The 224,689-nt window shown below is 40.6% G+C and overlaps 1 protein-coding gene across 1 annotated transcript; it reads left to right on the top strand.

The window, feature by feature from the left end:
* Positions 1 to 52,514: 52,514 nt before the first annotated feature.
* Positions 52,515 to 196,748, top strand: ADGRG6 (adhesion G protein-coupled receptor G6). The gene is made up of 24 exons (XM_074948531.1): positions 52,515 to 52,614; positions 106,911 to 107,252; positions 110,295 to 110,918; positions 119,785 to 119,853; positions 122,955 to 123,041; positions 130,564 to 130,649; positions 132,779 to 132,831; positions 132,925 to 132,984; positions 142,553 to 142,695; positions 143,213 to 143,327; positions 147,156 to 147,217; positions 150,911 to 151,118; positions 151,735 to 151,900; positions 157,110 to 157,250; positions 161,226 to 161,342; positions 162,460 to 162,505; positions 163,686 to 163,792; positions 174,198 to 174,325; positions 175,600 to 175,868; positions 177,247 to 177,361; positions 178,545 to 178,828; positions 183,539 to 183,640; positions 186,855 to 187,007; positions 193,227 to 196,748. Exons 1-24 carry the CDS (start codon positions 52,515 to 52,517, stop codon positions 193,403 to 193,405), a joined length of 3,756 nt encoding a protein of 1,251 aa, XP_074804632.1. The 3' UTR covers positions 193,406 to 196,748.
* The last annotated feature ends 27,941 nt before the right edge of the window (positions 196,749 to 224,689 follow it).

Here is a 224,689-nt window from a genome sequence, read left to right on the forward strand (position 1 = left end):
TTAAATTAAAAATAAGTTTTCTCTTGAAAGAATTTAGTGAGCCAGTGCAATGGATTAGAAGGAAATAATTGAGTAGAAGTATACACTGAATTTATAAGTCGCTCAAGAAGGAGAAGGACTGGCTGCAGGTTACAGGTAATATGTTAAGTCTCCAAGGAGCATCATCAGTGGAGCAGCCCCGGGCAGTTCCACAGGGGCAGCAGTTGCAGCATCTAGCTTTTCCAACCAGATGACAATTTCAGGGTGGTGTCTGCGAAAAGGATGGAAATTTAAAATGAGTTGAACTGAAAGGTTTCCAAAGCTGTTTGCGAGGGTCTCAGTAGCATTTTTTTCTTAAACTGCTTGTATGGATTCCCCTCCCCCCGCCCCTTAGGAAATCCTCTAATATTCTGTTGCCTGTAAATTCAAAAGTAATCCAACGCTGAACTCCAAAACACAATCTTTTAATATTTTTAAATGGATCAAGGCATTTTATGGTACAAAAAAGGTCTTCCCCTTTCAGGGACTTATTTTTAATTAGCTATTGTTGACAAGACAGCTATTACAGATACAGCTGCTAGCACACTACCTTTTTTCATCTACACCTAATCTAATTCTGTGTGCCCTTCCCCGTTGACTTAATTAGAGGTTGTGTTGCATCCATGTAACTGAAGGCAGAATTTGGCCCAACTGTGTTCAGCCAAAAGAAAAAGATATTTAAAAATGGATGTTTGTAATAAGCATTTTGCTCTATGAATAAATAATTTCCTATTTAGTGCTTCTCATCCAAACAGATGAACTTTGCAATTTATGAATATTCCACTGAAATAAGGCCTTTTCTGGGATTAGCTTAATATGGCAGCTATTTCAAAAGTTTACATTAATGTTATGCAACAGTTTAGGAGCAGTGACGTTGCTGTATCCAGCTGATGCAGGGAGGATTTAGGTAAGTAGAATGCAATTAACCTAATTGGAGTCTGACACAGGCACTGAAACAATCAGCCTTGATCTTAAGTAGCATGGGAGCTTTTAATAAGTGTCCATGAACTTATTTTACATTCTTTCAGAAAGGTGATACCTCCACCCACAGCTCTCTCGAACATTGTGCTGGGAATTAGTTTAATACTGACTTAACCAGGAGTGTCACTTGCTGAGTCATACACCATTGCCTGCAAGTATAAATCTGGACACACTATCCACATACCAGTCACGCCTTACCCTGCTTAGCTTGTGAAAACTGAACCCACAGTCTAAGGAGTGTAGAAAACATAAATAGTGCCTTGCTTGTTCTATGTTCGTTTTTGCTATTAATAACTTTCAGAATACTACATTTATTAAAAGGTTTTAATCAGTATTAATTTTATGCATAGGTATTTCTGTAGCACTGATTTTCTTAATACTTTTTGAGTTCTAAGTTTTAAACTTCCACCTGTCCTGTAGGTAGGAAAAGTGTCTTGTAGTAGTTCAGGAATTCAAGTGTTCTGTGGAATTCACCCTGCAAGGCAAGAAATCCTCTGCATGACACAGTGGGAACCCTTAAGAAGTGTCACTGTTTTGAAAGACTCTACCAATTCTGGAGATAGTCCATTAGAATTGCTGCCATCGTTTCAGTTGATGGAATGTTTCAAGGATGACCAGTGTAGGTAAAATTTTATAGGGTCACATGTAACCTTTAATTGAAATGTTTCATTAAAATTAAGTTGTTAAAGATACGGTTGCAGTAACACCCAATTTAGTTTTCAGGTCTGAGCTTCTAGGTCGGTTACAGAAAATTGATGTAGTAAGAGACCACTAGGCAGGACTTCGAATGATAAAACCAAACTTTATTAAAGAAAAATGATTAGTTAAGTAAATGGGCATGCAATTACTACTTGCACAATACTACAATAATACTTACACTCAAAGATGAAAGTGTATCAGTGGGTGATCAGTCCACTGACAACAGAGTGAAGTATAGCCTTATAATTCTGTTCCTTTTTTATGTTAATTGGAGCTCTCTCCAAATTAACAAAACTACTCCTTTTGGAAAGCATTGTAATACAAATTAGCATTAAACTGTCCCTTACTATAATTATATTTCTACCACCTCTTTTTGGCTTTTTGCATTACTCATTACTTTTTACATTAACAACAGCACCAATGTCCTTCCCATACTATCAATACAGATAGCATTTTAATAAAACATGCCAGAATTTTCAAAGAATTCTAGGGATTAAAACCTTGCTCAAGTCAGTTATAACCAAAACATAACCATAATATAACTTTGGGTCATGTCCTTGCTAACTTCAGTTTTTGCATCATACTATCCCCAACTTATCTCTTTACTTTCTCATACTAGCAACTTCAATTTCCCATACTCCGCTACGCTTAAACTAACTTAGGCCCAAAACCTAATTTCTACTTATTTCTTAAATGAAACCATCCTATAGGCTACACAAGACTCAGTCTGAGAAAGCATTCCCATTTTGATTTTCACCTACATAAACTATATTCAGGGAAGGTTATTGTATTGTGATGGATTGATATGTATATAGAATATTATAATGTAAATATAGTGGTTGTAATTAAAAATGCCAACCAAAAGTCTTCACAGTTATCTCTTATCCCAAGTATAGATAAAATCCGAGGTAAAGTCAGATACAAATAGGTGGATAATGTTGGCAAATGTGTTAAACATTGAATACTATTAATAAATAAAAGCAAGGAACCAGTTAATACAGTACCAAAAATGAGATTTTAATTGTATGTTGTTTCAAATAACACTCTCCCTTTTATGAAGACAAAAAAATAGGACCTTGGTTTCATGACTAGAGAAATATGCATATTAACTTAGAAAAAGGTTTAGACTTGCACAAGGTTGAGGGCATTTCCTTTCTATTGTTATGAAGTCTTCATAATGACTGTAGTTGAGGTTAAGATGCTTTCCAATGTAAATGTGATTCTGACCATCAACTTTCTTTTAACAAGCTGCTCTCCATACAGCTTCTGGAATTAGAGCATGGCCAATGGTTAAAGCATCAGATCTGGGTCATGGGAAAACATCCTCCTCTGCGTTTGACACCAAGTCTTGAACCATGTGATCCCAGCAGCACCAGCAGCTTTCTGATGGTTCTTATGATCTCCAGTATTTGATTCCTAACCCAGCTCCTTATGGGAGGTACAGGTGATGGTATCCCTTCTGTTGCTTTATTTTCTCACCACATCCCAAACACACACACATTTAGAGAAAAAGGAAAATGTCACACAGGACTCAAAACATGAAAGTATGCCTTAGAATCATGACAATTTCATTGCCAGCAGCGAAAGGGTCATTCTCATTTGAATGCCAGCAGCGTTCTTGGAGAGTTGCAAAAATATTTGGAGGGATGTCTCTGTATCAGGAAGCTTAGTCTGAACAGACAGGCAATTCTCATATGTAATGCTCTAGATTTCCAAAAACTGTGATACACAGAAATTCCTAGTGGTAAAAAAATCTTTAGAGGAGGGGTAGTCAATTATTTTTTTCAAGGTCCAAAATTCTTGATCAAGGTGTAGTCATAGAATCATAGAATATCAGGGTTGGAAGGGACCCCAGAAGGTCATCTAGTCCAACCCCCTGCTCGAAGCAGGACCAATTCCCAGTTAAATCATCCCAGCCAGGGCTTTGTCAAGCCTGACCTTAAAAACCTCTAAGGAAGGAGATTCTACCACCTCCCTAGGTAACGCGTTCCAGTGTTTCACCACCCTCTTAGTGAAAAAGTTTTTCCTAATATCCAATCTAAACCTCCCCCATTGCAACTTGAGACCATTACTCCTCGTTCTGTCATCTGCTACCATTGAGAACAGTCTAGAGCCATCCTCTTTGGAACCCCCTTTCAGGTAGTTGAAAGCAGCTATCAAATCCCCCCTCATTCTTCTCTTCTGCAGACTAAACAATCCCAGCTCCCTCAGCCTCTCCTCATAAGTCATGTGCTCTAGACCCCTAATCATTTTTGTTGCCCTTCGCTGGACTCTCTCCAATTTATCCACATCCTTCTTGTAGTGTGGGGCCCAAAACTGGACACAGTACTCCAGATGAGGCCTCACCAGTGTCGAATAGAGGGGAATGATCACGTCCCTCGATCTGCTCGCTATGCCCCTACTTATACATCCCAAAATGCCATTGGCCTTCTTGGCAACAAGGGCACACTGTTGACTTATATCCAGCTTCTCGTCCACTGTCACCCCTAGGTCCTTTTCTGCAGAACTGCTGCCTAGCCATTCGGTCCCTAGTCTGTAGCGGTGCATTGGATTCTTCCATCCTAAGTGCAGGACCCTGCACTTATCCTTATTGAACCTCATCAGATTTCTTTTGGCCCAATCCTCCAATTTGTCTAGGTCCTTCTGTATCCTATCCCTCCCCTCCAGCGTATCTACCACTCCTCCCAGTTTAGTATCATCCGCAAATTTGCTGAGAGTGCAATCCACACCATCCTCCAGATCATTTATGAAGATATTGAACAAAACCGGCCCCAGGACTGACCCCTGGGGCACTCCACTTGACACCGGCTGCCAACTAGACATGGAGCCATTGATCACTACCCGTTGAGCCCGACAATCTAGCCAGCTTTCTACCCACCTTATAGTGCATTCATCCAGCCCATACTTCCTTAACTTGCTGACAAGAATACTGTGGGAGACCGTGTCAAAAGCTTTGCTAAAGTCAAGAAACAATACATCCACTGCTTTCCCTTCATCCACAGAACCAGTAATCTCATCATAAAAGGCGATTAGATTAGTCAGGCATGACCTTCCCTTGGTGAATCCATGCTGACTGTTCCTGATCACTTTCCTCTCATGTAAGTGCTTCAGGATTGATTCTTTGAGGACCTGCTCCATGATTTTTCCAGGGACTGAGGTGAGGCTGACTGGCCTGTAGTTCCCAGGATCCTCCTTCTTCCCTTTTTTAAAGATTGGCACTACATTAGCCTTTTTCCAGTCATCCGGGACTTCCCCCGTTCGCCACGAGTTTTCAAAGATAATAATAATAATAATCAATAATAGTCAAAGTCCAGACTCCAGAGAAACATATTTCACACTGCAGTAACAATTAAGATAATAAGTAAAAAGATTTCAGGTCCATTAAAAACATCTGGCAGTCCAGATTTAGCCCATGGTCCACCTATTGACTACCCCTTGTTTTGCACACTTGTGGGGAAAGTGGGGGCTCCAAGAACAGGCCCAACATGGAAACACAGTTTTTAGAGTCCTGTGTGGACCAAAGGGATCAATAGGATGAAGTGAAAGCAGAGATGTGTAGAGGCTTGAAGGCAAAGGGAAGAAGAATGACTTAAGAAGGACCATACTGGGTAAAACCAAAGGTCCATCTAGCCCAGTATCTTGTTTTCTGACAGTGGTCAATGCCAGGTGCCCCAAAGGGAATGAACTGAACAGTAATCGTCAAGTGATCCATCCCCTGTTGCCCATTCCCAGCTTCTGGCAGACAGAGGTGAGGAAAACCATCCCTGCTCTCCTGGCTAATAGCCCTTGATGGACCTATCCTCCATGAATTTATCTAGTTCTTTTTTGAACCCTGTTATAGTCTTGGCCTTCACAACATCTTCTGGCAAAGAGCTCCACGGGTTGACTGCACATTCTGGGATGAAATATTTCCTTTTGTTTGTTCTGAACTAGCTGCCTATTAATTTCATTTGGTGACCCCTAGTTCTTATGTTATGAGAAGGAGTAAATAACACTTCCTTATTTACTTTCTCCACCCCAGTCATGATTTTATAGACCTCAATCATATCCTCCCTTAGTCGTCTCTTTTCCAAGCTGAAAAGTCCCAGTCTTATTCATCTCTCTTCATACGGAAGCTGTTCCATACCCCTAATCATTCTTGTTGCCCTTTTCTGAATCTTTTCCAATTCCAATATATCTCCCTTGAGATGGGGTGACCACATCTGCACACAGTATTCAAGATGTGGGCATACCGTGGATTTATATAGAGGCAATGTGATATTTTCTGTCTTATTATCTATCCCTTTCTTAATGATGCCCAACATTCTGTTCACTTTTTTGACTGCTGCTGCACACTGAGTGGATGTCTTCAGAGAACTATACACAATGACTCCAAGTTCTTTCTTGATTGGTAACATCCAATTCAGACCCTATCATTTTATATGTATAGTTGGAATTATGGTTTCCAATGTGCATTACTTTGCATTTATCAACATTGAATTTCATCTGCCATCTTGTTGCCCAGTCACCCAGTTTTGAGAGATCCTTTTGTAGTTCTTCGCTGTCTGCCTGGGACTTAACTACCTTGAGTAGTCTGGTATCATCAGAAAATTCTGCCACCTCACTGTTCACCCCCTTTTCCAGATCATTCATGAATATGTTGAATAGGACTGGTCCCAGTACAGACCCCTGGGTGACACCACCACCCACCTCTCTCCATTCTGAAAACTGACCACCCACCCCTTCCCCCTGTTTCCCATCCTTCAACCAGCCACCAGTCCAGAAGAGGACCCTCCCTCCCATCCCATGACAGCCCACCTTGCCCAAGAGCCCCTGGTGAGGGACCCCCCCCCACCAAAGGCCTTCCAAAAATCCAAGTACACTACATCCACTGGATCCCCCTCATCAACATGCCCATCGACCCCCTCAAAGAACTCCAGCAGACTGGCAAGGCATGACCTCCCTCCACAAAAATTATGTTGACTCTTCCCCAACAAATCATGTTCATCCATGTGCCTGACAATTCTGCTCTGAACCAGTTCCAACCAGTTTGCCCAGCAGTGAAGTCAGGCTTTACCGGCCTGCAACTGCTGGGATCACCTCTGGAGCCCCTTTCAAAAATTGGCATCACACCAGGTATCCTCCAGTCATTTTGGCACAGAACCTGATCCAAATGATAGGTCACAGACTACAGCTAATTGTTCTGCAATTTCACATTTGAGTTCCTTTGGAACTCCTGGGTGAACACCATCTGGTCCTGGTGACCCACCACTGTGTAATTTATCAATTTGTTCCAAAACCTCCTCTAACGACACCTCAATCTGGGACAGTTCCTCAGATTTGCCACCTAAAAAGAATGGCTCAGATTTGGGGATCTCCCTCTCATCCTCAGCCATGAAGACAGATGCAAAAAGACATGAGGCAAAAAGTAATGGGAAGATGGTGAAGGGATTCTAAGAAGAGAATGACGTGATTGGAATATCAAGTGAAGAAAATATCTTTCATCTTAGCATTTTGGATGGCTTAACAAGGAAGTGGGGGGAGTAGAGCAGGAGGTTGCAGTACTCAACATGACAAACGACCCAGACATGGACAATGGATTTAAAAGTAAGGGCATATAGAGTGAGGAAAAAAACCCAAATTTAGCAGCCTTGCTGTGGTGAAAAGAGAGAGAGGAGGAGAAGATGGGTGAAGTTGTCGGACTGTGTAATGGAGGATGGTGGAATTGTTAACAGTGATGGAGATGATTGGGTATGGGAGCAAGGGAGAGTTATTTGACTTTCTGGTCCATGGGGCAGGTCTGCTCCCTAATGAATAAATGTGTAAATCAGATTTCATCATCTCCTTTTTCCAACACCAAGGTTGGTTAGGCTGAGGTTGTGAGCAGATTCCATCCATATCTGCTTTGAGCCACCATTTGAGCCTGTTGGGAGGTTTCCTGGATGGTTTTATATACCATGTTATATTACTGTCTCCTTGGACATCCCCAGCCTCTCTCACCATGCACTCTTCCCCTGAGGAGAACAATTTTAGTCAGATACAATGAATAATGCATTAGGCAGCTGCATAATTTACAGGTTTTAGCAAATTGATGCATAAATCTATAAAAGTGCTACCCTTTCTGCTCCACTTGCCAAGGCCCAAATATGAGGTGCAGTGCCTGGCAGATGAAAATGAGGGACACAAAATATTAAGCATACAGAAAATGTAAAGTTCTGTGTGATTGCTTCCTTGAGTTTAAACATTTTCTATCACCTGTATTCCTGATGTAAATAACTTTCAACAATAAGTGCAAGAAGCCAGCAAATGTATGTGGACCATAGGTAACTTTGGGAATCAAATGAGTGATGTCCCTTGAAATTGGGCATAGTTGACAGATATTGGGAATCTTTGAGTTTTGAAACTTTAAATACTGCCAGAAAGCACAGTGCTATGAGAGTTTCTGATGCCATCTGCCTCTGCTGGTAGAGATTATAACTTTTGAGTGAGGTCTAAAACTTGACTCTTGGAGGTTGCCAGCTCTGTAAGGTATTTGAGAATTGAATTAGTTCCATGAGGCTCCATATGATTCTTTCTGCTCACACCAAATACAACCTTATTACACCCTTCCCTGAGAAATACACTTAAAGCACGAGGAAAGCTTGTAATTCATAGACACCGCTGATTAAATACAGGTTTCATTAAAGAGAGTGAAGCATTTGGTTCTTGAGGATGAGAGACAGGCGTGGCCATCAAGACTTTGGATTCCAATCCTAAACCTGACACTAACTTGAGTGATTTTGGGCAAGTCACTTAACTTTTCCTTGCCTCAATTATCTCATCTGTAAAATGGGGATATGTATGCTTACCACATCACAAAACTGTTGAGAATTATTTACTGGTAGTTTAACTTTGGCACAGTGCTTTGAAACTATAAAGCACTGTATAAGGATTAAACTGAGTACACTTGAATCCAGTGCTATAAAAGTCTGTGCTCTTTGACAATTAAAATGTCTTTTCAAAGACTTTTAGCATGAGTCTATAGGAGTAAATGCCTAAGTTTGGTTAACAATCTAAGAGCAATTTTTAATGTAAGAACACTACTGGGCATTGTTACTACATGTTTAATCATCACTAATCTTATTGATTTTGGCAGCATGTATTCCAAATACATTGTCACATCCCTCACTGTTTACTGTTTGGATTGTTCCTTCCCACGGCATACACACAACACAAGATGTAATAACTGCTGAGGGTTTAATTTATTTTCAAATCAAATGTCAAACCCTTTGGTTTTATTCCCTCATGTTCTCCATGAAGGCACGCAAAAGAGCCTTAATCTCAAAAGATCAGAGGTGAGATAGCAGATTCAACAACTGATGGAAAAGTCTGTAAAAATGTAAAGGCTGGAAGCAGAAATAGCTGCCAGATTTTCTTTCCTAACCCCCTTTTCCCCCCTCCCCCCAATAATATAGACATGCTCATTACAGAATACAGACTAGGTCCACACCATGAAGAATTTACAAGCTACTGCAGCAAGAAAAAATAGGATGTGACGAATGAAGTGAGGGAGGCTACTGTGAAGGTTTTATTTATATGACAATTGTATCGACATCGACAGAGGATGTGGATTTTAAGGAAGGGATTTGAAGAGATGGAGGGAGAGGGAAGTGGCAGACGAGAAATGACCATTCCCGGTGTAAGGAACAGCAGCGGTGGCAACAATCTCTTCGTAGGGAGGCAAATTCCAGTCATCCGCCTCCCCACCCCAGCAGGAAGACCATTCTTGTTCTTGCTTGTCCTCTCCCCCCTCCTCCCCCCCCCATCTCCCTCAGCCAAGGAGTCTCTCTTACCACAGAATGTGTGAGTCGGTGCCTCCAGGGAGTGGAGTTTGCAGCAGACTTCCCTGTGCTCTGCCACAGAGGAACAGACTTCCTGTGCATCAGGTCACACCAAATTTTAAAGGTGCTGCGACCCCATGCACCAGGTTGCAACACAACTCACTGAAGTCTGCCAGTTCCTCCTCTACAGAGGGCGACTTGGTCAAAATTCAGTGCTATTGCAACCACACAGCTGGAGCAGTGCTCCCAACTGCCAGCTGCACTGATTTAGTATGCGACCACTGCTTAAAAGTGGTCTGGCCATGGTCACCCAGCTTTCCTCCAACACACACATGTGGGAAGCTTAGAGAGCATTTTGAGGTTCAAGTTTGGGCTCACCTGTCCGGTCCATAAAGATACTTTGATCTCAGCACACAAATGTAAAGGAGTGTAAATCACATAAAATATACCTTCAGCATAACAAAAAAGAGCAAGTAAATTGGAAAGCACCATTTTGACAATAAGCTGATGTAAAGTATGGCTGAAAGGATGTCTTCCCAAAATTAAAAAACAACTTCTCCCAAAAATCCTGGAAAATATTTAAGAAATTAGTCAGTAGTTGTAAATCATTAAACTGTTAGCTAGTAAAGTAAATATAATAAACAAATAACTTACAGCCCCATGGAAACATGCTGGTTTCCTGTGCTTTCTATCTGCAAAGTTCATAGATTCCAAGGCTAGAAGGGACTATTGTGATCATCTTGTCTGACCTCCTGCAAAATACAGGCCATAGAACTTTCCCAGGGTATCACACCCTTCATGCTTCAACCACCATTCCAGAGGACATCCATCCAGGCTTATGATGGGTTCTGCTTGATAATGATCCAAAGCAGAGCAGATTGATGCATATTCATTTTCATCATCTGAGTCAGATGCCACCAGTAGGTTGATTTTCTTTTTTGGTGGTTCGGGTTCTGTAGTTTCCGCATTGAAATGTTGCTCTTTTAAGACTTCTGAAAGCATGCTCTCAAATTTTGGAAGACACTTCAGATTCTTAAACCATGGGTTGAGTGCTGTAGCTATTTTTAGAAATCTCACATGGGTACCTTCTTTGCGTTTTGTCAAATCTGCAGTGACAATGTTCGTAAATCAAACAACGTGCTGGGTCATCATCTGAGACTGCTATAACATGAAATATATGGCAGAATGTGGGTAAAACAAAACAGGGGACATACAATTCTCCCCCAAAGAGTTCAGTCACACATTTAATTAACACATTGTTTTTTTAACGAACAACAGCTTGGAAGCTTGTCATCTGGACTGGTGGCCAAAGCATGAAGGGGCATACGAATGTTTAGCATATCTGGCACATAAATACTTTGCAATGCCAGCTACAAAAGTGCCATGGGAATGTCTGCTCTCACTTTCAGGTGACATTGTAAATAAGAAGCGGGCAGCAGTATCTCCCATAAATGTAAACCAACTTGTTTGTCTTGGTGATTGGCTGAACAAGAAGTAGGACTGAATGGACTTGTAGGCTCTGAAGTTTTACATTGTTTTGTTTTTGAGTGCAGTTATGTAACAAAAAAAATCTACATTTGTAAGTTACACTTTCATGAGAGAGATTGCACTACAGTACTTGTATGAGGTGAATTGAAAAATACTATTTTTTTTGTTTATCATTTTACAGTGCAAATATTCAATAAAAATAATATAAAGTGAGTATAGTATACTTTGTATTCTGTGTTGTAATAGAAATAATTTGAAAATATAGAAAAACATCCAAAAATATTTAATACATTTCAATTGGTATTCTATTGTTTAACAGTGCGATTAATCGCGATTAATTTTTTTGAGTTAATCACGTGAGTTAACTGCGATTAATTGACAGCCCTAATTCATGCCCAATCTTACTTTGAGTATGGCAGTTTATTAATAGTTCATTTCTGAGGCACAATGTGGATCAAAATATAGGGAATATCTATCCACCCATATGAGTATGGGTTTGCAGGACCAGGCCTGTATTTAGTAAATATTTAGCCACCCAAGGTACTGTAACTAACCACAAGCATTTTCGTTCATCAGAACCATTTGGCAGGTCGCATACAATAGATTATTTCAGACTCATCATAGCCAGGAAGTGTATTGAAATCTTGGGTGAATTTTAATGTAGATATTAACAACAAATTTGTATTTGCAAAACATGCATGCAACCACTCACGGTCACTGCGTTGTAACTCACCAGCCCTTTGATAATAGAAGGTCTACACAGTAGGCCCCCATCCTGCGAACACTTCTAGAAGTAACTTTGCCCAGGCCAATAGTCCTATTGAACTCAATGGGACTGCTCGTATTGCGTAAGTGTTCGCAGGATGGGGGTCTAACACGTTTACAAGAGGCAGATTACTTTTGTGTAATGAAATATTTCCGGACTAGTGACAAAGGGCTTTTTGGTGCCAGAGCCATTGTGTCGCCAGTCCTTCCACTGTGCATGCTCTCATTTAGAGACCACCATAACATTGAGGCCAAGGCCTTCGCTTTTCTTTCATTTGCGACTATTTCCTACTAGAAAGTGCTGTGTACTTCTGACACTTTGTAATAAATAATCAAGACAATCTTTTTTCCCAACTTATCTAGACTCCACTAGATTTTCCAAGAAAACCAAGACTTAGTTTCCTTAAATGTTTCTGAAGTTGCATGGATGCATCAAGACACCTTTTCATGGATAATCTGACTGTGCCAAATTTTGCTGTCAAGGACCATGCAACATAGGATAAAATGATTTTATACAATATGTTAATTCTGCTGCCAAAGGTGCTGTCATTTCACTCTTACTGATTCCTAGGATAAGATTTAATTAAAAGAGCAGAGAGAAAAAATAAATGAAAATAGAGGACAGCACTATTAATTTTTGCTGGTAGGAGTCCTGCAGCTCAGCAAAAGAACATATACCGAATGTACTAGCACTAAAAAAAGCCTTTATTGATGAAGTGGGTTTCCACAGCTATCCTCCTTTCCAGCCAAACTCTGGGGAATGTACAATAACAAGATTTTATTGTGGAATGTTTGCTCTGCGCAGGAATTTCTGAAGGAAAATGGATGGAAAAAAAGAAACTAAACCCAGATTCTAAAGTTAAACCATGTATGGAAGTTGCAGCCAGTTTCATCTTTCATAACCTATATCCTGGTCTGTGTCTAGGAAATGGACTGTTAGTAGATCTCCATTTACTCTCAATATAATCAAAATGTATGTTTTCCCTCACCTGTCTTTTTAATTTCTCCTCTGCCAAATATTGGACTTCCCTCCCTCCCTTCTTGCTTCCTTTTTGTATGCTGTCTGTTTGTTAGTTATATTATTGGATGTTTCATTTATTTTTCTGCAATGTGGACATTTTAATAAGAAGAAGATGCACTGTAATTTTTATATGTGTCAACAGAATTGGTATTTTTCAGTGTAATGGATATGTTTGTTTCTTGCTAGAAATAATAGAAAACAGATGTTCTGTATGTTGAAATTTCAAAACAATAAAATATAGGGAAGGAAAAGCTGCCTGAGCAAAACCCATGTGTGATGTAATTCTGTCGAACACAATGGATTAACACCAGGGATTAATTTGTCTTTGCAAGCAAAACCAGAATAAGAGAGAACTCTACAGATACATTTACAGGCAGATCAACTCAGCCCTCTCAACTGCTGCTTTTTAAATCTCATTTTACAGTGGAGACGTAGGAAAACTAAAGGTTTTAGAATCTGATTTAACTTGGAGGTCAGGGGTGGAGAATGATTTATGTGTGACTTTGTAGTTGGCTCCACAGGCATTTAAACATATGGCAAGCCTTTACTTAGTGGCTTCAAAAGAATTAGTACAGTATATGCATGACTTTTTGTCTGGTATTGAACTTTGTTTAATTACACCACATTGCACTAAGTGGCTGGTAGTAATTTGTGTAATGGCATGCATAAAGAACGCACACATTTCAAGAACTCATTTCACCTAAGATGCACAGCTATCGCTGTAAGGGTTCTATAGATTTGAATAAATCCAGCTTATAAGTGGTTATTTCCACCCCTCTTAAGCTCAGACCACAGCATGTTTGTCACCCAACAAGAGAGGCAGGTAACAAACTTGGTCAGAATTCTTCTGGTACAGAGTCTGATACATGAACACTGGCATCCGGCTTATCAGTGTGTGTGATTATATCAGACCTTCAGCCATTTCATTTGTCGGCCTTTTTGCTTCACGTAAGAAGAGGTTAGGACCAAAAATCTTTCACAATGAAATGAAAATGCAAGAACAGGGATTTGAACTATCAGGAACAAAATTAGACTCCAATGATGACTGTGTGGGGTTCAGAGCAGGTAAGACCTAGCTGTGCAGACATTTATGTGCTCATTCTTTTTCCTTTTTTTTGCGTGTTTACCCCTCTATAATGGCTTTCAGTTATTGATGCCTACATTCAGCCTGCATATTCATCCCTATCACTGACTCATGCTTGATGAACAACTTACATAAGCTGTTTAAAAGAAAGCTAAACCTCTCCTCTGATATGGGCAGTAATAATGGCAGGTATGTTAGAACTGGTGAACATTAAACAAAACCAAATAGCTTGTTATTGACATCTGATTGGATAGATCACGTAAGGAGCTGGTCAAGATCTCGCTTTAGTCATCCAAAGAGATGCTGCATACTTATGTGCATGTATGCTGTTATGGCCAGATTCTGTCTCCGGGTATATGCTTGCGACTCTTTAAATCCTGGGATTGCCACTGAGGCAGTAGGGTCAACTTCTTGGAGAGGGACTGTAGGTTTTGAGGGTGGACATGGGGGCATTCAGAGGGGAAATAATGGGGAAACCACCAAGAAAGTCTTGGAAGGAGGAGGGATTTAGAGAGAACTTCCAGACCCCCTTGAAATGGAAGAGAAGGTGATGTCTCTTGAGGTGAACTTGAAATGTTTGAATTTAAGTGTTCAAGGGGAAAATAGTCTTAAGACTTGGGTCAATCTACACTGAAACTTTTAGTCACTGGGGCCAGCTACTTGAAGGCTGCACTGGGGAAAACCTTTGTCTGTGAAGACAGGAAAAACTGTGACAGTGCATATCACAGATTTGTTGGTCTGCTTTGAGCCACCAATGGCTGTTACCAGGGCAAATCCCCAGAGTACAAAAGTCCTGGGATTGCATATAAAACTATTTAGGTATTGGGCTGGGAAAGTGCAGACATGTTTCCAATCTTCAGATACATTTCTTTTTGCATTTCTCTTGAGTTGATTCCAATAATCAATACTCTGATGGTGCTGGTAGATGGTAGTAATGCTGTACCAGACAAATCTCCTCTGGCCCTGCCATTTTCTGCTAAATTTAAGCTTTCCTATTAATAAAATGAGAAGTTTCTAGCCCAGGTGGTTGAAAAGATAGCCTTTTACACCTGATCTGATGCACTGCTGTTACACTGAGAATGTGGGTAATCAGAACAATGCCTCTGAAACGTGTGAAGCTTGTGCTGTGGAGCTAAGTGGAAAGTTTGGAATCTCCTCTCTCCATTGGTATACCGGTTTCTAGATGTTTGGGTCTCCAAGCTAAGACCATAAATACATCACTTGTTGCAGAATTGAATATTGTCTCTCTGGGCTTTGGAAGAATGTAACCTGGGGGAGCTGGGAGGAAGGAAGGAAGGAATTTTATGCCAGATTGATTTTCTTTTCTAAATGACAGGTGCCTTAAGATTCTCAGAGGCTGGGCAGAGGAGAGGTGAGAAGGTCAAAAGTGGATGGTAAATGCAATTTATTACCTGGATAGAACCATCATCTGTGTGGCGCATGTCTGTGTTTGTGGGTTGTTATATACATGCACAAACACAGTGTAACGTGTACTCTGAGTGTGCATGTAATATAGGGGAGAGGCTTTTGTGTCTCTTACTCATATTTTACATTAATCCCTGTAGTTATTGCTATCAGGATTTGCTTAGGAGCTGAGCTTTCACAGTTTCAGGCTGAAGCAACCTCATCTGGGAGACTATGGCTTCCTGCCCATCCCATGCTGTACCTCTTATGCTTTAGACCATCTCTGTTGAAGTTTTATTCTGGAATACAACTTTCCTCTTCCCTTTTTTTCTATTACTCCCACACCTCTAGTCAAATGACATGCAATGCAGCCACCCTTATCCTGGCTGAGGGTGGCTGGATTCAGTTCTCGCTGTACCCCAGCAGCACTGCTCCTCAAACCAGGCAACAGAGTATCTGAAGAAGATGGAAGAAACGCCCTCTCCATAGAGGCTAAGCATTGATTTATTGTTCTTGAGCAACATTACAGACAAATTGTTTGCCAGGTGTAACTCCTTTGGCAGGACTTACACCAGGGATGAATTTGTTCCTGCAATGGTATTTGGTTTTAATTTTTTCCATATCTTCCTATACCATGTTGGTTTAACCTTTGTACCTCAACGTTCCTTCCATTATAATGCCGAGGTTAATTTCTTGATATTTCTGTAGTTATTTTCTTTAACAGAATCTTTGTATCTGAAATTTGGACTAGATTTGCCAAGATTGAGAACCCAATGAACCTAAACTGAGCTTTGAGAAAAAGTCTGGGCTGATTTGTGGTTTCAAATGGAGAGTATGTTTTGGCTAAGTTTACTTTTCATATTTTGGGTTTGTCTGAATAAGAACACTCAGGGGACGCAAACTCAAGTGAAGTGAGGCAGGAAAAGACATTCAAAGATTCCAAGGCCGGAAGGGACCATTGTGCTCATCTATTCTGACCTCCTGTATAACACAAGCCATAGAACTTCCCCAGAATAATTCGTAGAGCAGTTCTCATTTAAAAAAAATCCAGTCTTTTGATTTAAAAATTGCCCGTGATGGAGAATCCACCATGACTTTTGGTAAATTGTTCCAATGGTTAATTATTCTCACTGTTAAAAATTTATGCTTTATTTCCACTATGAAATGTCCAACCTCAACTTGCAACCACTGGATCTTGTTTTACCTTTCTCTGCTAGAATGAAGAGACCATTATCAAATATTTATTCCGCATGTAGGTACTTATAAACTGCATTTAAGTCAACCCTTAAACTTCTCTTTTTTAGAGCTAAATAGATTGAGCTCCTTAAGTCTATCACTATAAGGCATGTTTTCTAATCCTTTGATCATTCTTGTGGCTCTTTTCTGAACACTCTCAACATCCTTCTGAATTGTGGACACCAGAACTGGACACAGTATTCCAGCAACACTCTCACCAGTGCCAAATACAGAGGCAACGTAACCTCTTTACTTCTACAAGAGATCCCCCTCTTTATACATCCAAGGATGACATTAGCTCTTTTGGCCACGGTGTTGCACTGAGTGTTCAGGTTCACCATGATCCCCAAACATTTTTCAGAGCCACTGCTTCCCTAGATAGTTTCCCCAATATGTAAGAATGAGCTACAGTCTTAGTTCCTAGATGAATTCATCTGTAAAAACCTCTGCAAAATGAAACCGCTGAGTTTCACATGGCTCTATCTGCAAGTATTGTGCCAGAGACTGTGGCACTGGCCAGTTTTCCATATATGACATTGTACCTATTTGACAAGTGGGTTTTTTGCTCTGTGCACCTCTTTCTCCACATTCTGCTATTCCTCTTTTGCAACAGGGAATTCTATTTCCCTTCAATAAAAAGTAAGATTTTAGATATATTACTTTGCTCTTGAAAGTTGCTTTACTAAATGCAATCTGAGAGCAATACTGATTGTCGGAATGTATTGCATTGGGAGGAAATGGGCTGTAGACCACACAGATAACTCTACAGAAAACCTCTCATTTTGGAATTCAGGGGTACTTTGAAATGTTTGCATTATGACTCTGACTATATGCCCAAGCAAAGCAGTAAGAACTCCCCTTATGCCCCTGCACAGGCTATCCAGACCTTGATCCTGAGGATGCAGGTGGAAGCAGACATTGCATGACACTTACTCCTTCCCAATGCAGATAGGGAATGGACAGAGTCTTGGCTCCGCTCCTCCTTGTTTGGCCAGTGGAGATGGAGTGAGGAGAGTTGTAATTTGCTGCTGGTGTAGACCAACAACAGAGTACTCAAATCCTCTCTCTTGCCTCCCAGGGCTTCTTCTGAGGCCATGCAGTTTATGCACCATTCCTAGCAGTATCCAAAGTCACAATCTAGCTGTTAGTTTGATAACAATGACACTTTTTAAAAAGTTTGTACTTTTATGGTTTATTAATAAAGTTATATACTATTTAGCTGGTGACTGTTCTATATAGTATTATTTTCACTATGCATGCATCCATATTATGTGATGTTGTTCTCTAGTTTCTTTTTCATACAAGCTCAATAAAACTCTCAGCTCTTATTTAAAAAAAAACCCAGAAATTCACTAGATAGGAGATTTAAATTTGTAAAAGATTCATCAGTCAAATGATTCTCATTCACTCACAGTGCCATGGATTCACTGCTAAGTTCAAATACATTTTTACTATTTTTTCCAAAGGAATTTAGCATTGGTGGAGCTAGAAGAGACCAAGTTGCCACTCTGGAGCTTAAATTCCTGTGCCATAAGAAAAGATACAGGACTGGCAGCAGCAGTTCAGGAATCACTATGTGAGCGGATCAGTGGGCTCCAATCTGGAACAGAAGAAATTCATGTAGTGGTGAGGGTAACTCTTCATAATCATTGAACTCTTGGCCTCTCTGCAGAGATTATTGACAAAGGTAATAAGTGGTACTAATTATGATGGTGGGGTTTTAATATCAAGATTGAGCCTCTCTTTTTAGTGAATGAGCGTAATCTTGTTACATTATTAATAGGGTACAAAGTGTTGAAACACCGAGTTTGAAATATACAAATTGTCGGCTTAATATTACAAGCAGTAATGTCTACGCAAGTCTCTTCTTCAGCAAAAATAAGCAAGCTCTCTGGGACAGGAACTGTCCTCAACCGTGTTGGCTGGGGCTTTTGGGCAGTGCCATAATATATTACTATTACTAATAATAATCTAAGCTGCCTTCTGTCATTTGCTCCTCTCCCCAAGTGTTTTGCTGCCATTTTTGCTTGAGGAAAAATCTGTCACACCTGTAAAGGCATTTAAATGACAATATTTCGCATATATAGCACTTTTGCTCCCAGAGCACTTTATACAAACAATACCAGTGCTGTGGAGGGGGAACCAGCTAGGGAACAGCACACTGCATAACACTGATATGCGTGGAAAATTTGTCCAAGAATATCTGGGCAAAGCCCACTTTTCAAAACCTGCCACAGGATCTTAATCTTATTGAGAGAATAGAAGGCCCCAGTACCTTTTTAAGGGCTCATACAAAAGACTCATATGTAGTACTCAATTTATCTACTTCAGAAAGATCAAATAAACCCTGCCAGGAGTTGAGTCAGGTTTAGACCTATCATCCTCTATGGAATTTATCATAATGAAAAAGTAGTGTTGTATAAACAAACTGGACAATGGGTGCAGTGTTGATAGTGACATTATTTACATGAAATAAAAAGCTCTATGGATTGTAAATTCCGATGATATCTTATAATTTGTCAAAATCACAGTAGTTCATTCAACACTTGCCCTCTATGTACACATTCTGTATATAAAGCACTGAGGTCTAAGGCAAGAAAAATGCAAGGGGGTAGTATGAGAGAGTGGTATACAGCTTTTATCTTAAACCACAGTGCATAATCAGAAAGCTCTAGAGCAGTTAAACTATCCATTTTACGGTTCCGGTCTCCACTAGGGAAAGTAACTAGTGCAATTATCTGGATGATATAAAATAGGTTAGACATTACAATTATCAGGAGAAATAGGAATTAATCTTTTCTTTTTCTTTTTGGGTCAATCTTGCTTCCTGAAGTCTGTGTGTTCAGCAAAGGGATAATTTGTAATGACAAAGAATGAATTGTTCTGTAAAATGGAATACAGCAGAAGGTAATGTGGAGTTTTCCACAGCTCTTAATGATTTTGAGTATTAGAAACTGCATTTCATTAGTGTCTACATTTTCAGTTACTGAAGCATTTTGCATTATTTGTTGTTTGGTTTACTCTTTTACAACCAAGGGAACATTTTTCCCATTATCAAGTAAAAGATGGAGGGCTACTCACAGATTCTCTGATTTGTGTTTGAATATCTCTGTCATAATTCCTCTCAAGTTTTGCTATTAATGTCACCTTTATTGAATTTGTATGCCTTCATATTATAGCAATCAGACTTACTTAACATTTTTTAAGACACAAACAATTTGTTGTGTTAAGCTTGTCTTTGTGATTTTTCCTGTGCTATAACACTCTTGTTCCATAGCTGTGAAATGGTTGAATGAAAAATTTGCACACCAGATAAAGTACAGATAAAATAACAAATCACATCCTATACCATAGTCTCCAATGCAATCTAAAACATACATACATGTAGCATTCTTTACTGTATTCCATCAACACTTAACATTCGAAAGTTCTTTGCCGTATTCATAAGATCCAATTCAACGTAGTCCAATTTCAGTTTAAATTACCCACCTATCCAGTGCTGGGAGATGTTCCACAGTTTGATTTACAAACATCCATTCAGCTCTAAAGCTGTCAAAATAAGAAGTCCAAAGCTCCATTTTCACTCTATGTCCCGTGCAGCCTAACTTGTCATCTTACGAGGGGGAGATTTAGGCTCCCAAGGAGTAATATAGTTACAAAGTTTTATGTCTTTTATATTCACTAATTCAGCATTGTGGCAGACTTCTGTGGGACGAACTTAATATTTCTCATCCCAATGATGTTTTTGGTGACATTGACGATTGTCTGTCAATAATTCTGTATTTTTGAGCAAAATCAAATTATATGTTCCAATGTCCTTCCCCAGCAATTTCTCCAGTAGTGCTTCTGTTGTCATAGTTTCACAGACCCCCAACCTCGCAGATGTTTAATAGAATCTACATAAGAATTCAGGCCCTGATCCTGGAAGCACTTACGCACACATGTGTGTGTGCACACACACACACACACACACACCCTCTCTCTTCGCCACTTCCTTCTTCAGTGTTACTGCTTCTGCAAAGTGGTTAGTTAGTAAGACATCTATCATGTGAATACTGATACCTACCTGTTGGTCAGTCACCTAGAGATAATAGGCTGGTCTTTCCCCTCAGCCTACTTGTTTTGGTTGCCGCAAACATAACCTTGGGTGAGAACAGAGTCAATTTTGCCAAGCCATAATCCCTCAGGCTAACTGATGAGATCCAAAAGGGGAATCCTCTCTGGTCTTCATTACCCAGAATGGGAAGAGATCCTCAGAGTTCCAATCAGACACTCAGCTACAGCCATGGTGCACCATGTATATAAAGCTCACTTCTGTGCTCCCCATAACTTCTGTTTAGGGTCAGTTCTACTCCAGGATGGTGTAGCTTGATGGCTTTTGCTGGCTGCAAATAGATGCAAGAGGCTGGAAATGCAGCTGAGGATCAGCAGGTTGCAGGTGATCCCAGCCATGACACTCTTACTCTGGTGGTACCTGTTTTCTCTGTCATGTTGGCAGTAGGGAGGGAGAGTGGCACAACCCTTTACGTTGGCATGATCCTCTCCTGCTTTCAGGCCAGTTTCTGCCAGCAGTGTAGTGGAAAGTGACCACACCATACCAGACAGTCTGGCCCTTTAAATATAAAGGTTAAATAATATTTTCCTCCCTTTCCAGGACAAAGGTGATGATGATAAACATATTCAATGTTCAAAGGGCTATAATGAATTATCATTTTCTATTCAGCATAGATAAACACATGCAAGACCTGCAGAAGAGGTTTGCTCTCACTTTTAATCTATTTGGCAGAAAACTGGCCACTTGCAAGAAAGTTTTTCTGATTGGGTTCTGAGACAGCAAACCATGAAGAATTTAACTAGATGGCTGCCTAACATGGCATGAGCAATCTCTTCCACAAGAAGCTCATCCAATGTCCTAGCAGAGCTACTTTGATGCCATAAACCGCTTTATGCTTAATGGGCCAAATTCAAAGCTGGTGTAAGTGGGACAGCTGTGTAGATATCAGAGGAATGACATCTTCTCATACCAGGAGTGAATTTGGCCTAACGATTCTTCTTGGCATTTGTGTGCTGAAGCAGAACATTTAACATTCCGTGGAAACAAAAGGAAACATGGGATTTGGGATCCTTGAAGTCTGAAGGAGCCAAGCTGTAAATAACAATTGCAGTGCTCTCCAAGCACTACATAAACCCATTTGGAACATAGTCATGTGTGATAAAAAAAATGGGATCATAAGGCTGGTGAGGCCGATTTGAAAGTCAAATTATAACAGATGGGACATTTTATTGACACTGAAGAACCAACCTATGCACATAATAGTCTAATATTTACTGAGGCTGGATTTCCAAAAGAGCCTAAGGAAGTTAAGCACGCAACTCCCATTTTAATTTAATGTGATTTGGGTGCTTAATTCCTTTAGGATACATCTAAAGAGCCTGAGAGAGTGAGCTTCCCAGCCCAGCTCAATGGATTGGGGGAAAGACATATTTTCATCTTTATTACATAGGGCAGGGGGGGTATTTTTTTCTCATTTAGTCCTAGCTCAATGTGGCCTAGTGGACATGGCACTGGATTGGGTCTCCAGAAACCTGGGTTTTCTTGGGCAAGTCCCCGTTTGTGCCCAGTTTTCCCATCTGTAAAATGGGGGAAATAATACTGACCTCCTTGGTAAAGCCCTTCAAGGTTTATGGATTGAAAAGCTTATATAAGACCCGGGTAGTAGTATTAAAATGGAAATGATTTTTTTAAATGTCCCTCCGAGTAACTCTTGGATATGACAATAAAAAAATAAAAATTCTCAGTCTTGAAAGGAGAATGTGGAGCACCAGGCTGATGAGCAAATTCTTCCCCATGGGACAGCATCAAAACACCAGTCGCTTCAAGGAACCTCTGAAAAGCTGCTAACCACAAATAGTTGAATCTCTAGTGCTGCTCTATAAAAGAAATAATTACAGTCAGGTGAGAGTTTTGCAATTTTATAATATCCATAACAAGTTGTCTTATAAAGTTTACCAGACTTCACTCTTAAAAGAACTAAAGGCTGACCCTATTGTGGTCCAATACCTATCTTTTAATTGATTTTATTTCCAGTGCTAATTATGATAACATTACACTACTATTAATGATCGGCAATAGTGAAGTTTTCTCTTTTGAAATGTTCATTACATATAGAGATGCATAGACTGTAAAGTGAGGAAGGACTATTATGATCACTTAGTCTGATCCCTTGCATAACACAGGCCATAGAATATTACCCAGTTATCCCTGCATCAAGCCAATTATCTTCTAGCTGAATTGGGTACAATTTGCAAAAGCACCTAAGTGACTTAGAAGCTTTGGGCCTGGTCTATACACAGTTTTTGTACTATTAAAACTCTGTCAATTAGGGTGTGATACTTTTATCACCACAGTTATGCCAGTACAACACCTAGAGTTGGTGCAGTGATGCCAGTATCCATGTAGTTATACCAGGCCAGTTTATCCCTGTTTTTGTAAGCTATCCTGGTATAACTACATGCATGCTAGGGTGGGTCAAACCACTTGAACGACACTGGTAAAGTTAAAGCACCACAACATTTGTGTGTAGGCAAGGCCTAAGTCCCATTTCAAAAGTGACTTAAGAATCCAAGTCTCATTGACCTTTTCAGCCCTTGAATCATCCATGAAGTCCTTCTCTGTGTTATCCAGCCAAAGCTAAATAAAAATTACTTATATTTATTTTACCTTAGTTTGCTGATTCTTAAGCAGTGAAATCTATGAACAGGTTCAGGGGAGTGGTCGTCTCTAAACAAATCAAGCAGAGCTGGTGCTAGGCATAAGCAGACAAAGCAATTGTCTAAGGCCCCAAGCATCTCAGGGGGTCCCCCTGTTCACTTTTTATGATGTGTTGTGGGGGGGGGGGAGGGGAGCAAAAATATTCGGGCTTAGGACCCCTAGTGGGCTAGCACCGCCTCTGAGAAGGAAACCCTTAATGAGAATAAAGTAGACATAAAAATCAACTGAAAGGTACATAGCAATCCTGTCTTTCCAAGAAATCAAAAAATAATTAAGGAACTACAAGTTCCCTCATAAAAGATTTTCTGGTGGAGATCAGGCAATATGAGTCCATCAAAAATAAAGTAAAACCAGACATACTTGATAGTGGGAAAAATTGCAAATCTCTTACAAGCTGGCAAGAGGCTACAATGAACAAATGAGTTCTAAGAATAGTATAGTAAACTGGTGTTCAGTACAAATACCTATAAGAAAACAAACCTTTCCAAAGAAATTTCAAGTATTAAAAGGAGTGCCAGCAAAAGGGAGGATCCGGTGGCAAGCCTCACCATGCGTTATTGAGAGAGGTCGCTGTGCTCTGTCCCTCTTCCTCATTCCTCACATAAGTGATTTTCAATCATGTCAGTTCCCATGACCTAAATCAGTCCCTAAAGGTGTGAATCAAAGTCACATGTACAAAATATTTCAGAATGGAAGACCCCATGGAATTCTCATGCCTCTCAGAGAGAGGAATGCAGATGACAAACACACTGAAGCATAAAAGCCAAGGAAGATGGACATAGAACTAACAGAAGCTTGCAGTGGATAAGTGATATATGGTGTAAGAACCTATCAAAGTTAAAATGTCTGTTTTAAGTACTTGTTGCTTAAGTTATGAAATAACAGTAATCTCTATTATAAATTGGCTTCCAAAATGTCTACTGTCTAATGGCCAAAAACCATCCTTTAATGGGCTGGGAAAGGCCATGCACTGCCAGAACCTCCCTGTCTCCTGGCTACAAACTCGTCATTAATGATCAGTAATGAGTAATAACCCGTCTTTTGGAAAAATACAGGAGAGCAAATATTTAACAAATTGACTCTACTCCTGCACTGAGTGCTGCTTGGAAAAAGAGAAATAGTGTATAACAAAGAGCAGAGCAGGAATGAGTACAACTTTAGATGGCTCTGTCTCTCAGTTACAGTGCTTATTGTTCATGCTGATCTGTTCTCTTTACTGTACCCCTTCCATAGCCACAGAGCAGAGTTGCCAGCTATTGCGGTTTTACTGCAGTTCTCATGATATTTTGTGTTTTCTTAGAGCCCCAGTTGCTGGAATCAGCTTATTGGCTGAGAATCTCAACTTTTTTTTTTTAAAGTATGTTGCTAACCCTTGTAGTTGCGGAGAAAAGCTTGAACTTGTGAGCCCTACTGCATTCCAACACCAGGAAGCAATCAAAAGAACCCCAAAATTATTATTTTTTAAAAAATCTCATGATTTTCAAACCAATCCCATGGTTTTTAACACTTTGGGCTGACACTTGCTCCTTTTTTATGTGCATCTCCCTCTCCATTGAAACCTCCTTTCCGCAGATATACACCATATTTTGACTTATGCCCACTGCATTAATCATCTACATTATTTTTCTGTTACAAAGATGCAGAAATAAGGGCAGCTTTAAAATGAAATGTTAAGCTCCTCAACATCACATCAGCTCAACAGCAACAAAAAAGACACATTTTCTGAAAAAGAAGACTTTTCTGTAATTATCTCGGTGCACCTACTATCCCCCACTTCCAAGGCAGCCGAACAACCCCAGCGACTCAACAAAAATGGAATTTGAATATTCTGAGAGGACAGTTGGGCATTTTGGGGGAGATATGAAAGATGTATTTGATTTATTGGTGAAAAACTGCCAAAGTCATCACGAGCTGAAAGAAATTTAGCCTTCTCTAAGATTTACAGGATTATAAGGCATGTTTTCGTTTTCATTCTGTGTATGTGAACTAACTTGTGTTCTCAGTAGTTCACCAAATTCTTACTCCCACTGTCTGAGTAATTCTCCAAGGGGAAGAATGGGAACCTAATTACAAACAACCAACTATTTTATATGGCTCATAATAGTAGCAGAATAGGTTTTCTTTTGAGCATTGTCATTCAGCTAGTGGCCTTCTGAAGAGGTTATATTCATTTTTATCTCACCATGCACTGCACACAATTACCCTACGCTGTGCTGACTGCCTTTAAGGAAAGGATTCACATTCTGCTCACTATTAACTAACCTCCAAGTGAGATGCCCAGAACTGTGATAAGCAAATGATTTAGACATTTAACTAAAACAGATCAGAAGAGTTGGGGTCAAGGACTTGCTAGCATTTATAACATATGCAGCAGATGTACAGGAATTCAACAAAAAAATGAGGGATGGATTTTTGTTTCAGATGGACATGAACTAAAAGCCTAAACCTCTGATGTTTGACTCCAAATTTGGATCTGAACGTTGCAGCTCAAACCCATCTGTTCTTATTAGAACTGGATGAATGCATTTCACCTACTTACAAAGCCTGAATTAATTTGAGAGCTCAAATGCAGTGGACTTGAGCTTCTAGACTTGACAAACAAAACTTACAGTTGCTTCCTGTACCAAAATGTAAACTATCTCCTGGGGGAAAAAGACCCTTCCTTCCTTCATGGGTTGGAGATAATGTAAGAAGTGTTGTCCCCCAGGATGACCTGCCTATACAAGCTGACTGCTGTGCGGCGGTGAACCATTTTGTTGCAGAGAGGAGCCAGAGGGGTAGAAAATCATTGAAAACACACAGAGGCTCTGTGAGGAACAGTAGAGAAAGGGAAAAAACCTTTGTTCAAATCAATACAGAGGGAAAAGGAAAACAGGGAAAGCAGTTACACAGCCTGAGGAAAAATCTTTTTACAATTGCTGTGCTGTGTTGTGGGTAACTACTGAAAAAGGCCGGGATAAAATATTAAGCTTAAGTTTTCAGAAAGTGACTAGTAATTTTGGAAGCCTCAAGTTTTGTCCTACTTGAGACACCTTAAAGGGGCCTGGGAAAGTGCTGGGCACTCAAAACCACTAGTCACTATTGAAAACTTAGGTTTGGAGTAAAGAAAATTGTGTGGCCTTTGAACTCTGGGGTCAAATTTTCAATAGGCTTATCTCAGCCTCGGAAGTGAGCAACTTTGCACTCACTGTCTTTGCACATTATCACTTGTTCATATAGTATGAGAGACTATACAGACACAAAACCTGTGTGCACTTGATTTGCATATGCCCCTGACTAGATTAAGCTGAAAGTAAATGTTTGCACACTAAGAAGTTACACCAGAATGCCTTTGTGCCGTACATGATTTCACCGTACGTGCACAAACCAATGAACACATTTTTCTATCAATAATAATCTAAATTTACAGCTAGGCAAAAAAAGAAAAATGCTACTTGAGAGCTACTTGCGTTTATTTAAGGATATGTATTTTGTATATTTTTGACATGTGACATTGACCTTCCTCCCCCATAATTTTGCACAACTATCAACATTTGAATTGATAAATATATAAAATGATGCTTAAAAACAAACATTGGTATTATCTGTTGACATTATAATAACATATGAATTGAATTCTGCCAAGTCTATGCATACTGCATCCTGAAGGTATGCACCTTTTCCCATTCCTGACACACATCAGAGGGTGCAACACCTAGGAGTCCTCATATCACAATCACAGCTCTGTCACACACCTCAAAGTAATCCACAGATGGTCTCATATCCCAAACGTGCCTATGCCGAGCAGGCCCAACTACTGCCTCGACTACCTAACACACTGACTGCACCTGGATCGTATGCAGATAAGGCCTACTGGTTACTGCCAGCTCCATGGGAACAGAGGGAAGGCGTTTGTTTTTGTCCTTTAATAGTCTTAGCTGGAATCCTGTGGGTGTGAATGAATGGGTCTTAAAATGAGGTGACGCAATTGTGGGGTTGGCAGAGTAAAGGTATGTATGTTAATGGGGCAAATTGGGGCACTGCTGAAAGAGGGCAGAGTTAAAGTGCATGGGCTGTACTCTGCATTGCCTGGTTTTCAGACGTTTGAGTCTGGCTCAACTCCACGTTCTGCAAGGGGATGATGTACCACCACACCACCTTAAGTCTGCATTAACGGGTTTTTTTGCCTTTGAATTTCCATTTTTTTTTAATAGGGAAAGATACGTTGTTGGCAGGTGTCAGTAGTTAGTTCAGCAGTTGTGTGTCTCCTGCCCTGAAATTAGCATACTGAGTCCACTGCCCCACCCATGCACACACACTCACATGTACCCTCTGAGTGCCAGCAGCCTGCTTTGGCCCACCTCCCCAGCCAAGCCCCTGACCCATCCCCATGAGGCCCACCACATTTCAAAACAACCCAAAGATCCATTCAGATTTTAGAGCATTTATAAGAGTGGAGCTTTAAACCATATCAACAGGCAGGAGTGGAAATCCTTTAACCACTTTTCTCTATTGGTGCATATGCACAATAGAAGTATATATTTTCTTAAACACTGGTCTCAATTTGGGCCTCCCAATGATTTAGTGGGTGCCATCCACTATCTTGGGTAAAATTTGACAGATTGAGTGCATTTTGACCCTCATCACATCAATAGTTTGATCTCTAGTTCTGGACAAAACATACTCACCTAGAAAGTTTTTTTAAAATGGTTATTATTTTTAGCGCTTATATTTCCAGGACCCCTGACTCAGATTAGTCCAAATGTGGGTCACTAATCCTACCCTGCACCTCCTAGAGGAACACCAGATTTCAAAGAAATCTAAGTATGTCAATTTTAGAAAGGTCAACCTTTAAACAGATATTGTGAGGCAACCTTAATTATACAGGGGCTGGCACATCACTATAATATGGGGTATTCTCCCAACAGTGCTACCTGAAGTAAAGAAACCGTGGGAAAAGTTGAAGGCACTATCAGAGTGACAGGGGATGCAGTTGATTACGGTAGTCATGAATATCTGAGGGGACCTCAAGTAGCCACCACGTCTTTGAAGGGCCATTGCAGAGAGGTATTGTGCAGGAAAATGAACTGACTGGTGGATTTGTGGAGTGGAGGGGGAGCAGGGATGAAGGATTTGATGGGTTTAAGAATGTGGTGAGAGTGGAGAAAAGGGGAGGGAAATGTGATGAATTTGTTGGGGAAAGAGGAAAAGTGGGGAGGCAAACAGATGAAGGGTAAGACTGTGTCTGAACCAGCCCATATTGAATGTCTGATGGGGATCTATCCAAAAATCATTACACTCATCCTACCAAGCAACTGACCACAGTTCAATGACCAGAGCAGCTGGGTTCTTACTTCCCCAGCACACTAATTAAATACATTAAGTCTTCATGACTTAATTCATGATTCAATTGAATCGTCCATATGTGTTCTTAATCAAATATTCACTGATTCTGAGGCGAAAAACTTAAAATAAAGAGACTATTAAAAAAATCCACAGATTCTCATGTTTTGAAGACTCCTAGCCGCCACACAGACATTTTCATAACAGCTCAGATTTAGTCCCACTAGTTCCATAAAACGTATTTGATCTCCACAAAGAACAGCTCTCAAATTTCACCAGCTACTTCTGTTCTCTGCCACTGCCAGCCTGCCTCTCTGGCTCAACAGCTTCCTCACTGAGAGCCTGGGATTCAGGGAGGCTGATGGTAAAACATGGGGTATGAAGGAGAAAGGGACAGGGGAGGAGACTGGGGTTCTAATGGGGAAGAGGATATAGGAAGATAATGGGGCTGTGGGTGCAGTGGGGAAGGCTGATGTCTTGGTGCATACAGACTGAGATCCCCATGCTACCAGCATCCAAAGGTGACACTATCTGGAGCGTGCCACAGTGCAGCAGGCAAACAGTGCCATGGGCACTGGAAAAGGAGGGTGGAAGGAGAGATTGAGACTCAATAAGGTGAGCTGTGGATGGGCAGGAGTTGGAGAAGGCCTGCATGGGGCAGGGTTGGGTGGGGAATGCAGGGCAGTGCAGGGAACTGGAAGGAAATCTAGATTCTTAGCCTGTACCAGTGGTCCCCACGGAGCTGCTGTCTGGCATGTGAAGGACCTGAGGCAGCAGCTCCATGGGGAGGCAGCTGAGTCTGCCCCAAGGGGAATGTTGCTACGAAAATAAAATTTAGGCAACATGATGCTGGCTTTTTGAGAGCAAACATGAAATAGCTTATTAGCCATGGTATAAGCAGTTGGAATACAAACCCAAATGTTGTTGAGAGAAAGTATAAGATGACGGACCAAATTTATTTGGGGGTTGATATTATTACTCTCATCTGGATATTGCAACTGAATTGTTGTCTCAGAGCAGTGGTTCTCAATCAGGGGTATGTGTATTCCTGGGGGTACTCAGAGGTCTTCCAGGGGGTATATCAACTCATCTAGATATTTGCCTAGTTTTACAACAGACTACATAAAAAGCACTAGCAAAGTCAGTAAAAACTAAAATTTCATACAGAAAATGACTTGTTTTTACTGCTCTATGTACTATACACTGAAATGTAATACAATACTCGTACTCCAATCAATTTAATTTATAATTATATGGTAAAATGAGAAAGTAAGCAAATTTTCAGTAATAGTGTGCTATGACACTTGTATTTTTATGTGTGATTTTGTAAGCAAGTAGTTTTTAAGTGAGGTGAAACTTGGGGTACGCAAGACAAATCAGACAATAGTCTGGAAAGGTGAGAGCCACTGGCTTAGTGATTTGCCTCCATTGCACTGTACGATATTTGTTTTGCTAAATCAGTGATTAAAGAATCTAAACAATTATAATGAAAGCTAGAATATTAGACTACAATATGACATTTATATCTAAAAGGACACATGAAGCGTATAAGATACTTGGTGACTTTATTAAGATAGTTCTTTACTTGAGTTGCTTGTCTTCTACACACATTCGTAAGCTGAGTGTACCACTATGTTGCCTCCCAAATGCACCACTGTTCTTTTTCGGTACAAGAGTTACCAGTCTACAAGTTCTCCATTTTCATTCCAGCTTAGACAAAAGGTTACATTTTTGCTGTTGGTCAGGATTTTATATATGTCCTAGATCATGCCACATGACATTTTCCGCAAAGATGTTTTACACATGCTGTCGTTTCCATGGTGAGGAGTCTTTTGTGCTGACCATCCCACCAGACCTGTTGTTCCTTTTGCAAAGCAAGTAGAAAAGTCATGGAGTTTTGCCAGTTCTTTCCCTCGGGGGAAAATAAAATCTCAAATATCTAGGGCTAGTTTAAAATACAAAAATAATACAGGCTCACAGAAACTCAATATAGAGGCTCCAGCATTCCACAACAGTGTCAATTGCTACCAAATCTGTTCCCATTGCCTAACAAGAGTAGGACACAAACATAAAACATGAGAAATGTTGCTTCCAGTTTGCCCACAGCAACAATGCTTGTCCAATTAACTAAGGTCACATTGGTTTAGGAGACAAGGTACCCGGCATGCTCTGTCTTGTATGATAAGTTTCATAAGCCTCGGTCAGGCCTCACTAGTCATTCCATGAGCAAAATAAGGCTAAGTATTTTACTGCACTGTTTCCCTGAACAGTTTTCTTATAGTTCTCTTTCCAGACTGCCTTTGAATGATACAAAGGAAAAGTTAATGGGGAGCTTAAGTTTTGTAAACACGCAATGTGTTTGTGAAACTAAATGAACTGTTACTCCTCATTTCTGCAAATCAGGGAAGCCTCAGGGGCTACATTTATGGAAATGTTTAGACCATAATGATTAAGTTGCAGATATTTGCACCACTGACACCAAGTCAGATGAGCTGTGTTTTGCAGTTCAGAAAATAACAAACAGTATTATCCTCTCTATAAAGAGGCACTCTGCTTTCCTGATGAGTTTGCCCCCCATGACTCCATTTTCATTTGTTGAGTGGCAAAAAATATGTAAGTATTTAAAAAAACCCTTGAAATTAAGAACTTCAGTGTGGGACAATAGTCAAAGTACTATATGCTTGTTTTGATACCTGTCAGTCTTGACTCGGTCTCCACTTTAATTTTGCTTTTGTCACCAGTCATTTTGTATTCATCCATGTTCCTCAAAAGAAAACAAGGACAAAAAAAATATGTGTGCTGCCTCGTGGGATAATGCCCACCAAGTGTCATAAAATTAAAAGCAGTGTGTTCATTTCTGTTCTCGAATATAAATGTGGTGTGTTTTAAGTTCTTCCCGTTGTAATAATTCTACTTTCATTCTATTTTGATTCAGAAGGCATTTGTCTTCTTTCATAAAATACTTAACTAAAGTTAAGGAAAGTAATGGATGCTCAAGCAAGAGATTATAAAAACACAAATTTGAATTTTCCTTAGAATTGCAGTCACGTGCAACCAATTATTAACCAGCACCTCTAATAAGATATAAAGACGTATATACATGTGCATTTTCTTGTTATAAGATGCATATCACATTTTGCTACCAATGGAAAGATCTATTCATAAAAAGGGATGACTGGTCATAGAGATCCCAATATTTGATACAACTGGACAATTCTGGTGATCTATTCTACACTCAAAGATATTTGAATGTTAGTTTTCATGCTACTTATAAGCAAACAATTGATAAATGTTCAGGACCACTGGGAAATGAATGACACAATTTACCTCTTGCCCAAAATGTTGGTGGAGCCTCCTTTTGAATAGAATTGACTTCTGTATCCTAAAAATGTTCATGATAGTTCTAGATCGGGGCGGGCAAACTTTTGGCCCGAGGGCCACATCTGGGTGGGGAAATTGTATGCAGGGCCATCAATGTAGGGCTGGGGCAGGGGTTTGGTGTGCGGGAGGGAGTGCAGAGTGCGGGAGGGGTTGTAGGGCAGGTGGTTGGGGTGCGACAGGGGGTTGGGGGCTCAGGGCAGAGGGTTGGGGTGCAGGGTGCAGGAGAGGTTAGGGCTCTGGTTCCCCATTCCCGGCCAATGGGAGCTGCAGGGGCGGTGCCTGCAGGAGAGGGTAGTGCACGGAGCCTTCTGCCGCACCCCACCCCACCCCTCAGGGGCCACAGGGGCGTGGTGCCGGATGGTTCCGGGAGTGGCACGGAGCCAGGGCAGGCAGGGAGCCTGCCTTAGCCCCGCTGTGCCACAAGGCTGGCAATCCCGCAGGCCGGATTGAAAGCCCTGATGGGCCGGATCCAGCCCTGGACTGGAGTTTGCACTCCCCTGATCTAGATTCTATTTCATCTTAGTGTTTCTTTTGAACTGATCAGGAAATATCTGACAGCACTGATTCCAGTGATCCTTATTTAAGGTTTAACCTTATTCATACCTAATTTAAGATCCTATCAGTCTTTCTTTTTTGGAGGGCCGTGGGGGGAATATAATGTTGAAGTAATTGGATTGTAGCCATAAACTAGAAAAGATCTCCTGCTCCTTACTAGACCATAGTGAAGCATTTTCAGACTCTCACTAACTCTTGTTTCTGTGTTTCATTGACCAGGGGCTAGATTTTGGCACCCTTACTCACACTGAGGAACTCCTTTCTCTGGGCTGATCCAAAGCCTATTGAAGTCAGTGGGAGAGTTTCTCTTGATTTCAGTGGAACTATTCACAGTGTAGTGTGAGTAAGGTGGGCCCTAAATGAGTAAGCTGTCCTACACTCCCGCAGTTTATGATGCAACAGAGTTACTATTATTCTCTCTTAGCCTGCATTTCAGTAAATGTAAATGTTAACAGCTGTCTGGGAGACAACAGAGAGAAGATTTTTTTCTGTCTATTGAGACTGAAGAAATTAGGAACAACAAATGTACAACTTCAAAGGAGTTTTTCATCACTGAGCATCACTGGAGACATCTTAATGATCCTTTTTGTCTGCCTTGTCTTCTCTAAATCCCATACTCATAATACAAGGTAATTTATTCATTATATTGCAGAGATGGCTTTCATGTGGAGAGATTTTTCAAATAATACAGGAACTGGTTTGGATATAAAATGAAAGGACCCAATCCTGAGAGGAGCTGAACAACCCCAATTCCCATTGAGTTCAGTAGGAATTGTGGGTGTTCACACTACTCAGGATTTGGGCCAGATGTTATGACTGCTCTGCAGAATGTCAAAATTAAATTCCTCTGTTAAACCAAGCAGTACTGGTACTATTCTAGTTGTACACAGATCAAGCCACTCTAAATAAATTAAAGCAAATGAAGAAAAATGTGTGTGTGGGAGGTCTGTTTTCAGCTCCATTTTCTCCCTATAGCTTAATGGATGGATGCATTTAGGTTCATGGAAAGTAGAGAATGAAGAACACAGATAATCCTTAACTCTGAATGTCTTGGCTTTTTAATGGCTAGGGGATTTGCTGGGGTTTAATGTTCCTATAGGGTTGTTTACCCTTAATTTACTGGTATGCTTTCTCAAACCTACCACTTTTTGTATGGGAATTGTATATGTATGTACTCTCTCTACATATATATGTACAGTATATAGAAACATTACATGAAAAGTATCTTTCATTTAACTAAAATCAATTCAAAATAAATCTTTGTATCAACTATATACGTTCTTGGTCTATCTTTTCCACCATCTTTTTCAATGTCTCTTTCCCTTCGGTCTCTCTTTTCTATTTGTTTTATTAATTCTTTCTTTTCTCCTTTTTTCCAAAATTTTATTCCAAATCTACATCTCAGCTTCTTGTTCTCCTTCTCTACCTCCTTCTGCCATGTTCCCTTCTTTTCTTTCTATAGCACATTCCCTCTCTCCTTTTCTCATTACAACCACTTGTTCTGACTTTTCTTTCATTCATTATTTCCCTCTCTCTCAATCTTTGCTTGTTGTCTGCTCCTGCTGCTATGTCCACTGCTTCTTGTCTATCCCCTTCACCTCACTTTTCTATATCCAGCACCGTCCCTCATTCCAGCGCTTCTTCAGATCCCCTACGCTTCTTCACTTCCAGCAGTTTTCTCCTGACCCATCAGTCTTCTGAAATGTTCTCCCTATGTCTTTCTCAGCATGTACAAAGTCTCATTCTTTCCTCAGTTGCCTCATACCTTCTCCCACCCTCTTGCCTGGTGCATTGGACTTTCCACTCCTGCTCAGCCATCGCCTGTTTGCCTCTGATTTAGTAAGAGGAGCTGCAACTTCCATTCCAGGGCAGTGCTGAACCCAGCTGACAGGAAGTTATTGGACCGGGAAGAGGAGTAGAGTGGTGACTGTAGGTAAGGGGAACAAAGGGAGGATATGGGGTAGCAATTTTGTGCTGCATTGACCCAGTACAGCTTCCTTCTGCATCATGGTCCAAGAAGGTATAAGGTCCTGGTGATGGATTGAGGAAGGAGGTCATTTTGTCCCCTGTGGAAAATAGTGGCCTAACTTGACACCTGCATTAGCTGAATGATGTACAAAGTAAACAACCAGCTGGCAGGCCTTTTAAGTGAAGGGTAAGTCTACACTGAAATAAACCTGTGGCATCAAGTCTGAATGCATGGGTCAGCTGACTCACGCTCGCATGGCTCAGGCAGTGAGGCTATACAATTGCAGTGTAGGTGTTCGGGCTCAGGTTGGAGCCTGGGCTCTGAGTCCTTCGCTCAGGCTTCAGCTTGAATGTCTACACTGTAGTTTTATAGTTCCTCGAACCCGAGTCAGCTGAGCCGGGCCAGCTGAAGCCATAGGGTGGGTCTTTTTATTGCAGTGCAGACATACCCTTTGTGGCTTAAGAGGTACCAGGCTCCTTTATTTTTAAATTTTGACAGATTTTAGTATTGTGGACTGAAGTCCTCCTCCATTCTATAGAAGAAGCACTGCATGAACATTGCCACCTTCCCCAACTCTCCTGCTCATGTGCCTCATCCAAGTCAGTCCCCATCTTTGTTCCATTTTAAGGCTGTCTGTTGAGAATTTCAAGAGATACACCAACTGGGATGGTGGCGTTTATGGTGGTGAAACCAATCCAATGGGAACTGGACTCAAATTCCCGTTCACATAATACTCAGAAAAGCCTATAAATCATATCATTACTTTGGGGTCTCATTTGACCTACTAACCATCTAGTTTTCCAAATACCTCTAGCTTAATAAATTATTGACTGTATTAATATTGTCAAACTAATAAGAAGCATGAACATTTCCACAACAGAAATTTCCTTTTGCCAATGCAAAAAATAAAATGTGCTCAGAATAAAATTAGACAAAGAACAACCACAGAAAATATTTCGACATCAAAATGAAAATGGTAAAACTTCAAAGCAATGGCTGCAAATTTTAAATTAATCTTTGTGGATTGTCAAAAGGACAATAAATTAATTTCAGCTGAGTGTCATAAGGAATTTATTAGGCATGTATTTATTTCAACTCTCTTCACTTTCATGATTAATTTCTAATGAAACTAATTTCAAATAATAAAACGAAGTTACCGCAGGTTTCTGATAGAGACAGGCAAATGAAAACATCATATCCAAACACTCGAATGTTGGAAGCCTGAATCCAGTTCTCTAATCCAGGCCCACAGTCAGTGGACAGGCTGTGGCTGCCACCAGCAGCCCACCAGATCTACTGGAGAATGGGGCTAGCAGAGCTCTAGCTCACCGAGCGTTCAGCCCACGAAGTTCCTGATTAGCTTGGACACACTGCTTAAGTCAGAAAGAGGCACAGGATGTTGTCTGAGCAACTAGGTGGATCCTGGCAGGCAGGCACACACTTTGGACCCTGACTCTTGAGCCCTGTCTTTCTACCAGTTCCTGGTTCCTACCTTCCTTATCCCAGATTCTCCTCTGTTCCTGGTTCTTGCTTTCCTGTCTCTCCACCCTACCCCTGACTCCAGCTCTGGCTTCAACCCCTGGCTCATCCCCTGACTCTGACTCCAGTTACAACCCTGGCTCTTGTTCCTGTCTTCCAACCTTGACCACTAGACCTGACTGTCCATGCCTCGGTCTTTACAATCTCTATCTGAATTTTGGACAATGGCCTCTGTCATTATAGTTGACATCAAAACACAACATCAGAATACCTCAGATTTTTAATCCCGGTCCAGCTGATCTCTAGTTACTAAGGGAAGATGTAAAATTGGTTTTAAAGGATTTTTTTTTAAGATGGAACTTTTACGCATTATTGCTTCTTTGTGATAAAGACCTGAGCAGTTTTTGTTTGTGTTTTGTTTTTACCTGTGAAATAATAGGAATGTCAAATTTGGTCTTCACTAGTTGAAGGGCCTCTTGTCGGGTGCTAGAGCATGTGCACTGTGAGCGCTCACGTCCAGTCAAAGCGGTTGAGGCTAAAGATACAGAAATGTCATTGTTATGCAAATTACTTCACATCTTTGATTATTATGCATTACTGTATCTACATAAATAACAGCAAATGTCCTGATTAGCCAGAACTTAAAGCTGCAGCATGAAATGAGCTTCAGGAACATGGGAAGTGCTATAATTCTTACTAACTCTGGCATCTCTTTGGACTGGTGTTCTAATAACTCTGGCTCTGCCCAAACACATCTTGCCTTGGATTAAAGAGAGGAGCTGGCTGCCTTCTATCATCAGCTGGGAGATGCTGTGACTGGGCTGCTGGCCTCCAGCGGGGTCCTGGCTCTGACTGCTAATTCCCCATTGCTTAGTGGCTAGGAAGCTTTGCATAGTGTCACTATAGCAATAGCTCTGAGTCTACAGCCATAGGTGGGTTTTGCGGGGCTATGCTCTAGAATAGAGTTCTTTCTAGGTTATCTGCATGGTTAGAGTCTGGGTCCTTACAGTTAGTGGGACAGGGTGTGCCAGGCCCTGGAGTCTCCTGCTGGAGGCCTCACAATCCTACCATGCCCTGCCCCAGAAAAGAGGAGAAGAGGTGAGTCCTCCAAGCCGCTTAGAGAAGCTGAGTGGGAAGCAGCCAATTAGAATAGAGAAGCTGCAGGGAAGCAGCCAATCTGAGCCCAGCAGGCTCATATAAAAGAAGCTGCTGGGCCTGAGCAGATTCAGTTACTGGCAGGGACTGGGGGAGCAAGGAAGGTAGGTGCTCCTCGCTGGCTGAAGGGTGTCAAGTAAGACTTCAGCCCTGAGGAGAGGGTGAAGGTACTGAGGCCGCAGAGAAGTGGCCCAGAGAACAGTAGCAGCAGCACCAGAGTTAAAAGGGATGCAGCAGTTGGCTGCTATTTGTAGGGTCCCCGAGTTGGGACCTGGAGTAGTGGGTAGGCCTGTGCCTACCCCCCCAAGCCATGCTGCATGCCCTGAGGAGGGAGCTTACATAGGCCCCAGGGAGGGGCTGAAGACCCCGAAGAGGGTCAGTATGTATTGAACTTTAATACTACAGAAGGGGGTGAACTGAACTGAAAAAGCAACTGAGCAAAAGAGCTGGGGTTGGTCAAGACTTGCTATAAAGCGAAGAGTCTCTAGGGAGGAAGCCCTGGGGGCACTGTTCCATTCCAGAGCAAGGACTATCTGAAAGCTAGCCCAGGAGGGGTTCATATGTGTTTTACACATGGACTGTGTGGAGGGCTGAGTCACTGAAAAGCCACCTGAAAAGAGAAACTGCCAGCAGGGGTCACTGCAAGTAGAGCAACCAGAGCTAGAAATAGAGAGAGCAGGCGCACACATACCTGATGGAGGCACGCGTGAGAGGTGAGTGGCGATGTCACAGAATTCTGGAGGATTCTAAACATAGAGATCCCACCTACAGTACACATAACCACAGAGATACAACCTAGAGCACTTAACTCTCCAAATCAGGAAAATGTAGAACTTGGCTGAGGGCAAAGAATAAATAGCTAAGAACTTGAACTTCCTGGTCCCAGCAGGAGACCAAAGGAGCCCACTTCAGTGAGAGTAGAGCTGATCCAAATTTTCCAAGCAAAGTTTTATTATCAAAATAGAGCCTATTAAAAAACCTATTAAAACATGTTTGAAATTGTCATTTTTTTTTTACAAAAAACTATTCCTTTTGTTTCAATTTTTAAAATAAAAAACATCAAAATAAGTATAGAATTTTTTCATTTAACAAAAACCTGGAGTTCAATGTTTTTCACAAAATATAAATTATACTCCTTTTTTTTTTGTGAAAACTCAAACACAGTCCCTTCTGAACACTTTGAAATGAAAATAACTTCAAAACTTTTCACTGAAATAAATTTTTGTTTTTCAATCAAACAAAACCATTTTAGATGCTGAATCTCTAAGACCTGGTCTACACTAGGAAATGAGTTCAATATGTCGCGGGTGTGGAAAAATCCAGACCTCTGACAAATGTAGTTAAGCTGACCTAACGCCCGGTGTAGTCAGTGCTAGGTGGATGGGAAAATTCTCCTGTCGACCTAGTTACCATCTCTCAGGAAGGCTATGCCAATTGGAGAATTCCTCCCATCGGCATAGCTAGCATCTTCACTGAAGCACTACAGCTGCAGTGTTAGGGCTGCACTGATGCCGCATTTTCAGGGTAGCCTAGCCCTAACAAAGACAAGTAACCATCAAGTGTTTATTAGGCACAGCAAATAGATAAATTTTAGGAAAATTTAAAAATAATACAAACAAAACACTAAGGTTTGACACAGTCTGAATGAAAATCTTTTCTTCTTTTATTTGCTTAGCTTTCCGTTACTTGCCTCTTGTGATGTCATAATTTTGCTAGCTCTCCAGTCACTATAAAGTTTTCCAGGGTAGACAGCACCTACATTTCCAAAATAAAAAAACGGACATCTCCCATCTCTGCTCCCCAGACCCCTTTGCCAAAACCTTTTCAGGCCTTATTTATTCATCATAAAGAAATACAAGTCCAGTTGTTTTTCCTTTGTAGTATCACCTTTAAAACTAAGGGGCAGTAGAGAGGCCGTGATGGTAGTGTAAATCCCAACATGAACCTAGGCTAGACACCAAAAGAGAGTGGTGGATTTTGATTCCTGTGCTGCAGAGCTTTGTGTTAACTATGCTCTGTATAAGACTAAAACTTTTGTGATATGATACCACTTTGAAATAGAAAATAAAATGTAGCTTGGGCTGTGCCTGGCTACTACTATGAGATGTAAGCTCATCTGTACAAACATGCTCTTCATTATCTGACAATAAATGGGAAATTCGTGGGATCATGCACATTCATGTTCCAACTTGATAGGGTGTTTGCTTACTTCGGTAGTGAGTGGCATAGCGATGTTTATGAATAAATAGACTGAATTAATTTAAACTGAAACATCTGTGATGGGATTTCCGTACTCCCCCATGCCCCCCGCACCGTGGTTACATGCAGTGTTTCCTATTTAGTCATTTTCAAATCCCTCCACTTCCCCCTAAATTCAACACCACCTCTAATTTCAATTCCTAGGGAAAACACATATTTTAACAATGAATTAAACATGTTTGGTTTGTAGAACAGTGCTCCCCTTCTAATTCTGAGTTAAAGATCCATCTGTGAAAAGCTTTAGTGCATAATTCTCTGAATTTTGACTTCCTACTCCAGTTCTGCACTAATGTCATGCAAACCTACCATTTAATGTCTCCATTTGTCCACACAACTACTGTTCGTATTCTAGTAGGCAGTACCTTGGTGAAATTTACCTTTGATTTTTTTTTTTAATTGAAAAGTGTAATGAATGATTTATCTTTTAGAATTCTTTTCCAATCACGAGTCTGTCTATATTTGTATTGTGTTCCTAACCCTATTAAATATTCCCAGGCTGGCATTGTTAACCCCTACAAAGAATCAGGGAGCATGAATGTGAACATGGAGATTAGCACATAGGCATTATCCTGATGGCTATTTCTGTGCTGTAGGTCTAGGCAGCCCCAAGGGGCAGAAGAAGGAGAGAATGATGGGAAGGAGAGCCAGATATAGGGCAGAGCCACTATCTGAGGGCAGGTCTACACTTAAAACACTGCTCTGTATCGCTGTAGGGCTTTAATGAAGACTCTCTAAACCAATGGGAGAAAGCTCTCCCATTGGCTTAGTTAATCCACCTCCGCAAGAGGTGGTAGTTCTGTTGGCAGAAGAAGCTCTCCCACTGACATAGCGCTGACGTCTGTATAATTATGTTGCTCAGGGGTGTGGATTATTCACACCTCTGAGCAATGTAATTATACTACAATAATTCTGTAGTGTAGACCAGGCTGAGATAAGGAGAGCCATCAGCACTACCCTCATGGTGTGTGTGTGTGTGTGTGTGTGTGTTTTGGTGTATATATATGTGTGGGTAGGGGGCAGCAGGGCATGTTTGCAAGTACAAAGGACAAAATTATGGCATGTGTATGCATGTGTGTAATGGAAAAGATGCAACATGGATGTGTGTGGGGGTGATGCATTGTATTATAGTTAGTGGGTGCAAGACTGGTAGTGTAGTCTGTTTGTTGTGTAGCTGGCATCATTTATTTGTGTGTATGTGCATAGAAGGTGTATTGTGGCTGTGTGGTGTGTAGGGAACTATATGAGTGTATATGTGAAGCAGGTTATGTTTGGGAGGGGGCTGGATTTGGATAGTTCAAACAAAGTTTGATTCAGTTGGATGGGAAGTACTAAAGAAATGCAAGAGGACAAGGTGGTGGCAGGAATCTGGTATCTTCTGAAGGTGAGGTGGATCAAAGATATGTGTGGTGTAGTTTATAAAAAGAAATAAAACCAGAAAGCAAATACATGTGTTAAAAAAATTAACCATGATATCATGAAATGACACCCTAACACCTTTATTCATATTCACAGTTTTAATATATTGATTTCACCAGATCTTCACTTATTTATCTCAGTATTCATGATCTTCATCCCTATACAATTCCTTTTCTTATACGGGGAAAGGAGGAGAGCAAACATAGCTTGTAGAGCCCTGCAAGAATATGATGATGTCACCATGTTGATATAAATGCAGAGGAAGAACCAAGATGTGTCATACTCCCTGTCTGCATGTTTATATTGTGGTATTACCCGAGGACTCCAGTCAGGATCAGATCTCCCTTGTGCTAGGTGCTCCACAAACACATAGGAAGCACAGTCCTTCCCAGGAGTTTGTAATCACATGAAAAAAAATTGCCAAAAATCTGTTGAAATCCACAAAAACTCTGAAAGCAATTTTCTTTTTAGGATATTAAGCAGTTGTTCGTAGTATCATTCATTAACAGTGTCCTTATCACTCAAAGTTAATTCTTTTATCAAACCAGGAACATAAACCATAAAAGACACAATAATAGTAAAACATGTTTAAATAGTTATTGTGCCTCTTATTTTCTCCCTATCTTGTGTTAGCTTGTACATATATTGCTCATTATTAATCTATTGTTCCTCAATGTGATATAGTTACAAAATTATAAACATCCAGGCCTCTTAAGAAAATATGCTTTAGCAAAAAGATATTATACCTCTAGGAGTTTATTGACTTAATTATTATTAGTATTATATTACTACCATTATTATTTTATTGCCATTGTGTAAAAATGCAGGATCCAGGGCAGCTGCTAAACATAGAATTTAAATGATTTTTACCACATTGGACTACCTTTAATAAAATCCAGTACAATTTGTATATTTTCTCAGGCTTTTCTTGATTATTATATTTTTTTGTCCCTGCTGAACATGGATTTTCTACATATCTGTGTCTCTAACATGTGAAATATAGAAATGTTGAAAATAGCTGAATATTTTTAAACTGTAGAAACATGTTCCATGCCTACTGTTGAGGGTTCAGTATGTGGATATTTAAAAAAAAATCCTATTTTTGGTAACGCCTCTAACTTTAGGCCTTTCATATTTTTAAGGGAGCCTGGCATATATTGTATGCAATGCTGGTAGCACTGCCAATAGTTAAGGTTGCCAGACTCTTCCCATAATATGGCCCTGTTTTCAGTTGCTCATAACTTCGCCATGCTTTAGCCTTTTGGGATGAAATTTTCCATGCTGCATATCTGTCTCAGACTGAATTTTTATTTTAAAGTTTCAGTAAAAATGATTCAGACATTTCTGAGAACAAGAGTTAGGAAAATATGCTGTTTTACCCATGTTTAAAAACAAAAAAACAAAACAAAAAAAAAACACCATGCCACAGATACTTTGTTGGAGCAGGGCCCTAAAATTTGGCAAGGAAATCTGGTGATGGGGATGTGCCTTTTGCTGTCCCTCTGAAAATCTTCCCAAATTTGTCTCTGAAAGAACTCCGTTTGCACATGCTCAGTAATGCCTGTTGGCACTCACAGCTAAATTCCCTGAAGATTCCATCTGTATTGGGCAAGCTTCAGACCAGGATTCTAGGGGCTCAGCAGGACTTTCCCTGCAATTGCTCCTCTGTGCTGCTGTAGTGTCGGGCACTGGAACTCAGAGCAGGGAGCCTGTGCCCCACTGTTCTTAATGCACCCTCTGCTGGGCCCAGGCAGCATGGAGCAGGAGGAAGTTGTAGTCTTGCCAACTCTTGTGATTTGATTGTGAGTCTCATGACCTATAGTGTTTTTCTTACAGCCCCAGCTCCAGGAATCATGTTTTTGCTCTGAAACAAGAAGGCCAAGAAAAATAACATGTAGTTTTTTTAAAAATCCCATGATTTTTAGCCTGTTTCATTAATTTTTGGGGCTAGATGCATGGCATGGGTGTTTAACACTTGGGGCTGGTAACGCTTGAGCTGACTGGAGTGCAGAGGGGTGAGGAGTGGGGGCTGGGGAAAGGGGCTGACAGGAACCAGAGAGTGAGGAAGGAGCAGAAGCGGGAGGGGTATATGAGTCGGGGGTAGGGGGGGTTAGGAGCAGAGAGAGGGGAAGAGGAGTGCATAGGCGCAAAGAAGGTAGGGGGCATGAGCTCAAAGTATGGGAGGGGGAGGACCGGATAGGAGCAGAGGGTGAGGGAAATAGGAACTGAAGCTGGGGTGGGAGTAGATAGGAGGAGAGTGGTGTGGCAGGAGCCAGGGGGTTGGATAGGAAAAGGAGGTGGGGGAAGTGTAGGCATAGAGGGCAGGATGCAAGGCATGGAAAGTAATGGACAAAGGGAGACAAGGAGGGGTGGGGGTTAGATAGGAGGAGAGCTGAACAGGGTCAGCCTTATGGGGGAATGGGCTAAAGTGTCTGTGACCACTAGAGAACACTCCCCTCCAGAACCTAGGAGTTATGAGTCTCACTATTCCTCTGCTGTCAGCAAATAGCTGTAAAACACAGGGGCATCCCTCTTCTAGTCCTCATCCACATAGAGGATAATAGACTACTACTGCTACTAGTTACTGCATTAGTTCCGGTGGTAGAGGTCTGTGCAGTGAATCTAAAGTTCCAAACCCTAATGATGAGCCAAGCTGGGGTTCAGTATGATTCCACATGATTCTGACTTTTTTCTATTTTAAAAACTACATTTTAAAAAAAAACCTATGCTAAAAAACTGTTAAGACTGTAAATTCTAGCATTCAAAGCTTAGAAAATGCTGGAATTAAGGTTGTCTGTGCAATCCCCTTGTGTGTACATGTGAAAAATGTGGAAATTATCTTCAATTTTTGTGTGTGTTTTATATTATATATGTGGGTTTGATGGACTCCGTTGCTTGTTAATGGTTAAAATTAGTCCTAATTAGCTTTTGGGTTGCAGGAACCTAGTTAACATCAGTAAACTTCTCTAATTGTTGCTGCTCACAAGGACAATACCAGGAATCTACTATTTGAAGACCCTCTTCCCAATACTTTGCACTTGTCTTTATTGAATTTCATCTAATTGATTTCAGACCAATTCCCCAGTTTTTCAAGATCATTTAAAATTCTACTCCTGTTTTCCAGGTGTTTGCAACCCCTCTCAGCTTGGTCTCACCTGCAGATTTTGTATCTGTACTCTCTACTCTGTCATCCAGGTGAAATGAAAATATTGAGTAGTGCTGACCCAGGCCTGAGCCCTGCAGGACCCCACTTAATATGTCCCCCCAGTTTGACAGTGAGCCACTGCTAACTACTCTTTCAGCTAGATGTGCACCCACCTTATAAGAGACACAAAGTGGGTGAAGGAATATCTTTTATTGGATCAGCTTCCGTTGGTGAGACAAGCTTTTGAGCTGTGTTGGGACCAACACAGCTACTATAACACTTCACACAAACACACACACCCCTTATAATTATTTCTTCTATCTAGACCACTTCATAGACCGTATTTCCCTAGTTTGCGTATAACATTGTCATGTCTTCTACTTTAATGGCCCAAAACACTGAAATATCACACTTGCAAGCATTAGTGTTCTTGCCAATTGCTGCAGAATACCATGAAGGGTTTTTATGAGAGATCCAATAGGCATTTAAACAGAAATACTGTAGTATATACAAAGAGATATTTTTCACTTTCCACTAAAATTGAGAGGAATTTACTTTGGTATACATGATGCAAAACTGTCCACCTCCCTTTCCTTAAAACTACAACACTACGAGTCACAGGGTTTTATGCTCTTTGATATTTTCAGTGTTTGCAGTTGTGTTTGGCATTTAATTTCCATTTTACAACAGAAAAGTAGATCATTTTTCTGACATGGCTAAAAACTAATTGAATGTGACTAATCTGGAATTATTTCTTTTGTCTCTGTGATCCTTTGCCTTTGACACCACCTGTGTATAATATATATAGGTGAACTTTAAATGGTTCAGCTTTAGGTTGTGGTTCAGATAAGCATCCAAACATTTGAATGCTCATTCAAAGCTTATCCACACTTTCCTAATCTCTGCAAAACTGGACTGAAAATTTAGGACAAAGAAAAACTTTCCTCATGAGGTTTCCAGTGCTTCCATTACTGGAACAGGATGGAAATACCATGAGGTCAGTCTTTCTTCCAGTATTTCAAATCTTTTACATCTGGATAGAAACTGGAAGGGAGAGATTCTATGTAGAAATAGCATTATCTGAATATTGCAGTGCCACAAAAAAGTTTGGTTTTAAAAATAGGTGAACCAAACTGGTTTATCCATCACTTACGAAAATTATTTCAAAATTCTAGTGGAATCCAGTCAATTGGCACCAGGAGCACTGACATGTTCAATTAACCCCTTTGTTGCTGATCTGGTGGCACTTTCCTAGATGCTAGGTTCTGCATGGAACTCAAATTTGGTAGTGTACTTTTAAGTGTCAGTCAGTTCGGAGTCAGTGCATGGAGCGTGTATGTCCTCAAGGTTGTATGTGCATCCCTGGGTCGGTGTGTGTATTCCTGGGTTGTGTGTCCCTGGGATGTGTGTATGTGCTCCAGAGGCAGGGTGTGGTGTGCAGCTGGCAGCAGGGAGGGAAGCACAGCACAGCACAGCGCAGTGTGTGACCCTGGAGTAGTGTGGAGTGTATCTCTGGGAGTGGTGTGTGTCTCAGGGTTGTTGTGTGCCCCTGGAGCAGTGTGTCTCTCGGGGGCGGGGAGTCTCTCTGAGGTGTTGTGTCCCCACTGTAGTGTGACCTCCTGGAGCAGTGGGTAGTGAGTGGGTGTCTCTGGGGTGTGTGCCCCTGAAGCAGTGGGTGGGGGTCTCTGGAGCACTGTGTCTCTGAGGTGTTGTGTCCCCACTGTAGCGTACACCCCCTGGGGAAGCGTGTGGCTGGCGGGTGTCCCTAGGGCAGCGGGTGGTGGTGGTGAGGGGGGTGTCTCCGGGGCAGCGTGTGGCGGGCGGGGGGGACGCCCCTGGGGCAGCCCGTGTGGTGGGCGGGTGTCTATGGGGCAGCGTGTGGTGTGGGGGGTATCTCTGATGCGTGCACCCCTGGGGCAGCGTGTGGCAGGCGGGGTGTCTCCGGGGCGGTGTGTCTCCTCGGCTGAGGTGTCCCGGGCAGGGGGTGCCCCTAGCTGCCTGTGCTCTCTCCCCTGCTGGTGTTTTGGGGCCCAGGTCACCGCTGCTGGGTGGCGCTGCGAGGCGCCTTCAGCCCGGCCTCCGAGGGGAGAGCCCGCGGGCGGGGGCGGCCCGCCAGCCGCACTGTCCCGAGTCGCAGCCAGCTGCGCAGCCACCTGAATAATCCCCGGCCCGCTGGAAGCCGAGAGACACCGCAGCTGCCCGGGGCGGCCAGCCCGACCCCAGCGAGGGGGAGGGGTGGGCAGCGCAGGGACCCACCCTCCCAACGACCAGCCCCAGCCTCCCGCCCCGCTCAGCACCCGCCCAGTTCAGCCCTTGCTTTCTCCCGCCGGGTGCGACTGGAGAGGCAAAGCGCGGCCACCGCGGCGAGCGGGAGGGACCCGGGCTGAGCAGGGGCCGCTCCCCGCGTTGCCCGCCCGCGCGGGACGCTGCGTGTGTCTCAGGTGGGCAGAGGCTGCGGAACTTCCCGGGAAGCGCGAGCGGGAGACGGAGGCGGCGGCCGCAGCAGGGGGGGATGGTGGTTGGCACCCGCCGGAGGACAGCAGCCCGCTAATGTCAACATGTAAGTTTCGCCCCCCTGCGCTTTCCACAGTGGGGCGAGGAGTATTTTTAACCGTCGGAACAGTTTGGTAAGGACCGACTCTCGCCAGCTGCTAGGGGCGGCAAACCGGTTTGCCCTTGGTCAAAGGGATTCCGGCCAGACAGACCGCATTTCTTCCCCCTTTAGCCCGTGCTGAATCTCAGGTTTATTCTGTGCAGAGAGGTAGGGCTAGAAGAATGGGCCAACCGTGTTGTCTGTCTGTGCACACTTGCCAACAGATACTGCTTGGCCGATATCGGGATTTGCCAAAAGAATGTTCTGTAAAATCCCGAGAAGACCGATTTTTTTAAAAAAATCTATAATTATTTACAGTCAGCTTGAAGGCAGAAGTTACTCTTTACTTTCGATGCTTCCAGGGGAACATTGCAAAAGGAAACAAAGCCCATCCCATCCTTAATGTGCTTTGCTTGTGGGGCAGTGTGCGCGCGCGCGTGTGTCTGTGTGTGTGTCTGTGTGTGTGTGTGTGTGTTCACGTTATCTGGAGCCAAAAGTTCAACTCTTTCAAAGCGGAGTTCCGATCTAAGAAACAGATCGGCGAGAGGTACTTTTTCTAGCCAGCAAGGTACTGTGCCAAAAATAGGAAGGAACGGAAGGGAGAAGGAGGGGTCAGGCGGAATAATAATTTAAGCCCCACTCCTCGCTGTTCCCCACAGTCTCCTACTGGAGGGAGATTGCTAGATTCCCGCAGCCTTTCGGAGGGAGAGAAAGGGCACCTTCACAAAGGGTTCGTAGACGCTATCTTTGATAATCTATCCAGTCCAGGGATTAGCCCTTTAGAATTGTACTGAATCTTGGGCAGATTCCCAAGTAGGCTCTTCCTTTGCTGACATATACAAAGGAGCTGTTGGAATCGGTGCTTCTCTAGCACATTCACACCTGGTGATACAGAGCCTGTGATTGGGACTGAATGAAAGCAATGATACAGGCGCAAAGGGTAGCTTTCTTTTACAGCACAAGGTAAAGTAAAGCGAGAAGAATTTATGACTAAAGAACAAACGTTGCGCGAGCATGTTGGTAACTTAAAACGCTAGAAAATTCATTTTGGAGGGAAATCCAAGGACCAAGAAAATATCGGATACATACAAATGACACGTTTTAAATTGAAATATATGTGCCTTACCTTCACCTTCCGCCAGTATTTTCTAGTCAGATTTTTGGCTGGCTCTGAGAACGGGTGTATATGGGGAGAGTAAGCAGCACTCTACAAAACGAACGTTTTAAATGCCATTGTCTGAAGTTAGCAATTTACAGTTAAAAATGAGGTAGAATTGAAATGTACTCTTTCGTTAGTGTGCAGGAACTAAAACGCGAAGTAGTTGTCTCTCTCTTGTTACTTTATAACTCCATCGTGATTACATCATAAATATTTTTGTTTCGTAATTTAAATGAGATGTTTTGAAATTGATGGTATCTCTTTCTAAATTTCAAACTGTCAGCAGCATTTTTTTTTCTTAATAGTTTCATCCATGTCAAAGATCAAAGAAAATCCAGTCAATCTGCCTAGGGCAGAATTCACATCCCACTCTGGAGAACTCTGCCCAGGTTTTGAACAAGGTGTAGGCAGATATGTCCAGCATGTTCTGTAGATGAGGTATCGGTGCATGAACCACAGGTTATTGGATTATTTAGGAGTAGTATGTATTTTACTCCAAAGTTGTGTGTTTCCAAAAATATGCTGGTGTTGCTTTAGCTGGATATTGTATATACAATGTGGGATTTTTGGTAGTTAGACTTAGCAAGACAAGCACTAAATTGGTCTTGAACCATGTCAAATTACCACCCCATTTATGGTTTAGATAAATTACATTACATTTTTACTCTTCCAGAATGAATTGTGAATACACCCATTGTCTCCTGCATCATAGGAAATAGGAGTACAGTAGCTATGGTTTGCATAAAGTTGGTAGCTGGAGTGCTCAACTGGGTATGTCACAGCAGTATCTAAAATTGTCTTTTCACTGAAAAATTCGGTAATGCTTTTGTTAGCCGTTGTAGACTGCATTTAATATTCTGCAGAGCATTTACATCTGCAGAGGGATAACTGATAGTTGTTAAAAACATGTATAAAAGGATAACTATAGTGGGATTACATCCAGCTATAATGAGATAGTTGCCAAATACAGTATATTGAGCAAAATTCTGCTTTAGCTGCATGGATTTCTCTGGGGTCACATGCATGTAACTAAGTGAAGACCGAATCGGACTCACTGTTCTGAATTTTGTCTAAATTTTAAAGAGAGTGAGAGAGAGAGATCACTTTGAGCCATGTTCACAATTGCAGTGAATCTGGTTGTTAGAGGCATAAATTATCTGAAGCTTTACTCCTCTGTAACAGTCATTCTTGTTACAGTTTACAGTATTTACTTAATCCCTTGGGGGGGGGGGTTATTACATTACTATCCTCATATTCTTGTCTCTCATTAGTTATGAACAGGGTCCTACCAAATTCAAAGCCATGAAAAACGCATCATGGACTGTGAAATCTGGTCTCCCCCCATAAATCTGGTTTTTTGTGTGCTTTTACACAATACTATGCAGATTTCATGGGGGAGACCAGCATTTCTCAAATTGGGGGTCCTGATCCAAAATGGAGTTGCAGGGAAATCACAAGGTTATTTTAGGGGGGTTGCAGTATTGCCACCCTTACTTCTGTGCTGCCTTCAGAGCTGGGCTGGACAGAGAGCAGGATGCCCAGCTCTGAAGGCAGCTCGCCACCAGCAGCAATAGTGCCATCCTTACTTCTGCACTGCTGCTGGCGGCAGCTCTGCCTTCAGAGCTGGGCTCCTGGCTAGCAGCTGCTGCTCGGCCACCTAGCTCTGATGGCAGTGCCACCGCCAGCAGCAGTGCAGAAATAAGTGTAGCAGTACCACAACCCCTGCCTACAATAACCTTATGACACCCCTCCCCCCCCCACACACACACTCCTTTTTGGGTCAGGCCCCCAGAATTACAACACTGAAATTTCAGATTTAAATATCTGAAATAATGAAATTTACGATTTAAAATATCCTATGACCATGAAATTGACCAAAATGGATGTGAATTTGGTAGGGCCCTAGTTATGAATGTTAAGGAGGAAAATGCAGCCCTTCTCGCTCTCTAAGATGTCTCCAAACTGCAAGATACTATTTTTCACTAATTATTCACTAATTTGCTTGTTGAATTATTCATTTGCTATTTAGGTTCAAGTTTTAGATTTTAATAACCATTAATAATCAACAGAATTATTATTAATAAATATATATTATTTGCATTAAATTGACATGTTAGTATTTTAGCATATTTAGCACTTTTACAGAACTTTTTAATTTTTAATGCTCTTTATAAATATTTAGTGCTTAATGTTAATATTTGCCTTTAATTCCGTTATTCACTTTCACTTTCTACTTCTCCAATTACCAGGCTATTCTGAAATGATCTCAGACAGCAGTTTCTTTTGTACTTAATCTGCAGTGCTGTTGCTGCTGCTTTTGTATGGCAAGAGAGGAAGTCCAAATTTGTGAGCCATTGTGTAAGTGAGCCACTTGATGTAAGTCTGAGATGCCACCAGTAAACAATCAAAGCAGGCACTGATTTACAGTGTGGTCCATAGTTTGTGACTGGTGTCCACAGATACATTGTGAGTTGTCGCTCATCTTCCAAAGGTGCAAGAGATGACAGCATCTGCCATGCAGTGTTCTAAAATGGCTCAGTGTGGGCCATTCTTTCCAGTGTAGGTTTAAGCCAGAAAGTTTTTTTGTGCGGTTCCGCAATGAGGAGTTTGAGACATTAGATTATCCCAGTATTCTTTCCAATGTGCTTCAGGATTGAATGAAAATGCTTTAAAAGCTATAGTCCAATCCCCAAAAGGCTTGCCAGATTTCAGACCTCCAACCCTTTTTTGGAATGTTCAGGTGGTCCTCATGAAATTGGTAAATTCTTGTAGAAACAGCAGTATCTTCCTGTATTTGAAAGAGAGGATATCCTTTTACAGTCACCACCCAACTGGCAAATGTTGAGGTTTTAATTGCATCCCTGTATATATGATTTATTTTGCTGTCTAAACAGGATAGCTTCTCATCAACAATAACTTTCTAGGGGAATATTTAGGGTATCTGTATGTGTATGAAACTTATTTTTTGCATACTGTACAGCTCCCAAAGTCTTGGCATTCTGTTGTCTGAGATGCTAACAAGAATTTATGGACCACTGAGTTGGAGGACAATATTTCTATTGTGTAGTAATCTGCTTATTCTGCTGTGTCTGGCTTCATCAAAGAGATTCTTGTATTTCAGAGCCCTGAATGTTCTGTGCTTGTCTTTAAAACTTTTAAAGTTTAATTTTACCATATCTCAGAAAATAAATCAGCTTCAAGTTAATAATTTAACAAAACTTTCAATAAAGAATTGGACCTTTTTGTAGTCAGATACTTATATTAGAGAACACCAGTTAGGTTTTCCTACAATCCATTCACAGCAGTTAATCTCATGAAATGTTGTTTACCTAGGTCTGTAGCATATGATTCAGAGGACTGATTTGAAGAACTATTACTTTTAAACTTGCAACACTGGTTGTTTCATTACAGTCGATTATTTTAGGATACTTACTCATCTAGGCTTGTTGGTGTTTAATTTTTTTTCTTTCAAAAGCTAGAAGAGCCATTAGTGGACAAGATTTTAAATTTACCCCCAGCTTTCACTATCAGTTTTAAAGCAATAAATGTGGAGTGGGGAAAGAAAAAAGAGTTCTATATGTTTAAAAAAGTCAGGTTTTTATGATATGTTTAACTGCCTGTATTTTTTCCTCTCATTCACCTCCCTCACATTCACAGCCTGACAAATGGCATTAAAGTTCATCCAAAATGTCTTTTGGGTCAATTTATTTAATATTTCACTATCCTGACAGACATTTGTGTGTGACGTTTTTTCATTACTGTTAGTTCAGTGTTCTTGCCAGTCCATCCGATTCCCTCCATCCCCCTGTCCCCTCAATATAATATAAATGAATAATTTCTTACTGGAAAAAGGCTAATTATAGGCTGTCAGTTCAAAATAGGATGGGAATAGGGTTGGTCAATATAATATGTGAGCTGTGTTTCACTTCTTTGCTGTTGCTTGTTGCTGAGTTGTTGCATAAAAAGAGAAAGCAATATAATAGGTTACAATTAATTTTGGATCCATGATTATATCTCCATAGTAAAGGTTGGGACTAAGTTCCATTATAAGCCTTATTTCTTGCTTGTCCAGCTTCCACATACCATAATTTTAACTAGGACCATTTTGATTTGGCCTAAAAATTGTCATATATGCTTTAAAAGCAAAGGAATGTAAATAGAATTGGCCAAACTATTTTTGTATTTATTGTATTAAATATCAAGAGTCTAATTTATTTTAGTGAGAGTAGGATTGGGCCTCTGGACACTGACAGACAGAAAATACTACCTTTTAAGTTAAGGTTCCTATTTACTGTACAATATGTAAACCAAAGAATGTTACAGCTATAAAAACCTTAAGACTGAAAAGTGTCGGAAAGAACAGTTATGGGAAGAACGGTAAATATTCAAATGCACTCTTCATATTGTCTATAATACATGTCAGTGAGTTGCAAATTCCAAAAAGAACCTTAACTCCACCCATACTCCTGCCCAGTCTCAACATATAGACCATATCCCTCTTACATCATCCACCCTACATGTTTTGAATATGGGCTACAAACTGTCATAAACAACCACGCACCCACCATGCATGGCCCACAGACCCAACCACAGTCCATCTTTTGGCTTGCCTGTCTGTTATCAGAGATATGAACACCTTGTCTTTTACCCTCCATATAAAGACCAGAGACAACACTCTTTTAAAGCAGGATTCTAAGGAACTCTATATTTTTCAGCTGCTGGTGTAATAATAGCAATATCTTAATTATTACTGAAAAAATCAAGTTTTGGCTTGTTTAAAGGTTTCCTAAGCTGTTGTTTTCTTGCTTCATAGGATGTCACCTGTGAGTGATATGTGGTACTATCACTGGAAACGGAAGCTGCCGCACTTTCTGTATTTATTTACTATCTACGTGATATGTGTGCAGGATTTGGGTAAGTGAGAAAACTATCATCTCTTTCCAATAAAAAGATCATGGGCCCAGTTTTGGTGAATAAGAGCTATCCTTATGTATGGCTGTATTATGTATTTCCATTACTTTCACATTTTAATATTTTGATTACGTTGTAATTTGATAGTTTGATTTATGTTTTATGCTATTGCCAAGGTTCAGTTTTTCTGTTTTTGAAATACTATTTCACTCATCCATCCCTGCCATTTCTTTTTTTTTTTCAGCTAATTGTGCAACTTGACTTTATTTGCTTGACCCTTTCTTCTGATTTTTCTTAGTAAGTTCTTGCATCTCTCCTGATTTTCTCATTCATTTCTGCTTCCTCTATTGTAAGAATAAGGTGTGATACTTAAATATTTTTCCAAATTTGGGGGTGGGCATGTGTGTGTCTAATGTAGTGACTCTTCAACATCAAAAATAAATTGATCTTAAAAACTGTAAATGAAAGATGATGATGATTAATTTTAAAATAATTTGTGCACATGCAATTTGAATGATATAAAATATATAAATGATATGATATAAAAATTGCTTAAAAAAATCTATAGAACAATCATATACTGGACAGGACATTTAATTAAAAACTCAGTCTTTGTCAGCCTGTATAAACTGATGAATGCAGAATTTTGTAATATTTTGAAATTATTGTCCGTAAACTGAAAACCTAGAGATTTGATTTACCAAATGCCTTTTCCTGACAATGAATGCAGAAAGTATTTTAGGAGTTTCAGCTGCTTTGTTGGAAAAATCTCTGCAGTTTACTGGACAGTTCTTGAGCATAAGAAAACCTTAGAGCAGATTGTGGCATGCTAATTCCATATCAAATGGGAAATTTTCCAGTTACTAACTTCCCATTGGAAAGACCATACTAAATCTGAAAAACAGGGTGGAATATATAGAGATGTTCTGTTCTTTTTAAAAACAAAGAAGTAAAGAACTTTGAAATTTCATCAGAGGTTATGTATTTGTTAAACTGTCCAAGCTGCACATTCATAGTTTCAATTGCACAACAGTTTAAGTGATAGGTTTCAGAGTAGCAGCCGTGTTAGTCTGTATTCGCAAAAAGAAAAGGAGTACTAGTGGCAGTCTCTAAGGTGCCACTAGTACTCCTTTTCTTTTAGTTTAAGTGATGTACTTTTTAAACCTAGATAAAATATTATAGACAGAAGTCTACATTTGGGGCCAGACTGTCTGCTGTAGCTGATTAGTGCTTAGCACAACTGGGGTGTGCAAAGGTCCTATGTGAATCCCGTTGATCTTGAGCTCCCAGCTGCCAGTCTGGTCCTTAGTGTAAAATAAACCAGCTGGGGGACGGCTCTAATTTTCCATCAGCTGTTTAGTGGGCCCTGTGTCTGGCAGTTGTGGAATGCTGGGGCACAAGGATGCCTCAGACAGTCTCCCTGAGCTGGTCACTGGGAGGGTTCAGAGCCACTACAACGGCTCTGTACCATTGCAGGATCCCTCATTACAGGGGCATATGTGCCAGCAGCTGGCTACACCAACTTTAAGGTTGCTTAATGCCAGTGGAGTGGTACAAAGAAGCCAAAATGCATTTGATAATCAGAGAGACAAGGTGGATGAGATAATATTGTTTATGGGACTAACTTCTGTTGGTGAGAGAGACAAGCTTTCGAGCTTACACAGAGCTCTTCTTCAGGTCACCATCAGAAATTGGTACAATAAAAGATATTACCTCACTCACCTTGTCTCTCTCATATCCTGGGACCAACACAGCTACAACAACACTGCAACATGCTGAAATAAATTGGTTAGCCTCTAAGGTGCCACAAGTACTCCTTTTCTTTTTGCGAATACAGACTAACACGGCTGCTACTCTGAAAACTGCATACTTGTTAATCTGGTATTTTGTTTTGAAATCCACTGATCTGATACTTGACAATTTTTATGTTTCTGTTTTGTTTTGTTTTGTTTCTCCTGTCTTTTGGCTAAAAAGAAAACCTGTGTTTTATGTGTTAACCCCTTTATTGCTATTCGAACGTGAATGTGTGTAGGCAGGAGTTTTCTATTGTACATTACTTTTCAATTAATGGAACATCAGATCATCAGACACTTTAGATAGGATAGCCAGGAATAAACAATTTCAATAGACAGATATGTTTGCAGTTCAGCAATGAAGCAGGTCACAAGCAAAATTTGTTGTTGACACTCTATTAAAATGAAAATGAGACATTTACATTTCGTGTGATGTCATTTCAGTGGACTTGTCTTCAGACCCTTGGGTTTTCATTTTTAATGCTGTCCTTGCAACTCACAGGTGTGTTTCTTCTTTGTTAGGCCATAAGCTAGAGCTGCAATATACTAACCTTCCCCCCATATCTTTGTATTTTTTAATAGAAGTTTGCTATTTGAGGTGTACTAAGCAGATGACAGCAGCCCTTTTAATGCATTACAGATTCTTTGCCATGTTTTTTCTTTTTACTAAAGATGTATGTCAGTTTGGCTTTGGACACACATGGTATCCAGAATGTTAATGTTAGCTTAAATGTTACTGAAGTTAATGCAATAGAATAAATGCCATAAAATCTCACATTCAGCCAGCTTCACTAGTGATCTGTAACCTCCAAAGCTATTGATTTTTTGCACTATGACTAGCGGAGGTTAGATATGTGGAAGGATGATGATAATCAGATGCCTTTCTCATGGATTAACTATAGGGCTGGTAGTCAAGGCAAAAAAAGTCAGTCATGCCTTTGTCGGGGCACAAATTCAAAAGTAATAATTTTACAGTGAGAGCTTTGCTTGCATAAGGATGCAGAATCAGGCTTGTTTTCAGAAAGAAAACTCAAGGGAGGAATAAACACAGCAGAAAACCTATAATAGTAGCAGAATTGTTTCTAAATAGAATGTTTGTTCAGAGTTTTCTGTGATGTGTCAGCAGCTATTTAAGGTGAACAGCTCCTTTTTTCTGAATTGGCTAGTTAAATGCAAACATACTGAAAGACAAGTGCAATAGCTCAGTGAATTACCCTAATATAGACCTGCTCAAAAGCACATTGAAGTCAGTGGAAACACTCCCGAAGATTCATAGATTTTAAGGCCAGAAGGGACCTCTGATCATCTAGTCTGACCTTCAGTCTAACATAGGCTATGTGTTAACAGATTTGCCCATTACTTTGGGGGATGCTTATTTATTAGGGTTACTCTTCTGGGGGGAGGGGAGTTCTGTAATTCTGTTAATGTACTGCTTATGTCACTTGTGTGTTCATATGGACCTCTACTCCTTCCTTCTGCAAGTCCCCTCCCAATGGAACTATTCTGCAGGACCTAGGTTCCCCGGGGCTGGATTCCTCCAGCCCTAGAACCAGATGAACACGGACACACACACATGCACACACTAACAGAGCAAATCTGAGCAGACCGGATCAATCAACACTTTCAAGCTGTCACCCTTATATATTCCTGGACTCAGTGGGCTGGGTCAAGCAGCACTTTCAAGCTGCAACCTTATTATGCCACAGGTTTAGCACATCCCTATCCCCACTTTCACGTCACAATTGTACTGGTAGTAACTCACTTGATGAGCAAACCCCAAAGTATTTTGGGCACTACAGGGATCTTTAGCTTAGGTAAAAGAAGCGTTGCTGCAGAGTAAATGGGGAAGCTAAAAACACAAAAGAGTAAAGTTCAGAGAGAGAGAGAGAGATGCAACCAGCTCAACTATAAAAGTTATTTATTGAATAATAGTGATAACTACACAAGGAGAGCCTAAACCAACATAACAGTTACATTATTAAAGGTTAATACTTGAGGTAGAAAAGAAAACAGAAAGAAAGAGAGAGAGGGATCTTGTCCACTCCATGAGGCTTGAACTGGTTGGGGTTCCCAGGTGATGGTGGTAGCTCAGGGTCCTGGGTGCTGGAGGCAGGCAGAGCCCCTAGCACGATCAGTCAGGAGATGGAGTCCCAGTGAAACTGAGACAGAGTTTGGGTCCATGAATTACTTGGGCATAGGTAGGGGGTTTTGTAGAGAAACAACAATGGTTCAAGGGAGAACACTAGATTTGTTTATGGGTAAACTGATGACTTAAGGGTTTTCTTTGGGCTAGACAATCGGAGCTGATCACTCTTGGCTATGGGTGGTGTTTTCTTCCAGGGAGCTCACAATGCAACTAGGCTGCTTCAGTATTTTGGATATCAATCAAGGATTCGTTACTAGAATTGATCTGATAACTGCTGAGCTGGGTGTGTGCAAGCATAGGTTCATTAACATCTGGAGCAGAGATCCCCCATGATGCAGTGCTTCCCTGCTTTTCTGTTCCCAGCGTTCAGTGCAGTTCTCTGTTCTCCATTCTGTATGCTAATTGAGATGTCTCCCTGTCCCATCTTTCATGCAGATGAGGCTAGGGGAGTTGCTTCAGTTCTCCATTCTGTATGCTAATGGAGATGTCTTAATCTTGTCACCCTTGTCAGGAAGGTCTAGGTGTGTCTTCCAATGCCCTCCATGCTCTCTGCAAGTCTTTGCTTGAATCAAAACCGATTAGAGAAGAGACTGGTGGGGGGTGTCTTTCATGAGTCAGAAAGGCTGGATATTGCGCCCTAGTTCCCCAAGAATACAGACCTGGCTGGTATCAAGTTGGACTTTCCTGAATTAATTCCTGTTTGAATTAAAGCATGTCTTTTGAAAAAACTTGCAATCTTGATATACAATGTGCTTTGGATCAGGTCCTGGAAGATCATGGGACAAATCCTCAGCTGCTGTAAATTGTCATAGATCATTGACTTTTAATGGAGCTATGGCAATTTACACCCACTGAGGATCTGTATTTACCAACAGGGTGAGAAATAGTGTATCTTTTCCCAGTGTAAGTCAGCCAGTTTGAGATATACAAATAGGTCAACATTTCTCCTGTAATTTGGGTAACTGGACCATTGGTTACCATACAGTGCTCTTAAAAATCAGTATAAAAAACAAACCAAAACAAAAAACACCTAATTCAAAGTTAAGGAAGTGCACTTTCCACTTCTTTTAAAGTGTAGAAATGCACATGGAATATCATCCCCAATATCCTGAACTCTGTTCTGTTCTACCCTATGCACCTGTTGCATCTTGTATATAGGAGAGCAATGTTATGAGGAGTGTGGCCTGGTAGATAGGGCACAGAAGACCTGGTTTCTATTCCTGGCTCTGCCACTAGATTGCTGTGGGGTGGCTGTGGGGAAGTCACATCCCCACTCTGTGCCTTACTTTCCACATCTGTAAAAATGAGACTAATGATCATTAGCTCCCTTATAAAGTGCTTTGAGATCTACTGATGAAAAACACTATGAAAGAGCTGGTTGTTGTGGTGATGATGATAATAGAGTTTTTAATAAGGATGTCTTAAATCCATCCCATTTATGTAGCTGGGGGACTCTGGATTCCCTGGCTTTGTATTTGTACAATATGTAAGTTAATCCCCTGAACATTGACATAAAATCAACCTGAATTTTTGGTTCAGTGTTTAGGAAATTGGGAGATCCAGATACATTATATTTGACAGTATGACAATGTTCTGTGCCTTAGAAACCCTACATGCATTTGGGAAATTGTACTGAATGGTTGGCTTAAATAAGGACATTTTTAGTGAAGAGATATAAAAGTCTGTCTTTTTACAGTAATCTCATATCATCTAAAATAAGGCAGAAGTAGTTTGATATAGTGAAGTAAAAACATTGGGGGTTAATTGCCTCGGAAATATATAATTAACGTTTCAACAAGAGTTCAGTTAGATCACTTCTCAGTTGTTGTAGTTGTGGATGCATAGGAAGATGTCTGGTGTTTAGGATAGGATTTTCCTGATTTTGGTAGCTCTCTGGATTGTAACACAGGAGCAGAACCAAGGTTGTTTAGGTGACCTTAACTGTATGTTTATAACTGCATATTTGCTTTCTAATTAATTTAAGTATAAGCTCTTCATTGAATTTCCAGTTTTTCTAATGTTTGTGCCTTTTGAGGGACTTGCAACATTTTCTTAAGAATTTTTATCCCTTTATGTAAATGCTATAAATTTACAACCTTAACTACAGCTTAATCATTTTAATGTTATGCAGGACGTGAAAAAGATATTTTTAAAATAAACATACATAGAAAGAAACTATAGCTACAGTAGTTCCATACTATATCCCCTACTAGTGCTATTATGGAACCACTGTGTTGCAGCTGATATCACCCAACCTGTGGTAGGGGCTGATCTGAAGCCCTTTAATGTCAGTAGCCATCTTTTCACTGACTTCAGTCTTTCAGTTGGCTTCCATTGACCTCAGACTTTCAGTTGACTACAGTGGGTTTTCAGTGAGGTCCATAGAACAAGATGTAGGGAGAATAACTGTGTGTCATGTGGTGTCACAGGTAGTGGTGTTCATTGGACTGTAGGGAACCATGTTCCTCTTTCCAATGGCTATTTAAAAATATTTATTATTTGAACATAAGAATGGCCGTACTGCATCAGACCAAGGGTCCATCTAGCCCAGTATCCTGTCTTTCAACAGTGGCCAGTGCCAGGTGCCCCAGAGGGAATGAACAGAACAGGTAATCATCAAGTGATCCATCCACTGTCACTCATTCCCAGCTTCTGGCAAACAGAGGCTAGTGACACTATTCCTGCCCATCCTGGCTAATAGCCATTGATGGACCTGTCCTCCATGAATTTATCTAGTTCTTTTTTGAACCCTGTTATGGTCTTGGCCTTCACAACATCCTCTGGCAAGGAGTTCCACAGGTTGACTGTGCATTGTGTGAAGAAATACTTCCTTTTATTTGTCTGAACCTGCTGCCTATTAATTTCATTTGGTGACCCCTAGTTCTTGTGTTATGAGAAGTAGTAAACAACAGTTCCTTATCTACTTTCTCTATATCAGTCATGATTTTATAGACCTCAATCAGCTATCAAATCCCCGCTCATTCTTCTCTTTTGCAGACTAAATAATCCCAGTTCCCTCAGCCTCTCCTCATAAATCATGTGCTCCAGCCCCCTAATAATTTTTGTTGCTCTCCACTGGACTCTTTCCAATTTTTCCACATCCTTCTTGTAGCGTGGGGTCCAAAACTGGACACAGTACTCCAGATGAGGCCTCACCAGTGCTGAATAGAGAGGAATGATCACTTCCCTCTATCTGCTGGCAATGCTCCTACTTATACAGCCCCAAATGCTGGTAGCCTTCTTGGCAACAAGGGCACACTGTTGACTCATATCAAGCTTCCCATCCACTGTAACCCTTTGGTCCTTTTCTGCAGAATGCTGCCTAGCCACTTGGTCCCTATTCTGTAGCAGTGCATGGGATTCTTCCATCCTAAGTGCAAGACTCTGCACTTGTCCTTGTTAAATGTCATCAGATTTCTTTTGGCCCAATCCTCTAATTTGTCTAGGTCCCTCTGTATCCTATCCCTACCCTCCAGTGTATTTACCACTCCTCCCAGTTTAGTGTCATCTGCAAACTTGCTGAGGGTGCAATCCACGCCATCCTCCAGATCATTAATGAAGGTATTGAACAAAACTGGCCCTAGGACCGAGCCTTGGGGCACTCCGCTTGATACCGGCTGCCAACTAGACATGGAGCCATTGATCACTACCCGTTGAGCCCAATGGACTAGCCAGCTTTCTATCCACCTTATAGTCCATTCATCCAGGCCATACTTCTTTAAATTGCTGGCAAGAATACTGTGGGAGACCATAACAAAAGCTTTGCTAAAGTCCAGGAACAACATGTCCACTGCTTTCCCCTCATCCACAGAGCCAGTCATCTCATCACAGAAGGCAATTAGGTTAGTCAGGCATGACTTGCCCTTGGTGAATCTATGCTGACTGTTCCTGATCACTTTCCTGTCCTCGAAGTTTTAACTATCTTTAGTAATTTTGTATCATCTTCAGATTTTGCCACCTCACTGTTTACCCCTTTTTCCAGATCATTTATGAATATGTTGAATAGGACTGGTCCCAGAACAGACCTCTGGAGGACACCACTATTTACCTCTCATCATTCTGAAAACTGACCATTTATACCTACCTTTTGTTTCCTATCTTTCAACCAATTACCAATCCATGAGAGGACCTTCCCTCTTATCCCATGGCAGTTTACTTTGCGTAAGAGCCTTTGGTGAGCCTTGTCAAAGGCTTTCTGAAAATCTAAGTAGACTGTATCCACTGGATCTCCCTTGTCCACATGCTTGTTGACCCCCTCAAAGAATTCTAGTAGATTGCTGAGACATGATTTCCCTCTTTGTTTGTTTGTTTTTTTTTTCAAGGGAAAGGTTAGAGAAGAGAGGGTGCCCGGAAGGTCTTCGCTTCCCCATAAGTTGAATAGAAATCAGTGAGGGGTCTGGATATACACAAACTGGGAGCCAGGTCAGGGTATTGGAGGGGTCATCTACATGTAAAAGAGCTAGTTTGGGATGTGACCCTATCCCCATGTAAGGAATACAGGAGCCAAGTCTGGGGTGTCTGTGGAAGGTGGTGAGTGCAGCTAAAGATGGGATTAGGGTGCCCACTTATATAAGGGTGATGGACAGGTCTGGAGTTGAATGTCACCCTCCCTCCCCCCATGAACAAAAACCTGGTGAGAGCAAGTTTGCAGGAGAGGGAACAAAGCAGAAAGCATGTATATTAGCAGGGAAAGCTAGTACTGTGCCCCAACTGTGAAAATTGATTCCGCTTTATCTTTAACATACCTTTCTTGCCTACATAACTCAGGAATTGTGTATTTGCAACTGTTCTGAACCACCTACCCTAAACAAGGGCCGAAGATCTTATCTCTGAGTGAGTGCTGAAATAACTAAAAGCAGAGTTGCTTATCTTTCTCCCTCCTGCCGTGTGTGCAGTAAGGATTGAAGTGCCAAGATACTATCCAAAACAGTCAGTAATTCTACATGTACGGCTGAGAGGCAGGGAATGATTTGATAACTTTATTACTAATACTTTGCAAAAATTCTCTCCTGGCGTCACTGGGGTGGGGATAAGTGTGTATGTATTGGATGGACACTGTGTGTAAGTGGAAGTGACATTTCTGACTCATACACACAATGAGTACTTAGAAAGTTAGGAAACCTAAAGAAGTTTCAGTTAAAAAGGTATCTGCTTTCCTGTTGGCTAGAGGAAGGATATTTAATTTCTTAACTCTCCTCGAAAGATACCTTTTAACTGAAACTTCTTTAGGTTTCCTAACTTTCTAAATACTCGTGTGTATGAGTCAGAAAAGTCACTTCCACTTCCATGCAGCGTCCACCCAATATAATAGATGTGCATATGTATATGGAAATTGAGAGGTTAGGTAACATAATACCAAGATTCTCTCTAGTCGTCCTGTAACACTTTCATTTATTCCCTTTCCCTGTTAATTTCCCTTCACATTTTAATGTAATCCAAAGCAATATCAAAATAAGCACTCTATGCTGTATTTATTTAATGTCCAGATTTATGCTTTGATGGGGTATGCATTGAGACCTTTTATGGCTTTATATCTTTTGTTGAAATCTCTGAGTTGCCTCTTTTATACACCCCTGCCTTGACCAGCTAATTAATGTGAAAATAAGTCACAGCTGGGATGATTTGTGCAGGAAGCAGCCTCTTATTATATTTATTTTATTTTTTAACAATACATTTTTGATTGAACTGATTATTATCTCCCTTGAAGTGTTTTGAACTTATTCTATTTAAACATAAAAATATTATCTTAAAAGCTTGCTGGGTGTCTCTCCTCGCCCCCTGCCCCCCATGTGGAACTGTAGCCGGAAAGTAGAATGCGGCCAAACACAACTGAAAAAACTGAACTGAGGAAGAATTGGCAACACCTGCTCTATGCTTTCTGCTAATTTTTTTTGTTCCACAGTAGTTACAAAAATGGACTTTTTATAAATAAACCAAGGGATGAAAGCATGTCAGGAAGGGTAGTAATATTTTTAAAGCACCTGTTGAAGAGTATACCTTGAATAAAGATCATCTGCTTATCCCATCAAATATGGTTTGTGGAAACTGTAATTTACATATGTTATTGTGTTTGCTCCCCATAGCAGAGCCAAGAATAGAGCTCAAGTCTCCTGACTCACAGTCCAGTCCAATAGGTCCCATTGCCTCTCATAAAAGTTATGTTGTACAAAGGTTCACAAGTCCAAGTTGCTATAGTCCTCATCTGTTATAGAATCATAGAATATTAGGGTTGGAAGAGACCTCAGGAGATCATCTAGTCCAACCCCCTGCTTTCAAAGCAGGACCAATCCCCAACTAAATCATCCCAGCTAGGGCTTTGTCAAGCCGGGCCTTAAAAACCTCTAAGGACGGAGATTCCATCTCCTCCCTAGGTAACCCATTCCAGTGTTTCACCATCCTCCTAGTGAAATAGTGTTTCCTAATATCCAACCTAGACCTCCCCCACTGCAACTTGAGACCAAAGCTCCTCGTTCTGTCATCTGCCACCACTGAGAACAGCCTAGCTCCATCCTCTTTGGAACCCCCCTTCAGGTAATTGAAGGCTGCTATCAAATCCCCCCTCACTCTTCTCTTCTGCTGACTAAATAACCCCACTTCCCTCAGCCTCTCCTCGTAAGTCATGTGCCTCAGCCCCCTAATCATTTTTGTTGCCCTCCGCTGGACTCTCTCCAATTTGTCCACATCCCTTCTGTAGTGGAGGGACCAAAACTGGACACACTACTCCAGGTGTGGCCTCACCAGTGCCAAATAGAGGGGAATAATCACTTCCCTCAATCTGCTGGCAATGCTCCTATTACTACAACCCAATATACCCTTGGCCTTCTTGGCAACAAGAGCACATTGCTGACTCATATTCCCTTAGCAGGATGAATGGCTTTCATTTCAGTATCTTCTATTCATCAATCCTTTTAGAATTCTACTTTCCTCTACTATGAATGATTGACATCAGAAATATTGGACAATAAAGCAGAAATTTTAGTTGAGAATAGGACAATCCCTCAAGTAAGAACTGATATCTACATAAATCTAGCAAGTTTGCCAAATTCATATTCATACAAAAATCTTAAAATGAGTTATCGATGGATAATTAAAATAGCTGATTTAATGTGCCTGCTGCTGTTTGATTATCTTTGGTACCACTAAAGAGTCAATATTTGTCAATAAATGCCAGGCCCCAATCTTGCAGGTACTTACTCACATGCCTTACGTTATTCACATGAGTAGTTCCATAGGATGTTGAATCTGGTTACATAATGGGATTGTTCAGGTGATTACAGATACGCATGTGCACATTCACTGGCTCAGGGCCTCAGAGATCACTATCTGATAACTGTGGGTAAATGCTGGATTTATAATGTCAGCATTTAATCACAGCTACCACACAGAGATAGCTGAGATAGCAAAGATTTTCCTTTATACAAACTACATGGACTTTGCTAAAAATAAAAGGCTTTTATTTTACAAAAAATTGAAACAAGCAGAGTGAAAGAATTTTAGTCACTGCTTAAAAAATAGAAAATACATCAAATTACTCATTCAGATTTTAAGATTTTGTATAAATATACCTGAATAAATAAAAAGTCACACTTGCTATTACTCTGGCTGCTGTGCCATCAGTATTTCCTCCATTCCTCACGTCTGAAAGAAAAAATAAAGTTGGCTAAGCATGGGCTATAAAAATTTTTCCTCACAGTTAACTAGAAATATCCATGCAGCACAAAAATAAATTACAAGGGAAAACAATATGACTTTAACATGACATGGTGAACAATAGCCCCAACCTCCCATCACTGCTGCTTGTGAACCACCCCATTGCCCCAAGATCAGCTACAAAAGAAGCATCAATGGGGAGGGGGTGGGGGGAAGTGGCTAGTGGCTACACCCCACCTTAAGCATTTGGACCTGGTAAGTTCTTGCCATGAGAATCCAAGTCTTCTACGGGAACAAAAAATGGTATCAAGCAATGACAACCCAGTAAAATGTATAATGATAGTAAGTCAAAATCAGATCAGCCCCACAATAATATTTAAGCAATAGGGTTCAAGTTATACTGGAACTCTACAAAATGCCTTTCCAGCACTTTTTTTGTGTGGAGACAGAATGGTGTTCCAGTACTTAAGGTACTACTACTGGAAGTGTGTTTTGACACTTCTTTGTTTACGACTCAAGTACTGCTAAGCAAGCTAGGCTCTTCACAGACCTCAGTCAAGACTGGTGTCCCTTGCTGAGCCACACCCTGCATCATGCTATTACAGAGTGGGAGTCTGCACTGCATCTTTGTTCTTTTATATCATTAGACGCATTCTGAAGAGAATACTTGCACCTGCTATTGGCACAAACTATGCACCCCAATTTGTAGTCAGTGTCTGATAAAACTTAAGGACAGAAATTGAGCATCCAACTAATCAAACTACTCTCTCAAAAATAATACCAGTTATGAATTTGTGACAATTTTCGTAATAGACAAGATCATTTATAGCAAAGGAATAAATCAAACAGAATTTGCCCTTTCTTGTAGTATTTTTCCCTGTCTTTCATTTTGGATTTTGTCCCACTTGTCTTTCATATTTGGACCTTCGCAGTTTGAGAGGTACATTCATAATTGCTTTGTTATTGGGAAACAATTTTCTTTTACTTGTTGCTAATTATTCTCAAGGTTTCCCCCCTGTGGTCTTCCTGTCATCACTTTCTATTCCAAAAGCTTCCTGTTATGTAAATTCTATATAGCTCCATTGAGTCTCAATTATGTGTTGGATTGTTGACTGCACGGCACTCGAAACTGTAGGGCATATTTTTTTTTAAGTCATTTGAGGCAATAGAGCCCCTCACCGTTGTAATTCAGTTGTTTGTTTAATATTCTGAAGCGACTGGAATAATATTTTATAGTTAAAATTTAAAATGTTTACTATTTAATGGGTACTATACATTTATTTTGTTTACTAAAACACTGCTGTACAGTTAAAAATTTACTTCGTATGTTTGTGTACCATTTTGCATTATTTTTAGGTCCCATCAAAATTTAGGTTTCAATCCTGAAAGTACTTATTCTGGGCATTCAGGTGTAATCCCATTGTCTTCAGAGGGCCAACTCATGGAAGTAAGTGCTACCCCCAGTGGTAAATATGTGCACGATTGGGCCCTTACACAGCAAGAAAAATAGAAATGTGGAAAGAGCTTAATACAACTGGCCTGATTATTTACAGGGTGCAATATGATCACAGTTTTTTCCAAGTTCCAGCTTTTTTCCATTATGAATACAGTTCAAGATGGGTGTCAGGATACTGCAACTCCCCATCTTAAACAGAGTTTGTTTTGTTCAGATACATGCTCTGGCTGCTCACTGTTCTCCTAATTAATGGTGCAGTGGCAAACCCATTCTATCAAGCTGAGGTCATCTTTTATCAGAACTTGGTTATGAGGTGGAGAAAAAGACTTAATGGCTGAAGTTATCACAGAGGCATTTGTGGCAAGAGACACAGTCCTGAGTGTGTGATTTATTTTTTTTTTTTTAGGTGGAGGGGGTGGAATGAAGGAGTGAAGTTATGGCTACACTAGAGAGCTTTCTTGTCAATTTAGTTAATCCACCCCCAACGAGTGGTTGGGGAGAAACTCTCGGTGGGAGAAACTCTCCCATTGACATAGTGCTGTCCACACTAGCACTTGGATTGGTGTAAGGGGAGGTGACTTATTCACACCCTGAAGTGACATAAGGTATACCAACATAAGTGATAGTGTAGACATAGCCTCAGTGTGGGTTTCTCATTGCCTGCCTGGGATTTACAGAAAACTATTAGTAACTGCATCTGAATTTAAAATCTTTTAATAATTTTTCTTCAGTGTCTACTTTTTCCAATTCTCCAGCATATTAGCATATTTCATACTAGATATGTGACAGGAGCTGATACCCAGGAACCATGCCGTAATCATATCAGCTAAATGCAGCAATCACTACAATGCCCCAAAGAATATGGATATGATTTTTATGGAATGAAGTCTAAAAGAGCTACTTCCCATGTTGGAATAAAGTGTGTATTCATGTGTTCCCTAGGCATTGAGCAATTATCTCAAATGATTGATTTGACTGTTTCTGTGTTTTTGACTTTGTAAAATATTGTTATTACTTTAGAAATCAACCCTATAATATACACTTGAAAAAATAAAGGCAGAAAAAATGATAGCATTAACAGAAAGCAGAATTGGTTAGAAAGAAAAATGAGAAGTTTTTTGCTTCTTAATTTTGTTTGTGTGATATGAGTAATTGAGGAACTGGAACTGCTGCAATGGGATTTTTTTCCCTATAAATAAGAAAGTAAAATTGGATGGTACAAACAGATCTAGTTATGTAAAGATATGGTTTCCTCTACTGTAAAATCTAGACTTTTTTTTTTCTTTGAGCTGTTAAAGCCTAGCATGATATGATACTTGTTTCTTAGAGGACAGCTTGGTTAACCTTATTATGGATCATATGCACCTGTTTAAATTTTGTCTGTTGGATAGATGAGATGTTTGTCCATTGTATTAGTAATTAATTTTTTTTTGTAATTCTTTGTGGAGATGGAGGGCCCCAATCCTGGATTGTATTCAAGTATTCTCCACACACCTCAGGAGGTCGGAAAGCAAATAAGACAAAAGTGGTGTTAAGTAACCTGATCCTTGAGCTGCCTAGCAACCACATGGTCTCTGGCATCACAAGTTAGAGCAGCCTCAACAGTGTAGCTCAAGCTTACACTCAGCTGCCTCTGGCCTTCAAAGGGCTGTTCCAGTAGCCAGGGATCACCAGTGCATAAAGACATCCCTGCCATCTCCACCTTCCCCTGACCATGCCCACTTCACAAATGGCCAGGATAGGGAGTGGAGTAGCAGGTGTATGTCACCCAGGGATTTGTCCACATGGGGCGGGGGGAAGGAGGAGGAGGGACTAGCCACTTAAACTGATATAAAACAGCCATAGCATAGACTAGGCCATAAAACTGTCTACAAATTGGAAAGTTTATATTCTGTTCTGTCAATTACTGAATAACCCATAAAAGCAAATTAGTCAACTGTGTTCTCCCCCTGCTCCAGGTATTTCAGTTAAGAGTGGATGATTGCTTTCTGAATAACAGAAGCAGCATCAATAGCAGTAGAAAATGCTTCTTTTGTTTAGCTCTGTACTTGTCTCACAGATAGCATTTTAATTAAGGTCACTATTAGAAAGTGACAGTGAAGCTCAAAAAAGCATCTCTATAAATGTATATATATAAAATGTACACGTACACACACACACACACACGTGTACACACACACACACCCCAATGGACCATAAAGCCATATTTTTCACAGTAATATAATGTCAAGTACTTCCTAGACCCTTTGCCAAAAAGCTAGTGACTGTTACCTATGAACAGTTCATGCCTTCTCTGCTTAGCTGTTTTTTTTCAGCTGATGCACACAGTATAAACTGCATGAAGGAACCACCCCTCTCTGAGACATCCCCTCTGGTGCTTCATCCTTCATTGACTTTGTCCACTTCTGAAGTGTTTGAAGCTGTTACAGAATGTCTATAAAATCTCAAGTGTTGAGTGACCGTTTGGCAATTTAATTAAAGTAATTATTAGCTGCACTCCAGATGCTGAGAAAAGACTTCCTATTCTGTTATGTTTCGATACCTAAATTCTCTCAGATATAACAATGGAGTGTATCAAGTGATGGAAACATCGCTGAAAAGTCTTTCCATATTTGTAAAATCTCTTTCATAGAGATCGTTTTCAAAACACTTACGTTTCCTTGTGATCTTATCAATTTTCCCTGTGTAGTCACAATTCTGAATACTAATGAAGGACTATTCATTGTTAGAGTGTATACATTTTTTTCAAATTTCCACATTTTTTTGATGAAAAACAGGACATCTGTGCAAACTTTTGCAATTCCCTCTCCCCCCTAATTCTCAATTTAGTTTTATTGTTAATTTAGTTTTTGTGATTTTCTGGGAGGGCAATGGGGGAGTTGATCTATAACATTTTTCTAGAACAAATGGGGAAATGAGCCATAAAAGAGAATAGCAGCAAATGTTCTCTTTGTTGCTTGACATCAGGAGCAATCCAGTTCAGACAGACCTTCTCTAAACAATGGGTTTGAACAGAATTTTGTGAAGTAGGAAATAAGAAGCTGTATGACTGATGTTCATCAATATATATTATGAGAGTTCTTACAATTTTTCTCCTAGTCAGTAGATGATAAATGTCCCAGTTTCTTCTGCAACTTGCTTATTTTGAATGGTGTGAACATCCTTACTTGATGGTGATTAAATGATAATTTAGTGTCAGATCCAAAGAATTTGCAAGTTAATCGTTTTACTCATGTAATCAGTTTATTGAACTCAGGAAAGGAAAATTACTCATGTGAATACATGTTTGCAGGATTTGTCCCATTCCTTGCATAATGGACATGGATACTTATGAGAGACAAGGTGGGTGAGGTAATATCTTTTACTGGACCAACTTCTGTTAGTGAGAGAGACAAGCTTTCGACCTACACAGAGCTCTTCTTCGGGCCAGGGAAAGGTACTTAGAGTGTCACAGCTAAATACAACGTGGAACAGATTGTTTAGCACAGCGGGTCTCAAACTTTTTCTATTGGCATCCCCTTCCAGACAGCAAGCCTCTGAGTGAGACACCCCCCCCTTATAAATTAAAAACCATTTTTATATTTAACACTATTTTAAATGCAAAATGTATAACCCTGTTTAAAATGAATTTATCTTTTCTCACCGCTTTTAAATTAAGAGTAAATCACATTTTATTGAATTATTATTATAAGCAGAAAAGTTATTTTTTTAAAATAGTTACTGTTTAATACTGGGGGGGGGGCGGTGAAGAAACGTTGTCAGTATCACTTTTCACAGCAGACTTGGTGCCCCATTGCCACCCTTATTCTTACACTGCTGCTGGCAGCAGGTGCTCCTTCAGAGCTGAGCGGCCAGAGAGTGAACCAACAGAAGGTGGTCCAATAAAAGATGTTAGTCTAGGGTTACTATATTTCAAGTTCCCAAAAAGAGGACACTGCTGGGGGAGGGAGTGGAGAAGAGAGGAGGCAGAAAGGGGGGACTGGAGGGGGTACTCACTGGAAGTGGGGGGGCCGTGTCACTCTCTGTCATGTTGGCAGGGCAGCTGGTGCAAGCACAGGATGCAGTGGTATCTGTCAGTCAGTGCCTCTATGTGGGACCCCCTCCCCACAGCTGGGAGTGGGGCCTGAGTGGGCGGGATCTGGCAGCTGTGGAATACAGGGGAATGGACCAATCAGCTGCCTATGCATGGGAGGGACCAATCGGGGCTCTTTCTGAGCTGCAGCATCTTCTCTGAAAAAATCCTGGACTCTGCCTGCTGTTTGAAAAATCTGGCTCAAAAAAAGAGGCAATGTCTGGGAAAACCCAGATGTATGGTAACCCTAGATATTACCTCACTCACCTCGTCTCTAATATCCTGGGACCAACACGACTACAACTACACTGCATATCTTAGAATGTGTTAACTAATACTAAACAATCTGGTCCACCTTGTATTTCGCTGTGACACTGAGTACCTCTCCCAGATCTGAAGAAGAGCTCTGTGCATGCTTGAAAGCTTGTCTCTTTCACCAGCAGATGTTGATCCAATAAAAGATATTATTTCACTCAGCTTGTCTCTCTAATATCCTGGGACCAACACAGCTACAACACTGCAAACAATAGATAATTATGGGATGGTATTAAGATTATCAATCTTGGACTGGGTATTTTTTTCTGAATGGTGGGTATCAGAAATATTAATTTTAGGAATATTGTATTTTTAATTTTCAGAAAACTCGGAGGCCCTGATCTTGCTAGGTGCCTTACACCACTAAGTTTGGGTGGGGGTGGGGGTTTGAAGGTGTTTGGCACCTCACAGGTTCAGGCCAGGTCTACACTATAAACTTACATCGGTATAACTACGTCACTCAGAGGTGTGAAAAATCCATACCCTTGAGCGGCGCAGTTATACCAACCTAACCCCTACTGTGGACAGTGCTATGTTGACGGGAAGGCTTCTCCCCTCAACATAGCTACTGCTTCTTGAAGAGGTGGGTTAACTGCCGATCGGAGAAGGTCTCCTGCCGGTGTAGTAGCATCTTCAGTGAAGCTCTACAGTAGCGAAGCGGCACCGTTCTAAGTGTAGACCTGCCCTCAGGCTCTGATTTAAAGAATATGCCCCTTGGAGATCAAATGGGAGTTTCAAAAGTAGTTACCATTCAACTTAACTCTGCTCCCACTGAAGTAAATGGAAGCTTTACCACTGACTGCAATTAGAGGAGTTAGACCAATGAATGTTTTTGAAAATCCCACTCCCAATAATCCAATTAAAAACAGTCTAGTTTACATCTTAGCCTAGCAAAGTTATTATGTCAGAAGAAACCAAACCTATCTTCCCCCCTTTGTCTGCTACTACAGTAATGCCATTCAGTGTTCAGGATGGAAAAGGCTTAGAGGAAGAAAGAAGAATTGCTGTGTACGCTTGGCAGTGATTACATGTTTTAGCATGTGGTTTTGTATAGACCTTACTATGATCTCACCCACTAATGCCTGTAATGGAAGGGGATTTTGTATTCTGCTTTTCACCTCTATAATCATCATGTCCTATGATGACAATAAACTGATGCTTAAGGAATGACTTGATCCCCTGCTAAAGACCCTAATGCACAAATCCCATTGGAGGCATTGATATTAAATGACTTTTAGTCACCTTCACTCAGACTTAATGCAGGCTTTCCTATAAATACTTGCACAATATTGCCCTGATTTTCAGTAGTGCTGAGCACCTGAGCTTCCCATGACTTCATTGGGAGCTATGGGTGCTCAGCCCTTCTGAAAATCAGACCAATACTAAGAATACAGAACTGTTTTCATATTTGTATAATACATATTTTCATCTAATTAGATCTGGCACTGTGTTAATTATCTGTGTTCTGATTCCAATAATCCTCTTTTAAATAAGCTTTAAAGAACCTTACTGGTCACTGTTCAGAAATTGGTAGGGGCAATAAAGCAGTCAGTTGAATCTGAGCATCCATCCATGTTTCTACCTATTCATCCGTGTATAATCTGTTGTTTTTAATCCTAACTCACAGAGAAAAGCTTTCTTCACCCCTGTGAACAAATTAGTTTTGATCACATTGGGATGAAAGATTTGTTGTGGTTTTACAATAATTTCACTATGCTGTGTTGGCTCCTGATCGTAGGACTGTGCAGTCCAGGCCAAATTCTAATCTCAGATGTGTGGTGTGCAGCACTCCTTATCTTAAATAATCAGCTACTGCTTTTGTTCACTTGAGATACATAAAGTACTGCACAAACATCTTGCATCAGCAGGGAGCAAGGCACAGTTCCAAAGAAAATAAAAATCTAATCTTTTGGCAATTTATACTATTTCTTATTAGACGTGTGCTTAGTGTTCCATTTAAAAAAATCACTTTTAGTTTAAGAAATCCTATCACCACGATAGGAAATAAACCTGCCACAATGTAAAAGCAAAAATGGGTTGAAATTAGAATCAGGTCAATGAATTTAAAAGATATTAAGCCATATTTTTATTTTGGATAATATTTTAACCTGCCCTCTAGGAGACAAAGGTAACATAAATTAGTTTGTAGCAGTTGGTGGAAGTTAAAGTAAATGACAAATGTAACTGTTCATTCTTCTTTGACAGTTTTCCTATATCGTTTGTTTTATTTCTTTATTTTAAATACAGTTCCTGTTTGTAGTCCAATTCATTATATTGGTGTAATATTCTTAATTAATTTTAATTAATGATTTATTTGTAGGTGAGAGTTTGTACCTTGTAAATGAATAGATACATATCCAAAAGTCAATGGGATTTCAACCTATTTGTTTATGAAGCATCTATTACTATGAGGCCCCAACTTGCTTCGCCTTTTGGAGCTACTATAATATTGTTTGTTGTTCTTATTGATATTCATAGTCTACATTACTTTCATCACATAATGTGGCCAGTCCCAAACAACTGAGTTCAAAACCTAGAATGCACTATTAGCGGCTATCACAACTATGCTCTTCCAGATAAGGACCCTCTATTACTCTGTGTTTGTACAGTGCCTAGCACAATGGGATCCCATACTTGGTTGGCCCCCTAGATACTTCCATAATAAACATGATTAATAATTAATATCTGGCTAGTGCAAACAATTTCCATAAGCAACCTCAGTGGGGAAAAACAAAGTCTAAAGAAACACAAGCTTATGATGGCAGCTTAGACTTCAATAAAGAGAAATTTTGATGAACCATGTGAGTGTCAATGTGCCACCACATGATGGAATTTCTGTTTTCTCAGTTTGCTCTTTTAAAACCTAGGAAGTTACACACGTGCACACACACAAACAATATTAATAGAAAAGTATTAAGATTGCAAAATCAAGCACTCAAAAGTTAGGGAATGCCCTAATTAAGGTTGCCTATCATTCTCTCCCTCCCCCCCCCCCCCCACCACACACACACACACTTTCTGTGTATACATTATAAAACAGACTTTAATTACACAATCACACGCTATTTTTTAAATAGGACCCCTGCCTCATTCATAAGAACATAAGAATGGCCATATTGGGTCAAACCAAAGGTCTATCTAGCCCAGTATCCTGTCTTCCGACAGTGGCCAATGCCAGATACCCCAGAGGGAATGAACTGAACGGTAATCATCAAATGATCCATCCCATGTTGCCTATTCCCAGCTTCTGGCGGACAGGCGAGGAAAACCATCCCTGCCCTCCTGGCTAATAGCCATCGATGGACCTATCCTCCATGAGCTTATCTAGTTCTTTTTTGAAGCCTGTTATAGTCTTGGCCTTCACAACATCCTCACGTAAGGAGTTCCACAGGTTGACTGTGTGTTGTGTGAAAAAATAGTTCCTTTTGTTTGTTTTAAACATGCTGCCTATTAATTTCATTTGCCTAGTAATTTCATTTCATTTGACCCCCTAGTTTGTGTGTTATGAAAAAGAGTAAATAACACTTCTTTATTTACTTTCTCCACTCCAGTAATTTTATATACCTCTATCATGCCCCCCCACCCCCTCAGCCCTCGGTGCACTGAGTGAGTCTGCTTTGTTGATGAATCTGGATTGTCCAGTGAGGGTGGCTGTTGTCTATAGAATCCTTGCCTCATTTGTTCCAGAAGCTAGAAAGTGTGTAGTACATGAGTAGGTTTGGCAGAATTTGATTTTTTTTGTTTTATAATTCTAACAGGTAATCTCTATTTTTAAGCATTTTAAAATCAATTTTAGCTGTGTAAATGTTCACAGTTGCACAGAATTATGGGTTTTAAGTTTTTTAAAAAAATCAATTTAAATGTTCACAGTTGCAGGAAATTATCGGGGTGGGGTGTCCATTTTCTAATGACAGTAGGCACTGAGATTCAAGAAGTTAAAGCTTTATGGCCATTAAGACACAAATTGTCAACATCAAATGTCAAAATATACAAAGTAAATAGCCTGAACTTAAACTCTAATAAATTCCCAAACATCACTTTTCTTACTTTGCCTGTCCATAAATTTAAATTATTACCAATGAAAATATTTTTTCATTTTTTTGTGTGTATGTTGAAATCGGCATTTACCAACATTTATTGATAAAAATCTAGTCCTTCCAAGCCTTGTATGTAGCAGGGAATTGCAAGAAGAGACTGGAGGTTCTCATGGTTAAGACAGTTGACTGCTGCCCTGAAGAATCAGATTCTGTCCCTCCCTCTGCCACAGAGTTCCTATATGATGCTGAGCAGGTCTCTTAAACCAAACTTTTTACGGTGGTCGCTATTTGTGTGTTCCTCACTTTCTGGATGCCTGACTTGAGATCCTGGGGTCTGAATTACAGATATGCTGAGCACTCACAGCTGCAACTGAGGTCACTGGGAACTGTGCTTTGAACATGTAAGAGCTATGTAATGCTAAACTGAAAAATCAAGTCCTAGGCATCTCAAATCAGGCACCTAAAATTTGTGGATACTCTTGACCTTAATTTCTCTGTCTCAGTTCCATATCTGTAAAATGAGGTTAATTCATCCTCTCATTTTACAGAGGTGTTGTAAAGAAAAATTGGTATTTATGAAGCACTCTAGTGATGAGAGTCATAGAAAAGCTAATGAGGAAATTGGTAATTCCATATTTAGAGCAGGGTTTGAATAGTGTTCAGTGAATAAGACATGGGGCCTGCATTGAACAACAAGGAGAAAACAAAATATTGAATAGCTTTTCGTTAAGTGAGCACCATCCACCCCATGAACTGAATGAGGCAGGGTTGGCTATGGAAAAAAGTATGTGATCATGTAATTAAGACTGTATCATAATGTATACTTACAAGGGGGGGCACTTCCTACCTTTTGAGTATTTTATTTTACAACCATAATAATGTTGTTTTAACCTAGTTTTCTGTGTGTAATTTTAATGTTTCTATATACACACTAGAAATGTTTGTTTGTTTAAAAATGTAGCTTGACCTATGTAGAAATCACAAGGCACTGTTAACAAAATATTAGTTTAAAAAATTTCCCTGGTGACATTGACTTTTTGTTGTATTCTCTGCTGCATTAACCAGGATGTTTTCCATGGCATTTGAGACAGTTTAAGGAAGTCTGGGGTAACTAGGCTCATACTTTGCTGACTTGAGATAATCTAGCTACTTCACTGTGAAGCACATGCTTTGGGAGTTGAAGATTTTTCCTTTTTAATGCATTACTTGTGTATTTAGTGTGGCCTTTTAATGACCCAAATCTTAAAACAATAGCAAACTGATGCTATGTGATATGAGTAGCAGCAGCAGAAATTGTTTCACAGTGAGGAATAAAAGGCTGAGAGATGTATGTATTTATTATATTGACCTGTAAGTTATTTACAATTATAAAACTATTCTATTTAGGTTCTTACGTCACACTCATCCTGTGATATCTGAGAGCCTTCTAGTTGACACATTAAGTGACATGGCCACCATCTGTCACATGTGGTAGAAAAAGCATGCTTTACACTTGGAATAAAATGGTTAGTAATATCCACAGGAAGAGGGGGGAACAATGTGAGTGAAGAAAAAATATTTAAGGCCCCAATTCTGCAACGTACCTAAGCATGTGTGTCTAAATTTAAGCACATGAGTAGTCCCGCTGGCTTCCGTAGTGCTTGAATGTAGGCCCGTGCTTAAGTACCTTGCTGAATTGAGGCATAAAATAATAAATACTCAAAACATACAGTCCAGAAAATAAACTGCATAGCATCACTTTTGCAAGACTAATCCTGTGGGAGGGCATTTGAAGAAAGTGGCAATATAAAGGAGTAGGATCTGATGTGGAGTGAGGTATTGGTTTACTATTTGATTGGATTAAGGCTGTATTTTGTTAGGGATTGAGATTCTTTGAAGTCTGTACAATCTTTTTGTGTATCTAAGTAGTGGCAGGGTGCCCAGAGCTTGTGGAAGGGCACCTTCTTCTTGTATTATAAGTCCAAAAATAAAAATAAATAAATACCTTCTGTCAAGAATAGAGTATCTTTGATGTGAAGGTCTTCTAACAGATGAAAGAGTCCAATTTCAAAGCTGATGTTCAATGCCAAACTCCTCTACTTCCCTAACACCTTTAGTGCCAGCATCTTCAAAAAGAGCAGGCTCAGAATCCCTAACATATCAGATTTGAAAATGGATTCATTTATTATTATTATTATTATTATTACTAATAATAGTTCTTATATAGTGCTTTTCATCAGTACATCTCAAAGCACTTTATAAAGGAGATCAGTAAGTCTAAGAATTCTTTCCAGGCAATTAGTTGGTGACAGAACAAAAAACACAGCAACTGATTCTCCAATTCTTCAAGAATCAAGGGCTGCTGCAGTCTTTGAGATTATTGCCCCTCAACTAACTTTTCTGCTCCACAAGTATAAACTGAGATCTAGCACCTGTTCTACCCTCATGGTAGCTGGGGCACTCAGGAAAATGAGAAAATAAAAGTAGAGTACAACAGATTGACCTGCTTCCCAGTTACAGACACCATTCACAGCTGTTAATTTTACTAACTTGTTCTTCTAAATCCATGGTTCTCAAACTTACTTAATTGCACCCCTCTTCTTTGTGTCTGAAGTAGTTTATGCCCCCTCCGCCACACAAGTAAGTATATCGATTAAAAAAAAATCAACATGCAACTCTCACTAAATATTAAAAACAGTAAGGCATTGATTCAAACAGAGCCAACGATCCATTGTAATAAGAGCAAAAGCAAAACTCAGATTGTGTTTGATGCTTACAATTAAATGTGCACACCACGTCATAGCAAATAGATTAACGTACAGGTGGCAACGACTTTGTATCATGTTGTGAAAGCTTAACAGAAATCTGTCAAAATGCACAGTGCAGTCTAGAGTCAAATGCAACTAGCAAATCTGAGGACCTGAGATGTCTGGAGGAATCAGCTTTGCTAGTTATTCATTGCTGTGGGCAAAATGTGCACAGTATGGGTTTTTTTCTGCCTAAACCTTATGATCCCCCTCCCGCCCCCGAATACTTTCTGCTCCTCCCTCCGCTCCCCCCCGCCCCCGGGAGACCCGCTCCCCAGTTTGAGAACCTCTGTTCTAGATGACTGATCTGTGAGAGGCTGTTATTCCAGAATCCCCGACCTTATACTACACATTCCAGTAGGCTTCAAAACAATAGGCGATCCTGACAATCAGTGAAGAGGTCTGAGGGGTACATTCAAAATTGTCCTAAAAATTAATGAACACATGAGCAGCGCAAGGATGTGACAGTTCCCCCGTTTAAAAATTTGTCCTAGAGCCATCTCTGTAATTATCATGAGCGTAAGACTCTTTTCACCTCCACAACTGATAGATCAAGAGACATTTAAGTTGTATGGCTATATCTCATCTCCTCCATCTTTGACGAAGGCCCCTTGTGGAAATGGGGGAAGTCAAATCTTCTCCATCTCTGAATTACATAGGAAGCTCCTTCAGACAGGAGATTCTAAGATGAGCCCAAGAACCTAAAATAGGACATGTAAGTAGGTCATGATGTTCAGAGCTTTCTCTTATTCAGTCAGAATGGGAAGACAGTCAGCAACTTATCCCATTTCCCATACTTACTGTCCTTACAATTATAGGGCCAAATCCCTCACTCTTCACAAAGCCCATGTAATTGAACTCTGCTCAGAGAAGTTTTGAGATGGTCAGGGAAAGAGCATTCTCTCCCTGAAACTATGAAGCACTTCTGCATAAACTTGCGGGGATGCAGTTAGTCATGCAAATTACATACACATGGGGCAGGTTGTTTCTCCTGTATGGAAAGCTGGAAAGTCCAGCCATTGTAGGAGATCTTTGCATTTCCCTCTAAAAAGAACCATGCTGCAATATGTACTTAGTGGAAGATAACACTGTTACGCTATTGATATTATTTTAGTGTACTGTATACCAAGAACCTTCTGATACTATTATTTCCTGGAAAATGATTGCTTTCTCAGAACAGGTAATTTTGTAATTTGTAAATTAAATAGCAATGGTTGCATTTGAAGGGAATGGTACAGCACTGATTGACAGGGTAGCTGGCCTAGTGGATAGATGTGGTATATTTTGATTTTAGTAAGGCTTTTGATACATCCTACACAGCAGTCTGTCTCATAAGCAAACTAGGGAAATGTGGTCTGGATGAAATTACTATAAAGTGGATGCACAACTGGTTGAAAGACCATACTGAAAGAGTAGTTATCAATGGTTTTCTGTCAAAGTGAGAGAGTATACATGGTGGGGTCCTGTAGGGGTCAGTCCTGGGTCCAGCACTATTCAATATTTTCATTAATGGCTTGGATGATAATGGGGTGGAGAATATGCTTATGAAACTTGCAGATTACACCAAGATGGGAGGGTTGCAAGCACTTTGGAGGGTAGAATTAGGATTCAAAATGACCTTTGTAAATTGGAGAATTGGTGTGAAATCAACAAGATGAAATGTAATAAAGACAAGCACAAAATACTTCACTTAGGAAGAAAAAATCAAATGTGCAGCTACAAAATGGAGAATAACTGGCTAGGCAGTACTACTGCTGAAAAGAATCCAGGGGTTATAGTGAATCACAAATTGAATGAGTCAACAATATTGTGCGATGCAAAAACAGCTAATATCATTCTGAGGTGCATTATCAGGGGTGTTGTATGTAAGATACGGGAGATAATTGTTCTACTCTCCTCAGCACGGGTGAGGCCTCAGCTGGAGTTACTGTGTCCAATTCTGGGTGCCACACTTTAGGAAAGATGTGGAAAAATTGGAGATTGTCCAGAGGAGAGTAACATAAATGACAAAAGGTTTAGAAAACCTGAATTATGAGGAAAAGTTTTAAAAAAAAAATTGGCCATGTTTAGTCTTGAGAAAAGAAGACTGATAATAGCCTTCAAATATACTAAGTGCTGTTATAAAGGTGTTGATTAATTGTTCTTCATGTCCTCTGAAGGTAGGACAAGATGTAATGGGCTTAATTTGCAGCAAAGGAGATTTTGGTTATATTATTAGGAAAAACTTTTTAATTATAATTATAATTAAGCTAATTATAATTAAGCTCTGGAATAAGCTTCCCAGGGATGTTGTAGAATCCTATCATTGAAGATTTTTAAGACCAAGTAGGGCAAATGGGGATGGTCTAGGTTTCCTTGGTCCTGTCTCAGCATAGGAGGATGGACTTGATAACCTCTTAAGGTCCCTTCCAGTCTTACATTTCTATGATTCTATCTGTAGCTAGACACACACACACACACACAAGTATAAACCAACTTGAGTATGAATGATCCCTCTAAAATCCTATCTAAACATGCACTATAACACATGCATGTATTTCTCACTTTCTCACTTATATATGGTCATTTTGGTTATCAGCATTATAACTAGCATGTAATATTTTTACCCACTCCACCTCTCAGACAAAATAGGTATTTGTGATGCTAATGAGCATGTTATTCAGCTGGTGTAAATTGGCAGAGCTCAACTGATGTTAATGGAATTATGGATGAAAATTGGTATGGCTTCCTTGAAGTCAATGGAGCTATGTCGATTTACACCAGCTCAGAATCTGATGCTGTATATTTTTAGTACAAGGCTATTAATAACATCTTCTGGAATTATGTTCTTTTACCAAATATAAGCGCCAAAAGTAAAAGTAGAAAATCATATGCTTCTGATTGTTATTACACATTTCTAATATGCCCATGTTCCATAATATCTAGGTGACCTACAAAATGTAGAAATGCATTAACCCTTCTGATAACATATGTTATCTTACTGTTGTCAAATCTTGGCACTGTGATTTGTCAGAGGGATTCATTGAATTAGAGGTGCTAGAGAAATCAGTGTATCTTGCACCACACTAAATATAGCAAGGCTTGGGCTTAGACGTCATAGCAATAAATCCTGTAGCTGTGGGGTCCTATCAAAAATGCCCTGCCTCCATCTCCTATAAATAGGGCCCAACCAAATTCATGGCTGTGAAATCAAATGTCCCCTGTGAAATCTAGCTATTGGAGGGAAGGGAGAGGGGCAGGGCTGGGGGGGGGCCCAGCTGTGGGTTCCCCAGCTACCCTGTTCATCAGGATCCAGCTGAGGGAGGGATGGGACTTTCCTCTTCTCCTGTGCAGCCACTCTCTGGATAGATCAGACCCACCTCTGGGTAACTCCCCTGGCTGCAGGAAGCTCTGCAGCTGTGCTGCCTTCAGAGCTGAGCTACAGAGTTTCCTGCAGCCAGAGGAAGTTTGAGGAGGTGGGTCTGATCTCCCCTGTGCTGCTGGGAGAGCCCCAGCCAGGGGCTCCTAACTGCTACTCCTGGGCAGGGGAGGGACAGGACTTCCTCCCTTTCACAGCCAGTCTGGGAGGGGAGGGGGAAGAGAGAGGGAGGTGAGACCCACCCCCGGCTGCAGGAAGCTCCAGGGCTGCACTGCCTCCAGTGCCCCAGCAGCACGCAGGACATCAGAGCCTACTGCACCTCCAGGAACCTCCTTCTGAAGTCAGCACAGAAGTGAGGGTGGCAATCCCACAACCCCCCTACTGTTGCTTTATGACCCCCATGACTCCCTTTTGGGTTGAGACCCCCTCGGTTATAACACCATGAAATTTCAGATGTAAACATCTGAAAATGTGAAATTGACCAATCTTAAAACCCTCTGGCCATGAAATTGTTCAAAATGGACGATAAATTTGCTACTACCTATAAGTTCAAACCTGGCCTCTGTCAGCCAATGTATCTATACTGAAAGTAGGGGGACAAGATGGGATACATAGAGAGAGAGACGCAAGTCTTTGAGACAGCTCCATTTTGGGCTTTAAAGATGAAAAACAGCTCTTGAACTGGCCCTGGACTAGTATTCAGAGCCAGTGTAAATAGTTGAGTAATGTGGTGTTGTCAGTTTAACCCTTTAGAAGGTGGGTTGCAGTCAGCTGCACTAAATTACAACTTCTGGATGGTCTTCCTAGCCAGCCCAGCCCAGATAGAATACCTTGTAATAGTCTAGCCTACAGATGACAGCATGGCTAGTTCATTTAAAACAGAAGGATAAAATCACCTGCCTACTCTTAAATGAAAGTTATTTCTAGCTGATGTTGCTATTTGGTGCACTGTGATGAATCCAATAGGTCCGCCAGTTTACACACACAATCCTCGGCATTTCAAAGAGTAGAGACAGCTTAAAGTTGCTGCTGGCAATTCATTCCAGCCAAGTCTTGAAGTTAAGGAGCAACAGCTCTTGTTGTTGAAGGTCAAAGACAGGTTCAGTAACATCAGCCTGGATGTTTGATCTCTGTCCCAAGCAGATCGTCCGTCAGTGCTCTAAGTGTCATTTTCATGCCCTATCCAGGTCTGAAACCTGATCGGAAGTGTTGTACACTAAAGAAAATCATGCCAGAATTATAATTTAAGTAATTATGAGAACTGAACCTTTCTTTTTCTAATTGTTGCTGCTTGAATGAAATAGGTCTTAACTATCATACATAAAAGGACGTAAGTGCTGTCAGCATCAAGCACTGTCAAAACCTGTTGGCAGTTCCATACTCGGTTCCAGAGTAGTCAGCTAGGAGAGGGTGGGATCTTCTGTACAAAGAAACCTCCTCAGTAACTAGGGTCAGGAGAGAGCTGCCCAGGCTACCTCAAGCCCAGCAATCATTTCTGACATAGAAGATACACAGGGCATACTGCACAACAGGACTGAAACTGCCACAGCCCAAGCAAGCAGAAAGAGGGCATCAGGGTTATTGGGGAACTGCTCGGGTGAGCAAGGAAGTTATGAGCCAAAGGTCACCATTAGCAAGTGCAGGGTCCCTCTGCTTTCCATCCTCTCCCCACTACAGTGATATCACATATCTTGAGGATCAATGGACAGGTATAGAGCTGGCACACACACAAGGCTTATTGCAGTTTACCATGAGCTTGGATTGGGCCCATTGCCTTTAAATTCTCCCTTTCTGTCTAAGTACTGCATGTATTTCAGAACAAGTACAATGGGATAAGATAAAGATGGGATGTTAGCATTAACTGTGGATTTTCATATTTTACCATTTTATCTTGCCAATCTAACATTACTAAAATGTTGCTTTTCATTTATGTTCTCATCCTCCCTATATTTGTGGATTCAAGATTTTGTTTGTAACAAATGAACACCATTTTTTACAATGTACAGTTATTTATTCTAACAGAACATGTTGTGCATTATTAAATGTATCTAGGTCAAGATTCTAAAAAAGGGACTCATGATTTTAGCTGCCTGAGTTTTGGAATGAACCCCTTAAAGGGGCCTTATTTTCAGAGCCTGTTTACTGATGTTCTCTGGAAATCAGGCCCCTTAAAGGTATCTCAAGTTGGGCACCCAAAAACATGTTGTTTTTTGAAAGTCTTGGCCCTGGTGTTTTGGGGCTCTAAAATGAAATTAGCCAGCTTCTGTATGGAGGGGGAGCTATACTGAAAGTATCCATGTTGATTTGTCCAGACTTCCCAGTAACTTCCACTGAAGAGCATGCTTGATCCTGTACTGTGGCGTTTCACATCTAGTGCCAGGTACACAACACTGAAATAGATTTGACATCAATGGGACTGGAGAATCTGGGATAATCTTTCTAGCATTTATTTAACTTCCTGGCAGGCTAAAAGCCTATTAAATAAGATAGCCTCGAGTCACAGCCATTCTGCAGATCTTGGCAGTAGAGGCAGAGTATTTTGGTGTGGTTATAGTGGGAAAGAATGGTTTCCTACATGAAGAAACTCTTAGTACCTTTGTACAACTTAAACTACAATTGAGAGGCCTGGATGAGATGATGTAGAAGAAAAAGATTCAGGCTATTAGTTGGGGATTGGCCCTGCTTTGAGCAGGTGGTTGGACTAGATGACCTCCTGAGGTCCTTTCCAACCCTGATATTCTATGATTCTATTGAAGCTGACTCATTAAACACTTAACCAAGGACCTGGTGTTAAAAGAGTGGATCACTCATAAGGCAAAGGAGTGACAATGAGAGTAAGATACATCTGCCCTCCAATCCCACCAAATCCAGCTATATTCGAAGACCTGCCAGTCAGCTGCAGAAGAGACAGCACTGACCTCATTTAAATAGCGTATTTTCTTTCCTGTGTTGTAAAGACAATGCTGTTACAGGGCTGCAGTAGAAGATTAATAGATTCTAAGGCCAGAAAGGACCATTGTTATCATTTTGTCTGACCTTCTGTATAGTCCAGGCTGTAGAACTTCCCCAAAATGATGCCTAAAGCAGATCTTTCAGAAAAACATCCAATTTGATTTAAAAATTGTCAGTGATGGAGAAATTGTCAGTGATGGAGTGATGGAGACCATGACCCTGGGTCATTGTTCGAATGGTTAATTACCCTCATTGTAAAAAATGTACATGTTGTTTCTGGTCGGAATTTGTCCAGCTTCAACTTCCAGCCATTGGATCATGTTATACCTTTTTTCTGCTAGAGTGGAGAGACCATTTTAAAATATTTGTTCCCCACATAGGTACTTACAGACTATGATCAAGTCATCCCTTAACCTTCCCTTTGTTAAACTAAATAGATTGAGCTCCCTGAGTCTATCACTATAAGGCATGTTTTCTAATCCTTTAATCATTCTCATGGCCCTCATCTCAACCCTCTCCAATTTATCAATATCCTTCATGAATTGTGGGCACCAGATACAATGTTCCATCAGAGGTTGCACCAGTGTCAAATACTGAGGTAAAATAACCTCTCAGCTCCTACTCAAGATTCCCCTATTTATGCATCCCAGAATCACATTGGCTCATTTAGAGAGACTCAAGGGAATAGGCAGGATGCAACAACAATGCCACAAAACTTAAAATTGGTTAAATAACTTGTTTGATTGTTCTGATAATAAAATAATATTGATATAGAGAGCTCCCCCAATTCAGAGATTCACCACCTTCTACCTTGATTATTTTTATTTATGTGAACTCTTTTGGCTATGCTGTGTAAGTTTCGAAATTCGTATATGACCAAAAATTAGATCTGCTATTCAGTGTTCTTCCTTTATATCACATACATCTATTCATGTCTGAGCCCTAAGGGCCTGATCCAAAGTCCATTGAGGTCAATGGAAAGACCCCACATTGATTTCAATAACCTTAGGATCAGGCCCTAAAACTGCAAGGGCTAGAAAAAGCTCACATTTTGTTGAAGAAACTTAAAGAATCATATAAAAAACTGTTCAAGTCACAAAGAAGGAATTTCTTTATGTAGCATTTTGAGAATATTTCATGTCCCTGGCACCTATATCTGGGCGAATAAGCAGTGGAAAGGTAAATGTGTCTTTAACAGAGAGCAGTAGTTATTCTGAAAAACACACACAGGACTTCTTTATTTAGAAACTAGGTTGTTTTCTCATGATCAAGTTTAGTGCAGCCTTTAATCCTCAAAAACAGAGAATGAGTAAACAATGTAACCAAGGAAAATATTTCATTGAACACACACAACTTATATCTTTTGCGAAGGTCAATGTGTTTTGAATTTTAGATTGCTTTTTGACTCGATGAAAAATAGATACAGCATTGTAAATATCTCAATAGGTATGCAAGAAATGGGGGTTAAAACTATAAACTCACATTTCTATCTGAGACAAATGAGAATGGCTGTCTTGCCTCTGAGCTAATGAAATGAACAGAGATCATGTAGCAGTAGTATTTATGCTTGTATAATTCAAAAGCTGTACTGGATATTTCTTGTAAACTACCTGCACAAATAAATAAGAAGGAAAAGAGAAGATCTCCAGTAAATATATAATCCCAAACTAAAACATAAGACCAATAATAGTCTATGCTTTTTTTCTTAGCATACCTACTTCTCCAATACTTGCAATTTATGGCTCTGAATTCCTGTTTTTAAAGTTTATCTGGACTCCTGATAAAATATCTGAACAATATCTAGGCTGAACAACAACTGGAAAAGTTCACACTAAGTTTTTGTTTCACTGTATGATCGGGGTGTGAGTGGGAGGCTGAGAAACTGTTCAGACCAGTCTCCTCACTTTGCTTTCATTCATTTAACTGATATACTTTGTTGGCCTCTAAAGTGAATTTTCAATACAGGGAAATGATTGCAGAGATTAGACCTTCAAAAGCCAAGACAAAGTGTCATTAATGGGTTCATTTAGTTCAGGTTACATTGCAAGTATCAGCAATAAGAGGGAGACATTACAGCCATAAAAATAATAATAATTAAATTCCAGTGAGAAAATGCTACAAGTATAATCACATTTAAAGACCAGTTAGTACATATTTCCAGAACCATGACACGGCAGGTGGCATAGGAGTCTATCTACACTGTAGGGTTTTCTCCCCTGTCTTTTTGGTTTAAGCTTAAGAGCTATGCTCCAGGTTGCATTTCTATTGTTTGTTCATCATTCTTTTGCCAAATGCTAGGACACCTTTCTCACCTTCCCCTCTCAAAATTTTGCAACTAAAACTACAAGTGTGTCACTCTCGTACTACCAGTTCTACTTGTGGGGCTGGTTGTCAGTGCAAAATATATGTACGTTCAGAGAGAACATGCATCTCTCTGTGTCTGGGAAGCCCTCTCACACTCTCCAAACCTAGGTATTTAATTCTTTGTGTTTCTGTTGTTATTGTTTAATCCAAGGTCAGAGATCAAACCATCCTGAAAATTTGTAGGATCAGGGCAATTTGTGATTAAAACATATTATAGTCAAAATGTAAGTAATCTGAAGGTAATAAAAACCAAGGGCACTCAGCACCTCAAAGGATGAGGCCCTAAATCAGGGGTAGGCAAACTTTTTGGCCCGAGGGCCACATCTGGGCAGGCCATGAATGCTCACGAAATTGGGGGTTAGGGTGTGGGAGGGGGTGAGGGCTCTGGCTGGGGGTGCGGGCTCTGGTGTGGGGTTGGGGATGCGGGGTTCGGGGTGCAGGAGGGTGCTCTGGGCTGGGAACGAGGGGTTTGGAGGGTGGGAGGGGGATCAGGGCTCAAGCAGGAGGTTGGGGCACGGGAGGGGGTCAGGGGTTCAGGTTCCAGGCGGCGCTTACCTCAAGCAGCTCCTGGAAGCAGCAGCGCAGCCAGGTGGCTCTGCGCGCTGCCCCATCCGCAGGCTCCGCCCCTGCAGCTCCTATTGGCCATGGTTCCCAGCCAATGGGAGCTGCGGTGGCAGTGCTTGGGGCAGGGGCAGCGTGTGGAGCCCCTTTCTGTCCCTACGCATAGGAGCCTGAAGGGGGACATGCCGCTGGTTCCGGGAGCCGTGCAGAGCCACGGCACATGTGGAGCGGGGCAAACCCCCGACCCCACTACCCAGCTGGAGCGGAGCAAGCCCCAAACTCTGCTCCCTGGCAGGAGCTCGAGGGCCAGATTAAAAAGTCTGAAGGACTGGATGCAGCCCCTGGGCTGTAGTTTTAACATTTAGGGCAGGGATGGGCAATCTGGACTAGTATGGTTTTTATTTTAGCTTTTTTAATTAAGTATATCACATGCTAGATATAAATGACAGGATGCTGGTGGAAGTTGAGGGCACTCAGAATCTCGCAGGAGGACTTAGCACCATGTAGGTGAGGATCCTGTTCCTTAGTTTCTGAACATTTCCACAGTAGTGACTCTTCAGTCAGGTCTGGGGCATGATTCTCAGAGCTGATTTCTATCCAGGATTCCTATACCAATGAACTGACTGGAGATAGTAGATAGATATTCTAATATCATGAGTTTATATTTCAGGTGCAAAGGTAGAGAGCTACTTTGTTTGAGCTGGCAAATGGATTCCAACTCGAAACATCAAAGTTTATTTTTCAGAATTGTTGTTTTGAAAATAACTTTCCTATGGAACATTTTAAGTGTAGTAATTAATGGTGTTGGAAGCACTTTCAGAGAGAGCACTATGATGATTGTGTTTTCTCTGTGGTTGGCTTTTGCTGGACCCATTAGCTTCAAAGTTACAAAATGATTAAATTAAATTTTTGAGATGAAGACACATGTGGGCTTAGTTCAAGTTCAAAGCTCTGTCAAATGAAAAACAACCCAGTACAAAATTTAATTTTCTGTGAAAATATTTTTTAAATGTAATGTTAATTGGCAGCTCCATAACCTCAGGCAAAAGAAATATTGAATCCAGCTAGAGCCGAGCTTTCATTAACTGAAGCATTAATACAGTGTGGTCCAATACAGTGTGTTTAGGGTCAAGCTAAGGCACAGTACTTGATTATAATTGTCAGGGTACAGTCATTTTTTAAAGAACAATTTGAACATTTAGTTTTGGAGAAAGATGGTGCCGTAAAAATTTGCCTTTTACTCGCTTCCTGTCTCATTTCCAGGAACACAGTGCACCTGTCATTATAGTTCCTATATCTTTTAAAACCTCCTTAAACTCTGTCTCTAGAGTTAACAAAATACCTTCTTCCTGTCTGCATTACTTTTAAATAATACATCATGAAAGAGATTTCCTTTGACTAATTTGCTTGGTTTGGTTTCAGAGATTACAAAACAAGGCAAATGTAAATCTCTGAACTTTCCAATGGGAGACTAGAGTTTTAAAATGTGGTTCCCAGATATCAGGGGTGAGTTCAGGATCAGGTCAGAAATGAAGGTAAGTCCATTTAGAAGCAGCATGTTTTGTCACACGTAAGTGTACTCATCTTTATAAGCCAGCAATTACATAATTTGTTTTTTGGGAGTTTTGGAAATAGGAAATCACGAATGCTTTTGCAGAAAAATGTAACAGTCACCAGGATCAGATGGCATTCTCCCAAGAGTTCTGAAGGAACGCAGATGTGAAATATCCTCCAGTCATGTGTACCAGCTGACTGGAAGATAGCTAATATACTGCTGATTTTTTTAAAAAAAGGTCAAGAGGTGATCCTGACAATTACAGGCTGGTAGGCCTAACTGCAGTACCAGGCAAAGTGTTTGAAAGTATAGTAAAGAACAGAAATATCAGATACATGAATAAATACAATATGTTGGGAAAGAGTTACAGTTTTTGTAAAGGGAAATTATGCCTCACCAATCTATTAGGATTTTTTCCGGGTGCCAACAAACATGTGGACAAGAGTGATCCAGTGGTTATAATGCACTTGGACTCTCAGAAAGCTTTTGACAAGGTTCCTCTACCAAGGCTCTTAAGCAGTGTAAGCAGTCCTGGGATAAGGGGGAAGGTCCTCTCATCGATCAGTAACTGGTTAAAAGACAGGAAATAAAAGGTAGAAATAAATGGTCAGTTTTCACAGTGGAGAAAGGCTTATGTTGGGGTCCCCCAACTATTTGTACTGGCATCAGTGCTATTCAACATATTCGTAAATGATCTGGGAAAAGGGGTAAACGGTGAGGTGGCAGAGTTTGCAGATGTTTCAAAATTTCTCAAGATAGTTCAGTCCAAAGCTGACTGCGAAGAGTTACAAAGAGATCGCACAAAATTGCATGACTGGGGAACAAAAGGGCAGATGAAATTCAGTGTTGATAAATGCAAAGTAATGCACATTGGAAACCATAATCCCAACTATTCATACAAAATGATGGGGTCTTAATTAGCTGTTACCACTGAAGAAAGATCTTGGAGTCATTGTGGATAGTTCTCTGAAAACATCCACTCAGTGTGCACCTGCAGTCAAAAAAGCTAACTGACTGTTAGGAACTATTCGAAAAGGGATAGATAAAGGGACAGAAAATATCATAAAGCCAGTATATAAATCCATGGTACACCCAAACCTTGAATACTGCCTGTAGTTCATGTCACCCCATCTCAAAAAAGATATATTGGAATTGGAAAAGGTTCAGGAAAAGGCAACAAAAATGATTAGGGGTATGGAAGAGCTTCCATATGAGAGGAGATTAAAATGACTGAGATTGTTCAATTTAGAAAAGAGACGACTAACGGGAGCTATGAGAGAGGTCTATAAAATTATGAATGGTTTGAAGAAAGTTAATAAGTGTTGTTTATCCCTTCCCTTGACACAAAAACCAGGGATCACCCAATGAAATTAAACTGGCAGCAGGTTTAAAACAAACATAAGTACTTTTTCACACAGCACATAGTCACCCTGTGGAACCCATTTGCAGGGGATGCTGTGAAGGCCATAAGTATAACTGTCTTTAAAAAAATTAGATAGGTTCATGGAGGATAGGTCCATCAATGTCCATTAACCAAGATTGCTAGGGATGCAGCCCCATGCTCTGGGTAGCCCTAAACCTCTGACTGTCAGAAGCTGGGACTAGACAACAGGGGATGGATGACTCAATATCTGCCCTGTTCTGTTCATTCCCTCTGAAGCTTTTGGCACTGGCCACTGTCAGAAGACAGGATACTGGGCTAGATGGACCATTGGTCTGACCCAGTATTAGTCATACCTGCTGTGTTCAAAGGTGGAAAAAAAAATTCCTGTTCTTTCTGAACCTTAAGAAAAAGTATCATTGTGTAAACATGAATATAAGTAACAGTTCAGGGGACTGAAAGAATGAGGAAGTGTCTTTTTTCTCCCCACCCCCAAAAAGTTCCTTCACTGTAATTTCTAGATAACATTAAAAGATGAGTGAATGGATTGATCAAGAACTTGGTTCCCAAGAATTACGGGTTGGCAAGATCATGGGGAAATATTACAAAAGAAAATAAGTTATGAAAGTCAGTTTTTTCAACTCAATTCCAGAAGGACATTGACAAGTTGGAGTGAATTCAAATAAAGATTTAAGGTGACTATCAGAAAACAATTCCTAACTGAGATAATTTAGCCTATGGAATCTTCTTCTCAAAGGAAGTGTTGGAAGCCCCAATTCTTGAGTCTTTTAAAACGGGACTGGAAAAAAGCATTGGATTCTAGAGGGGAAATTCCTGCACTGGCAGAGGGATGGATAAGGTAGTTTTAATAAATTTCTTCCATGTTTATCTTTTATCACTGTAGAAAAAGAACAAAGGCTCTAATCCAAGGCTCATTGAAGCCAATGGAAAGACTCATTTACTTCAGTGAGCTTTAGATCAGTTACTTAGAAAAGACTGTCAATATTCAGACACAGTAAATTAATTAATAAAAATGAAGTTGTGACAGAATGTACTCCTGTGTCCACACCCTACATACTTTGTAATAATCTTTGTACAAAATATGTCTTGTAAGGTATTCTTTGAAAACTCATCATTTTCTGATCAATATTGTTCTGATAAAATGTGTGTGGCAACATTGTATGTGAAGTTATACAATTCCACTGTATGGTGTTATTAACACATGATGCAAATTGAGGTTGGCAAACTGGTCTGTCTCCAAAGGAATGTGTGCTCTGCTTACTTTGCATTTAAGCATAAACTGAGTCATCAAGCAGGAAGGGGAGACAAAGGAAATCCAAACAGGTGACAAAGAAACAGCATGGAACATCCTTCCATATAGGCTTTTTGTCTCCTGGTACCCAGCTGGCAACGTTTTTCAGAAGGGAGACTGAAACTATAAAAAGGAGGGACAAACACCCCAAGAGACCCTTCTCTCTCTCTCCTTGCCCACCAATTCTCTACACCTGAAGCATCAAGGCCTTCACTGGATTCTGAAACCTACAGGGTTTGGTCAGTAAGACTGCTAAAAGCATATGGCAAGAATCTTTGCTTAACTCCGATATAGTTTTTTTAATTTAAATACCAGTAGTGTTTTAACTTTATTTTCTTGTAATCATTTTTTACTTTTATGCCTCATTACTTGTACTCCCTTAAAATCTCTCTCTTTAGAGTTAATAAACTTGTTTTATTATTTTATCTAATCCAGTGTGTTTAAATTGAAGTGTTTTGGAAACTCCATTTGGAATGGCAAGTTATGTGCATGTTATTTCTATTAAAGAGGTAATGGACTTTATATAAACTTGTATTGTCCAGAGGAGAGCTGGGCAGTACAGGAGATACATATCTGTGGGAAAATCTAAGATTGGAGGTGTGTGGCTGGCTGGCTGCAGCATGCACAGAGATATAGCTGGGAGTGACTTGTATGCTGGAGGCTGTTTGTGAGCAGACCAGGCTGGAGGCTACAATAGTAAAGCATTGTAAAGGGCAACACAGGTTAGAGGGCAGAGGTGACACAGCTACTCGTTAGTCTGGACTGTACCCTGGTATGTCCCAGAAGGAAATAAGAAATATTGAAAAAGGATAAAAATCAAAAGTAACTAGAAGGAGAAGGTGAATGGAAAGAAAATCTGAGGGAATCCTGAGAGAGAGAAGAAATAACACACGAAAGAAAAAATGCAATATTGTGTGTTTAGTTGGAGGGATAGTCAAGGTGTGCTTGGAAATAGAAACATTTAAAACACTGATCCTGTAACTCATCTGCATTTATAATTGCTAGTGACTTCAGTGGGCACCTGTGAGCAGAACTACTTCAGGATGGGAGTAAAATAAGAAGAATAAATCACAACCCAAAGCAGCAAAAGTAAAACGATCACACATGGATGAAGCAAAAATAATCAGTTATTCCAGGTTTAATGCAAATAGCATGCTTAATTAAGGGTACACTTTCATATTTAATCTTGTATGCATGATCTTTGCATTTTTGCTGGAATGAGAAGAAATGAAGAAGGAAAAGGAATCCAAAGATTGCTAATATTGATTGATCAGCAAAGACAAAATGAAGGAATTGTCAATTTAGCTCATTTTATCTCCTTCAGCTTGTCTCACTTTAGGTTTGATTGAAATCCTCTGTGTCAAAAAGCAGTTGTTGATCTCCATCATTGAGGTTATTTATAATTACGTTGAATGACATTTTCAAGAATGTTCAGTTAGAAAGGGCTAGATCCTCACTTTGAAACAGCTGGGGGCGGGGTGGGTGGATATGTGTAGGGAAGATCGCTTTTTAAACCACTTTTCCATTCTCCTGATTCTGAGGGAGTTGAGGGGAAATTCCAGCATAATTCAGAGCAGCCTAATAACTATTCTAAACTTACACTGGAGCAATCCCAAGGCTGAGGATCAGCCAGAGTCCTGTGCATTGCAGCCTACCTCCTCACGTCTCCTTTGCCAAAGGAGGGAGAATAGATGCTGTAAAGCTGGTTACTCCAGCTTTACACCAGCTGAGGCTTCCCCAGCACTGGGGGAATCCTTAACAGCATATTTGAGATAGCTTTAAGCCCTCTTTGCATCACAGGAGCAGTGTGAAGGGAACAGAGGCTGGGTCAAAGATCTGGCCCAGAGTATGCAGATTAGTCTGTGCACTTTACAACAATTATTGATGACCATGTCCACTTTGTAGCAAAGTGGATCAAGAATTGGACTGTGACTCAGACGACTTGAGTTCTGTTGTTGGCTCTGCCACTGGTTTGCTGGATGACCTTAGGCAAGTCACATCAACTCTCTGTGCCTCAGTTTCCTCATTTGTAAAACAGGTGTAATGATACTAGACTGCTTTGAAAAGCACTTTGAGACCTTCTGGTATTAAGTGCTGGGTATTATTATAATTACATATCACATGACCACAATGTATTTTCTATTTGTTATTTCTGTTACAGTAGCACCCAGAGCTTCACTGGAGATCTGGGCCCCATTTTGTGAGAGAATGCTCCTGACCTGATATTACAGTCTAATTAGACAAGACAGACAAAGGAAATATTATTAAATGGCTTACTCAAGATCACACAGGGAGTCTGTGCAAAGGCAGGTATTGAAAACAGATCACCTGAAATCCCAGTTCAATGCCTTCATGCCAAGACCATCCTGCCTCCTTCCTCCCTTCTCCCCGCTTCATTCAAGGCTTTATGTGCACCAACAGATTGTAAGTCATCAGATACTCATAATACCCTGCATAAAGAGAAGCTGAAATATTGTGCACCAGTCATGCTTTATTCTGACTAGATTCCCACTTATTGATTTTATTAATAATTTGCAAATAGACCCTTCTAATTCCAAGGTTAGGTTCCTTGCACAAATGTTTCTTACACAGATTTTAACAGGTGTTGTGTAGCCTTTAGAAATTCACATTAAGTAGAACAAAGCTGGAGGGCATATTAAAAATATCTAGAACACTAGATTTAAATATCTGGTCAGGGCCAGAGCTGGTTGAAATATTTTGGATTATTTGATTTTTTTCATTAAAAAATGACCTATTTTCTAAACTGGAAAATTTGAGTGAAAAAAAGTCTGGGTATTTTAAACAAAATTGGAAAACTGGAATTTAAACAAAATTGGAATTGTTCCCTCCCCCCCAATTTTAGTCAACCAGTTTATCATTATTTCCTTTTTTATTCCATCTTCTCCATCCATCCCCCTGTTTTTCCCCATTATTCACCCCTTTTTCAGTGGTAAAATAGAAAAATGAAATAAAAAAAGGGGAAGGGTGCAAAGGAGAGAGAGAAAGATAAATGGTGACAATGAGAAATTTCAAAAACTAATTTTTTGTTAAAAATGAAAATAAATGAAAAACGCTTCCTTTTCAAAACCCATTAAATGAAAACTTTTGAAAATTTTCACCACTCTCCTCCTGACACCCCTTATTTTTAAACCAGCTGTAGTTAGGGTTGATTTACTAACCCACACAGGGACTGAACCTTGGGAGGTGAAGAAGCATTTTGAGTTTCATTAGTAGATGGTGGATGAAGGAGAATTATCTTTGCGTATCACATATGTGTTCAAATGATTTCTCTGCAAAGGAAATCTGAAATTATGACACTGCTCCTTGCAAATGAGATTGGACAGACATATTGCAACCAATGGCTAGCTTTGATTGTGTACTGAAATGACCCAACAAATACAAAAGGACTAACTGCTGAAATCTGTGCAACTCTAAATAATGCTGAAACAGATTGCCACATATAATGGAAAAATAAGAAACAGAATTCCAGAGTATCAAAGGGAAAAGATATCAAAGGGAGCGGTTGCTGGGCAGAGATCTGCCAAAATGCCTACACTGGCATATCGTCGCTATTATAGAGAATTCCAGTGAAAAGTAATTACAGCCTGTTTCTACACGCTGTTACTCTCCAATAAACTGAATTCAAGCAGTCCCAACTAGGGCGACCAGATGTCCTGATTTTACAGGAACAATCCCAATATTTGGGGCTTTGTTTTATATGGGGGCCTATTACCCTCCACCCCCATCCTGGTTTTTTTACAGTTGCTATCTCGTCACCCTAGTCCCAACGTCTGCTGGAGAGGCAAGTCACCCACCACTCTGACATTTTCTAGGACAACTCAAAGGCTCAAATATTCTGCTTACAAACACACAAAGCTTAAAGAATATCTTTGGCATACAGTTTGGTAAAATCCCAACCTGTTATGTTCTGATGGATTCCAAGAGAGCAAAGAATGAAGCCGATTCAAATGGGCCTGATCCTCAGCTGGTGTAACTTTGCATAGTTGCACTGAAGTCAGTGGAGTTACACTGGTTTACACCAGCTGCCCAGCCCATTTAGCTGTTTTAGTGCAGTATAGCAGCTGAAAACAAGGAGAGCCAGCTCCTGTGCAACTAGCCAACTCTTTATAGACCACCACGTACGGCTCTGTGGATCTCACTTTGAAACTACTGTTCCATAACATCAAAATCCCACAAAAACTCCCCTATTCCCACCTATCTCTGTCCCGAAACGCATTTACTCACTTATATTTCCCTCTCTACTGACATGTATATTTGCCTGTGTACAGCATTTCTAGGTAGCAAACTGTTCAGTGTTATTTATATAAGATTATCGTGGAGATGCCAATGAAAATGTTCTGAATTTACAATGGGTGTAACACAGGATTTTCACATTGCCCTCTCCCTCTGGGGGAAATCCTTAACTTTGTCTAACATGTGAACTCTGCGCAAACAGGTCATTGCAGATTTACCTAGCTGATGTGTTTGTTTCCACTTCCCTTTACATTGGCACAAAACCAGAGAACCAAGGGGAAACAGGTGGTGCAGGGCCCCCACCCTGGCTTTGAACAGATTTTCTTCTATTGTAGTTTTTTTCCCTCGATTCCCCAGATCAGTCAGAAACTAATAGTGTTACTGCTTCATCAAGCCGCCCGCTGTTAGGAGACAGAATCTTATATGCACACATATAATGATAATCATATGTAAATCTTTATTACATAATGATTCATTCTCAGCAAGTGTCCATCAAGTGGAACTATACTGATGTACCCTAGTTGAGGAATTGACCCATCGAGTCCAATTTCACTTCCATTATCATCAATGGGAGTCTGCCATTGATTTTAATGAGAGAAGGATAGGCCCCCTTCTTGCTGTCAATATTTCCAGGTTAAATTTGCTCAGTCAATAATTGACTATTCTCATGTCCAACGTACTCTAAACTCAGCTTTCTATTTGAAAAATTAAGCCTTGTTCTTTCTGCGGCTTATAATATATTGTCACTTTTAGTGGTGATTCTGCCATTAGCTTTTAGCTTTCAATTTTGTTGATTATGAAAAGCAGAATAGATTAGAAGCTACTTCCCTTTGCCATGTTTGTAATGATTGTACTACGAATATTAGTACGTAGGAACATAGGAATCAATCCTAAGGTCCAGCTAGTCCCATATGCTGTAACCAGAACCAGATGCTTCACAGGAAGGTGTAAGAACCCTGCAGGAGGACGCCCACATGGGGACTCACCCTCTCTGTAATAGGTATAGATTGGGTTAAATCCTGAATGCATGAGGTTTAATATCCCTTCCAAAAGTTTTATTCCCATTAATTATGATATATCCAGAGGTCTCTCTCGATATTCTTGATATCCACAATAATGTCCCTTTCTCCATTTTCAGTCTTGCTAAGTTCTTGGCTTCAACAACTTTCTGTGGCAAGGAGTTCATAGAATCATAGAATATCAGGGTTGGAAGCGACCTCAGGAGGTCACCTAGTCCAACCCCCGGCTCCAAGCAGGACCAATCCCCAACTAAATCATCCCAGCCAAGGCTTTGTCAAGCCTGACCTTAAAAATATCTAAGGAAGGAGATTCCACCACCTTCCTAGGTAACGCATTCCAGTGTTTCACCACCCTCCTAGTGAAAAAGTTTTTCCTAATATCCAACCTAAACCTCCCCCACTGCAACTTGAGACCATTACTCCTTGTTCTGTCATCAGCTACCACTGAGAACAGTCTAGAGCCATCCTCTTTGGAACCCCCTTTCAGGTAGTTGAAAGCAGCTATCAAATCCCCCCTCATTCTTCTCTTCCTCAGACTAAACAATCCCAGTTCCCTCAGCCTCTCCTCATAAGTCATGTGTTCCAGTCCCCTAATCATTTTTGTTGCCCTCCACTGGACATTTTCCAATTTTTCCACATCCTTCTTGTAGTGTGGGGCCCAAAACTAGACACAGTACTCCAGATGAGGCCTCACCAATGTCGAATAGAGGGGAAACAATCACATCCCTCGATCTGCTGGCAATGCCCCTACTTATACAGCCCAGAATGCCATTGGCCTTCTTGGCAACAAGGGCACACTTTTGACTCATATCCAGCTTCTCATCCATTGTAACCCCTAGGACCTTTTCTGCAGAACTGCTGCCGAGCCATTCGGTCCCTAGTCTGTAGCAGTGCATGGGATTCTTCTGTCCTAAGTGCAGGACTCTGCACTTGTCCTTGTTGAACCTCATCAGATTTCTTTTGGCCCAATCCTCCAATTTGTCTAGGTCCCTCTGTATCCTATCCCTACCCTCCAGCATATCTACCTCTCCTCCCAGTTTAGTGTCATCTGCAAACTTGCTGAGGGTGCAATCCACACATCCTCCAGATCATTAATGAAGATATTGAACAAAACCGGCCCGAGGACCGACCGTTGGGGCACTCCACTTGATACCGGCTGCCAACTAGACATGGAGCCATTGATCACTACCCGTTGAGCCCAATGGACTAGCCAGCTTTCTATCCACCTTATAGTCCATTCATCCAGCCTATACTTCTTTAACTTGCACAATCTAATTATACATTGTGTGAAAAATATTTCCTTTTATCAGTTTTGAATTTCCCTCCTTTTAATTTAATTGAATGTCTCATTGTACTTGTGTTACAAGACAAAGAGAATAGCGCATTTCCACTTCCACTGAATTGTCTCATTAGTACTGTCCCCCAACTTGGTAGGGCAACTCCTATCTTTTCATGTGCTGTGTATATATACCTGCCTACTTTATTTTCCACTCCATGCATCTGATGAAGTGGGTTTTAACCCATGAAAGCTTATGCCCAAATAAATTTGGTAGTCTCTAAGATGCCACAAGTACTCCTCGTTGTTTTCGCTGATACAGACTGACACGGCTGCCCCTCTGAAACAAGACAAAGAGAAGAGAAGTTCCTCAGCTATCTTTTATAGTAGTAGAAATTTGTTTACACAGTAAAGCAAGCAGTAAAGGTCAAAGCTACTAGGAGCAGATATATTGAATAAGTCACTTTGCTGACTACAATTTCACTTTCATGTAGAAGACAATAAATGCAAGACTGTGAGGAGGTGTTCTCTACTGCTTCACTGTTATGTGCACCAACCGGTTCAGCCATATAAAGAGCTTACAGCAAGACATACTATATCAGCAAACGAAGATGTGAGGCAAGCGGACAGGACTGGCCAGCGCATAGTACTTTCTTTGTCTCTTGGCTTCAGTAGCCAAAACCCAATTGTTGAATAATTTGTGTGAGAGCACAATCTTGTCTTTCATGGAATAATAAAAGTCTCCATCAGGGTTATGTGCTATTTCTAGTCAAGAATATGGAGGCTTTAAATTCTTGCTGTGTACAAGGAATACTGTTATACAGATGATGCTATGGGTTGACCCAGAATGTGAGTCTGAACTGAGGTTTAGGTTTTAATGCTTAAAATAGCATTTTTCCTTGCAAGTTAATCAAAAAAAAACATTTCCTAACGTTCAAACCAAGAATAGTACAAAGAGGTCGGAGAACGAGGAGCAATGCTCTCAACTTGCAGTGGGGGAGGTTTAGGTTGGATATTAGGAAAAACTTTTTCCACTAGGAGAGTGGTGAAGCACTGGAATGGGTTACCTAGGGAGGTGGTGGAATCTCCTTCCTTAGAGGTTTTCAAGGTCAGGCTTGACAAAGCCCTGGCTGGGATGATTTAGTTGGGGATTGGTCCTGCTTTGAGCAGGGGGGTTGGACTATATGTCCCTTCCTATCCTGATAGTCTATGATTCTTGCTACATATGGCCTATTATGAAAAATATATTGTAGCATGTATGTATGATAAATGGGTTAGGGTAGTATAAGTTTGGTTTGGGATGAGCATATTACTCACAAGATTATGCAAGTTGTCTCATATGGGTTCTGACAAAACTTTCATGCCACATGGATTCTGTGTTTGCCACATGTGTTACAGAAAAACAGTTTTAATATTTTAGAGAGTTTTTAAAAATTGTATTGGGACTATTTTTTATATTCATCAGCCTGCAAAGCAAGGAGCTTTAGTATTCATGAGGCCAGCTGTTCAGGGCTCTAAGAGGAACTATAAAAATGATCTATAATGTCTTTCTATACTCAGAAATGCTACACTTTTAAAGTCTGTTGTCTGTGGTCCTTAAGGGTCTGGAAGTGAATGCTAGCATCCCATTGGGAAGGGTTGATGAGGGGAGGATAAAACCCTTTCCATAAAGATAAAGCTCCTATTTCTAGCTCAGGAAGGGCACAGGATAACTTTGTGACACTTTTAGAAAACCCAGTTGTCACAGATTCACAGAGTCTGGTGTTCCAGTCTGTAACCAGTCTCTTGGGCATGACCCGTTTAGTGGGCCAGGCCCCAAGGATTCTCACAGTTCCACTGGGGCAGGCCTCTGGCCTCCAAGGCCTTCAGCACTAGTCAGAGGTGAAAGCCAGCCAGTGCACCGTACCGGGGTGGATCAGCTTCCCCAGGTGCAATTTAAAGGGCCTGCGGCTCTCAGCAGCAGCTGGAGCCCCCAGCCCTTTAAACTGCTGCCAGAGGCCCGCTGCCAGAGCCCTGGGGTAGTAGCAGTGGAGCTGGGGTGGCGATTTAAAGGGCCTGGGCTTTGGGTAGAGGTAATTTGTGAAGAAAATCCAGATTTCGGAGGGAAATATTTCTGTGGCAGTTTGATTTGAGGGTGGGGAAAAAGCCATCCCCATTGGCCTTTTGAAGTTGCTTAGTGGACTGAGAATGTTAGAATAAGCACTTTGGGGAGGAAAAGGCAGGAAGGAGGGGAATTGATTTTTGTGAAGACAGTAGGGCAGACATAACCTGAACCTTTTGAACATTATTTTATCACATGGTGTCTAATTGATCACATGGTTACCAACTCCACATATATGGCATGTGTATGTATGAGTGTGTGTGTATATATAGATTAGATACTTGTGCACAAGATATAATATGTGTGCATGTATATATAATTACCTAGTTATTAGTGACTTACCTGATAGTCAGAGAAAATGGGAAAATGGTCAGAAATGGAAGAGATGAGCTTACTTGACATCCCTCTCACTGCTGTCCAGTTCTGTGGACAGGCTTTTCTGCCTGTTTCGTACATTTGAGATTATATTTGCTTAGGGATATGTGGCAGGGCAATGGTGTTAATTCCCATTTGTTCCCACTCTGTGTTTGTCAGTCCTCATGGAAGCAAAGCATAAGGGGGCACACATGACAGTAGGCCTTCAAATATAGGCTTTGATTCAAGAAAGCATCCCTGATCTGGAAGGCACTTTAGCACTTGCTTAACTTTAACCCTGTGCTTAAGTCCCATTGAAATCAATAGGATTTAAGCACCGACTAGCAGTTAAGCACATGCTCAAGTTCTTTCCTGAATTAAAGCCATGTAGTGTACAGTATTACACAGAAAACATCTAATAATCAAGTAAATTTCCCAGATCTGATGAAGAGCTCTGTGTAAGCTCAAAAGCTTGTCTATCACCAGCAGAAGTTGGTCCAACAAAAGATATTACCTCACCCACCTTGTCTCTCTTATATCCTGGGACCGACACAGCTACAACAGCACTGCATACAGAAAACATTCATCAAGGATTAGGGTAGGAAAATTTGGGAGCTTAAAACACACGTTTGTCAGTGTCCCTTCAACTGGAAAAGAAAATCTGGCTAAAATTCAATGTATCACTTATATGTAGGCAGTGCCAGTGCAGTGTGACATGTTAGGGGTTTTTTCCGAGGAGGTCAAAGGTTCTACAAATTGGTAAAAAAAAACAAAAAACCCTGCTGCACCTACTCAGCTGCAGCTCCACAAAACTCTCAAAAATAGTGGGATGGATGGACTGAAAATATGTTTTCAAATAAAGTGCACTGAGGCCTCAAGAAGTCCCATGTGAAATGTTTATGAATGAGCCGCATAGAGCTCATCTTACAGCTGACGCCTAGCGAACACTGCACTCAGTCCTCCCCTAAAAAGGATTGAGTGTGAGAGCCCATTACAGCCACTCTTTCTTTCACCCCCTTCACCTCTGAAATGATTTCTGAAAGAGAAGAAAGTGTAGCATGGGTGAGGTTTGCCACTGGTTAAACTTCTGGAGTACTATAACTGTTCTGTGTTCAGTGTTTGCGCTCCATATTGAAAAAGTAGGGGGTTGTTTTTCCTGTAGACCTTCCAGACCACACACATCATGGTGGTTTGGTGCTTTCTCCTGCTTGTCTGCACCACCACTGCCCTCATTTACATGCCTGTTTGGAGTCATAAATAAATCTGACCTATTGCCTTGAGACTTCTCTGTAAATCTGCTATCTTGTGGCTTCCATTTAAAACGTGAATGTAATGAGCAATTAGTTTGTAAAAAGGGGAAATTATTTTCCTTTTCATTAAATTCAACAAGATAGTATAAAACAATTAGTAATTTTTATAAACTTTCACTGTATCTTTGAAAGTGCAGTGTGATGGTCTTGTGGTTGGCAGGACTGGCTTCTATTCTGAGCTCAGTCACCCACTTCCTGTATATGTGACCAGCCATATCATCTGACTTCTGTTACTCAAACAAGATGACAATACTTACCTACCTGTAAAATCTAGTCATTAATACAGGTAAAGTGCTTAGGCAGTCCTCAGATAGAAGGTGCTATATAAGAGAACATAAGAACGGCCATACTGGGTCAGACCAAAGGTCCATGTAGCCCAGTATCCTGTCTTCCAACAGTGTCCAATGCCAGGTGCCCCAGAGGGAATGAACAGAACAGGTAATCAAGTGATTCACACCCTGTTGCCCATTCCCAGCTTCTGGCCAACAGAGGCTAGGGACACCATCCCTGCCCATCCTGGCTAATAGCCATTGATGGACCTATCCTCCATGAACTTATCTAGTTCTTTTTGAAGCCTGTTATAGTCTTGGCCTTCACAACATCCTCTGGCAAAGAGTTCCACAGGTTGACTGTGCATTGTGTGAAGAAATACTTCCTTTTATTTGTTTCAAACCTACTGCCTATTAATTTCATTTGTAACCCCTAGTTCTTGTGTTATGAGGACTAAATAACACTTCCTTATTTACTTTCTCTAAGCTAGTCATGATTTTATAATCCTTTATCATATCCCCCCTTACTCATCTCTTTTCCAAGCTGAAAAGTCCCAGTCTTATTAATCTCTCCTCATATGGCAGCCGTTCTATACCTGTAATCATTTTTGTTGCCCTTTTATGAATCTTTTCCAAGTCCAATATATCTTTTTTGAGGTGGGGCGACCACATCTGCATGCAATATTCAAGAGGTGGGTGTACCATGGATTTATATAGAGGCAATATGATATTTTCTGTCTTATTATCTATCCCTTTCTTAATGATTCCCAACATTGTTTGCTTTTTTGACTGCCACTGCACATTGAGTGGATATTTTCAGAGAACTATCCACAATGACTTGAAGATCTCTTTCTTGAGTGGTAACAGCTAATTTAGATTCCACCATTTTATATGTATAGTTGGGATTATGGTTTCCAGTGTGCATTACTTTGCATTTATCAACATTGAATTTCATCTGCCATTTTGTTGCCCAGTCACCCAGTTGAGAGATCCTTCTGTAGCTCTTCACAGACTGCCTGAGACTTAACTATCTTGAGTAGTTTTTGTATCATCTGCAAATTTTGCCACCTCACTGTTTACCCCTTTTTCCAGATCATTTATGAATATGTTGAATAGGACTGGGCCCAGTACAGGCCCCTTGGGGACACCACTATTTACCTCTCTCCATTCTGAAAACTGACCATTTATTCCTACCCTTTGTTTCCTCTTTTTTAGCCAGTTACCTATAAGAGGACCTTCCCTGTTATCCCATGACAGCATACCTTCCTTAAAAGCCTTTGGTGAGGGACCTTGTCAACGGCTTTCTGAAAATCTAAGTACACTATATCCATTGGATCCCCCTTGTCCACATGCTTGTTGACCCCCTCAAAGAATTCAGTAGATTGGTGCGGCATGATTTCCTTTTACAAAAACCATGTTGACTCTTCCACAACAAAATTATGTTCATCTATATGTCTGACAATTTTGTTCTTTACTATAGTTTCAACCAGTTTGCCTGGTATTGAAGTCAGGCTTACTGGCCTGTAATTGCCAGGATTACCTCTGGAGCCCTTTTTAAAAATTGGCGTCACATTAGCTATCTCCCAGTCATTTTGTACAGAAGCTGATTTAAATGCTAGGTTACAGACTACAGTTAGTAGTTCTGCAATTTCACATTTGAGTTCCTTCAGAACTCTTTGGGTGAATACCATCTGGTCCTGGTGACTTATAACTATTTAGTTTATCAATTTGTTCCAAAATCTCCTCTAATGACACCTCAATCTAGGACAGTTCCTCAGATTTATCACCTAAAAAGAATGGCTTGGGTTTGGAAATCTCCCTCATGTCCTCAGCTGTGAAGACCGATGCAAAGAATTCATTTAGTTTCTCCACAATGGCCTTATTGTCCTTGAGTGCTCCTTTAGCAACTCGATCGTCCAGTGGCCCCACTGATTGTTTAACAGGTTTACATGGCATGAGGTAAATAAGGCCTTGGGCAACACATTCCATTAGGAGCATTGAAGAAAATATTGAACTAACTAACTATCCATTCAGTGAATAAGGCAGGGATCCTGTGGAAAAAAATGTGTGATCATGTAATTAAAGACAGTATCATAAAACACACACACAAAGGGTCTGAATTAAGGTTGCACAGGCAACGTTAACTCTTGCATTGAGTGCTTGACTTTGCAACCTTAATGTCTTTTAAACACATTTTTTGGTTGTGATATATTTAATTTCAACTTGTATTATTCACCAGTCCAGGGAAACAACAAGGTAAGTGACAAGCAAGTTTTGAACTCTATGCCCATGGAGTCCCTGACCATGTCAATCATTAATTTGTTTATTGTTCTCATTGAATGAATAAATATTTCAGCTTGCTTGCAAACTGGGAAGATATATAAAAATGTAGAAGCCAGCAATGATATTTTTACAGAGCCATCATCAGACTATAATCACACTTGAGGGGCCAGATCCTCAGCTAGTGTAAATCAGCATCAAAGGAGCTATACCAATTTACTCCAGCTGAGGATCTGGCCCAAAGGCTTAATTCTTGGCCCCAGTTTCATCTGCTGTGCTCTGCTTAGTTTATACAAATCTGGTCTAGCCAGCTCTGTGTTACCTATTTCTCCTAGCACTCAGCAAGAAGGGGCAGGGAAGGGATATAGCGTGGGTAGGAGGGAGTAGAGCGAAATACATGACACTCTGCCAAATCCACAGCCATGGTACTAATCTGTGGCCACACCAGAGCCACTGTACTGAAAATAACTAGTACATCAGTCTGCATGATGAAGCATTCTGCCTGCAAGCAGCATAGTTTAGACAAGTTCTGCAGCTGCTTTCATTCGTATTAAAGGTTGGTTCATCCTCTAGCCAGACCAGGATCAGAAGAGCAGAAAGGTGACTTAGTGCCATCTTTCTCTCTCTGTTCCTCTCACCATGAGATTAATCCCCAAGAGTTTATATCCCTATATGTATAGCCTACCCAATGTAGTTGTCCTCCCTGTGTGGCATTGTAATCATGTCCACAGCAACCAGTTGTGATAGGGCAAACAAGGAATCACGCTATCATGAGATCTCATAAGTCACTGCCAGTGTGCTTCATTATGCAGAATGGATTTTTGCCAAAGCTCATGAAGATAACGTTAGCATTTCTGTGCTTTTTCAGGAATATAATGATAAAGCAGTCACCCATCACTCTGCCCACATCACTCTCATCCACCCACAGAGCCACAACCTCCCAGTGTTTGCAGTGAATGTTTAAGATGATTTAGAAATTTAAACAAATGAAATTTCTGTAGTCGTTTTCAACAGCTGTCATCCACCGCCTTTGTTCTGGAAGCCCTATAAATGAATTACCTCTTCTCCACTTAGAGCCATGTGCTTCAATAAGTTGCACACACACACAAAAATAAATGTAGAAACCGTACCTCCACATTCTCCTCACAGAGCAAGCCTCCTGGTTGGCATGCTGCCATACCAATGAACAACACAGAAATGGTCCCATGTAGACTCCAGAAATGGGGGATGATCTTAGGAAATGTGGTGAGAATGAGGGCAAAGTCAAAGTGCCACACACACTACCCTGGGAAAACAAAAATACCTTACCTGCAGTTACCAGATGCCAGTCAATGCTGCTCTGAAATTTAACTTGCTATTTGTAAAAATTCACATCTCACTGAAATAACCTTCAGTGGAGGTCTGAATAGACATAAGCCATCTCTCAGTGATCTTGTTAATATTGTGAGGGGTTTGTCTCATGGCAAGGGACTTCAAAAAACGTGCTGCATACTATCCATACCAGTGGGAGCTTCAGGCAGCATTGCACACAATGCTTCCTTGATTGTTCAGAAAGCACAGCCTTCAGGTGGCCAGTTCTAGAGAGTGGAGTTGGGTTCACTGGCCCATTTGCTCTTACTAATCTGGCTTTTAGTTTTGGGTCTTTTTTCTGTGAATGAAAGGGAATAGAAGCTAACCAGTGTTTTGTTGCACTTAAATAACCAAAATTAACTCCTTTTGGGGGGCGGGGTGGGGGGGGAGGGATAATTAAGGTTTCATTTTTCCCAACCAGATTTTCCTGTGATCCCCTAGCCCCTGTTCTGAAACAGAAGACACTGGATACGTCTGGCTATAAATGCTTCCCCCTGACCAACATTGTGTACAGAACAATTAGTACAATACTAGGATGGCGCCAAATCAAGCTTTGCTTACCTAATCCTTGGTGCCTACAGGACAGCTCACCTGTAATGACCCCCCATGAACGAATGGCAGACAAAAGCTGGGAAACCTGCCATAATCCCATCATCAATTTATGCTCCTGAAGGGGACTTGAACTGGAAATACTGAGAAATTCAATACACTAAAAAGCCACCTTTATTTCATTTATGACATGGTGCATAGAGCAAACATTTCTTCCATTTGTTAATTGACAGGTCTAAATGTTAATCAATTGACTTGGTTCCTGTAAAGTATCCAGATATTGTTTGCCTAAGAATATTCTGAATACTTCTTTTGAGGCAGGCACCATCTTATTGTTCTGTGTTTGTGCAGTGCCTAGCACACTGGGGTCTTAGTCAATGGCTCAGGCTCCTAGGAATGACTGTGATATAAATAATACTATCATTTTAATTTAAAATGTTCCTATATACTACCTTTGCACTTACTGTAGTATCTATGTACTGTATTTTAGTGGTAGCATATATTTTTTCTAGTGCTATAATTTTTCTCTTTATAATCCTGTACTTTACCTACACTTTGGGAGTCTTTCCACTAACTTTAATTGAGTTTTAATCAAGCATTTCAGTTGCAGTTTAGTAGCAATGTCTGCTGATGGTGCAGTATCATCAAAAAGAGGATTCTTCTCTCCAAGAAGGGGGGTTAATTAATTACCTTCTGCTTTTCTGTTAGAAAGTTACTAAAATTCAGGGAAGTTGTTATTGACAAAGTTATGTAACTTTTACTTGTTATTGCATTGAAGATAAGTCTTTAAATCCAGCCGAGGCTAGCAAGTGGGACTGAAAGAATAGTACCTTTTTGTTTTGGAACAACTCATTTAATACTTTATTTATGTTTGATATTGCATAAAAGGCAGCAAGTTTTGACCCCTTTTAAGTTTTAATTCTTCATTTTTCGTTGCTTAACTCAGTTTATGTAATAACAAAGGTTCAAATTCTCCCACCCTGAGTAGTACCTTACTCCAGGAGCAAGACCCAATGAAATCAGGAGGACTGTTTGCTGAGCAAGGAACTCAGAGTGAGTCTAGGTGGCAGGATCTGGTCCTTTAAAGTTTTTGCCTAAATTGCTCAGTGTTCTTTTGGCAAGAGGTAGCTGAACTGTTTTATAGATTTTCATACATACCTCTTCATCTGAGAAATCAAGGTATTTACAGGAATCCTTAAGGGCTAGATCATCCTTTGATCTGCATGCAGGGCATAAAAGGGAATAAAACCCCACTTCTAACTTTGCGATCCCCCTACCCCCATCCGCTTATGCCAGCCAGTAGAGCTGAGTCAGCATGGAAACGGTGCAATAACTTGCTGATGATATAAGCCAGCAACAAATTCTTACCCTTTTTCCGGAAGGGGAGAGCAGGGACAGAACTGTGGATGTATTTGTTGGAAAGTTGCTGATACAACTTAAAAAGTAGCTACTGTAGACTTTTTAGACCCTTTCAGTTAAAGGGTATGTGTGTGTGTTTGAGAGCAAAAAAGAGTTGCTTTTACATTGTCTGCATTAGTATATCAGGCAAATAAAAAGATACTGCATGGTATACCACTGTGTATTAAGAACTGTATTATGTATTTCTTTCCCAGAGTATTTCTTATATATGTGCTCCTTTTTAGTGATCCTTTACCCCCAATGTTATTGTCCTTTAAAGGAACACCTTCCTTTCTCCTCCCTTCACTTAAACCTTAATTGTTATGTCAATTTCTTGATGTTTTATTTCATGTTACAATCTCTCAACCCTCCCCGCCCCCTTTTCTTTTTTGGTCCCACAGTTCTTGGATGCTCTGACTGCAGGATATTGCTGTCCAACCCCACGGGAATCTTCACCTCTCCCTGCTTTCCCAGTGATTACCCTAACAGCCAAGCATGCAAGTGGACCCTCCGAGCTCCTCCTGGATTCATCATTCAGATAACATTTATTGAGTTTGACATTGAAGAAGCTCCAAACTGCATTTACGATTCATTAACTCTAGATACTGGAGAGAATCAGGTTAAGTTTTGCGGCGTCACTGCCAAAGGATTATCATTTAACTCCACTGGAAATGAAATGATAGTATCTTTTGCAAGTGACTTTAGTATCCAAAAGAGAGGCTTCAATGCCAGCTATAACCGAGGTATGTACGCATAAAGAATTTCTTTCCTCTTTTATCTAGCATGTCTTATACCAAGCAGACTCACTCTATGTGGTAAGTTGAATCTTTGAAGTGAGAATCTGGAGATCTGTTTCTGCTAGATATATTTGGGGACAAAATGTAGCCATAACCAGTTACTTATACATACTTTTTAACAATTTATTGGTGTGAGTGTGTGTGAATGAAGATACAGGGCTTGATTCTGTCCTGGCATATGGCTTGCTCCAGTATATCGAAAAACCACCTACAGTGCTTGTGAAGATTTTTGGTTCAGTTATGCCTCTTTCTGCACATGTGTGTTACAGAGTACAAGAGGGATATATCTCCCACAGACGAGTGCACCCACATAGGGGCAGGGAGCCATAATCTGACTCCCAGTGCTGTGGAGAGCAACAGGGAAGTTAACACAGCCAGAAACAACTGCACTCCTCTGGCACACTAGAACTTTCCAATAAGGGTAAACCTCATCTGTGCAGGAGACAGAACTTCCTCAGGGACAGGTCAGAGACTGTGGAGTGAACTCCCCTAGGAACTAAGGACTATCACACACCTCACCACCTTCCACTTGGTAGCCTTCTTTGACCTTGCCTTCTCTAGCATAAATGCACAGCAACAGATCTATTAAAAAAAACCAGAAGCCCTACCAAAATAAGACACTCCAGTGCATATGCTTCCCCCTATGGAAAGAGGATGAGAGAACAAACCGCACATGACAGATGTTAATCACTTCACTTAATGCACTACTGGAAGGCGCTCAGATATTATGATAAGTGGGGTAAAACAACCTCTATAGAACAGAAGCAGTAGCAGCTCCATAGTGAGCATGGCAGCACTATGGCCCCACTCTCCCTGCATGCCAGCATAGCTGACACAAGTGAAGTTCAGGAATTTTCTCAGCTCTCTTGCTCCGAGGAGGCCTTATTTCTTTTATAGTCAGAATGCTTTTACATTCTAAAGCTGGAGCATTATTAATTTGTTCTGAGGTTTTGCCTAGGAGCTTCAGTCATGGACCAGGACCCCATTGTGCTAGGTGCTGTACAAACGCAGGACAAAAAAAGAAAGATAATTCCTGTCCCAAAGAGCTTACATATAGTATGTCTCCTCCTCATTCCCAACACCTTGCAAGAGAGAGAACTACATCCTTAGAATGAAAGGGCAGGATTACAGAAGCTAAATCTGTTTACAGCTTTGAAAAAGAAAAAAGGTAACACTAACTAGAGAGAGCTAGAAATGTTACTAAGGCTCATTAGAGTCACCTGAAAGGTTATTCTGGGTCAGAAAGCCACTCCTGCTGTACTGAAGGCAATCAGATCATAATCTGGATAATGAGGAAATGTACATAGAATCAGGTAGTGCAAAATGATACGTTTGACTGTTAACATTCAAATTTGTCTGATGCTAAATGTCTTTTCTAAGGATTCTGCCATCCTTACTCACATTGATTAGTACCTTACTCCTGGAATCAGTCCACCAAAATAGAATATTTCTGAAAAATATTCAGATATAAATGAGATGACTGGTGGAGTAAAGTACTACTCAGTGTCTGCAAGGATACCAGAACTGGCACTAATTCCCCCCCCACACACACACACACACACAGCTTAGCTTCTAAGAGTCATGTTAAAATAATCACTGGGCCATGCAGTCCACTCTCTATAAGGCTTCTTGCTAAGGCTCTGTCTGGAATAAAGCTACTGCACCTCACTGGATTACTACAGATCTGTCACGCTTCTGTAAGAGCTGGATGTACATGGGGAGATGTCTGCATGCATGAAAGGAGAGAGTGTGACTATAAACACTGAAGATAAACCTAACAAGCTAAATTCTGCCATCAGCTACTCCCATACAACTCCACTGACTTCAGTACATACCCACAATGTGGGAGATGAAACAGAGTTATGACGTGATTTGCCCCAGATCACCCAGCAGGTCAGTAGGAGACCAAGGATTAGAAGCTAGGTCCCCTGAGACTGAACCAAGTGGCCTTCCCACGTCTTGATAACTTTGTGTGAATGGTAACCTAAGGGCACGTCTACATGGGGAAATTTATTGTCAGAACTATGCTAGTGTAATTATACTAACTCTCCATGTTAACATTCTGATTCTGGAACAAACATGGTTTCTGCTACCTGACAGGGTGGCTGACACTTTTCAATCAAGAAAATAAGGAACAACAAATAACATTCACCATTTCTGTTCATTAGCTTGTTTGTCCACGATGATCCTTATTCATATGCATATTTGTAAAATGATTGGCCTTTCTTATATGTAGTGAGCTGAAGAAGAGCTCTGTGTGGCTTGAAAGCTTATCTCTCTCACCAGCTGAAGTTTGTCCCAGCCTTTCCTAGACATTTGTGCAAATCCATTCACACAGATTTTTACAAATAGTGAATGATTAGGGCATAAATATTCGTGAACACTAGCTTGCAGCATTCAGCCAGACTGCTTTTGAGAAATATTGAACAGAATCTTCATACCCAACAAAAACCCATTAGTTGAATTCTCCAACAAAAGGCTTTGATTTGCCAAGGAATGTAGCTGAGGCACTCTCTGCTACGTGTTACAAAGATGTGGCATGGGCTTCAGTTGTGTAATGCACTCATGAAAAACAAGTCAATAAAAATCATGAAAACAAATGAAATGTTTTCAAATTACTGCTGTAGTGTATTGCCTAATGCATTCTTACAAGTTACCAGATGAATGCAAAGTAATTGTAAAAATTCATTCTTGTATGCCGTGATTTTTGAATGCAGGCCTCAGAGCTTAATAGTTTAATATACTTAATTCAACTCCTGAAGTTGAATTATCTGTAATGCAGCACTAAAATGATCTTTGCCCATTTTTGGTTGAATGTATTGCTAAGCTAAATGCACTATAATGTGCAATACCGGGCCAGTTGAATGATAAAAGCATTCTTTTAAACATTTGGCTTTATGAATATTACTTGGATCTTTGTCTTTAAACCAATTTGTATCTCCCTTTGAAATTTATTTATATATGGATTTTTGTGTATGTGTTTACTAGTTGCTGTTTCTCTGAGGAATCAGAAAGTCATCATCCCCCAAACTTCAGATGTTGACCCTGTGTCTGTGGCAAAAACTGTCCCAGTGCCAGAGCTTAGCCAGTTCACACTCTGCTTTGAAGCAACCAAAGCCAGCAATGCTGCCAATGACTGGAAGGCTTTCTCCTACAGTGATCCTTTGTCAACAGAACTCCTCAGTTTTGGAAAGACTACAAAAGGCCACTTCCTATCAATCTCAGGCACAGAGTGCATACTAGACAGTGTCCTCATCACAAATTCAGATGGAGATTTTTTCACAGAAACTTTTGAACAATTGTGCATAGTATGGGATGGCTTCTCTGGCACTATAGGTGTAAATGGCAAGAGCATCTATCACACAGTTCTCTGCTCAGGTACCTTTGGCCAGGTTATCCCCGGCAATGGAAGATTGGTGTTGGGCTCTGACAGCAATGAAATAAACTCTTTAAATGGGGATATATACAACTTTCGTCTTTGGAACTTCACCATGAGTTCCCAAAAGCTGTCCAACCTCAGCTGTGATGTGAAAGGAAACATTGTAGACTGGGAAAATGACTTCTGGAGTATCCCAACTTCAGCATTGAAAGCGGAAAACAACTTAAGCTGTGGTGAGTATGTTTGGCAGAATCACTTTTATTAATTCCACACACCCCCCCCCCCGGCATTGTTCTTGAAGTATCATATGACAGCCAGAAACTGTATGTTTAGAGTTACAGACAGCAGCACTTCCCAAAAGGCAACCTCACTTGTCCTAGCCTTGCCAGCTCCATTCCATGAAAAATTAATTTTGTCGCGGGTGTGTCTGTTCCTTTAGTTTAATCAAAGCTCATATCCAGCCTGACTTCAAAAGACAACTAATGAGGTTAAACAAAATGTATAAATGAGGGGTTTTTATATATTATTCAGGACAGAAGCAATAAATAACCAAAAGTAATAAAAGAAATAAATAAAAGTTCTCCGATCTTTCCTTTCCATAAACTCATTAGTTTAAATGTGATTTTAAGACAAGTTAGTTAATATACTTGATTGTGGCCACGTGGGGCAAGATAAAATATAAAAAAGATAAAAAGGGGTAATAGGTAGAAATAATCCTGTGTATATAATGCTATAGGCATGCATAGCACTTTACGGAAACATATTAAGACCAGAGTCCCTGACCTGAAGAGGTTACAATCTAAGGCCCTTATCCTGAAAGCACTTAAGAATTTGCTTAACTTTAAGCCCTTGAGACACCAGTAGGATTACTCAAGTGCCTAAAGCTAGGCAGGCTATATTCTTTCCTGTGCCAGAGTTCTGTTCAGTACAGGCATGGATGGGGACCATTAGAAAGCTGGTTCGGCCACCCTGATTCTCCTGCATTGAAGCTAAGATTACTCAGGCCCAGTTCACGAGTCTTAAGTCTACTCATTGCTGTGGCTTTCTAAGGACATTGCAGCAATAAAAGATTATCAAGATGTTCCAGAGGTACTATTATTTTCATAGTTGTTGTGATCTAATGATCCAAGAATTGGTCTAGATCTCCAGGAAAGAAAGTGCTCTAAGTTTCCACCAAGGCAGGAAGCAGAGCTTTCCACTCACTATGTCACCTCCTTTATTCCCTCATGCAACTCTGAAAATGTCATCATAGAGTAAAGGTGTAAGAATGCACCTGGAAATGTTATCTTCCAGGGTTTTTTACTCTTTGCATACATGGAAACTTTGAGAGGGGATACAATCAATTTTTCTGTGGGATCTTCCCAAAACCAATAGCCCCAAAATACTGAATCGCTGCTTGAAATAATGTCCATTTCAAACTTCTTTTTAAACTGCTTATTTGTTGTTAGCATTCTTCTCACAGGAAATGAGAGAGGATCATGAGTGGGAAAGGATCCAGTAGACTTCGGTCTGTCCACAGTGATCTTTGGAGAAAAAAAATTAATTGAACTGACAATTTGGCACATTATGCACTTCTGGTCTCTGACCCTTTGGTCAGTAGGAAGGAGCAATAAGTGCTTTGTGCATTTGCTGTACATCCATTGTGCTGTCTGTGAAGAGTGCCATAAAAAGCATCTGTGTGCAAAATTAAACAAACCAAAACAACAACAACAAAAAAAACCCCAGAAACCTGAGGAGAATGAAAGGAGAATAAACTAAAGGCAAAAGGGATTAAGAGGAGAGGAAACATTTCAGATTAAAATTGCTGGGTTTTCCCCTTCCCTTTGCACATCGCAAGACAAATATTACCTCATGATCCTGCCTCTTTTCACCCCTCCAATCCCCCACTGCACAGTTTCTCCTCTACCCATTTGCTTGCTGCTACCCCCAGCCTCCTTCCTAGTCACTTGATCTTCTCAACATCCCACACCCCCACCCCACCCCCAGCTGGGCTCCCTCTGCTCCAGGGCTGGGACAGGAGCTGCAACCTGATGCAGAGCCTGCTACCTGCCTGCCCACAAGATACAGGTAGGAGGCTGCCCCGGCTGAGCAGGCGCTGGCACAGGTTGATGACCTGGCACCTGCCCCCTTCCCCCACCCACAGTAACTGGACTTTTGGTGTGTGGTCAGTACATCTGACTGGACACCTCCAGGTCCCCTTTACAACCAGACTTTCCGGTCAAAAACCAGACACTTGGCAACCCTAGTGTGGATAGATGTATATGATGTACATGACTGTGATCTGCTTCCGAACTCCAGTTCTGCAGAGAGGGAGACCCCTGCAAGACACACATGACACTGATTGGCTTTCCACAAAAACAATTATACTCCTGCAAGAACCGTATTCTTCTCCTAGTGCCTTCTCACATTCAGCTTTCCTGGTTCCTTACTATCTTAATGGTTTTGTATTATGTAAACTCCTTACCAAAAGCACCCATCTAGATCTCTGGATAACCTCAGCATAAACCAAAGGAGCTGTACATTTTGTGTTTTCTATCTAACTTTGCTTGGGGCATGGACCTTGTCTTTGTTTATTGTGAAGAACTTTGCAAGCGTACGTCACTAGAAAAATAAATATTAGGGCTGTCGATTAATCATAGTTAACTCAGGCAATTAACTCAAAACAATTAATCGCGATTAAAAAAACTAATCATGATTAATTGCATTGTTTAATAAATTTAAATTGGTATTCTATTGTTTAATATTTTTGATTTTTTTACATTTTCAAATATATTGATTTCTGTTACAACACAGAATACAAAGTGTACACTGCTCACTTTATATTATTATTTTTTATTACAAATATTTGCACTGTAAAAATGATAAAAGAAATTGTATTTTTCAATTCACCTCATACAAGTACTGTAGTGCAATCTCTTTATTGTGAAAGTGTAACTTACAAATGTAGATTTTTTTTTTTTTTGGTTACATAACTGCACTCAAAAACAAAACAATGTAAAACTTTAGAGCCTACAAGTCCTACTTCTTGTTCAGTCAATTGCAGAGACAAACAAATTTGTTTACATTTACAGGAGATAATGCTGCCTGCTTTTTATTTACGTCACCTGAAAGTGAGAACAGGCATTCGCATGGCACTTTTGTAGCCGGCATTCCAAGGTATTTAAATGCCAGATATGCTAAACATTTGTATGCCCCTTCATGCTTTGGCCACCATTCCAGAGGACATGCTTCCATGCTGATGAAGCTCGTAAAAAAAAAATTGTCAATTAAATTTGTGACTGAACTACTTGAGGGAGAATTGTAGTCTCCTGTTCTGTTTTACCCACATTCTGCCATATATTTAATGTTATAGCTGTCTTGGATGATGACCCAGCACATGTTCGTTTTAAGAACACTTTCACAGCAGATTTGACAAAACGCAAAGAAGGTACCAATGTGAGATTTCTAAAAATAGCTACAGCACTCGACCCAAGGTTTAAGCATCTGAAGTGCCAACCAAAATCTGAGAAGGATGAGGTGCGGAGCATGCTTTCAGAAGTCTTAAAAGAGCAACACTCAGATGAGGAAACTACAGAACCCAAACCACCAAAAAAGAAAATCAACCTTCTGCTGGTGGGATCTGACTCAGGTGATGAAAATGAATATGCATCAGTCTGCTCTGCTTTGTATTGTTATCGAGCAGAACCCATCATCAGCATGGACGCATGTCCTCTGGAATGGTGGTTGAAGCATGAAGGGACATATGAATCTTTAGTGCATTTGGCACATAAATATCTTGCAACGCCAGCTACAACAGTGCCACATGAATGCCTGTTCTCACTTTCAGGTGACATTGTAAACAAGAAACGGGCAGCATTATCTCCTGAAAATGGTAACCAAACTTGTTTGTCTTAGCGTTTGGCTGAACAAGAAGTAGGACTGAGTTGACCTGTAGGCTCTAAAGTTTTACATTGTTTTATTTTTGAATGCAGTTATTTTTTTGTACATAATTCTACATTTGTAAGTTCAACTTTCATGGTTGCACTACAGTACTTGTATTAGGTGAACTGAAAAATACTATTTCTTTTGTTTTTTACAGTGCAAATATTTGTAACCAAAAATAAATATAAATCGAGCACTGTATACTTTGTATTGTGTTGTAATTGAAATCAATATATTTGAAAACGTAGAAAAATCCAAAAATATGTAAATAAATGCTATTCTATTATTGTTTAGCAGCACAATTAATTAAGATTAATTTTTAATTGCACAATTTATCACGATTAATTTTTTTAATTGCTTGACAACAAAGTGTAGTCACTGAAATATATCAACGGCAGGTTCCTTTTCTCCCATCTGTAAATACTGTAAAAAATAAACATGAATACTCGTCAGACTAACAAGGTAATGGGCCCCAGGTTTTATACATTAATACTGTTTTACATATGTATTAGTTTTGATATTTAAAATATTACAATAGTGCCCAAGGGCCATAATCAGGACCAGGACCCCATTGTACTGTGCTAGGCACTGTACAAACACATATGAAGATACAAGCTCTGCCCCCAAATAGTTTTATTAGCTAAGAAATTACTTGGGAAATCAGTAGTAGTGTGTGTGCAGTGGAAAGACCACAGGAGTAAAATCCTCACCCACCCACACCACACTCTGTTTGCTAAGAGTGCAAAAAAATCTAGCACTCCAAGGAAGGTAATTGTATCTCTCCTGTCGCAAAGCCCAAGAGAAATCTCCAGCACCCTTTTCAGTCTTCTCCCAGGAGTGCTAAATGATTACAATACTACTGGCTTACCCATCTACATTTCCTCAGAGAAAGTACTGTGAGAAATACCATCTCAAAAACTCAGCTAGAAACCCCAGAGGATGCACCTGTAAGATTTTTCTCTTCTCGTTGTCTTTTTGAGTAATAAAGAATTCTTTGTCAGACCAACCTTTGAAATAAGAGTTGATGAGTCAGGCTATCAATGACAGACAAAGCACTAGCAACATTAGAGAGATGACTTTATCTTACTGATAAGGATTCATTTAATTGCAAAGCAAGGGTTTGTTCAGAAAAGAGATATTCATCCTGCCATGTTCATGCTTTGGTAAGGAGCTGAAAGAAGCTAAGTAACAAAGCAGTCTGAACACTTACTAGTGAATACAGCATATTTGCATGTGAATGTCACTTGCATTATTAAACTCCGCAAAGGGCTCTATTTTCATTTGCGGTTAATGGACTTTTCAGACAGCATTTGCTAATGGAATTACTGAACATATGAGCAGTAACAAATTGCTGCAGATAACCTTCTTTTGAGAACCCTGCCTTGTACTGATTTAATATTCCATTCAGAATTTCATTCGCTTGCATGTTCTTACCACTGCATAGGTGGTGCTGAGTTTTTCTGGGTTTTTAATACAGCACGCTAATGCTACTCATCATTTAGATGGGCCTGGATTTCATTTCACTATAAAATCATCAGCTGCATTTGATACCAGCAGTACATGCCCTTATCCTATACCCACATTAATACAAAAAATAAAATGGTTCAGCCATAACTGGCCATTCCTTTTAAGACCAAAAAGTGAATTAAGCAAGATGTGTAGAGAGTTGACATGCTTAGGTGATATTGATGAAAATATCGTAGCAGCTCAAAGTATGTTGACATTCAGATTCTCATAATTTCTTTTACTGAGCACTGACAGATGACATGATCTGGCCAAAACCAGGCTTGATTAACACAAAAAAGGGTGTGTTTAGCATAGTGCCCAGGCATATTTATCTTTAAAAAAAAATACTAAAGTGTGGTCTATTGCCACGTGGAAGTTACAGTGACCTTCGGGTAGCTACTTAGCCACCTTCCTCTGATATAGACCCAATAGGGGATCAGCTTTCAGGGTGTTTTTATATTAGCCTATTAACATTAGCAAATATATTTGTAAAAATGCTTCACACAGGACATCATATGGCTTGCAAAGGATACTCAGTGGAGTTTAGTTTCTTATATAAAATATGAACTCATCCCACTGTCTCATAGGTTTCAAGATATTTCATGGAAAAATACTTCAGTGTACTTTTAAGCCTGGCCCTGTATTCTCTCAGGTCTCCAGCCAGCAATATCCCACTCTGCTGCATGGCCTCTGGGTTCGCTGCTGCCGAGTGATGAGCACCTGGCTCCATCCTAGCTCATTCTCAGCACAGCAATAACCACAACACATGCCTAGCAGGAACAGAATAGGAAAAATATTTTCAAAAATATCTAGGTGGTTTAGGAGTCTAAGTCCCATTTTCAGCAATGATGTAGGAGCCTAATGCTCATGATACTTAGGCTCTTAAGTGACTTAGGCAATTTAAAAAGTTTTACCCTCACTCCTACTTGTTCTGTTTTTAAGTTTTTCTGTTTTTTTTTAATGAGCCCAACACTGCTCCTATTAAAGTGAACCACAAAAGTCCCAATGACTTCAGTGAATTCAGTAGGGTGCCAGGTGTCTGGTTTTCGACCAGAACGCCCAGTCAAAAAGGGACCCTGGCGGCGCCGGTCAACACTGCTGACTGGGCCGTTAAAAGTCCGGTCAGTGGCGCAGCGGGGCTAATGCAGGCTCCCTGCCTGCCGTGGCTCCACATGGCTCCCGGAAGCAGCGGCATGTCCTCCCTCTGGGTTCTAGGTGTAGGGCAGCCAGGGGGCTCCGCAAGCCACCCCTGCCCCAAGCGATGGCTCTGCAGCTCCCATTGACTAGGAACAGTGGCCAATTGGAGCTGCGGGAGCAGCACCTGTGGACAGGCAGCACACAGAGCCACCTGGCTGCGCCTCCACATAGGAGACAAAGTGGGGACATACTGCTGCTTCTCGGAACTGCTTGAGGTAAGCGCCTCCCAGAACCTGCAGCCCTGATCCCCTCTCATGCCTCAACCCCCTGCCCAGCCCTGATCCCCTCCCATTCTCTGAATCCCTCAGTCCCATCCCCAGTACCCTCCTGTATCCCAAACCTCTCATCCCCAGACCCTCCCCAGAGCCCGCACCCCCAGTCGAAGCCCTCACCCCCCCCCCACAGTGCTCCAACCCCCTGCCCCAGCCCTGATCCCCTCCCTGCCCTCCAAACCCCTCAGTCCCAGCCTGGAGCATCCTCCTACACCCCAAACCCCTCAGCCCTACCTAGACTCTGCACTCCAGAGCCAGAGCCCTCACCCTCCTAACCCCCTGCCCCAGTCCAGAGCCCTCTCCCAGACTCTGAACCCTTCATTTTTGGCCCCACCCCAGAACCCGCACCCCCGGTCGAAGCCCTCACACCCCCCCCCACAGTGCTCCAACCCCCTGCCCCAGCCCTGATCCCCTTCCTGCCCTCCAAACCCCTCAGTCCCAGCCTGGAGCATCCTCCTACACCCCAAACCCCTCAGCCCTACCTAGACTCTGCACTCCAGAGCCAGAGCCCTCACCCTCCTAACCCCCTGCCCCAGTCCAGAGCCCTCTCCCAGACTCTGAACCCCTCATTTTTGGCCCCACCCCAGAACTCACACCCCCGGTCCAGAGCCCATACCCCCTCCCGCACCCCAACCCCCTGCCTCAGCCCAGAGCCTCCTCCCATACTCTGAACCCCTTGGCTCCACCCCCCAACCTGGAGCCCTCTCCTGCACCCCAAGCCCCTCATCCCTGGCCCCATCCCAGAGCCAGCATCCCCCAGCTGGAACCCTGACCCTCCTCCCCCCCACACCCCCCGCATTCCACTGCCTCAACATGGAGCCCCTCCCATACCCTGAACTCCTCATTTCTGGCCCCACCCCAGAGCCTGCACCCCTAGTCAGAGCCCTCACCCCCTCCTGAACCCCAACCCCCTGAGCCAGCCCAGTGAAAATGAGCGAGTGAGTGAGAGTGGGGAGTGCGAGCGACAGATGGAGGGGGCGGGGCCTCGGAGAAGGGGCAGAGGAGGGGTAGGGCAGGGGGCGGGGCAAGGGTGTTCTGTTTTGTGTGAGTAGAAAGTTGGCAATGCTAGAATGCAGAACCAGCCCCAAAATTATTGGGCCAGATCTTCTGTTATGGCTCTGCTAATTTATACTGGCTGTTAACAAACCAGAGGCCAAAACCTGCAACCAGGGATTGATTTGGCATAGAAGTGTCCCAGCCATGCCTTCTTCCTCTGGACACACCCTCTTTCCCCATCTAACACAGCTGCTGTGTGCTACTAAAGGAACCCTCTTGCACTAAGGTGATCCTACCAGGGAGATATGCTGGTTTGGGGGCCAGACCGAGCCAGCCATATAGCACAAAACATCTGCATTTCACGTAGACATCTGGCCCATTCACATTTTACACACACAAGCTGGGTTGTTTAATATTGTTTATCTAAGTATTTAGCATTTATTTAGTATTATTTTTGCACATGTGCATTATTGAGTATGCCATGCTATTTGGTCCCATTATTTTCAACATAATGAGCAAACGCTGTATGTGCAGCTGAAGCACGGGGATATTCCAAATATAATGAATGCAGCTACCCCATTACTTTCACACTTGGTCACAAAATATGTGCATGTTGATATGATTAATTCAGTAAATACACATTCTGATGTCTTTATCTGTTTATTATACATGCATACCAGAACATGAATCATGCCCACGCCCTGCACACAGGAACTGGTTGAATCACAGCTTATCTGCTTGGTATCTCCTTTGGGGAATTTCTCTGACTAGTACGCTGGTAGACTACATTGCCACAACTGAGTTCAGAACTCACTTGAAGATGCCATGTTTTTATCCATTAATTCTGCATAGGCACTACAGCCACACTAGCTACTACATTTTTAAACCGTTTGCCACACACTACTCAATGATTTCCAGGGGAGCTGTGTGTAGCTAAATCTAACGGAAATCTTGGAAAATATGAAGATGGGAGGTACTTGTTAGATATGACCCAAACTTGCAAGCCAGCAGGACTTTCCTGGAGTTGTCAGCAACATAGGGAAATGATCGTACATGAGTCTTCTGAGCAAAATGGCATATCAGGTTTCCTGCTGAGATAAACCAGAAAAAGAACTGCGAGTGCATGACCTAATGTATTTTGAGACGTGACAATGTTATGTATCATATGCCAAACATTTTTAATGATTTGTCTTTCCATATTCTAAAGGCTCATACCTAATTCCCCCACCTACAACTGAACCAACTAGTTGTGAAAATCTTGGAAGCCTTTGCCAAGGTAAGAAGCCAAAGACACTGTTTGCATTTTTCAGCTTTACCAAATCTCCTTGGTTTTTTTTCTTTTAATTTCATTTTACTTTAACTTCTTAAGGCTGACCTCTAGAAAACTGAGCAAAGAAAGGAATTTCTTAGCTTCAACAGATGAGTGGGTATACTATACATACAGTATGTAGAAAAAATGTGATCAAACTCTTGATAATACAAACAAGTCCATAAAGTCTTCATTGTATCAAAACCTAACAATCATATGCTAATGCAAAGATGAACTGGTTTAATTTCTTTCCCCATCTCTTTTCCTCCTGCACAGTTAAAGGCTATAATGTTAATGCTGGTAGAAAATCTGTAAATCGGGCATAAACTGATGTAATTACAGGAACTGATCATTATTTAGATGGTTTTAACAGGCTGCTGTGAAGCTTAATTAATTGTTAGTATGGTTTGAGACCCTCAGGTGAAAGGTATTATACAAATACAAAGTATAATCATTATTATTCATATAATAAAACTACTTATTGTAATAGTTGATGATTTTCTGGCCTTCCCCCCATAGGCATACTAATGAATGATCACTATAGATATCAACATGTCTGTCAGTCACAACAGGAGTCATGACATCAGACATCTTGAAGGGCCAGGTCAGCTGGGTTACTCCTGGGGGAATTCTGCGCCACCGTGCATGTGAAAAATTCATATCCCTCTGCAGAACTTCTTTGCTTCCCCTCAGAAAATGACAGGGAAGCAAAGGGAAGTGCACAGGGGAGGGGTGGTGCTGGGGATGCCCATGGGCGTAGTTTGGGGAGACATTGCAAGATTATCAGTAGAGCTGGGTGAACACTGCAGAGTTCCACTTCCATGTGCCATGTGAATCAAACCTGCAGGGATTACTCATAGGGATTCACCCCCAATAAATTCCTGCAGCTCTGCTTCGTGGTTGGAATTCAGCACAACCCCTTGGCATGAATGGTGCAGGCCTACTTTCACAATGCATTCATGACCCAAGAGCCTACTAGTTGGGTTAAACTTCTCTATAAAACTTACATACAGCTCTATGCTAGTTGCAGTAGCAGCACCTGCTCTAAAATAATTTCAAATGATTTAACCCTTTTAAAGATAAGGGATGGAAGGCAGAGGCCAGCGGGAAAGAAAAGTAAATAAAGTGGAAGGACTTAAGATTCTTGGAACTCTTTCTGTGGTAAAGAGTAAAAATAAAACATTTTGAGCTTAACAACAGAGGGTAAAATTAACTCCTGGTGGGGAGCCAGGGTAATGACTATAGCAGGCTATAATGGAGTTTTAGCCACTTGCACTGGATTTTCTGGTGGTGAATTTGACTCAGGCTGCTGGAGCATATACTTGCAATGTTTCAAACTAGATCTAAACTGATGTCCAGATTGCAAAGTCCACAGTTAAGGTGAAATGTCAGCTAGGTCCAGAAGTTAGTTTTAAATAGCATCTTTTGGACTTAAGACACCCAAAGTACTTTGCAATAATGAGTTAAATAGAGGTCCTGGAGCAACTGCTTAGGTAAATGTGGTAGCCATCATGAACTCAGTAATAGCTCTCACACAGCCATGGTAATTAAAACCAGTTATATAGAGACAGGATTATGATAACCAGGACATCAGGATAGTCTTTTTGGAAAAATGCCCAGAGATCTATGATTTGCATCAGACAAACAGTCAGTAATGCAACATTATCGACATAAGCCTGGCCATCTGTTTATAATTATTACTGATTACTATCCTTTGGATAGGTTGCCACTATTCAGATGTCAAGCATTTTTTTAATGAACTCATTTCCACAGTGTCATAAAAGCAATTGTTGAAGAAAAAGAACCGATGTTGGTTTTTTATGGGTTAAAGACCTTAGATTTCTATAGCAGCATTTAGTAATAGGAATGGATGCCTTTTTCTTTTTTACCACTTTTGTTGATTTGGCTAATGAGGCCCTCTTTGTCATAATTATATAAATGGCTGAACACATATCATCCACTGAATTATAATCCTCTATGTTCAAATTCTTTAAAGTGTTGCTGTGTTTTGCTTAATAAAATATCAATAGAAAACAAGTAACAAAGGTGAAACAAATTTATTCTGTCACACCAAAAAATCATACAAGAAGCTTGTAACAAAAACAACATAGAATGTATCTAGGAAAAAAACCAAACCCTGCTGAAAATACACTTTTTCATAAGCTTTTGAGCTTGGTTGTTGGCCAAAATTGTATCAGAAAAGAACATGGCAGGTTGAGAGCTTATGATATATCAGTGTCCATATTGTAAAGAGAGCTTTCCAGCAAAAAACTATCAATTTTGGGTTTGAGTTCCCTGAGAATTACTGAATAAAATACATTTCTTTTCCAAATTGTTATTTAAAATGCAGTGATATGATTATTAATTGTTTTGATGCTGTTCTGTGTAAACACACAAACCTATTGTGTTCTAAAGGGAATTTTCTGGTACTGTATATCTTCCCTGTACCAACCGAAAATTCATTTGAGCTAGTCCCTAAGGGATAAATTTTGGAAGTGCTGTGTGAGGTGACTCCTACTGATATCAGTAGGAATTGTATAGTACATGAAGCTTTGAAAATCAATTTTTTGAGAATATTCCATGTATGATTTTAATTCTGTTCATTATACAGATCTTAGTGGAGTTAATTAGATCCTTACACTGGTGTTTTAGTTTCACAGTTGTTCTTCATCTTCCTTCCCAGGGTAGAGACATCTATTTTTTTCACAAGTTAATGTTCATAGTTTGTGTGAGTTTGAAGCCGTGTTATTTATTTTCTGGCCTTTGCACAGCTCTTCATAGAAGATCTTATTAAATGATTCAGAATTTGTGAAGACAGTACAGGACTGATCTTGCAACACTTACTCCCCACTGAAGTCCGCAGGAGTAAGGATTGCAGGACTGGGACCTACATCAGTTCATTCATACTCATCACTTTATACAGAAGTTTGGTGTGTGTATATTAACATGTATAGTAAATGGTTTCCTTCACTCTCTATGTATGTTTTCATGCATTATTCCCATTGTGCCTGACCACATTAACATTCATTTTTCATGCATATTCACCTTTCTCTCATCTTTGTTACCAGCTACTACTGTAAATGCTACTACTCCTCCACCACCCACTGTCACCACTAACATGCCCGATACTAATAGAACCGATAAGCCAAACGATGGTAAGAAATCCTGTGTTACATTTTTCCTTGTACTGTGTCTAGAGCAAATGTATTGTGTTATAAGGTTTATTTAAATATAACAAATGTCAAGTTTCACATATTGGGTTTGATTCTGCTCTTCATAACACTAGTGTAAATCAGGAGTTACTCCATGTCAATCATGTAAAACTGGTTTGAGAACAGAATCAGGCCCAGTATTTTTTTAATATGCTTGCGTATTTCTTGTATAAAAGCGAGCCATTTCCACATTATGTATCACTTGTTATTTATATTGTTCATTCACTTGTTCATTCACTAATCTTCAAAGCACACAGGGCCAAGATAGATATTTTAAAAAGAGGATAAAAATAGACATGTCTTTGAGACATTTTAACACAGCTGCTGTTTAAGTGCCACATAGCAGCCACATTTTCAGGTGGGCCGGTGGAACTTTGGAATTATCTATTCCCCATTGGTAAGTTTGAGAAGCCAAGTGGAATCTGTCTGTTGGAGCAAAACAACTTCCACTGACTCAACAGGAATCTTTCCATTGACTTCAAGGGGAGCAGGATCATTATTTTATTTAGGAAAATATTGACAACGTTGAATATAATGTAGTTTTCATTCAGAAAGATTAGGGAAACTTTAATGGTACCAGATGAATCAATTATAAGCCCACTGCTATTCACAGGAAAGTAGAGATTTCCTTTGACATTTTGTCAAGTTCTAAGAGATCACTTTCCTCAGAAGATAGTGTAGCATGTTGGGGGAGCCACCAAAATACAAATTAAGTAAAAATAATAATAGTAATGAATTGAAAGAAACTATTTTAACACAACTTTCATTGGTTTTCTATTCACAGGAGATCTCACAAAAATCCTTTTCTGCAGGGATTTCATTTTCAGTGGGCTCCACAGAATTAAATCAATGATTGTGCGTTTTTAACAAATGTGTTCATTTCTATTGGAGGATGTAAAACCTCTGGTAGTTTTATACTATAGCTTATTATGTCCTGCAAACATTACTGTAGAGTTCATCATAGAATTTAGTAGTTTGTACCTATATTTTTATTCTTTGATATTTGACTTTACTCTAGAGGAAAAGAGCCAGACCCTGGAAAGTATTGAGTCACTTATGTCAAGGGGTGTTTCATTTCTATTTATGGAGCCAATCCCAAGATGTTCACACTAAACAGTTAACCCAATATAGTAATGCTGAGATTTTCAAAGCCACACAGGGAAACTGGATGCCCAATTTCCATTAAAATCAATGAAAACTGGATGGCTAACTCTTGTGGGTGTCTATAAAATTCTCTTCATAAAGCAGAAAGACTAAAAGACAAGATGCCAAATTCACACTTAAAGTAAGCAAATACAGCTTCCACTGAGCTAACAGAGTTTATGACCTGAGGTGAATCATTTAGTTTGTATAAATAATTTTTCTTTCATCCATTAACTATATGGCTTGCTACATACAGACCTGCGGGAATTGAGAGTTCCTGCTACAGTTATCTTCAGAATGAAGAGAAATTCACCTGAATCCTCCCACTCACTGCTACAAGGGCAACAAGATTCTATGATAAAAGGGGTCAAAAATTTAGGAATTATCTCAACCCCAATTATTTGGCCAGTGAGACAAAGGCCTCTCCAACCCAGTAAAAGTTCATCACCTAAGGGCCAAAACCCAGAGAGAAAAAACGTACACAACGTGTTCTTGCTACCTACTTCTGAGGCCACATCAGCTGCTTCTGGGGAGACTGAAGTTGCTACCTTGAATCCTTTTACAGAGCACAATACTACAATAAATCAGTCAACCCATAATAGTGTTTTGAATCACTCTAGTGGCTTACTGAATGAGATTCATGATATAGCACAAATTCCAATAACCCCCATGGTTACAGATCATTCCAAGAATGTAGGACTTCCTCTTCTGCAGAGTGAAAGTTTTAGTCCAGAACTAACATGGACTTTGACTGATGGATTGGATTATACTAATTCTGAGTCAGCATTCCTCACTCTGGTAAGCAAAAGAAACCTTTATGAACACACAAAAGAACCCCTGTGGATTTTTTCTTCTAATAGTGGCACATCCTCTTCCACACATGAAAGTATATACAATGGCTTGAAATCACTCAGCTGGTGGAACAATGCTGCATCATATCATCATGTTATTTCTGACATTCCAGAAGAAAACCATCATTCTCTGTCTAGCCTATCTGCTGCTTCTACACAATATGAGCCATCTTTTCAAAAAAGTAGGCTGGACTTACTAGAATTTTCACCTGAAAATGTTTACCTTGTATCCACTAAGAAAATTCTGGAAGATGATTCTATTAGGAATAGTGTTTATATTGCAGAAGCAAATGATGAATTGCAGTCTACAAAATTTAAATACTTCAAGGACCATCAATCAGTAAACCTTAGAAAGGTAACCTCCAAACAGACTCATCCTTCAAATCCATCTAGTTTCTTCCAAGATATAAAAGAAATATATAAAGAAGCTATACTTGATATCCAACCAACAGAAACTCTTCTAACACGGGAAGACAGCACAGAATTGCGAAGATTGTCAGCACTCTTGCTAGCAACAAGAAAGAGAAGTTCAGAATTTCAACACACTGTTACTGTTTCACCAGTTTATCAAGAATCCTTGAGTCATACATATTTGAAAAGTGACTTATTTATAGTTAGGCCTTTGACCAAATTGCCAAAAGAGGAAGATGAAGAAGCATCTTCTCCAGAAGATGAATTTGAACTCTTCAACACACTTATTTCTACCAGCAACTATATACCTCATTCTTTAAAACCCTCTGCAAATATGCAAAGGAAACCAAATGAGATCCCTGGAAATGAAAAATTAGAAAGTACTTTAGATACAAATCATAATGATAACCTACATGAAGATTCTGTTTTTTCCACACCTGAGCCAGAAAACATGAACAGAATCAGTAATACCTGGAAACCAGGTTATTTGGGTCTGCCAACACAGTATATTAATATTGCTCCTTCTTTACCAGCAAGTTTTTGGACTTTGTACTATAATTTCAAACAAGAGTCTCCAGAGTTTTCTGGGGAACTTTCAGAAAGCTGGTGGTTCTCATTTAATAAACTTGCTTCCTCAACAGAGAAACAGTCATTTTTTACTTCCCCTACTGCAGCTGATAATATCCTTATGCACACTACCATCAATACATCAGGTTATGGAACAGAAAAAATGAACTTTTCTAGCTATTTGTCATCTTTGGATATGGAAAGCTTTAGTTCAATTGTTCTGATCCCTTCACTAGGGATTTCAGAAAATATAAAAAGGAAAATATCACAGTCAAAAATGACCATTTCTCCTAACATAAACGTGTCTTCAAATTCTCATTTCCCTTCACTGGAAATGTCTTCACATCAGCCTTCCATGCAATTACAGACGAGTACCTTTGATATTTCACATGCAACTTTCACTGACGAATTTAAAAGTGTTGCTAGTTTACACATGCAGACTTGGGATCAAATTTCAAGTCCAGATCAAATCGGCATGACCTTCCAACATCACAGACAGACATTTGCTTCAATTTTCTTCACTTACTCAGCAGCCCAGCCTTCATGTACAGAGGATAACTATATTGCCTGCTTACCTGACAGATCATCAGAGAGTTTGGTAACCTATACAAAAGCTTATGGACCATCACAATCACAAAACATTTATATGGTCAAACAGAGTAATCCAACAAGTGCTTTTGATAATGGAAAAAGTAAAGTTCAGCCAGATGTAGACACTGATTTTGTAGGAACACACAGCTCACTGCGTTCTAACTTCCTCACAATGACATTGTCTTTGGAAAAAATAGACACTCTTCATTCCGAACAAAAAATCAGGGCCAGTGCACATCCTGACAGCTGCTCAACATCATTGTTATTTTCTACACCCTCACTATCACAAAGTCTTCAAAATGATCTTGACAAAATTTCACCAAGCTTGGGTCAGCTATGGAATGTAGCAGAGTTAAATTTACTAACAAAGCTAGCAATTAAAAGCCACATAACTGTTCTAGAACAAAAATCTGTTGAAGATCCAGAAATCAATCTGACACCTTCTCTTCAAATGGGAGTGCTCTATGATGTAAATATTGGGAGTACTACTTTACTGATGTCAAATACTGAATCACTACTTCCAGGAAGAGAATCAGAATGGGAGGTATACCACTATTCTAGCAGACAGATTGAAGGGTTTATTAACAAAGGAATGTCCTCTTTGAATTCCAGTAATATTCATACCACTGATTCGCAACTACAGACCATGCCTCTGTCTTTTGAAGCGTACACCGATTATGGAAAAATAACAAATATCTCTTTTATTTTGGAACCAACAACAATTTCAGTAGTGGCCAGTGCAATATCTCTGTCATCTCCATACAGCGGGACTTTTATTCATGCCACTGAGAGTATTTTAAACTATGCTGTAACAATAACCGGAGCAACTATTCATCATTCTGTCTTGCAGTCCCAAAGATCAGCTTCTCAAGTAATGTACCACCAGTCATCTATTTCAGTGTATGAAAATCCCTTGGCCAATGCATCTGCTGGAACAAGCCAAATCTTCACCCCTTACAGACCACTGAATCCACTTACCAGCTCCCCAAAATTAGTTTTGTCTTATTTATGTAACTCCTTCGCTGAACTGAGCTGCCTGTGTGGACCTGAGGTCAACTACAGTATGTCAAGGCATTAAGCTAGATGTAGAGAAAATATCACCTCATCTCCTAGATATGCACTTTGTAGAACTGGATGTAGAAATATCCAGGTTTAATCCTTACGTGTAGCTTCATGTAGATTGTAGAATAGCAATTTAATTACAGTAGGAGGGAATTTGTAACATATTCCAAAACAATCTTAGTACATGCCATTAACATGTGGTTTCTAATAGCTATCTTCCCATTCTCTAACCAATAGAGCTCTAAGGAGACTGCTGGGACAATAAGTTGATTGCCATCTATTTATTTATTATTCTGATGTTCATTATTTTTATTCTTAAATATTTTTGGATTTTTTTCAATTACAGTATTTACATTTTTGTGGCTTTGATTATTTTAAAAAGTCAAATCCAGGGTCCAGCTCAAATTTAACAATGAAAGTTTTGAAAAATGTGAGGAAAATGGGGGGTGGGGGTGGGAATCCAATCCGGATAATTTTGCTCATCTTCTATATTTTTGCAATTTTAATAATTTTTATTTATTTATTTATTTATATTAAACTGCTTCAGTCTACTTTTCATCATTTATTTTCCTGTAAAAATAATTTTCTCCAAGCAACATATTTAAGGGGGGGGGAAACAATTTTAAGTGGGGAAGCACTTTTGGATTCACCAGCTGTCCTGTAGTCTCCTGAGAGTGATTAGAAATGTAGAGTAGTTCTTTGCTAGTCTGACTGAAACACGCTTTGAGTCATAATGTGGTGGTGACTGTGAAACTATTTAACACTAGTTAATAGATGCTGTGTTAGAAAAGTATTTTATTTTGTACATTAAGATGATTTCACTCATATGTATGACACTATATAACTATATAAGAGACTATACATATAATATGACACTGTGTGTGTGTGTAACATATGTATGTGTACTGTGTATATATATATACACATAAAATATATTATCTAAAAATAATACATACCATGTATTTAATTATCTATATACAGTACATACCATGTATTTTATTGTATGTGTATACATATATACATTTGTAGGTATATACATATCAAATACATTAACTATATATAGTATATACCAGTACAGTATATTTTCTCTTTCTGAGTCCAGAATTAAACATTCCACTTTCCTCCATGAAATGATCACAATAAAGATAACAATGGAAATGCCATTTTAAGAGTAAACCAAATAATGAATTTTTATCTTTATTTATTTATTTATTTTTTTACTAGGAAAATATACATTAGTGTCCTTTAGATTTATGACCTTTTGCTGTGAGAGTTTAGTTAAAACATTACTTGGCAATCAAGTTTCCTTTAAGGGCTTGATTCTGCACTGTTGAATTCAAAACGAGTTTTCACACTGACCTTAGTGGCAGTAGGAGTAACCCATAACAAAGAGAAAAGCAAGTTCATGAGTAGGGTGATGCAAAGTATTTACAATTAAATTGGAAAATCTCAAGTCTCATTCAGAATCTATTCAACTGAATCTGTTTTTTCAACAGACTGTAGCATGATCTTCTATTTTAACAAAATCTTGAGCATTTTTGAAGTTTTGACTTTGATTTTTGAACTTGAATTCTCAAAGGGTTCAGAAAAGCCTGAGTGTCTGAGCTCTTCCACTCCAACCCAGGACCACGGCAAGGCCTCTCCTCAGCTGCTACTCCAGCCAATGGACTGTAAGAGCAGCCACAGTACCTCTGCATCCACTTCAGTTATAGGATCTATATAAATGGAGATCTGTGGACCATGCCCATGGCTAATACGGTATTCAGAGGCAGTGCTGATACCTTTTCTGTAGTTCATAGAGAGTAGGTAACCTGTATGGCCACTCAGCTGGTGGAGTCCTCCACAATCCTCATGTGGAGCCTAATTGGTTTGGAGGTCCTTTTGCGACCCCGCCACATAAAGATGAATTTCACACAGAGAGAGCCATTTCCCATGAAGGCTGGCAAAATTTTGCAGTGTTTTAAAGCACAATTCTTATTTTGTGAAAAGTCAAATTTTTGAGTCACAAAATGGCCTGGAACAAAACTTATTTTATTTATTTATGTATGTGTGAAATTTTGCAACAGGAAAAGAAGAATTGTTTACCGTCCCCATGAGTTTAGGGAGAATTTATCTAAAGTTAATTACTGTCACTTCAAAATAGTCTTGTTCATGTTCTAAAGTTTCACTGTCATCTAAAATGTGACTCTTCAAAAAATGGCAAGATGAAGTTCTAGATTTATTGTATCTCAAGGCTTTCCAAATGAAGTTTGTTCACTTTGCAGTTAAAATATGGTTTGTCTTTCTAACTGCCAGCTGTGCAAACTCAAGAGGGATTTGAGAACAAAGATTCTTCATGCAGTATTGTGTCCAAGAAACACCCATCGAACCTCACTATCTTCAAATTCTGTCCTTGGTTATTTTGTTGCTTTTAAACTGATGGATTCACATTTTGCTCTCAGACCATTGTAAATCCTGAGAGATTCCAGTAGAATCTGCAGAGTTTTTCTAGATTACACCAGATTATGTCCTGTTTGAAAACTCAGTATTTATTATTATTTTATATTTATGGCATTTTCAGGATCTCACAATTACATTTCAGTCATATACAGAGTCATATTTACATATAAATTCCATTTTGTTGGACAGTAGGCCCAATCCTGCATTCCTGTATGCACTCAAAGCCCTATAATAGCAACAAGAGTTTTGGGTATACCAAAATGTGAGTTCAGACCCTATCCACCAAGTTATCTTTTGCTACAAAAATAAGGTCTTGAAGTTTTAAACAGAGAAAGTTTGGCAATATATTATGAATGATGTTCAATGTTTCTGATATTTGTAATACTGTTTTTAATGGACAGGGGGGCTATTCTACAGGATTTCCATTACTGTCTTCAATTACAAGTCCATTTTAGAGTCAAAAGTACAGAGTGTGGTGGCCGAATGGGTAAGTTAAGTTTCTCCCTATTTATGTGAGTTGTATATTTGTGAATCTGCACCTTAAATTACGTCAAATCGATAAGAGCTGGGGAAAAAGGGGGAACATCAAAGAAACCAGTTGGTCTAGTTTATGAGCTCTCCTGAGCAGGGTCTGTTGTTTGTTTGTACAGTAGTTAAAACAGTGGGAACACGCTACTTCTTTAGGCCCTTAGGTACCATGGGTAAAATTATCAAATGTTATCTAAGGAGCTTGGGAATTTAAGTCCCATTTTCAAAAGTGATGTAGGCATTTCGGGACAGAAATCAATGTGTGTTAGGCACCTGGAACTTTTCAGAATCCCACTAGGTGGCTATCTGAATCTTTAGGCACCTAAATGCCTTTTAAAAATGTAGCCTTTATACATCTAAGTCTCATTCAAAGTCAACAGGACTTAGGATCCTAAGTGCCTAAGTCACAAATGAAAGTAGTGCTTAGGCTCCTAAGTCACTTAGGTGTTTTTGAAATGTTACTCTACAGCAATAGAAATGAGGGGTCAACACTACTAGTGGTCCGTGGGTCAGAGTTTGTGTATGTCTGGAGCAGAGATTCTCAAAGCCATGTATGCTTGCTATGATTGTGATAATACCCAGAAACTGCCTTGTTTATTGTAGCATGCTCTCCCCATGCCAGGCTAGTTTTATGCTGATACAAGGGATCCAGAAATGTCAAGCCACCAAATGCAGCTTGATGTGCATAAGTGGATGGGCTGCAAACACAGGTCATCAAAGTGATGAGGAAAAGATCAGAAAATAATAATCAAGACACCACCAGAAATAACTCTCTCAGCAAGCTACTATTAGAATACAAAGAACTTCAAATATAATATTTCTGGAGGAGGCATAGCCCAGGGGAACCATGTGATTTTCCAAAATAACTTTTGCCAAATATTGACATTTGACCGTAACATTTATTTACGTGTAATTAACTGCTTTCAAGCTAAAGCACATTGCAAGTATGAGGTTGTGTTAAAAATGAGGTCAACACATATACAAAAGCAGAAAAGTAGGCAGAACAGTAAGATCTTGTTCTTGTTTATGAGGTGTTTTAGAATTTGATTTAGTACATTAACCTTCTCTACCTCATATTAGGGAGCTGTTTCATACAGATTAGATAAGTGGGAGAATGTATTTTTATGTTCTGATAGCTGTTTGTTGTTGTTGTTGTTGTTGTTTGTTTATTTATTTGGTGGTAGAATGCCTACCTAGATAGCCCTCCTTTTTCTTTTTCATATAAATGTAAAGAATTTTTAATGGTAAATTACTGTATATCTGTGAAAAGTTTTGATAATACAGCAAACTGAAGTGATATTTGCATGCTACCTACACATAATTTTATACCATAATTTTACACATACACATAATTTTATACCCTACAAATTTTTGGGCAAAACACTTTGGGAATATACAATAGTTGGAATCTGCTTTAGAGCATTTTGATGTCAATAACGTTCCATAAAGTGTCACATTGTAAATTAGATCAGGTGATGGTTGATAGATGTAACTGAGGCTCATTACTTTTTTGTTAGTGGTTTGAGGTGGACATTTTGCTTTGTACAGGTGGAGGGGCAGCCTTTCTATTTTTCTATTACTACTATTATTTTTTCCAGAAGAAAAATAGTTTCCTGATGATAGATTTATTGACATAGAGCTGCAGTATTTATATTTCTGTAGCAAGAGACCATGAATCTCTTAAAAGACTGAAAGATTGAAACAGAGAGGTTCAGCAGCAGATTGTAGACCTTTGAGGAAAATTTACAGCGTATTTCCCGTATCATTCAGTGCCCAGAAATCTTTCCAACCACAAACTTTACAGAAATAGTGGCGGGGGCGGGGGGTGTCTCAGCACCTCTTACAGTTGTCTATTGATTGCACAGTACCTTTATTACGGATCCCTTCCCCACCCTCCACTTTGCACCGGTAAATATACACACCTAATAAGGCCATAATCTCACAATGGGGAAATGTTAGTCGCTTCATTTTGCCAAATAAAGGTGTTGTTTTTGGTGAGAGAAGGTGAGCTTATAAGACTCTGCTAGATAATGCAGGAGCCTTTCTTTATCACACCATCCTTGTAATTATTCTCTCTGTATTTTTCAGCTAAATAAGACCTTCCAGAACTGGAATTATACCGTGTATGTGGTCAATATCAGGTAAATGTTGGTGATGATTGGGAAAATACCTGATTTAAGTCCTTAGTGGAGTTACAACACATTAATTGATATTTATGATTCTTGCTTTTTAAGTGTTCAGCCAACCACTGTGAACGAACTGACAAGGGAGAAAAGAAGCATTCCTGATCAAAGGTAACATTCTGGGACTTTTTAGTGATAGAGGCAACACATACTATCAAAATTGGGTGTGACATTATTGCATGCTATGGGCCACACCCTTCCATTTGGTAAATGTCATTTATGGCCACCTACTGCCCTGGATCTGCACTCAAGCCTCACATTGGTATGATGTGTATCATAATTTAAACTACCTTGGATTTAAATCAGGTAGTTCAATGAGCTCCTTAAAACTTGGCTGATCATTTTTCAAAACTTAATTTTTACCTGTCACAAAATGTTGCAGACCTGTCTAACATACATGGGAAGCAATATCCATTCTTCTGTCCCAACACTATCTATCTTAGGGTTTTCCGTAGCACCCATCACTGGTATCTAAGCACTATCTATGGAAAGAGGCATTTTTTCTCCTCTGCCTCATCTCTAAGGGCCTGATCCAAGCCTATTGAAGTCCATAGGAGTCTTTCAATTGATTTCAATGGACAATGGATCAAGACCCAGGTGGTAGAAAATCATGCTGGAACTGAATGCCAAGTTGATGCAAATCACACTACTTACCACATGCCCTCACTTCCTGATTTCAGTGGGCTGCTGATTAGGCACTGGGGTTGTGATTTGCAAAGGTAGCCTAAGAAAGTTAGGTGTCTAACTACCATTGAAAGCCTGTGAGAGTTGGGTGCCTAACTTCCATGGGGTCTCTTTGAAAATCTCAATCCAAGCTGTGGGAGGCAAATGAGAAGGATGCTTGTCTTCGGACTGAATCAAGGGCAGGTGGCCAAAGCACAGTGGCTGCTGTGGGGTAAAGAGAGACTGCATATGGAGTGCATCTCCTGGCAATGTAGGTAACTGCTTTGCCGTTAAGATGTACATGTGAATTGTTGTGACAGGATAGAGCCTTTTATCCCATGGTAGCCCATTCAGGGATCATTGTCCAGAGCTAGTTTCTGATGCTCTCAGTTCTTGTACACTCTTCCTTACTCTTAGTGACCTGACAACAGCCTGTGAGAGATGGATGTTGTCACCACTGAGGGAAGGAATCAAGGGATGCAGAGGGGATGAAAAGCTTTTCCTTCCAGTGTCTCTGTGTCTCTTACCGTAGAAGTGGCTACCCAGCCTGTCAGCAGCCCTGCTCCTCTAATACAGTTACAGGAGACTCAAGCAGGTTTCAGCCTCACATCCTCCTGTTATCAGCCCTAGGACTTTTTTCCTCCCTTTTCTCTATATTCTGGTCTCTAACAAAAGAAGGGAAAGAGGAAGAAATATCTCTTTCTACTTACAGTGCTGGAAGTCTGTGTGTAAGTGCTCTGTCTGACAAGGTGCTAAGACTCCAGGGCCCAATCCAGCAAAGCGTTTCAGCATTATTTAATTTTAAGCATGTGAGCTTTACTTCAACAGGACTATTCACATACTTAAAATTAAGCATGCCCTTAGAGTGCTTTGCTGGATCAGGCCCAGAGTGCTCAACACCATATAGGGATTGAGCCCTGAGATACCTGTTCAGCTCTGCACATGGCTTTATCAGAAGACTGTCCCCAGATAGGTGGCCTTCAGGAACTGGAGGCAAAATCCAGGGAATCCAAAATAAAGTGCTAAATTAAACTATTAATTTAAAAATAACTCTCATCTTTACTCCAGAGTACCTTGTGATATCTAAAAGTATTGGCTGGGGAGTAAAACCACCCTCTAAATCACTTTTTTCGAAATAGGCATGTGCAGTTCTGATGGTAAGATTTTGTCCTTTTCCTTTTTCTTTTAGTTCTTGGAGTTTATATTGCTCCTTCAATATCCTTCTCATCCCACTGTGTTCACTGTCATGTTGTAAGGAGTTAGCCTTGCTGCTATGCAATTAATCTTGCTGTTATGAATCCTCCTAACATCTAGCAATGTGAATTTATGGGTACTGTATATGAACACCCCCTTTTCTTGATACTCTATTCATCACATTGCATTTCAGAGGTGATGGGGATTATGTCTAACTCAATACGGTACAATTTTTCAGAATTCAAGGTCTGATCCAAAGACCAAATAAATACAATGGCTTCAATAGACTTTGGGTCAGGCCCAAATAGAATCGAAAGCATTGTCCCTTCATTATGAGGTATTTATTTCAAATACTAATTGTGTTACATATAACAAGAGTCTGTTTCATATACTCTAGGTTGTTGTGTTGCACATGCCATGCAAAAAAAAAAAAGACCTATAAGGCCTATACATCTGAAGAAACTGACTGAAATAATTCATCCAAAAATAAAAGACCTATACGTCTGAAGAAACTGACTGAAATAATTAGGATTGCCTGGGTGGAATTAAGGGTGGAATTTAGCTCAATGGGTGTTTTGAGTAGAAATTAAAAACACATGCTGTATCTTTCCAGTGTTTTTTTGTTCGTGGCATGTATTTTCGTAATGTCACATAGAGTGGAATCCACTGGGAAAGCCCGTATTCTTCCAGTGCCAGCAACAAGTGTGTATACATTTCTCACAATATACTGTCTTGTCATTGCAAAAGCAGGGGCTTTAGCTTCCCAGTAGTCTCCACTATTCCTGTCTCTAAAGACCAGTCTTTCAAATCCTTGCAGCTTACATATATTAGTACACAGATATTTGCAGTATTGACAAAGAGGAAATCAATTGAATCTCAGGTGAAGACCCAAAAAACCACCTCCCTTGCTACTTCTTCCAGACTGTTGACTTTAAAATGTTTGTTAAAATTTTTCAGTTTCAAGTTTTTCTTGGCCAAGATTCTAAAGAAACCAAATAGCATTTAGGGTAAAATTTATAGCTATGAAAAGTTAGCTGGTGACACTTGTGAATCTTTATCCAAAATGGAGGTAATATTTATTTCTTACTTTTAGGATGATCTGGTAGAAGGTCTTAAACTTTCTTTTTTTATGGATGAGTCTTGCTCTCAATGTGTATTCATAAGGATTTTTTAAATAAATTATCAAAGATTATATTTTCTTGTTTTCCATACTATGGACAGTCATAAATAATACTGATCTCTTAGTTTCAGGAAGCTCAGTATGTCATCTATCTAATACATTTCCCTTTGCTTTCAAATACTTTTCATTCCATTTTCTCTAAGGTTTTTTCTAAACCCAGATGGGCTCTGAATTTAAAACTTCAGTCCTAGCCCATAAGCATCATGACCTTTGACCTTATCTTCTTATCCTATTTGTCTTTGTCTTTTTAACTCACTCAACATCATCTCTCACCTACTTTTCTCTGACTTTTGCTCAGAATCATGGTCTTGGTTCTTTAATTTGTCTGTCTTAGTATCTATCCTCTTTTTTTGTATTCATCCAATAATTTTTTAATGCTCTAACCTCACCGTGCATATAAATATTTCATTCAATAGTTTGAACTACTTCCAAACTGCTTCCACTATAGTCATTTTCTGCTTTTTTACTCTAATCTGTTTCCACCCTCATTTGCTATATTGCAGCCATAACTTTTAAAACAGCCTCAGCATAGTACAGTTCTTCATCAAACCTCCTGAAGTGATGGATGCAGAACCCATAGAGACAGAATTACACAGAGAGAAAATGGGAGTGGAGAAGCTGTCATTTTGGGGCATGTTAAAAATAGATTTTTTTAAAAAAAGTTATAAACAATTACATTCTGGAGAAGAGAAAAACAAAATAAAAACATGGAAGTGGCTTGTTATTCCTGCATTGCTGGGTTCTATGAGCTGAAGCAATCCAAAGTACACTGTGCTTATGATGTGATAATTCAGTGTGATGATGAGAGTCTCATGCAATGCCAAGTCCAAAAGTGAATATTATTATCAGCACCTTGAACACTGTAAAGATCTCTGGATGGCAGCAATGTGACAATATCATGCATTGGTAGATTATTAACTAAAGTAAGAGACAGAATTTTATCACAACAGTGCTGTAGTTTTGTGTGTGTTTAATTTTCTCATCTTAGTAGCAATGTCTCTATCCCAGAAGGTGCTGGTTCAAAATAGAGTTGAAAGGACACTCCAGATGGGATATAAGCACAGTGGTTTGTGAGCATGGTGGTCTTTTTTTGCCTCCATTTTGTACAAATCATTTTCAATAAAGTAAATCTGTGTTCTTTCTGCAGATAAAATTTATGTGGTTTTTTGTTTCTTCCATTGATTCCTTGCCCTTTTTGACACCACAGTAATGCCACACATTTCTTCTGCTGCTGCTGCTGCTTTTCCCAGAAAGGTCCTACAGATCCTAGGTGTAGCCATTTGACCAAGGTTGGGTCGTTTGGGTAAGAGAAATGGCTTCCTCAGACCTATTCAGCACCCTTGCTTTCCGTATGCTTTTTTCCAAGCAATTTTGCAAACCTTGAGCCTTAATTCCATATATGAGCTTTTCTCCACTTACCAGCAAAATAAGATTGTGCTTGCTCCAACCTCCACTACTTGATTGTCATAATTTTGACCCATAGTCTGTACTTAATCACTTCTACTACAGGAAATAGCAGTTCTAACTACGATTTAACAATTCATCCAAATAAAAACATCAGTCACTGTTAACATGTTTAAAAGATCAGTTGCTAAATCTACATAGAAATCTCTTCTCTTAGACTTGAAAGAAAAGAAGTTCTACCAGGCCTGATTCTGCCCATTAAAGTCAGTAGGAGTTTTCTATTAATTTCAGTAGGAAGAGAATCAGGCTTCTGATGAGTTCTGGGTGATGTGATGTTTAATGGAATGTTTAATGGGAAGGCTTCTTGAGACTAGATAGACTACTGTTTAGAAAGTGCTATGGCTTCAGCCAAGAGTTAGCAGCTGCAGGACCCCCTGTTCTTGTTTTTATTGTTTTTGGTAAATTATCTTTAGTCGTTAAAGTGTGTGACAAACTATAAAGTAGGCACATAAGAGTTTATGGAGGAAGCTGGCATAGTGCCCGACACTCCCATTGTTCATTATTGCTTTCAAATACATTATGAAGTATATAATATATACTTCAATATAAAGTAACACAATTGTAATGTCTGCTTTGATTTTTAAAAAAATCCTGCTAAACCCTACTGCAAAATCGCTCAGCATTGGCCCAACTCTGCTCCCTTTGAAGCCAATGGAAATTATATCACTGAATTCAGTGGGAGCAGAATGCTGAGCACTTTTGAAAATCCAGCCCTGTGCACACACATTTGCTTTTTTAAAGTGTTTTATTTCTTTGTAAATATTTTTGCTTGTGAAAGGTGTCAAATTCTGAGTCCTTGAGACTGAAGTCCTCTCGGGATCAATGGAAAAGGTACAAGGTTCTCCACAAAACCCAACTAGTATATTTTAGCCATGACCCTGTAGGGAAAATCTCTGTAAGCAAATGGATTATTCAGTCTGCGTGCTCATTCAATCGTTGGCCTGTCTGATGCAACTGCCAATAAGGAGCTTTGATCCAGCTCCCATTGTCTTCCATTGAGCTTTTCCATTGACTTCAGTGGGAGTTGGGTGGGGCCTGAAGTTATTAGAGCGCTAGTTGTACTGGGTTATTTTGTGATGTCGACAATTTAATGATAATGTAACAAATTCATTTCATATAAATTGGCATCAGCTGTTGGTCACTGTTGACACAACATGGCTTTTAACACTTTTTTTTCCCTTTACTATAGCATTCCCCTTTTAATTTGTAGTAGATTTTACGTTTTACACTTCATCATGACATACCATATTATATTAATAGTAAGCACCTATATAAGACTGAATACCAATGCAAAACAAATGTTATGTTATGAAGAAAATTCATTATGATCAGCTATTTGTCTTGCCACCCCAATTCTATGGGGAGGAATGTAACCCAAACAAAGACACATGGGCATATAGGAATTGTCATATTGGATCAGAGCAGTGGGCCATCTAGTCCAGTACACTGTCTCTGAAAAAAGCTAGTGCCAGATGCTTCAGAGGAAGGTGTAAGAAACTCTGAGGTGAAAAATTATGGAATAATTTATCCATAGAGGAAGTTTCTTCCTAATCCATGTCCATTTGTGGTTAATTTATATCCTGAAACGTGAGGATTTATGTCCCTTCTAAAATATCCACTTCTTCTTGTATTATGAGAGGGTAACTAGGAGCTCCTCACTTACCTTCTCTATACCACAGATTACTGTGTATACGTCTATCATGTATCCTCTTATTTGTCTGCTCTCTAACCTAAACATTCCCAGTCTTATCAATATTACTTCATTTAGAAGTCTCTCCATGGCTCAAATAATTTTGTTGGTCATCTCCAAACTCCCTCTATTCTGCTATATCTTTTTATAGGTAGGGTGACCAGAACTAAACAAATTATTCCAGGAAAGGCCCTCCCATTGATTTATATGATGGGATTATCAGATGTTCAGTCTTAATTCTGTTCCTTATACATTTGAACATTTTGCCTGCTGTGTGGATCACCACTGCTCATTGACCAGATGTTTTCATTGAGTAGTTCACAGTCATGGCTGGCTCTTTTTTCTTGAATAGTTGCATTTAATTTAGAATTCAGCAACAAGTAGTTCAAATTATTCTTTCCAAGTCATGCACCCATCTATGCTGCAGACCTTACCGCATGTATCCCAGTGTATGTTTAAACTTGCTACTAATTTACAGACATCTTTAAAACTTTTCTGCTCATCTTCAAAAACTGCATAACAAAGTAAGATGTGTAGAGAGAAGCTGAAATAGCAGACTTAAGTCAAATTTCCAAAAGTGCCTTGTGACTTACGAGCCTAAGTCCAAATGAATTTCAATGGGTGTTAGTATCCTAAGACATTTAGATGCTCTTGAAAATTTTACTCTATGTATTTAAAAAAAAATTGGATTCCTAGCCCCTGAATAAGTTTACAATGATAACAAAACTAATTAATAATGACTTGGTAGCTGAGAGACTACAGTTGCATTCTGAAAAGGGACATATTAAATACACAATTAGTTCAGCCAATTAACATTATACAAGGAATAAGAGAAAAAAGAAAAGTCTGCTGTAATAATAATTGATTATTTATATTTCAGTGTGATCTACTTTACCGTATGTAGTGCATTCCTTTGGGGCTATATTGTGGCTTTTAGGACATGGCCTCCTTGGTGGCAGCTCCAAGAGTCGTGCCTAAGGGAAGCTCATCACTCTGGGTAGCAGTGATGGAAGCACACTTGCACCTCTGTTATACCCTGACTCAGGGTGCAACATGTGCTATCCTCCTCCTTCCATGTCAGCTCCGCTCAGCAGACTTGTGAAGAAGGCAGCAGGTCTTCCATGGGTTTCTCACAGCTAGTGCTAGCTTCATCTTTCCCCATCTTGCGCACTTATGCCAGATGACCACAATCTATTCTTCGGTACACAGTGATTTCAGTGTGATAGAATTTGTCATTATGATTTTTGAATGGAGTTTCATATAAACATCCATTTGCTATAGTATTACTACCTTCAAGATACATTGTGAAGGATGAATGTGTGTTTTAACGTTGGGCTCACCCATCATTACATCACTGAAGCAGTGTTTCATCATTGACATTTACATGAAAATTGGCCTACTATTTCACAAATTCAAACTAAATTTTGTATTTCAACATCAAAGTGTTCTTTGTCTGGGATCTGACTGCTACAAAAATGGAGGGAAATGATCAGCTCAGAACTGTGTTAATTATCAAGTTAAAGTGATTATTATCTATTACAGGTTGTTAACATGAGTCATTTTGTACAGCTTAATAATATTTGTAATGTATGTCAAAATATAAAGGAGTTCCATGTTACACAATATGTACAGTATATCCTGTAAGAGTTATCAAAAGCCAGATAAACAGAATAGTTATAACAGATGTTCTTTAGTGCTTCATAATCAATTTTTCCTCCCTGTAAATAGTCAGGATAACTAACCCATTTATACCTGATCTATCATTACTCCTGCTGTTCTGTTGCCATTAGAGCATGGCTTTGGTTGCTGAATGTCCAAAGTCACATTCTGATTAGCTGGTAGAGCAGGATATAAACAATGTGAGAGTAGTGACCCTTTGTCTATGACATCCCTTTTGCTGAAGCTGGGAGTGGCAGCAATTTATTAAGTTTTTCTCTCTTGAAGTAGAAATAGGTGAAATAGATGATGGAGGCCAGAACCTTTTGGGAAAGATGGTTTAGTGGCTGGAGCCTCTTGGGCAGGAGTGGCGGGAGAGGGCAGGGGGCTGAAACTGATATGCTCCTAGGAAGTTCTCACTCTTCCTCTGAAATAAATGCCATAATAACCCCTTTACCACTGTTAGCCTTGTGCCTCACAGTGCACCCTAAGTATGTATCAATAGCCTGCTAATGCACAGCCTGTTGAGGTTATAGCTGTGAATTAATATTCTATTGAAGCCAATGGAATGTTAGGATGAACTCAGTAAGTGTGATAGCACAGCAGGGATGGTCGGTCTAGAGGTACCTGTAATTCTTCTGCAGCTGTAACTCTACTGGGGCCACCCACATCCAAGGCAAATGGGAGACTAGTGGCCAGGTTTAAACATTTGCTCAGCAGTATAAAAGAAAAACTGTATATTTACTAGTGCAAGAGTAGAGAATAAATATTTCTATTTATATAAACAGTAAATATGTGCCTATTTGCACACTGGCATCTCTCCTTTCAGCTTCCAAGGAGCCCATAATTGAGCCTGGCACCTGGTTCCGTGTTATGCCTTCCTAGTACTAGCCTGGCACAGCCCTTGCACATCTTCTTGTTTCTCCTCTAAGCATTTTTCCTATACCTTCGGGTACTCACATATCTTCGTGAGGTTTTTGAGCAGTGGCTGTTTGTCCCTATGACCTGGGCTTCTCTCCTGTCTTGGAAAAAGTCTGGCTGAGACCTCTCTTTTCATCTCACCATTCCATCTGAATGGCCAGCAATGATATCCTGCATCCAGAAAGTCCATGGGTCTGGACAAGGGGAGGATATTGTTCTAATTCGCACACAGGAGAGGGACCAAGGATCCTTGTGCTCGAGAAAGGATCAATGGGTTTCTGTCCAAAACAGTTATTACTATTCCACAACTACTTGTTTCTATTCGACTAAGCAACCAATCTTTCCTAGTTAGGGGTAACATTTTCCGAAGTACCTAAATGACTTAGTAGCCAAAGTCTCGTTGACTTTCAATTGAACTTTGGTTCCTAAGTCACTAAGGGCCAGATTTTTAAAAGTATTTAGGCACTTAAAGATACAGATAGTTCCCAAGTGGGGTTTTCAAAAGTATCTAGATGCTTTAGAAAATCCATCTAGGCACCTATCTGCATCTTTAGGTACCTAAATACCTTTCAAAATCTGACCCTTAGGCGCGTTTAATATTTTTACCTTCGATCTTTTAGAGAATTGCCTCAATAATAGTAGCTGTTGGTGGGATTTCCCAACAGTGCCAGGTTTGGAGGGCTATGTGTGTAAGAGAAGGATAATTTACAGGTAAGGAACAATAGTTATTCCCTCCATATTGGGATAGACATGGTTTGCTCGGTCTCTCTCACGACATATAGAGATTAAAATATGGGCAGGTACCTTCATCATAAACCTTATTTAAGCTGGTTGGATATTTTAATTTCAAAACCCCAATTCCTTTGTTATATCTCATTCTGATTCAAACACTGGGATAATTTTCCTTGCAGATTGGTGGTTTGGGCTCTTCTGGTTTACAACTCTACCAACAACATCAGTTTAGAAGAGCAAGCCATCCGGCAGAAACTCATAAGCAATAATGAAACCATAGGGGATGGACTGAGGGTCCATACAGTGGATGTTGATCCAGTAGGTAGGTAAAGATGTTTCAACTTTGCCATTCTTCAGGTTTTGTTTGCTTGCCCCAAAACAAGTCCCTTCCACCCCCTTCCCCCCTCCTCCCCCATTTAGTGAACACTAAAGGCTCTAACAATGGACTTTCCAGTTGTATTGAAATCTGGTATCTTCTAATTGAGATTAAAATTATGACCAGACAATTCCATCAATGGACTCTCAGCAACTGGTCTGTGGGCTTCAAATTGCCATTCTGACATCCAAGTTCTCGACTTCTAACTCAGCATAGCTCTGTAGGCTTCTGTGACTTTACAGCGGCTGATGATCTGGCCTGGTATCTCCGGGACAAAGGTGTACAATGTACAGCACCCAGCCATTACAAACATGTTGCAGGCACCCACCAGAGAAAAAATGATTGCACGTAAACCACAGAATGATTAATAAAATGTGATGCAAGAGAGTCTGATAAATTAAGCTATAATTTACTTGATAGAAGTTAAGATTTGTTCTCATTTATGTACACTGTTGTTTTATAGAAAAATGTACAGCTGATGAAAACCCTCCAAACTATTTCTGGCCAGATACCAGGCCCACTGTAACCAATTTTACATTGTGCTATGGGAGCTCAGTCCAGATTGCATCAAGAACATGGTAAGTAATCATGGAGACCTGTCAGAAGCTGTTAGCTGTCTAATGGCAAAACCAATATTCAGTATTCACAATTTAGTGTGTATGCCATTTAAATTGTGTCCGATTTAGTCCATGAATTGATCAGCATTATTTTAAAGTGAGGTTACTTTCATATTGTGACATATGCAGGCCCAAAAATAGCACAGAGAGGCACATGTTTTTGGAGTAGAGATATGTCCTTGATTAGTAATAACCGGGAAAAGATACAAATAGACATCACTTCTTCAAGGTGTAATGAGACCTGAAAATACTATCTGGTCAAAAAATAACTATAATTGTATCTTCTTACCTAACAGATCTGCTCCTGTTTATCTTCAAATCATTCTTCTTATTTGACTGTCAAAAATAATTTTTTACTACAGCTAGTACTGAAGAACCAATAGTAAACTGAATTCTAAACTGATTTCTTCATCACAAACAGTATTCTCAGCTGAATTCTGGTTGAAGAGGTTTATTTGGTAGATTCTGAGACCTCTCATCTAGTTAAAGCAAAGTCAGACTCACATTAAATACTCTGAAAAGTGCTCTAAAATCCATAGATTTAACAGAGACACTGGTTTTATGGCTCATTACAACAATTCATAACACACCCAACTGCCTGCTAATCCTCCATTGTCCTACAGTATAGGTATTAATTGCCTGTTTCATTTTAAGTGGTCTCCTACAGTGTGTGTGAACCCCTTAGCAATCTGTCCCACCTTGTATTTAATTTGGACATTCTGGTTATCTTCCCCAAGCCTGAGGAAGAACTCTGTGAAGCTCAAAAGCTAGTCCCTTCCACCAGCAGAATTCGGTCCAATAAAAGATATTACCTCACCTACCTTGTCTTTCTCATTTCCTGGGACCAACACAGCTACAACACCGAAATTTGCAATTTGGCAGTAGTTCGTAATAGCTGGGAGTAAAGATGTGGCTAAGGCTTTAGGCAGGAGGTTTTAAGGTTTCGACTGGGGACTCAGGAAACTTAGGTTCAGTATTTGGCCTTGCCATAGACTTCCTGCCATAGACTTCCTGTGTGAGCTTCAGCAAGGCACTTAATCTCTCCATGCCTCAATTCCCCACCTGTAAAATGGAGTAATAATCTTGCCTTTCCTCCACGTGTTGGTCTGTCTTCTCTGTTCAGACTATACATTCTTCAGAGCACAGACTGTCCTTTCCTGTGTGTTTGTACAGTACCTATCACAAAGAGGCTTTGATCTAGGCATGATGGTGATACCAATGATGATAGTAACTATAGTTAATATGATAGCCATAAGCAATAATAAAGGCTATTATGAATGAATGAATTCTTTTAAAGCCGTAAAAAGACTTATCTGCCTACATTGTATCTGGGACGTGGTCTGAGAAGGCTGATCCAGCTCTTTTACTTTCTGGAAACAAGATGGCAACATGAACATCAGCCTCAAGGTTTTGTGCCAGACAGGAAAACAATCAGAGTTTGTGTTTAACTAACTTACTTCCTCAGCCTGTTAATCTTGTACAAATACCATTAGGTTCTGATTGAACAACATTTGTTGCAAAGTAGCTAGTGCAGGGGTCACACTGTTTTGATGTGTGTGCCACTGAGTGACTACACATTGAAGCTCCTGGCCTTTACTGCCCCAGGACTGCTTATCTCTATTGCACACTCATTGGGGACTACACAATGACTTTGACTGTCAGCATAAAATATTTCTAATCCAAATTTTGTATTCTGCTTTGTAGTAGGCTTTTCTTGCCTAGTCGCCTCCAGTAACTCTTGCCAATACTGGGAACAAAAAGAAGCAGGCAACTACATGCTCAGCTGCTACACTGTAGAAACAAAAAGATACCAAAGATTTTGTGTGTGTTTGGTTCACAAAGGATGAAATGCACAGCCAAAATGTGTAAGCATTCTGCCATCTGATGTGAAAATGGTGGGCATGATTAAGTGGAAAATGGCAATGGAGCGGAAATTCAGTGATGTTTTGATCCCACCCCTCAAAAAAGGCTCAAATAGACAGCCTATGTAGTTTAACCTGTCCCAGACATGGAGGAAAATGTTAAATTTAGTAATGTCTCTGTGACACTGGGTCCTAAGCAAACCCCAGAACAACAGAAGACTGACGTGGCCTGCAAACATTGTACGGTATGGATCACAGATTTGGCAGTACTAAGGTAACCAGGTGCTGGTTAGCACATCAGTGAAACCTACTGCTATGTTCTTGCTGATGCATGGAACTCACATACTCAGTCACAGAAAAAATGTTAGAGGGACAATGCCAGGTTACAATTTATATTTCCCAAAGCTACATTAAAAAAGCATTAAGTATGCTATGTCAAAGCATTCAATAGTTAGGATATGCCAGAATTAAGGTTGCCTTAATTTGTCCCGCTTGTGCGTATGTGTTATGATACCATCTTTTATTACAGGGCCTTAGTGTGTTTTTTCCATAGTTTGGAAATATAAACCATGGAAATAATCTACTGCTGTGAGGTTTTAATAACAGAATTATTAAATGATTACTTATCAGTGATTCTTTAACCCCGGGATACTTCTCAGATTTGTCACATACCCTTTATCACATCCTAGACACCTGCCTACCTATCCTTGCACAGGATCAAGGATGGCAGAAAGTTTGTGTCCAGCTTTCTTGCAACTGTTCACACTCTTCCTACAGCCACTGCTCTTTTCACATAGGGTTGATTCAAAGCCTAACTAAGTTAAAGTTAAAATATAATGGCAGGATTTGGCACTTTATGTGAAAATTGCAATTACTTTTCCAAACATGTGGTCAGGACATATTAGGAATGCTATATTCAGAGTAGCAGCCATGTTAGTCTGTATTCACAAAAAGAAAAGGAGTACTTGTGGCACCTTAGAGACTAACCAATTTATTTGAGCATAAGCTTTCGTGAGCTACAGCTCACTTCATCGGATGCATAAAGTGGAAAGTACAGTGAGGAGATTTTATATATACACACAGACCATGAAAAAATATACATTGTAAAGAGAGTGATCACTTAAGATGAGCTGTTACCAGCAGGAGAGTGGGGTGGGGGGAGAGAAAACCTTTTGAAGTGATAATCAAGGTGGGCCATTTCCAGCACATTTCCAGGAGTTAACAAGAACGTCTGAGGTCACTGTTCCTCAGACGTTCTTGTTAACTCCTGGAAATGTGCTGGAAATGGCCCACCTTGATTATCACTTCAAAAGGTTTTCTCTCCCCCCACCCCACTCTCCTGCTGGTAACAGCTCATCTTAAGTGATCACTCTCCTTACAATGTACATTTTTTCATGGTCTGTGTGTATATATAAAATCTCCTCGCTGTACTTTCCACTTTATGCATCCGATGAAGTGAGTTGTAGCTCACGAAAGCTTATGCTCAAATAAATTGGTTAGTCTCTAAGGTGCCACAAATACTCCTTTTCTTTTTAGGAATGCTATAGTACCACATAGGTGTTTTGGTCACTCCTCAAATATAACTCTACATCCTCAACTAGTGTAAATCCTCACTGCTTCATTGGAGACAATGTAACTATGGCAATTCACACCAGCTGAGGATCTGACCCATGGAGCATACCTTTTTTGCACCATTGTTGATGTCACTGGTTTTATACAACAATCAACCACAAATTCCCAATATCGATCATATCTTGTTAATTTTCATTGTAGTTTTGTTGCTGCCAGGACTGTAATTTTAATGTAACATGATGCTGTGAAATTTACAAATGAATTTTGAAACATCCAGCTTTATTTTGCTACATTATTCTGAATAATATGACATGCTTTGCATAAATGCATATTCTGTCATTTTTTTCCTCCATAGTTTTTTAAACCTGCACAACTATACATCATACTGGGGCCAACCTGATCTTAGAAATTGCACAGGTAAGTGAATTGATATTCATCCTTTATCTAAGAGCAATTTCCCTACACCCTCCTCCCCTCCAGGCACAATGTACACCTCCCCCCAAACTCTCCCATCACCCCCAACCAAGAAGAAGAACATACCAAGAACTAAAGAATATACCAACATGTCATCTGAAGGTTCAAGTGGTGTATCTACAACAGCCCAAAACACTGAAGAAATAGTGTCTCCACAACCTAAAGGCAGTTCCTGATGTTTCTTGGTCAAACTTTTTCCATTTATTGAAGTTACAGAAGATGGCTACTGGTGCACCTCTTGCAAAAAAGATTACAAAGAAGGAAAACTTCCCACTGCTAAAATTGATAAAACTGGAGGAGCTTGGTTTGCTAGACCAATCAGCAAAGCCAAAGCTGACAAACTACATGAAAAGGCTGCAAAACACCAAGCCTCTGGACTGCAAGCCTTATAAGCCAGTCATTGTAAAAGCCAGTTTTAGAAGTACTGAATGAAGCTGTTAAGAATGCTGCAGAAACACAGTTTATGTGAATAAACACAGCTGTTGGCATCATACTTTCTATTTAAACAAGAGATACCACACACTACAAACTGGAGGCCAATGTTAAGTGCATTGTCACTTGTTAACCCTGAAGTTGGACACTGTTTCTGAACAAGATTGGCAAGTGCTCGCTATCTTTCTGCAAGAAACTCAACTGACTGATTAGAAGCATGAAATGCAAAGTGAAAGACTCAGCAGTTGAAAAAGTGAAGAACTGTCTCACCACATTAAAAAAATTAGCATACATGACCGATGAATGCACCAGTGCAAATTGGCATCAAGCATTAAGTCATTGCATACATTATCTTAGTGTCAGTGGTAGGCCTGTAGATACATTTCTAGAAGTTCAGGTTATAGAAGACACATCAGCTGCATGTGTGACAACCCACATCTTAGAGTTAAATGCTTGTAAATTGAACACCAAACGGATGGCTGCTTGTGCATTTGATGGAGCTGCAAACTTCTCTGGAAAACATGGTGAAGTACAAGCTTTGCTCAGAGAAAAGTGTAACCATAATCTCTCTTATACACGCTGCAGAGGCCATCTTAACTTCAGTATCCAAAAAGATAATGGAACAAAAAATTAAGCAATCAATTTGCAAACACCTAGAAGATAATAAGGTGATAAGTAACAGCATGTCAAACCAATCGAATAGCTTTCTCTGACAGGGTAACAAGCTTAGTGGATGGGGAGAAGTGTAGATGTGGTATATCTTGCCTTTAGTAAGGCTTTTGATACTGTCTCAAATAACCTTCTAATAAGCCAATTAGGGAAATACAACTTGGAGCTACTATAAGGTGGGTGCATAACTGGTTGGAAAACTGTTCCCTGAGAGTAGTTATCAGAGGTTCACTGTCAAGCTGGAAGGGCATATTGAGTTAGGTCCCGTAGGGATTGGCTCTGGGTCTGGTTCTGTTCAATATCTTCATCAATGATTTAGATAACAGCATCGAGAGTACACTTATAAAGTTGAGGATGATTCCATCTTGGAAGGGGTTGCAAGTGCTTTGGAGGATAGGATTAAAATTCAAAATGATCTGGACAAACTGGAGAAATGGTCTGAAGGAAATAGGATGAAATTCAATAAGCAGTTGGGCTGTGATGTGATAGAGAATTTGAATACAGAGTGGAATGTCATATGACGAATGAATGAAGATTTCGCTTCAGCTTCTTTTTTATCATCACTAGTAGGTTACCCTGATCTTTGTGCTATGTTTCCTGGGATGAAAGAAGTAGGAATTCATCTCTTGCTACCCCTAGTCACAACAGCTCCAGTTGGGCATTCTTTTTCATCAATGAATAGAATTTTGTGCTTTGAAAGAAGTCGCCTTCTGCCTCATCATGTGAATGAACTAATGAGCATAGCAACCGAAGGACTGGAAGTACCGTACACACAAGAAGGCACGATAGAGAAACGCACTTCATTCAAGAAGTTCATTAACAGAGTTGTGCAAAATTACAAGAAACCAAAAATGATGTAGATATAGTGCTTCACTGAAGGCCTGAGTAGCCAACTTTAATATATGTGATGATGTTAAAACAGGAGTTAAAGTAATAAAAGGGTCTTGAAACATTTTTCAGTTTTTACTATGGTGATATACAGCCCATCTTCACTCTCACAGTCTCATCCCCCTGTAAATTCTAACACACACCCCTAATTTCAATGCATGGGGAAAATACTGTGGAGCATTCTTGTGGTGTTTGGTTTCTCCACCCTATGCCACCATGTCTCCCTCACTCATACTAAATTATTTCAATATTTTTTAAAAAAATCAAAGCAAATATTTAAAATCTATGAGAAAACAACAAATTGAATCCAGCCTATCCATGACAGTCTCTGGATCAAATTCAGTGCCATGAGTTAAATTTTTTGTGCCTAGACTGGGGGCAGGTGTTAATTTGCATCAAATTGACAGTCTGTTCCAGTCTGATTTTCAAATGTTTTGTACCTGGGCCCTGATTCAAAGCCATTGAAGTCAATAGAAAGGATTCCAGGGGGCTTTGGATTGGACTCCTGGAGCCTTATTCTCATTTACACAAAGACAGCTTTATATCACACTGGTTGTAAAGTGGGAATAAATTACATGTATACCCATTTTATGGCCTTTTTACACTGCCAGAGTAATGTAAAGGGCCTTAGTGTAAATTGGAGTCATGTTCTTGTGTACACCAGTGCAAAGTGGATACAGTCACTGGAACATAGGAGTGTAGAATTCTTATTTGGTAGCATTTGAAAGCCAGTTTGAACTTATTTTGCATGAGTATAAGTGACCATATAAGGGATAAGGCAGTGCAGAATCAGGCACTCGGGTGTAAAATGAATGTAATGTTAGCCAACAGGGCAAGAGTGGTTGTATATCAGGAAAAATAACAAATGTGTGAGTGTAGATAAAGTGATTTGTTTATAGTTTTTTCTCCTACATTCATCACTCTACCTCCTTAGCCTGTAAAATACTTTTTTGTGCACACTCACAGAGTGCCAATTTTTTTCAGATTACATGGCTTGACCTTTTGTACTGATTTTCTGACCAACTGATGCCCCAAGTCTAATTTACACCACTATTTGGGTGTGGCCCACATTGCCACTATATTAAACACCCAATCTTGTCAGAAAAGCCCTTATATGAGATTTACTTGTCATGCCATTCATGCATAGGCTCTGGGTGAAATGAACTCAATAGAAAAATTCCAATTGACTTCAATAGGGTCAGGATTTCACTTTCTGAACCCAAAAAGGACTTAAATTTCTCCTGGAACTGGGACATCAGGAGACCCACTGTTTGGTCTCAGGAATGAAGGAGAATTTGGTTTTCCCAAAGAGAAAGAGAGTATAAGATAAGGGCAGGAAAGGAGAGAAGGGAAGGGAAGGGAAAAGGAAATATGCTTATCTTCTTTCTTTTCCCCCTCTTTTCTTCTTTCTTTCATCCATTCTAATCTTTTCCTACTTTAAATGAGGATAAACCCAGATGAAATTAGTAAAAGAAAGAGGAAACAGAGAAGTACATTATATAAGTTCAGCCCATCCTATATACTTTATGTTGATTAATTATTATGTTTGTTCAGTTAGCACTGAATACATTGTAAATCAACAAGCAGGAATATCTCTTCACATGTATCCCTTTCTCCTTGTGCTCCCTTTTACCTATGTTCTCACAGAAAATGCAGCTGATATAGCCAATCAACTTCTGAACCTCACTGGTGAAGGGCAGCAGCTGACCTCAGACAAAGTCAATGATGTTGTGCAGAAACTTAAAAAAATTGTGAATGATGAAGAAATTGATGAGTCTTTGGGTTCTACTGTGGTGACAATTTTTTCCAATATTTTAACAAGTTCAGACAGTGTTTTGGCAGCATCATCTTCTGAGTAAGTGTTTCTGAATTTGAGGGAGGAGGTTGAGAAAGTGTTTTACTACCTGTTGGGGTATGGGATCATAAAAACCTCAAGCTTTCTAAATAGAGATAGACAAGATACAGCAACCTACCTTAGTCTTTTGATTAAGTCCCTTGAAAGACATTTTTCCAGGTGAGATGACTTATGAGATATTTTTCCAAGAGACGTATATCAAGTCTCCAATTAATGGGCTTGACAAAAAGTTAACTATTTTGATATAAGAAATGAAACTGTAATATGAATTTAAATATTATTGGAATATTGTTCTGTAGCCAGAAATGTCAGACAGACAGATCCTTCCTTAGTGCAAATCAGCATAAATACACTGGTTTCAATACCTATATTGATTTACGTCATTTGAGGATCTGGCCCAGAGAGATCAATCTATCAAATCTCCTGTTGGGTTAACAAAAATTAGTGTCAGAAATGGACTCAAAGCTCACAAGAGTCATTTTCTTTCCTGATGCTGTATTACTGGTTTCATCATTATTTTTCTTTCTTCTCATCTCTTCTGTTTTGTTGATATGTATATAGATAGATATAGATATATAAAAACAACATTTTTGTCTTCAATTTTCTTCGTTTTTAGAGCTTTAAAAACTATTGATACCTTAGCCTTAAAGATTCAGTTCACTGGACCATCCATGAGCATCTCAACTCGGAACTTGGCACTTGGAGTTTCTTCTATTAATTCAACTTCATTTAGTGGATCCTCCTTCAGTGTTGGTCCCCAGAACAATGCTTCAGATTTTCAGGTACAGAACAGACATTTACACTGGAACCCAAAATATGTCTGATATTAAGAATTATTACTTATTAGGTATGATACAGTAGCACTGAACCCAGTTGGGAGTATTGATTACCTTTTCTCCCGCATTCTTTCAAATAGTTTAATTTAGTACTTCCATGGGTTATAGGAACTCCAGACCAAATTGTGACTGTTACAAATTTAAATGTTTTGCTGACATATTCCAAACTAGCTCAATTTTTTCATCTACTTGGAAGAATGAGGAGGGAAAATATCCTCTATTAATCTTCCCGTCTCCTGAATTAGACTTTGGCAATGTGTTAGCCAACACACATTATTTAATAGCCCCATATGATTGTCACTTATAACTACCTTTTACAAATAACTGATGATGTTTCTTGGGTCAAGTGTTGCTTTACTGATATAAAAACAGCTGATGATGTTGGTATCTCTGCCTACAAAAATAATATTGTTGATTTCATACATCATTTTGCTGATGACCAGAAGTTCCTACGAAATACGTAGCAAGAGTTAAACCCAGGGCAATTTCACTCTATCAACAAAATGCCCCACCTGCTTTATTACACACTTCCAAGTGAGCAAAAAATGGTGAATTTCAGACTTCCAATAATGTGTCACTGTTGTATCTAAAATTCTTCTTAAAGATGACCAAAAGAAGTTGATTGAACTTAGTGTATCTTAGTGTCACCCATGAAAAATAATGAAAGATGGGTGTTTTCATCTCAGGCATAGAGATGGATTGTATATTTTTACCTCTCAAATCTACATATACTCAGCGATGTAATTTTAAAGTTTCCTAAGCAGGTGTCTGCACTCAGTCCTCCTGAAGAGTAAATCCAAGGTAGAATCTGCATGAAGGACTTCAGCGGTGTTGTGGTACAAGCTTTCATGGATCAATATAGAAACCTCCAACAGTTTTTTAATAATTCTGCTTATTATGAGCCAAACCCCGAGTTCTGCTGTGCACATGCATCTTCCATTGACTCCAGCAGGAGATAAATGTTCACCAGCTCTTTGATTTTGGCTTCAAGTTGTTAAATATCTTTTTCCTCACAACATCCCTGTGAGCTATAAAGTACTATTCCCATTTTGTTACAGATAGGGAACTGAGGTACAGAGAGACTAGAGGCCAGATTTTTAATGGTATTTAGGTGCCTAAAAATGAAGATAGGCAACTAGTAGGATTTTCAAAAGCCCCTATGTACCTCATTCCCATTAAATCCTGCCAGGCACCTGTCTGCTTCTTTAGGCACATAAATACATGTAAAAATCTGGCCTTACGTGACTAGACTAAGATCACACGGAGCCTGGTGCAGAGCAGAGAATTGATCCTGAGTTGCTTAGTGCCCTAACCATGAACTGTCATGGCTCTTCCACTTGACCACATGCCAAACACACAGTCTCTGTGTAAGCCTGCAGTGTAGGTGAAGGTAGGTGAGGGTTAAAAAAAAAACACAATAAAAATATTTCTATTATAAACAAATAATCAGACCTGAGGAGCTAATTTCATAATTTAAACATGAAGTTGTGCTAACAGCTAAATGCAGATCATTACAGTATAGTGTAACAGAATAATATTGCTGTAATATGCATGAGAAACTAAATTCTCTGTTGGTGTAAACTTGCTATTAAATAACTTGTCATTTCTGTAAGTACCATGCAAATTTATGGCACGATGTACATTCATAACAGTATCATAAAATATTATAGTATATTAAAATATGGTTCATATTATCTTCTGGACCTAAAATTCAAAGGATCAAATTCTCTGCAGGTGTAAATAGGCCTTGTGACATTTACCTTAATGGAGTTTCATTCATTTTCACTCACAGAATTTCACCCATTTTTCTCCAAATCAAATTTAGTGGAAATGGATGAGGAAGTTATGTTATTAATAAAGCTTGATTGCCGAGTGTTATAAAAAAAAGGAACAATTATCATTCAGTTTTCACCTTGCATTTATGGAGAGATGAAAGGAAAATTCTACATTTAGATCTGGGATGTCCTGCATGCATAATAAAAAATACCATCTGTGGCATGAGGACATCCAGGAATATTAGAATTTTCTTGCCCTGGAATAACTTATTACAGGACTGTTTAAATAATGATGAAATCCAGATTGTGCCATAAGAAAAGACAAGTTTATTAATAATGTTCCTATTAGAACACTGAGTTGGTTTTCAGGCTTTTACACTTCCAACAGCTTGTTGAGAATTCTTAGCCCCTTCCCCATCAAAAATTTCCTCAACATCTGTGGTCACAGTTTATATTTCCATGTTTATTAGGCAAGAATTTTTCTCTCCTCTCTAGATGGAAATTCTCTTTCACAAGGTCAAGAACTTGTACCAAATATTGTGATGATCTTTAGGGAATCTTAAAAACCTCAAGCTATATTTCAGACAGCTTCTAAATGTTGTTTTATTTTTTTCCTCTTAAGATGGATATCAAGCAAATCTATGCACAGCAGCTTGAAGAAATTGTACTTTAGTCAAGTATCTTTACAGTTCTTGCCAAATCTTTGACTGTTAGCATTTGGGAATTCATTTTGTTAAATTGTTCCTGTAATATATGCCTATTTTTAGAGAAACCTCTTCCATTCTCTTCACTGAACCTAATAAGACATCTCTAGTAGATGCAGAGTTTCTACTAGCCTTAGCCAATTTATTCTTTGAGGACAACTTACCAGATGAATTTGGCTCTGTGTCCTGTCTGTCTGTCAGGTATTATCCATAAACAGCTGTGATTTTTACAAATGCATGTGTTCTTCACAAATGCTTGATAAATAGTTTGTGTGAACAGGCCTTGTAGTCTATGTCTTGGTTGCTGTTGCTATTTGTACCCTCTGAGTTATCACCTGTGTCACATGATTGGTTGACGTAAGCTTATACGCACTGGGAGTCCCCTTTAATGATCCTATATTATCTATGAACTACTGATAAATATTCAAATCAAGTGTGGGAATAATAAGTGCTTTCCAAAATGGCTGCAGAAGCTGTAATACATTCACACATTTTTTGCTCTAGTATTTTTAATGTCCATGAGCATTCTTGTCAATAAATATTCACTCTTTCAAATGTTTACAGTAAGCATATAATAAGGGTTGCAAATACCAGTGTGTCATTCACAAGAGTATTTATGAATATATCTTTTTCTGTTGGCCAGTTCTATTTTCCTGTTTAGAGATGGGCTTTTATAGATAATGTTACCAGACACAATGAAGTATTGTAGGTTCCAAAATCCCCTGTGCCATAGTTCCAGATGGTACTCAAGAACTTGAAAGATGGTACTTGAAAGAACGTTCCTGAAGAAATAATATAGAGGTTTAACCAATGACAGTATAATTTCTTTTGTTTACAAAAGTTCTTTCACCAAGGTCAAGTCTTCTGGGCCTTAAATACCAACCATAGCGCTTTTGACCTTTTCAGTCCCTGCTAATGGCTCTGTTGCCCACTAATATGAATTTGTAAACTAGTGTAATATGTGTTTATATTCATAGGCACTCCTACAAAATTTCAACACTGATGTTTCCATGTCTACTTGTCTGTTAAATTCAGTGTCTTGTTCAGAAAGTTGTAAGTCTCTTGTCTCTTCCATTGTAGCTGCAGGAAAAGAGGAGGCTCTCAGATATATGACAGTGCTGACTGTCAAAATAAGGACCTGATTGCATGGACTGATGGATTGATTGACAGACTTCTAGCTGTTTGACACATTCCTCTGTAGTCTATCCTTATTCTGACTCCAGGGAGTTTCTCATTTTTGCCATATCTAGTTGGTGACCCTAAATATAATTTAAAAAATATCTTTGTTTTTTTCTTCCCCAGATTGTTTCACACGGAAACTGGACATGCTGATAAGCTATTACAGAATTCAAAAGGGAGAGAATTAAATCTTTTCTAAATGACAAACAACAACATTAATCTAACACTATTGTTACTGCATTAGTCAGTATAAACAGAATTCCAGAAGGAAACATGTCGTTTACTCACTAATTTTGAATATGAGTTATGTAGAAGCTGCTAAGTGGAAACATTTGTTGGTCTCATGGGGAAATGACACATTTAAATACGGTCAACTAAAAATCCACCTTCTAGCAATTTACATGTGTATCAAAAAGTCACCGCAAGACAATCTTAACAAAAAACTGGGGGGAAAGTCCATTAGCACTCATTTATTCCAATGTTGTTTATTAACGTAAAATGGCTAAAAATGTCTCTTAAGACAAGTTAAATATAGCCAGGGCCCATGTATTCTGTGATTTGGTAGAGTTTGCCACAGATCAACCCCTTAATATAGAATTGTGCTCCAGGTTAAAGCTTTCATTTTATAAAGACAAATATTTCTAGCCCTTATGGTTGTGAAGAAAATATTCTAAGGCTTTGTTTATACTGGAAATCCTGTACTCTTTTCCCCAGCAAAGGGGTAAGTGCACTGGTGCTTTCAGCACTGTAAGAGTTAATGTGGATAGTAGCCACCATTAATTTTCATGATTCTATAGTTAAAATGCCTGAGCCCTGCCCATACTGGTGCTCACATTGCCTCTAGCACTAGTGCAGCCACACTGCTGCTAGAAAGAGGGACATTTTCTAGTGAAGATACACTCAAAACGTAAATTAAGTGTAAACTGAAGCAGTGTTGTGTCCCTGAAACAATGGCCCAGCTCTGCAACAATGGCCAAGGAGTACAAAGCATTCCTCATAAAGGCGAAGGCAAAGTTGGTCAGTGTGCTCCCTTACTGCTTGGTTGTTCTCCTGGGCCTAAGTGAGAGTAACATGAAGGGTGCTGTAAATTACTGTCACTGATCTGGGCCCCCAGGGATCAATACAGCAGCTGGAGATTACCTTTGTCTACTTCTTGAAGCTATTTGGGCACAGGGCCTGTCTTTTTGTTCTGTGTTTGTACAGCACCTCACACATTGGAGCCCTGGTCCATGATTGGGCTTCTAGGTGCTACAGTAATACAAATAATAATATGTCTCAAGCCTGGACTCCCACAAGGAAGATGTAAAAACATACCAGAACATTATTTTGGACTGTTTCAATCCTCATCTAGCTCCATGCCATATTTATGCTAATGATTATTGTAGTCTTATGTTCAAATCACATTTGACAATATTGCGGGGAGTTTGCGCGGATTCAGTGGACCTTGCTTGATTTCATTTTTGGTCTAATCTGCTCTTTCCTCTTTTTATAAAACAGTTAGATTTTGACAAGAATCAGGAAAATGCCCTGGCTTCTGTTGTTCTGCCCTCAAGTTTACTGAAGAATTTAAGTCAAGATGAGTTTGAAGCTGTATCTAGGGCTCAGTTTACATTCTTCAACAAAAATGGACTTTTCCAGGCAAGTGAAAATATGCTTGAACCAATTTCACTTGGACTGAAGCAAGTGAGCCTGCCAAAGTATAATCACTTTGCAATATCTCATGAGTTATAGAAATTACATGGTAGTAGTAGAGGTAGGCATTGGGAATAAGTATTGCATATTAATAATGACTGGATTGCCAGTATTTAGTAGTTAGATTATACATTACGTCAGAGATCTTACTGCAATTCTAAGGAAAGTTTCCTTCCGTATCACACAAACTTCTGCTCATAATAGTCTAGAAGGAATTGATATCCAAGTGGCCATAGGCATAGATTGACATAGCTCCACTGTGTTCAGTTGAGCCACGCTGTTTTACACCAGCTTGGAATTGAGCCTAAAATTATTTCTGCTAAAATTATTTCTCTTCCTTTTTTTTTAAGTGATCACACAGAGTGAAATTTACCCCTGTGCAGAAGATCAGCACAAGGCGTATGTACCAGTTAAATCCCACTGATACCTTTGTGCTGGTACTTTGCACAGGGGTTAATTCCACCGATAAGAGAGCATGTTAATTTTACTGTTGACCATCACAGATACGCATTCGCAATCCCCATGCAGTGTGTTTACACGTTATATACAGGTTTTCTGAGAGGAAATGGTTACTCAATAAGGTTAGTGATATTGAGATCAGAGAACTGAGGGGATCTAGGTATTTTTTTTCTTCATTAAGTCTGATCATGTGATAATCACTTACCAGGTCCTCATGCACCAACAAGTAAAGAAGATCTTCGCAATTGAAAAAATCACTGTACATTCGAAAGATATTGTATTCATTCAGAAGAAAACATAGTTTTCATAATGAACAGTGTTTTTGGCTTGAGTTCATTTTCCCTTGAATTAGTATTTCAAATGACCTTTGGCTCTTGTGCATCCGCAGGACTCTGTGGTATTGTGTTGTGTGTATATTATCATTTTTATTGGCACTGTTTTGAGATACTTGAGATAATCCAGGCTAGCAAAATACATGTGACCCGTAGTTGCCTTCTGAAATACACCCTGCAGTATCTGCAGCTGATTTAAACAGTTTTCATTTTTAAAATTCATTTTTATTGAAAACCAGGATGATTCCAGTGAGTCAAGAAAACAGAAGCATACAACAGTAGGTTTTGTCATAATGACACAAAATCCCTATAATGATAAAACATTCTATCTTAATAAATAGCACTAAGCTTGGTCTTCAGAATCTCCATCATGATTAGTCATGACTCATCATGATTTCTTCATATTTTATATCAAGGGGCAAAGTTCAACCATAATGATTATAACTTACAATTAATGATACCCTCTCAAAAGACAAATGACACGCCTGACGCCAGATTAGTATATAGTTGATCTGTCTGATTTCCTTGCATGTGTTCCTGAGTGGTACGAGAATGTGAATGTCAATAAGAAAGATATATTTGATAGGAAGACAATAAAAATGTAAAGCCGCACTAATACTGCAAGCAATTTTTTCAGGAATAGTTTACTTTTTGAAACCATTCATTTAGGCAGTCTAGGTGTGCTCGGTCAGATGTTTGAGAAAGTGAGCATGTGCAAAAACCATATTTTCAATTTGCACATGTGAGCATTTATGCATTCATCAGACCATAAAATAGAAACAGTAACTTGTGACCAATCACAAGTAGCCAAGGTTTCAATCCTATAAGGAGCTCTGACCTCTTTACCGATGCAGGACAAACAGTGAATACTCTCTGAGAACTCTTGACAAGCCATCCAGAATTTTTTTTTTAATTGTCAAAAACCTATGTTAAATATTTTTGAGCCATTAAAAATGTTTGAGGAAATCATAATGTGCTCACAGATATTCCTAAACACAAGAGACAAAATTCCCTAGACAAATCATGTGTGGAGAGTTATTTGCCATTCTGTAAGAAGGGAGAACTAGAAGAGGAAGAGGAGGGTTTCTTTCTGGAGATGGCTAGATGGATGCATGAAGAAGGGAAAATTCTCATTTCAAAATGTCATCCTAATCCAGAATAACATTCCCATCTTTCCTTGGAGTACTAATATTATACTGATACTATATTAATAAAAAGACCACCTTGTTCTTGTATAGGGCTTTTCATCTCTAGATCTCAAAGCACGTTTAAACAAACAACATCAGTGCTTGTGCTATCGAAAGATAGTCAAATGCCTCTTCAAGAAGAGGCTTCCAAAGAGCACTCAATGCTGCTTGATCATTTCAGCTACAGTAGTTTATATTGGATTCTGATTATGAAGACAATTAAATAATGGTCATTTCCTATTCAAATAAACTACAATATAAAATAATCTGCAGAACATCTCAATCAACAGAAATTTATTGTTTGGTGCATGAAGCACTTTCTTCTGTTAGTGTAAAAATATGTAATAAATGCACAGTTCAAAACTTTAAAATAATCTCCACTGGTGTTGGCTATGCCATGTCTCTATTTGAGAGAATGCTAATATGTATTTGGTGCTATTACATTACACTCTACTATAATTATCTTGTTTGTTAAAGTTTATATGAAAACTTGATTTTAAAAGACTCTATTTTGAGCCTCTGAAGATAGTATTTTAAAACGGTACAGTCTATATGAATTGTATTGAATAGCTATATAAATACTCAACATTTCCTCTCAGATCCCTGTAATAGTTCCAGCCACACAATCCCTTCATTTTTATACTTTATATTCTCCTGCCTAAAAGCTTTTCCTCAACCTTAATTCAGTCCAAACTAATATCATAAGAAGAAATATTAGTTGTATTTTATTTTAATTTACAAATGTCTCCTATCCCCTCTTAACAAAGTGTGGGAACCAGGCATCAAATGGCCTTTTGAAGTCTAGCCTCCAATTTTTTCACTAAGTGGCTGATCCAAAGCCCACTGAAATCAGTGGGAGTCATTCCACAAGCTTCATTAGGCTTTGGATCAGACACTAAAAGCTAAGAGGGTAGACTTATAGATTCATAGATACTAAGGTCAGAAGGGACCATTAAGATCATCTAGTCCGACCTCCTGCACAACGCAGGCCACAGAATCTCACCCACCCACTCCTGCGGAAAAACCTCTCACCTATGTCTGAGCTGTTGAAGTCCTCAAATCATGGTTTAAAGACTTCAAGGAGCAGAGAATCCTCCAGCAAGTGACCCGTTCCCCATGCTGCAGAGGAAGGCGAAAAACCTCCAGGGCCTCTTCCAATCTGCCCTGGAGGAAAATTCCTTCCCGACCCCAAATATGGCGATGAGCTGAACCCTTAGCATATGAGCAAGATTCACCAGCCAGATACCTTTTGCTGTGTGAACATAAATAGATTTGTAAAAATGTGGCTCATCTCTCTATGGCTTCTCAGAGCAGGTTAGGAATAGCACTGTGGCAGTAATAAAGCCAGTCTCCAGTTGAAATTACCGCCAAATAGGACTGTGTTAGAAATATTGTCTCTTACTATATTGTGTCACTTAGAACTTTTTTTTTCACATCTTGTGTCGCCTCATGGCCACTTGCTGTCAGGTAGTATATAATGCTGCAGGTGGTGAACAGATCATGTTAATATTATAGGTAATGCCCAAAAAAAAAAGGATCCACCTCACACTCCCAGAGGCTGTTTTGTCAATATGATAAAAAAGCTCCAGTTCACTCTTGGTTCGGGAAATGATCTAATTATATCACAGCTGGTTATCAGTTAGCAGTGTTTGAGGTATAACAGTAGTTGGCATCAAACAAAGTGATTTAAGAGAGAAGTTTTATGGAAATTGCCGTACAATCTGCCCTCAGTTATGTGCTTGTATATGTTTATGATAATAAAGGAAATAGCAAAGGAAAAGCTGTAATTTGAGCTTATAAACAGGATGTTCTTATGGGTGGTCTTAAGTATAGAAGTGCTGACAGTTTGTTTATTCTGGCACACTGCAAAAATAAACTCATTTTCTCTGGCTAGTGTATTTGGTGCTCTGATAATATTTATTGCATTTTTCAATCCTTCAAAGGATGCGGAAATGAATGCCAATTTAACCAGTTTTGTAGTGGCATGCAGTATTGGAAATGTTACCATCCGGGACCTTCAGGATGCTGTCAAAATTACAATTAAACATACCCTATTCCAGGTAAGAAAAAACTGGTGTAACCAGAGGTAAAAAATTGCAAATTGTATCTGGCAGTGGTAGAATCAGTGGTAGAAAGATTATCATTGGTTTTGTTGGGTTTGGGGAAAGATTCCAGTAGAGTGGAAAAATTCACATTTGTTAACAAACACACAACCAATCCAGAGTTTAATAATCATCTAAAATGTAGGTAATTCAACCTGTCCTGCTGCCGTTTCCATGCTGATAATACTTGATACTTAATCAGATGGACTCATAATTTGTGTCAATATTTATTGTTCAAGGGAACTACAGGTTGATGTGGAGTCTGTGACCAGACATGGACCATTTTATTAATTGTACCTCAAGGAATTTTATTTCTTCATTTTGTGCAAAAAAACAAAGGACCGTTACAAAGTGACCAATATTACTGATGGGAAAGGAGACCCCAGAAAAACCAGTCTTTTGTCAGGTTTTATTTATCAGTTTAAAAAAAATCCCCATGTGGGTCTCATTTGGCTCTGAGTTATGCTGCTGTAAACCAAGAGAAACTCCACTAAAGGCAATAGAGTCACACTGGTGTCAAACTCTTTAGGTGAGGAGAATCAGGACCATTGACCTTGGGGAAGGGAAAGAGGAAATAATATTTCATATTTCAGTTAGCTTAGACTAGCTGCTTATTATGAAATCCACTTCCAGGTCACACTAGATGGCCTCTAAGTGGATTCAGTAAGTTATTCCCTTTGATTTTTACCCACCATTGGATGCCAGTTACCTGAAGAGTCCCTTGAGAGACCCCAAAGGAAGCGAACAAGCACAAGAACTTCTACTTAGGCCCTGACCTTGCAAAGACTTCATACACATGCTTGATTTCAATGAGATTTCTTACCATGCATAAGGTTAAGCACGTGTATAACTGTTTACGGGATCAGGGCCGGATTTAGGGCAGGACTGTCTTTTTAATATAGTGGGATCCTGATCCCTGACTGGAGTTTGTAGACACTACCACAGTCCAAACAACAATATTTCTCTTCAGCTTTTGGGTGAAAACCTAAGTAATGGAACTCCTGATATGTTCATATATTTTAAGCAAATTTATATTTTAATAGATAAAAATATTCATTTGTATATGTGTGTTTAGGAGGATCTTAATCCTACCTGCGTCTTCTGGGATATGAACAAAAATAGTAAGTTTAAAAATTTTGCCAATTATTTTATGTGAGGAATAAAGATGTCTTGGTTTTTAAATCAATCACACACTTGACACCTGGGTAGACAGTGTTTTTGTATTCAACTAAAATGGATTCTATGTGCCAAAGATGCAGTTATGTAGGTTTTTTCCTTTTCTTCCTTATCAGTACAAAATAGTAAATAGAAACTGGTGAAGCCTGGGATGCGATTGCTTTGCTTGCAACACTTTTTGCTTGTGACAGCCAATAGTAGAAATCTGCAAATAGAATGTTGCACCCAATTCGAATAAGCTTTGTGCCTGGACTGTATATGCATGGGCTTCAACACTGGATACCAAGGCTTCCAAAAGTGTCTGTATCTAAAGACAATCAGCTTTTGACTTTTTTTCCCCACTTGCACAAATAGTAACTAGTCAGGAGCATGGGAAGCCTTTTAACGATCCTTTCTCAAGATTGATCTGGAAAAGATTGTGTATATCTTCATTTTAAAACTATGGGAGCTAGCTAGCTGTGAGCTTGTATTGCTAATCATGAGCCACAAACTCCTCTTGGTTACAAGGCATGAAAGGGAGAAAATTACAATAACAATATGAAAAGAGGCTGAACATCCGCTTCACCAGTGACAATGGCCTGTATGTCAGCAGCTCAGGGCATCCACAAAACTGGAATGTGTTCAGAGTTGAACACACAGGCCATTAGCTGACATGCTACCTTACTGAAGAGTGAAAAAATCTGCTTATGCAATGATAAAAATTAATGTTTTTATACCCTGCTGCTGCCTCTTCCTTCAGCTCCTCCTCCTCTAAAGAGCCAACTTGGATAGGTTCATGGAACAGGAGTCTGTAAGAATACAAATTTTAGAGTGCTCCAAAACCTCTTGAGCCTCTTGAGTCTATCCCAGGTGATTGCTTAGATGCTCTTCTATCCACTGCAATCTATCTGCTTAATCTACCCCTCTGTAAGAGTACTTCATTGGCAAAAACTCTAGGAAATCCGATACTTCATTCTGCATTGATAAATATATTACTGGATTTGATGTATTCAGTGGGGTTTTTCTACTTGAAAGTACACTAGATTTCATGTAGGGGCTCTAGAAGCCTGCCAAAGAAATTGTGGAGAGGTTTTGTGGGTTTTGTTTGCAGTTGTTGTAAGTGTCTGTATTGCTTGATTTCTGTAGATGGTAATGGTGGTTGGAACCCCACAGGCTGCATTGCACAAGCAGAATCAAGCGAGAATGAGACAGTTTGCTTATGCAGTCACCTCACACACTTTGGGGTGCTGATGGTAAGTAGACCTTCATTGTTTGCTGATTATGTGAAACCACAATGTAATGATTTTGTTGGGGGGCAGGAGAGCTGCAGAGGCACGGATGCAAAGCTGCAGTGTTACACAGGAACCTTCCCTAAAATAAAATTGACCCACAGCTAATCCTGAAAAAAACGTAGCACAATGAGTCTTGTTCCTGGCTGAGTCCCAGGGGTGCTATCACAACACAAATAATGGGTAATAATATACTGTGGCCCGCAATATAACTCTGAGCTAGAGTAGTAGCAGTCAGACTTGGGTCCAAAAGAAGGCCATTATCCAGTGGAAGTAACCAAGATTCTACACAGAGACCCTGCCAACGCTGAAGCAGAAAAAAAAAAGATTTTTGAAGCATATATGTTATTGATAAGATCCTGAAGACACTAGAGACCCCAAAGCCATAATGCATTAAACACTAGGCAAAGGAAAGCCTTGTGGTCATTGCCACCGAAATGCCATCTCATTGCTGCTGAACCTCTGACATCAACAGAGAGGCACTCCAAGAAATACTTAAAATGACAAGCATCATTTGACTTTATGTATCAATTTATTCATCTCCAGTATAAGGTGATCCAAGGGTCAAGTTAGTCAGCTGACGTCCTAAGTAACCGTCACTTCTGTAATTTTTCTTAAGGGCCCAAGCCAACAAAAATTATTTGTGGTGTTTGGGGTCATGCGAGACCAGAATGCCTTTGATGAGACTCCAGAAGACAGATTTATACAAAGGAAATTGGGTGGGGGAGAAAAGCAATGTGCAACAGCCAGCCAGAAAATAGTCCCTACCTCTGTGGCAGGGGATTTCCGGGATGGCTCAAGGGAAGGAGAACCTGACACTGAGAATTAATGGCTCTATCTGTAAAGAGGCTGAGAAGATTGCAGAAGAGGGAGGAATTCACAGACTGTGATGGAAGCCAGTGTTATATAGAGACAGAGAGGGTTAGGGTGGAGAACTGGAAATTGAAAAAGAGAAAGATGTAGGGCTGTGAGGGCAGATAAAGTAAGAGAAAATACTCTAAGATTAGAGAAGGGGTGAGAGAGAGAAATATAACTGTGATATAGAAAGATAGATACAAAAAGAGAGAAAAGAGAACGGACCCTAGTATTACGAAGAGAGAAAGAAAGAGGAAAATATATGTCCTGCAATCAGGTAGAAATGCCACTAAAGAGGAAAACACAAGGCCAAAGAGCACAACAAAATCCCATCCTGCAACTCAACAGACTGCAGATTTGAAGAGATTTATATTTATATTTTTACTGTCAAAAGGTATAAACTAATCGATGTAAAGATTTTTTTCGTAACTACTTGCTGTGTTCAGTAAATGGGCTTGATTCAGCCCTGTGCTGTACTAATTTCAAGTCAGTATATTCCAGGGTGCAATGCCTCTACTGGAAGAAAGTTCATCCATAGGGAACTTGTGGTGGTGCAAAGCACTTGCCAATTCTGCTCTTCCAGGGGCCTGCAGCACAGCCTTCCAACTGGATGACGCTGGTTAGAAGAAGATATGACCAGGATAACTGGAGGTTGCACTGTTTCAGCACTCATGTCCCCCTGGCACCTTGAACAATACCCTCTATTACAGCCTCTTTTGCAGAATCCTCAGGGAAGAGCTTCACAGCAAACACAAAAAGAAAAGGAGTACTTGTGGCACCTCAGAGACTAACAAATTTATTTGAGCATAAGCTTTCGTGAGCTACAGCTCACTTCATCGGATGCATACTGTGGCAAGTGTAGATGAAGTGAGCTGTAGCTCACGAAAGCTTATGCTCAAATAAATTGGTTAGTCTCTAAGGTGCCACAAGTACTCCTTTTCTTTTTGCAAATACAGACTAACACGGCTGTTACTCTGAAACATAGCAAACACAGTTTACCTTCCTGTGGGGATGGTGTTGCCCCCAGATGTGTATATAGCCTTGCACCAGTGGGGTGAATCTAAATGTTTCTAAAAGAAAAAATACAAAAAGGAGGGAAAGCTATGAAATTTATGCAGTCTTTTCGGAAAGTCTGATGGTTTTACAAAATCCCCCATCTTCTCTGGGTTCCCACATCCTTAGCAACCTTACTCAATATTGCACTGTACTGCAGCATTCTCTCTAACATTAACATTCCTTGGCTCCGGAAACATTCTTCCAGGGAGAATGTTTGCTACTCATGCAGGTACATGTGTTTTGATTTAACCAGTTTAACTAGGATATTTTAAAAAGAAAAATGATAAATATTTGAAATACCAAGATATAAAATAAGGGGAAACAGGAAAATCTTTTCCTTGCAGATGATTTACAGAACCAGGGAGCCATATATTATAAAATTTGGCTTCCCTGAGCCTCATATTATAGTTGCTTTGTTCACATCTTGCTTGAATTTAAATAGGAAAAATGTCATAAGGCTTTTTGTCCTTTTGCAGACTAATTATATTCTAGCTTTTCATGCTTACAGGGAAAAATGGGCTTTCTTTAGGATATGTTCAATGAGTCCCTTCTCCTAGTCTGAATGTTTTTGTTGCATTAAGAAGTGAGAAGGAAGTCTTCTGAATTTTGGCTGTGTTCCAATGGAAGATTTTTACATACTTTTTACATGCTTTTTCTGTTTTAATAATCCTGCTTGACTTTCCACACAGATATTTAGTGCCTTGCATAATGAGAGGTTTCAGAGTAGCAGCCGTGTTAGTCTGTATTCGCAAAAAGAAAAGGAGTACTTGTGGCACCTTAGAGACTAACAAATTTATTTGAGCATAAATTTGTATATAAATCTCCCCACTGTATTTTCCTCTGAATTCATCCGATGAAGTGAGCTGTAGCTCACGAAAGCTTATGCTCAAATAAATTTGTTAGTCTCTAAGGTGCCACAAGTACTCTTTTTTTTTTTTTTTTTTTTTTTTTTACAGATATTTAGTTACTTTCACAGGATGTTCTCTGGATTTAAATAAACAGTCTTACAAGTGTCTGACACAGACACACAGGAATTGACAACTGCATGCAAGTCTTGCATTTCCCTTGTGAAGAATGGCATATTTTTAGAGTTTAAAAACCAATTTGATAGGCCCTTTACAAAAATAGCTATCAAACAATAGTCTCCATTAAATGTGAGCATTTGCTAATAGTTGCATCACAGAGATGCTGTAGAGTTTCTTGTACTCAGGCCTGGTCCACACTTGAAAATTAAGTCAGTTTAACTACGTTGGGCAGGGGTTTGAAAAATTCAAACCTTTGAGTGATGCAGTTATGCTAACCTAAGCCCTTGTGGAGACAGCTCTAGGTCAACAGAAGAATAATTCTGTCGACCCAGCTACCGCATCTCATGGTATTACCTATCCCTATGGGAGAATCCCTCCAGTCAGCATAGGTAATGTCCACACTGAAGTGGTACAGCGGTGCAGCTGTGTCTCTGTAGCATGTTAAGTGAAGACAAGCCCTCAGAAAAAGAAATATCATTGCCATTTATTCTCAGACTGTACTGTGTGGCAATTAGAACTGGACAGAAAAGAGGAGTGAAAATTCCACAGAATGTTCACATTTAATTTTTAATTTTTGTGTTGAAATGTTGGTTAGTAAGTAAAATATTTGTTCCATGGATGCCTACACACATGTAATCTCTTAGGAGATTGTATTAAACACAGCTATTGTTATGAGAGTTTCTGTGATTCTCCTATTCTCCAGCATGGTGTCAATTTGACTATAAATACATTTATAATTATATTTCCTGTAGCAGATTCAATTTAAATGCATTCAGTGTAAAAGAGAGGCGCATATGCGCCTCTGAACATAAAAGGGTTGAGAGGACGAGAAAATTGCAAATGATTGATTTTTCTACAAAAGGCCATTTGAATTCTGGGTGATGAAGTATAATGAACAGCAGAGACCTATGTGTAGGGCCCTACCAATTTCACGGCCATGAAAAACATGTCACAGACCATGAAATAAGCCCTTCCCCGTGAAATCCGATCTCCCCCTGGCTGCTGGAAGTGTCTTAGCCAGGGGGCTCTTAGCTGCAAGTCCTGGCTGGGCTGGGAACGGACAGGACTCGTCCTTCCCCTGCATGGCCACTCTCACTCTCAGGGGGAGATCAGACCCACCTTGGAGTGCCTCCCGCTGCTGCAGGAAGCTCCCTGCCCAGCACTGGAAGTTCCTGCAGCTGGAGACTTGTGGAGGTGGGTCCGATCTCCCCCTGACCCTCAAAGCACCCCAGCCAGGTGACCACTAGCTGCAAGTCCCTGGGGAGGGACAGGACTTCACCTTCCCTTGCATGGCAGCTCGGGGCAGGGGGGTGGGGGGAGAGGAGATCAGACCCACTTCCAAGTACCTTTTGGGTTGGGAGCCCCACAGTTATACCATGAAATTTCAGATGTAAACAGTTTAAAAAGTGAAACTGACCAATTTTAAAACCCTCTGGCTATGAAATTGATCAAAATGGACCATGAATTTGGTAGGACCCTACCTATGTGTGTCTGCTGATCCCAACTGTAACAGTACTTCAAATAATGGTCCCTATGATATTCCACTGAGGGTTACACATGCACACCATGCACCCAGAGTCAGAAAATTTGAAAAGTAGAGTCTGTTGGTCCACGCGTGCGCCTGGCTCACCTTGTGCTTCCGGCCAAGGCGATAAAGGACAGAGTGGACTGAGCGCATCTCCAGTTCCTTCTCACCATCGCTCAGTCCTGATTGGAACTTTCAGTGTCTTTGTATCTGACAAACTTTCAGATAAGGATAGTTGTACGTAGTTTACCAGACTATAGTAATTTTACCACTTTTATTGTAGTTTTTATTAGTCAATACTTTTAGTACTTCGTTTAAATAGACTTTGGGGGATTTTCAACCCCCTACCCCATGTGCAGGTACAGGACTATGCCCAGGAGTCTAGGCTTCAAACGCTGCACCTCCTGCCTGCACTCCTTCTTGATCAGCGACAGCCACCAGCATTGCCTCTACTGCCTGGGGGAAGCTCACATTGCATCCAGGTAGAGTATTTGCCAGTCCTTCCCCAGCCACACCTGAGAAGGCCAGGCTCTTCGCCTCCAGCAGCACATCAGGGAGCTCTCCATGAGACTGTACTCAGACCCATGCCAGGAAACTCCCCCAGTACGTCGGCCTGACTCAGCAAGGAACGCGCCTCCAGATACCATGTCTAAATCCAGTGTTGGAAGTACCACCCCCATGGACCCGATGGCGGGGCCTAGTCAGGAGGTAAGGAAGCACATCCATGAGCAAGGGACTAAGTCTTCCTCCAAATCAAAGATGATGGATGCTGTTTCCACAAGTTGAAGGCATGCGGACAGAGCATAACCTAAGTCCCATAGACATGAGAAAAAGACCCACAAGCAATGGGATCCAGCAGTTCTGAGCACCAATCCATCAATACCACCAGCACCATCAGCCCACAAGATTCTGGGAAAGAGCACATCGCCAGCACTGATACCCAGAAAAGAGAGTGCCTCTTACTTCAGGGAGATCCAGAATTGTGGCCAAACCTCAAGATGTGTTTGCATTGCTGGACCCAAAGTCACCTCCTCCATTGGGTCCCTCCACTTCTAGAGAGATCATATCTCCACTCTGGGATATGCCTCCGGTACGGGATCCCTCATCCTCTGCACAGATATGCTATGCTTTTCCACCAGCTCTGACAGTACTGCCATTGGAACCAGAGTCCGCCTTCTCCTCTTCCAATGAATCAGAACCCGGAGAAGAACCACCTGTGTCATACCATTCCTATGCACCTTCTTGGATACTGTCACATCCATGGCAGCATCTACCACCTCAGAATCATTGGTACCCCATGCCATGGAGACCCCCACAACCTCCCACAGACCCACCCTATTGGGCATACTGGGGACACTGGGCACAAGTACCTCCCCTCGGAACCTGTCTGATCTATGAGGGAACATTTGTCTGCCTCCCTTTTAAGGGATCTTTCAGGCAGGTGTTTGAATCTGGTGGTAAAGAAGGAACCCTTTACTCCAGTTCCAGCAATGCCACTGAAACCAGCAAGATTTCCCTCTTCATCTCCGGATGAGGCAGTGACTACAGCATCCCCTTCCTCCCCGGATTACTTTAGACAATTTCAGGACCTGTAGCGGAGAGTCCCAGGGGAAGTCCAGATTCCCCTGGAAGAAATTCAAAACCCCAACACAAGCTGCTAGATATCTTCCACATGTCAGGTCTGGCGAGAATTGCATTACCAATTAACAAAGCTATTCTGGAGCCTGCCAGGACAGCGTGACGCACATCTGCCACATGCACAGCTACCCCTAAAGGGGCCAAAAAGTGCTATTATGTTCCTTCCAAGGGTTCTGAGTTCCTTTTTTCTCATCATCCTCCGAACTTCCTAGTAGTCCAGGCTGCGACCGAGTGAGCCAAACAACACCCTTGATCTATGCCAGCTGATAAATAGGGCAAGCATCTGGATCTTTTGGGAAGCAAGGTATTTTCTTTGTCTAGCCTGCAATTCAGGATTGCAAATCATCAGGCTTTACTAGGCAAATGTGACTTCCTGAATTACAGTAAATTAGAGGAATTTATTGATAGCCTGCCACAACGTGGTTAGGCTTGTTTTGAGGCGCTTATTGAGGAAGGAAAGCTGGTGGCCAGAATGGCCCTCCAATTGGCAGTGGATGCAGCAGATACCTCCTCCAGGCCCCTGGCTATGGCCGTAGTCATGCATGGGGAGTCTTGGTTCCATTCTTCTGGTTTCCCTAGGGAGGTACAGAACACTACTGAAGACCTTCCGTTCAATGAATCCCATCTTTTTAACCAGAAGATGGATGAATAGCTGCATCTGCTCAAGGATTCCAGGGCCACCCTTTGATCTCTGGGCATCTATACTCCTGCCCTGAAGCAAAAATTCCACCACCAACCACCCATTCAACACTATAGGTCTCCTCAATTCTACTCTCAGAGACCTTATGAGCCTCCAAGAAAATGTCAAAAGGCACAGAGGTCTTGCCTCCCAGGGCCCCCCTTGCAGGCTTTGACATTAGCTCCAGCCAAGAGGTACTTCTGATACCATCCTGAAAGCCGCCAACCTCTGTGCCTACCATCTCACGACCCTCCGACTCCCTTTGGGGGTCATTTAGCACTATTTCCCCACACTTAAAGTGAATAAAATGGACAGATAGGTATTGAACGTCATCCACCATGGCTATACAATCCTCCAAGACTTCTCTACCCCATCAGAGACCACTCTCATGACACCATTCTCTCCCAAGAGATTAACTCCTTATTACAACAGGGACCAGTAGAACACATTCTCCCAAAATATCAGGGAATGGGATTCTGCTCTGAAGAAAGGTGGGTGAAGATCAATCCTTGCTCTCTGGCACCTCAATCACTTCATCCATAAGGTCTACTTTTGTATGGTCACACTGTATCTTGATATGAAGGATGCTTACTTTCACATCAATATTCATCTGGCCCACAGTCACTTCCTGAGAAGTGGGTACCCACCATTTCCAGTACAGAGTGCTCCCATTTGGGATAGCCACTACTCCCAGAGTCTTCACCAAAGATTTTTTCCATCCTAGCAGCCTATGTCAGACATTATGGTGTCCTCATGTTTCCATATCTCAATGATTGGCTCCTAGCCACAAGGTCCAGACAATAAACCCATGTGTCAACCCATGTTACTCAACCTTCTTTTGTCCCTCAGAGTCAGTGTCAACATAGAGAAATTGATCCTAAACCCCATGCAGTCTGTGGACTATCATAAGTTTGGCCACAGCATGAGCTTTCTTGCCTGGAAACTGTCCACTGGTAATGGACAGAACTCACAACATAAACAAATCAATATGTTCCAGCCAGGACTTGCCTGTCCCTCTTCGGCTACATGGCTTCATGTACTTACGTGACCTCCTTTGCATAACTCCATCTTCACTGCCTCCAGACATGGCTCCAGTCTATTTACTCGCCAAACTGCCACTCCAAAGTGCTATTATCACTCCAATGGTGGACAGACCCACATGTGTGCAGGTTCCCTTTCTTTCTGCCTCCCCAGAGAAGATGATTATCACTGACACATCCCTGGTGGGCTGGGGGACTCACTTCAGTGACCAGATGGCTCAAGGAAAATGGACTTCCAGAAATCCAGGATGCACATAAACATCCTGGAGCTCTGAGAAGAGCATGCCAATCCTTCCTTCCCTTCATCTGCTCCCATGATGGTCTCATCATGTCAGACAACACTACCACTGGTTTTTACATCAACAAACAGAGGGACAAGATCATCTGCACTGTATGCAGAAGTGATCAATCTCTGCAACTGATGCATCAATCACCAGATCCTCTTGTCTTCAGCCTATCTTTATGGGACACAGAATGTATTCACAGGCTTACTCAGCAGACATTTTGTGATTCACCACGAGTGGGAACTTCACGATTCAATAATACACAACATCTTCACTCCATGGAAGACACCAACTAGGTGAACGGCAAATGCACAACGTACTGTCCCAGGGGAGCCCTCAGTCACCATTCCCAGGATGACACCCTCCTGCTCCTTTGGTCAGACCAACTATGCCTTTCCTCCACTACTGCTCCTACCTTGAGTACTGCACAAGATTCAGTGAGACAGAGCAATGGTAATTCTGATCACTTCCTGCTGGCCCAGACAAATTCTGGTTCCCCAATATTCTCCGCATGTCATCTGCTCACCAATTCCCATCCCCAATAGTCAAGATCTGCTGACCCATTGCAAAGGGAAGATCAGACCTCCAAATCCACATGCAGTACACCTCAGAGCATGACATTTGGATGGGTATCTGCCTCAGAATGAACATGCTCTTCAGCTGTACAGAACATCCTTTCTAGCAGCAGAAAGGACTGCACCAGATGTTATCAGGGCTAGTGGTGGTTTTTCATCATGGGGTCAACAAAAAGGTGATTTACCAGAATCAGGGAGGGATCCCCCCCTCATACTGGACTATGTTCTGTCACTAAAGCCATTGGGTTTCGCCTTCAATTCTTTGAAAGTACACCTGGTGGCGATTAGCACATTCCACCCTTCGGTGGAAGGTTTCTCTATCTTTACACACCCACTAACTGCCATCAGAACCTTCTCACCAACCGATAGCTCTTCAATGGGACCTGAATCTTGTTCTCTCTGTGCTAATGAAGACTCCCTTTGAACCTTTAGCGTCATGCTCTATGTCCCTCCTTTCCATGAAAGTTGCCTTCCGTGTTGCTACCACTTCCGTGAGAAGAGTTGGCGAAGTCAGTGCTATGATGTCAGACCCACCTTTCACAGCTTTCCACAGAGATGAAGTCTCTCTACAACTACACCCCAAGTTCTTACCAAAGGTGGTTTCTCAATTTCACATCCATGAAGCCATTTACTTACCTGTTTTCTTTCTGAAACCACATGCATCTGCAGCAGAATGTTGACTACATTCCCTCCATGTTCAACGAGCTCTGTACTTTTACCTGCAGAGAATTAAATCAGTCAGGAAGTCCCGTAGACTATTTATTGCAATAGCAGAGAGACTCAAGGGACAGGCCATCTCCACCCAGAGAATCTCCAAGTGGATTTGGGGGGTGTATCAAACTCTTATACTCGCTGTCTGGTCTACCTCCCCCTACAGGGTTACAATCTCACTCCACAAGGGCTCAGGCTTTGACCTCGGTCTCCCTTCAGAATGTGCCACTCATTGACATATGTAGAGCGGCCATGTGGAGTTCTCTACATATCTTTGCTATGCATTACGACTTAGTACAATAATCAGCAGTGGATTCCTCCTTTGGTATGGCAGTCCTTCATACTACTGTTCCATCCTCATCCTCACACCTTGTCCACCATAATGAACTGCTTGTTCATTACCCTCAGTGGAATACAATAGGGACCATTACTCAAAGAAGAAGAGGCAGTTACATGTAACTTGAGGTTCTTCGAGATGTGTGGTCCTTAGCTGTATTCCACATCCCACCCTCCTTCCCCTCTCCTATGGATCTGCTGGATTCATGGTGGAGAAGGAACTAGAAACACAGTTGTCCACCCCTCTCTTTATCGCTTGGATCAGGAGCACTACTTTTCAAATTCTTCAACTCCAGGGACATGGTGCACATGCATAACCCTCCATGGAATACAGTTAGGGACCACACATCTTAGAGAACCTCCAGTTACAGGTAAATAACCTCCTTTTACGGCACAATGTTTTCTACTGATCCCAGTACTTACTTACGGCACAATGTTTTCAAGGGATGTGGGAAGGAAGTCAGATGTATGACAAGTACGTACTAAATATCCAGTAAAATATCCAGTAAACCTCTAGAATTGGGATTATATAGCTATTGCCTAAGTGTTCTTGAATTTTTGCTTGACTTCACACCAACAAACAGTGTCATGCTCATAAAAAAGGAGTTTGCTGCAACTTAAGCCTCTTCCTCTTCTCTCATGTAGGACCTCCAGGGAACTGCTTCACAAATAGATCCACAAAATAACAAAGTCCTCACCTTTATCACCTACATTGGTTGTGGGATATCTGCCATATTTTCAGCTGCAACTCTTCTGACATATATTGCTTTTGAGTAAGTATTTGTGCCGTCAAAAACAATTCAAAACAAATATTTTGTTTGTAACCACAGGCCAGGATATTTTGTTTGATTGGATCAGGATGCCCATGCGTCTCACAAAAAGTGGCTGAACACCACTGTGCTCCACTGTTAGATGTGGAATGTTTCTTATAAAGAGGGCCAAGCCCAGATACTCGCTTCCTAGTCTGACCACTTTCTGTGGCTCAGGATGGGCAAAGTAGTGGAATCTTGGTCCCAAATAATCTTCTTGAGGGGCATAATGTGTCCCTTTATATATTTCAAAAATCTACCAACATGTTGCTCAGTCTTTTTTTTAAACTTGCTATTTAGACCTCATATTTCCTAAGTATAACCGGAAAAATCCAGCCCTTTCAGGCTGGAGACTTTTGGTAGAGAGGGGAAGTGAAATGAAGATATGCCATCTACTCAACAATTCTGAAAACATCCTACAGAAATGGCAGGATGGCCCAGGGATAAGGAGACTGTGCAGTGGCACAATTCTGGGGAAGATGGGAACGGGAGGTGAAGTGAAGTTGTGTCAGCTTCCAGCCACACAATCACAAGAATAACCCTGATGTAACAGCGCAGGGTGGCTCATAAAAGAGGATATTATGTAGTAGGGCACTCTGTGGAGCTCTTAAAAAGTACCCATGTGTACCACCAATTACTGCATTCTGCACAGTCCCTATGGTATAATGCTATGGTCCAAAGAGGACATAATTTGCTGGGTAGATTTCCAGTACATGAACTGTGGTATTCAGTAGTTGGAAGGAAAATTCATTTGATTTTTAAATTCATTAGGATTTTACAAACTACAGAGAATGAGAATCTGTGGTGGACTATGTCCCATTAAAAAAAGTAATGAACTTTTTTTAAAAAAAAATCAGAAATTGGCTCTTGGTTGATACTACATTTTTAAAGCTTTTTCCTTCAATTTGTCTACATTATTCAATGAAACACAAAACACATGTTTTAAAATGTAACTTGGGGGGGGTTATATTTATACGTAATACATTAGATACTTAGTATAATGACAGTAAGGTCATTTGTTAATGAGCCATTGATCAGGAATAGCTGTGGCTTTCTGTCTAAGAAATGCAATGAAAGACCATTAAAGTCCATACCATCATGCCTTATTGCTACGTCAGTTTTTTATCAAGAAGAGACCACTGCTCCTTATTTCCTTTGTAAATTGGTAACCACAGCTGCTATAAATATCTCAGTACATTTTGGCTACTTAACATATGCCTCTGTTTTTGTCTCTCTAGGAAGTTACGAAGAGATTACCCCTCCAAAATCTTAATGAACTTGAGCACAGCTTTGCTCTTTCTCAACCTGGTCTTCCTGCTGGATGGTTGGATAGCATCATTCAACATAGAAGGCCTCTGCATAGCTGTTGCTGCCCTTTTGCACTTTTTCCTTCTGGCCACCTTTACCTGGATGGGACTGGAAGCAGTCCACATGTACATTGCTCTAGTAAAAGTGTTCAATACCTACATACGGCGATACATACTGAAATTTTGCATTATTGGCTGGGGTATGTGTGAGAAGATGTATTTCTTAGATAGTGTATATTTAAATTATGTATTATTATGCATTCCAGCAGTGCCAAGAGGCCCCAAGTGAGGTTATACCCCCTTTGTGCTAGGCACTCGATAAACATTAGAGCTGAGTTGATAACTGATTTTTTTGGTTCAGTGGCAAAACTGCAAAATGCAAGGGGGGGAGGAATTTCACGTTGAACAAAATGTTTAAGCCAAAATGAAATGAAATTTTTCCAGGTTTTTTTATGTTTTGTACTCTTTTGTTTGTTTTAGTAAACTTCACTAAATTGTTAAATGAAATGTCGAAAGGAATCAAACCAAGATTTACTGAGCCTCTGTCCAGTGCCTCAACCACAAGTATAATGTATTTCTGAAAAATAACTAAGAAGGCTTTTCTTCATTTTTTTTTTATAGCAGGGCCCTTTGGCTTCTGCCAGACATGCTGCCTGAATGCATCTGTTGTGTTCAAAATAATACAGAGCAACACAAAATCATTAGCCTCATGAACATTGTGGTGATCACAGTCCAGTTCCTAGTTGGCAGGTTCCATATAGTAAAAATAACTCTCATGACTGGCACCTTTGCTGACAGTCTCAGGAGAGAGGACAAGGATTGAATGGTCAGTGAAACTGACCCTTAGGAGTAATTTCTCCAACACAGCGATGAGACACATAAACAGCATAGTATGAGAGACTTACACTGATGCTGCTTGTGTTGTATCTCTGAGGACAGAGGGCTTCAGTATAGCTGTCAGTCCAGCACCTTTCTCAAGCACTACATTCACTTAATATTATATAGAAAAAAGTATATAGAACTTCTGTTTATGTAGGGGTCTAAATAGAGGATATAGAGTTTTGTAAAAATACAAACTGCACAGGTTTACATTGTAGCTGAAGGAATAAAAGAGGGCCAGTTTTTAAAGGGATTGTGCACTTGTAGCTCCCACTGATTTCAACAGAACTTAGTTAGTACTCGGTACCTCTAAAAATCAGACTGTTTTAAGTTACATGCCTATATATGGATTTGGGAGCCTAACTTTAAGTAATCAGGGTTGAACATTTTTACTTTACTTTCCCCATGTGTAATAATAATATTTATCCCTTAATTTGTTAATGCTTGTAAAGCACTTTGAGATCCTTAGATGGAGATTTGACGTTCATATAATTTGTGAGAAATCATTTATTTCATGCTGTTCTTCCATGCTGTGGTGTGTTATGGACAGATCTGGAGTTATATGGCTACCTCAAGATACTCTGCGCTAACGCAAACATTTTCAGTTCTTTTGATCATCAATAATGCAGCTTTGTCTGGGAGTTTCAGATGCTTTGGGTTTTGAAAACAAAAATACAATAGCTTTCTCTTGTATTACAGGTTTACCAGCTCTAGTGGTCGCAATTGTATTAGCAAGCACAAATACAAATGCAAGTCGTGTTTATGGCAAAGATTTATATGGCAGAGATGCTAAAGAGCAAGGAGGAGATGATTTGTAAGTAATTTTTAAAAATCTGTTACAGTTCTGTGTTTGCATTTTGCAAAGAATTTGGGAGTGGCCAAACTGGCACTCATCAATGGTCTCATAAAGTTTGTAGATAAAGAACAAGAAAAAGGTGTGATCATTATCTTCTAAATTGTTTGCTTCTGAAGCCTTCTAAAAGCTATGAGAAAATCAGAAGCAATCCTATATTACCAAAAGCCATGTAAAAAATATCCCTATTCGCTAAAAGTGAATAACTCATAGCTTTGCTGTTTCACAAAAAAAAAAAATACTGTGTTTGGTTTTGTCTTAAATTTTTCACCTTTTGATGGAAACTAAAGATTGGTTGGGGGGAAGGGAGGAAGAGGCTGCTTAATAATCATGTTTCCTTTGTAAATGAAACAGCCTTTTCACAATGTAAGCTACCTAGCACTTCTGTCTTCCACATTTTTATGTAGACATTCCAAACAATCTCAGAGAAGCTTATTTTCTCACTGACTATATATTATCATATTATCAAGTCTTGCCTGATAAAACAGCACATTGAAAAAAAAACCCCACCATTATATCTTCTCATTAAAACTTCATGTTAAGCATTCCAGTTCTCTCTGGCAGCCATTTGCAGCTAAAAGAATGAGCAACATAGGCGCAACTGATCCCTGACCCAGTGCCTGTGATCATGATTGTCTAGTGGCTAGCCCCAAAGACCACCCACCGTGCTACTTTCTTAAGATCAAGTAGTAGAGAGCTGAGTTTTTATGCTGGTGGTCCCGTTTCAGTACTATCTGAGAGCTGTGAGCGTGTGTATGCTGCCAGTTTGTTACACCAATACACAATGTTCTATCTTGATCCTGAAGCCACTTCAGATTATGGTAGAGCATTGCATGGTGGGACTGTAGTTCCCACAGGCTACATCTATATGGTAAACATGAATTTTATATACAGTAGGTACACCCCTCAGGTACCTGGCAAGATACCAGTGTGTTCCTTAGTTACTCACAGATGCCCCGGAGCTTCACCCTGCGTAAAGAAATAAAATGGTCAAAGTTTGGGTTGTTCCACAGGGGAAATCTTATCAATACAGCAATGGAGACAGATGTAGATTAGTTTTACATGTAATGATTTAAATAACTAAAGAGGAGCATAGTTTTTAGTATCTAAGAATGACTGTTCTTTGTTTTGTTCTTAAAAACAGCTGCTGGATCAAGGATAAGGTTGTCTTTTATGTGACTTGTGCTGGTTACTTTGGAATTATGTTTCTTATGAACATAGCCATGTTCGTGGTGGTGATGGTGCAGATCTGCGGGAGGAATGGGAAAAGAAGCAATCGGACCCTGCGGGAAGAGGTCCTAAGGAATCTTCGTAGCATGGTCAGCCTGACCTTCCTGTTGGGCATGACATGGGGTTTTGCCTTTTTTGCCTGGGGCCCCTTAAATCTCCCTTTCATGTACCTCTTCGCAATATTCAATTCATTGCAAGGTAAGATTAGTTCAATTTCAGTAAACAAAGCAAGGATTTAGCTGCTGATGTTATGCAAGGGAGTGCTTCTAGTGGTTTGACCAGGGGACTCGAAACCAGGTTTCTTAAGATCTGTCTTTGGTACTAATTCACTGCGTAAACATGGGACACTTAATTCTTATGCTCAAATAAATTTGTTAGTCTCTAAGGTGCCACAAGTACTCCTTTTCTTAATTCTCTCTGTGTCTCACTTCCAATCTGTAAAACAAGAAGGCCTACCTCACATGGATGTTGTAAGGCTTAATTAATTAATGCTTGCAAAGTTCTTCAAGTCGACCAGCCCTGCTTTTGCTATTGCTCATAGTTGAAAGTAACGCTAGTGATTACAGCATTCTGTTCAGGTCTCTTTCCTTTATTGAAGATCTGGGGGGGTTATTTTTCCAGCATAATGTATCCTTCAGTTGTGGAAAATGCTGTAAATTGTAATCAAGTTATTGTACAGGATAAATTATAGAATTATTCCACTGATATTTAAAATAATTTAAATTCAAGCAAATTTGTGCATAAACCACCCAGCATAAGAATCCTCTGCCCCACAAAAAAAAATCAATAAGAATGTCATTAATAGAGAGCATATCATCCCACCAACAAATAAATATGGAGATAAAAATAAATCTTTCCAAAGGTCAGCAAAATATCTTTCCTTCACAGAAAAGCATTTGTTCTGTGCGGATTTCATTCTATCTGCTACAGATGAAACAAATTTACTGCTGTAAGAGATTTACTAAGCTTTCGTGGGAAGAAAATAATATTGGTAAAATGTGAGTCAGAATGTCCAAAAGGTGTTTGAATCTGGTGTTTTAAATATTTTTCCTCCCAAGGAAATATTTGGTGTTTTAAATATTTTTTCTCCCCAGATTCTGATATGATTTACTTCTGATAAGAATAAAGAAGTATTTGCTGTAATGTATCAATGAGTAATACACAGGGTCTAGAGAGATTGGAAGCATAGTGGAAGAACATAAAATGAGATTGAAAAAAAAGTAAGTTAAGGGTCTGATTCAGCAAGTGCTCTGTGAACAGAATTCACATTGCCTTCAGTAGGGTTTTATGTACAATGGTCCTGCAGGACTGAGCCCTCGTTCAGAACCTCTGAGGAATCTTTTTCAGTGGGAGAGGCATACTTTGAAAGCAGTAATGTCAAAAGACAAAAAAAGAAATGGGGAAGGGGAAGGGAAACCCAAGTAATGAAAGCAGGTAGCAAATTAAACATGAGCTTGTAATGCAGTATGGTGGTGGAAGATGCCAGCATTTTAACTCCGAGACTGTCTGTACAGAGGCATCACACCATGAAGCAGGGAGATGATAATCCTTTATAAAACACCAGCCTGTCTGGAACTAGAATATTACTTATATTTCTGGGCATCTCCACACTAGAAAGAGTGGATAAAGCTGAGGACATTCAGAAAAGATTAACAAAAATCGTTGAGGCTGGAGACATGCACCTAGGAGTAATGAGGTGAAACTGAGCAATGGAGAATTTAAGATATATATCAGGAAATATTTCCTAAAAGTAAGATGCACTAGATTGTGGGATAGCCTCTCCAGGGAACTGGTGTAAGCCCCATTGTTGGAGTCATCTATAGTGCACAGGACAAGCCATTAAAATACACAGAAAAGCACTTCCTGCAGATGGAGTAGGGGATGTCCATTAACTTGTGGGCTTTAGGGTACCATCAAAGGGATACATTAAGGCAGGGGCAGGCAAACTTTTTGGCCTGAGAGCCACACTGGGTTTCCAAAATTGTATGGAGGGCCGGTTAGGGGAGGCTGTGTCTCCCCAAACAGCCAGGTGTGGCCTGGCCCCCGCCTCCTATCCGACCCCACCGCTTCTCGCCCCCTGACGCCCCCCCCCCCAGGACTCCGACCCCATCCACCACCACTTGCTTCCTGTCCCCTGACCGCCCCTAGAACCCCTGCCCCTGACTGCCCCCCACCGCCCCATCCAACCCCCACCCTCCTTCCTGACTGTCCCCTGGGACCCCTGCCCCATCCAACCCCCCTGTTCCCTGCCCTCTGACCGCTCCGACCCCTACCCACACCCCCGCCCCCTGACCACCACCTCCAACTCCTCTGCCCTCTATCCAACCACCCCTGCCCCCTTACCATGCTGTCTGGAGCACCGATGACTGGCAGCACTACAGCCGCACCACCCGGAGCACTGGATCAGGCTGCGACTCTGCAACTGCGCTGCCCGGCTACCCAGAGCATTGTGCCGTCGGCGCAGCATGCTGAGGCTGCAGGGGAGGGGTCGGGGGCTAGCCTCCCAGGCCAGGAGCTCAGGGGCGGGGCAGGAGGGTCCTATGGGCCGGATGTGGCCCGCGGGCCATAGTTTGCCCACCTCTGCATTAAGGTCCCAATGCACTCAGCAATGCACTTACATCCAAGCTTAACTTGCAGTATGTGAGAAATCCTGTTGATTTCAGTGGGGCTATTCATGTGCTTGAAGGGAAGCACATACTTTAAGTAATAGAAAGGGGCAAGTCACGTATAAAGTGTTGTATTTGCATTTAGGGCTCTGATGCAGTAACAAACTTTATGTACTAGAGGGTTGCGCATTTCATGGATCTTATTTACATACTAGTGATTCCTTGCATCCCTCCATTCCATCCCAAAAGCTCCCTGTGTGCCATCCTCCCATCCCCCTCCATTCCAGGGCCTCCTTGCAACTTCCCTGAGCTGTTCCAGCTGGGGGTTGTATGCAGCCCTTCTCCCCTTCCTAACACTAGGGTCTCCAATTCCCCACACCCATGACAGGAGCTCTGTGTGTGCCCCCATTCCCTCTTCCCCTCATAGCAGGGGTCCCCAATATCCCCCACACATCAGGGTTCTTTGTGCCCCCTATTCCTCCCCCCATACTAGGGTCCCCCATTCTCCCTTCCCATGCCAGAGGCTGTGTACACACTCCTATTTCTCCCAGCCCCCACTCCTAACACACCCCTAGTTATTTGTCTTTTTCTCAACACGTGATAAGTCATGCAGGGAGTAAACATGTCAAACTCCTTGTGAGGAGGGGCAGAGATGAGATGGGGTATTGTTATGCTGGAAGGAGTTAATGGGTGACATCAACCAGTTATTTGATCTATAGGCAACTGCAAAGGTGACTGCAACTGTGGCTGTGCTAATCAAATTCAGAGGCTCTCTGTATTCCTCTCCCCCAGACACACACACACTTATTGCAGAAAATCAGAAAATGGAAAAACAGAGTTCTGCCAGCTGATGCCTAGAACTTTCCTTGTGTGCAGTGTAGCTGCAGCTCTGTGAGTCCCAGGATCTTAGAGAGATAAGGTGGGTGAGGTAATTGTCTCTCTCACCAACAGAAATTGGTCCAGTGAAAGATACCCTCTCCCACCTTGTCTCTAGATCTTTCCTTCACATTTCGGAATTGATCAGATGCAGTATCCAAAAGTTACTGTTTTGCATAAAGAAAGACCATTAGAAATGCCATCGTTCCATTTGTAAGGCCTTCACAAGCTCAGTAGTTAGGATTTTAATTGGTTTTGTACTTCCTGAATTTTAGTTCTTACCATTTTTTTTGTCAAGTATCAAATAATTTGCAAGCAACATTTTTCATTATTCAGCCATCACCAGAAGATAACAAAGCAAGCAGGTTTCAGTCCTCACTGAGCTCAGTTTGGGCAACGTTTTAGGGTAGAGACCCAGGTCCATGCCCAATTGTACATGCCAAAGTACACCAGTGCCCAGGTACTGAGATGTTTGCTAGCAATGATTTTTTTAATGATTCAGAACAATATTTTCCAAACCCCAAACTGTCTTGTTGTTCCACCCTCTAAATCCCAGTAGACATGAGCACACGGAGTTAAGCATGATTAGGAAACAGACGAATCTCCAAAGAACACCAGTTAAGCATTTAGACCCACAATAGACCTCACTTAAATCATTTTTCAGATATAATCATTTAGGGATCTGGCATTAGAATTTTGCCCTCAGGTTCAGCCTTGGCTCTGCCTCAGTTAATGAGAATGAAGCAAGCACATGCCAAGCCAGAGAGAGATGGAAGATTCCACAACTAACGCCTACCCGTGAAGGGCCAGGCTCATGTTATAATTCCTGTTTCTGCTTTCAAAATTAGCACTGGAGTATCTCTGTGGAACTATTACAGTTGTACCATTAACCCAAATCACAAGCTTCTTAGCAACACAGGACTGCATTCTGAAAACTGGTGGCTCTAGATCTGCATGCAAAAAAATGCTGCTTACAGGTGTGTGCACCTGCGTGTGTAGGCACATTTATATTATATGCACACTCATATTCAGTAAATATTTATGCAAATAGTGATGATCTTTTTTGTGCACTTCATTGGTGCAGAGACTTCCAGTCTCCAGTATTTAAAAAATTGGCCCTGTAGATCTGGAATACTAGGCGTTAAACAGGAAAAATCTCCCTCAGAGTAGAATATTTGCCGTATTTGGCTTTGGAGGTCTTGATCTTGCAGTGTTTATGAGCGCAAAATGCTCTTTCAAGTCAATGAAAGTCATGGTTGTGTAAAACCTAGAGGATGGCTAAGCATTCAGTGACTCAAGCATCTTTTACCTTGTACACTTCAGTGATGCAGGTTGATGACAAGGACTAGTTCATAGTGGTATTCAGAATGTTTACAACATTAAGATTTTATACAAATAAAATTCTGATTTGTCCATTTGCTTGCAGGTTTATTTATATTTGTATTCCACTGTGCTATGAAAGAGAATGTGCAGAAACAATGGAGGAGACATCTCTGCTGTGGCAGATTCCGATTGGCAGACAACTCAGGTGAAAAAAAGCATGCCTATTTCATGTCTCCATTTCTGAGATGCAGCAGTAGACTGGAAAAGGCCAGGTGCACTGCTTGGGTCTCTTGTATTTAACACAATTTAGGCCACAGATGTGGAAAGAGTAAGGAACATGATTATTATTAGCCTATGACTGTAATAATGATTGCCTAGGGACTCTTCAGAGAGCGCTCCACAAAAAAGTCTCCAGTCCTCACTTGAAGTTTTCCAGTGAAGCCAGCTGGTAAATTTTGCAATGCTGTGAGCGTGGCTTTGGAAGTCCCTTTTGTTTTACAGCAACAGTGATTCATTATTTAAATAAGGATTCAGAGGGTCAAATCTGGCCCCTTTTCCTATGTATGAGGGGCTTGTGCCAGGCCAAGTGATCCTGTGGGCTATCAGACTAATGTGGAGGGAATATTGGAGGTGCTTCACAAGAGCCATATGCTGAACTGCTGAGGCAGGGATCTTTCAACCTCACATGTGTCCTGTGTGCATCCGAGCTCTTTCCCCCTCAGTACTATAGCCATAGAAACCACAGTATCCAGAAGAGATTTACCAGGGGCAGAGTGAAAGAGGCTTGAGCACACCCAGAAACTGATGTCCCTTGCTACAAACAGGATCTCAAAGTGGCAGGGAATGTGAGGTTCCCTTGTGGGAACTCGCTGCTGCTGCTCCCCATAGCAAACACCTATTGCTCTGGGCCTTCAGCAGGCACAAAAGCCACTTCCTAATGTGTTGATAATATTGGCCCAACTCCTCAGCTAGGGTAAATCAGCATTGCTCCATTGAAGTCACATTAACATGCCACAGTTTGATATACTCTCAGAAATAATATTTTTTCTATGTAAACCATAAATCCACTGTCTGACCTAAAGATTTGAAGTGAGTTGCAGCAATGTGGATGCTTACACTTTTGACCATATGATACTTACTCACAAACCAACAGTCAGAGCCTTGGCTGGTGTAAATTGGCATTGTGTGTGACTGCATGGCCTTGGGCAATTTAGTGTAATACCATTTTGTCCTAATTACTTTAATGCCAGCAGGTGAGGCATTCTCACTGTAAGCTGTGATGAATCTTATATTGTCATTTCATATTAAGAAATCCTGACTCATGAAATCAAAGTTAACACAAACTAGGAAAGATACATTAATTCTGATCAGGCATCCAGATTATTTCATGCATTCAGTTTCCAACACGCATGCCTTGTAAATCATGAACTGGCAACTGCAGATGGACCAAATTATTTCCAGATTTTTACACTGCTCTTGGCAGCCTTTGGGGAGGATAGCAATAATAGTTTGAAGCATTCAAGGACTTCAGGGGTGGTACTTTATGTGGCATAATTACTTTTTATACTTACCAACTCTTCACTGCTGGCTGGTTTGTTAAGGAGGGTCAGCATGACACCATTAGCAGCTGGAAGAGTAGAGTATAAATCAAATAAGATTTAAAAACATGATCAGATTTAAATGAACCTTAGAACACGATCTGATCAAAAATCTGCATGTTGTCATGGTTAGCATCACAAAAATAGTAAAATTCACCCTAGTGCAAAGAGTCAAGATAAAATCCTGCTGCTTACATAAACCAAGCATTAAAGATTTAAGTGGTACATAGGTCTTTGTTTGGGCCCCTCTTCATGCGGATTACTTTTCTCCCAGAAGAATAAATTATAATAGTAAGAACCACAAAAGGAACAAGGATTTGAAACTAACCTTACATGCAGGTATGTGTTGCAATATGTTTTGTAAAATTAGCTGTTAAATTTACTCCTGTATGTACTAATTTTGAAACATACATTGTGAGGTTCGGAATGTCAATATTCTAACAACATTTAATCACGAAGTAACTTTTTGTCCGAATTTGGGGGAGGAGGGAATGACTGAGGGAGGGATTGTTTGTTTCAGTTGTAAAAAAAAGCTTAGTTTAACAACAATCTAAATTAGATGCAAATTAGGTCATTTAAAGTTATTCCATTCAAAGGTATATTATTATTATATCAATGGGTTAGGTACTGTACACATATATAGGAGAACCCAGGGTCCAAATTCAGCAGTACAAAGCAGCCTTAGATCTAACAGGTCCAGCCCCTTATGATTCCTCTTTAGAAGGGGAATCCCTGCATGGAGTAGCCATAGTAATAGCCCTCATACACCCTTTCTCCTGGATCCCTCAGCACAGAGGGTATGGCCAGGGCAACCTCAGACCCCAACAATCTCTTGCTGCTGGAATGTCTAGCCAGGTGTAAATTAGAATCCAGCCACCCAGATCCAGAATTGCAAGAGTGCAAAGGTGGCTAAAAGTCACCTTGGTTCTTCCCGCTCCATTCTTGATGGACCTGCCCCACAGTCCTTGCCCTACAGAACTCACAGTCTAAGATTTAAAATTATGGAGACCATTGGTTATCTATGCTTGTGAGCCACATTTCTTTGCATTGTTCTTTTTTTTTTATGATTAAAAGAGTAGGTACCTGACTGTTTATTCCTCGTGCACCCAAAACTGTCACTACAGGATCCCAATCCCTTACTGGGGTCTCTTGGCATTACCAGAATACAAATAAAGAATAGTAGTTGTTGTTAATTTTATAAGAAGTTTGACAATGCCATTTCGACTACCCCATCAACAGAGGCACCGACGCCACGGGTGCTCCAGCAAAAAAATAAGGGTGCTCAGCACCCACCGGCAGCCCCCTCAATCAGCTCCTCCCTCTCCTCCCCGTGCCTCGCCTACCGTGATCAGCTGTTCAGCGGCATACAGGAGGCATTTGGGGGAGAGGGGGACAAGTGAGCGCAGGGCATGCTCAGGGGAGGGGGAAAGAAGTGGGGCAGGAGTGGGAAGAGGCGGGTGGGAGCTTGGGGGAAGGGGTGGAGTGGGGGAGGGGCCTGGGGCGGATCGGGGGTTGAGCGTCTTTGGGCAACTCAGAAATACACCACCTCTGACCATCAATTAGTGTTAACCCTATATAGAAAGTGGAAATATCAACTACTGTTCTTTAATGTCATCCTTAAAAACAAAGTAAAGCATCTTGAAATAGTCCTGCTTTCTAAAGAACAAAAAATGCCACCAGACAAGAACTAGAGCAGTTCCCCAATTTATTATAAGTAATGTAAAAAGTGCTTCTGATGCCTGGAAATTAAATCTTGAGAGAAGCAGGACTTTAGTGCTAATAGAAATGAATGATTTTTAAAAAATGCCTATTCATTTTCAGACTGGAGCAAGACAGCAACTAATATTATAAAGAAAAGCTCAGACAATCTTGGGAAATCCTTGTCCTCCAGTTCTATTGGTTCGAACTCAACCTACTTGACATCCAAATCTAAATCCACTTCAAATACATATTTCAAAAGAAACAGCCATACAGGTGGGTCATTTCTCGTACATCAAAGAGATCTTTCTGGTATGGTGCTTCAAATTGTGACTGTTTACTTTGCACAATAGATATGTCAGTGACTTGTGTTACCTTCATGTATAAAAGACATCACTGAGTAGAAGTCAACTGAGCATTTTAAAAAACGTTTTTTTCTTTAGTAAGGGCTGTCATGAGGCAAGAGTCACCAACCATGGTAAATATCTAATCTTGGAATTTTATTGTGATATAAAAAGTATATTTAATAAAACTACTTAGCTCTTACATAGCACTTTTACCCAAAGATTTAAAAGGTAGGTAGGTAATAGTAGCCCATGTTACAGAAACAGAGGCACAGAGAGGTGATGCAACTTTCCCACAGTCACACAGCAGGCTAGAAGCAGAGTTGGGATAGAGCCCCTATCTTCTGAGCTCCACTCCAGGCTGCTGTCCACTGGAACAGGCTGCCTGTCATTTAACTGGACTTCCATTTGTCCCTTTGTCAGTAAATGTAGTAATTTGGAGGTTTGATTGTACTGTGTTAAAAAATATACACTGTTTTCCACCTTTTACAAATAGCATACAGTAGCTACTACATAGCTGTTCAGATGTCATGTGTGTAATAAAAAGGACCATCTATCTCTCTCTATTCCATTCACACAAAATAATCATGTTCTTATTCTAGGAACATTTTAAAAAAATCTGTTAGATTCACTCATTGAAATCATCATCTCCTTTATGAATAATTTCAAAAATACAGACTTGGCTTAAATGAAATGACTAGAAGGAACTTTCAGACTTCTTATAATACTAAATACACTTCACAGATTCACAAGACCAGTCCCACATCTGACACTCCAGTCTCTTTCATGTGTAGATCTCCTACTGACATCAGCTGAAGCTCTACACAAATAGGGAGAACAGAGCATCAGAGTCAAGTTTCACGGTATGGTTTGGAGAGGTGAATTTTGTCCACAGTCTGAACAGGCGATGTGGCTTAGTACCAGGAATTACCTTCCTGCTTTTCCTTCTCCTTGTCATGTGGTTCATTCAGGTGGACTATAGCTGGCTGGTTAGATCTAGTTTTTCAAACGTTTATGTTGCCTCTTTGGTCGGAGCAGTTAGCCAGTATTCCAGGCCTTGCAGGATTGTTTCAATTATGAGAAGTTAATACTATGAGTCAGGTACTTTGTTGGTGTAATCTTATTTGCTTACAAAGAATCTACCCAAAGTCCTCTTTCCCTAAACACAGTAGAAACAAACAACAGAAAGAAATTCCCTTGATCAGAATTCCCCCAATGTGCCTGTTCAGTGAACTCTGTCCATCCATTTCCCCTCATGGTCCTGCTCACACCAGGCTTTCTGCTGGCTTTGTGCCTCTAACACTCACAGTCTTCAGAACCAAATCCTAGCACTTGTGACTGCCACTGCCAAACCAATTAGCTCACACTGCTTAGCACTGACCAGCCATGCAGCCCATCCCCTTGGGCAGAGTGCTCCCCGCCCCTATTTCCAGCTGTCTTTACCATATAAAAGGCGTTTCCTCCCCACGTCGGCTTTCATAGTGTTTGGTTTATTTCAGTAAATGTGCTGCTATTATGACACTACAGCAATGCCAACTCAGCAGATAGTACCTGGTTACATTCTCTTGTTCCCTGCTGATCATACTGTAGATGTGTCAAATTTTATATGTTATAGAGTCACGTACATCTCTCTGTGGTTCAATCCACAGCACGTTCTCAGTTCAGTTTGTGGTACTGGTGACGTACAATTCCATTTATGCTAATGACAACTGAGACATTAGAGTCCTATACAGCAGTTTTATATCAACACTTATTTTCTGTTGGATCACAGCAAGCCTGTGCTTAAAGACAAAAACATACTTAAAATTAAATACATACTTAAATGCTTTGGTAAATTAGGGCCTTTGTAGAACATTAGCAATTAGAGCATGCCTGATCATGCGTTTTCACTACTTTTAGTGCTTCTAAAGTGCAGTCTTAAAAGAAAATGAATTAATGCATTAAGAGAAATAAAAAAGGCTCCAGATAATAAAATGTAAGTAGAAAGAGGAAGAACAAAAATATAAAAAAACCAAACAAATGTATTATACCTTCAAATAAACTGGGAGACTATCCTTTTGGAATAATGATCAGACCAGGTACTAAATATTTTTTAACCTTAGGCAAAACTCTCCGCTCAGAACCTTATTGAAGATCAAGACTCAACGTTCTGCTCTTCCTACATGTGCATATCCCCACTAAAAGAGCCTCTGCATGTAGGGAGATGAGACATCAGATGAGAGGTTCTGAAATGAACCGAGAATGTTGTCCATATAAGGGAACATTTCTACAGGATGTTTTTATTACTCAAGCTAGGTTCTTATGCCCAAGTAACTACTTATATGTTTTTAATTGTGAGTTAACTACATTAGTCATGGAGTTTTATGTACTTTGCCAGTGGCACCTGGGCTGCAAGACCTTGGTGGTAGAAAAATCCTATTAAAAGGGGAGTTGCAGCAGCACAAACCTGCCACCACCACTATTTCCACAAAGGGCTAGCCGTGAAGAAGGTGTGGCCAAAGGCCCAAGAGATGAGCTGACTCCGCACATTTCCTGAGCAGCCTCCACTGGATACTGGAGGAGCTGGAATTTAAAACAACCTCGCTCTTAACTGAAACTCTAAGTAGTGCTATTACGATATACCCTTTAGAATGAAGCTCCTCAAAGGCACAGCTGTACTGTGTACACTTCATATTGCAATTGCACCTCCATCACCCCTGGCCATGAATCAAACCCCTCAGGCCCAATTCAGAAAAGCATCTTCACGCAGGAAAACACTTAGTCACTTGCTTAGCTTTAAGCATATGATTAAGTGCTTCCTGGATAGGGATGGATTTAATTACGAGTTTCAGGACTTTCCTGAATTGGGTCATAGATGGTAATGCAATAATTTAATGGACATTATAGAAGCAGCATTCTTTTTATATTATAGTGATTTCCTTTTCCCTTGACCATTTGAAATATACATTTTATTTCACTTTTTCTACCGGTGACACTGTAAACTACTTTTGGCTGGATCCAGTTTTTTCAGATATCTACACTGGTTCTCAAACAAGTTTTCATGGCATAAAAAAAAATTCAGAAGTTATTTTTTATCCATTTCGTTCAGATTTTTGCACAGCTAATCTACTCAAATTGTTATCTTGGTGAATCTATAACCATTTTTAGTATACAGTGTAATAGATGTATGTCTTGGTAGCTGTTAACGTGGTTGTTGATCCCTGGAATTGACCCAGACATTCATATGTTTATGGTATAGATAATGTCTTCTAAGAGCATTTCCTCAGCAGAGGTGGAACATTCCAGGTAAAGTGTGCATCATTTTTGTTGAATGCATGATTTCAACAGGGTGGAGGGGGAATCACGTGCATGAAGTCCTAATTGACACCAAAAGGACTATTGCTAATCAGAAATACTGCTTATGCTTCACTATTCATCTTTTTGTTATTGAAGCTGATTGGCTGTAATTCAAAGGGCAAATATGCTTCAAACTCTGGTTGTCTATACTCTGCATGGAGCATGGGGTATCTGAAAGATTACCCTTCTAGAAAATGTACACTGTCACAGTATTAATGTTCACCATGTGATGCCTGATAAAGAAAAATAACATTAATTTTAAACAAAAAAAGTGCATTTGAAAGCAAAAAGACCAAAAAAAAGCACCCTACTGTCAAAAGTTATGTGGTGGATTGCTAGATATATCACAGTACATTTCTAGAAGGAATGAACGTATGAAAGGTTATGCCAGGGTTCTAGAAATTGTCTCTTTATTTGGGCCTATAGCCATTATAGAAGTCAATCTCTTAGCTACTGGTTTTAAATATCTTTCAATTACATCAAAATTAGATCTGAATGACAGATCGTATTTTTCCAATATGCCTAGAAACTTTGTTGTGTATTACTACTCAAGTTGAGAATTTGTTTAGTAGAATCGACAAAAGAAACCATTTTCATGAGTTTTCAGAATCATGTGACACAGCTGTGATATGGGACTGACAGAAAGCAGTCACCTGAAGCAAAGAAAAATCATATATGCTGAAATACTAACTCCACAGATATCAATGGCAAAACTCGCATTGACTTCAGTGGGCCAAGATTTCATCTATAGGGTCTGATCCAAAGCCCATTTAATTCAACTAGAAGACTCCCATTCACTCCAGAGAGCTTTGGATAGGTATACAGAGTACAAAAAATGTTTTGGAAAATGAGAGTTAGGTTTAATGATGCTGTTTGAATGTGTGTAATCATTTTTTGGGTACTGAAACAGTCTTCCCTGGAAACAAGAATTCTCATTTTAAACTCCTTTTAAACAAAATAAATAGAAAAACCTCAAAATGTAAAACTATTGGCTAGTGAAAATGAAACTGAAGAACACATAGTACCAAGCCATTTTCAGTAGTACAAGGGGTTATTTGCTGTAATTCATTAGCCATTTTCACCCGCTTTGAAGAAATATCATTCTTAAACTGCCTGTTCTTTTGTTCATAATGAAACTGTTTGGATTTTCCTCTATGCGATCCATTTCTCTTTTACGTGCAATACAGCAGCATTTCATATTGCAAATCTTTTTGAGAACTATAGCTTGGTACCATTGTTAAATCTTTTCTGAAACCTGCATTTTCATTCTGTTTTCATTGGTAAGCAGCATATTTATTTTATATAATATTTTATATAAAACATTCTAATATTAATATAATAAAATTAAAATTACCTTTTACAGAAGAATTATCTGAAGGTGGTTTTACTATAAGCAGTATTAAGCTGGTTGACTAAAGTGCCAGCAGTGGAGAGCATTGTTCCATGCAGCCATTCATCTTGCTATCAAACTTTGTGTTGGGTCATCGCAGACTTGGGTTAAAAAGAGAGATTCTGATCCCAAAGAGCAGGTTGGAAGAGATTGTGGAACTCATTAAATACAGTCTAAAAAGAGGAGGTAATGATTGCTCACTACATGAGCTCTCCCTACTGGTCAGACTCAGAACTGCAATGCGGTTAGCCACACAAGTGGATGCTTGTCTTCTTTGAAGAAAAGTACCACAGTGGAGGCTATATGAGTGAAGTCTACAGGGATAAAGGTGGCAGTTGTGGAGATATTCAAGCCCCTCTTTGAATAAGCCTTAGTCGGTATCAGGTGGCGTGGAGAACGATGATGATACATACAGCAGAAACAAAATACTTTCTCCTTATACCTGAGTACTCAGATATTCCGGTGTCCTCTGTGTAAAATGCCCTTCAAACCACCTTGGGTATATGGTGATAATAATGTATGGTGTGGTCATCAGAAGCGTTACTGACATCATCAGACACAGTGGGATGTAGATTTTTGAAAGTGAAAGGGGGTGGGGGGGGGAAAGAGTGAACTGTCTTCTTTCTTTTTCTCTCCTGCTTCATTCTTGGTTTAGAACACATGAAACATGAAAACATACGAGTTTTCCACATCCATTTAGTGCCACAAACCACAAACATAGCTCCTCAGCTCTCCTTGTATTCTCCATGTTCTAGGAAGTCAAATAGATGCAACTGTAAGAATCAGGCCAGTTTTAAAATCTGCTTGTCTATTTTTATTTGGAATCATCTTCTCCTGCTTTCTGTGCTTGTTTTTGTTGTGTTATTTGAAAACTGTTTAACTGTTATTTGAAAACATTTTATCATACTATTACATGCTTTTCACTTGCATTTTTCAGCTATTTCATTATTTGATTCAGTGGGGTGGGGCGCTATTTACCAAATGTTACCAAAGCAATGCTTGCATTACCCCCATCCTGTAATATTGTAATACCCAGACAACCTTTGTAATTTGAGAGTTCTGTAGCTGGAATCTTCAGCAGATAAACTAATGGATCCTACTGTGCCTTGATATAGTTGCAGCATAAGCAAAAGGGGTGATATGGGAATAGATTCAGGAAAGGACTGAGCAGAGAGGCTAGGATTCCAGATATGTAGGTTAGAATATGTAGAATTTAGTCTATAGCGTATAACTGAAAAGAACATAGAAGGTATAATGTCAAACTATTGAATGGCTATATCAAAAATCAGCAGGGTAATATAATTGAAAAAATAAATTACCTACAGTAATGTAGAGGAGGATTGGCTGCAGGTGACAAATCTGGTAAATAATGATCTTGTTTTTAAAGGCCTAATTTCCTGTTCCTGTTTATTTTCCCCTTCCTAGACAATACTTTTGTTGACAAGCCCGCATCAAAATTTGCCCAAATGGACGGAGAGCAGACACCAATCATCCCAGTCCATCAGGTTATTGACAAAGTCAAGGGGTACTGCAGTGCTCACTCAGACAACTTCTATAAAAATATCATGATGTCAGACACATTCAGCCATAGCACAAAGTTCTGATTGGGTTTCTGAACTTCTGAACCACAGAGACAACACGCAGCCTGGAGATTCTAAACAATGGAGTACTTGGAGACTGAGTGGGGAGAATTGTATTACCAGATGTAGTCATTTTTCCCATGGTATATTGTCATCCTCTTAACAGCTTCTTCTCGAGAAAAGGTTTTTTCACCATTAAGAGAGTCAGTCATTTAGTATTGATACTGATATTTTCCCACCATGAAATAAAGACTGTTTTCAAACACCAGCTGTATGCCAGCCAACAGGATACTGGGACAGCTAATTTAGGTGTGATCCTATGTGTATATTTGCAAAACTGAAGAAGTTCCATAAGCCCATCTCTCAATAATGTCAGATCTGAATGGGTACAAGACTTGGGTCTGTTAGAGAAAACAGGAGAAGTATCCCACAGTACACACAAGCTGTTGGATGCAGCTTTCTTAGTCGGACTCTTCTTCATGAGAAATGTGGATTTTCCTGACTGTATTTCCTAAACTCTTAATGTTTAGGTGTCCATTGCTGACAGTGTTTTCCACAGGTGAGGAAAACCCTAACTTCAGTGTCAAAGGTTATTTTGACCAAATGAATAAGTAAATCTCCAGGGCTAACCACACAAAGAATATTGGATCTAAATATTGCATACAGAAACTAGTCTGTAAACGCTGGGCCACATTGTATCTATGTGCACAGAAAAGCATTTATCACATACATGCGCACCAGGATTTGCTTGTGATAAGGGTGTGCAAGCCCCTGAGAACCCTCCTGCAAATTTTAAGCCCATACCTGTGTGTGTGGTTTCAGTTGGTGCAGCATCACTAAATAACCTAATTCCAGACTTTACACAGAGGCATACGTTTCAATATTCATTGATGTACAAAAAAGCAACACCTCCCATTGTAACCCCCACATTGGTATGTGTGAGCCCATGCGGAGTGCTCATGTTGGTCAAGTGAAATGGGAGTTGTTAGCATGTACATTCATAGCAAATATTACAAAGGACCCCTCACTTTGTAAATCATATAGTGCTATAAATTTATCAGTTACAATACATTGCAGATCCCTTGTAAGCCCACACGTTAACTTGTCCATTTTCTATATTGTGGCCATATTGTGTGTACAGAGAACTTCTGTCACATGACATTGCAATTTGTGAAGGCTCTCAAGGTCACACTACATTACACAATAGCATTCAGCATCTACATGTGGACTTGCATCATCCATATCTTCAAGCTTTCACTGGCATCAGCTGATTAAACTAAATATAGATCTGTACTGTTTGAGATGCAATGACCAAGCAACGTAAACTGAGTTCTGTATCATTGTGCTATGCACAGAAGTGTGTGCAGAAGACAAAGAAGAACATAAAATACTTTACTTTTCCAAGCCGTGGCGCAATATGGCCATTTCTAACCCTATTATCAAAAGGGTACAACTATTCTTAAAAATATGCAGAAACCAGGGCCTGCTCTAGGTTTTTTGCCACCCCAAGCTCAGGTGGGGCTGGGGCTCACAGGCGGCGCTGGAAGCGGAGGGAGTGAAGTCACCTTCTCCCAGGGCCTGCAGGGGCTTTACCCCCTCCCCCGCCCGGCCGCGCCGACAAGCCCCGATATAAGAGGTGGCACAAGGCAGCACAGCAGCCAGTGCGCAGATGCGGTGGCGCAGCCCCGGCAGGTCTCGCCCTCTCCTCCCCAGGTAGCGGCTGGGCCCTGGCAGCTCAGAATCCCGGGGCTGGGGCTTCCCCTTCCCACTGAGGCCAGGGGTGCGGCGCCCTCACCCCGTCTAAGTGGCGCAGCTCCAAGAGCGCAACTGCCCCCCGCAAAAAAGGGTGGCCGGATGCTGCCCCTGGAAATGGGCCGCCCCAAGCACGTGCTTGCTTTGCTGGTGCCTCGAGCCAGTCTTGGTAGAAACCCATGCCAAATTGTGAAACACCTGTAAATGCACATTTCATTTAAAATGTCAGCAATAGAGCTGGCCAGAAAATGGGATTTTTCCATGAAAATTCAAAAAAAAATTTTAAAAAATGAAAAACATTTTCCCCACAAGACCATTTTTCATCAAATTATTTTTACCTAAAAATTTCAATCAGTTTTGTTCATCACACTTCCACAAACCACTGGTCTGATGTCATACAGCTATTGATTCTCAGTTAAGAAGCAATTAGATGTTCAGTAACAGGGTATTTGGATTTGTACCTTTATGGGCTCTTTGCATCCACTTGTTTATAAAGATCATTTTATTCTGTGCCCACACAAAGGGAATATTATCCTTAATTATAATCACCTTGATCACTCCAGGGGAGAAATATATTTTAATCACATTCAATCCTAAAACACTATTGTGAAGTAAAAGTCCTACAAATTACATGATCAAACCTTTTTCATATTAGAGCAAAATCCTTTCATGACTGTATAAGCTAAATTCATCCCTATTGACTTCAAATGTAATTATACTAGGGATGAATTTGGTCAAATACTTTTATCAAGGGAAAGAATTTAGGGAAAATTTATGTGTGAGCATTTACAGAACTTGTATATTATCATCCCACCTGCCTCCTGCAGTAGATAATAGTTTTCAGATAGTAGCTTTCTGTGAGATTTCTACCTGTCTAGGATGTTCTACAGTGACGAGAAGGAAAAGAAAATATTTCTGGACATTGAGGAATTAATGAAACACAATCGTTCAATAAAATATGAAGTAAAAGAAGTATCCTGGCTGAAGCCTAGCTGTAACCTAACCAACAGATTAATGTACAGTTGCCTATATTTTTGCTAAATTAAGAATTTGCTCTTTTTTTACTACCATGTAGTAGTCCTTAACTGTCTATGTCAGATGTTCTTGAATGTTCTCACTTTTGCAATGTAAAATCTCTACTTTGTTGTTGATGTAACAACCTCCCTTGTATATACTTATTTATTTGTGAGGTTAAATATGTCAACATATATGTTAGCTCCATAATCTCTGTCCTTGTTATTTTAAGCTTCTGATTCATCATAGGAGGAGAGGGAAAGAATAATCTCTCATACTTTTTCCAAAATTGTGAAATAGTTTACTGTAGTTGTATCTTTTACCAATATGAGGGAAAAATGACAGTAATTTGAAATATTAGTTAGTGGAAGTTAGTGTAACTGATTTAAAGATGGACTAAAGTGGAAAGAAATATTTTTCAAATAAATATTCATGTTATTAGTGTTACAAAGAATTAAAATATTTTAATAATGACTTTTTCTTTCTTACAGTTCAATGAGAAAACATTGTTTGGTGGAATGTTGGAAAATAAGCTGCCGCTTATTCAGTATGTGCACTGGGGTTTGCATAGCCAAAACTCTGGGAATAAATCCACTTCAGCCGGGAATGTATTTTGCACAATTCCTTTTTTCTTGTTGCGATTAATTCAATGCCAAATCCAATGCATGACTGAAGAGTTATGCTGGGTCATTCATTTAGTGGCAACCCAGTTATATTGACACACTGAAAGGGGAACAAAAGCAGAAATCCTATACTATATGCTGGCATGGTATTTTCACATGACTATAAACAGATCATCTTAAACTCTGATTTACACCAAGGTAGTTAGTTATTCATCTCCATTTGTTTCTAGGGGCAGGATTTGGCTCTTAAGAATAACTTCAATATCTTAGCAGGGTTTAAACAATCTCATAATGTTTAGTATTTTGACTAATCACTGCTAAAATATTTTAGCCAATTGTCATACCGCTTCACCAAAATCATACTATAAAAATAGTCGAGTCATTGCTATGGCTTACATGCAAAAGTTCTAATGTTAAACTGCAAAGAGCACAGAAAGCCACTGAAATGTATTTCATCTACGACCCCATATGTGAGCCTCAGCAGAGAAAATGCACTTACAATACAGTAAAAAGTAGGAGGATTTTTTAGAAAAGTGTTTTGACATTCCCATGAACACGGAGTAGAATACCATCATTTTCATCCTGAAATATAGTTATTGGGATTTGTTTTATTATAAAGCAAAATGACATGAGCAATGCTGCTTTGTGTCTTTGCCGTGCTCTGTAGCAGTGGTTCTCAACCACTGGTCCGGGGCCTCCTGGGGGGCCACGAGCAGGTTTCAGGGGGTCCACCAAGCAGGACCAGTGTTAGACCTGCTGGGGCACGGGGCAGAAAGCGAAAGTCCCACCGCATGGGGCTGAAGTGTGGGGCCCTAAGCCCTGGCCCCTGGGGCGGAAGCAGAAACCTGAGCAAATTAGTTTCACAATGTCCCCTGGGGCCTTGGGTAATTGCCCTGCTTGCCCTTAACTCGGGCCCTGGCTTTGATATGCAGAAAAGCAGTTACTGTGGCACAGGTGGGCTGTGGAGTTTTAATAGCATGTTGGGAGGGCCTCAGAAAGAAAAAGGTTGAGAACCCCTGCTCTATAGCAAATTAAAGCAAATTTTGCAGTTGCAAACATTTGCCAGCATTTTGTACAGCCTGTCAATTAAGCAAAGCAGCATAATCATTCCATGGTAAGCAACTAACAAAAAATCATCTCAGGCTTGAGTGAGTGGTAGATACAGGATATTTTTTTTTAGAGAACACAAACTTGAAGTAGTCAGTGAAATCTCCTTGGATCATCTACACCTTGTACTTGATAAATTGCAGGGTTGCTACTAGCAGGGGTTAGGCTTCTGTGGTCTGGCTGCAGAGCTTCCTTGCAGGGAAATACACCAGATGTGTTCACTATAAGATCCTTTAATGCACTGCTAGGAATGGCTTTTGAGAGCTTAAGACAGAGGTCTCCAAACTCCCTGGGACGCACTCCCCTGGGAGGGGGCAAAGGAACATTTGCGGGGGCACAGCATGGTGGGACCCAGGCCATCCCACACAGGGGTGGGGAGGGAGTGCCACCTAGTCCCACTCTGCCCCCAGCTCTGCTCTGGCCCTCAGCTTCGCCTCCCCCTACACTGCGGCCCGGCTGCAGCTCCACTCCCACCCCCAGCCTCGGCCCCCAGCTGGGGCTCTGCTCCCAGTCCCAGCTCCATGGCAGCGGCGGGGGGGGGAGGGACGTGGATAAGGGGGGCACCCTGAGAAGTTGGGGACCACTGGCTTAAGGTATGTTACACACATTGCCACCTTGTGGCTGAACACTATTATACAGTTTAGCATTCCATTACACCTAGAACTAGACAACAACCAAATGTATATGGTAGGTAGAGAGGAAGGGCAAATATATTATCAATGAGGACGCTGAAAGAGGTGGGTCGTGCATACAGCAAACTCCCCCCCTTAGGCCCTGATCTTGCTCTGTATAGGTGGACCCCCCTGTACTCATAAGGAGGTCACTGCCTTCAGTGGTGCTTTGTTTAAATGCAGGGGTCTGCCATTTTGGAGTGTCTTGAAGTACCGTGGCCTTTTCTCCTCATTTTCTTATTATTTATTAAATATCAATAGCTATTTAATTTTAATCCTCTGTAAATGGCTCCTACAATAAATGGCCTCCACCAAGGCAGAGGGCTTTGCATGGGTGGCTATCACAGGGATGGGAAGACAATATTCCCAGCCAGCTTGTGGCACAGCAATGAAGCTACTTCATGACCATTACTACAACTACTCCTGTAGGAAGAGCTGTATTCTTCTATGCGCCCTCAAGTCGGATTTTGGCCACCTGGTCAATATAGTTTGCAAATCCAGTGGCTACCCCCTTGTACTGGTACACAACTGTGATCATTCAGTGCTTAAGATGCTTGCAAGAGAACTGCTTAATGCTGTAGATGGTTCCCAATGGCTAGACGGTTCCCAGCGGCTGTGTGTAACCAGCTTGACAGTACCTCACTCAGACTCTCTGGGAAGCAATTCCACTAAAGTTACAGTCCCCACCACCACATCTTTCCTTCCAAGCCACAGTAATATAACACCATCACAAATATTTATAACCACCCTCAGAACTAAACTTGCTAACAATGTTCAAATTAGTCTTCAAGATGCGGTCTTGCGGTCAGTCGAACCTGTGGCGTTCCCCGTGGTGTCAGGAGGCAGCAAATCCACTTGTTCTGATTGTGCCAAGGCCTTGCACTCTATAGTCTCTACCCACTGGGGTTCTTGCTTGTCTGAGCTCCTCTTGGGCAAACCAGCACACTGAGTGCCCTTCCCTTCTATGATCTGGAGGAGTAGCCTATTCCTCTGCAGCATGTGTCCCGCTGAGATGACACCCACCTACGATCACAGCGCAAACGCTGCTCTTTGCAACGTTTCCTTTATAGAGATGCACGGCGTAGTTTGCATGCAGTGATGACAGCACCTGGGACCCCAAATCGTATTGGGTTTTTTTGTTTTGCCTTATCTAGCTCTTTATACATGTGCCAGTCCCTAGTGACCCTGACATAGGTGACCCTGGCATAGGCAAGCTTGTTTTCTGTTGAACAAATTGTCGGCAGCTAACAACCCATGTTCCACGGGTGCTGTTCTGTAACTGATCAGTGCTAATAAGAGATCAGCATCTGACTCCACAGACTTTTTCAGTAGGTACTTCATTATTTTGACACTGTTTTCCACAACCCATTGGCTTGGAGAGAATGAGGCCTGGTGGTTACATGTCACAACCCGTATTTCACTGCAAGCTGCTTAATCTCATGTCCTCTAAACTGAGACTCGTTGTCAGACATTGGTATAATGTGTAGCAAAAACAGATTTGCTATGCACAATCACCTGTTTAGATGTAGCTTCTAGTAATGCTGTGTCAGAATAGTCTAGGACAAATAGATAGTTTATTTCCATCCAACATAAACTAATCCAGGGAGCCGATTTTTCATATGCCACCAACATGGGCTTTTTCGCTTGACTTTGCCAGTACTTTTTTGGTGGGGGTGGGTGGGGGGGCATAGGCAATAAGCCTTAAGAGCAGCCGCAATGTCGCTATACCAGCATGGGTATAAGTAGCAGTGTAGATGAGGTGGCACTGCTTAGGTGAGTAAAGTCATGCCGGAACACTAGAACACTACACAGCTCTTAACATGCCCAAGCAGTGCCTCCCCATTGCCACTTCTATTTTCAGCAGTGTAGTGGCCGCTGTCTCCCTGCTGCCAGAGCCTTTCTGTACTGCAAGGAAAGGCTTCAGCAGCAGGTGGTGGGAGGCAGCTTGCCTTGCAGTGTGCTGTGTAGCTATATGGACCCTACACAACACCACAAGTGTAGAGTAGGCCTAACTCGGGCTTTGTGGATTCCAGTAATTTTCAAAGCATGTAAGTCCCCATGAGGATCTAGGCCTCAGTGCTTAAGGTGTTTGCCAGAGTTCTGCTTTATGCTGTGTCCAGTTCCAACAGGCTGTGCATAACAAGAAGTGTTTCACTGTGCCCCATCCAGACACACACGGTCAAGGAAGCTCAGCCCTGAAAGTCAGAGTCCCCACTACCAAAATCATCAGTCCCGCTCTTGCAGTGGAGCACGGCTCTGCACAAGATTACTGTCACCTGCCTTTGAAACATGGTACTGAAGGAAGAGGGTTTGTGTGCCAAGTTGCCACTGAAGTACCAGGGGCCATTGAGGGTGGTCTGCCGGGTGTCATAGGCACTGCATCTCCCATCCTAGGTGGGACCAGTTTTATCCTACAGTACAACAGGCTCAAATCTGACCTGGGTCCTGACCCAACAGTAAGTATCACCAACTTGCCACAGCAGGACCCAAGCAGTGCTTGAGAAAATCCTAGTTAGTGAAAAGGGCAGTAAAGAGAACCAGGCTGAGGTGACCAGGCCCATCAAGCTTGACCAAGCCCTGGTAAGGCATGTGTTTATAAGGGGGAACTGAATCTGGTGACATGACAGAACTGTTGGGGGCGGGGGTCCACCCCACCCACAGAACGTGCCCCGCAGCGTGGAAATGAACCTATAAATGGACTCAGAAATAAGGGAAACCTGAGGCCACAAAGCAAGTGCCAAGCCCCCACTGGCACCAAGACTTCCACATGCACTAGTGCTGGATACGAGGACATATCCTTTTTCAGAGAGGAGGGCAGTGTGATGCATCTGCAAAGGAAGGGAATACAATTCCTGGCAGCCCCTTCCCCACTGCATTTACTTTCCCCCTGGCCTGGTAAGGGGAAAGGTCCCGAGTCAGGAAGTGGCCAGGGTCTGTTCGGGAGTGGGAGCCACATGGCAACAGGGAGCTGGAGAGAACCCCCAGGAACTGAGGCCAGAGTCACACATGGGAAAAGCTGTGAGCGCCGGCCACCACAGCTAGGTGGAGGTCTGTGTGGGGGCAGCTGGGCAAGGAGCCAGTGCAAAGGCGCCCAAAGAGAGTCACTGAGCCTTGCTTGGAAACCCGCAAAAGTTTATTTACTGCAACGGAGACTGGACTGAAGAGGGTAGCCTCGGTACTAGGCCTGAAGAGTTCTGACTGAACTGGACTGCCCCAGTGACCCAAACAGGAACCGCAAGTGCTTACTTTGAACTGTAACTGTTTACGCCTTTGTAGCTCAGGTATTTGCAGCCTTCCCCCTTTCCTGCCAGCCCTATTAAACACCTTCCCCTTAGTCATGTGTTGTAGGGGTTATTGGGACCCAGCAGGACTGTTGCCAATAAGGCGTAGCTGAAGCACCTAAAGTGCTTGCTGCTGAAACACGGTACACCAGATACGCTATTGGACCCAAAAGGGTCTGGTGTACAGAGTAACCCCAATAATAACAGGATTTTTCCAGCAACCCAAAGCACCCATGAACCTGGCTCAACTGCTAAATCTGGCTCTTTGTATCCCTATCACAAGTGAAATGGAGCCAAAGAGCACTGCAGATTTAGGGGTATTCAGGGGAAAGAGCAAATAATAGTAATAAATACAGTCCAGATTTTTTTCCCAGCTGCGCCTACAGTCTCAAAGGTCTTGCCCAGTCTTAAATCAGGCTGTGCACATAGATCCCACCTGTATTCTGTTGCTTGAACTCTTTTTGATAGATCTGGTTCTCCACGTGGAGATACCCCATCACTAACAATCACAACATTCTTTCCTCTCCCAAAATGGTTCTGAAATTTGGCTGCTGAGTGCTTTACTTTGGAGTGCTGGCCAACTCTTTACTGGTTCAATATTAGATTATTTTGGGAGAGGGGAGGGGGCGTCCAGAAGTGTGCGGTGCTTTAGCTGCTGATTGACTGATTCTGATAGTCCCCACAGTGCAGTACTTCACAGAATTTCATTTCCAAACACTGTACAACTCAATTTTGAAAAAACAAAAACATTTCCTGCGTGTTTTCCGTTTCTCCTCTGCCTGGTTCCAATTATAAAATCCCTCCAGCAGAGGGCAGTGTCATATTACTATGTGTAAAGCTGTTTAAAAAACAAAAAAGACAAGAAAACCTCAGCAAGATGCTTCCATAAATAAGCCTGGGTGCAAATATTAGTTGGAGGGTTCAAATCAGGATTACTAGCTTCTATATTATTTACTAAAGTCTTACGTCACAGCATAAAGTGAATGGTTTGTGCATGCACATATGGGGGTCGAGGCCTATCTGCATGCGTTCATACAGCTTTGTGGGGGAGTAGAACACTGGGGTTTTTTTCTTACACTGGTCATTGCATTTTCCCCTTTTTGCAGTAAGAGGAGGTGATGGGAATTTCAGAATCTCTTTTACACCTAATGGATCCCATTGACCAGCAACTGCTGTTCTGCTTTCAGCTAAGAATCCTTTCAAGTTTGTTCACCAGTTTGTTCCAGTACTGTACAGATTGTACAGATTACTTGAGTTTTCTGAACTGGTGTCTTGTGATTCTGAAATTCACTGTACACATTGTCTAGGGAGACAAGACGATCGTGTTGATAATGCCACAGTGTATTATCCCTACTTTTCTCCAACAAAGTAGGAGGCACAACCTGACCCTAGCAGATCATCTAATCCAAATGCAGATTTCCTACTGTTTTCCATCCACACTGGAGACAGTTCACAACTGAGGTTTACAGCTGCTTGATTATGCTTTCCGTCTCTGCATGCCTCATGTCTGTTCTGGCCTTTGTAGAGCTGGTCAGACAATTTTCAAAGGAACCATTTTCTGACAGAAAATGCGGTTTTGTCCGAATTTAAATGTTGCGTGGGAACATGTTGATTTTGATGAAATTTTAGATGGATTTTTTAAAACAATTCAAATGAAAACAAGGTGTTTTGTTTCATCTCTCATTTCCTTCCAAACTTTATTTTATTTCATCTTTTAGGTTTATTGAACCTTCATTCCCATTCATAAACTCATCCTATACGTCTGGCAGTTAAAGTAAAGTCATTGTTTACATGGACATATCAAATATACTTTTAGCTGCTAAACTGCATTAAAACAGCTACAAACAAGGAGGAGAAATCAGCACTATATGGTTACCAGCACTCATAGCTAACCCCCGAGCTCCTGGCCGCTGCAGGTGGTGGGAGCCCCCGGAGCTGCTGGTGGTGGGGAAACCCCTGAGCTCCCGGCCGCCATGGGTCCCCAGAGCTGTGGGCAGCAGGGGCACCCCACAGCTCCCGGCCCCACAGGCAGTGGGGGGATCCCCCAAGCTGCAGGGGTACCCCATAGCCACCAGCTGCTGCTGCAGGCAGCTCCTAGCTCTTGCACAGCTGCCCCACTTCAGGTGATATGGGGCCCCGCAGCTCCCCATTTTGTCGCAGATATGTTTAATAAAGTCAGACAGGTCACATACATTTTTCTTTTTTGCCCATCATGATTTAGCTGGGGTTGGTCCTGCTTTGAGCAGGGGGTTAGACTAGATGACCTCCTGAGGTCTCTTCCAACCCTAATCTTCTATGATCATATAGAGAATGCCAGTGGAACTCATCCAGGCCTGGAGGTCTGCAGACCTCCTTTCGGTGAATTTGTTGTTATTAGCTCTATTTGATTTTGTAAGATACCTTTTGTCACAGGGTGAGCTAGGCCTTTAAGAGGACGTCAGGCACAGTCGCCACCTCCCATATCATGGGATTGTAATCTAAGGATCAGAGGACTGAGAATGAGTAAGGCCTATTGAACAGTGGGGGAAGCAGATATAAGGGCTTCCTGTGTGTAAAGGGAAGGCTTGTAGCAGAAAAGGCCAGGCTAAACCCCTATGGGATAGGACCTGAGCTGGTGAGGTTCCTTGTGGGGAGGGCGCTAGGGAAGGATTCCATGAGTAGTTTGGTGGAGGACTGCTGGAAGAGGCTGGGGAGAAGGCCTACACTGAAACTGGAGGCAGAAGTAGGAAGTAGCTCTAGGAATCATGAAGCAGGGCAGTGTGGAGTTGAGGGTGGACAGCTGCTGCAAAGCCTAGGGTGCCACCCTCAGAGCCTGAAGTAAGGTTTGTTTTTCCCATTGCCTCTCCAGTGCCATCTCTAATAACTGTGTGGAGAGAGATCAAGTAATGGAGGGAGAACTTAAGGTGACTTACACTCCTGGTACAATGAGTGTTTGAGCCCTCCCCTGCAAACAAGCAGGAAGGACTTAATAGCCGCACAGAATCTAGCGACTGTGGCCCAAAGTGGGCAAAATGTTTTTTTCTTTTTTGGTTTGGACTTAATTTGCCCTGGAACAAGATGACTTTTGACTTGGCTGGATAAGGCCAAGTCATCTTATCAGCCTGGAGAATAATGTCTTTGGCAGGAAAACTGAGGGACAGCCACACATCATGTTGGAGAGGTATGCTGCATTCACATACCCTATTACATCACAGGAATGACCGAATGAATGCATGACCTGCTGTTGCTTGTAGTTAGAAGAAATTAGAGGGAAAATTTGAGTACATATTTCTCACAGGTTGTGTAAAAACATTAATGAAGGTAAAGAAGACAATTCATAACTTTTTTTAATGGATCTGTACTCTGGCAAACTCTCAGTCAATGTGAGTTTCATTGTAAGACTACAGAGTTGGAGGTTTTTGCTGTTTAACAGAGCAGTTGGTTTCTTGTTACTGTTTTTTAATGCCTCTTAAACTGTGACTTTCCTACCTATTTTATTTTGCCGTTTTTTCACCCTAACTTATGTGAACTCCAATTTCAGTGAATGAGCAATCACTTTCAGTCTTATGACTGATGTAAGGGGAATGCTTGTTGTGTAAGTGTAGTGGGGTGGTCCCCCTGCTCCGGCCCTGAAGGTGTTAAAACAGCCCTGGGAGAGGGTTGCCCAGGGGAGCCAATAGTAAAAGCAGCCCTGGAGAGGGCTGTGGCTGGGGGAAGAGGAATGAGAACAGCTGGGGGAAGCTGAGTGAGTAGCTGACCACAGCTGTGGCCAGCTCAGTCAGGGCCCAGGAGCGGAGGAGGCTCACTCTAGCCCTGGAGTGGGAAGGGCTAGCTGCCTGGGAGCAAGGTACCTAGAGCAGGAGCAGTGCTGGGGAAGGGCAAAGGGAGCTGGGGAGCTCCAGCCTGGCAAAGGCCCAGAAAGGTATTGGGGCTGCAGAGGGGCAGCCTGGGAATAGGCAGAGGCAGCTGGTCCTAACCCCTTGCCAATGATGAGTGGCCATTACACTGCAGTCTGCCCCAGTGAGTGGGGGCTAGATGATGACTGGCAGTAGCCACTGAGTCAAGGTGGGCTTTGAGGGCTGGGGGTTCCCCTGGGAGGGGAGACCCAGAGCAAGGGGGTACTGCTGGGGCAGAACCCAAGGTAAAGGGCACCGGGATCTGGGGGGAGGACACGAGGCCAGCAGCAGGTTGAGACATTGGCCAGTAAAGGGTGCTCCAGAGCTGGAAAGAGCTAATTCCCAGAACGACCAGCAGGAGGCACGGTGGCTGTGAGTCTTCAACCTCGCTACAGTAAGCTACTTCTGATGATGTTGAGCAGTTCCTGTATGTGGTGTTTACTGTATCTGAGGGACGAGCTCCTCAATTTGGTCATTTGAATTTAAACTAACAATATTTGTGGCAGTCACGGTAGACATTAACCAGAGACCTGGATTTATGGAAAATGACAGGAATATTCCCTAAACTGACTCCCAGGCAAGGGCAAAGAAAACACATTTACTTCCTTCCCCTGCCACTCCCAACTTAAGTATCTGTTCACATGCTCCCTTTGTTAGTAGAGCTGAACCAAGCTGTTCACTAGAGATCCTGCTGTTGGCCAGCATCTTTGTGGGTTCATATGAAAATTAGGGGCACATCACTTAGCCAGTGTTTGTGTAGGCAGGCTTGTGTCTGGCTCATCCTTGTGTCTGCATACTAAATTTATATGACTGCTTCAGCAGTGTTTGATAGCGAGGCTGCTACTGCTGACCTCAACCTGGAGTGTGCTTGTTGGTCCTGCTCTGAATCTGCCAGCCAAAAGTGTCAGCACCTTAATCTGCCCATTTAAAGAAATGCATCCAGCACTGAAGAAGCAGTGAAACAGGGCTGGGCAGAAAGATAGTGAGAATTTGCAGCGGGGCATAGGGATTGAGAGAAAAAGATTATTTTCCTAAACCTGTCACTTTAAAGCGATGATCAAGCAAGCAGTCTAGACTCAAATCTGCTAGTGATTATAAGAGTAATCTGTTTTTAATTGGTGGCCTACACTTGTGGGCATGCAGCTTTGGACATGCAAAACATCTGCAGAGCATTCTTTCAGGCAACAACATCTGTGGATACTTACATGCCACAATGATGGGCATGGCCTAAGAACCTAGAGAGATTGTACCTATGCATGCACAAGAGTGCACAAACTTCAGGCCATCTTTATGAAAAGAGGCCACGTGTCCCCCGACCCCATGTACCCAAAACAAAAACAAAAAAACTAAATAGCCGCTGACTGTACTAAGGTCCACTACACAAAAAAAGTCAACATTGTCCAGTTGCCTAAAGTTACACACATCTATATTTAGCCCCAAATTTAGGCTTGATTTTTATTCTCTTTATAATCAGGGAAAACATCTTCTCACAGATTTTTGGACTGGACTTCATGTATCCTGGCCCTGGTTTGCTACCCAATAGATTTTTCCTGTGCATAAATCTTAAAAAGGCTCGACCCAGACATTATAGGGTTAGGCACTCATTATAGGGTTAGGGTTTGCAGCTGCTTATTCTTGTAAGCCTGACATTTTGGTGTGTAGTGCAACTGCAGGCTCCTGACTGACACATGGCTATTTACAAGAAGCCTGTTCTTTCTGTGCCTGGGAACAATTTCCTAATAAAAAGGTGGGCTGTGAAAAAACAGCAGATGCAATAGCTAAGGAACAAACAATGCTATTGCATTATGGAGTGTTTTTACTCATTACTGTCTTTGAATAATCATTGATGACTCAGTTCTGAAGTGCAAAAAAATAAAGCTTGGACTAGCCCAGCTAAGGTGCAAGCTTGCATAATTTCAGCTCTTAGCTGAGAGAACCTTAGTTCCCCATCTGTGCACACCTAACACCAACAGCCAGGCTCAAGCTAGGCAGATCCAGTTCAGCACACACTTCTCTTATAAACATAATGGCAGCTAAAATGGGACCATTTTTCTATAACTCTGCTGCCACATACTTATTATGGCAGTCTTTTTATATACCCGAATCAAAGCTCATTAAAAGCCATTGGAAAGACTCCCATTGACCTTAGTGGGCTTTAGGTCAGGCCTTATGAACGCTCTCCCACCATTCACAGCTCATTCAGATTGTACTGTGGCTCACTTCCACCGATGGAAAATTTAGTCCATGCCTAGCTTGTCACAGTGTCTCATTCCCATTCTAACATGAATATCAGGTTCATAGGGAATTAGCTTCCCACCCTTTGGGTCTGATCCTGCAGCCCTTACTCACGTGGTATCAAAAAGTCCCTCTGAGTGAGGGGTGTAGGAACAGTGGAAATGGCTAAGATAAAGTAGATCTAGAACAAAGAACAGAGCTGGAAACCAAATCAAGAGCATGTCCCCAGGTTGATGTTGCCAAAGCTTCTCCTGACTGCTGCTTTGATATGCAGAGTGAGGGACAGTAAAGCCATTGGGCCCACCACCCTGGCAGACCTTTCTGGGTCTAGTGGAGGTGTAGGGGTGACTGGAAAGCCTGTAGTGTGTTATAATTTCCACTTCATCCAGGGTTCATCCAGCTGCACAGAAATGACTTCTCACTTGCATAGTTTAGTGTCTTATAAACCCACAGCATAGCATTAGCAAAAGCTCAACGTCTGGGAGGAAGAGGCTTGTCCACACCCAATCTCAGTGGCTTGTTTTCCCTCTGAAAGATTTGGCCCAGAGGCACTTTTCTTCAATGGCTCTTTTAGTGACTTCATTTACATGTATGGAAGTGCTGCCTTATCTCACAGCATAACTTACAATGAAATTTATCTATCCCTTATCTTTTTAATGAGTCTGACCCTACAACACACCACACTTTGTACCTACTTTATATGTAAGGAAAACGAGGAAAAATAATGCAACTGTGTCAGGGGGAAAGTGTTCAATTCTGTAAGTCTGTTTTCTTTGAACATGCCACTGAAATGTATGAAAGACAGGAAAATAGGATGTAATTTGTCATATTTGGGAGACAAAAATGCAAACACTGGCTCACATTTTTATCTTCACATGGAAGCAGATTTTGAAGTACACCACTAATATGTGTTTTTGCACAAACTTTGTTTGATTCCTAGCTGAGTAAAGTTGAGGCCCAGATGGCCAGTTACACATACAGTAGTTGTGTATGACAGTGAATCAGACAAAACATGCTGCATTGTGATGACTGGTAGAATAAATATCATTCACAAATGCACTTATTAAAACAGAAACTGCTTCCTCTGCTTATCCTGATAAATCAGTCCCAAGAATCTGTCAATCAACTTACAAATCTGATTTAAAAGCTAAAAACAAAGTCAATAGTTAAAGCTAAAAAAAAATCTAGCCTGGAATTCTAGCTTTAAATTGCATCACTTGTCCGTTGTATTCATAAAGCTTGAATATGGAAGCAACAAATGTAGCAATCTAGTAAGTAAGGTCTCTAGGCTATTGCATGAGAAATAGGTACAAGTATAGGTAGAGCTGAGCTTTAACACACTACTAAGGTAATAGGCTCCTAACCCAGTGAACCCACATCACAGGGCAAGAAGCATTTCTTCCACCATGGAACTGAAACAGACACTTATTTTCAAAGGAAACGATTGTGCAGTTTGCCTAGTGGCTGAAAAGTGACCTTGTTTGTGACAGCATCATATGGGAGCTCTGTTTCTGATACTTCACTAATCCAGTTTTCATCTTTCCTTCAAGCTGATTTAACAATCACAAGAAAAAAAGGCCTGCTGGTTTAAACTGTTTACACCTGAACAAAGTGAAGTGTAGACGGAGGAGAGAATGTAGAGTTTTAAGGTACATGGCTGGGAGTAAAGAGAGTGGGGCTCTATTCCTGCCTCAGGAACACATTTCCTGTGACCTTCAGCAAGTCACTCAGTTCCTCAGTACAGAGGTGCCAGAGCAGGGGGAGGAGGTGGAGAGAGGCAAGCAAGGGTAGGGTCTGGGGGGTGGGGGGAGAAGAGGTGGTATGGGGTGGCGGGGCCATGGTTCAGGCACCAGTGATCCCCCCTGCCCCCCCCCACACACACACACACACTTTTTTAGGAACCTTCTGCCTCAGTAACTCACTCATCTCTAAAATAGAGAAGTTACTTCTGCTCAGTAGCTGGTATGATTAGCATATGGCACAGTGACAGATGGGTCATGGACATGAAGCCCTGTGTGTGTAGTTGTGTAAGGCCTGGCGTGTGACCTATCATGGTACAGCATGGGATGGTGCAGTCTCCTTCCTACCCCTGGGTTGTTCAGACATGCCAGGATCACTGAAGTGATAAAGCTGAATGAGGGCCTGGCTGCTGCACTAACTGAAATCATTTCCCCAGAAACCTCTAACCAGAATCTGTGTTTTGCAAAACTGCACAGCACATTATTATGCAATCAATGAAAAGGCCTACCCCACCCGCATCCTTCAATCCTGGATCCTGTGTAACCCCCCTCATTCATCCCTCCTCTCCCCCCCCCCCCCCCCCCCCCCGCAAACACCCTTGCAATTCCAGCATCAGGAACAGGACAGCAGAAAAGAGGAGCAGTCCAAAATTTGGAGTCACTGCCTGTCGCCCCCTGACACTGAAGCACCAAAAAGACTTGCAGAATCTTTGAGCAAGTACATGCCCAGGAAATCTATATGCGCCAGATGTTGGATGTGTTTTCATCTGGCCTAACTTTCAACCTGCCTTTGCCCATATGTAAATGTATAGATACCTACTGCTCAAATCCCAGGGGGATGTACACAGGATGCAGAGATAGATAAGAGCTGGTTTAAAAATACCAGTCATTTTTTGTGGAAAATATAAAATTGACGTTTCCCCACCACTTTTTTTTAAAACCCAAACCTCATAAAAGTCTGGATGTTTGTTTTAAAACCAGAAACATTTTCCTTGAAAATATTTTGATTGTGTCCAAAAAAAAAAAAAAGTTGATCAAAATCAAATTGTCAACAAGCTACTTTTGATTAAAAAACAAACTTCAAGCAGCTCCACAGATAACCTCTTGAGGTCTCTTCCAGTCCTATGATTCTATGCATAGAAGAATGACTAACTCTTTTTGGAAAGAGTTATCTATTCCAGTCCCCCGCACTCATGGCAGGGCTAAAAGTATTACCTAGACCAGGGATTGGCAACCTGAATATCTCTTGGCCCACATTGCTTCCTGCAGTCCCCATTGGCCGGGAACAGTGAACCGCAGCCTGTGGGTCTGGCGATCGACCAAGCCTGCAGACATTGCAGGTAAACAAACTGTCCCAGCCTGCCAGTGCATTTCCCTGATGGGCTGAGTGCCACAGGTTGCCGATCCCTGACCTAGACAATCCCTGACAGGTGTTGAAGAAAGGAATGTGGCTACAAGCTCCTCTGTAAGCACACAATTGATGCTTTGAAAACTTGGCTAAAAATAAGCTACTCCTACAGTTACATGAGCAGTTTTGATTTTGTGTGTCCTTATGGAATATAAGGACAAGATACTTAGAATGCTGGCTACTCTTATTTATGGTGTGTTTCTGTGTTGCTCAGATCTGACAGATTTTGTCCCTTCACTAAAAATGTCTCTACCTACATTATGCTCATTTTTAATCACACAAGGAGAAGAGCTTGCTCAATAGATTAGCTGGGCCGTATGCCAAGTCACTGGCTTAACCCTACCCCAGCCTCGTTAAAGGTCATGGAATTTTGGGGGGGCTATTAGAAAAAAGGAGTTCTGTTCAGTTCCTGCTCACCATCACAACTGGCACCCCTCCTGGCCAGCTCAGCAGTAAGCCCAATAGTTGAGTGGGCATTAGTATCTCTCCTCTAAAAGCAGACCTTCCAGACCTATTAGTGGGGAAGCATTAGACAGCCTGGCTTCTGCTCCTTGTGCTATACCTGGTCTGTGGTTAGAATTAAGTGGTCAGGCTGACATTTTTCCAGCACTAAATGCACTTTAGAAAAAAAACAAATGCTACAGGAGAAATCCTGGCCCCACTGAAATAAATGGGAGGTTTTTTACTGATTTTCCCCGGGACCTGGATTTCACCCCATCTCTCCTAGTTATTCAATTCAAGAGCAGGTAGAAATTTTGCATAGGAGTCAGTTGTGGTATTTGGAAATTCCAAAGTAAAAATTACTTTCTAGTGTAAATTATGCAAACCACCACATTAAAAGTGCATCAATTTGAAATCTAGTCAGTTTCCAAAAAAAAAAAAAAAAGCAAGCTCCTTACAGTTCCTGCCAATTTATCTGATTTTTTTTTACAGTGATATTTACCTATCTTAAAACGCCTGTGTTAAAGACCCAGACAGAAGTGCTGTTTCGTGCACAAGATAGAGAAATTGATTTCTATTTTTAATTTTTCCTTGGAGGCATTACCATTTATCAATATTAATACAGCATTTTCACACAGAAGTGAGACTTAACTTGATGGTGCCACTTTACTGAAGAGTAGCTGACAAAACATTATTTGTTGGTGCACATAGTGAGATCCAGGTATCTGTATCTAATATTTCCATATGAAACTACTCTGAAAAGGACACTTGCAGTGGCTGACATTTTCAAACTCATCTAAGGGCTTTGGGTGCCCAGTTTATCCAGATGGCTTTGAAAATTTCACCCTCTAAATATTGGCTCAGATTCTACAGACCAGCAGAGTCAGGCTCACCACAAGTCTGGATTTTGAAGGATGAGGAGAGAGGGAGAATGTGTTGAACATAGTTTAAGCCATCTTTGTCAGCCCCACAACTGGGAGGACAGGCACTAACCCAGTCCCCAACATAAAAGTGAAAAGCTGGATGACTAGGCCACCACATAATCCCATAGGCAGGCACAACCTTCTACTGGCCAGTTACATTTTAAGCAGTACAAATCAGCCTTAATGAAATGGAGCATCTCAGTATTACAAACCCAAAGGATGAACTTTGTCATGTTTTCAAGATTTTCTCCATGACCACGAGGACTGGAAACTTATTTTACTACTGCTAGTTTTAAAAACAGGACTCCAGGAGCTGGGGCTTTAAGAAAAAAAATCAAATGTTAGGATAAAATGGAGAGAGTTATCAACGTTGTACCTAGCTCATTATCTCTTAAGAAGTTTGGTACAATGCCAGACAGCGGGCCTGATTCAGAACTTTCTTACACTGATGTAAATATGCAGTAATCCCACAGGAGTCACAGTGTAAAACTTAGATAAAGGAGGTCAGAAATGGGCCCTTAAGCGTTAAGTTTGGGATTTTCTAAGAGAATTTGGTTCTCAACTCCCATTGAATTTCAGTTGGAGTTGGGCACCCAATTCCTGTAGGCTCCTTTGAAAAACCCAGCCTAAAATACTTAGTTTTCATGTGACTCATCCTAGGCCAGATCCTGAGCTGGTGTAAATCAGCATAGCTGATTACATCACCTGATGATTGGGCCCTCTATAGTCCCACCTCCCCATTTGTCTCATTATACTTCTCTCCCCCCACCCCCCATCAGACATGGATATTTAAAAAAAAAGTTTTGAATACTTTGCGGACCTGGCAGTTTCAGCTTATTACTCCAAGTATTAATACTACGTGATTATGGTACCAAGCAGGTACTTGTTGCATATTGAATAACTGAAAAGATTCCCAGTTAGATTTCCTTGAAAATATTACTGACTTCTATTAGCGATAAATTCCAAAGAAGAAACTCTAAATGCTTAGAAACCAGTATATATGTCTGCCTTGCTGCATCCCGTCACCACTCTGCTTCCAAACTTCTTGTGCTGAAGCTACAAGCTAGAAGAGTAGTTACAGCAATGGATCAGCTTTTACTGTTCCTAGGTACTTGCAGCCAACTCACTTAAGGCCTGAACAATGCATTTAGTGCCTGCTTCTGATTTTGCCTACTTTGGTATAAATGGGGACTAACTCCATGGAAATCAAATTAAATCCAAATCCATCCCATAGACTTCGTATTCCATGTGTGCACACACACTATATGCTAACTGGATTAATAGGTCGTGAAAAGCACTGGCATATTCAGATCAGGCTTTCCCACAAAGTACTGTCGTGTACTCTTTTGCTGAAATGTCTTTGTATTTTTATGAACATTTACTATAAAGGGCTTGAGGCAGACAAGAGGTGTGCAAGTTCCCCCTTGCATCTCTGCCAACATATCTTGGCCTACAGCACCCCTGTGTCATTTCTGTTTGTAATTTTTTTTTATTCACCGTGGATGAAGAGGAGATTTAAAATTAGAGCTGGTGGGAAATTTTCGAACACGATGTTTCCCCTACCACCATCAGCAAGTGATTGGTTGAAAGCTAAACGTTTTGTGGAAATGTTGATTTTGATGAAAGTTCATTGCAAAACAGTTTTTAAAAGCATTTTGATAAGGTGGAAATGGAATGTTTCAGTCTTTTTGGAACAGAACATTTCTCTTTCAATACTACTTTGTTAGTCTAAGGTGCCACAAGTCCTCCTTTTCTTTTTGCGGATACAGACTAACACGGCTGCTACTCTGAAATCTAACTGTATGTCAGACCTAACTATATCAAACTTTTACCCTTATTTGGTGTTTATGTTTGAGGAACAGTTAGCCCTTGGCAGAAATTCTAAACATTTCTATACTATACTTCACTGAAATCATGACCATTACTTCTATAGAAGTATAATCAGGCCTTATAATGAAAGGTGGCTGATGCTTATAAACTAGGACAATCATAGATGTAAACTGCAGCCTGCAGTTTACATCCACCTCATTTGGACTGTATGTACACTGTACATCCTGGTTTTAGTCTAATACAATGTGAGCACTACTACACAGGGAACTGTCTTCTGTGCTGTGGTAAAATATCCCCTCTGTCTGGAAATGTGAAACTAATTTTCTGGCATATCAAGTCTTGTAAATTGAATTTGCTCATAACATTACCGCATGAGTAATGCATCTGTTCAATAGTTTCTCAGAGCTAGCTGCCAAAGCAGCAGGGTAGTATTAAATAAAAGGTATATTTTATGCTAGCATTAATGCCTTTTCAACTAAATGAATTGACCTGTTGTAGCCTATCCACACTGCTGGCATTTGTTTTAGTTTTACTTTTATGTTTACAGTGTCTTATTTCAGATGTGCTTGAGAGGTAACCATTTCTGTTCAGGTTTAAAATATCCCATAACATTATAACCCACTGGAGTCCATTATTACTCCTTTTTTGCTGGCTCTGGATCTTTAATTTATATTATAAACCAAATTCCAATTGTGAGTCTGTGGGCTCCTACAAAGAGGAAGTATATATCAAGTCTTTATGGTCTTGGGCTCAATAAACTACAAATGCAGGATACAGCTGAGAATTCTTTCCATAGGAATTTTGTTTTATTATTTTTTTAGTTTTCCAGACCGAAACAGTTATGATATATTATTTCTCTTCCCTAGGATTAGGTTTCAGTAATGGGAAGGGCTCCACTCCCTGCCATACGAGGATCACAAAATGGTCACATCTTTTGATCTTACAATTTATGCAGGACAATGTTCTAAAACCCATGTGCAATTCTACACAAGAGCATACGGGCATGTGAGTGTGTTAAGAGTATGTGGGGGGGTGGGGAATTAACTGCAAAAATGAAGCCAATGCTGCCTTGGCACTGGCAGGCTGACAAAACATACTGTAATGAATAGCTGCTCCACGATACCTTGTAACCTGAGCAGGGCTGAGGAAGAAGTGGAGGTGCGCTGCCTGTGGGGCCATTCTGGCAGCCAGGGAGCACAGCCCAGCCAGGCCCTCTTTTCCCTGGCTGCACCAGTGGGAAGGGGAGGGCACAGCTAGTAGGGCTCTGAAGGATTCCCTGGCATAGAGGGAGTCCTCAAGTGGCCAGTTAATTCATCTTTAGGGCTGCTTTGTACTGCTAGGTTTAGTGGACCAGAAAATACAGTCCATTGTATGTTTGAGCCTCGCATTTGACAGCCTTTGACTGAAAGGCCCTGGAAAAGTCAGAGCAAGATAGGCTTTTATATTTCTACAGTGCATTTCCCCCCCAGTGCTCCCAAATCCCTATATAAATTATGGACAAAGGCATCTCTGAACCCACCAGTGAAATGCACTGCAGAGGTAGTTGTAACATAATAGCTGTGCAGAAACATTTGTGATTTGGACAAAAAAAAAAAGAGAAAAATGTTATCTAATTAAAACTTCATATGGCGTTTAGGTAAGCAGAATTACCTATATCAGATATAGAAAAGTAATATCTGTCAAACATGCCAGTGTGCCACAGAGTCTTTGATGCTCAGAAGTGGTTTTATAATCTTTTTAATCTCATGTGGAACACAAGTGTTTCTACCTTTTTGGTTTTGATATGGCTGGGGCATGTACCCTTCTGACATCATTCCTATTTTTAATCCCTCTTCACATGGTCCAGCAAATCAGTCTTCAATTCATGCTAAGGTAATTGAACAAATATGGAGACAAATCTGTAACTACAGAAAAGCTAAGCATCAAGAGCAATGGGAAGTATGGTTTTTATTACTACAAATCTTGTCAAACAAACTTCATGCAAAATTAATTGCTGCATAGTAGGTGTAATATGTGAGTTTTAGTAAATTCATGGCTATCATCTCACTCCAGGGTATAAACAAGATCCAGTGGCAGGAAGCTGAAGCAAGACAAATTCAGACTAGCCTTTTAAAAAAAAAACTGGTGAATTCTCCATCACTTGAAGTCTTTACTTCTGGTGTGAGCTACAGCATATCTTTTGATTTAATGGGCTCAATGTAGGACTTATTGGGTGAAATTTTATGGTGTTATGCTGCAGGACAGACTAGATGATCATAATGGTCACTCCTGGCTTTAAAATGTGTGACTCAAAAAAAATTCAGTTGATTCAAGTTGCTTGATATAACCAGGGCCTTCAGTGAATGGCAATTTGCCATTCACATCATGCCCTTCTCTCAATGCTGTATGGCAACACTGAGTTGCAGAGCAGTGTCTAGGGAATAGTGACAATTCTAATGTTTTAAAACATTTCCATTAATCTGGAAGGTGAGCAATAGAAACCCCAGTCAAATAATCCCTTCCCATAGGAAAACACATTGAGTGGTCCCAGGAGGAGGAGATCTCTGTGCAGACCCCTTCAGAGAGATTCCCCATATTTTAGTTCTCTTTAGAATAAGAGAAATGCACCTACATACAGGCTCTGAGTACATAATTTTAATTATGTGGGGTACATAATTGCATATGTGTAAAACTTATGACCATGCATTGTCACATAATATCCCTTAACAGAGACGGAGTGAAAAATGTTGGCTCACACTGAGGGTCAAGGCAGCATTGATTGATTTTGCTAGAAAATGCCACAAAGTTCCCACATTGCAAATATACACCAGCAAAGAAGTAAAAAAAGATTTTCCTGGACGGTATTTGAAGATGGTGGAAAACTTTTTTGGAAAGTGTGTGAACTTGTTCTGGACCATCAGAGGAAAAAAAAATTGACAATTGCAAACCCATCTCAAATCAGAGGCATTTAAAGAGAAAAATTGCATCTCCTGGAAAAACAAAAATGCAGTTTACACTTCATTGTGTTTCAACACAACCACAATAGCACATGAGTGCTTGGATGTTGTCCATGACTGGGTCTTAACTTGTGCCATTGCAAATATACCATTATCTAAAATGGACCATCCTTTCATACACCAGTTTCTAAACAACTGAGACAAGAATGGTGGTGCAAGTCCAGGTTACCAGCTTCTAGATGCATATCTTACTGATGTCAGAGAAATAAACGTAAGGACAAAGTGAAGAATAACTATGTGTCAGTCATTTCAAGGACTGACAATGAGGACTGCTATGCACTTAACATTTTACTTATGCCACTGGTGAAAGATTGTACTGAGAAGATATCCTCCTTTCTTGCTGACACTTCATGCAGAAAACATGTTACAACACTGTGTCTCAGTCATCCAGACTGTGCAGTTATGAAATTGCTTACAATAATGTGGTTGTCTTTGACAGATAATGCTGCCTACATGGAAAAAAGCTTATAAAACTGTACTGTCTGGACTGTTTCCCCAGTAGCATCCATGTAACATGGGTTGCTCACACAATCTGGTGGGGAAAGTTTTTGTAAGCCATTTGAGGATGTCAATGCACTGGTAGAAGCTCTCAAATGTTCTATATGGCAGGGGGCAGGAAGATAAGGTACATAATTACCTCAGGCAAGAAGTTCCTAGTGCAACAATGGCACCATATCCAGTAGCAACTAGATGGAACAGCTGGTTTGCTGCTGTTCTGTACCATAAAATGCACTTTCAATATTATTGTGGTTTTGTTAAAGAATAGGTGTGTGTGGCAACTCTGCACCACATTCGTTGGGAGAACTTGAAAGAATGGGTTTCATCTGACAGCACTCTACGTTTAATGCTGAAGATTGGCTTGCACATTTCATTGATAAAATGCAACACTATTATTGACCTAATGGCTACATTTGAAAGCCAGAGACAGTGCACTCTTTGCTTTTGAGAAAATAGAAGAACTGCTGTTTCCTTGAAACACATTCTGGATTTGGAGGAAACCACTCAAAGGTTTCTCAGGCTATAGATATCAACAATGTAACAACTGATCAAAGTAGCAAGTTGGTGCACCTGTTTCCTTCAGCTGTTGACAATTCAGTTGAAAATCTGAAGTACATCAGTGATACTGAGAGTAGGGAGCCTGCAATTAAATTCCTGAAATGAGTAATGTCAGAAGAGTTTTTGTAATGTCTCATGTCAAGGAGGATTATACTTCAATTTATGTCATCACTGATATTTCAGCAAAGGAGTTTACTTTGTGTACCGGGAAGGTGGCACCCCGACATGATCTACACTCAGGGGAAATTGACATTGCCATGTTTTGGTCATCAACAGCCAACCATTTTCTGAATTTGAAAACATTAGCTTTCAGATACATAACTGGTGTAACAGGTGATGCTGCGTGCAACAACTCACTGTATAATCTTGTGCTCCCCAATTGGAAGCACTCTTTTGGAAGACAAGCTGAAAGAGCGGGTGTTCCTTTATTTCATTCTTGGAATTTAAAAAGACTAACAAAAAATCCATTTGTTTAGTCTTACTGATGTTTTGTTTTATTTTACTTTACTTACTGTGCTAGTATTTTGATAATCAGTATGAGCAAAGAATCCAATACAGCTGCACAACAATTACTACATTTCACAATACTTGAGATACCACAATGACTCAAAGAATTCTTTTGAATTGTTTTGTTTTGCACTTGGAAAAGATCTAATTTAATGCAGAAAAAGGTGATTTTGCTGAAAATTATAAAAACTAATCTCAATTGAACAATCCATAACTTTAGTTTTAAAAATTACACATGCTGGGTCCCTTTTTATCACAATCTACTGTAGTGCTTTATCATTCCTTGAACAAAAAGTGTGCTAAATACAAAATACCTGCATATATTTCTAGAGAAGGCTCAAATATTTTTATATTTAGTTTGTAAAATATATTTACTTTTGCAGAATTTTGATGTTGCTTGTGCACCTTGATTTTTTTTGTGCATAATTCCCTGGGGGTGAGCATCCTACCAGTGACTTAAAATTGCAAAACCAAAATGCAGTCCAATCAGCTGACCCCTTCTATCAAACAGAAACATGTCTTCAAATACTAACAGCCCCACAGGTCTACCTCAACCCACCTATCTTCCTTCAAAGGGCAAGTAAAAGAAATAGGCCCTGCAGTTTGAGCTGATCATGCATAGACATTTCAAAGCAGGTGTAGGAGTGGTGATGACTGCACTTTGATTACTGCATTCATTTTTGGACACCACAATACTAGAAGGTTATTGGCAAATTGAAGAAAGATTCAAGTAATCATACCAAATTGGTCTGGAGGGAACAACTTACAATAAGAGGAAAGATTAATATACCCTGGCTGATGAAGTGTGGGCAAGTATTTAGATGATTGAAACATTTTAGGTGATAAACAAGTACATAACTTGGAGTAATGAGATGCGATCAGGGGAAATAGGCCTTCCAGTGCTTCTTTTGCTAGTTTTTACAGTGTCCACCCCTTGATATAGCCTTCAAGAAATAGCCTTCTGTCTTTCAGCTTCCTCCTGCTACTGCACCACAAATACATTGTTCCTTGCCACCTATGCCCTACTAGGTAGAACTTTCACATGGCTCCAAACTGCTACAGCCATTGCCCTGGCCTAGTGGTACTGTCATCTCCAGTAGGAGAGCCCTACAAGAATTGGCCCTGCAAGAACAAGATGCCAAAAATGATTAAACTTAAGGGTGAAAGCAGCTCTGATATTTAAAATTAGATAGAGCTTTGGGACACTGATGAGAAAGAACAGGATTATTTTTTTTAAAATTAAGGTTGGCTCTCTTCTCTGTATGACCATCACTTGCCAAAGTCGGGGGGAGGGGCAGACAAATTCTTCCTAGATGTGGTTTAAAACGAGGACATATAAATTGCTAGAAAATATTCTATGGGGAATAATCATGGACCAGCAGCAGAATGGATTAGATTCACAGATTCCAAGGCCAGGAGGACCTTTGTGACCACGCAATAGAAATTCCGCAAGATTCCTAGAGCATTTTAGAAAAGCATCCAAATTTTAAAATTGGATGTGATGGAGAAACCACACCTGGTGGTTAGTTGTTCAATGGTTAGTTATCCTTTGGTTAAAAGGTATGCCTTATTTCCAGTCTGAATTAGTGTAGCTTCAACTTCCAAGCATTTGATTGTTATAACTAGACTGAAGAGCCCATCATCAAATATATTTGTTTCCCAGATAGGTACTTAGATTGTAATCAACCTTCTCTTTGTAAACTAAATAGATTGAGCTCCGTGAGTCTCACTATAAGGCATGTTTTATAATCCTTTAATCATTCTCATGGCTCTTCTCTGAACCATCTCCAATTTATCAACATCACTCTTGAATTATTGACACCAGAACTGGATGTGGTATTCCAGCAGCAGTCACATGAGTGCCAAATACAGAGGTGAGGTAAATTGATTCCCGTTTATGCAGCCAAGGATTGCATTAGCTTTTTTGATCATAGCGTCATAAATGACCTAATGGGTCTTGTTTTCTCAACTTCTAATTCCTTGACTCTTTGCAATTACAGCAGCAGTGCGTTAATGCTAGAGACATTTCCATCTAACTCAATATTCTTACTGGGCTACCAACAGTTCTGAGCTGGCAAACTGATGCTTTTCCTTGAGAAAAGTCTTATATTAAAATTTAATGTAATATGACTGACCAGTAGGAGGTAGTCTCAAATCCTCATTCAGGTTCACATAAACCTTCTCTTGAATATCTTATTTATAGGGTGATCTGAAACTTGCTTACATTTAGAAGCTATGGAGTTTTGGACTCAGATTTCTTCAGTATTTTCCCCCTTTCCTTATCTCTCCCCAAACTCGCTTTTCTGGCTTTATTTTTAATTGTCCTGCACGCTCTTTGCTAGAGAAAAGTCATTCACAGTTGGTATGCCTTAGTGCCTTTGCCAATCAAAACACAGTGTGCCACTTACTGGCAACATGACTATAATGATTCAAGCCACTGGCTCTATAAGCCAGTAGGACCTGGCAGTAAATAAAAATTCACACCAATGCAGGAGAAAACTGCCAGGTCATTAACTATTTGACTATTTAAAACTCTGGCTAGAGATAAGTGTCTAGGGAGAGTTACTCAAGGAGGCTTACTAAAATCAGGTGTGTGGATTAGCAAATTGCAATTTGCTAATGCTCATAGACAGAGGTTCAACAAAATGCAAGAAGAGGTTTGGGACAGTGGTAGACACTAAAATGTAATAATTGCCTTCTAACTTTGATTTCATCCAACTATAATATTACACTGAAAGAATAGTGTGACCATGCCAGCTGGCAAAGAGGCCAGGGAGGGAGGTGCATAGAAGTTACAGATATCTCCCAAGTCTGGTATGTATATTCTAGACATCAAAGAATGTCATTATTAGAAAGTCTTTAATAAAAGCTTATGCCATACTAAGCCTCATAATTGTTGCAAGATGGATGGATAATATCTAAGAAGTTGGGTATATGTACTGAAAATAGGTTTTAAAGTTTGTCATCAACCAAAGAGGGAAAAAGGGTTTTCTTCCAGACTGGAGGTAAGATGTGTAGTTCTGTCCAAATGACAATTAAGCAATTGTAACACAAGTGGAAGCCCCATTTGCATATGGAGTCAACAGGAAAGGAGTACATGGGGGGGGAGAACAAGCCATGGGGGCTAGCCTGGCCATCTACAAAGACAGTGCACTTTGGTGGGGGAGGAAGTAAGAGGGAAAGAAGATGCCCCCTTATCCTGCACCTAGGAATTAAACAGCACATTTACATTCCTGAAAACAGGATCTCAACCAGCCTTGATTGAATGCTGCAAAGGACATTTGGGGTTAGAATCTTTAGGCTGAGAAACTGTAGGCTGAAGGTTGGCTTGTTAAGTTTAGTTTCTAGAAATCACCTCATGATTGTGTTTTATATGGAACTCTTGTTGTTTCCATTATCTTTACTCACTTTCTCTTGAATCTCAAATCTTGGATAATAAAAGTCATGTTTTTTTCACTGTAAATATATCTCAGTGCTGTGGTTTTATACAAGGAGTGGATCCTGAGTTGAATCATTCAAGCTGTTGTGTACATTGTTCCTTTGGGGACAGCAGACCTGGTGTTTATGTGAGCGTTCAGTGGATAAGGGGCTGGACACTACAGGGGAACCCTTCTAAGGGGCTTGGGTCTGGGGTGCACCTCTTGTTAACCTGCAAGGCAAAGAAAGGGCTGGCATGGCCCAGTGGTAAGTGCTGGGGTGGCTAACAAGCTGGGGTTGTCAGGGACCTGGCACCCAATTAAGCACCAGCAAGTTTCCCTCTCACTGGAAGCAGAGTGATAATAAGGTGACTCACAAGTCCTGATACCCTGAGAGCCATCACAAAGAGGAAATCTGTGTTGATATAGTACATATTGTGACATGGTTAAATATCTACTTTTTAGCATCAAATATAGCAGAGGTGCCTTAATTGCCATTTGGATGCCAAGTGCAATGACTAAACAGGAAGAGGGGAGAGTGGAATGGAAAGTGAAAGAAAGTTGGGTATAGAGTTAAGAGTGAGAAAGTGGGAATGAAGAGCAGCTACTGGAGAGACTGATAGGGATTTATTTTTTTCCTTCCTTTCAGGAGAGGTGTCTTACTTGACTTGAGAAGTCATGCAAGACTACACTGATATATGTGTAAACTCAGCATTTAAACCCAGAAGACACAGGAAATTCAGTTATTGACCCTGTCATAAATATAAAGGGAAGGGTAAACACCTTTAAATCCCTCCTGGCCAGAGGAGGAACCCTTTCACCTGTAAAGGATTAAGAAGCCAAGACAACCTCTCTGGCACCTGACCAAAAGGACCAATAAGGAAACAAGATACTTTCAAAGCTGGAGGTGGGGGAAACAAAGGGTTCTCTCTGTCTGTGTGATGCCTTTGCTGGGTCCAGAGCAGGAATGCAGGTCAGAACTCTGTAAAGGGTTAATAAGCAATCTCTAATTAGATATGCCTTAGATTCTGTTTTGTTTAAATGGCTGATAAAATGAGTTGTGCTGAATGGAATGTATATTCCTGTTTGTGTCTTTTTGTAACTTAAGGTTTTGCCTAGAGGGATTCTCTATGTTTTGAATCTGATTACCCTGTAAGGTATTTACCATCCTGATTTTACAGAGGTGATTTTTACTTTTTCTTCAATTAAAATTCTTCTTTGAAGAACCTGATTGCTTTTTCATTGTTCTTAAGATCCAGGGGTTTGGGTCTGTGTTCACCTATGCAAATTGGTGAGGATTTTTATCAAGCCTTCCCCAGGAAAGGGGGTGTAGGGTTTGGGAGGATTTTTTTTTGGGGGGGAAGGGAAGACGTTTCCAAGCGGGCTCTTTCCCTGGTATATATTTGTTAGATGGTTGGTGGTGGCAGCAATAGAGTCCAGGGGCAAAAGGTAAAATAGTTTGTACCTTGGGAAGTTTTAACCTAAGCTGGTAAAAATAAGCTTAGGGGTTTTTTCATGCAGGTCCCCACATCTGTACCCTAGAGTTCAGAATGGGGAAGGACCCTTGACAGACCCCACAATATATCCTTCTATCCCCCCATATGTACCTGTTCTGAATAAGATCTTAAACACATAAGATTGGGCAGTATGGCATATGCTACTCTTTAGCAAGAATCTATTTTACAAGTGGATTAACTCAAAGCAACCAGGCAACCCACCTAAAAATTAATATATTCCCAGGGGCTGGGCCTTCAGGTTAAATATGTACAAGAGAATAGGAGTTTTATCTGGAGTTGAAGAGGGCTTTTCAGGAAGATCTTTTTGGCTTGAGTAGGTGAAAGCGGGGCATGTAGAGAAGACAACTGTAAGCTGTATTCCTTCCTTTCATTTAGCTCAATATCTGGATGTTTTTACACAGTGGCTTAAACATGTTTATGTGACAGCTTATGACACTTTTGATATAGTTTGAAGCCCTCTATTATACCACTTGTAGCTGAGTAGCTCTGAGCAAAATTGTCCTGTCATCAGCAAGACATGAGCTACAATCAAGTACAAAGAAAGCCTTGACTCTGAAGGATGTCCAGTCTCAGTTAAAAAGACATTTTAGGCAGAGAGCTCTGTAAAAAGCTTTGAGTGCCTCATTCATAAAACCACCACCATTTCATTCATGGCATCCATATTAGACATTCAAGGGCAACACAAGTGCTAGTGGAAAATCTTTACTATTTTACCCTCTCCTCTAAGAAACAAAAACCAGTTTTGTCTCCAGGTCCACTAAATTCTTGATCTCATTGCAAAAAGTCAACAAGTATTATTGTTTCTGTGCTATGAAGACTCACCTATAACAATACACTAACTACCAGGTTAAAATACAAACTTGCCTTCACAATGTTAGGCTGGCATAGCTCTGTACTAATCCTAATTGTGCCTTTCC

Source organism: Natator depressus, chromosome 3, assembly GCF_965152275.1.
Source record: "Natator depressus isolate rNatDep1 chromosome 3, rNatDep2.hap1, whole genome shotgun sequence".
Taxonomy (NCBI): domain Eukaryota; kingdom Metazoa; phylum Chordata; order Testudines; family Cheloniidae; genus Natator; species Natator depressus.

Coding starts and splice junctions, on each gene's coding strand:
- ADGRG6 (XM_074948531.1), top strand. CDS start 52,515: ATGTCACCTGTGAGTGATATGTGGTACTATCACTGGAAACGGAAGCTG. Junction 123,042..130,563: donor AACCGATAAGCCAAACGATG/GTAAGAAATCCT, acceptor TTTAATGGACAG/GGGGGCTATTCTACAGGATT. Junction 163,793..174,197: donor CACACTTTGGGGTGCTGATG/GTAAGTAGACCT, acceptor TCTCTCATGTAG/GACCTCCAGGGAACTGCTTC.